Source organism: Staurois parvus, unplaced genomic scaffold (genome assembly GCF_062004578.1).
Source record: "Staurois parvus isolate SC_StPar_1 unplaced genomic scaffold, SC_StPar_1.0 ptg000086l, whole genome shotgun sequence".
Classification (NCBI taxonomy): Eukaryota; Metazoa; Chordata; class Amphibia; order Anura; family Ranidae; genus Staurois; species Staurois parvus.
Window position 1 is genome coordinate 6,910,185 of NW_028317882.1, and position 288,358 is coordinate 7,198,542.

At 43.1% G+C, this 288,358-nt stretch overlaps 1 protein-coding gene across 3 annotated transcripts; it reads left to right on the forward strand.

Moving 5' to 3' along the window:
- The first annotated feature begins 39,044 nt into the window (after positions 1 to 39,044).
- Positions 39,045 to 213,588, forward strand: ZAP70 (zeta chain of T cell receptor associated protein kinase 70). Of its 3 annotated transcripts, XM_089670009.1 has the most exons (13): positions 39,045 to 39,147; positions 99,402 to 99,838; positions 113,907 to 114,067; positions 138,569 to 138,731; positions 141,147 to 141,228; positions 143,036 to 143,070; positions 151,320 to 151,368; positions 153,027 to 153,207; positions 163,325 to 163,537; positions 167,581 to 167,773; positions 209,504 to 209,644; positions 209,754 to 209,866; positions 212,944 to 213,588. In XM_089670009.1, exons 2-13 carry the CDS (start codon positions 99,437 to 99,439, stop codon positions 213,059 to 213,061), a joined length of 1,851 nt encoding a protein of 616 aa, XP_089526135.1. In that variant the 5' UTR covers positions 39,045 to 39,147; positions 99,402 to 99,436; the 3' UTR covers positions 213,062 to 213,588. The 3 variants fall into 3 exon arrangements, with proteins under 3 accessions (XP_089526135.1, XP_089526137.1, XP_089526136.1); XM_089670011.1 differs by lacking the exons at positions 39,045 to 39,147; positions 99,402 to 99,838 and adding an exon at positions 103,327 to 103,421; XM_089670010.1 differs by lacking the exons at positions 39,045 to 39,147; positions 99,402 to 99,838 and adding an exon at positions 103,388 to 103,519.
- The last annotated feature ends 74,770 nt before the right edge of the window (positions 213,589 to 288,358 follow it).

The following is a 288,358-nucleotide window of genomic DNA, read 5'->3' on the forward strand; positions in this document are numbered from 1 at the left end:
CCGCTAATTAGTCTTGACAGGATGTCTATTTTTTAGGAACCATGAAAACCACTTTCCTCTGCCCTATCGTAAAACAATAACTCAGTTTAGCAGTCACACATGACCTGTTAGACCATTAGAGCTCTAGGAATGCAGAGCGTGCCATAAAACGTCTATTCCACATGTAACAATTCCACATACTGTTCATAGAATTCAACAGGAACTGGGCACATTAATATTAGGTATATATTTGAATAGGGCATATAATGCCGAACCCAATCAAGGTCCTACATGACTATGTTAGCACATAGGAAAGGGGAGAAAGCAGTCTCTTCCCTCCTGGGTAACAATGGTACCCTGTGTTTGGCATCCCTGAGTTCGAAATATAATTCTGAACATTAATCTGTCAGTTGCTAGAATACCACCTGCACATACTGGAAGTTATTAATATTGGTATGAAATTGTAGTTGGGACTTAGTCATAAACTTGGTGACCTCCTAGCATCCATCCCCTAAACCGGATGATTGGTCAGTTGTTCTCAGGCAACACCCCTTTAATATCATAGAAAAGGACTGACAACCCTGGTGAAGGGGAGCTCTCATTTAACATCAATCAAGAAACATCTTAACGGACTTGAGAGCCAAGGCAACATTTTTGCTCGGACAATTGGACTCTGCTAAACGAGGACTTTGCAAGTATTCTGCCTACTTAACTCCTTTCTTTTATCTTTCTCTGTTGCTTTATTGTTCTTTTTATGTCTTTGTAACATCTTTTTCTGTAAATATTTGAATTGCAACATTTTGACCTTTTTAGTAATAAACCCTATTTTGAAAAAGCGTTCAAACTGTCTCAAAAGCTTTTAATGCAAATTAAAGAATCCCTGTCTCTTGAAGAGTGCTACTATATATAATAATCCTCTGAATATACCTGTCTGTGGTGACAGTGTGTGTTGCAGATGCTTATGCTAAAATCATAGTGTTTAGGATTTGTGTGTTTCCTCCTTCTCTGTAAAAAGGCGGTGGTGACAGTGTGAAGGGTTAATTGCGTAATTAACCTAACCCAGTCGCTCTCAGGCTGTTGGCATATAGATTGTGGTCCTGCATGCTGGAAAATCTTTGTGCAGGGTGCAGCTGAGAGTGGCATTGTTACGCAAGTAACAGTGTAGTGTGAGATTGGCTGGTCCCTTGTCACGAGTTCGTGAGAAGGGCAGGGGTCGGACGCCGCGTTCCATCACAAATATCAACTCTTTTTCTTTGACATACAAGTTATGTTGAACATCTTTATTGCCGTTTTCTTCCTCCTGAACTGCATTTCTTCATACAGGTCAACGACAGCAACATGTTTCCAAGTCAGATACTGGGGAGGAGATCTACCTTCCTTGCTTTACTGTAATAACACCACTAGTATAAATTACTGGGATTAAATTGTTCATGCCACAGATGTTCCTCCAGATGCTTCTAGAAGAACCTTAGAATGAAAGACTGTTTTTTTTATATTGTTGACTAAGTTGACAATCAGGAGAAGATAGGGGGAAACTCAGTTGGCAATTAACTTCTATATAAAAGTACAGCAACATGCCCATTGTGTGGCTTCTCTGTTCCAAGCTGATTATGTACAAAATGGTGTGACAACATTCGAGTTTGCACATTTGCATATTGTTAATAGACTGATGGGGACACAAACTAATGCTGTGAGGAGGAAGTGAAGGAACTGGTACAAGAGTAACTTCACTGCGGCTTATTGGGTCAGGTATACGCTTGGTTGCAAATAACTGGGCTCATAATTTTGTTTTCTGCCCAGATATTCCATATTAGATAAGATAAGGAAAAAAGAGGAAGTACTTAACATTGTTGCTGAATTTATTTCTCTTACACAAAAGCTACCATGACTCATATGCTCTGCACAGCAACCAATACTTTGAAATGTAAAATTTCCAGAGTGGACATACCCAGGTAATGTGTCCACTGCTAGCAAACCCTACAGCTGAAGTTTTCACTACGTATGGCATCCTGAGAGTATCGCCAGTCTAGACCTGACTCAGCAACCAGATAATTTTTTAGTGTTGGTGATACATTCCTGTAGCTCTTCATCTTAAAAATGGTACCACCACCCACTTCTTTTGATCTCTCCTTCATATTGTACAGGACCCCATGCCCTGTTTACCATTATATCATTTTTATCTGCTGCATCATAAAAAGAAGTAGGGTGTCGATAGAATCGAATTGTCCTAATGCTATTAAATGGGCCAGGTCTGTGACACCATGTCTGATGCAAATAAAAACCTATTCCATATAATTTTCTTGTCACGTTTTTACAAGGTAGGTCACCAGGTCTTTCCTAAATTGCCCCCAATGTAATAGGGATGGGGCTCACTTGCAAAAGGTGTGGAACACTGGGAGAACATGAAAACTCCAAGCAGTTAGTATCTCTTACATAAGTCAAACCTCTTATCACACTACATTGGGGTTTTCATATTCCTACTCCGCATCTTAACGTCTAACTCTCTAAGACTGAAGGAAAGCTTTGACCTGTCATTGCCTAGGCATTGACAGTAGTATAAATTAGGATATACTTGTATGCAGCGGAAGACTGCCTGGAAGGGATGAAATGGAATTGACTAGTAAAAATTCACAGTTTTAGGTGTTTCCTCTAGAATTTTGTTTTTGGATGCCATCACATCCATGTCCATGTCCTTTAAAGGCTAAATTTTACAACTGTCATCTTCTCAAAAATCATGTAATACTGTAAAAAATTTTTTCTTTAGTTTGAGTAGACAATTGTGCAATAACATTTTCATTGTGAGGCAATATGTATTGTACAACCATTACTGTGATTTCTCACCAACAACTGGATAATAAAAACAGCTTCTTTATTTATTCTTTATTTCTAGGGGATTCTAGCTTTTTCTGCTCAAGATGACACCCTTCATCCGCAAAGAATTGAGCTAGCTCTTTGTGATTCTGCTTTACAATCATGATGCAAACTTGCATTATTTAAAAAATTAAATAAGATGCAGTGCTGTAAGCATTAAAAAAGAAGACTCTGATGGGTAGAATAAAAATATCAGTGCTACAGTTGTGGCCAAAATTATTCAACCCCCAATGCTGTAAAGGGGTTTAGGGACTATAGTGTACATTTGGAATTGTATTCAGAATCAAATCCTACAAGGACGTTGTAACTACCCAAATGCAACTAAAATGACATCAATTGTTTATGTAATACAGTAGTAAATGGTTCTTATGTGGTTTCTTCATTGCCACAATTATTCAACCCCTTAAAGACTACCACTCTGAAGAACAGAGGTTCATACAGGTGCTTTCCATCAGGTATTGAAAACACCTGTGGATGTCACCGAGCAGCAATCAAGCATAATAAGCACCAATTAGGCAGCTTTAAAATGACTGTGATACTCAGCTCCTTCTAGACATTTACTGGTGTGGTTACAAACATGGTGAAGGCAAGAGAATGGTCCAGGAAGACAAGAGAAGAGGTGATTTCTCTTCACAGGAAGGGCAATGGCTATAAGAAGATTGCAAAGATGTTAAACATACCAAGAGACACCTTAGGAAGCATCATTCGCAAATTCAAGGCAAAGGGCACTGTTGAAACGCTACCTGGTCGTGGCAGAAAGAAGATGCTGACTTCGACTGCTGTGCGCTACCTGAAGCGTAGAGTGGAGAGAAGTCCCCGTGTGACTGCTGAGGAACTGAGAAAAGATTTGTCAGATGTGGGTACAGAAGTTTCAGCCCAGACAATAAGACGCACACTGCGTAATGAAGGCCTCCGTGCCAGAACTCCCAGGCGTACCCCCTTGCTGTCTCCAAAGAATAAGAAGAGTCGACTGCAGTATGCCAAAAGCCATGTGGACAAACCACAAAAGTTGTGGGATAGTGTTCTGTGGACTGATGAAACAAAATTAGAACTGTTTGGGCCCATGGATCAACGCTATGTTTGGAGGAGGAAGAACAAGGCCTATGATGAAAAGAACACCTTGCCTACTGTGAAGCATGGTGGAGGGTCAATCATGCTTTGGGGCTGTTTTGCTTCTGCAGGTACAGGGAAGCTTCAGCGTGTGCAAGGTACCATGAATTCTCTTCAGTACCAGGAGATATTGGATGGAAACGTGATGCAGTCCGTCACACACCTGAGGCTTGGGAGACGTTGGACCTTTCAACAGGACAATGATCCCAAGCATACCTCCAAGTCCACTAGAGCATGGTTGCAGAGGAAAGGCTGGAACATTTTGGAGTGGCCATCGCAGTCACCAGACTTAAATCCGATTGAGAACCTCTGGTGGGACTTAAAGAAAGCAGTTGCAGTGCGCAAGCCTAAGAATGTGACTGAACTGGAGGCCTTTGCCCATGAAGAATGGGCGAAGATACCCGTAGATCGCTGCAAGACACTTGTGTCAAGCTATGCTTCACGTTTAAAAGCTGTTATAACTGTAAAAGGATGCTGTACTAAGTACTAAGATTGAATGTCACTTGGGGGTTGAATAAAACTGATAATGCTGTGAGCACAGAAAAGACATTTGTGGTTATTTCATTATAACTGTTATGTTATATTTGTCTGACCTACAAGTGCCTCTTTAATGTAAATGTAAGCAAGATGACTGAATGATCAAAAGCAATGTCAAACTGGCCAAAACACTCAATTTCAGTGGGGGTTGAATAATTTTGGCCACAACTGTACAATTACCATTTCAGCAATCACCATAGGTAGCTCTTTGCTTATTATTACAACATGACTGGGACAAAAACACAAAATAGAAACAATGATATTTATATAGTATTCAATACTCAATATACCAAAAAACTGGCTAAATAATGTATGACATCAAAATCATTGTGTCTCACTGTTGGAAAGTTGCTGCAGTTATGACTCCTACCAGTCAAGTCAGTGCTGGACACAGATGAATCCTTCTTGTTTTTTTGGAAAACAACAGGAACACATAAACAGGAAATTACATCATAACCATGTAGTTCAACTAGGGAGAACATTACATTATACAAGGATTAAATGTAACGCACAATACCATCTAGAGGCAAAACTACTAATCATGGTATAATATATGAGAATAGTTGTTCCAACTATGCATGCTAACATCCAAACTTAAGAGCTACTTCTCATCTTCTTTTGGAGTCCTTCAGACTTTGGATTTGTTAGTGGTTTACTTATACATCTGTAGAGTGGTGACATGTCAGTTCCTATGTCTGGACTTGTAGCGGATGCAGTGTTTTAAAGTGCCCCCATGGCTTGTCTGCACTGTCTATTATAGGGTCAAAGATCTTCTCCTTCCATCTTTAGGTAAGCTGTGCTTTGCATTTTAGCTGGAGCTGGTTGGGAGATGCCATCATTTCATCTACAGTTTTACTCTACATTCTCATGAATAGATAGCTTTTGCATCTTTCCCATGATGTTGGCTCGGTCTGTGACACTCTATGGAACATATATGACAATTGTCTACCTGGGACATCCTTATTGGATCTTACAGATTTTCTGACTGAGGTTGCAGGAGGTTCGGATTTCTTTTCAGAGAAAAAATCACTGATGCAAATTTTAATTTCAGTGATGTTCTGTTCCTTTCCCTGCAGTACAGGTGTGGCTTCTTGCTGAGGTTGTTGTTTAAAGGTTTAATTTGGTATATCTTCCTTTGCACAAGCTTCCTATTTTTCCCAGTTGCTATGCCTTTCTTCAGGAACATGTTGTATGTTTGCTTTGCTTCCAGAAAGTTTGGTGTGTTTCAGGTCAGTTCTTTTCATTTCACAGCTCATGTGGGGATTTCTCTCTTTTTTTTTTTTACAGGTGAGCAGTTTTGGAGATAGCAGGCTGTCATAATTGGCCGTGGCATTTCAGCATCAAAAAGCATGTATCTGACACTTTCACATATAGTGAGGTTCATTCTCTCTGCCTCACTATTTTTCTCTGGATTATATGTTATAATAGTCTGGAACATAATTCAATACTTTTTAAAAAAATGCTTGGTGTTTTATCACTTGCGCACTATGTGCCATTATCTATGCATTTTTGCCAATTTGTTTGCTTCCTTGGGTAAGATAGTGTTCTAGTTTATCTGAACCTTAATCTTTGCTATGTAACCAGTGGAGCACAGTATACCTTAAGTAGTCAAGAACGGATGTGCGAAAATACCATTTATTTCCTAGGGTCTGTGATTCCATTGGACCAAGTAGGTCTGATAGAGTGAATTAAGTCCATTCACTCATTTTAGCTGATACAGTTCATCTGTTTTTTTCCCGTTAGATAGTATATGGCTAGATTTTGTGATAACAAGGCTGTTACTTCTGAATGTCACTACATATCCTTGCTTTGTAAGCTTCTTCACTGACAGGAGGCTACTTTCAAAAGTACAAACATAAAGTACATCTTTGATAGGTATCTAACTGTTTGGGACAAAGGGTTGTGTAGATAACATTCCCCTATTCCTTCTGAGATCATATACTGTCAATTATCTGTTGTAATTATTTCTGTCTTGCTTTGATCAAGGTGATTGAAGACATTTTTAGCAATGGTCATGTAGATTGTAGCGCTAGAGTTAATGCACTGAAAAAATGACAAGGTAATATCTTTGGCGTGAAAGGCAGAATCAAAATCTAAGAGGTCTTTTATTTTTTGCCTTTAGAATATTTCAGGGTAATCTCATTGTCTGGGTGAGCATCACGTGCTGTAACAAATGTCTCATAGCTGTCTAAGAGACCACTGAATAGCAGTACTGCTACATGAAAAGCTTGTATTTCATTTTCTTTAGCTCACAGGTGTTCCACTATTTACAAAGTTCATGTTATATCATTCAGCATGTGCTTGCCTTTCATTACCTTAGTCTTATATGGCTTTTTAATTAAAGCAGAAACAAAGGAACTTAATGTACCTTCTCTCTAATGGTCCAGGTCCATCACCAGCTCCAGCATCGTCTCCCTAAATGCTGGTCTTTGGGCATGTCCATTGGCCAGTGTGAGAAAACTGTGAGCAGGCAGGTAGGTGTATGTTATTTCAGATCTCTTCTGAGATAATAGTTTGCCTGCTCGCAGTTTTTTGTTAAATGTCTTTATATTTCAAGGATTGTATTCTGTATAACAAGCCAACAGTTCAGACATGTGCATCGGAATAACATATCGACGCATAATGGCAGTATAAAAAGACAAAGGAAAACAACATGCTCCCCCAAACTAATAATGGTTAGAAAGGAAGGGGGGGGGGGAAATCACATAGGTCCAATGTTCAATGGAGCAAACAACCAAAATGCGTCACAGAACACTCTATGTATGAGAATGAGCAAATCCTTCAACAGGTAATGACATAGCGAACCAGGCATAGCATACATAAAGAAACAAACAAATCTCTTTTGTATGAGTGGATCCCGTGCGGGGGATCTGTAGAAATGAGAAAGAGAAATGAGAAAGGGGTTTGAGGAGGGCAAGGGAGCACCTCCACTTTCTCCAGTAAAAGAAAGGTATTGAACCTGGGGGTCTAAGTTTGCTGGTTGTACTAACTGTGTGTAGACTGGTCTCTCAGATAATCTGCTGAGTCCAGATAGTGGAACCAACAAGCCCATGTATGGGTAAATCTGGTTGGAGTGTCATGTGCTATGTTTATAAGTTCCTCCATTTCGGCCATTTGTCTGAACCATTCCGCGACAGTTGGGGGATGTGTGGAGTTCCATTTTAATGGAATGCACCGTCTGGCAGAATTTACGAGGTGCATGGCTAAAGATCTATGGCATAAAGAGCAGGGAAGGGATGAATGATGCAGGAGGTATTGAGCAGGTGTGTAGTCTAGGTTATATGTAGTGATTTTAGCAATGAGATCATGTACTGTAGTCCAATATGGTTGTAGTTTTGGGACACACCCACCAAATATGCAACAGGGAGCCTGGGGTAAAGCCGCATCTCCAGCAGAGGGGTGAAATATCTAGAAATTCTGTGGAGGAGTTCAAGGGTTTTGTGCCAGGTAGAGAACAATTTGTATCCAGTTTCTTGCATGTTCACATTTACAGAAACTGTGGGTATGGAACAGAACTTGTTCCCAATCGGCTTCAGTAAGATCTAGAGACAGTCGCCATTCCCATTGTTGACACAGTCTACTGGCCTTCGGCGTAGTAGTAAAATGGAGTAGGGAATAAATTGCTGAAATCATGTGTCTTTGAGGGGTCGATCGAGAACAGATGGGCTCGTGGGGTCTGGACCACGCACTCAGAGTGTTTGGATAATGGAAGAAATGCCTCTGCTGAACATACATCTAAAAAGGAAATGACTTGTTGAGCATTTTAAGTTGCAGCCATTCATAAGTCAATAGGATGCTTTTTTAAAGAAATGTTCCTCAACAATGCATTTATATGGCCAGAAAATTGGGGGCTAGGCCTGGAGAGAACTCCGGATTGTGCTGCAAAGGGATCATAGGTCCTGGGGTCAAGGCTAGTGCAAAGGTGCTGCAGGCTGTGTAGAAGCAGTGCAGAGAGGGGCCAACAACTGGGTGTTCTTTAAATGCATGAAGGGAATGAGATTGGGGCAGCCATGGGGCCAAGTGCAAAGGTGTATGTGCCCATTTTCCAATTTAACCCAGGCCTTTGAATTCTCATGTAAATTCCAATCCACTAAGCATGTCAAATGGCACTCTAAATAATATTCATAGATATCGGGGATCCCGACGCCCCCCTTGGGTTTAAGCTTAGTGAGGATGTCATGGCTTATTCTGGGGCATTTCTTGTCACAAATAAAGTCAGTACATGTTCTTCTATAGGAGACAAAGAAATATTTTGGCAATTTGATTGGTACTGTTAACACGGTATAGAGAAGTAGGGGTAAAACATTCATTTTGATGATGGCTGCTCTTCCGAACCATGAAAGGAGGCCCTCATGCCAAGTCTGAAAATCGCGGTGAATATTTTGCAAAATGGGTAAATAGTTCAGGTTATAAAGATCCGATAAACGCCGTGGGAGTTGTATACCTAGGTACGTGATGGATTTTTCTTGGCAGAAAAATGGGTAACATGCTTTATACTCATCTACTACCTGTTATGATCCACCTGGTGGTACCTCTGGCAGTCCACCGGACAGGATTTCCCAGAGCGTGGAGTCTAAGCCCTGGACTGCGTATTCACCGGGGCCCCTGATGGTGGGGATGGACTTGAAGCAGACCAGGACCAGGTCACGACCTCTGAGCACTCCCACCCGTGGCAGAGGGGTCCACAGGGGATGACTACAGGAGGAGAGCCTGATGTGAAGAGACCAACAGGCCCAAGCAGGACGGATGGATGGTTCATAGTCAAACAGGCCAGATCGTTACCGTGGGAGCAGTGAGGTACAAAAGCGGCAGGCAGAGGAGAGTCGGGTCACACGCAGGGTCAATACCAGAGCAGTCAATCCAATAGGGGTAATCCAAAAGAGAGGTCAGGCAAGCCAGGGGGATAGGAGAAGGCAGCAGGTCAGAGGCAATCCGGGTCGGTATTCAGGCAGTAGTACACAGGAACAGAGCAAGGGAAACACAGGAACAGGAAAGACCTAACGGCAATCAGTGTCAGCGCAGGGCATCTTTAAATACTGTGCCCTGCGCTGTCATTGGTGCCCAGCGTGCACCCGCGGCGCCTAGTGCGCATGCGCGAGCTTCCTTCTGCCACGGTCGGCCGGGACCTAGTGCCCGTATCTCGGCGCAAGCTGGCGAAACTGCGCATGCGCCGGATCAGACGCCGCGGCGGACCCTGACACTACCGTTTGGGGTAAGACGATATTGAGTGCGAACGATTTAGAAAAATTGATTTGTAGGTTGGAAATGGTATTGTAGTGAGCAAAGTCTTTCAATAAATGGGGAATCGTGAGCTAGGGTTCAGTTAAGAATAAAAGAACATCATCTGCGAATGCAGCAGTCTAATGTGAAAGCCCTGCAATCTGGATTCCTGCGATCTTGGCGTTAGACTGCAGTCATCATAAGAAAGGTTCCAGGGTTAGAAGAAAGAGAAGGGGAGATAAAAGGCAACCCTGCCTGGTACCGTTTGATATTATTTATATATATTTGATATTATTTATTTAAAGTATTTATTTTATTTCAGGTACTTATATAGCGCAGTCAATTTACGCAGCGCTTTTACATATATATTATACATTCACATCAGTCCCTAACCCTCAAGTGCTAACCATTTAGCCACTGTGCTGCCCCTAAGGACGTGTCCAGGCACCACGAGATCAGGGCCTGGTCGCCAGGAAAGTGAGGGTAATGGTAATGGGATTATGGTCAGAAAGTTCAATGGTGGCTTTCGTGAGGAGAAACAAAACCAGTTGAGAAACAAAAAAATAGTCTAGTCTAGAGTGTTGGTTGTGAGCGGGTGAGAAGTAGGTAAAGTCTTTCATAGTAGGATGGAGGGTGCGGAAGTTGAAATTTAATACACCGAAGAGCTTTATATGGTAATGCTGAAGTGCCAGTAGACATGTCAAGCAAAGGGTGCATCGGTAGGTTAAAATCGCCTCCAAAAATAAAAATGCAGGTATGAAAAGGAATCAATTGATTCACTACTGACTTAAGAAAGGCAACTTGTTTGGTATTCGGGCAGTAGATATTTGACAATGTGACCGGCCTATTATAGAGTGTGCCTTTCAAAAATATGTATCTGCTATCCTTATCCACCAAGGAGTTGGCAATGTGAATAGGAAGAGGTTTCAAGATGAGTATGGATACACCTTTGGTTTTGGATCGAGTATTAGTTGTATGGTACATGGTAGGGCAACATGGGTTTGTCAATTTCGGAATGTTATTCGATTGGAAGTGTGTTTCTTGGATAAAGATTATGTGAGTCTGTTGCTTCTTCATTAAAAGGAGGAGCTGCGATCTTTTTTCAGGGATGTTAAGGCCCATAGCATTTAGAGAAACAAGTTTCAATGTGGTTGAAAGATCTTTTCGTGCTCAGTGAGCCATGACTGGGGTAGCCAGGAGTGTCAGGACAAAGGAGGATTTAAAGCCCTAGTGCCAGCAAGGAGGAACAGGCACGGGGGGGGGGAGCAAAAAAAAAAGGGGGCGGGGGGTTGGAAGACAGAGGGGACGGGGACGGGTAAATATATGGAGGCTGCGAGGAACCTGCTATCCTGCCAAAGGAAAGGAAGGGAGCTCCCAGATATGATCAGCAGAAGAAGGTCGAGGTCAGATACAGATGAGAGCACCGCTGGGGGTGGGGGGGGGTATCACCTTTAGTGGGTTTCCTGGAAGATTAGAAAACTCGTGTAGATGTGGAAGCTATGGGTCTTATAACCGGAGGCTGTAAGCTGTAGGGGGGATCCAGATGCTATTTGACACTGTGCACATGTTTAAAGCAGCAGTGGGGAATAGGAAGGTCACATCAGAAAAACACAGCAAATTCATATTACACGTGCAATGTATAAAGTGACCAACTAGGTAAAATAACATAACTAACAGGTCATAGCATAGTGAAATACTCGATAAAATCTCAAGCAAGTTACTGCCGTAAGAGTCTACGAAAGACGAAAAAAAATACAGGTGGGGCCTACTGAATGCAGCCCATGGGGACCGCCTGATACAATATTAGAGTAACGAACAACCACTATATGACAGAGCGATTAATCAGGCATGAAAACAGGCTACGCAGGAGATAGGGAGGTAAGGTGAGTACTTAACAGCTGCAGATGGCAATGTAGTACAGGACAGCTGAAGAAAAGAGAGAACAGGAGAGAAACCAAGACCCTAAGAATAAAACTTGTACAGAAAAACTGTCCACCAAACTTAGCTGGCTGTGGACCTGCTGCATGTTCCGGAGCATCAGGCCACTTGTCGAGGTCTGTGGTGAGGCGGGATTATGGAAGGAATTGTGACGAGGTGCCCCCTGCTGTCATCTGGAGAAGAGGTGTTAGTTTTGGAAAGCCGCTAACGTCTCTATCGATGAAGCTGGAAGTCCATCCTGTCCTCAGGTGGAAGAGGTTGAGGAATGGAGGTGGGGCGAAATTCACTGTACCATTCTGGAACGTGAGGTGATGGAATGTCCAGCATTTCACAAAAGTGCGGGAGATCCTCTGTAACATGAAGCAGAACTGTGCAACCTAGCACAGTAGCAGAGAGGCCAAATGGGAACCTCCATCTGTAGTTTATGCCATGTGATCTAAGGGTGTCCAATAGTGGGTGGAGTTCTCTACGATGCTGAAGAGTTATGTTTAAAAGATCCTGATATATCTTAATTTCAGCCCAGTCATCAGTGATCTGTACTCTATTACGTGCTTTGTGCAAAATTTCCTCTTTCAGGCAGAAGCTATTTAGATAACAGATCACATCTCTCAGCAGATCTATATCTCGACCTTTCGGTCGCAGTGTGTGGTGGATGCGTTCCATTTCTATCATGGAGTCAGGGGGTCCATCAAGAAGCCCATTAAAGATATGAGTAGTAACGCAGCGGAGCTGGTCTTGCTCAATAGATTCAGGGAGACCCCGGAGCCATAAATTATTTCTGCATCCCCGTTTGTCCAGGTCTTCTAGATGGCGGTGCAATTCACACATCTGGAAAGTATGAGCATCTGCGGTCTGAAACAGCTTGTGTATGTGAGCATCCTGGCAACTAGTGGTCATTTCCACTTCTTGTACTCTGTCAGCAATGGCCTGTATATTGTGGCACAGATCTGTAATAACCGCTGTAAGTGTTCACAGTTTAGTGCTAAGATTTGCTTTCTCATGTATCTTCTATAGCACCTCTCACATTTTTTTTCAGTGTCACATGTACATATATGTGCGCAGTTTAATCATCATTCATGCTCAGGGATATAGTACTTTGAGCTTTCTGATCTTTCTCTGTCCACTCATCTGCAGGTGTATTTGACCTAGGCTCTTTTTCTTGTTCAGATAATTTTTTGCTGTAACTCTGAGTTGTATCTGCGGCATGATTTAGTTCTTTGCTTGTAGCTTAGCCCAAAATCTGTTCAAAAACTGCACATACGACTCCTACCAGTCAAGGCGGTACTGGACACATAGTTAAGCCCTTCTTGCTTTATATAAAAATAAAGTGAGCACATAGACAGGACAATACATCATAACCTTCTAGTTCCACTTTTGAGAACATTACATTATGCAAAGATTAAACATAACACAGAGACAAGTACTAATCATATTTTTATATATTAGAATGGTTTTTGCACCTATGTACATATAAAGTGCATGATAACATTCACTAGTTTTGTCTTGCAAAAGTTGAAGTTAAAGTTTATATTGGTGTTTTTTCTTGCTCTGCAAGTTTTGAAATTAAGAAATAACTTAGATGTTTCCAGCTCTGCCTCTGTTGGCTTGCAGAGGGACCTCCCAGTCTTAATTGCGTTTGTTACCATTGGCATACTTCCTGTCTACTAATGGTTTTTGTGCCTTGTGTCCTTATGTGTTTGTATCCTTCCGAGCTTCTAGTGAGTATAATTATTCTTTGGTGTCAAGCATTTTCTAAATAGTGACCCCTACTAATGTAATGTGCAACTGTAAGTCTCCATTCAAATCTTAGTCCTGAGGGCAAACTGACCAAAACAAATGAAAGCACGTGGCACATTCTTTCAAGTTCTGCATGTGACATCAAATTTACATAATATAATAATATATGTATTTTATGCCATATTTGCATTGAACATCTGTTACAAATGATTTACTAATTCTGTATCTTGATTATTTGATTTTTTATGTAGTTTCAAAATATAGTGTAGCACCCTCCTAGTTAGCTAGGGGGAGTCAGAGTCCTGATTATTAGAGAGGGGGCTGAGTAGCAGCCTGGGTGTAATAGTCAGAAGGTTAAATTGTGGTTAGGAACTGAGAGGCTCTGCAGGCCAGCCCCTCTGGAATTTCCCCCTGGTCTAGAGCTTTGGAGGAAGGCCTAGAGGCAATGGGTTGATCTGAGGAGTGACTGGCTTGCACTTTTGAAGGATCCTGGCCAATCCCCAGCACGAGGCATGGTAAGGGGCCAGAACACTTAAAAGTGAGGGAGCATGCTTAGTTGCAGGAGAGTTCGGGCGGAAGACAGTGAGGAAGGTGTGAGGTTGAAGGCAGGAGGCTGCAAGCAGGCCCACTGGGACGGGGCCTACCTGCAGGCCTGGAGCTGAAAAGAAAGAAAGCTCAGAGCTTCACTGTCCCATAGCGTGAGGACCACCTATATGGCAAGGAAATAGGTGGCCCAGGTGATAGGCCTGGTAGCAGCCACCAACCCACCAGCGGTACAGGATAGGATCTGAGTGAGTACCCCTGCAGACAGGGGATAGGAGAGGACAGGAAACCAAATTCATAACCTGTCAGTGACTGTCCATTTCTTAAAGTGACAGGAACTGGATCAGGGATACCACCAGATTGCTGGGTGAAGAGGAGTAGTTCATCTAGCGTCTGGGGTGGTACATTAGGAGATGCTGGCTAGCTCTCCAACAGAGACTGTGCTGCAGTGAAGGCTTGTAAATAGTTCCTGGAAGTTGTCCTCAGTTCACCAGTTCCCTTGGGCATCCTGCACACCCCTAACCCTATGCCAGTTCAAATCCCCTAAATAAAAATAACAAAACCAAGGCTCAAGGACTGAATTCTGACTCTGGATGCAAGTCTATGTGAAGATGCATGTTGTCTGGCTGTGCAGGACTATAGGGGGACTCAAATCTCTAGCAACTCCTAAGGTGGTAGTGCTACATAGCAATTTTGCACTGAAAGACGCTATGGAGTCCTTAATACAGGAGTACTTACAGTAATTGTACACCCGTGGGAGGGCCATGTGTTGCCTGCATGGGATGCACAGGTGTTTCACGCATCTGCTTGCAGTACCTTTCATGTCAATTGGGGCATAGCGGCTACATAGACATAGCAGCTGCACAGACACCTACATCATACATCCGTGTGGGTGCAAGTGCCTGTCCCATTACGATCTGCCAATTTAGGAGCTGCAGCTGTGTCCATGGAGCTGCTGCGTCCCAGTTACCATTAGAGCTGCCTGCATATGGATACACAGAACACCTGTACATTCCTTGTAAGCGAAACATGGCCTTACACGGGTGTATTCTTAAGTACACCCATACTTAATATTAATATTATAAACTATGCTGCATTATGTTTAATATAAATTACACTGACCCTTTCCAAACCAACATTGTAAGAAAAACCTATTTTACTATAGGAACAAACACTGACCCTTGTATTTCATGCCGAGAAATTTATATTTGGGTGAATTACATGAACAGCCCTTTCTAGACTTTCCAGCAGCTATCAACATATTTAACACCTATGCTTTGGCATCTGCAGGTCTTGCAAGCTTGCAAGTAGGGAGGGATTCCTGCTGTGATGTCAGCACATTGGCTAAATGGCTAGCACTTCTGACTAGCAGCTCTAGGGTTGTTGGTTCAAACTACCTGCCTGGAGTTCTCCCTGTGCCTATGTGGGTTTCCTCCGGTACTGCGGTTTCCTCCCATATACCAAAACATGCTGGCAGGTTAACATTTGTAAATTTCCTCAGTAGGTGAATAGACCTAATTTGGTTAGCGAGTTATAGTGAAAGTTCAGTCCAGCACTAACTATACTTTAATCTACACCCACCTCCATTCTAAGCCTATTCTATCTACCGTGTGAAAGGAAAGATATGTATACTTACCTCGGACACATGGTCGAGTCCCAGCGTCGGCTTCAATGTAAGAGGAGGGACAGCTGACAATGGATGCCCCATACTAGGCCTATGGGTGACATAATCGCTAGGATCTGCAGCCATTGCCAGTGATTCTCCTTTTCACTGGGACTTAATCTTGTGACCAGACCAGAGCGCCCTCAGCATAGGTAAGTACAGACATCTTTCCTTTACAGGCTAGATAGAATAAACTTAGAATGGGGGTGGGTGTCACGGTGTGAGGTCAGGTTCAGAGACCAGAGCTACAGCAGCAGACCAACCAACAAGATAGGTAAACAAGCAGGTCACCCTGGGAAATGACGCAGGCTCACCTGAGGTGAGGAGTCTAAGCACTAACCGGTATTCACCAGAGCTCCTGATGGTGGAGATGGATTTTGCTGCGTGTTAGTACCAGGTCGGAGTTCTGAGGATCACCCCATCAGGAAGTGAGCAAGCCAGAATCCAGTAACTGATATGGCAGGTAGGGATCTAGCAGGAGCGTAGTCAGTAAACATGCCAAGGGTCAGTAACAAGCGGTAGCAGGTTGGGATGAGGCAGAATCGTAGTCAAGGAACAAGCCAAAGGTTGGTAGCGAAGGTTTAGACAGCAGCAGGAGAGACAAAGTGAGATACTGACTGGAGAAGGCACAATAATCTGGCAAACCGGAAGTGCAGAGACATGGCTTAAATCAGGAAGTTCATGGGAGGAGCAAGGAGTTCAAGGTTCATCATAAAACAAGGCACAAGGCAGGAGTGTCCAATAGATCAGGCAGAGTGTTGTCCAGCATCCCAGGTAGCACAGCGAGAAGAGTTACTACCTGACACAGTAGAGGCCCCAGGTTCAAGTCCAGGCCCTGACAGCGGGAGTACAACTCCAAAGCTCTACAACTTTGGAGTGCAGCTTTGACAGGCTCCATTCACACTTATACAACTTGGAACACTAAAGCTGCATAACAAGTTGTACCTCATGTTTTTGAATGACAACCATTCAAACATATATGACTTGCAGTGACTTCAAAGTAGTTAATGCACTACTTTGGTATGGCTTTCATGCAACTTCAGTGCCATAAACTGCAATGTAAACCCTCAAAAGTCATATGAAAGTTGCACCAGATTGTAATACATGCAACAGTTGTACATTATCTTTGATGAAGGCCAAAGTTCCACCCACGCAAAGTTGCGTCAAAGTTGAATTCCAAAGTCATACGATTTTGGAGTCGTACAAGTGTGAATGGAACCTTAAGCCTAGTTAGTGTTTGACTGAACTTCCACTTTAAATTATCACTAACAAAAAAATGTTCTTGATCACGTGTTTGGCACTCTGAATGGTAATTTCTGGTTAGTTTGTCTATATATCTTCAGCTTGCTACTAGTTGAATTGGCTCCTGCCTAAAATTGCCCCTAGTATGTGTATGTATGAATGTGAGTTAGGGAGCTTAGATTGAACGCCCCTTGAGGGTTAGGGACTGATGTGAATGTACAATATATATGTAAAGCACTGCGTAAATTGACGGCTATATATAAGTACCTGTAATAAATAAACTAAATACAAAACAGATAAAAGTTTACACTGGTATACACCCCATGAGGGTTAGGGACTGATCTGAATGTACAATATGTATGTAAAGTGCTGCCTAAATTGACGGCGCTATATACCTATGACGGTATAAATTGACGGCGCTATGTACCAAAAATAAATAAAATAAATATGTTGATTCTCTCATGGTCTGTCATCAACAGAACATGACTCAAGTCAAGGAGGATATACTATATATCAAGGGTCTCCAAACTTTCTAAACAAAGAGCCTTCAGACTTTAGGGAACCTGACTGTTGCCAGTGGGGAGTACAAAATGTCCGGATGTCAGTGGGAGTAAGCATGCCCCATTTTTAGTATTGGGGAGGAATAGTGCCCCATCGTTGGTGTTAGTGAAAGAAATAGTGCTCCATCATTGGTGTCAGTGGAAGGAATAGTGCCCCATTGTTAGTGTTAGTGAAAGAAATAGTGCTCCATCATTGGTGTCAGTGGAAGGAATAGTGCCCTATTACTGGTGTTAGTAGGGGAGAATAGTGCCCCATCATTGGTGTCAGTGGGAGGAATAGTGCCCCATCATTGGTGTCAGTGGGAGGAATAGTGCCCCATCATTGGTGTCAGTGGGAGGAATAGTGCCCCATCATTGGTGTCAGTGGGAGGAATAGTGCCCCATCATTGGTGTCAGAGGGAGGAATAGTGCCCCATTGCCGGCATTAGTGGTAAGAACAATGCCCCACTGTTGCTGTCAGTGGGGGAAATAATGTCCCAAGGGCCAAATAAAAGCAAGCAAGGAGCCTCATCTGGCCCCTGGGCCGCAGTTTGGAGACCACTGCTGTATATGTTCAGTGGCGCAAATCATAAACTGTTCAGTCAAAAGAATATGAAGAGCTTGATAGCTTTGACTTCTTCCTAGCTTTTTTTGTCATAATTGCACACTTCATTTCAATTACCCCTTCCTCTCTATCAGCTCTCAAGACTCTTCAGGTCTTATTAACCAGAGAGGTCAAACTTCAAAGAAAAACAGGAATGTCTTAGCAAGAAAAGACCTAACAAAATGTAATGGTGACTCTCTAGTGTGAACTACAGGACTCTGGGAAGATTAGACTGACAAAGAGTGTTCAGCAGTACTAAAAAAATATAGGGTGAAAGATTATCATATGTGGAACATATGGGCTACTACTAAATAACTTACTGCAAATTAAGGAGCTTTACTATTATAATAGGTGAGCTGCCATAGAGCCACATCACAAGATTTAAGCAATTAGTTATTGAAGGGATAATAAGAGGATTTATACAAAGAGTGCTTTGTAAAGGGGAAACAGTCATTACAACCCGGCTGCCTGTAACATAACCTATGCATTCCAGCAGTGCTATGTTCAAATACCAACTTACAAAAAAAAAAAACAGTGATCATCTGAAAAAAAAGAAAGAATTCATGCAAATACCCCTTAAAATCATTAAATCCAATCCCATACTATCAGTCCTTCAACTAAAAGACTCCTTTTTTCATTCTTACAAAATTGACATTCCTAGTCACTTTAACTTGGATAAAGTAACAAGATGGAAAATAGCCATTTCTATAAAGCAACACGTTAAGTAGCGCAGAATTATGCTATCGTGCAGAAGTTATTCTTACATAGGGGCATTAAATATAGACACACACTCTATTGGAGTCATTGACTGAAAAAAAAAATGAAATACTCCTGCTCTACAGTTCTAGGATACTCAAAAACAGTAACTATAGGCATAGAATGACCTATTTAACTGCTAAATCAAAGTATTTCATTATAAATTGTGTTCAAATGGGGATTTTATACTTACCGGTTCTGTAGAAGAATGAACTTGAGTGCAATTTTTTTTTTGGATCTTCCTTGAGGATTTCAAATGAGTGCCGGCTTTCCGCACACTGATCCTGATGTTTCTGGGACCTGCTCTTTCCTAGTTTTTAAGCAATCTATGTAGTGGATGATTTTTCTGGCAGCTGCTTGCTTAAAAAAAAAAAAAAAAAAAAGTGCGTTGACCTCACATAATTAAAGGGGGTTGTGTTTAAAGGAGCATTCCCAGACAGTAGCCAAAACTTTTGCATGCGTGTGAAATTTTAAAGCATAATTAGTAAGGAGGTAGCAGCATTAATTTAACCCCTTTGTTGCCAGATGCCTTGGAAATACATCCTTGTGTGATTCTGAAGAGGTTGTGTGGCAGAAGAGGAGTTAAGTTGCCACAGGGGCAGTGGGCATGGTCGATGCAAAATATGTAGGAAGGTCTGCACTGCAGTTACACCCCTCTTTGGTACCTCTTCTTAAGGCAGTCAATTCTCATGGCATGTAGCTTTCCAGGGGTGTCAAATGGCAAATGTTTTCATAGCAAGCAGTTCGGTCTTATTCATTTAAGCAATATAATTGTTCACAATGTAAAATGGCAATTTACAGCATTCTGCGCGCTGGAAGCATGATCAGAAATTAGAGACACATATATACCATGCTTGTTGCTGTGAACTTATTTGGTATAATTCCCTCAACGCTGAGATTTTTTTTTATCATCTGTGCATTTAGACACAAAATAGGCTACTCTAATAAGCAGTACAAAATAATAATAATCTGCCTATTCCTAATCCCAATAAGCGATTCCTAAATGCAGAGCTGTCAGAACAGTCAAAGATGTTTGGTTGCTATGGGCTACAACACATTGCCCTAAAAAAGATCCCGGATGCGTTTTTTCTTTTTTTCACAGTATTTTATTGCAAATGCACTATCATGGCCAAATGGAGTTGTAGATTTATTATAAAGGCATTGGTGCCATCTAGTGGTGCTAGCATGGTAGTAAATTTCATTATACAGCAACCGGCATTGTACAACTTGTATTGCTGCAATATGGAAAATACAGTATTTTAGCCTGCATCTTAAGGTACAGTTATAGACCTCATGCAAATTGGCATAAAAAAAACGCCACTTCCACAGGCATTTATGACTCAAAGCGCAGTTCTATGTTAGCCTATGTGGCCATGGTCATCAGGCATTTAGAGCACTATTAGATTGTAAGCTCCAAGGAGCAGGGCCCTCCTTGCCCTCTTGTATTGAACTGTATCGTTGCTGTATTGTCTCCTGTTATATTGTAAAGTGCTGAGCAAACTGTTGCCGCTATACAAATCCTGTATAATAATAATAATATTTTAATAGCAGCATTTAAAATAAAACATACCAAAGAACACGTCACCAACTCATGTGTCAATGTGCATAATACATGAATAAACTCTGACATATATCTGAATGAAGTGAATAATTTTTTGACCACTTTATTAGGTACACCTTGCTAGTACAAAAAATGGCCACTGCCCCAGTCCATAACTGGCCTTCATAGTTAAGAACACATGGAAGGGTGACGCATGTCAAACAACAAAAGAGAAAAGTTCCCAGCTCAACTTGCCAGCCAGCTTGCAAACAACCGAATTAACCTAACAGTATGCATTAAAACACTTTGCTAGTACCAGGTTAGACCCCCTCTTTCCTTCAGAACTGCCTTAACCGGTTCCCAACCACACTATAGCCGAAGGATGGCTACAGCGCGGTTGTATAATCCTGGAACGATGTCCATGGACGTCATTCCAGAACAAGCCCCCCTGCGCGCCCCCTTGCGGCGCACACCCAGAGCCACCGGTGATACGGTAAATGGCCAATCATGACGGCCTTTTACCACGTGATCAGCTGTGTCCAATGACACAGCAGATCACAATGTAAATACAGTTGCCAGTTATCAGCTGCACTTTCCTCACGCTGTCACAGTGTGAGCAAAGTACTGGAGAGAACCGGCAATTGTCAGCGAAGGGATCAGCACTGATCATCAGGGCAATTGTCAGCGAAGGGATCAGCACTGATCATCAGGGCACTGATGATCAGTGCCCTGATGATCAGTGCCAACCACCTGTGCTCATCAGTGACACCCACCTGTGCCCAGCAGTGCCACCCACCTCTGCCCATCAGTACCACCCACCTGTGCCACCCACCTGTGTCCTGCAGTGCCACCTACCTGTGTCCATCAGTGCCACCCACCTGTGCCCATCAGTGCCACCTATCAGTGCTGCCCATCAGTGCAGCATCATCAGTGCTGCCCATCAGTGCCGCCTATCAGTGCAGCATCATCAGTGCCACCTATCAGTGCCTCCTATCAGTGCCCATCAGTGCTGCCTATCTGTGCCACCTCTTCAGTGCCCATTAGTGCTGCCTATCAGTGCCCATCAGTGCTGCCTATCAGTGCAGCCTCATCAATGCACATCAGTGATGGAGAAAAATTACCTGTTTGCAAAATTTTATAATAGAAACAAAGAAAAACTTTTTTGCTATTTTTTTGTTTATAGCGCAAAAAATAAAACACTCAGCGGTGAGTAAATACCACAAAAGGAAAGCTCCATTTGTGAGAAAAAATGTCATATGGATACAGTGTCACATGACTGCTGTGCAATGGTCATTCAAAGTACGACAGCGCTGAAAAATGAAAATTGGTCTGGGCACGAAGGGGGTATAAGTGCCCGGTGAGCAAATGGTTAAAGTGTTACTAAACCCACAACAGTAAAATCAGTCTGTATATGCAGTAAAACATGCTTGTTACACTCACTGTGGAATCTAAGGGGCTAATTCTCTACATGGTGTAAAAAGGCCATTTGATTTTGTTTCCTCTGCCCCTCCTCTTCAAATGTCCCTGCCTTATCTCCTGATAAGACAGACTGAACCCATAGCTACATGCACATGCTCAGTTTAGTATGTATTGCTATATAGGTTTTTTTTTCTTTCTTGGAAGAGTGCATGTGATCAGCACAGGGCCAATCAGTACTGTCCAGACAGAGGTCAGGGGTCCTGCATCCTCCTAGAGGAGAATGAAAACTCTTCCTACAAGCTTTAACCAGTGCTCTGCTAATTGCACTTCAATGTTGTGTGTACTGTGGGAGACCAGATATAGTGAATGCAGGGTCCTGGGTTTAGTAACACTTTAAGTTTCCATAGCATAGATTCAACAAGTTGTTGGAAACATTCCTCAGAGATTAATGTCCATATTGACATGATAGCATCATACAGTTGCTGAAGATTTGTCGGCTGCACATCCATGAACCATTGATACAGGGCAGGATGGTTCCTTGCTTTCATGTTGTTTATGCCAAATTCTGATCCTACCATCTGAATGTTGCAGCTGAAATCGAGACTCATCAGATCAGGCAACATTTTTCCAATCTTCTATTGTTCAAATTAGGTGAGCCTGTGTGAATTGTAGCCTCCATTTCCTGTTCATAGCTGACAGGAGTGGCACCCAGTCTGGTCTTCTGCTGCTGTAGCCCATCTACTTCAAGGTTCAATTTGTTGTGTGTTCAGAGATGGTATTCTGCATACCTTGGTTCTATCAAGTGGTTATTTGAGTTACTGTTGCCTTACTGTCATCTCAAACCAGTCTGCCCATTCTCCTCTGACCAGTGACATCAACAAGACATTTTCATCCACACAACTGCTGCCCACTGAATATTTTCTCTTTTTTCAGAGCATTCTCTGTAAACCCTAGAGATGGTTGAGCATGAAAATCCCAGTAGATCAGCAGTTTTTGAAATACTCAGACCAGCCCGTCTGGCACCAACAACCATGCCACATTCAAAGTCACCTAAATCTCCTTTCTTCCTCATTCTGATGCTCGGTTTGAACTTCAGTTGTCTTCACCACATCTAGATGCCAAAATGAATTGTGTTGCTGCCATGTGATTGGTTGATTAGCAATTTGTGTTACCAAGCAATTGAACAGGTGTATAGGTTGTATAGCGAGCGCCCACTGTAATGCCAAGATTAAGCTGCTAGAACACCTAAAAAGGTAACCAACATAACCTTCCAAAATAGTGTAAAGAGAAAAAAGGTGCAGCGCTAATAATGCTAATACTACTATATTAATATCAAATCAATATCTAAAAATATTATGGATATATTAAACGTCCCAAAGTCACACAAAAAGTGTGATGTGCAAATTCTGTCATATCTCCTTTTTTCAGGATAATCAATCCACAGGTGAACAGGAAATGAGTGAAATACGCACTTACCAGAAGTGCGTTCAATAAACGCATGAAAAGAAAATTCCTTTTTTCATCAGGTGCGTCGGGGTCCTTTGGTCTCAGGTTAGGCTGCACTCTCACTAGAGATCCCTCCTGGTCGGATTCCCTGGTTCACTTCTGGGGTCCCTCCTTAGGTTAGGTTTATCTGGGGTTTCTCCTTAAGCTTGATACCTCCCGGAGTCACTCCTTAAGCTTGATACAGCATGTCATTGGAATGTGAGATGAAACCAGGAGTACTTATTTTGGCCAGCAAAATAAAATCTGGCCAAAATGAGGTACTCCTGGTTTCATCTCACATTCCAATGACATGCTGTATCAAGGGGCGGACTGACCATTTGGAAAATCGGGCACCGCCCGAGGTCAGTAGGGGGCCCCATGAGATGCCCCTGGTACCTTTTTCATAGGCTTTTTTGAGTTTGGGCAAGGACACAGGGGCCCCATGATCCCCTATTGCCCGGGGGCCCCATGAGTTGTCAGTCCACCCCTGGTTTGGCGATTGCCAGGAGAACGGTACTTGCCTGACTGCATTGTGCCAAAAGTAAAGATTGGTGGAGTGTGGGTTATGGTATGGGGTTGTTTTTCAGGGGTTGGTCTTGGCACCTTAGTTCCAGTGAAAGGAACTCTTAAGGACAATTTCATGTTCCCAATTTTATGGGAAAAGTTTGGAGGTGGCCCCTTCCTGTTCCAACATGACTGCGCACCAGTGCACAAAGCAAGGTCCATAAAGATAGGCACAGAGTCTTGACCTTAACCTGATAGAACACCTTTGGAATGAATTAGTGAGGAGACTGCGAGCCAGGCCTTCTTTTCTGACATCAGTGCCTGAAGTCACATATGTGCTTCTGGAAGAATGATCAAACATTCCCATAGACACACTCCTAAACCTTGTGGACAGCCTTCCCAGAAGAGTTGAAGCTGTTATAGCTGCAAAGGGTGGGCCAACTCAATATTGAACCCTATGGACTAAGACTGGGACGCCATTAAAGTTCATGTGCATGTAAAGACAGGCGTCCCAATACTTTTGACAATATAACAAGAATTGTGATGCATACTTATCCATCCATGAGGCTAATGTTGGCCCAGTATCAGAACAGTCTGACCAGTTTTACTGGCACCTGCCAGCTGCATCAGAGGATAATTGAGGTTAATATATGTTTCAAAGAAATATCATATACGACACAAAAAATATATAGAGTGAAACAAAAAATTAAACATAAATATCTGGTGGCCAATGAAGAGTCCAATGATAGAGTCTCTTTAAGAGTGCTCCAACTATGTGCTATGCTTTATATGATCTTCCAATATCCTTAATCTGCATAAACGAAAGGCAGAGGGTCCCACCACCATTCACACTCTGCTCTCACCTTAATAAATGAAGCTATTTAGCTAAAAATAGGTCAGATGTGCATTCCCCTTTAAGGGGTTCACTCCAGGGCACCTCAGCTCTCCCCTCACGAGATCCTCCTTGATGGTGTTTGGGTATATAGTACTTCCAGTACCAAATACCTCCAGGGTTCCTTCATTCAGAAAAAAGAGAGGCTTTGATCTACTCTAACTTGCAGGTGATAAGTTTTGTTTATTGATTTGCTATGCACCCTGTTGGATGTTTTTACATTCTCGGCAGCAATGTTGTAGCTGTATAACATCTTCTTGGAAACTTCAAAATGTTAAAACAAACAAGAAACATGCACTAAATGAGTGGTGCACCACCTTAATAGCACTTGTGCAAATAGAGGCACAGTGTCATCTTAAGGCTCAGACTCCCACTTCACTTGCTCTAGCATATTCAGCTATCATGATCAGCTTAGATTTTGTCAGTAATGCACTTCCTGTACTATGGAGGCAACACTCACTATACTGTATTTATGGAGAATTAGCGTTGTCGCCCTAGGATAGGATTGCAGATACCTCTCCCTCTCATCTTTTCTATGATATGGGGGAGTGTATCTGCAGCTCTCAAAGATAACTGGGAACAATGCTAGCTAAGATGTAGAGAAGAGCTTTGGGTTTACTGCTTGTTTTTGAAGTTCAATGAACCAGCAAACAAGCAGTCCATATTTAGCCAGTTCATCCATGCATCACCTATGAAGCCCAATTGGTTTATTTACAGACAGTAGCCAGGTATTTTTCAATTAGCACTGATAGTGAGGTGGTGCAACTTCATCATGTAGGGGGTTGCCATGGTGGGAGGGCAGCCACATTGTGTGACAAGTCGTTTTGTTGGTGGGTTATCTGGGATTGACAATAGGTCACCATCGCTGGATTACATGGTTGACCTGAGATTTACATCATGGAACATGAATGGGTTGGTGTCTTTATTCCCTTTTGACTTTTTTTGTGAATGAGTGATAAGGAGTATTAATGCTGGATATCTGCATATTCAGATTCTAAGTCCACCCCCCACACAAACATAAAAAAAATAATAAAGATTACCTAGATCAGCACTTGGTCTCTATGTGCCCTGTTCACACCACAATACTGGTATCACATTCAGACTTTTTCTGTGCAGTAATCTGCAATGTGTATGTAGTAAAAAAAAACTGATATGAGATCAACACTGTGGTGTGAACAAGGCACATAATTTGTGATTTGAGCACAGGTATCTCGTTTGTCGTATTGTTGGGTCAGTAGCCAGACCTGAACCTGGTAGCTCTCCCCATTGTGTCTTTTCCCCTATGCTAGCATTGTGTCCACAGTAGCATTTGCGTAGGCAGAGCAGAGTAGGACTGGCCGTAGAGGGATTACTTTGACGCAGTTGGCCAGCTTAAGCATGTATTGCAATATGTGTGAACTAAATATCCCTATTTATTGCATAGTCTGCTTGAAAAGGTATATACCGGTGTGCAGAGGGTTCTTCAGAATTTCAAGGCACATAATTGACACGCATGAAAACTGATGTCAATGTACATAAAAACTCATGGTTTTCCCATCAATTTTCATGCACGTATGGTGTGAACGAGACCTTAGGGTCAGTGTGTTTTAGGTAGGAAAGAAAGGTTTTATATTTAGTATCCCTCTTGTATTGAACTGTATTGTTGCTGTATTGTCTCCCGTTATATTGTAAAGCGTTATATAAATAGCAAACTGTCGGCACTATATAAATCCTGGATAATAATAATAGTGTCAGTGCAACAGTTAGTGTTAGCGTGTTTAGGTAAGACAAAAACCTCCCAAAATGCATACTATTGTTTCTTGGCCCTACTACGGGTACGAAGAACAAATAACGCACACATATGTGGCATCGCCATAATTGCCACAAGTAGGAGAATTTATTTTTCATGGTTTTTTGGTGGTGGGTCAGAGAATGGCATAAATATATGCAGATAAAGTTTAAATTATTTTTTTTTTTTACTTTTTTGGGTGAGTTTCCGTTTATAATAAAAAAAACCAGAAGATATTCATTAACATTTACCACCAAATTAAAGGCCAATCTGTCCTGAAAAAACAAGATTTCCATCTGGATACACTAAGTAGTTGAGATGATATGTACAGTGATACTAACATACAGTATGTCAAAGTTGCAAAATTGGGTTTGGGCGATAAGGTTTGTTTTGACCTTGGTCATGAATGAGTTTATGGGGTACTGTATCAAATGTCTTAGTGAAATCTAGATAAACTATGTCCACAGGCCTTCCTCTATCCAAATTAAAGCTTACCTCCTCATGTTAAAAGGTTAGTCTGGCAAGAACGGCCTTTTAGAAAACCATGTTGGTTACTAGAGGTGATTGTAGCCGTATTAGTGCATTTGCGACAGAAACAATTGAGTACTGTCTGTGATACTTTTTTTATTTGCACTAACATACAATTTTGAGGACAAGCTTTCGGGGTATGTCGCCTTCTTCAAAGTCCAAGCAGTACTATTACAAATCACAAAGTTTAAGCAGAATGTTAGAAGGGATGAAAAAAAAAAAAAGGCTACAGATAAGATACAGCAAAAGTAAGGGGGGGAAGGGGGGATACTACACTCACACAGAGGGAGTCAAGCTAGCTAATAGTCATAAAACTGTTGGATAATGAGTGAGGAATCCCATGTCCAAATTAAGGCCGTTATCTCTTGTGTCAAATAGAATTATCATTCTTAGTTCAAAAGTTTTCCTTTCCTGAATGGATTTAAATTTTCCTTTCAGAACTAAAACATTGAGGTCTCCCATTGTGTGGCCTGGTTGTGCAAAATGGTGTCATACAGGTGTGCAGAGGTCATCTTCTTTATGTTCCTTGATGGTATGTCTGTGCAAATTCATCCTTGTTTGCAACGTCTGTCCTGTTTCGCCAACATAAGATCCTTTGCTGCATTTTCTGCACTGGATAAGGTACACAACATTACTGGAGGTGCAGCTGTATGATCCGAAGATATTAAAGATCCCTTTTGAGTGTCTGACACTTTTTGATGGATTGATTTGGTTGCACAGTTTGCAGCGTTTTTTATTGCAGGGTATGCTTCTATTATTTGTGACCTCATAATCAGAAGGAAGTTTCCTACTGATTAGTTTTTTTTCTGAGGTTGGGGGGTTGTCTGAAGGCCAGTATTGGGGGTTGCTGGAATATTTCTTTCAGAGTTCAATCCTCTGTTATTATGGGTTGTAAATCTTTGATTATTTTTCTTATTCCTTCTAGTGCTGGGTTGTATGTTGTTACTAGAGGTACACGGTTGTTTGTTTTTTTCTCTTTGTACTGAAGTAGGTTTTCCCTTCGTGTCCTCAAGGCTGTGTTTATGCTGGTGTTGATAGTTTTGTCCTTGTAACCTTTCTTATGGAAGGAGTCTGCTAGTGTCTCGAGATGTTTATCTCTGTCTCTTGGGTCAGAACATATTCGGTGGTATCTAATGGCCTGACTGTGTATGATGGCACGTTTCTTGTGTTGGGGGTGAAAGCTGGAACTGTGGAGGTAGTTGCATCTGTCAGTGGGTTTCCTGTATATTGAGGTGTGAAGCTTATCACCCCTGATGTATACTGTGGTGTCTAGGAAGTTGAAGTGTGTGTTTGAGTATTCCATTTTTAGTTTGATTGATGGATGAAAAGTGTTAATCAATGAGTAAAATTGTTTTAGGTTTTCTTCACCTTCTGTCCATATGATGAAAATATCATCAATATAGCGATAGTATCTGTATGGTTTTTGTTCCATGCTGTTCAGGAATTTTTCCTTTTTTTTTTCATCCTTTCTAACATTCTGCTTAAACTTTGTGATTTGTAATAGTACTGCTTGGACTTTGAAGAAGGGGACATACCCCGAAAGCTTGTCCTCAAAATTGTATGTTAGTGCAAATAAAAAAAGTATCACAGACAGTACTCAATTGTTTATGTTGGTTACTACTAATTTTCATCAGCAAATTCTTGGATATAGTCCCTTATCACTCCTTCCAATAGTATTGATGTTAGGCTGACTGGTCTGTGGGAATCAAACAGATAACCTTAACAATTAGGAATATTATTATTATTATACAGGATTTATATAGCGCCAAAAGTTTGCTCAGCGCTGTACATTATAACATTATAATGGGAGACCATACACAAGACAGTACAGTAACAATACGATTCAATACACGAGGGGTTCGAGAGCCCTGCTCCTTGGAGCTTACAATCTAGGATAATGGTTTGGCTGTAACATGGCTAAGTTCTTTGAGTGTAAACCATCTGTCCCCGGCGATTTATTCATGTTACATTTTTCCAGTCTTTCTTGAATACCAGTTTCTGTCAGCCATAAGGGTATATTCAATATAATGTTATTAAAATTGCTATCTTGTACATCCACTTACCATCCACGCACAGTACATTAATTGCGGGCTGGTGGCAAGAGCAGGCTGGTGGCAAGAGCAGGCTGGATCGTGTACATGTATGTCATCCAGCTTGGGGCACACAGCGCATTGCTCTCATGGCTAATGTGGCTAATGTGTTCAGTGGACATAGCAAATTGCAGATCCCGGTACCTGGCTGCTTTTAGCAGCCTGGGATTAATTATCACAATGTCAACAAAGCTGTTATGCATGAATGTCATTCATAACAGTTGTGCTTCCTATACAGTGATGCTGTGATTGACCCACAGTTATCGCATAGTACCTGAGCCAACCACTGCACCCTGTACCATGTGATTAGTTGTAGCCAATTACAGATCACTAGTAATCACAGCTGTTATGAATCTAACCCATGCATAACAGTTCGAAACATTGCTGTTACACTGATCATCATTGTAACAGCAATGAAAGTGCAAAAAAGAAAAAAAAATCCTGACACCCCCCAGAGTAATACAGTACTATGATACTGAACTACTCTGATGAAAGTATGTAAAAAAATATTTAAAAAAAGAAAAGAAATGTTAAAAAAGAAAAAAATGTAATACTTTTATTTTTTTATCATGCTGTCATGAGTCAGTGTCCCTGATCACCGCCATACCAGTCATATGATGACGTCGTACTGCACTAGTGACAATACGTGAAAAGAAATAACAATTGTGAAAAAGAAACAAATTTTATTTAATTTCTTCATTTTGCCAAAAAATGCAGCAAAAAAATGACAACTTCAAAAAACTCGCCAAGCCTCCTACTAATTCCTCAGACTGTCTAGTTTCCAAAAAGGGATAATTTTGGGGTCTTTGTACTGTCCTGGCACTTTAGAAGTTTCATCAATAAATGAGATCGGACGTCAGTACATCAGGACTGATCAATTTATAAATATGCTGTATATACCATAGTTTTTAAATGTTATAACTTCCACACAAACCAAATAATATACACTTATTGGGATTTTTTTCACCAAAGACATGTAGCAGAATACATTTTAGCATAAATTTTTGAAGAAATTAGATTTTTTAATTTTTTTTATTGGATAGGTTTTTTAACAGAAAGTATTAAATTTTTTTTTCAAAATTCTCATTCTTTTTTCATTGATATAATAAAAAAATTAAAAACCCAGGGGTGATCAAATACTACCAAAAGAAAGCTCCATTTGTGTAAAAAAATGATATAAATCTAATTTGCGTACAGTGCTTTATGACCACGCAATTGCCAGTTCAAGTAGCAAAAAATGGTCATGAAGGGGATAAAACCTTTCTGAGTTCAAGTGGATATTATCCCCCTTTCAGTTCATTAGTATAAATTGAGGCAGTGGCAACTCTAGGAACAATATATAGGTGGGCACATAATATATCACAAACAAAACTGGGGGGGCACTAAAAAAATGTCACCACTAAATCACACCACTGAAATAAACTAAAAACGTGTATATATATATATATATATATATATATATATATATATATATATATATGTATATATATATACATATATATATATATATATATATACACATACACAGTGTACAGTATATATAAGATTACAAAGTACGAGAATAATGTGGGATGCAATGATATGAGACTGGGGACATGGCACAAGTGACGGTGGTAAGAGACTGCAGACATGGCACAAGACAAGGTCAGAGACTGTGAAAATGGAACAAGAGATGGCCAGAGATTGTGGACGTGGCACAAGAGATGATCAGATACTGTGGACGTGGCACAAGAGATGATCAGATACTGCGGACATGGTACAAGAGATGATCAGGTACTGCGGACATGGCACAAGAGATGATCAGATACTACGGACATGGCACAAAAGACAATCAGAGACTGTGTGGACATGGCCCAACAGACAGTCAGAGACTGCTGACATGGCAAAAGAGATGATCACAGACTGCAGACATGGCACAAGAGATGTTCAGAGACTGTGCGGACATGGCACAAGAGATGATCAGATACTGCGGACATGGCACAAGAGACGATCAGAGACTGTGGACATGGCACAAGAGACGATCAGAGGCTGTGGACATGGCACAAGAGACGATCAGAGACTGCGGACATGGCACAAGAGATGGTTATAGACTGTGGACATGGCACAAGAGACGATCAGAGACTGCAGACATGGCACAGGAGATGGTTAGAGACTGTGGACATGGCACAAGAGACAATCAGAGACGGTGGACATGGCACAAGAGTTGATCAGAGACTGCGGACATGGCACAAGAGACGGTCAGAGACTGCGGATATGACACAAGAGCTGATCAGAAACTGCAGGCATGGCACAGGGGACAGTCAGAGACTGTGGTCATGGCACAAGAGACGGTCAGAGATTGTGCGGACATGGCACAAGAGATGAGCAAAGACTGCGGACAGATCATGTGTCCCTTGAGGGCAGGGCTGGTACAATAATATAACAGTACAATATGCAGCGCTAAGATACAATGAAAGTGAATAAAAACCAATACTAAATATGATAATAACTAGCCAACAATATGAGACGCTACAGAGCGCCAAATGACACAATCAAGTGGATATAACGTCCAAATATGACATATAAAGTGCTCAAGGTGATGAAGTAAATTATAATTGAATCCAAACAGCAACCGCCTTAAGATATATGATTCCTCTACTCCTGGATATCTCTCCCCTCAGCCTGAGTAGAGGGATCATATACATGGAGGAGCTGTGTTAGTGATCCAAAAAGTGTTTTGACCCCTTGCGGGTCAAAGCAAGAAGTATTATCAATATTCCCTCGTGGAAGGACGGTGGCCATCTTGGATTCATTTTCAATGCCAAATGTGAGTGCATGCATTTATATTTACGCCTTTGACCCTTATACAATAAAATACTGCACTATTGGAAGCACTTTCTCTGGCTCGTTTTTTATGAGCCCTCCCTCAAGGTTAATTCCTGTTTTTTACTGCACCTATGTGAGTGTTTCCCCCCTGCTGGATGGATGTCATGTCCCTGGAGCCTGGAGATGTATGCGGAGTGTTGCCTGACATACTGAGATTTGCCAGATGACCCCCAGAGTCCTGCTGTCCAGATCCAGATGACCAGGATTGGTTTGAATTACTCAAATGCGCAATATATTGCGCTTTCTGGTTAGTGCAATATACATCCATTTTAATATCATAGGAATCATGGGTTTGCACCTTAAGGCGGTTGCTGTTTTTACTCAATTATAATTTACTTCTTCAGCTTGAGCACTTTATACATCATATTTGGACGTTATATCCACTTGATTGTGTCATTTGGCACTCTGTAGCATCTCACATTGTTGGCTAGTTATTATCATATTTAGTATTGGTTTTTATTCACTTTTATTGTATCTTATATTGTACTGTTATATTGATTAGAAGGTTTGAGAGGTTCGCCTTTTATGCCAGCTGCTCCGATTGGTTTTTACCCAGCACTCGTTTGTGATATTTTTATTGGTACAATAATATACACAGCCAGTCAGACTTAGACATTATAAAGCTAAAAGCAGCATCGATCTTGCTTGCCCTACCTTCTACAGTGATGGTCTTCATCTGTGCTGTGCCAGTGCCACTCGCATACCTCCCAACAGTCCAGGATTTGGCGGGACTTTCCCACATTTTCACCTTTGCCCCATGGTCCCGGTGTACAGGGGCTTTGTCCTGCATTACTCCTTCTATTCTTTATATGCTAACTTCCAGCCAAGCAGGACCTTCAGCAGTGTGAACATCTAGCACAGCCAGGGATTGGTGGGCAAGCCAGTGGGGCCTGCAGCCGCAATGAGAGAGAGCGTGCAGCTGTCAACTCCAACCTGTAATATCAAGGATTGGCGGGGCCGATATGTGTTTCAGGGCCTCCAATCCCTTTGTCAAACAAGCACTGCATAGGCAAACAGCTGGCATTTATACATTGCTGGTCAGGGAGGACGGTGACCAGGGGCAAGACCAATTGGTACTACTACATGTGCAGCCTGAATTATACACCGCTAAGGGTGCACATGCAGTAGTTCCAATTGGTCCTGCTCCTTGCCACCTTTCTGTTGGCACTGTATAAATGCCGGCTGTTTCCCTATGAACGGGCTGTTTTTAAAAGGGGGCGGACCCCCTGAAACACATCAGTCCCACCCATCCCCAACATCACAGGTTGGATTTGACAGCTGCACTCTCTCTCATTGCAGTCATACCCCTGTTGGCTTATTTGCCAATCCCTGACTGTGCTAGATGTTCACACTGCTGCAGGTCCTGCTCGGCTGCACTCATTTGTTATCCATCTAATGCCTGCATTCTTGCCTTTGCTCCTGTATGCTGTTAATCAACATTTCAGAACGTAAGTTTATGTTTAATTGGTGTCTTTGCGGTTTAACTAATGTCTGAACCTTGCACTCTGTACATAACGCATTCCTGAATCCTACACTCTGTATGGAATGCACTCCTTAACCTTGCACTCTGTACGTAAAGCATTCCTGAATCCTGCACTCTGTATGAAACACACTCTTGAATCTTGCATTTTGTGCATAATGCACTCATAAATCCTGTACTCTGTATGAAACGCATTCCTGAATCCTGTACTCTGTATGAAACGTACTCCTGAATCCTGCGCTCAGTATGAAACGCACTCCTGAATCCTGCACTCTGTTCATAACGTACTCCTGAATCCTGCACTCAGTATGAAATGCACTCCTGAATCCTGCACTCTGTTCATAACGTACTCCTAAATCCTGCACTCAGTATGAAATGCACTCCTGAATCCTGTACTCTGTTCATAACGTACTCCTGAATCCTGCACTCAGTATGAAATGTACTCCTGAATCCTGCACTCTGTATGAAGCACACTCCTGAATCCTGCACTCAGTATGAAATGTACTCCTGAATCCTGCACTCTGTATGAAACGTACTCTTGAATCCTGCACTCTGTTCATAACACATTCCTGAATCCTGCACTCTGTATGAAACGTACTCCTGAATCCTGCACTCTGTATGAAATGCACTCCTGAATCCTGCACTCTGTATGAAACACACTCTTGAACCTTGCACTCTGTACATAGCACATTCCTGAATCCTGTACTCTGTATGAAACGCACTCCTGAATCCTGCTCTCTGTACGTAACGCAACATCAAACATCAGTGCATTTCACTGGACAACAAATATAAAAGAACAAAAGTTTAGCCTGAGTGGCTAAATGCTAATGTAAAAAGGTGTATTAATGAGAAACAATTGTCCTTTAAAAAATAAATGTAAGAACAAAAGAATCACCATTCAAAAACTACAAAGAGTGCAATAAGATATGGAAGAGCACAATCAGGGTAGTTAAATTAGACTATGAGAGATACATTGCTGAGGAGAGTAAAGAAAAATACAAAGATTTTTGTTCAAATATATTAATAGTAAGAAAGCTAGGTCAGACCATATAGGCCTCATAAAAGATGGACAGGGGAAGTTGGTCACAAGTGACAGGGAGAGGGCATCTGTGTTAAAGAGATATTAAATTAAAAAAATTAATATTGCAGCTTACTAATTCTTAGATGTGGTGACTGCATTCATTTTTTCTTTCTTTTATTTTAACCTGGTGACTTGGCTGGCAAGTCTGTTGTTTTTCAAAAGCCCATGTCCTGCAGATGAAACAGTTAGAGGGCTAAGACAAATCATTTTATCACTGAAAGGGGTGCTTACAATGTAAAACTCTTATCCTAGAAAGAACAACTGCTGTAGCTGGAGTTTGGTTTCAGTTTGTTTAGTGTATCTAAATCTGCTAGTCCATCTAACACTCCCCCCAAGGTGGTAATGGTAATAACATTATATTGTTTGACAGAAACCAATATTCAATGTAATACAGTACTAGTGTTTGATGTTCCATACCAGTACAGTGTCATCGAGTACCAGTGTTTGATCTAGTCCCCAGCCACACCAGAACAGTGTAATCTAATACTAGTGTCCCGATCCACAACCATGCCAGTACCAGTGAAATCTGGTAGTGAAATTAGGTAGAAGTGTTAGCCAGTGTCCTGAATGTCACCAGCCAGCACCAGTAACTGTGAAATCTAATACCAGTGTAAGCCAGAACCAGTGTCCTGATTGCTGCCAGCCAGAACCAGTACAATGTCATCAAATAGCACTGGTGTCTTGATTGCTGCCAACCAACACCAGTACCAGTGAAATCTAGAAACAGTGTCAGCCAGAACAAGTGTGCTGGATGCTACCAGCCAGCACCAATACCATTAAAACCTAGTACCAGTATCAGTCCATTTATTTGTTTCAATTTGCCAGCTACAATTCATATGTCATCTATAAGCCTTTAGGAAGACCTGGCTTCTAAAGATAATAAATAAATACTGCTGCGCTACCAGAGTGATACAGTGAATAACTACAGTATACTATATACCAGGGGCCTTGAATTATAATTTAGGGAGGTCCAGTTAGCAAAATTTCCTTCCAGCAGAGGTCCAAATCTTGTTAGCGATATAACACATCACAGTCCCCTGGTACATTATGATCTTTAGCATACCTTTCACACTGTAGTCCCCTCTACATCACAGTCCCCTCTTTAAAGACGTCCCACAGTGTCCTCTTTTCCCTTCACATCACTGCCCCCCTTTACATCACAGCGCCCCTTAACAAAACACAGCATCTCCTAACATAACACAGTACCCCTAACACAACACAGCACCCCTTAACACAACACAATGCTCCTAACACAACACAGCACCCCTTAACATAACACAGCGCCCCTAACAACACAGCAAATACTTAGCATAGACGGGATGTCTCTTGGCTGGATAGGGATGTCTCTTTGCTGAATGGGGATGTCCCTTCTTGGACTGGGCTGTCTCTTTTTCTGGATTGGGATGTCTCTTTGCTGGAGCCAACTGGGCAAAGCCCAATCCAGCAAAGAGACATCGCCATCCAGCAAAGAGACAGCTCATTCAGCAAAGAGACAGCCCATCCAGCAGAGACAGCCCATCCAGCAAAGAGACAGCCATCCAGCAAAGAGACAGCCCGTCCAGCAAAGAGACAGCCCGTCCAGCAGAGACAGCTCATCCAATAAAGAGACAGCCTATCCAGAAAAGATACAGCCGTCCAGCAAAGAGACAGCCCATCCAGAATGAGACAGCCCGTCCAGCAGACAGCCCGTTCAGCAAAGAGACAGTTCATTCAGCAAAGAAACAGCCCAGTCCAAGAAGGGACATCCCCATTCAGCAAAAAGACAGCCCATCCAGCAAAGAGACAGCCCGTACAGCAGAGACAGACCATCCAGCAAAGAGACATCCCCTCCAGCAAAGAGACAGCCCATCCAGCAAAGAGACAGCCCCTCCAGCAAAGAGACAGCCTGTCCAGCAAAGAGACAGCTCGTCCAGGAAAGAGACAGCCCCATCTAGTGGCTGCGGTCCGGATGGGCTGTCCCTTGGTCCGTATCCGGACCACGGTCCACCATTTAATGACCACTGCTATATACTATCATTCCTACATGTATACAAATGCCAATAATAAATGTTGTGATGTGATCAAAATGGGGTTAACCAAAATATGCACAGGAAAATAACAAAAAAACCCCAATACATTAATAATGTGCCAAAGAGATGTCCTTGTCAATCATATGTACAGTCTTTGTGCTATCTTTTTTCACTTCATAGCAGAAATCTATAACATAGGTTCATATCCAGTGCACGCATAAAAGCTCCAGTGCTGTTAATCCGAACGCCAGTGTGAGTCACTGCCGTGAACCATAATGTTTCATCTTAAGCACCTCAGTGCTCACAATGCTCTCACCTTATTACTAAGACCCACAAAAATGCAAGTTCTTATAGCGCATACTGTGTATCCACCAGGGTCTTCTAGGTATTTGTAGTGGGTTTACCAGAACCTCCTGTCCACTAGGGTGCCTGCTAGCATGCTTAGACTCTAATCCAGCAAAATGCATGTAGGCCATATAATACAATGACGGGTGCAAGGTGGTTCTATCGTTCTGATGACGTCCTTTGCCGGTGCGCTGTGTCCCTCGGACACAGCGGATCACGGAAAAAGCCGAAGATGTTGGCTCGGTCATGTGATCAGCTGTGTCCAATCACAGCTGATCACATGTAAACACGGAAATGTCAATAATCGGCATTTCTCTCCTCTCGAGCTGTCACGCTGACAGCTTGAGAGGTGAGGAGAGCCGGTAATCGGCTTTCCGCGGAGGGCACATGTACACTGATCATCAGGGCATTGATGATCAGTGTGCCCTGATAATCAGTGTGGCCCCAGAAGTGCCACCTGTCAGTGTCCATCAGTGCTAGCAGTCAGTGCTCATCAGTGCCACGTGCCAGTGCCCATCAGTGCCACATCAATGCCACATATCAGTGCATACCAATGCACATCAATGCCACATATCAGTGCCCATCTGAACTGCCTTTCAATGTCACCCATCAGTGCCAGTCAGTGCCACCTATCAATGCCAATCAGTGCCACCTATCAGTGCTGCCAATCAGTGCCACCTATCAGTGCTAGTCAGTGCCCCCTATCAGTGCCAGTCAGTGCTGCCTATCAGTGCCAGTCAGTGTTGCCTAACAGTGCCAGTCAGTGCCGCCTATCAGTGCCAGTCAGTGCTGCCTATTAGTGCCACATATCAGTGCCATATATCAGTGTCATGTATCAGTGTCATGTATCAGTGCTGCCTTTCAGTGCCCGTCAGTGATGCCTGTCAATGCCCATCAGTGCAACCTACCAGTGCCTCCTCACCAGTGCCCATCAGTGCCACCTATCAGTGTCCACCAGTGCAGCCTATCAGTGCCCATCACTGTAGCGCACACCAGTGAAGGAGAAAAATCACTTATTTACAAAATTGTATAACAAAAACTAAGAAAAAACTTTTTTTTTCAAACTTTTCTGTGGCTTTTGGTTTTTTTAAGAAAAAATAAAAATCCCAGAGGTGATTAAATACCACCAAAATAAAACTCTATCTGTCTCAAAAAAATGATAAAAATTTCATATGGGTACAGTGTTGCATGACCGCGCAATTGTCATTCAAAGTATGACAGCGCTGAAAGCTGGAAATTGGCCTGGGCAGGAAGGGGGTATAAGTGCCCTGTAGGCTAGTGGTTAAATATGCCCATGCTGTGTGAGAAATGTCTTATTATATTGATAATATTTGCATAAAATACATTTTCTTTTTCTTTCTTATTTTACAAAAAAACTTGTAGCAAAAAATTTAATCTTTAAAAGTTTCACCGTGCCTCTTAGCAATACCTCGGGGTGTTTGATTTCTAAAAAGTAGGTCCCTGGAAATGTGATAGGTAGTTAGGAAATCAGATGCATAATTTATACCCCTTGATAGCTTGAAAGCTCCTTGGAGTATCATTTCTCTGAAATCTGAAAAATGACATGGCCAGGAAGGGGGCTGACTATACCAGTCCTCAAGTGATTAAGGTAATGATGTCACAGGGGTAGGCCCTCCTGCAACACCACAGTTCATTAAAATGGGATCAAAAGTGGATGAAGGGAAGTTAATGAACTAGTAAGGGTCCATTGGGCAAATATTCTAGTTCACTCTATGCTAGGCAAGTCTAAAATGTCTACTTCAATAATCAAAAGTCAGCATTTGCTGTGTAGAATCAAAGATTACTAGTAATTTGGTGGTCAAAGGGCAAAACAATATAAATACAAGTTCTTTTTTGAAATCATACTGAAATATTTTTTCTTTACTAGTTAACAAACTAAAAGTAGTATTTTGTTTTAAACATAGTATTATAGCTTTATTGGTACACTTTTTGCTGGTGACTCTCTTACTGAGTTTTTGCTGAAAAATCATATTTATAGGTGAGAATAACAGTTCCAGTACATTGTCAATTTCCACATAAAATCTATCAAAATAACTTGGTAATTAAATGAAAAAAAACCCAGTACTTTCTGTCTATGTATGGTTATAGTTACAGAAGGTAAAATATAAGGGTAAACATTTTGTATATGGCGTTTTATTCTTACAGACACAAGCTTTATAATGGGTTGTTCTGTGAATTAGGCAGGTGTTAGGATATCTGTATCTTAAAAAGTGATCAAGCTTGCGATGCTGTGTTGAGGCTCATGAAACCACTCCTCTTCCCCCTCTTTCCTGCCACTTTTAAGTCTAAAATGAGAGCATATGCATTACCAATCAGTTCTAAGAAAACACTGTCTGTGACTACAAGAATTTTTCAGCCCTTGGACTAACTGCAAAATTCAGGTATCTTAATTATTTTATCTTGTTTTATATACTTTATTACTTTTAAAATGTTATGTTCCTAACAGCAGAGTAAGGATGATAAAATAAGACGTTTTCAGGGAAGGGAAGTCTTGGTAAATGGTCAGCTGACTAGGGCCCGAAAACCACAAGCATCCTGTAGTGGCTATTTTCTGGTGTTTGTTGGTCAAATGATCATTGGTGGACTCTTGTTTACCTTTCATTTATCATTTACGTCCAATTTTAAATCTGAGGCAGAAGAGTAAAAATATTCAATCACAGTATATCTTTTGTAAAGTCATCAATCATGATTTAGTTATAATCTTTCTAACATTTCAGTCCTAAATACTATAATTAACCCACTGTCCTTTTACTATAATGATTTCTTTAATAATTTTATTATTGCATAGTTACATAGTCTGGCTCCAAAAAGACAAAAGTCCATCCAGTTCAACCATTAAAAAAAAAAGAAAAAGTTATAATCCTATACCCACAGTTGATCCAGAGGAAGGCAAAAAAAACCCCAGCAAAGCATGATCCAATTTGCTCCTACAGGGAAACAAATTCCTTCCTGATCCCCCGAGAGGCAATTGGATATTCCCTGGATCAACGTTACCTATAAATGTTAGTATCCAGTTATATTATTAGGACATAAATCTTTGCTGGTAGTGTTTCTTTATTATTGACATGGAGGAGATTTACTAAAACTGGTTCACACAGAATCTGGGGCAGCTGTGCATGGTAGCCAGTCAGCTTCCAACTTCAGCTTGTTCAATTAAGCTTTGACAGTAAAACCTGGAAACTGATTGGTTTCTATGCAAAGTTTCACCAGATTGTGTTCTCCAGTGTTCGTAAATAACCCCCTATGAGTGTTTTTTTGAGGAAGAGTGATGAAACCATTGTAAGAACTTTTTCTCGCTTAACCACCTGTCTACCAAGGTACGTTTATAAACAGCATGTAGACAAGTGGTTAAATTAAATTCACAGCTGAGCATGGTCGCAGCATTAAGAGCCATCACAGGGGTTTCTGATAAAAAATTATCACTTTTATGGGGCTCTGAAAGTGTGCAAACATTCCCTGTCCATTACCGGTACTTGCGGTGGTTCCCAGGCTCTCCCATACCTCTGTGGAACCTGTGATTATGGGAAACAGCCTGCCCAGTGAGAACAGGAGGAATTTAGGGAACATCCATTCTCTAATCTCTCCTGTGACTAAGGACCGCAGATGTGTATTATATCCCTTCCAGGGTCACAGCTGTCATTCCTCGGTTAGTGTAACCAAGAATGCAGCTATTCAAGCACAATCTGTGCTTGAAAATCCTCACTGGAGGGCCAGGGAGACATTGGGGGTTTAAGAGATCCTCATTGTCTCCGTGAAGAGTACCTGTCACTTGCTCATGCTATCATGTAGGGGGCTTGCTAGCACCCACATGATAGCAATAAAGTTAAAACAGTGAAAAAATTGTAGAAAAAGAATTATATAAAATAAATAAAAATAGTAATAAAAAAATTGCTCCTGCAGAGAGCATCCCATCACCCTCGTACACACCCCATAAAAAAAACAACATAGGGTGAGCACAGTGTATGTAAACATCAATTGTGCCACATGTGAGGTATTGTCACAAACGTCAGAGTCAAAGCAATAATTCTAGGGCCACGATTAACTCTAAACTGATAATCTGTAATTGCTTATGAAGAAGTTTGGACACTTTTTTTTTGCAATCCCACGGGCACGTGCAATTTTAAGACTGGATATTTTTGGTATCAGTTTGCTTAAAATAACCCATCTTTTATATTTTCCAAAAAAAGTGTATAATATTGTGTTTGTTTGTACCTAATTTATTTTAGTAGATTTTTTCCTTAAATATGCCTTTGAGACCACCATTTTATTCTCCCTGGTCTCTGCTTTCAGAAAATATATACTTTTTGGGGGGTTACAGTAATAACTAGCAAAAAATGCAAATTACAGTATGTGTGCAAACAAATAAAAAATGCCCATATACATGTCAAGTGGTTAACATGTATATGATTTTTCAGCTCATTTTGGAATATCTTCCTGTAAATTATGTGAAATCTAATTTAGTTTAGTACACTACAAATACTAAGTGAATTAAAGTGAATCATATAGAAATTAAAATAAGAAGAAAACATCTTGGGGTTCTGAAAAAGTAATTTGTGTAACAAGGAAATGTCAGGTATGTCTTCACAGTTAATATTTTGAAATATATAGTGTGATAGATATACAGTGGGTAAAATACGTATTGAACATGTCACCATTTTTCTAGGTAAATACATTTTTAAAGGTGCTATTGACATGAAATTTTCACCACGTCGGTAACAATCCATTCAATCCACACATACAAAGAAACCAAAACAAATAAGTTCAGACATTAAGTTATGTGTAATAAAATGGAATGACACAGGGAAAACGTATTGAGTACATGAAGAAAGGGAGGTGCAAAAAGGCATGGATTAACCAAGACACCAACTGAAATCTATCAGTAATTAGAAAGCAATCCTACCCCTTGTCAGCGCAAATTATTAGCAGCTAGTTCAGTCTCAACTGATGGCCTATAAAAAGGTGTTTGATTACCAAGATGTCAAACAAGAAACATCTCATGGTCGGTAAAAGCAAAGAGCTCTCTCAAGACCTTCGCAACCTTATTGTTGCAAAACATACTGATGACATTGGTTACAGAAGGATTTCTAAACTTCTTAATGTCCCAGTGAGCACTGTTGGGGTCATAATCTGGAAGTGGAAAGAATATAATTTCACCATAAACTGGCCACGACCAGGTGTTGCTCGCAAGATTTCTGACAGAGGAGTGAAAAAATTATCAGAAGAGTTGTCCAAGAGCCAAGGACCACTAGTGGAGATCTTCAGAAACACCTGGAATTAACAAGTACAATTGTTTCAAAGAAAACAATAAGTAATGCACTCAACCGCCATAGCTTGTATGCACGCTCGCCATGCAACACTCCATTGCTGAAGAAAAAGCATGTTGAAGCTTGTCTAAAGCTTGCTGCACAACATTTAGACAAGCCTGTGAAATACTGGGAGAATATAGTCTGGTCAGATGAAACCAAAATTCAACTCTTTGGATGCCATAATACACACCATGTTCGGAGGTTTGGCACTGCACATCACCCCAAAAACATCATCCCAACAGTGAGGCATGGAGGTGGGAACATCATGGTGTGGGGCTGTTTTTCTGCATACGTTACTGGCAAACTTCATGCCATTGAAGGAAGGATGAATGGAAAAATGTACCAAGACATTCTGCCATCTACCAGGATGATGAAGATGAAACGAGGGTGGACATTTCAGCAAGACAATGATCCCAAACACAAAGCCAAGGAAACTCTCAGTTTCAAAGAAAGAAAATAAAGCTGCTAGAATGGCCTAGTCAATCACCTGACTTGAATCCAATAGAAAATCTATGGAAAGAACTAATGATCAGAGTTCATAGAAGAGGCCCACAGAATCTCCAAGATTTGAAGACTGTGTGGAAGAATGGGCCAAAATCACACCCGAGCAATGCATGCGACTAGTTTCTCCACACAGGAGGTGTCTTGAAGCTGTCATTTCAGTCAGGGTGTTCAATACTTTTCCCGTGTCATTCCATTTTATTACACATAACTTTATTTCTGAACTTGTTTGTTTTGGTTTCTTTGAATGTATGGATTGCATGGGTTGTTACTGACGTGGTGAACATTTCATGTCAATAGTACCTTTAGAAATATGTTTACCTTGAAAAATGGTGACGTGTTCAATACTTATTTTACCCGCTGTATACAGTATATATATATATTTATATACTATTATTAATATTAATATTTATATATTAGGTTTTATATGGTAGATAAACAAACCTAATGCACTTGTTAATATATACAAAGTAATTTTTACACAACGTTTAACAACAATTAAGCATCATGACCTACTTTTTGTCAAACTGCTGTTAAAAAAGAAATACAGCCAGTGAACTTTGGTTAGCTAACCCTTACAGCTGTTGTAATAACTGCGAGATGAATATTATTTTGTGCCATGCCCAGAGTTGGCCCAGTTTGTGTACTTATAGCACTGATACCTTGCTATTATGCAAAATAATAATAGTATCATAGTAGTTTAAACTATAAGCATTTAAATTACATTTTTATATGTTATAACTGAAAACAAGTTTGCCTTTAAAACAGGGTTAGCGTCTTTGGTACACTTTGACACAGTTTTTAACTCAACAGACAGACAGACAAAGATTCTGAGGTCTAAACCACCTCTTTCAGGATTCCTTGCTCTCCCTTTTGGTGAAGAGATATATTTATTACTTTAGCTGTAAGTTTTGGATCATTGTCCTGCTGCAGAATGAATTTGTGCCTGATCAGATTCCTTCTTGGTGGATAAGTATCTGCCTGTACTTTTCAGCATTGAGGAGACCATTCACTCTGACCAAATTCCCAACTTCATGGCAGATGTGAGCATACCTGTGGGAAATGTTCACCATGTATGACTGTTACCTGCAGACACTCATCCTAGCACCACTCTCCAGGCCTGGCGTGAACTGTCTTCTATTATAGCCAAATATTTCAGATTTGGACTCTTTAGTCCAGAGCACCTTCTGACATTTTTCTACATACCAGTTCTTGTGTTTTCACAGAAAGGTGAGTCACTTAGCCTTGTTTTCAAGACAGAGGTATGGCTTTTTAGCTATAAGTCTTCTATGAAGACCACTTTTGATGACATTTATCCAGACTGTAGATAGGTGTGAAAAGGTCCCATTAGTTTCTGCAAACCCTGACCTAGAGGTGCCACTGGACATCTTCTCATTGTTAAGGGAAATCAGCTTTATGGGTCTTTCATCTGCTCCACTGTTTCTTTTGCCAAGTGCTGCATTTTCAGTCTTCTACGTTACCTGTTTCTTTATGCTTGTGCAGAAGAACTCAGGCAGCATATCTGGAAACACCTGTCTTACTTGAGGATTCTGCCAATGAGAGATCTTGTTGTAAGACAACACTGTATTTTATTGCTGTGCTCAGTCTTGCCATTGTGTAGGATTTTTTCCATTGAACTGTCTTCTATGAACTCAACTTGTTAGTAGAGAATGGCATTTCCTTATCCAATTTCATTACTCCAACATGGATGTTTCTGATTAATTTAATGATAATATTAACCGACATGTAATCTTGTTGATCATTAGTACCTGAATGGCATAATTGTTTAATGCACCAGACCATATCCTGGAAAAATCCTTAACCGTGTACAGGTGTATCTGGGAGAATTAATGCTGATTTACAGGCAAAGGGTGGATGAGCCAACCCAGCATAGATCAGTTTACTGGACACTTGAAAAAAAATCAGCAAACTCCAAACATAGCACCTGAATCCAACTGAAGTCTATGGGAGTCAAATCCTATATATACTGTATTTTTTCTGGCTTTTTATAAGGCCAGTTTGCAATCTTTTTGTAAAAAATGGCATGGGGTAAAGTGGGCACTGACACAAAGGACATGTAAGAATGCAAATAAATATTTTTTGAAAAATAACACTCATTGAAAAGTGGGTCTCTTAATGAAGCTTAAAGGGCAAAAATAAAAGTACACATAAAAAAAGAAAATCACTTTTGTGGCTACTTGACAGATCCTTTCTGGATCCTAGGTGAGGTAACTGACCACATAAGGTCATGACTATATATAATCAATGATGTCAGTCAGCATCCTCGGCAGGGTTGTTGAGATTCAGTAGCTGCCTCAGGAGCTGTCATTTTTGTTTGGAGTATCAGCAGGACAGGATTGATATGGCACAGGGTGGTTGGGCTTCACTTATTGTAATTGACAATGGATATACAGTACATCACTGGATGACATGCTTGATGTTGGATTTACATTGGGAGCATGTTTGTTTTGAATAAAATACTTTTTCAGTTGTTTTTATTAATGAGTAACTATGTACACCTTACTCTTTCTCTTAGGGGTAGCCAGATAACTGTGGGCACCGTATGTTACTAGGGGCTTCCAGGTTCTCATAATTCCCCTTTGCAGTCCTCCAAATCCCACTGAGCCAGGGACATGGGGATGAAGCACTTGTCTCCGTTAACATGGGGAGGAGGTGCCTTGCCAGGAGCATCCCCTGTCATTTTAAGGGCTTGGTGCCTGGTATAGTTCAGGTGTAGGAGGATGCTTGCTCACTGCCCCTCCTTTTCTGGCCAGCTAGGCTGTATGCCTGCATAAGACCACACCATTTTTACTTTTTTTTGTCTTTTTTGCATGGGGTGCCCCTCAAATGAGAAAGATTTTGCAGGGGACCCCACACAAAGAGAAAAAAAATAAAAATGTGTGGCCTCATTCAGGCATACAGCCTGGCTGGCCAGGAAGAGGAAGGACAGTGAGTATGCACCCCCCCCGCCACCCCACTCCGGAACTATACCAGGCCCCATGCCCTTAAAACGATAGGGCACCTTGGCAGGTGGGGCTCCCTCCAAAGTGTCCCCATGTTGATAGGAACAAGAGTCTTATCCTCACATTCCTGCCCTGATGGATGTGCAGGTCTATGAAGGAGTACCAGAATCCCCCTTTCAAATTAGTGACGTGACTATTTGAATGAGTAAGGAGTAAATAAAAGTAAACATTGTCCCCTAATGTAAATCCAAAATCAATCACATGACACAGGGATGTGGATCCATTGTCAGTTATGACGAACAATGCCCTGACAACCCTACCCCACTGATATTTTCACTGGTACCCAGCTGGCTGCTGAATGTCAACAAACTGCCCAGGGATGCTGACATCATTGACCAAATATATTCATGACCATGAAGTCATCTGAGATAACTACCAGCTTGTTAGCAATTTGAAACAAGTCAATGGGCAGCTGAAGTCTGTCACTTAATGGTGATAATAATACCACCTCTAAAAGAATGATTTCTAGCTGCAGCAGCCAGAGGTTCAGACAGGCGGGTGAACTTGGCCAAATCTATTCATTTAATTTGCCCCGTTCGTAAACTGTGAAAAGCTTGGATTTGGGTCAAACCTATTGTTAACCTGAACATTAAGCTCATTCGGTCTAATCACAAACTTTTACTATTTTATTTCTCACAGTAAATTGTAATGCTTAATGTCATACATGGATTGGAATTCGGCTGGATTCGCAGGGACTAGTCAAATTTTGATCCATGTATGGACTGGTTAGTTTTACAGAAGTCAATCCACTGATCAGTGTATTCTGATGGTGGGAAAGGTGCCCTGCTGTCAGAATACAATGACTCAGTGGAAGGGTTTTTCCCCATCCACATTGATGGAGTGTGTAGATGGGGGAATCGGGTCTTTTATTTTGTCCAACCCACGGACTGAACAAAAAAATTAGTAATGTATGGCCTGCTTAACCTTACCACTTGCCGTAGTGTGAAAAGCAATGTGGAACTGCTAATGTATTCCCAAACCTGCTATTATCAGCTTCATTAACTGAATCTACAAACTATTTTCAACAGCAACTTACTGGCAGTAGCCTGGACTGTTGCTTTTATAACCTACTACTATTACTCTGTCAACTCATTGAAAATATTCAAGCACATATTTCTGAGGAAAAAATTATGCTAAGTGATATCATGTACCACAAGGATTGGGTTGGGGGCTCGTCTGGTGTTGGTACTGTAAATGTTATATTCTGTAAATGTTGACTGTTTTTCCTCAGTCAATTTACAGGCTCCTGTGAGGGCAACTAATTCAGCAACCTGAGCTAATTGCTGCCCTTGAAGGACCTTCACTACAGCCTGGTCATCAACTATTGCATAGGTGTGAGGGGTGTCTTGATCATTGTCCAGATCTATCAATGAAAAACATCAGTTAGGTAGCATCTTTTTGTTCATCTGAGAGATGTGGGAAATTGGCAAAATGTTCTTGTGATCTGGGTGCAGTTACAGTGCATTCAGAAAGTATTCATACCCCCTTAACTTTTTAAAATTTTGTTATGTTGTAGCCTGATACTACAGTTGTTTAAATTCATTTTTTTCTTTGAATTTATTAAAGATAGAAAACTGAAATATCACATTAACATACATGTTCAGACCCTTTGCAACAACACTTGAAATTAAGCTCAGGTGCCTCCCATTTCTCAACCTGCAATAAATTAAATTGACTGGACATGATTTGCAAAGGCACACAGTGAGGCCTGTAAGTGGTGTACCGGGTGGGCTCCCCAGGATACAGTGAAGTCATGAATGAGGAAAGCAACCCCAACACCAGCTTTTGCCACAAAAGAATTTTACTTAGATGTGGCACAACCACAAATGCTGGAAACATACAATAAATTTACATACACCCAGCCCAAAGACTGAGATCCTTGTGCTGCACAGCATGGCGCCTTCTGATGGATGAAGGTAGAAGGTGAAGTAATTTACCTACTGGCGGGCACAAATAAGATGCCACACCTTACCTGTTATTACCCTAAAAGAGCAGGAATCAGTGTATGGGTGTACGGTATGGGCTAGCTAGCAGTGCAGCACAACAGCTTACAATCTTACACAAATCTACAGTATTCCCCCTCCCATAACTGGTCCTGTAGCACGTGCCTGAGTATTCCTTCTGAGCAAAACGCCAGTCTGGCTTGAGTTTGTAGGATTTTATCAGCTCTCCAGTGTGAAATGTCACTTTAAGTTGTGGAGTCCTTCCAATAATCAGTAACAACACTTGTGGCCTGACACAAACAGAGACCCTAACTAACTATAGGCCTGGACTCAGTCTCAAGGTCCCAACACTGAAATGAGGTGCGTGCACGATCTTATCGACCCGGGTCTGCTTTGTATCCGCTTGTGACTCTGAACAGAACAAATGTCTCTCCAACAAGCATGCAGTCTTGCCGTATATGTTGCTTAGTTCCTCTGCTCTCATCAGCCTTCCTGGCAGCAATATCATCAGCATTCCTGACATCAATCTCATCAGCTTCCTAGCAGCAATCTCTGGTTACTGAGGGACGCTTTCACACCTGGATGCCATCAGATTCTCAGCTCACACGGCCCCTTATTCCCCATGCTCCAAAACATGGCTTCTCTCTCTCCTCTGTGTGCAAAACCCCACCTCTTCATGCATATACAAACCCCACCTCTTCATGAATATACAAATATCTATGCAGTCTGAGGCTGTGTTAGAATAGCAGTGACATCTTGTGGCTAAACCACAGAATGTCAGTCAAAACATTAATTTATCACAAGTGTAATAAAAGCGCCACACCCTTAATACTTTAAAGCAGCAATTCCACCTCAAAGAAACCAAATAAATTTCTTAGTGCTATAACTTAAATAAAGGAATGCGCTAAAACCACAAACTATTCCTAATTTAGTGTAGAAACATTAGTGCAAAAGATATATATATCTATTCTCAATTAATATAAAAAAATATCAAAATTCTGTGCAAAACTATTTTTTAGTGCATAAGTAATTTAAATAATTAAATTTGTGAATATAAAAATTGTCCAATTTTGAATTTCTTCAAATGTCCAAACAAATCCTTTTCAAATTCAAGTGCTCTCAAAGAAATTGTGCCAAAATCCACCACCAAAGTAAGGTTGGGTAACTCTCACCAGAGCTCCATGCTGATCAATCTCTAGATCAGCAAAAATCACTTTTTGCTCTGGGAGCAGATGCAATAAATCAACTTCTCAGGTGTGATGATCAATAGCTACACAATCATCCATAAGGTAGGTATCCACCACTCAATATAACGGTTCCAGGAGCATTATATCACTCTCTCTTTTTATATCTTTCCACCGAGGTCATGTTTGGGAATGAAAGAAAAAATCATGGTGCAGCCAGTTTTTTTTTATAAAAGTATCCAACAATTTAATAAAGATTTACACTCACAAAAAGGGTGTCTTCACCGACACCAGTATAACAGCATAAAACAGCAAATGGTATAACAGTCTCCTGCTCCCCGCAAACTCACTACAGCGCTCGTGACTCAATCCTCTCCACAGACGTCAGCATCCAGCAAGCCAAGCCCTACTAGTTTCATCATGAATGACGTCTTCAAGGGGCGCCCCAGTAGCCCCAGTAGCCAGGATTGTGTGTCTGAGACCCTTATACTCAACAACACGGGGACAAAGTGCTTTGCTAGGGGTTGTCCCTCACTTGTGTGCAGATGGTGTTTGTTGTGCCTCCCTTGTCATGTACCTTCCTCCCTCACACACTGCCAGGCTACCACTCCTCCTTGGCCAATAGGCTTTTGAGTTCCTCTTGTGGCACTGTTTTAATGATGCCATAGCATGCACCTCTTAAACGGACCATGAACATCCAAAGGATCTGTATCCATAAGTCTGCAAGCTTCCAAGCCTTTTTCCTGCGCATTTGTTTTCAGCCTATTACTTTCTGTATTGACTTCCCATGAGCTTACCTTGGTTGCCTGTTTGGACTTGCCTGTGTGACATCTGCCCTGACCTCTTCACTGTATTCTAGTTCTCCTTTGTCTTCACCATGTCCAGCCCGGGATCTACAGTCCCATTTCTTAGTTTGGGCCACAATACAATAGATATTTTCCTGTGCTGGGCCCACAGTCTGGTTACTTGGTCTAGTTCATAGTTCATCAAGTATGCTCCTGAGCTAGGATTTAGTCTCAGTGCTTGGTAGGTTCACTTCTTTCACCTCAGTGACAGACTGCTAGCTGATGATCTAATGCAACAGATAGCTGGGGGTCGACTCCAATCAGGCCAACCAAGTGTGTATTATGCAGTCTCTGTAGGACCTTTCCATCTGTCTCAACCATCTAAAAGCCACTATTACATTTGTTCCTTCATGTGCAGCTCCATCTCTAGTAGGTGCTGCACAAACTGTGGGAAACAGTGTCACCAGGCCTCATCCTCCTCTGCTGCCTAATTTCTCTAACGACCCTAAGGTGTGTCGGTGTTCTATCAGTATCCACAAGTTCCCTACTGACTGCTCCAAGGTAGCCTATATGATTAAACATCTCTCTGGTGTAGACTTTACATGGGCCTCTCCTCTGCAGTAAGGTCATGACACATGACCTCCAAAGACCATCTGTTGAAGACCTGCCCTGTCTTTTTGAGAAACTGTCAGGTCTAGCTCATCTGGAGGAGAGGTAACCTAGACCTATTACCCATCTCAGCAAGCTTTCTAAATTTTATCTTACATGTTTCCATTTAGTGGGACCTAGAATATTTTCTACTCTATGCATGCGTTGATTCCAGGGCTGCCTGTAACATCATCAAGCAGTTATTGGCTTCTGAGTTAGGGATTCCTCTGGTCTTCCTGGAAATGCCTCTCTCTGTGTCTACAATCAACAGCTCCATTATGTCAATAGACCCTATCCGGTTTGGATCTCCTTTATAGCTCTGCATCAAGAGGAGATCTTTCTGGTGTTGACAAATCTATTAGACCCATCATAATAGCTGCCATGACACTCTCTTCTGGACTGGAACACTTAACAAATTTTGTATTAGGCAAGTCAATGTCCCAAGACCTGTTTGCCTAAGGTCCTTCCATCCTCCATCGCATTGGCCAGAACTACTAAAACACCAGTGCTTGTGCCCTATACCATTCCAACAAGTCTTTTGTAAAAATAGTGCAGACTGCCTTTTTCCTCACAGTACCTTCAACTGTTCTAATGATCTTTTCTTGGGAAGTTATCCTCCAATTGGTCAAATCTATAATTTTTCCATCCCCAAAATGCAGACCATATTAGAGTATATTCCAAGAAATCTCCAGAAAGGGTTCATCAGAAAAATAATTTCTCCTGAGACCAGGTTTTTGTCTTAGCAGAGAAAAAAGATGATCCACTCTGTCCTTGAATTGATTACATAGGACTGAATTCTATCATGGTGAAAAATCGATATCCCCCATCTTCGACAAATTCCAGTGTGCGCAAATATTTTTCAAGTTTGATCTCAGAGGGTCATATTATCTAATCAGGATCTGGAAAAGCAACACGTAGAAGATAGCTTTCAACACCAGGGCCTGGCATTACAGGAACTTTGTGATGCTTTTTGGGTTATGTACCACCCCACCAGACTTCCAAAGTTTCCTCACTGAAATCTATGACACCTTTTTACTGGTGTTATAATATATCATGACAATATTCTTGTCATTTCACCAGACCTGTGCACCCATCTTCTTCATGTGAGAATATTCTACAATGCCTACAATGGAAAAACCTTTCCTTAGCTACATTGTCACAAATCAAGGTCTTCTCATGAATCCAGCCAAACCATAGGCTATATCTGACTGGCCCCAGGTTTCATGACTAAAGGCAACCTAATGCTTTTTTGGGATTCACCAATTACTATCACTGGTTTATTTGTGTTTAGTGATGAGCAAATGTGATTGTGTCTGATTTGTGGGCTCTTCATCAAACTAATAAACTTGAGAAATTACAAACTTTAATCCAAATCCCATTGCGGTAAATGGGGGAGTGGGGGACAGTGCGAATCTTAAAAATCAATTCTGGCCATTTTTAAAGCTAATAGGCAAGAAATTGTCAAACAAAAGGCATGAACAGCTAGGAATTGCCAAGGTGGACATATACTGAATCGATGTAAAAAAAATTAAAAAAGTAGGGGGGAGAGGATAATTCTGTTTAAACAACTTCAATGTGATGTTACGGAAGAGTATGATTCTGCTGGACAACCTTAGTGACAGTGCATGCTGGCATCACATAATTTGCATATGTAATACATATTTTTAATGCTATATTATTGCTTTGCTTCAATATAGAATCAGCAGGAAACCAATCTGATTCATTCTTATAACTATTGGAAAAAATGTAACACCTGACTTCTTTAACCAGCCCATAAAAGGCAAAAATTGATGGATAAGAATGCACCAAAATGCTTCAAAACCACAACCCTACATTCCCCGAACCCCCTCTTTAATTTCAATATACTCAATTTTTCTTAAAATATTTAAAAATTACAGTATCTCACAGAAGTGAGTACACCCCTCACATTTTTGCAAATATTTTATTATATCTTTTCATATGACAACACTGAAGAAATTACAGTTTGCACCAATGTAAAGTAGTGAGTGTACAGCTTGTATAACAGTGTAAATTTGCTGTCCCCTCAAAATAACTCAACACATAGCCATTAATGCCTAAACTGCTGGCAACAAAAGGGAGTACACCCCTAAGTGAAAATGTCCAAATTGGGCCCAAAGTGCCAATATTTCATGTGGCCACCATTATTTTCCAGCACTGCTTTAACTCTCTTGGGCATGGAGTTCACCAGAGCTTCACAGGTTGCCACTGGAATCCTCTTTCACTCTTCCATGATGACATCATGGAGCTGGTGGATGTTAGAGACCTTGCGCTCCTCCACCTTCTGTGTGAGGATGCCCCACAGATGCTCAATAGGGTTTAGGTTTGGAGACATGTCTGGTCAGTCCATCACCTTTACCCTCAGCTTCTTTAGCAAGGCTGTGGTCATCTTGGAGGTGTGTTTGGGGTTGTTATGTTGGAATACTGCCCTTCGGCCCAGTCTTAGAAGGGAGGGGATCATGCTCTGCTTCAGTATGTCACAGTACATGTTGGCATGCATGGTTCCCTCAATGAACTGTAGCTCTCCAGCACTTATGCAGCCCCAGACCATGACACTCCCAACACCATGCTTGACTGAGGGGTGAGATACTGTAGACTGCATATATTTGTTTGGTTGAAATTTGTTAGCACTTGAATAGGAAGTAAACTGAAAGAGTTCTGCAGTGTATTTTTAACATACTGGTCAACAGCACCAGTGTGCACCCTCTGCTGTCTCCAGCATATCAGTCATGGTAAAGTAGTACATTAATTTGCCAATGAAGAACCTTCTTGGCCTACTGGCTGCATGTGAATAACCTCTGTCTTGTGCACAGTAAGTACACAGTAAGTACACAGTACTAATTCATATGTAGTAGGTAGGCCCTATTTGAAACAGTAACCCCAAGAGCCATTACCAAATTTAGAAAACAACATTACAGTATCATTTACATTCCCAGCCATTGTTTACTTGAATTCAAGCCCATTTTTGCACAGGACCAACAACAGTCAATTATTATACAAAGCAACATTACAGTACCATTTATTGCCAGGTAAAAACACTGCGAATATTGTAGCGTACGTTCTCATATTTAATTTATTTTTGCTATGACCATAATTTATATAGGATTAGCAATAGGTATTTTAAAATTTAGAAATCAACTTTACAGTATGATTTTTTTCCAGGCAAACCCCACAAATATTTTAGAAAGTAAGATTTTTAGTATTCATTTGTTTGCACTCAAGCCTCATGTTAAATAGAACAACCAGAAGTTATTTATAACTTTGGAAATCAACACTACGGTATAATTTATTCACAGTAAAAACATTTAAATTTTTGTATGTGTATGTTTCTGATTTAACTCATTTGAGTTCATGCCACAGTTTGAAAAGGCCCCCCAACAGCTATTTGTACCTGTGCAAATCAACATTACATTAAAATGTATTTTCTGAAAACCCTCCCAATGTGTTATAGTGCACAGATTCCCAGTATTAATTTATTTTTTAGCATTGTTTATTTCCTTAAAAAACACCCTAGACATTGTCGTGTGTAGGTTCCCAGTATTTGCACTCTAACCCCTATTTGAACAGCCATTTTTATGTAGGACTACCCCTGTTGAAGTTGCTGAGTTTTGGGTCCCCCTATAGTCCTGCACAGCCATGCAATACGTATTTTTTCCAGACCTTGCACACTGGAGATGGTAAATAATCATTGAGCTTGTTTTTAAGCTTTATTAGGGGTATTGAACTTTAGATGAAGTTGAGGGGAGCATGGGATGCCCAAGGTAACTGCAAGTGAGGACAACTTCCTGGCAAAGTCTCTTCTTGGAGAGCTCTCCAGGCCTCTTGGTATACCACCTCACATTCCAAATCAACAGTCCCAGATGGAGGCTAGATAGGTTTCCCACCAGAATGCCCTCTCCCCTTATCTGGCCCAGGGTGTGTAGAATTACTCACTCAGTCCTCTCCTGCAAGCTTGTGGGTTGGTGGTTGCCTTAAGGCCTTATGGTGGGCTGGTTCTTTCCCTGCTTCCAAAGCTGTCCTCTCTCAGGGGATAGTAAAGGCTGAGAAATCCTACCTTCCAGCTCCTGCCTGCAGGTAGGCGCCTCTCCTGGTCCCCTCCCAGGCTCCACACTCCAGCCTTCATTCTATATTCCACCGGACATTACTCCTCCTACTGACCAGGCTCTCTCATATTTAGGGCTGACGTGGCCCCATGCGAAGCCTCCTGCTTGGGGATTGGCCAAGATCCCTTAGGTATGCAGATCAGCCTCTCCTCACCCCTACTCACTGCCTTCTAGAAACCTCTCAAGCCTCTAGAGCAGGAAGAGGTATCAAGGAATTGATCTGCAAAACCCTCACGCTGAGGAAAGTGCTGCCGGTAACCAGCAACTGCATTTACTTTGTGATCTGCTTTGTCATTGGACACAGCTGATCACGTGATCAAAGGCCGCTGTAATTGGCCTTTCACCTTATCACGTGATCAGCTGTGTCACAGGACACAGATTACCGACAGCACCAGGTGCTGGGGGAGCGCAGGGGGCGTGTTTTGAGAGAACATCCATGGACGCCCTCCCAGTACTGAACAACTGCGCTGTAGCTGTCTTTCGGCTACAGAGCAGTTGGGAATCGGTTAACTGATGACCCGTAGACGCATAAATCATATTTTATGTAAAATTTATGGTATTGTAGTTTATCGCCATTTCACAGGAGCATTTAATTTCAAGGTTTGACATGTTGGGTATCTGATTATTTGACGCAGCCTTATCTTTCACATTTTACATTTAAAAAATCATATACAGTATTATGCCATCTATTGCATTTGCATTTGATTTTTTTTAGCAAAGACGTAGCAGAATACATTTTGGCCTAAATTTCTGACGAAATCTGATTTACTAAATTTTTTTTGTTTATAGCACAACAAATAAAAAACACAGAGGCGATCCAATACCACCAAAAGAAAGCTTTATTTGTGTGAAAAAAGGGACATAAATTTAATTTGGGTGCAGCAATGCATGACCACGCAATTGTCAGTTAAAGTAATGCAGTGCTGTATCGCACAAAAATGGCCTGATCTGGAGGGCAAGTGGTTAAAGGATAAGTTCACCTTTTAGGGCTAGTTCATGCTATATCCAGTTCAGTGCACTTTTTTTCTGCATCAAAAATGCATGCACAGTATTTTCCATGTATTCCAATGGCCCTAGTTCATACTAGTGCAGTCAGTTCTGGTCAGTTTCCGGTGCAGTAAAAAAAGCAGAACATGCTGCATTTTTTCTGCACAGCACCATACTGGAACATAGCAAACTGTATCAAAACTGCACCAAAACTGCGTGTGGTGTGAACTGTAAGCAAAAACGTATCCGGAGTGCATTTTTGTAGTGTGAATTTTTTTTTGGCCCAAAAAAGTCCAAAGAGCGTTTTTACAGCTAAAAAACTCTAGAAACCCACTAGTTCTGTTTTTTTTTCCAGCCAAAAAACTCCCCTGCCAAAAAACGTTGATTACAGTTTATGTGTGCATGGACAGATATGATAACAAAAACTGCAGCTGTAGAAACATCCAGTGTACATGAGGAATTAAAGCGGAGTTCCACCTGAATAAAAAAAAAATAAGTAGCTGTGACTGTAGCTTCTGACTTTTAAAATACAGACACTTACCTGTCCCACGATCCAGCAGTGTCCTCACCATGGCTGGTTTCACCGGCCGTCTTCTCTCCCCGGTGCCGGCATCTTCAGTGTGGGCACCCGGCTGTGACAGCTTGTAGCTTCACAGCCGGGTGCCCACTGCGCATGCGCAGGTATTGCTGTGCTTTGTGAATGTCCACGTAGACTTCTGGGACCTGTCACGTGTTCCAGAAGACTACGGGGAGGGATGGGGACAACTTCCGCTTCCGATCACCTAGGCGATCGCAGCGGAAGTGGGAGCGGGTACTTGTCAAATTCAGGTACCCGCTCCCCAAAGATGCCAATCCTTAATGGGGAGCGGGGGACAAAGGCTTAAAGCGGAACTTCCCCTTTTGGATGGAGCTCTGATTTAGGTACACTTCAGGCTTTAATTTACTTTTAAAACATGTGTGCAAAAGAAACCCACAAAAATGACTCTGGCAGCAAAGGGGTTAAACACTTTTTTATCAAACCTTATGCCCTGCTGTGAAAGAAAAATGTATAGTATATATAATTATACTATATATAACATATAGTATAATAGTCTATGTTCGTATATAATGGTTGATTTTTGATTATTGAAAGCGCTGTGATCTTTGTAAATTGATCTGTTTGATTTTAGAAACTTTTCTAGCAGTAAAATGATCCGACTCCCACTACTACAGAGTAAGGATGTATAAAGGACAGCCACAGTTAAATTTAAATTAGGTTAGTTTCCTTCAAGCAACCACATTTTACAACAAATGCCCACACTTAGTTTCCATATTTGCTTTCCTGTCTGCAAAAAAAGCATATATCTTTTGTCATATTTTCTTTCCTGTCTACAGAAAAACACCTATCTTTTGTAATCTTTTTCTTGTAGGTACATGCTTTAAAAATGCTTTACTTGTGGTGTACTAAAAAATATAAGAGCAACAGCTGCGGCTGCTGTATTTTGGATTAACCCTTTTGCTGCCAGAGCTGTCTTTGCTTTTTTTTTTGGCACACGTGTTTAACCACTTGCCCTCCAGAGGATTTACCCCCCTTTCTGACCAGGCCGTTTTTTTGCGTTACGGTGCTGCGTTACCAGGGGCGGACTGACCATTGGGGAACTCGGCCACTGCTCGAGGGCCCGGGGTCAGTAGGGGGCCACATGAGAAGTCTCTGGTATCTTTCATAGGCTTTTTTGGGTGTGGTTTGATTGTGGGCGAGGACACAGTGGCCCCATGATCCCTTATTGCCCGAGGGCCCCATGAGTTGTCAGTCCACCCCTGTGCGTTACTTTAACTGACAATTGCACAGCCATGCAACACTGCACCCAAATAAAATGTATGGCCTTTTTTTTCCCCACAAATAGAGCTTTCTTTTGGTGGTATTTGATCGCCTGTGAGTTTTTCGTTTTTGCACTATAAAAAAAAAAAACAACAATTTTCAGAAAAAAACTATATTTTTGACTTTTTGCTATTAACCACTTCAAGTCCGGACACTTTTAGCCCCTTCCTGTCCAGGCCAATTTTCAGCTATCACTGCTATCACACTTTGAATGACAATTTCACGGTCATGCAAGACCTTTTTTGAGACAGATAAAGCTTTATTTTGGTGGTATTTATTCACCGCTGGGATTTTAATTTTTTTTGCTATATAAATGAATAAGTCCAAAAATTTTGAAAAAAGTGTTTTTCTTATAAAATATTTCATTATAAATCTTGGCCAAAATTTATTCCGTTATCTTTTTAGTAAAAAAAAACCCCAAATTAGTTTATAACCAAAAATTATAATTTTTAAACACTTTGTTTACATTTTTATAAAAAAAATTTTATATTATTATTTATGGGTTTTTTTTTTATTTATTTTTTTTACATACTGTCACCCTAGCAGTACAGTGTCATCATGGTGACACTGTACTACTTCTGGGGGGTGATCAAGATTTTTTTTTTTTTTCACACTGATTGCTTTTACACCCATAAAGGCTGTAAAAGCAATCATTTCTCCTTCTCTCTGGCTGCATTCTTGCCATTGAGAAATACTGTGTGAGCTGTGGTTGGTCGCAGCTTGTCACATGGTGCAAGGCTGTTGTGAGTAGCCTTGTACCATGTGACCTCTGTGATCATTTACAGATTTCACACGTAGTAAGCAACGATGTCAGAAGTGACATCTTGCTTACTACTCTGCATGTGATCACTGATTTGCCAATCAGTGAAACACATGATCGGGACCTCGCACAGAGGTCTCGTACGACGATCGATGTTGCACTGTGTCCGGAGGACACAGCTGGCACCAGATCGCGGTGCTGCGCGCTCCCAGGGAGCGCGCACAAGCAGGGGGTGGGGAGGCCATTTATAAATGGCCACCCGCCCCTGCACTGCCACCGTCCGGCTGTTTATATACAACGGCCGGACGGGAGGTGGTTAAACATGTCCAGTAAAAAAATTTTTAAAAATCAAATTTCGTCATACATTTTGGCCAAAATGTACTCTGCTACATCTCTTTGCTAAAATAAAATCCCAATACGTGTAAAGGAATTGGTTTACATGAAAGTTATAGCGTTTACAAATGGCGGTATAGATTCTGGAATTTTTTTTTTACTAGTAATGACGGTGATCAGCGACTTATAGTGGGACTGCAGCGGACATTCTGACACTGGGAGGAACTGACTTGGTGTCACTGACATCCCCAGTGACACCAATAAAGTGATCAGTGCTAAAAGATGCACTGACACTGTACAAATGGCACTGGGCAGGAAGGGGTTAATATGAGGGGTGATCAAAGGGTTAACTGTGTGCAGGGAGTGTTTTACTAGCGGGCCATCCACAGCCATCCAGAGCAGTGTGCCCGAGACTGTTAATAAACACTTAAAACTGTTAATAAACTGAGATGCTCAGTAATCACCAGGCGCTGGCGGGTAATTGCTGGCCGGGACCCCGTGATTGACAGTCGTGACCACGAATGGTGGCGCAGGTAGGGCGCGCAAGCCTCCTACCCGGAAATGCAAAATCATGAATATATACATGATTTTGCGCACCCCTGCCGCCCTGTAGCAGTATATCTGCTATAGGGCGGAGGGAAAGTGGTTAAAAATAATTTTAGGCTTGAAAATTACAGAAAACCCCCACACATTATATATTTTCTGAAAGCAGACACCCTAGAGAATACAATAGTGGTAGTTCCATTTTTGTACAAGAGATTGCACAATCAGATTGCATAGGGTATGTCCATCTTTATACAAGTACATAGGAGGGAATGGACGGAGATTGTTGTCAGGCCCCGTTCACATCTCCACACACATAGGGCAGCCCATTCATTTGAATGGGCTGCCCTACATGCAACAATTGCCCCAGAGAAGCCCCAGAACATTTTTTGGAGCGGAGCACGGCATGTTACCGCAGTTTTTGGTGCACATGTAGTGACAACACAAGCACGATGCACATTTGCAGCATGTTTTTGAAATACATGGCAAAGCATGCATTTTCTGTGCAGATTGCCATGCTTTCAGAAACACACAGATGTGAATGGAGTCTCATTGTTCTTGGGTAAACAAACCAATTTCACTTTCAGTTTCAGTGTAGTGGGAGCACATTTTTTGGCTCGTTTTTCAAGTGACACATATAGGGCAGCCTGTTGATTTCAATGGGCTGCGCTACACGTGGCAAAGTAGCTCATGGGACATTTTGGCATGGTGCGAATTGCACATTTTTTTACTGTATTTTTTACATGTGGCAAAACGTGTGTCTGTTTCTGTGTTTGGTGTGCCGTTAACAATTAATGACACTGAAAGCACAACTAGGTAATTTTAGGTGTATAAAGGTGGCCATACACTATTCAATCAAATGTACAATCTCTGTACGATCTCCTTTAGATTTACCAAAACTAAAAAGGATGATGCACCATCCATCCAATCATTATGTATTCAATCAATGAGGCCTTTGCACTACATTAGGGGTGCCCTGTAGGCTGCATGCGGCCTCAGGGTGTTTAGCATGCGGTCTGAAGGGGCTTTGGGGAAGCCAGGCAAATGCATGCAAGGAGAGATTCTGGGGATGCTGTGAAACATAGTTCTTGGGTGAAGGGTGTGGATTTTAATAAGGTCAGGTGGTAAACTCCATCTCGCGTCTTATTGGCTACTCTGTCCTAAATCTACATACCAGCAAGTGATGAAGCTTTCTAAGAAATTCAGCAAGGGTTAAGGTAAGTCCTTGTTCTCAAAATCAAAGAAAGCTTTTATTTTTCTGCAACCGATGTACATTAATGGTATATTGGTACATAGGGGAGCTGGATTTTAAGGGAAAAAAAAGTGAAATTAGCCTTTAAACATCAAAATTAATACTAAACAAAGCTTTTTATATGACAGAGAAAATGGGATTTTGTTGCTGATATCCTTTGAAAAATGTTGAATCCCATGCTGTCATGCTGACCCTGTTGTTTTCTGTGAAGCCAACCTGGAACAGATATACAGACAGGAGTTCTGACTTCATTTTACTTGTTCTGTGCATGCTCTGGACAAGTGACTTATAAAGAACTAAAGCCCTAGATCAGTGGTCTCCAAACTGCGGCCCTTTGCTTGCTTTTATCCAGCCCTTGTTGCACTATTTCATTCACCGACACCAATAATGGGGCAGAGTTCCTCCCAATGACACCAATGATGGGCCATAGTTCCTCCCAATGACACTAACAATGAGGCACAGTTCCTGCCAATAACACCAAAGATGGGGCACAGTTCCTCCCAATGACACCAACAATGGGGCTCAAAGGCACTAATGATAGGGCAAAATTCCTGCCAATGATGGGGCACAATTCCTCTCAATGACAACAGTGATGGGGCACAATTCCTCCCAATGATACCAATGATGAGGCACAGTTCCTCCCAATGTCACCAACAATAGGGCCCAATAACACAAATGATGAGGCACAATTCCTCCCAATGATGCCAGTGATGGGGCACAGTTTTTCCCAATTACACCAGTGATGGGGCACAATTCCTCCCAATTACATCAACAGTGGGGCACAATTCTTCCCAATCACACCATTGATGGCACACTATTCCTACCAATGACACCAATGATGGGGCACTATTCCTACCAATGACACCATCAATGGGGCCCAATAACACCAATGATTGGGCACAATTCCTCCCAATGACACCAAGGAAGACACAACTCCAACTGATGCTGGGACATTTTCTACTCCCGATGGTCACAGTGCAGCCCCTCTAAAGTATGAAGAACAGTAAACTGGCCCTTTGTTTAAAACGTTTGGAGACCCCTGCCTAGACAGTTGAGCAACCAGAATTTTCAGATGGAAGTACACAATCACAGGCTCTACACTTCTCTCAAACTATATTGTCTTTCAATACTCAATGAGACTGAGTTACTAAAGACGTTAAAGTGGAGCTCCACACAAAAGGAGAAGTTCCACTTTAAAAACTGGTCCCCCGCTCCCCATTAAGGATTGGCACCTTTGGGGAGTGGGGGGGAGAGGGTAATTGACAGGTACCTGCTCCCACTTCCACTGCGATCACCTAGGCAATCGACAGAGGAAGTTGTCCTCCTACCCTCCCTCCCCGTAGTCTTCTGGAACATGTGTCAGGTCCCAGAAGACTATGGGATCATTCACAAAGTGCAACGCTACTCGCCCATGTGCAGTGGGCACCCAGCTGTGAAGCCGCAAACTGTCACAGCCGTGTGCCCACACTGAAGATGCCGGCGCCTGGAATACAGGACAGCCGGTGAAACAGGCTGCGGGGAGGACACCGTGGGATCGTGGGACAGATGAGTGGCTGTTTCTTAAAACTCAGCAGCTACAGTTTTTGTAGCTGCTGACTTTTATTTTTTCACAGTGCGTCTGCAACTCCGCTTTAAGAGTCTTTATTAAAACAAATATGTGAATATTCACTTCAATTATCCAAACTGCACACAATTTGGTAATCAAAGTGAACAAGAATTAGTTTTTTACATGATTGGATAATTAAATATTCATATTTTTTTTTAACAAAGTTAACTAAAATGTTCAGCACATACAGCATAGAGAATGGAGAAATATAATGGGGGAGGTTTACTAAAACTGGAAAATTCAGCAGTCTGGTGCATGGTAGCCAATCAACTTCTAACTTCAGCTTCTTCAATTAAGCTTTGACAATAAAACCTGGATGCTGATTGGTTTCTATGCAGAGCTGCACCAGATTTTACACTCTCCAGTTTTAGTAAATCACCTCACTGTCTCATTACATCAGCACAGGAACAAACAGAGGCAGGTAATAAATTTATGCCAAACAGGGTATCCCAAAGTATAAATTAAAGGAACTACCATACAAATTGCAAATACAGTCTATGATGTCCAGTTAAGTAGAATCTATGAGTTGTAAATTATATTAGAATTCCATCATTCATAAAATTTTTAGTGAATATTATCCATTTTAGCAAATCAGCCTAATTTTCAATGTAGAAGTGAACTGTACAATTAGGCCCCTTTCAGATGAGCGATTTGATCAGGTCCCCTTGTTAGTTTTTCAGGACCTCTTTGGAAGGTCAATTCACCTCTATGAACAGACAGGTCCAATCCAGTCTGTTAAAAAAATGGAAGGGGATCTGTCCTCTTCTGTTTAGGCAAATCGGACTGGATGGTAGTTGGGTGTAATTAGACAGTGGAGTCCGTTTACACCCTCCACCCATACAGCAAAGCAGGCTCTGTCCGTGTCCACTCTGTAGAAACTGAGCAGACATGGACAGGGCTGCTGATAGCAATCATGGGGCCCCGTACAACCTACCTGACAGGGCCCCTTGGCCCCCATCACGGTTCCCCAACAATCATAACCAGCTGAGTCATTCTATACTCCACAGCTGCACATAAACAAGAGGTGTATACATCTACAGCTGTGGGGCACTTATGATTGTCAGTGTGCAATCACAGGTTCCTGCTGGGATAGCTCAGGTTTAGACCCCGTTCACACTTGAGCGTTTTTCAGCTCGACGTTTGCCACTCAAAAATGCTCAATAAGTAAAATCCCATTATTTCCAATGGCCCCTGTTCACGCTTGAGGATTCTGTCGCCTGTACCAAAATGCATGTTGCTCAAAAAAGTACTTGCACTACTTTTCAGGCAGATTTTAGTGTTTTGTCTCCCTAGACCTGAATGGAAAACACCTGAACAGTGGGAATGAGTGTTTTTTCATGTTTTTTTCAGGTGTTTTCAGCTCAAACAGCAGCTATTTCTATTTCTATTGGCCACAGCAAAAACGCCTAAATGAAAAATGCCTAAAAAAAGCCGATATGTTCCAATATGCTAAAAAACAATGCTCAGAGTCGCCTGATAAAAAGATCAGCTTAGTGTGAATGGAGCCATTGAATAGGATCTGAACATGGCTGAGCTCATCCCTACTAATGAGAATGCTGCAGCTGTATTTAAAGCCTGCGATATATTCCTCAAGTCTTAACCTCCCTGGCGGTATGATTATTTCAGATTTTTGGTGCTGAAAGCGGTACCATTTTTTTGCATGGAAATATGTATTTTTTTTATTGTAGGCCTGTAATTTTTAGGAATAACTCACTGAAATCTGTCCGAACAAGAGTCTAGTAAACATCCCGGGTAGGATAAAATTTGAAACTCAAAATCATAAATTATAATTTAATAAATAATCATAAAAATAATATAATAATAATAAATTTAATTCAATAATATAATCAAACCAAAAACACTGAAATTTGAAATATAGCGCCAAGTTCGCACATCACTGAGCAAAGTCGCAAAATCGTTTTCAGTGTCTGATGACGAATTTCCCCACGAATCATTATCACTCAATTCTGCAAGTAGTTCTGATTTACTATCGCTGTTCTCTAGCTGGTCTAAAACTGCTTTTGACCAAAAGGGACGCTTTTTGGACACCATGGACTTTTCTAAGTTTCCAGGCAGAAAGAACAGTCAAAATGCAGGCAGGGCACAGGACAAAGCAGTAGGGACAGAATGTATGTGAAATGGTTTGATACAGTAATGTTTTACTATGTCAAATTCATTTCTAAAAAAATGACAGTTTCAAGAAAATTTAAATTTGCCGCTGGTTCCAGCCCCCCGTACGTCCCGATGCTCGCAGGGACCGGAACACGGAAGCCAGAGGCCAGCATCGGCCGGAGGAGATGGCCGGGGATGCTGCAGGGGACGCATCGCGAGAGCGAAGGACAAGGTAAATGCTGCAGGGAATCCCTGAGCAACGCCGCATGGAAAGCCCGAGTGTAGCTTGGGGTTACCGCTTTTGGTACTGAAATTCTACCCTGAGCTACACTCGGGAATACCGCCAGGGAGGTTAAGATGCATCTATTATGCCCTTTCACTGCCAGAGTTGTTTTTGCATTTTTTACACACAATGTTAGCACAACATCTATGAAATGCCAAGTTTCAGTAAAAAAAAATACACTAAAGATAATATTAGGGCACACAAGCACATTATATTACCCAATGTTTTGGTAAAATATAAAAGATAAGGTTGTGCCGAGTAAATAGGTACTCAGCATGTTAAGCCTTAAAATTGTGTGCACCAATAAAATGGCAACTTACTTTGGTACTCTATATTTTCCATAGGTGATGTTTTAAAAGCCCCTAAAGGTCATCAGTTTAGAGTTAGCCATGAGTAATGGGCCTAGAACTATTGATCCCACTCTGGCATGCACAGTGATGTGCAACATCTTTAGTGTAATCAATATTTTTTGTGTGTAGACACCTCTGAAGGGTGCCTTTGTGTTTGTATATGTGTGTATGTGGGGGGGAGTCGCAAAAAAAAATGTTGTGGGGGGGATATTAAGTGCCAGGGTGTATCAATTTTGTTGCACGCTTTTTAGATTATTTTTCAACTTTTTTTTATCACATAGGGGACAAAAAGTCCCTTATGTGTATATTTTTGGTGACAGGTTCACTTTATTGAGACATCAGACCCCTGATGTCTTGTCTGTCCTCCAAGTTGATAGATTGCAGTTTGTGTATCCTGGCCATACTGGGAGCAGTGACAACAGGCCCCCAGAAGTCACGTTTTACAAATTGCTTCTGGGTCATTAGCAGTAAGGGGAGTTCAGCAAATGTTTGCCCCCCAACTATTCCCCCTTATGCTGCAAAGCCACTGCCACCATAGTCTGTAGTACAGTGATGTTGGCAGAGGGTTTTTACACGTACTTCTGGTGGCTACAGCTTTTAAAAGAGTGTGTACAACCCACTGCGGCCACTGATTTACTACAGACTACAGTGGCAGTACCTTTACAGCAAAAGAGGGGGAGTGGCTGGGAGGCAATAAAAACAGCTCAGCTGTGCATTTTTACTTCCCCCAAACTACAAGTGTAAATGAAGCATTTAATGTCACTGTGCTTATGATCATTATCATATTGATGATCACAGTACAGCAGACGTTATATGGCTGTCAGTCATATGGCTGCTTGCACTGACTTGCTACTTGCAGTACTACAATTACTGTATCTCTCTGTACCTTCTTTCAGAAACAAGTTCTGTGGCACCATATGATTCAGAAAAAATGAGGAAGGGTTGTAACAGCGCAAACACTGCAAAGTCCTGGGAAATAGTAGTATGGGGTGATCGTGGTATTAGTGGCTACTGTATGAAGAGCGTAGGATTCCGTGTGGCACTGAGGGCAAGGCTTCCAAATAAGCTGTAGCAACTTCTGTAGATGAGAAAAAGGAGAGAAGCGCCTCTAAGTGCAATAATCTTTTAATTCAAGTCTAAATGTAGAAACACTCACATGTGTGAAGTAATCATAAGCATAAAAACCGTGGTTAACAATAGTTAACGGTGGGGTGGTAACCCGGGTGAAGAGCCGTCATCTCTCTGCGATGTGGGGAGTTCAGCTCTCGGTTGGAACAGCGTGGTGGCTGGAGGGGAACAGCGGTGAAGCCGGCCGGCATGCACGTCCTCCCTCAGAGCCAGATGGAACGCACGCTGGAACGCAGCGGCGGCGTGACCGTGATGACGTCAGATTCCCAGGGTGCACTGCGACACGTTTCGGAGCATGCGCTGGCCGTGGAAGGCGGAAGTGCGCTCCTTTTTCAAGCAGTGGGAGGTGGATGAACAGGGGTGAATATATAGGGAACGTGAGTCTAATTGATCAATTAACCAATTAACCAGTGACTGACCATTGCTGTAAGGTGAATAGTGTAAAGTCATGGATGTTAAATGGGGGGGGTAAAGGAAACCAAATGGAAAAAAGAGAGGATGTAATAAATAAGAAAAAAGAAAGAAAAATTATGAAATGAAAAAAATGATGAAAAAATGAAAAAAAAAGGAAGAAAAAATGAAAAAAATGAATGAAATGAAAAATGACATTAATAAAAGATTTTTGAACAGTTGAAAATCGAAGAAGCTATGTGAAAAAAGTTGATGGGGGTAATAAGAATACAGAATAAAAAAGGAAGCAGAGCTAAAAAAATAAAAAAATTTAAGAATTAAGAAATTAAAAATGTATAGTGGTACGTATATGTTATAAGATTAAAATTAAATTATTAAATTTACAAAATTTGTGAGATTAGTGGGGTAAAAGGTTCACCTTGCAGCACTGGCACATCAATTATGTAACAGTAGTGAGCAGATATTTAGTGGTAATACAGCATGATTGCAAGGTGGGATATGGTTATGGCTCTACAGGAGCTTCATAATAATTATAACATATATACATGTTGCTAGCGGGTATATTGACAATGGGTGTTAACATGGTAGGATGATAAACATATTGGTAATAGTACATGCAAATGACATTATATAGAGTAAATTACATTGTAAAAATAGTAAAACATTAAATAAAATATAAATAATGAACAAAAGGTTATTAATAATAAACTAAAAATTGGATTAAAAAATTAAAACATTGAATTAAAAAATTTGATAAAAAAAATTTGATAAAAAAATTCGATAAAAAAATTGTTCCGGTCCTTGCGAGCATCGGGATGTACGGGGGCCGGAACGGCGGCAAATTTAAAAATTTCTTGAAACTGTCATTTTCTTAGAAATGAATGTGACATAGTAAAACATTACTGTGTCAAAGCATTTCACATTCATTTTTTCTTCCTTTTTTCATTTTTCCATTTCATCATTTTCTTTCTTTTTTCTTATTTATTACATCCTCTCTTTTTTTCCATTTGGTTTCCTTTACCACCCCATTTAACATCCATGACTTTACACTATTCACCTTACAGCAATGGTCAATCACTGGTTAATTGGTTAATTGATCAATTAGACTCACGTTCCCTATATATTCACCCCTGTTCATCCACCTCCCCCTGCTTGAAAAAGGAGTGCACTTCTGCCTTCCGCGGCCAGCACATGCTCCGAAACGTGTCGCAGTGCACCCTGGGATCTGACGTCATCACGGTCATGCCGCCGCTGCGTTCCAGCGTGCGTTCCATCCGGCTCTGAGGGAGGACGTGCACGCCGGCCGGCCTCACCGCTGTTCCCCTCCAGCCACCACGCTGTTCCAGCCGAGAGCTGACCTCCCCACATCGCAGTAAGATGACGGCTCTTCACCCGGGTTACCACCCCACCGTTAACTATTGTCAACCACGGTTTTTAAGCTTATGATTACTTCACACATGTGAGTGTTTCTACATTTAGACTTGAATAAAAAGACTTATTGCACTTAGAGGCGCTTCTCTCCTTTTCTCTGTGCCACCATATGCCTGTGCATCTGGATCCCTGCGCTTCTTCCTTGGCCACCTTTCTGCTTAGTCACCTCCTGCAGCTCGATGATAGCCTCTTCCGCCACCATCCTCAGTACATATAATAATAATAACTATAATTCATTTTATTTATAGGTGCCTTTCAGAACACCCAAAGTCACCTTACAAAGATAGCAACATAGCAACAACAAAGTAAATAAATAAAATTAATATACATGCATAAAACATTAATTACAAAACACTAAAATCTACAGTACATTTTAGTTGACTAAAATCTCTGTTACATTTTAGATGACTGAAATCTAATGGGTTTAGTTAAACTGTAATGCATTATTTAAGCATTTCTCTATAATTGCCAAACTCGTTATGTAAAAATCTAATAGCATGTTATTAATATGGTATTAAAGTGGAGTTCCAGTGAAAATAAAAGTCAGCAGCAACAAAAACTGTAGCTGCTGACTTTTAAAAAATGGACACTTACCTGTCCCTCGATCCCGCGGTGGAACCCCGCAGCCAGTTTTACCGGCCGCCCTGTGTTCCTGGTGCCGGCATCTTCAGTGTGGGCACCCATCTGTGACAGCTTGCAGCTTCACAGCAGGGTGCTCACTGCATGAGTAGGGCTGCACTTTGTGAATGGTCCCATAGTCTTCTGGGACCTGTCACATGTCCTAGAAGACTTACGGGGAGGGAGGGTGGAGGACAACTTCCAGTTCCAATTGCCTTAGGTGATCGCAGCAGAAGTGGGTACCTGTCAATTTCGGGTACCCGCACCCCTCCATACTCCCAAAAGGTGCCAATCCTCAACGGGGAGCGGGGGACCAGTCCTTAATGTGGAACTTCCCCTTTTGGGTGGAGCTCCACTTTAAGGTTTGAATGTGCACTACAGACACAGATTTAGCTGTTGTGATATATAACATCTTTATAAATAAGCCAAGTTATTATTATTGTACATTATTTATAAAGCGCCAACAGTTCGCTCAGCGCTGTACAATAAAATGGGAGACAATACATGCGACAGTACAATAACAATACAATGCGATACACGAGGGGTTGAGGGCCCTGCTCCTTGGAGCTTACAATCTAGGAGGGAGGGGATAGTGGTACAAGAGGAATTGCTGTGGGGGATGGAGTGGTAGGAAGAGTGGAGGAGGTCAGCAATTAGCAGGTGGTGGGGTAGGCTTCCCTGAAGAGGTGGGTTTTCAGGGTGCGCCTAAAGGAGAGGAGAGTAGGTGATAGTCTGATGGATTGGGGTAGGGAGTTCCAGAGGATGGGGGAAGCCCTGGAGAAGTCCTGGAGGCGGGCATGGGAGGAAGAGACCAGGGAACTAGAGAGAAGGAGGTCTTGTGAGGAGCGGAGTGTGCGTTTTGGGTGGTATTTGGATATTAGGTCGGTGATGTCGTTTGGGGCAGTATGATGGACAGCTTTGTACGTCAGTGTTAGGATTTTGAATTTGATCTGTTGGACAATCGGAAGCCAGTGGAGGGATTGGCAGAGGGGGGTGGCGGAAACGGAGCGGTTGGTACGGTGGATGAGTCTGGCCGCAGAGTTCAGGATAGACTGAAGTGGCGATAGCCTGTGGCAAGGCAGGCCAGTGAGGAGGGAGTTGCAGTAATTGAGTCGTGATATGATGAGGGAGTGGATGAGCTGCTTAGTGGTTTCTGGAGTTAGGAACGTGTGTATTTTGGCGATGTTGCGGAGGTGGAGTCTGCACGAGTTTGTTAAAGATTGGACTTGGGGCTGGAAGAATAGGTTGGAGTCCAGAATGACACCAAGTACTCTTGCCTGTGGGGCGGGCCTGATGGTGGCATTGTTGGACGTGATGGAGAAGTTAGTAGGGGGTGGTGTGCGGGCTGGGGGGAAGACTAGGAGCTCGGTTTTGGAGAGGTTCAGTTTAAGGAAGTGGAGCGACATCCAATCTGATATGTCGTTCAGTAGGCTTGTGATTTGGGTGGAGACTGAGGGGGCTCGAGGAGTTTGGATGTAAATGGCAGCAGGGAGATGGGTCTAAAGTTGTATGGGTCAGTGGGGTCCAGGGAGGGCTTTTTAAGTATGGAAGTGATTTGCGCATGCTTCAGAGGGGAGGGGAATGCGCCGGAAGAGAGGGAGAGATTAAAGATGTGGGTGAGAGAGCGTAGGATGGAGGAGGAGGGAGGTCGTAGGAGTTGTGAGGGGACAGGGTCGAGGGGGCGGGTGGTGAGGCGGGCTTCAGAGAAGAACTTGGTGACCTCCTCATTGGTAGTAAGGTCGAAGGAGTGGAGTGTTGAGGAGGCTTCAGTGTGAGGGATGTTAGGTGGGGTGGAGGTCAGAACAGAGGTGAGGCCGAGGGAGAGGGGTGTTGAGGGGGTTGCTGTGTGAGAGGAGATGGGAGGGGAGGAGGTCTGGGCAGCGGTGATGTCCCCACGGATTGTGTCAATCTTGTTTTTGAAGTGATTGGCAATCTCGAGGGCGGTGAGTGAGGTGCTTGGTGCAGGTGGGGGCAAAGAGAGTAGAGAGTTGAAGGTGGAGAAGAGCCGGCAAGGATTGGAGGAGAGGGTCTTGATGAGGGTCAGGAAGTAGGCTTGTTTGGCAGCGTGGAGGGAAGAGGTGTAGGTGTGGAAGGCAGATTTATAGCGGGTGAATGCTAGTTGGGATCTTGTTTTGCGCCATAGTCGCTCCAGCGCACGACTGCGTTGTTTGAGAGTTTTGTGTGATCAGTCTGCCAGGGCTGGAGCAGTCGAGGTCTGATGTTTCGTGTGGTTAAAGGCGCTAGCGAGTCAAGAGCGGTTGACAGCAAGTTGTTATAGGCTTTTGTGGCCAGGTCGGGGCAGGACAGGGGAAGGATGCTGTCCTAAAGTTGATCAGCTGCAGAGTGAAAGGGGGCAGGGTTCAGGTTGCGGAGGTTTTGGCCGGTAATAGTATGACATTTGGAGGGGTAGGCGTTTGAGAACGAGGAGACAGAGAAGGTGATAAGGTTGTGGTCAGAGAGAGGGAAGGGGGTGTTTGTGAGGTTGTGGAGAGCGCAGAGATGGGAGAAGACAAGGTACAGGATGTTCCCGTCGGAGTGGGTGGTGGATTGTATGCACTGTGCGAGTGCAGAAGAGGAGGTTAAGTGGAGGAGTTGGGATGTGGCCGTGTTGTTGATGTTGACAGGGATGTTGAAATCTCCAAGGATGATGGTGGGTAGCTCGGAGGAGAGAAAGAAGGGTAGCCAGGCGGAAAAGTCATCAAGGAAGCAGGATACGGGTCCAGGAGGCCGGTAGATTACAGCAATCCTCAGGGGGGTTGGGGAGAATAGTCGGATGCAGTGGGCCTCGAAGGAGGAGAAGGATAGAGAGGGGGGGGGTTTGGGAGGACCTGGAAGGTGCTCTGTGGTGACAGGAGCAGAACAACCCCAGTTTCGTAAACAAACAAAAATATTACTTTTTGACAAACATAAGTGCAACTTTAAAATATAAAAAAAACCTAAAAACTGTAAGATCTATTGGCTGTAATGCCATTGCATATATTATCTGAATATATTACCAAGATAAAAAAAAGAAAAGTCTTTTTAGTTTCAGCCATAGTCTTTTGACTAAAATGCCATTTTAGTTTTAATCGTATTTTAGTCATATGAATTGTTTTGGTCGTATTATAGTCACATAAAATAGTGTTAATTTAGTTGACAAAAATATTTTTGTCTGTGAAGTTAACACTGATACCCACATGGTAGAAAAATATATTTGAAATATATAAAAAAATCTGAAGAATAATTTAAAAAATATATATTTTTAAAAAAATATATAAAAAAGTAATTTTAATATATATTTTTAACATATATTTGTAAATGCATTCCAAAAATGTAGATTTGTATTTTTAAAGACATACGGTATATTTGAAATGTATTTTTAAAAATATTTTTCATATATTTTGTAATAAAAATGCATTTCAACATGCAGTATAAATATATTGAAATATATATTGAAATATATTGAATATGTCCAAAATTGTAGCATTTCAAATATATGGCAATATATTTGGTAAGAATATTTTTAAAATATATTTAAAATATATTTTTCTTCCATATGGGTAGGAAGTTAATGTTGCAGATGTCAGGTGGCAGAATGTTCCAAAGTTAGGAAGGGCAGAGAAGCTAAAGACTCTTAGTCCCATAGTGGTCAGACAAGCAGATGAAACATTGAGATGCATGGAAGAAGACCTGAGAGTGCCTGAGGGTCTGATAATACAGTATGCAGGAGTTCAGAGAGGTATGGAGTAGCGAGATCGTGGATAAAGGACAGGAGTACAGTAATGTGATTAAAGTGGGTTCTGGTGATGATACAAGCAGCGGAGTTCAGAACCAGTTGCAGTTTATGGAGGGACTTCAAAGGAAGACCAAAAAGAAGCGAATTGCAGTAATCTATGTGAGAAGTGACCAGATTGGGAATGAGAACAGCAGTGCTGTTGGGTGTGCAAAATGGATTAAGTTTATCAATTTTACATAGATGAAAATATGCTGACCGAGTGACATTCTTGATGTAGGCTTGGAAAGACAGTGTGCTTTTGAGGATGACAGCCAGACTCTTTACCTGAGGGGAGGGAAAAACTGAGGAATTATCAGTATTAACTGAAAAACTGTTAAGCTTTGTCAGGGTGGATTTCGTGCCATTGAGAAACTCGTTTTTTTCACTGTTTAATTTGAGAAAGATGAAAGAGAGCCAGGATTTGATTTCCTGTAAACAGTTGGAAATGGATTTGAGTGGAAGGGTGGTAGTAGGTTTGGTGGATAAATAGAGCTGGGTGTCATCGGTGTAGCAATGAAAGCGGATGTTAAATTTATAAAATATAAGACCAAGAGGAAGAAGATAGATTATAAACAGAAGGGGCCCCAAACAGAACCCCTTGGGTACACAAGTAGAGAGTGGAGATGGATGGGATTTAAAAGATTTGAGTTGGAGGAATTAAGTATGGCCAAAGATATAAGATTTAAACCAGTCCAGGGGAGTGTCAGTAAATCCAATAGAGGCTAATCTGTTAAGGAGGATGTTATGAGAAATGGTATGAAAGGCCGTACTCAGATCAAGACGGATGAGGATAATTATGAGACCAGAGTCAGCTGCCATGAGCAGATCATTTCAGTTTCATAGCAGTTTCAGTGCTGAAATTGATCAAACAGGCCAGAGTCAGAGAGGTAAGTAGAGATGAGCGAAGTATTCAAAAATTCGATTCGGCTGATTCGGCGAATTCGCGGAATAAATTCGATTTGAGTCGAATATATTCGCTGCAAATTTAACTTATAAAAAGGGTGTTTCTAGGCTTCAGAGAGCCTTTATATTAGTGCAGAACACTGTACCTTTAATTTAAATGCCCTTGGAGTCTGCTGGGGAAGAGAAATAATACTGTCAGTCAGTATGACATGCAGAAGAGTGCCGTCGATCTTAGAATCACCGCACACTTCACTCATTTGGGCAGTCACGGGGCCAAAACCAGAGTGTGGAGCCACAGTGTGGCGGTGGAGGCAGCAGCAATGGGAGGCCATACAGCACCCTATGACAAAATGGAACCCACCAGCAGTGTGAGGAGACCTGAAAGTGGCACATGGCAGAGTGTGGCGATGGAGACAGCAGCAATGGGAGGCCGTACAGGGACCCATGACACACTCTGGACCTGGCAGCAGCATGAGGAGGCGGTACAGGGGCCCATGACAGATTACGGGCCTGGCAGCAGCATGAGGAGTCGGTACAGGGGCCCATGGCAGATTACGGGCCTGGCAGCAGCAATGGGAGGCCCGTAATCTGCCAGCACCCTATGACAAAATGGAACCCACCAGCAGTGTGAGGAGACCTGAAAGTGGCACATGGCAGAGTGTGGCGATGGACACAGCAGCAATGGGAGGCCGTACAGGGACCCATGAGACACTCTGGACCTGGCAGCAGCAAGAGGAGGCGGTACAGGGGCCCATGGCAGAGTGGCGAAGCGTAAGCAGCTTAAATTGAAGGCCATACAGAGGCCTATGTTAAAAATAATAACATGTTTGGGGCATGATTCATGGCGGATTTAGTCAGTTGTGTCAGGAACTGGTGGTTTGAAATCCAGACTAATCCACGCCTGATTCATTTTCACAAACGTGAGTCTCTCCACACTTTGGGTGGACAGTCGTGTCCTCCGCGGAGTTACAATACCTCCTGCCGCACTAAACACGCGCTCCGATGCCACGCTACTGGCCGGGCATTACAGCCTTTCAAGGGCAAATTCAGCTAGTTGGGGCCAAAGGTCAAGTTTCGTTGCCCAGTAGTCAAGGGGATTGTCTACCTCGGTTGGCAGGGTGCTGTCCAAGTAGGCCCAAGCCTGTTGTTTGAGCTCCTGCTCCAGGTCCACCTGATGCTGCTGCTGCTGCGGCTGGTTAGTAGTTTCCTCACTGCGCTGGTGAAGAAAGCTACTCATCATCGACTGCAGACTGAGGCAGCCGCTGCTGGTGGAGCTGCCACTGCTCCTACCACCCCACCCCTCCCCTGCTGCCATGGCAGCGGAACGCGAGCGCACAGGGCCCACAGTGTCTGAGGATGGACGTTGGCGCAGAAAGGCAGAGACCAACTGACTACATAGGTGGTTTTTATAGTACGTTATTTTGGCCTCCCTCTCAGCAGGTGTGAAAAAGGCCACCATTTTTGAACGGTAGTGAGGGTCCAACAAGGTGGACAGCCAAAAGTCATCCCTCTGTCTGATGGTTATTATTCGGCTGTCGCTACGCAAGCAACCGAGCATGCTATGGGCCATTTGTGCCAAGAAATGCGAGGGACTCCCTGCCTCCATCTCCACAGCATACTGCCACGGTGCGTCTGGGTCCTCTGTCTCCTCCTCCTCCTCTACCAGATGCTCCTGCTCCTCCACTCCTGTCCGCTGAGTGGAAAAACCACCCATTTCACTCAATAATTCCTGAGCACCAATGTCCTCCTCTACCTCCTCCTCTTCTTCCTGTCCTGCCCCCACAGGGGTCATGTGGCATTGAGATCTGTGCGCCACGTCTACCGCACCCTGACCAGCCATTGTTAACAGCATTTGTTCCAGGACGTGCAACAGAGGAATGACGTCGTTCATCCCATAGTCCTGCCGACTCACGAATAGCGTGGCCTCCTCAAAGGGCCTGAGCAAGCGGCAGGTGTCACGCATGAGCTGCCAATGGCTGACATCTAAGTTACACAGGGGAGTACCTTTATCCGCTTGTAACATCAGGAAATCGGTGATGGCCTTTCGCTGTTCGTAAAGGCGGTCTAACATATGTAGGGTTGAATTCCACCTTGTTGCAACGTCGCAGATCAGGCGATGCTGTGGAATTCCGTTCTGCCGCTGCAGCTCAAGGAGGGTGTGCTTTGCGGTGTAGGAATGGCTGAAATGCATGCAAAGTTTACGTGACATTTTAAGGATGTCTTGCAGTGGGATGGTGGATTTTAGGAACCGCTTGACAACCAGATTGAACACGTGAGCCATGCATGGCGCATGGCACAACCTTCCTTGACGCAGAGCAGACACCATGTTCTTTCCGTTGTCGGTCAACATGGTTCCGATTTTCAGTTTGCGCGGAGACAGCCATCTGTCGATTTCTCTGTTCATTACACTCAGAAGTTCCTCCCCTGTGGGACTACGTTTGCCAAGGCATACCAGGTGCAGCACAGCGTGACACCGTTGCGCCCTGCACATGTGATATGCCGGTCGGGTAATGGGACTTGGCACGGGGGTGGCGGCTGAGGACACGGCGGAAGAAGAGGTGGTAGAGGCGGACATCTTTGCTGGACCAAGGACTTGCAAACGTGGAGGCAAAAGCGGCGTGACCTGTCCAAGTTGCTGGTGCGGCTGTGCCGGCACCACGTTCACCCAGTGGGCCGTAAATGACATGTACTGTCCCTGACCGTAGTTACAGCTCCACACGTCGGCGCTGCCGTGCACTTTGGCAGAGACCGACATGCTCAAAGACTGGCCCACCATCTCTTCTACATGTGAATGCAGGGCTGGCACTGCCTTTTTGGCGAAGAAATGCCGGCTTGGCACTCTCCACCGCGGCGCGGCACAAGCCATCATTTCTTGGAAAGGTGCTGAGTCCACCACTTGGAAAGGGAGGGACTGCAGCACCAGCAACTTGGACAGGAGGACGTTCAGCTTTTGCACCGTCGGGTGCGTGCTCGCAAACTGTTGTCTCTTGGAAACGGATTCCAAGAAAGACTGCTGACGGAATCCGTGAAGAGGAGTAGCAGGAGAAGGAGCATCTGAACGAGCGGAAGATGCCAACGAGCGACAACTCCCCTCAGCAGAGGTGTTGGAGCCTTGACTGGCTGATAGAGGGCGATTGACGTCGGGTGACGGAGCAAGTAACGGAGCGGGTGATGGAGCGGGGGCTGGGGCAGGCAGAACCGCCGTATCTTTATCACGGTTTTTCCAGGCCACCGAATGGCGACGCTGCATATGCTGACGCAACGCTGTAGTCCCAACATGGGCCCCCTGGCCACGCTTGACTTTCTGGCCACATAGTCGACATACGGCTACGTTTACTTCCTCGGGCGGCTTGACGAAAAATTGCCACACCGCCGAGTAGGAAACTTTGCCCCCGCTACTCCTCACTGGCTGACTGCTACTTCCTCCCCAATTCTGTGTCCCTCAGTAACAATTTTGTGTCTGTCCCTGAGTAACAATTCTGTGTCCCTCAGTAACAATTCTGTGTCCCTGAGTAACAATTCTGTGTCCCTCAGTAACAATTCTGTGTCTGTCCCTGAGTAACAGTTCTGTGTCCCTGAGTAACAATTCTGTGTCCCTGAGTAACAATTCTGTGTCCCTGAGTAACAGTTCTGTGTCCCTGAGTAACAATTCTGTGTCCCTGAGTAACGATTCTGTGTCCCTCAGTAACAATTCTGTGTCCCTGAGTAACAATTCTGTGTCCCTGAGTAACAATTCTGTGTCTGTCCCTGAGTAACAATTCTGTGTCCCTGAGTAACAATTCTGTGTCCCTGAGTAACAATTCTGTGTCTGTCCCTGAGTAACAATTCTGTGTCCCTGAGTAACAATTCTGTGTCCCTGAGTAACAATTCTGTGTCTGTCCCTGAGTAACAATTCTGTGTCCCTGAGTAACAATTCTGTGTCCCTCAGTAACAATTCTGTGTCTGTCCCTGAGTAACAATTCTGTGTCCTTCAGTAACAATTCTGTGTCTGTCCCTGAGTAACAATTCTGTGTCCCTCAGTAACAATTCTGTGTCTGTCCCTGAGTAACAATTCTGTGTCCCTGAGTAACAGTTCTGTGTCCCTGAGTAACAATTCTGTGTCCCTGAGTAACAGTTCTGTGTCCCTGAGTAACAATTCTGTGTCCCTCAGTAACAATTCTGTGTCCCTCAGTAACAATTCTGTGTCCCTCAGTAACAATTTTGTGTCTGTCCCTGAGTAACAATTCTGTGTCCCTCAGTAACAATTCTGTGTCTGTCCCTGAGTAACAATTCTGTGTCCCTCAGTAACAATTCTGTGTCTGTCCCTGAGTAACAATTCTGTGTCCCTGAGTAACAGTTCTGTGTCCCTGAGTAACAATTCTGTGTCCCTGAGTAACAGTTCTGTGTCCCTGAGTAACAATTCTGTGTCCCTCAGTAACAATTCTGTGTCCCTCAGTAACAATTCTGTGTCCCTCAGTAACAATTTTGTGTCTGTCCCTGAGTAACAATTCTGTGTCCCTCAGTAACAATTCTGTGTCCCTCAGTAACAATTCTGTGTCCCTCAGTAACAATTCTGTGTCTGTCCCTGAGTAACAGTTCTGTGTCCCTGAGTAACAATTCTGTGTCCCTGCGTAACAGTTCTGTGTCCCTGAGTAACAATTCTGTGTCCCTCAGTAACAATTCTGTGTCCCTCAGTAACAATTCTGTGTCCCTCAGTAACAATTCTGTGTCCCTGAGTAACAATTCTGTGTCTGTCCCTGAGTAACAATTCTGTGTCCCTGAGTAACAGTTCTGTGTCCCTGAGTAACAATTCTGTGTCCCTGAGTAACAATTCTGTGTCCCTCAGTAACAATTCTGTGTCTGTCCCTGAGTAACAATTCTGTGTCCCTCAGTAACAATTCTGTGTCCCTCAGTAACAATTCTGTGTCTGTCCCTGAGCAACAATTCTGTGTCCCTGAGTAACAGTTCTGTGTCCCTGAGTAACAATTCTAAGTCCCTGAGTAACAGTTCTGTGTCCCTGAGTAACAATTCTGTGTCCCTGAGTAACAATTCTGTGTCCCTGAGTAACAATTCTGTGTCCCTCAGTATCAATTCTGTGTCCCTCAGTAACAATTCTGTGTCCCTCAGTAACAATTCTGTGTCTGTCCCTCAGTAACAATTCTGTGTCCCTCAGTAACAATTCTGTGTTTGTCCCTGCGTAACAATTCTGTGTCTGTCCCTGAGTAACAATTCTGTGTCCCTGAGTAACAGTTCTGTGTCCCTGAGTAACAATTCTGTGTCCCTGAGTAACAGTTCTGTGTCCCTGAGTAACAATTCTGTGTCCCTCAGTAACAATTCTGTGTCCCTCAGTAACAATTCTGTGTCTGTCCCTGAGTAACAATTCTGTGTCCCTGAGTAACAGTTCTGTGTCCCTGAGTAACAATTCTGTGTCCCTCAGTAACAGTTCTGTGTCCCTGAGTAACAATTCTGTGTCCCTGAGTAACAATTCTGTGTCTGTCCCTGAGTAACAATTCTGTGTCTGTCGCTGCGTAACAATTCTGTGTCCCTGAGTAACAATTCTGTGTCCCTCAGTAACAATTCTGTGTCCCTCAGTAACAATTCTGTGTCTGTCCCTGAGTAACAATTCTGTGTCCCTCAGTAACAATTCTGTGTCCCTCAGTAACAATTCTGTGTCCCTCAGTAACAATTCTGTGTCTGTCCCTGAGTAACAATTCTGTGTCCCTGAGTAACAGTTCTGTGTCCCTGAGTAACAGTTCTGTGTCCCTGAGTATCAATTCTGTGTCCCTGAGTAACAATTCTGTGTCCCTCAGTAACAATTCTGTGTCCCTCAGTAACAATTCTGTGTCTGTCCCTGAGTAACAATTCTGTGTCCCTGAGTAACAGTTCTGTGTCCCTGAGTAACAATTCTGTGTCCCTGAGTAACAATTCTGTGTCCCTGAGTAACAATTCTGTGTCCCTCAGTAACAATTCTGTGTCTGTCCCTGAGTAACAATTCTGTGTCCCTCAGTAACAATTCTGTGTCCCTCAGTAACAATTCTGTGTCTGTCCCTGAGTAACAATTCTGTGTCCCTGAGTAACAGTTCTGTGTCCCTGAGTAACAATTCTGTGTCCCTGAGTAACAATTCTGTGTCCCTGAGTAACAATTCTGTGTCCCTCAGTATCAATTCTGTGTCCCTCAGTAACAATTCTGTGTCCCTCAGTAACAATTCTGTGTCTGTCCCTGAGTAACAATTCTGTGTCCCTCAGTAACAATTCTGTGTCCCTCAGTAACAATTCTGTGTCTGTCCCTGAGTAACAATTCTGTGTCCCTGAGTAACAGTTCTGTGTCCCTGAGTAACAATTCTAAGTCCCTGAGTAACAGTTCTGTGTCCCTGAGTAACAATTCTGTGTCCCTGAGTAACAATTCTGTGTCCCTGAGTAACAATTCTGTGTCCCTCAGTATCAATTCTGTGTCCCTCAGTAACAATTCTGTGTCCCTCAGTAACAATTCTGTGTCCCTCAGTAACAATTCTGTGTCTGTCCCTGCGTAACAATTCTGTGTCCCTCAGTAACAATTCTGTGTCTGTCCCTGCGTAACAATTCTGTGTCTGTCCCTGAGTAACAATTCTGTGTCCCTGAGTAACAGTTCTGTGTCCCTGAGTAACAATTCTGTGTCCCTGAGTAACAGTTCTGTGTCCCTGAGTAACAATTCTGTGTCCCTCAGTATCAATTCTGTGTCCCTCAGTAACAATTCTGTGTCTGTCCCTGAGTAACAATTCTGTGTCCCTGAGTAACAGTTCTGTGTCCCTGAGTAACAATTCTGTGTCCCTGAGTAACAGTTCTGTGTCCCTGAGTAACAATTCTGTGTCCCTCAGTAACAGTTCTGTGTCCCTGAGTAACAATTCTGTGTCCCTCAGTAACAGTTCTGTGTCCCTGAGTAACAATTCTGTGTCCCTCAGTAACAATTCTGTGTCTGTCCCTGAGTAACAATTCTGTGTCTGTCGCTGAGTAACAATTCTGTGTCCCTGAGTAACAATTCTGTGTCCCTCAGTAACAATTCTGTGTCCCTCAGTAACAATTCTGTGTCTGTCCCTGAGTAACAATTCTGTGTCCCTCAGTAACAATTCTGTGTCTGTCCCTGAGTAACAATTCTGTGTCTGTCGCTGAGTAACAATTCTGTGTCCCTGAGTAACAATTCTGTGTCCCTCAGTAACAATTCTGTGTCCCTCAGTAACAATTCTGTGTCTGTCCCTCAGTAACAATTCTGTGTCCCTCAGTAACAATTCTGTGTCCCTCAGTAACAATTCTGTGTCTGTCCCTGAGTAACAATTCTGTGTCCCTGAGTAACAGTTCTGTGTCCCTGAGTAACAATTCTGTGTCCCTGAGTAACAATTCTGTGTCCCTCAGTAACAATTCTGTGTCTGTCCCTGAGTAACAATTCTGTGTCCCTCAGTAACAATTCTGTGTCCCTCAGTAACAATTCTGTGTCTGTCCCTGAGTAACAATTCTGTGTCCCTGAGTAACAGTTCTGTGTCCCTGAGTAACAATTCTGTGTCCCTGAGTAACAATTCTGTGTCCCTGAGTAACAATTCTGTGTCCCTCAGTATCAATTCTGTGTCCCTCAGTAACAATTCTGTGTCCCTCAGTAACAATTCTGTGTCTGTCCCTGAGTAACAATTCTGTGTCCCTCAGTAACAATTCTGTGTCCCTCAGTAACAATTCTGTGTCTGTCCCTGAGTAACAATTCTGTGTCCCTGAGTAACAGTTCTGTGTCCCTGAGTAACAATTCTAAGTCCCTGAGTAACAGTTCTGTGTCCCTGAGTAACAATTCTGTGTCCCTGAGTAACAATTCTGTGTCCCTGAGTAACAATTCTGTGTCCCTCAGTATCAATTCTGTGTCCCTCAGTAACAATTCTGTGTCCCTCAGTAACAATTCTGTGTCCCTCAGTAACAATTCTGTGTCTGTCCCTGCGTAACAATTCTGTGTCCCTCAGTAACAATTCTGTGTCTGTCCCTGCGTAACAATTCTGTGTGTGTCCCTGAGTAACAATTCTGTGTCCCTGAGTAACAGTTCTGTGTCCCTGAGTAACAATTCTGTGTCCCTGAGTAACAGTTCTGTGTCCCTGAGTAACAATTCTGTGTCCCTCAGTATCAATTCTGTGTCCCTCAGTAACAATTCTGTGTCTGTCCCTGAGTAACAATTCTGTGTCCCTGAGTAACAGTTCTGTGTCCCTGAGTAACAATTCTGTGTCCCTGAGTAACAGTTCTGTGTCCCTGAGTAACAATTCTGTGTCCCTCAGTAACAGTTCTGTGTCCCTGAGTAACAATTCTGTGTCCCTCAGTAACAGTTCTGTGTCCCTGAGTAACAATTCTGTGTCCCTCAGTAACAATTCTGTGTCTGTCCCTGAGTAACAATTCTGTGTCTGTCGCTGAGTAACAATTCTGTGTCCCTGAGTAACAATTCTGTGTCCCTCAGTAACAATTATGTGTCTGTCCCTGAGTAACAATTCTGTGTCCCTCAGTAACAATTCTGTGTCCCTCAGTAACAATTCTGTGTCTGTCCCTGAGTAACAATTCTGTATCCCTGAGTAACAGTTCTGTGTCCCTGAGTAACAATTCTGTGTCCCTGAGTAACAGTTCTGTGTCCCTGAGTATCAATTCTGTGTCCCTGAGTAACAATTCTGTGTCCCTGAGTAACAATTCTGTGTCCCTCAGTAACAATTCTGTGTCCCTCAGTAACAATTCTGTGTCTGTCCCTGAGTAACAATTCTGTGTCCCTGAGTAACAGTTCTGTGTCCCTGAGTAACAATTCTGTGTCCCTGAGTAACAATTCTGTGTCCCTGAGTAACAATTCTGTGTCCCTCAGTAACGATTCTGTGTCTGTCCCTGAGTAACAATTCTGTGTCCCTCAGTAACAATTCTGTGTCCCTCAGTAACAATTCTGTGTCTGTCCCTGAGTAACAATTCTGTGTCCCTGAGTAACAGTTCTGTGTCCCTGAGTAACAATTCTGTGTCCCTGAGTAACAATTCTGTGTCCCTGAGTAACAATTCTGTGTCCCTCAGTATCAATTCTGTGTCCCTCAGTAACAATTCTGTGTCCCTCAGTAACAATTCTGTGTCTGTCCCTGAGTAACAATTCTGTGTCCCTCAGTAACAATTCTGTGTCCCTCAGTAACAATTCTGTGTCTGTCCCTGAGTAACAATTCTGTGTCCCTGAGTAACAGTTCTGTGTCCCTGAGTAACAATTCTAAGTCCCTGAGTAACAGTTCTGTGTCCCTGAGTAACAATTCTGTGTCCCTGAGTAACAATTCTGTGTCCCTCAGTATCAATTCTGTGTCCCTCAGTAACAATTCTGTGACCCTCAGTAACAATTCTGTGTCCCTCAGTAACAATTCTGTGTCTGTCCCTGCGTAACAATTCTGTGTCCCTCAGTAACAATTCTGTGTCTGTCCCTGCGTAACAATTCTGTGTCTGTCCCTGAGTAACAATTCTGTGTCCCTGAGTAACAGTTCTGTGTCCCTGAGTAACAATTCTGTGTCCCTGAGTAACAGTTCTGTGTCCCTGAGTAACAATTCTGTGTCCCTCAGTAACAATTCTGTGTCCCTCAGTAACAATTCTGTGTCTGTCCCTGAGTAACAATTCTGTGTCCCTGAGTAACAGTTCTGTGTCCCTGAGTAACAATTCTGTGTCCCTCAGTAACAATTCTGTGTCTGTCCCTGAGTAACAATTCTGTGTCTGTCGCTGAGTAACAATTCTGTGTCCCTGAGTAACAATTCTGTGTCCCTCAGTAACAATTCTGTGTCTGTCCCTGAGTAACAATTCTGTGTCCCTCAGTAACAATTCTGTGTCCCTCAGTAACAATTCTGTGTCCCTCAGTAACAATTCTGTGTCTGTCCCTGAGTATCAATTCTGTGTCCCTGAGTAACAGTTCTGTGTCCCTGAGTAACAATTCTGTGTCCCTGAGTAACAGTTCTGTGTCCCTGAGTAACAATTCTGTGTCCCTCAGTAACAATTCTGTGTCCCTCAGTAACAATTCTGTGTCTGTCCCTGAGTAACAATTCTGTGTCCCTGAGTAACAGTTCTGTGTCCCTGAGTAACAATTCTGTGTCCCTGAGTAACAATTCTGTGTCCCTCAGTAACAATTCTGTGTCTGTCCCTGAGTAACAATTCTGTGTCCCTCAGTAACAATTCTGTGTCCCTCAGTAACAATTCTGTGTCTGTGCCTGAGTAACAATTCTGTGTCCCTGAGTAACAGTTCTGTGTCCCTGAGTAACAATTCTGTGTCCCTGAGTAACAATTCTGTGTCCCTGAGTAACAATTCTGTGTCCCTCAGTAACAATTCTGTGTCTGTCCCTGAGTAACAATTCTGTGTCCCTCAGTAACAATTCTGTGTCTGTCCCTGAGTAACAATTCTGTGTCCCCGAGTAACAGTTCTGTGTCCCTGAGTAACAATTCTGTGTCCCTGAGTAACAGTTCTGTGTCCCTGAGTAACAATTCTGTGTCCCTGAGTAACAATTCTGTGTCCCTGAGTAACAATTCTGTGTCCCTCAGTAACAATTCTGTGTCTGTCCCTGAGTAACAATTCTGTGTCCCTCAGTAACAATTCTGTGTCCCTCAGTAACAATTCTGTGTCTGTCCCTGAGTAACAATTCTGTGTCCCTGAGTAACAGTTCTGTGTCCCTGAGTAACAATTCTGTGTCCCTGAGTAACAGTTCTGTGTCCCTGAGTAACAATTCTGTGTCCCTGAGTAACAATTCTGTGTCCCTGAGTAACAATTCTGTGTCCCTCAGTAACAATTCTGTGTCTGTCCCTGAGTAACAATTCTGTGTCCCTCAGTAACAATTCTGTGTCCCTCAGTAACAATTCAGTGTCTGTCCCTGAGTAACAATTCTGTGTCCCTGAGTAACAGTTCTGTGTCCCTGAGTAACAATTCTGTGTCCCTGAGTAACAGTTCTGTGTCCCTGAGTAACAATTCTGTGTCCCTGAGTAACAATTCTGTGTCCCTGAGTAACAATTCTGTGTCCCTCAGTAACAATTCTGTGTCCCTCAGTAACAATTCTGTGTCTTTCAGTAACAATTCTGTGTCTGTCCCTGAGTAAGAATTCTGTGTCCCTCAGTAACAATTCTGTGTCCCTGAGTAACAATTCTGTGTCCCTGAGTAACAATTCTGTGTCCCTAAGTAACGATTCTGTGGCCCTAAAGTCTCTTTGGCCCTAACTCTGTCCCTAATACAGAGAGGTCTGTCTCTCTTGAATGACTGGAGGCTAATGGAGAATTCTAAGATGGCCGCAATTTATAGCTCGACCATTACACAGTGCTGGCTGGCTGCTGATTGGCTAATGCGATCACATGTCATGAATGAATGCATTATGGGTCAGCGCGCCTTGTCTGCGCGCCTTCCCAGAGATCCCCGCTCTGTCGCCACACATGTCACCGCCATTTTTGGAAAATTTCGATTCGCGCATCCGAAGTCTGCCTATTTTTCCTAATCTTCGAAACGAATTCCACTTCGCCAAGTTCGATTCGCTCATCTCTAGAGGTAAGTATAGACCTGAGAAGAAAGTGTTTTTTCAAGGATTTTGGAAAGAAAAGCAGGATTGGAGGTGGGCTGAAGGTCACTGAATCACTAGGGTCTGCACCAGGTTTCCTAAGTATGGGGTTATTACAGCTGTTTTGAAAGATGAAGGAACAATACTAGAGTTGGGAGAGGAATGTGTAATATCAGTTGTTAAGGGGGACAGAGAGGATGGGCAGGCTTTAACCAGGAAAGTAGGGAGAGGATCTAACTGACAGGTAGAGGGCATGGCTTCCTGAATAAGGTTAGTTATTTCAGGGACAAAGGAAAGTTTTATAATTTGAGAAAGAACAGGAGAGGGGCAGAGAGAACTGGAGAAAACAGAAAGTGGGAGGGGTTCAGAGTCATTGGTGAATCTATTCAACTTTGGAAAAATTAGAGTTACAAAAAGAAGTTGTACAGAGATAAGGCAGAAAAGAATCTGTTGCCTGAAATATGTTGTTAATTATAGAAAACAAACTATCAAGGCAAAATGTAAATTAATTTGTGAGAGCATTGTTGATATTGTCCATGTGTATAATAAAATCCCCCAGCAGAATTTTCTGAGAGGAGAGTGAACAAAGATGAGTAAGCAGAGCAGAAAACTCATTTATAAAGTCACTGTTGCATTCAGGTGGACAATAGACTGTGGCCACTATAGTAGGAGTAGGTCCATGCAGTTGCAGGACAAGTGAATTCAAATGAAATGTGAGCAGGCCGAGAGACAGGCAACTGACAGATGTAAACAAACCCAGGAGAAGTGTATTCATTCTATTGAGAGAAGTCATTAGGTTGTTGCCACATTTCTGTCAAACACAGGGGATGTGCTTATGTTTGACATGGATGTTAGCCAACCTGGTTAGGCTGGCCAAAACACTGGTAAACTCCATGTCTGGGATTTCTTGAAGGACAACAATTTGATGACCAGATGGAGTGAATGGGGTTGGGATGTGGAAGCTCCATCGGAATTAACAGTGGGATCCACAGTGGATGTATTTCCGATAGGCTGGATGATGTCACGAGTGATGTCACGGCATAGATACAATGTCGGAGGTGGGCTGAACAGGTGGAACCGTAGTTGCAGGAGCTCAGCAGCTGTGTATTGGAGCATCGCTGTTGTTGGATTGAATACAAAGCATAGGACAGTCCAGGTGAGCATTTACCATATAAGCAACTTATAGGTCCACATTGTTGTCAGCAAGATCCGGAGCTGATGAGGCATGCACTGCAGACACAGATTGGACTGTGAGACTGGTAGCTGTAGGTGAGCAAAGCTGCCCAGGCCTCTGTGTTGAGCTGATGGGGCCTAAGCCCGGTACAGGAGGACTGGTTGTACTGCCTTATCGGCGGCCCTGGACATGGATGTGTCATCTGACCACTCTGCTTGGATCAGCAGGCAATCTGTGAGCTGATGCCCTGCTTATCGGAACATCTGTCACAAAATAAAACACCAGTTTCTAAAGCATTTGAATGAGGCTGCTGTGGCCAACTCAGGGATCACATGTCAGTTCAAGGTGGAGATATTTTAATTTTAATGAAGTTGAATTGGTTCCACTTCACGGCTCTAGAACCAGTATGCAATTTGTAAGCCAGACTACAGCTATATACATCAGGAATTTCTGAGGCAGATAGCCTCACTTTGTGAATGGTTCCCTTTTCTGACAGATTTTGTTTTTGAAGTCTTTCTGGCAGCTAATGGCTTCAGGGAATCAGGTACCAAGATTCACTAGCCATAATAGGCATGTACAATCTAAAGACTCACTGTGCACTTGTATGACGCATTAGTGGTCCATAAAAAAATATTTAACACTTTGTAAATGTTTGCTAAATACAACTGTTTAGTTAAAGCCACTTTCTCTATCGGTACAGTACATGTCGCTAATGCCATATTCAGAAATCAATCCCCTTTCATATTTTAGCCAGTAATAATTATGTGAATTTATAAAAACCAGAGGAAAGAAAAACACTTGTTGCAACAACTAATCAGATGATAAATGTCATTAATCAAGTAAGAACATGTGAGCATGAAACTAGTTTCTAGGGGCGAAACAGTCACTTTTTTTCTCTAACTGTTCTGTTCTGAAATGTGAGATCAAATTCAACTTGATTTTCACTATACAAGTTATTAGTGACATGATTCATTACTTAACACACTGAGAAGTGAGAAAACTTGTTTTACCACTCTGAATCACACAGGAAACCAGTGCAGGAAATGCTCTCTGGTTAAAAGATTTTATATAATTGTTTACTGCTAGATCTGGAAATTTTTGCATGTAAATAATGTTTTTTGAACTATTTATTAAAGATGAGTGAACCAAATAAGTTTTGTTCTCCTTTGAGTATTGACCAAGATCAGGGTAATCCACAAATTTTAGCTGATTCACTAGATTGTTTCCCAAGGCTGATTACATTTTTTTTTACAGTTTGTCTTCTCTTAAAAGTTTTAAATAAAAAATAAATAGCTCCTTTATAGATACCTGCCTTGCCTACCACATAAGGTATATCTCATGTATCCTGTTAGCAAGAGCTATGACTTTATTATCACCCAAATATATCGATATCAGCCGTTACACCAATCAGCAATCATAGTGGTTTAAAACTGGACAAAACATTGGACCTCCTTCTCCAAATACCAGTACTAATGTTTTAATAAGTAGGAGGTGCATGGATAGAGTATGGAGATAGTGGGTAATGCCCAACATATAGAAGCAGTGTGCACATGCTAACAGGGAGGAAAACTGTTTACTAACAGTTCCCCACCCTGTCAGAGATGCTCGGAAATCACGGGGCACCGGCGAGTAATCACCGGCGGGGACCCGGTGATTGAAAGTCGCGGCTGTGAATAGCGGTGCAGGTAGGGTGGGCTCACCCCCTATCCGGAAATGCAAAGTCACATATATGTACATGATTTTGCGCAACCATGCCGCCCTGCAGCAGTATATCTGCTATAGGATGGACAGGAAGCTGTTAAGAAAGCATTTGTACTTGTCAGAAGAAGATATTAGGCATACTTTGACATAATAACCAGCTTTTTTTATTATTTAAACACAGTCAAGGGCCAGAAATATTGCATGAACACTCAGCACACCATGTGTTTTTACTAGGCCACAATGCAATACAGAGAGACTAGGTGTCACCCTACTAAAATATAAATTACAGTGTCCTTTTTTACAAACACAATCCAGAAAAACTGAACTGATTAGCTTTACAGTATGTATCCCTTGTTTGCTGAGATTCTATACCAGAGCAAGATCTAGGAATTCTGGACCTGATCTGGGCAAAACAGATCAGACCTTAGACTGAAACAATTATAAAAAACTGATGCAGACGTATTTAAGATATTTTGTTATTCCACTGTTTCAGAGGGAAAGAGCAGGAAAATGACATGTGATAAAAGAAAAATATTTTGAAGGCTGAAATATAAAACAGTTTTGAAGGACACACTTTTAGCTCTTATGGAATAGGCTGGAATTTTTGAAAGAAGAGAGAGAAATCAGATTTCACCTTGAATTCTATAATCTGTGTCTTCTTTTGATGGATAAAAATGTGACAATTTTACAGCCCAGTGTTTAGGCCTCAATTTATGATCAAATGAACAGGCATTTAAAATTCATAAACAAATAGTCTCTTTTATTGGACACTGATGACGGAAATTATTATAATTATTATACAATATTTATATAGCGCCAAAACGTTTGCTCAACGCTGTACATTATAGTGGGAGACAGTACATGAGACAATACAGTAACAATACAATACGCGAGGGGTTCGAGGGCCCTGCTCCTTGGAGCTTACAATCTAGGAAATAGCCACAGCTGGACTATAAACTGGACTATAAACTAATCTGCACCTGGGTTAGAGAGGAGGAGGAGATGAAGGCTTGGTTACCTATGCCACCACCTCCTTCTTGTGCTTTGACTGTATAGAACTCCCAAAGCCCCCCCCAAAAATGGCAAAAGTACTCTGCTTGCTAATGATACACCCTGTATCCATGAAAACCACTTTGGCCTGTGGACTGCTTGCCTCTTATAGTTGCATGGGAACTTCTGCCTCTCCCTCTAGGTCTACCAGACTTGATGCCGACAATGTGTGGCCTATTCTCTATTTTTATTTGCAGCTATTGGAAGAGCTGTATGGGGGAAATGGTGCTTGGATATACTTGAAACTGTGGTACGTATGTGCAGTGTAAACTGTGGTTCTTGGGTGCACTGTAACCCATTGTGGGAGGGTGGACTAAACAGCGCCTCAATGATCTGTGGTGCATTGCTGCAAACAAAAGGCAGCTGTTGTGCAACCAACAGATTCACACTGCTGTTGCTGCTGTTGACTCCCTAAACATAAATAACTAAATAAATAAAAGACCCTAAGAAAATGAAACCTAAATAAAATACAGCTCAAATACAAAAGAAAGTAACAAAAAAATTAACTACAAAAACCTACCTGAAAACACTACAAGCAAATTAAAGCCTTTTTTTTAAAATTTGCCTAAGGAAAAAAAATAAATAAATAACTACTATTAAAAAAAAGCCAACAAACACCCCAAAAAAACAAAAAAGGGAATAGCAACAACACAGCAACTGAATCTGCAATTTACTGCAAAGTATCATTAGGAAATATACAGCACTGAATATATTACTATATACTGCAATGAGTACTGCATAAATCTAAAGCAGCAGAAGCACACTACACTACACTAACCGACTTTCTCTCTCTCTCTAAAATCAGTGTCAGTTGTCCCCCATTAAACTCCCAGTACAATAACAAGGAGCTCCTGGGAAAGGGAAATTAGCCTTTTATAGTGTATAGGCTGCAACTTAGGTCAAAAAGCATCAGTGTCCGAAGACTTGCACCTGAGCAGAGGTAAGGTGCAAGATTTTGGCTAATGATGGCTTTGGCAATACATCACGGGACATCAGCGGAGCAATTCCTGCCAACGCCCCAAAAGTTTTCTGTTTGGCGGAATGTCCAACCAGTGATTGTTCAGTCCAAACTTATGTTTGTACTGAACATTTGATTTATCCCTATTACTTTGTATAGTTTTTAATCTTTTTTTTAGTAGTACCACAATGTATTGTCTTAAAATAGAATGTACAAAAACACTTCTACACAAACCAAACTGATAAGAGGCATGGAGGAACTCAGCTATGAGGAAAGATTAGAGGAACTGAATTTATTCTCTCTTGAGAAGAGGAGATTAGGGGGATATGATCAACATGTATAAATACATTGGTGATCCATATAATGAACTTGCTGTACAGTTATTCACTCTAAAGTCATCACAGAGGACAAGGCAGCACTCTTTACATCTGGAGGAAAATAGATTTAACTTCCAAATACGAAAAGGCTTCTTCACAATAAGAACTGTGAAAATGTGGAATAGACTCCCTCAAAAGTTGGTTCTGGTCAACTCAGTAGATTGTTTTAAAAAAGGCCTGGATTATTTCCTAAATGCACAACAGGTTACTGATATTTTTAGGTAAAGTTAATCCAGGGAATATCTGAATGCCTATAAGGGGATCAGGAAGGATTTTTCCCCTGCTGGAGCAAATTGGATTAAGCTTTATTGTTTTTTTTTGCCTTCCTCTGGATCAACTGTGGGTATAGTATTGTGTATATAGGATTTATAATGTATATAATTTGTATCCCCTTCTATTGGTTGAACTGGACTGACCTGTGTCTTTTTTCAACCAGATTAACTATGTATCTTCAAAACAAAAAACACACATTTTCCAAGTCCCCTCCTATCCCCGTATCCCCAGTTACTTCCAAAATATCCAGAATATAGATAGGTATGTGTTTGGTAGCAATTGGCCACTGTTAGGACTATATGCATTCATTTGAATAGACAGCAAATAGAAAGAGCTGTGCAGTGTGGACCTTTTTTAACATGCCTGCAGTGTATCAGCCATGAAAATATAATGTGAAGAGCCGGAAACTAATTTTCACGGTAGAAGTACTTTATTGATAAAGGGTACAGTGTGCAAGTTACAGCAGCTTATGCTTAAAAAAAGTATTCCTTATTTTTACTGAAACACGCAACTTGCACAATGTACCCTTAATTAATAAAGTATTTTTAGTGGGAAAATTAGTTGCCATCTCTTCACCTTATATTTTCATGCTGTTTAGAGTGCCAGGAAGCTTTGGAGCACCGTTGGTCTACTTCAAGAGGGAATCGACCTAGGCGAATATTGGTTAGTGGATCAGCCATGGCAAATGTACCAGTCATTTTGGGTATCATATGCATGAGGAAACACATGCCTCTGCACCAGAGATTGTCAGTGGGAGCAGCACATCAATAATACAAGTTGGTAGCAAAAAGCACACACTTTTTTAGTGCTGCCAATGTGCCCTTTCCTTTTCCTCTGTGAGGGAGCATAAAAGCTATTTTGTTTTGGGTACATAGCAGCCATTTTTATACTGCTGCCTATGTATCCTTTTCCTCCTCCTCAAAGGTTCATAGTCACCATTTTTTATGTGTGCAATTTTTTGAACTGCAACCCCTGCCAGATAATCTAATAGAAAGTTCCTGGCCCTTTTGCTCCTCCTTTTCCTACCCAAGGGTGCATAGCAGCCATTTTTAGGGGCCTGCTAATGCACTCTTTTTCTCCTCCTCCACCTCAAGGGCTCATAGAAACCATTTTTATTTGGTCAATTTTTTGTACTGCCCAGATAATCTGGCATAAAGTTCATGGTAATTTTCCTCCTTATCTCTGTCAAGGCTGATAATACACCTTTTTTTTTCTCCGCAAGGGCACATAGCAGCCATTTTATTTTGAGGACTGCTAATGCTCCCTTTTCTTCCTCCTTCTTCTTCTCAAGGGAACATAGGTCATGAGTTCTTTGTGCTACAACTCCTTCCACATAATCCAGTGGAATTTCCCTGGCTCTTTCCTCCTCTTCCTCAAGGATTGGATAACAGCCATATTTTCAGGCCTGTTAATGTATCCTTTTCCTTATACTCCCCACAAGATCATAACAGACTTCTCCTCTTAAGCTAATCCTTCCATATTCCCACTAACTGGCTATCAGGAGCAATTTTCTCTACCCCATGCCCAGGGCTGTCCATTGCCAGTAGCTATTAGCAGTGGCTGCATCCTATGGTGGGGAATTACATTGGATTAAGGGTGTATGTTGACATCCTTCCAGTGGATGACCCCCTTGAATATTGGATAATGAGGAGAAACCACTAGCCAGAGCTTGCACAGTATGCATCTACCGCAATAACATACTCAACCACCATCAACACCTAACACTGCTAGCCTGGAACTTTTAACATCCGCTGAAACTGCTATGTGCCTGCCACCATTACCATCTCAAACTGGGCCCATTGCTGTTGTTCATTGCAGCAACATTTTTAATTTGACATTTTTTTCAAAGATGTTTCAAGTTGCATGGAATTTACATTCTGTTCTTTGCACAAATATTTCTTTAGGGCTAACAGGTTATAGCACCACAAACACCCCAAACCCAATTTTTCCGCTGCTGTTTCAGGTTTAGCAATGAATTTATATTTTTGGCCAGGTAGCATCCTGTGCTCTGCAAGAATATTTGTGTTGTTTTACATTTTATTAGCACCAAAAAAAATTCAAAACCTAATTTTTAGACAGCTGTTTCCCAGAGATAAAAAAATTAGGCATTTTTTTGTCTGGGAAACTATTGTATTGGCCATTAATGTTTGAAACTCATTAGAGTGCACTGTCATTAAAAATGGACAAAACTTTGCTTCCTCATCATTTAGAAATTTTTTTCAGCTTTCACGCAGGCTATATCATGCTGTTTGTATTGACCCTTTGACCATACTTGAGTAAGCTGCCATGATTTAGAATTATATTGAATACATGCCATTAAAGCAGAGTTCCACTCAACCTATCAAAAAATAAAAGTCAGCAGCTACAAAAACTGTAGCTGCTGACTGTTAAAAAACAGCTACTTACCTGTCCCTCGGTCCCGCAGTGCGTCCTCTGCAGCCCATTTCACCAGCCATCCTGTATTCCTGGCGCCGGCATCTTCAGTGTGGGCATCCGACTGTGATAGCTACGGCTTCACAGCTGGGTACCCACTGCGCATGCGCAAGTAGCACAGCGCTGCACTTCATGAATGGTCCTGTAGTCTTCTGGGACCTGTCACGTGTCGCCTAGGAGATCGGACCGGAAGTGGGAGCGGGTACCTATCAAATTCAAGTACACAATCCACCCGTGCCCCCCAAAGGTGCCAATCCTCAATGGGAGCAGTCCTTAAAGCGGAACTTCCCTTTTGGGTGGAGCTCCACTTTAAAAGTAGTGCTGCACATTAGTGATAGAATCTACCTGTTCTCATTTCCTAACTGAATTTTGTAGCCAAAATAAATTATAATTTACATTTCGGCAGCTAATTTGTACATTTTTTCTTCTTTTGGGGCAGCAGGTATAAAAGTATATTATACTTGTATACAGTGCATTCATAAAGTATTCAGATCTCCACTTTTTTTTAATTTTGTTATATTGCAGCCAGATACTACAGTTGTTTAAATTCATTTATTTTTTTATGAATCTACACTCAGTACCCCATAATGACAAAGTGAAAACATTTTTAGAAACACAAAATGTATGAAAGAGGATGAAAGAGGAAAAACTCAAATATAACATTGACATAAGTATTTAAACCCTTTGCAACAACACTTGAAAATGTTTCCAATTGTTGCAATTTTTCTATTTTTCGCTTACATCTTTCAAAGTTTGTTTTCTGAAGGCATAGGACCAATAGAATAAAATAATAGCACTAATGATATTAGCAACAGTTGCACAAATGTTTATCAAATCATTATTTTTGCTAAAAATACAATAAAATCATTATTAGCTGACAAAAACACAGCCTAACTTACAAATTCCCTGCTAAATTCCTACTAAATCACAAATAACAAATATTTGCAAATTTATATTGTGTATTTTTGCAAAATGGTGAAAATTGAAGGTATGCTAAACTAAAACTGTAAATAACAAACTTACTCTAAAGTTTGTAAAAGACCCCCAAAAACATAAATTTTCTGAAAGCATAGTAGGAATAAAAAGAAGGTGCTACTGTTTTTTTTTTTTTTTTTTAGGCCCTGTGATATTTTCACAAATGTTTATCAAAGTGATACTTTCACTAAAGATCATTATTAGCAGACACAAAACTCAGCACAGCTTAAAAAATTCCTTCTAAATTCCTACTAAATATAAAAGCTAAAACTGCATTAGGTTAACAAATAGCAAACATTTTTCCATTTTAAATTGCATGGCCACCATCTACAGTTTGTAAAAACCCTGGCACTTTTTTCCTGTCTGTAAATGTCCAAGACAGAAGAGTGGCCATCAAAAATATGGTTGTGCTCAGAACTTTACCAGCAGTATGTGCACAGCCTCCTACATTACTTCCCCTCCTCTTTGCACTTTGCCTATTGGCTTCTCCCAGACACCCAGGTCCTATGCACAGAGATGATTGACCAGCGCAGGTGACAGTCATGGGAGCATTGCTGGAGTGTGCACCCGCTGCCTCGGCCAATCTGTGGCTCTGGGTTAGCTCTGTGGGTGGGCTGGGCAGGAGAAGCTCAACAACAAGACCAGCCAGCCAATGGGGAGTGGGGAGCGAGTCCCAGGTGTTTGCTATCAGGCCAGGCCAAGGACTTTCTGGGGGTTCTGGCTGGAGTCCAGTAATATTGCCTGGGATGCTGGGGAAATAGCTGACTGGCTGCCCATAGCAACCTAATATAGGTCTTTTATTTTTCATTTGTGCACTGCAGTAGAGGAGTGAGCTGACAAGTGGGCTTCTGGTTACCCATAGCAACAAGCTACACTCCATAGTAACCATCCTGTGGCCTTTCATTTTCTACTGTGCATTGCAGTAGGAAAGGAGTTCACAAGAGGACTATTGGTTGCCCATACCAACAAGCCAATTTCATAGCAACCTATTGGACTGGAGAAGGAGGACATGGGATGGGACTTGGTGGGGTGGGCAGTGGGCATATTTGGGTGGGATGGCCAGTGGGTGGACCCTGGGGAATGTTGGTGGTAAGGCTTGGGGGAGCCCAGGCCTAAAGTTGTATAAGGGGCCCCAAAATTTCTGATGGCTGCCCTGACTGACGATAAAACTGTACTGACTGAAACATCACTGGTGGGCATTGACAGGCATCACTGATGGGCACTGAAAGGCAGCACTCATATATGGCACTGATAGGCAGCACTGATAGGCGGCACTGATTGGAATTGTTAGGTGGCACTGATGGGCGGCACTGACTGGCACTGATAGGTGGCACTGCTGGGCGTCACTGATAGGCGTCACTGACTGGCACTGATAGTTGGCACTGAAAGGCAGCTCTGATGGGCAATGCTATGTGGCATTGATGTGCACTGGTAGGCACTGATATGTGGCATTGATGTGCACTGATGGACACTGGTATGTGGCATTGATTGGAACTGACAGGTGGCATTGATGGGCACTGACTGGTGGCACTGATGGGGCTACATTGATCATCAGGGCACTGAGGACTGCCCATAACCAGCATTTCCTTGTTTACATGTGATCAGCTGTGATTGGACACAACTGATCACATGCTAGAGCCTGTGTCATTGGCTATTTACTGTGATCTTTGATCCTCTGTGTCCCAGGGACATAGTGCACCACTGATCCCCTCGCCGCACACCCCTGGGGGCACGCATGCGCAGTTAGAGTAGGGGGTCGTCATATTACATCCTCTCAGAACGAGAGAGTCACCGCCTGCCCGTCATTTCCTTATGTGGTGGGCAAATACCAAATATTTCTTAATTTTATAATTTGTCTTTTCTTAAAATGATGAAAATCAAAAGTACTAAAAAAAAAAAAAAAAAGTAATATGGAGGCACCATGTGCACGCTGCATTGATGTACATTGTGATAAAATGATAGCATAAATTTACCTGCAATGCAGTGCGTTATAATGTGCGGAAATGTATTGCAATGCACTGACACACGTAGAGTTGAGTGAAAGTGATTTAAGAGAAGACTGAAAAAAACTAAGCACTGCAATGCATTGTAACAATTGTTTGCAGTGCTTGTGTACAATGTATACAGTGCATTTGGATTATGTGGATCATAACGTATGCCCACTGGGGTCCTTAGTGTGTTGATGCACTGGAGCTGCATGCAGGCAGCCTATGTTACACTATAGGGTTACACTATATGCTGTATGAACATACAGTCATGGCCGAAATTGTTGGCACCCTTGATATTTTTCCTGAAAATCAAGTATTTCACACAAAAAAGGTATTGCATTAACACATGTTTTGCTATACACATGTTTATTCCCTTTGTATGTATTGGAACAAATATAAAACAGAGGCAGAAAAGCAAATATGACATAATGTCACACAAAACCCCAAAAATGGGCTGGACAAAAGTATTGGCACCCTTAACTTAATATTTGGTTGCACACCCTTTGGAAAACATAACTGAAATCAGTCGCTTCCTATAACCATCAATAAGCTTCTGACACCTCTCACCCGGAATTTTGGACCACTCTTCCTTTGCAAACAGCTCCAGGTCTCTCTTATTGGAAGGACACCTTTTCCCAACAGCAATTTTAAGATCTCTCCACAGGTGTTCAATGGGATTTAGATCTGGGCTCATTGCTGGCCACTTCAGAACTCTCCAGCGCTTCTTTGCCATCCATTTCTGAGTGCTTTTTGACGTATGTTTGGGGTCATTGTCCTGCTGGAAGACCCAGGATCTTGGACGCAAACCCAGCTTTCTGACACTGGGCCCTACAGTGCGACCCAAAATCCTTTGGTAATCCTCAGATTTCATGATGCCTTGCACACAGTCAAGGCACCCAGTGCCAGAGGCAGCAAAACAACCCCAAAACATCATTGAACCTCCACCATATTTTACCGTAGGTACTGTGTTTTGTTCTTTGTAGGCCTCATTCCGTTTTCGGTAAACAGTAGAATGATGTGCTTTACCGAAAAGCTCTATCTTGGTCTCATCTGTCCACAAGACGTTTTCCCAGAAGGCTTTTGGCTTACTCAAGTACATTTTGGCAAACTGTAGTCTTGCTTTTTTATGTCTCTGTGTCAGCAGTGGGGTCCTCCTGGGTCTCCTGCCATAGCGTTTCATTTCATTTAAATGTCGACGGATAGTTCGCGCTGACACTGATGCTCCCTGAGCCTGCAGGACAGCTTGAATGTCTTTGGAACATGTTTGGGGCTGCTTATCCACCATCCGGACTATTCTGCGTTGCAATCTTTCATCAATTTTCCTCATCCGTCCACGACCAGGGAGATTAGCTACAGTGCCATGGGTTGCAAACTTCTTGATAATGTTGCGCACTGTGGACAAAGGCAAATCTAGTTCTCTGGAGATGGACTTGTAACCTTGAGATTGTTGATATTTTGCCACAATTTTGGTTCTCAGGTCCTCAGACAGTTCTCGTCTCCTCTTTCTGTTGTCCATGCTTAGTGTGGCACAGACAGACACACAATGCAAAGGTTAAGTGAACGTCTCTCCTTTTTATCTGCTTTCAGGTGTGATTTCTATATTGCCCACACCTGTTACTTGCCCCAGGTGAGTTTACAGGAGCATCACATGCTTGTAACATTCTTATTTATCCGCAGTTGTGAAAGGGTGCCAATACTTTTGTCCAGCCCATTTTTGGAGGTTTGTGTGACATTATGTCGAATTTGCTTTCTTTCCTCCCTTTTTTTGTTTTGTCCCAATACACACAAAGGGAATAAACATGTGTATAGCAAAACATGTGTTAATGCAATACGTTTCGTGAGAAATACATGATTTCCTGGAGAAATATCAAGGGTGCCAACAATTTCGGCCATGACTGTAGATGCAGTGTGTACATACAGTTGCTGATTTAATAGGCATTCAGGTGTGTGGCCCTGAACACAGACAGTGTGCATTCGGGGGCATTCACCTGCACATCTGTCAGATTAAGATCTGCGGCTCCTCCTCCGAGGATACAGCCTCTGCATCCTCATAGAGTAACATTGGCTTTCTGCACACCCCTATAGATGGCTCCAGCTACATAAAAAAAAACCCTTATTTATGCGATACAAGAGAGAGTACCTGTGTAAAGGCACATTTTTTCTGACTTCAGTCTAAAAACATTGTTATTTGTTTAGTAAAGATGAAATATACATGCTCTCTAACTATGTAACCTATTTAGTTACATATAACATATTGTTTAATAGAAGGGAGATTGTTCAATGGAAGGACTATCAGATCATGGTAAAGCTTTAAATCTAATCCAGTAAGGATGGGAATATGGTGGTAGGACTCCGTTATTAGATCAAACAGGGTAATCTGTCACAAATACTGCAATCAACAGGATCTTAGGAAGTTGAACAAGTGGCTGAGAAACTGGTGTAAGAAGGAGGGTTTTGGGTTCCTGGAGAACTAGGCTAACGTTTCAGTTGGTTACTCTCTCTACTGTAGAAACGGACTGCATCTAAATGGGGAGACTGCATCTCTGTTGGGGGAAAAATGGTTAAAAGGATGGAGAAGCTTATAAATTAGCATCTGGGAGGAAAGGAATATGTCATATGGAGAGCAAGGGTCTATGAGGGCATGGGTTATAGAGGGGGGTGGAATAGTGGGGGGAGCAAGGCTCAAACTAGATGGCAGAGAGATCGCATCACAAAAAAGAGAAAAGTGGCATCAAAGTATAGCTCAAAATTGAGTAATAATAGAATATTAAACACTAATACAAAATTAAAAGATAAGTACACAAATGCAAGATGCATGGCAAACAAATTTTATGAACTAGAACTTCTGTTATTTGAGGAGCACTTGACTTTGTGGGACTATCGGAAACCTAGTTGGACAGCTCACATTACTGCTCTGCAAATATTGAGGGATACACTATATTTAGGAGAGACAGAATTGGTACAAGAGGTGGAGGGGTATGCATGCATGGGAGGTGCGATCTAAATTTGAGTTTGGGAAATTATATTACTAATCAGGACTATGATGGTTGGATCCCCTTTTGCCTTCAGAACTGCCTTAATTATTTGTGGCATAGATTAATCAAGGTGTTGGAAACATTCCTTCGTCCATATTGACATGAGATAATGTTGCCAATTTATCATCTCAAACTAGTCTGCCCATTCTCCTCCAACCTTAGCAAGGCAGTATTGTCCACACAACTGCCACTCACTGGAAATTTGCTTTTTTTCAGGCCATTCTCTGTAAACGCCAGAGATGGTTGTGCGTGAAAATCCCAGTAGATCAGCAGTTTTTGAAATACTCAGACCAGCCTGCCTGGTTCAAACAACCATGACATGTTCAAAGTCACTTAAATCCCCTTTCTTCCTCATTCTGATGCTTGGTTTCAATTCGTCTTCACCATGTCTAGATGCCTAACTGCATTGAGTTGCTGCCATGTGATTGACTGATTAGCAATTGAACAGGTGCACCTAATAAAGTGGCCTTTGAGTGTAAATGGAGCATGAGTAGATTATCAAATATACTTCTTATATACTTGAATGTTTATGTGCTGCAGTTGGCAGTTTTAAAAAATATATGTAACAATGCCATAATCTGTTTGCATTTAAAGTTTAAAATAAAACTGCATGCAGGAAGCTCTTTATTGCAGAAGAGCCTCTTCTGTAATAAGACAAAATTACCCTGCCTGTCTCCAGTCTTTTTTAGAATGTATACTGAGCTGCACATGTGCACCACTGTGGTGATGCTAAAATGAATGACTCATGTGCGCATGCATTGAGAGGTCATGTCATTCCTAGCCTGCAGACCAAGAAGTTGAAGACCTGACATCTAGTAGAAGCCAGGTGAGAAGATGTCAGTGGCCTACAAGGAGTCTAATGATTGAATGGCTAATTTGTCATTATAGAATCTTAGTGGAAATTTGTTATGACTTTACCATCATAATCTTCTTATCTTAACACCTATAATATGATGTCTGGCTCTTGCTTATGTCGTTTGCTTCAAAATATTTTATTGGTCTGTGTAAATTTGACACAATTAAATATTCACTCTGTGGAAAAAAATATCATAGCAATGAAATGTCTTTTTTTTATAGTATGTTACAGTTATAACATATAATAATATTAGTCCATTTATCATTATTATAATGCAGCATACAATATTCCCATTAGAGCCCAAATTTATAAAAGTTAATGGAAATATAATTCTGTCTTCAAATGTAGAATTCAAAGACCCAGCAAAATGGCTTTAATTTTAATTAGATATTTGGTTGCAGTGTAATTTAAAGAAACATATTTGCTCATTTATTTGAAATAAAGTATTATTCTTCCTCTCTTTTGCAGATTTTCATTCAGTAAAGCCTGGTCATTTTATAAACATGCCAGATGAAGCTGGCCATTTACCCTTCTACTATGGAAGCATATCCCGCTCTGATGCAGAAGAGTTTCTCAAGCTGGCTGGAATGATTGATGGCCTTTTCTTGCTCAGGCAGTGCCTGCGAACTCTTGGTGGCTATGTTATCTCAATGGTTTTCAATCTACAGTTTTACCATTATCCTGTGGAGCGGCAGCTAAATGGCACTTATGTTATATTTGGAGGAAAGTCTCATTGTGGGCCAGCTGAACTTTGTGAGTACTACTCTAAAGATGCAGATGGGTTGTGCTGTGTCCTCCGGCGACCTTGCAATCGGCCAAGTGGGGTAGAATGCAAGCCTGGAGTTTTTGATAACATTCGCGATAACATGATAAAAGAATACGTGAGACAAACTTGGAATCTAGAGGTGAGTAAGCAAAGATTTTTGCATCACACAGGAACTTTACTCAAGAAGAGAGAATTCAGATCAATAAATGGCTTCTATTAATCATGCTTATAAAGTTCTACTTTGTGTCACATGTACTTAATTGGTTATATTTGATATATTTCTGTCAAAAGCATTTAGATTAATTTGTTATCACATAAACCAGTTGCTGGTGCCACAAAAATAAAATTTTTGTATAATGAATTCTTCAGAATGGTAGTGCTTTTACATCCACAGCAACTCTGAGCATGCTTTCTGGGTACAGAGCCTATAACTGAAATAGTAAAAAAAGAAAAAAAAGGGGGATTGGTCAAAGTTGGTTTCCAGCACTTAATAACACATGTCTGAACCCAAGAAAAAAAACTGATAGTATTGCAGTTTACAAGTCCTTAGATATGGTCGCTGCATTAGTTTTCTTTTTTCACACTTTTTATGGTAATCTTGCCACTAAAGGATAAGGTCACCTTTCTGAACGTGTTTCATGCTTCACCTGCATTTTGGGGTAACATGTTCAGCATCCTTCCCTTCCCTGTGACAACGTTGTCACCCTAGGTAAAGGAGTGTGTTAAGAGCACATACCACTCTTAGAGCTACATAACACCTCCCTCTAGTAGGTGTTTTTAGTCTACAGAGACAGCAGGTAACAATGCTTCTTGGTAGCAATGCAGAGGCAGACAGCACGAGAAATGATCAGCTCACAATTTCTGGTTGGATGAACAGCTATTTGTTTTTGTGCACTTGTTGAACAGACATAATAGAATTTCAATGGTATATTCCACAGAAAGAAATGTAGGTGCTAGGTTTAGATAGATAGCATTAGCTTGGCTTTTATAGGTAAATTTAGCAATTTGTTGTTAGGTAAAAGCATATCTGGCACACTGCATCAGTAAAGCCTTGTTGTGCTAGTTAGGTCTGTTGAGTGCGATCTGCTGCTGTCAGACTGATAGCTCCCTCTGCCTCTAGAAAATGTGTGAAGTTTCTAGATCATAGGTGTGGAGCTATCCAGATGGCAGCATGAATATTGATAAAGCCCCAGCCTATCCCAGAGAGACTGGCTCTGATGGCTTGCTGTGTAACAGTATGTATTCAGTGTACACACTGGGCTCTGGGTCCTTTCCTGTGTAGGACTGGCCCAGCCTGGGAGAGGACATGTTGCCCTCCCAGGCAACTACTGCTGTGTGGTCCCAGGTGGGTGACCTGAAGGCCCGAATGCTGAGACCTGTTGACTGAGGGGCTGTCTACAGAATATCTGGTCTGGTATCATGGAAGAAGGCAACCATCTTCTTTTGTGCCTTGTGAGTACAGATACACCTAAAGGATCTTAGAGACTCTGTCCCCCTCTTGTGCTAGGAAGTCAGCTACACGTCTAGTAAAAAGAACGCCCGTTGGTGTTCCAAAGAGCTTTGTCCATCTGACCTACTCCTTAAAGGGACACTGCTCTGGGACTCCTATTACTACTACTTCTACAGCCTTAAGCTGAAGTCCACTGATTCAAGCAAAGACTTCATCATAGCTTATCCTGAAGATTAGATAAAAGTCCTCAAGTGTATATAGTTCCTGTTTTGGAATAATCCTCTCATCTCCCTCAACCCTATCCACGTTCTTCAATAATAAAAATAACGAAAACAGCACTAGACTGGTCATTGGAGAAACGTGTGAACTAGACTATATGCCTGGCTGTGGGGCAAAGTATTTGGGAAGAGCTAGACAGTATTCCTACGGGAGTAAACCAAAATAATGTTCCCCCTGCACTTAATGTGTACCTAAAAGATAATAAGCAGCTAGCACCTCTATCCTTTACCTATAAGTGAAATAGCAAATAAACAATAATATGGTGCAGCACTATATACACACATAAATACACTCTAAAGAATAAATGTACCAGTGATATGATCCTTACAGGATCTAAATTAGATGTGAAAAAAGTGAACCAATGTGAATCATCACACAAGGTCCTATGCTTGGACCCATTAAATGAACTGATATATATAAGTGATAAATACATACATACAATCAACCCAATCCCAACTATGGGATAAATTACATACACCAAATGTGTACACAGTGAATCCCAAATGCGGGATATAAATACAACAATATAATAAAGTGCTAAAAGTGTATACACCTATCTGTGTATACAGTGAATCCCAAATGCGGGATATATTGCAACTACGTGACAAAGTGCTCAAAAACAATAAGCATATAATAAAAAACAATCAATTAATATGTGAAAAACAATAAAAACTAATAAAAAAGTACAATAAAGTGCAAAGATGCAACTAAGGTACTTCACTGCTCCAGGGCATGCAACATTTGCAGTGTATGTGCACATCACACCGATAAATTATCCTTCAATGGCTGTAATGGCCCCTCACCACAAGCCGGCGACCCCAAAGGGCCAATGTGCCTTTTGGATCACACCTGGATCCTTCCTGAATACGCACTCCGATCTCCAGGGACTTTATCCACAATGGCACCACACAGCAACACAGGTTCCCCTTCCACTGGATAGATAGGTAGGTACCCTCAAAATTGCCAACTTACTTTCATGTAGCTCATGAAACAAGAAAAAAGATCCTCCATAGTGCAATAGCTTTTTATTTCATGTTAAATAGCTTAAAAAATGCCAAAACACACATTTGGATGGTATAACATAGGCTTTCATACCACATGTAATGGGTGTATTTGCATGAGCCAAAGGTGTAGCAAGAGAATATTTATTGTGGGTATAGAATTCTTATGATTTGCATTTGTTAACATCTGATGAGTGTAATTGCATGAATTTATGTTTGATCCCATTTTTTTCTTATTCTTATTTTTATGTAGCCTCCTTTAATCATCCTATATTTACATAATTATGATTTAAATTTTTTTTTTTTTTTAATAAAGTAATTTTACACTTTGTCAAAAAATATAGGTAGGTTATCGGTTTCCTACCATTTATTTAGAAGGCTCATATATATATTTTATCTCATTGCCATTCATATTCTTTTAATTGTCCCATTTTTAGTTTTTATTTATATACATGTGTATATGGTATTCATATACATATATTTATTTTGGTCCTGTTTAATAAAGATTATATTAAGTTCCCTTTTAATTATATATTTTTTGCCTAGTGCATTTTCCATTAATATGCTCGTTTTTTGCTGGCAGATATAGCTAGCGAGGTAGCCTTTAGTTTTAGGTTGCCTTACATTCCCCCTGTTTCTCATTTTTCCGTCATGTATAGGTTTTCATGAATGATTATTTTATATTTTCTGCCGTCCTGTCCGTGGGTCGGTGTTTTGTGTATAGTCTGGCGGTAACGTTGCTGTATTACAGCTCCGGACTACAGGAAAATGGCCGTGGGTGTCCCTCCCCGCTGTCTGATTGACAGGTAGATATCCTATAAAATGGAGTACCGATCACAATACCGTAGTCCTGAGGAAGTCACGTGTATACGTGACTCAACGCGTCGACACATGTGATGTACATCCGGCGGAACGCCATCTTGGTACACCTTTGGTTCATGCAAATACACCCATTACATGTGGTGTGAAAGCCTATGTTATACCATCCAAATGTGAGTGTGTTTTTGGCGTTTTTTAAGCTATTTAACATGGAATAAAAAGCTATTGCACTATGGAGGATCTTTTCTCTTGTTTGATGAGCTACATGAAAGTAAGTTGGCAATTTTGAGGGTACCTACCTATCTATCCAGTGGAAGGGGAACCTGTGTTGCTGTGTGGTGCCATTGTGGATAAAGTCCCTGGAGATTGGAGTGCGTATTCAGGAAGGATCCAGGTGTGATCCAAAAGGCACATTGGCCATTTGGCATCGCCGGCTTGTGGTGAGGGGCCATTACAGCCATTGAAGGATAATTTATCGGTGTGGTGTGCACATACACTGCAAATGTTGCATGCCCTGGAGCAGTGAAGTACCTTAGTTGCATCTTTGCACTTTATTCGACTTTTTTATTAGTTTTTATTGTTTTTCACATATTGATCAATTGATTGTTTTTTTATTATATGCTTATTGTTTTTGAGCACTTTGTCACATAGTTGCAATATATCCCACATTTGGGATTCACTGTATACACAGATAGGTGTATACACTTTTAGCACTTTATTATATTGTTGTATTTATATCCCGCATTTGGGATTCACTGTGTACACATTTGGTGTATGTAATTTATCCCATAGTTGGGATTGGGTTGATTGTATGCGTATATTTATCACTTATATATATGAGTTCATTTATTGGGTCCAAGCATAGGACCTTGTGTGATGATTCACATTGGTTCACTTTTTTCACGTCTAATTTAGATCCTGTAAGGATCATATCACTGGTACATTTATTCTTTAGAGTGTATTTATGTGTATATGTAGCACTGCACCATATTATTGTTTATTCCTACAGGTGTAGCTCTACAGAAACTCAGATACTCTGAATACGCTAAGGTTATTAGTGGTGTACCCCAAGGTTCAGTGTTGGGACCCTTACTTTTTAATATATGTATAGATGATACAGGGTCTTAGATTAAAAGTACCATTTCAGTCTTTGCAGACACCAAGTTATGCAGTGGAATATTATCCATACAGGCTATCTCAAACGTCAATGCACTGTTTGATTGGGTAACTATGTGGTAAATGAGGTTTAATGTTGATAAATGTAAAGTTATGCACATGAGGGCTAAAAATATGCACGCAAACACTAGGGGGGAGTACAATTATAGGGATCCATGGTGCAGAAGGATCTGGGTGTTCTGGTAGATTATAAGCTTAATAATAGCATGCAATTCAAGCTTCAGTTTCCAAAGTAAGCAAAATCTTTTCTTGTATTAAAAGAGGTATAGACTCCAGAAAGAGAGAGAGAGATCATTTTACCCTTGTATAAATCATTAATAAGGTCTCATCTGGAATATGCAGTTCAGTTTTGGGCACAAGCTCACAAAAAAGGATATCGGGGAACTGGAGAAAGTGCAGAGATGGGCAACCAAACTAATAAGAGGCATGGAGGAACTCAACTATGAGAAAAGATTCACGAAACTGAATGTATTCTCTCTTGAGAAGAGGAAGTTGAGGGGGATATAATCAACATCTGTAAATACATATGTGGTCTGTATAGTGAACTCTGTGTAGAGTGATTCACCTTAAGGTGATCACAGAGGACAAGGGGGCACCCTTTATGTCCGGAGGAAAAAAGATTTAATCTCCAAATACAAAAAAGCTTCTTCACAGTAAGACCCCTTTCAGACGGGTCAGACCCGTCAGCGGATCCACTTGCTCAGAGGGGGATCTCTCCGCTGATCCCCACTGAGCAAGTGGATGACAGGTCTGTGCCTGCTCTGCTGCTGCAGAGCTGACACAGACACAGCACGCTGTTTTCTATGGGGCAGTTGGATGGATACGAACCGCCTGTTCGTTTCCATCCAACTGTCATTCCATCTGGTCCACCAGACGGATGGGGAACAGATCCCCAACACTTTTTTTTGGCGTACAGGATCGGATCCGCTGATACTCACTGCTCCATAGAGAGCTATGGATGGTCCGATTGGGTCCACCTGAAAAACCGGCATGCGGACCCAATTGGACCATCAGTGTGAAAGGGGCCTAAGAGCAGTGAAAATGTGGAATAGACTCCCTCAAGAGCTGGCTGTGGTCAGCACAGTAGACTGTTTTTAAAAAAAGTCTGGATTCTTTCCTAAATGCACATAATATAACTGGATACTAATGTTAATAGGTAAAGTTGATCCATGGAATATCCGAGTACCTCCTGGGCAATCAAGAAGGAATTTTTTCTCTCTGCTGGAGCAAATTGGATCGTGCTTTACTGGGGTTTTTTATGTCTTCCTCTGGATCATCTGTGGGTATGGGATAATGTATATGGAGGTTTTCTATTTGGGTGTGTGTTTTTATTCTCTGTTGGTTGAACTGGGTGGGCTTGTGTCTTTTTTTCAACTGGATTAATTATGTAACTATGCAAGGAACAAAGAGGCACCGTATGTATTGTTAACATGTAAATACACTTTTCTAGACATATATATTAATTAAAATATTATGAAGCAAATATAACTAGCATAGCTACTCAAATCTGTTTTGACATCAACCTCCTGTAATCTTTGAAAGAGCAATACTCAGATTGGAGGAAGGGACAGCATTCTGACTGAATCAGTGCTCCAAGGTATTGCTCAGTGCTGTCAGCCTCCCTTCCTGAATGTTCTTACAGAACAGAAAGAGCAGAAGAATGACTTAACAGTGCACTGCTGCTCTTTCATTTTGCAGTTAGTAATACATATTTTGTGTGTATTTAAATGCGTGCCTGGAGATCAGTGTTAAGGAACTCTTACTCTTGAGACATAATGCATACAGGTCTAAATTTATGTCTGCTGCAGTGTGAGAATTTTCTTATTGTTGAGGTATACAGAACAAATTGTACTTTTTCTAGGTTAGTTGTATAAAGATAGGCTGGACAGCCCAAATTTAAAATATGACTAAAGCTGACTATATACGTATCAGTAGAAATTATTTCAACATTTTTCATCTTAAGAACGTTCATTCAATCTTCCAATTGGTGGTGCCACTGCAAAAGAAAGCTAATTCTCAGGTAGAAAAACCTTCCACTTTGGAAGCTATGTTGTCAGGGCAGGAGCCGAGGAACGGACAGGCAGGCCTAACAATGTAACGCACTGGCTGACGACAACCACCACCCACAGACCAAAGTCCCTCAGGGCGTGGAGTCTAAGTCCCAGGCTGCCCTTCACCAGGGCCCCTGATGGTGGGGATGGACTTGACGCAGCCAGGAACCAGGTCGCGGCCCCCGAGACACCTCAGCTGCGGTAATGGCCGACGCCAATGGCGTGTAGCTGGTGGAAGAGACAAAAGAGTAGTCAGACAGGCCGGGGTCAATAACAACAGGACAAAACAGTACAGGACAGCAGACGAGAATCACAGGTCACGAGCCGGGTTCAGCAACAGAGGGTCAGATCAGGAGTCAGGAGAATACAAAGAATAGTCAAGTCACAAGCCGAATCAGATACCAGGAGAGTCACGAGAGTCAGAACAGAGTAATAGCAACACCAAGACACAAGACACAAGTGCAAAGAGCATGTGCGGGCCACAGGCTTATATGTCATCAGCCACGCCCCTCTGGGGGATGGACCTCAGAGACCTGAAGGCATAAAAGGATTCCCACCATGCACAGCAGAATCCAAGATGGACGCCAGCACATGGAGTAACATAACCTCAGGGAAAAGGTAGGACCTTGACAGTACCTCCTCCTCAAGGGCCCCTCCCCCTCCGCGGCTCAACAAAAGGTTTCTGAGGAAAGCGGGTATGAAAAGCGCGGAGGAGGGCATGAGCATGGACCTCCGCGGAAGGAACCCAGGAACGCTCCTCAGGACCATAACCGCGCCAATGAACCAGGAACTGTAATCGACCGCGCACCAATCGAGAGTCCAGGATCTGGCTCACCTCATACTCCTCATAACCGTCAACCCGGACAGGACGGGGCCGAGGCAGAGAGGTAGTGAAGCGATTGCAGATCAGAGGTTTCAACAGGGAAACATGAAAGATATTGGAGATCCGCATCCCAGACGGAAGGGCAAGGGCATAGGCCACCGGATTCACTTTGCGGAGAATGCGGAAAGGACCGACAAAACGGGGAGCTAGTTTGGGTGTGGGCACCCGAAGATTGAGGTTGCGAGTAGACAACCACACCCGATCGCCGACCTGGTATGAAGGAGCAGGCAACCGTCTGCGATCAGCCTGGAACTTCTGGCGCTGAGCTGAGTCCCTCAAGGCCCTCTGGATCTGCCCCCATGAAGAACGCAGGGCAGCAAGATGGTTCTCCACAGCCGGAATGTCCTGTGGTGAGAACCTCTCAGGTAATATTGCGGGTTGGAACCCATAGTTGGCCATGAAGGGAGACATCCCGGAGGAGGAGTTGACCGCCGAGTTCCTGGCAAACTCTGCCCAAGGCAGGAGATCGGCCCAATCGTCCTGATGGTCTGAAATATAACACCGAAGGAATTGTTCTAAGGCCTGATTGGAACGCTCCGCAGCCCCATTGGACTGCGGGTGGTAGGCTGAGGAAAAGGAGAGACTAATACCCAACTGGGAGCAGAAGGCGCGCCAGAATCTGGACACGAACTGACTCCCGCGGTCCGAGACAATCACCTTAGGCAACCCATGCAGGCGAAAAATCTCCCTGGAAAAGACCATGGCCAGTTCTTGCGCTGTTGGTAATTTCCTGAGTGGAATGCAATGGCACATCTTGGAAAACCGATCGACGATCATGAGGATGACCGTATGACCCCGAGACACCGGGAGGTCTACAATAAAGTCCATACCTAGGTGTGACCAAGGACGCTCCCCATTGGGAATGGGTTGCAGAAGACCCAAAGGGAGATGCCGTGGAGACTTATTCTGGGCACAGATCGAACATGCCGCTACATAAGAGGCAATGTCGGCACGGAGGGTTGGCCACCAGAATAAGCGAGAGACGACCCAACACAGCTGGTTCTTCCCCGGATGCCCGGCAGTTTTGGCGTTATGGTAGGTACGCAGCAGGCGGGTGCGCAATCCCTCGGGTACAAAACATCTACCCTCCGGCTTCCCGGGAGGAGCATCAGATTGAGCCGCCAAAATCTGCTCCCCAAGAGGAGAGGTCAGACTGGTGCGAATGGCAGCCAGGATCTGATCTGGAGGAATAACTGAGATTGGCTCAGAGTCTTCCCCGGACAACTCAGAGTATTGCCGTGATAACGCATCAGCCCTGACATTCTTGGAACCAGGCAAATATGAAACCACATAGTTGAAGCGTGACAAGAACAGAGCCCATCTGGCCTGGCGGGGTGTCAATCTTTTGGCTTCCGAAAGATAAGTCAGGTTCTTATGATCGGTAAGAATGAGGACCGGAACTGCGGAGCCCTCGAGCAGGTGCCTCCATTCCTTGAGAGCCAGAATGATTGCCAACAACTCCCTATCTCCAATCTGGTAGTTGCACTCTGCAGAGGAAAGCTTCCTGGAGTAGAACCCACAGGGAAGTAGGGGTCCATCGGGCGACCGACGTTGAGACAGGAGAGCGCCTACTCCCGTCTCGGATGCATCAACCTCAAGGACGAAGGGCAATCCAGGATTGGGATGAGACAGTATCGGAGCCGACGCAAAGGCGGATTTCAAAGCCCTGAAAGCTACGATGGCCTCGGATGGCCACTCGTGAGGATTACTGCCCTTCTTGGTTAGGTCTGAGAGAGGCTTTGCCAGCGTGGAGAAGTTCCTGATGAACTTCCGATAGTAGTTGGCAAAACCCAAAAAGCGCTGAATGGGCCGAAGACCATTGGGACGAGGTCACTGCAGAACCGCCGAAACCTTCTGAGGGTCCATGGAGAATCCCTCCGCAGAAATGATGTAGCCTAAAAAGGCAACTTGGGATCGATGGAATTCGCACTTCTCAAGTTTACAAAAAAGTTCGTTCTCACGTAATCGTTGCAGCACCTGCTTGACATCCTGGATATGGGACTCCATGGAGGCAGAGTAAACCAGGATGTCATCCAAGTAAACTACCACGCACTGCTGCAACAAGTCACGAAGGACATCATTTATGAATTCCTGAAAAACTGCGGGCGCGTTACACAACCCGAAGGGCATCACCAGGTATTCGTAGTGACCGGTTCTGGTGTTAAACGCGGTCTTCCACTCATCCCCCTGTTTGATCCGTACGAGGTTGTACGCCGCCCTAAGGTCAAGTTTGGTAAAGACTGTTGCCCCCTTAAGGCGGTCGAACAACTCAGTAATCAAGGGAATCGGGTAGGCATTCTTAGTGGTGATTCGATTAAGACCCCTATAATCAATGCAAGGCCTCAATTCACCACCCTTCTTCTTTACAAAGAAAAAGCCCGCTCCTGCTGGGGAAGTAGACTTACGAATGTGCCCCCGGGAAAGCGCATCCGCAACGTACTCCTCCATGGCCTTATTCTCCGCAACCGAGAGAGGATACACCCTGCCACGCGGAGGAGTGGCACCGGGTTGCAAGGATATGGCGCAGTCGTAACGACGATGAGCAGGTAAGGCACCAGCGCGTACCTTATCAAACACGTCCTGGTACTCCCCATAATCAGTGGGCAACGCAGAGTCCGAGGAGGCACATAACACCTTAACCGGCCCACGGATGCACCCAGCCCCACACTGTGGAGACCACGAGAGAATCTCGGCTGTTTGCCAATTGAAGGTTGGATTGTGCATCTGGAGCCAGGGATACCCCAAAACCACCGAATAGTGCGGAGAAGAAATCACCTGGAAACAGGCCAACTCCCTGTGAACAGCCCCAATAGCTACTTCAACTGGCATAGTCTCGTGGGTAACCTGCGGTGGTTGCAGGGGCCTGCCATCTATCGCCTCGAGAACCAATGGGGTAACTCGAGCCTGCAGGGGAATGGAGTGCTGGGCAGCAAACGAGCTGTCCATAAACAACCCGCCGGCCCCAGAATCTACCAACGCCTGGGCCGTCACCGAGCCCTCCGCCCAAGAGAGGACAACAGTGATCAGTGGCTTATCTCTGCGGAACGCCGGGGACGAGGAGACTCCACCCAAGATCTGTCCCCGACAGGATCTCAGGTGCGAGCATTTCCCAGACGGACCGTACAGGACTGCCGAAAGTGCCCACCAAGACCACAGTACAGGCAGCGACCCTCCCGACGCTGAGCGGCCCGCTCTCCCTCGGAAAGGCGAGCAAACCCCATCTGCATGGGCTCACCACCAGACAATCTATCCCCAGGAGGCGTGGGAGGAGAGGGAGGAACGGGTGGGACAGAAAACGCAGGTGCCAGTCGATTGGAAGGCCTCCGCAGGCGTTCCTTGAGTGAAGGCCTCTCCCTGAGCCTGGTGTCAATCAGGATCAGGAAAGAGATGAGCTCCTCCAACACCACAGGCAGTTCCTTAGCTGCAATCACGTCCTTCAATGTGTCAGAAAGACCATGGGAAAACGCAGCCACCAGAGCCTCATTGTTCCAACCGACCTCTGCCGCCAGGGTACGAAACTCTATGGCGTACTCGGCCACGGTCCGTGAACCCTGATGCATGGTCATGAGCAGCTTGGCCGCTGAGGCGGAACGAGCCGGTACGTCGAATACCCTACGGAAGGCATCGACAAAACCGGAAAAATCTTGAATCACCGGGTCGTTCCTCTCCCATAAGGGATTTGCCCAGGCCAAGGCCTTGTCTGAGAGTAGTGAAATTAGGAACCCAACCTTTGACCTCTCAGACGGAAAGGCGTGGGGTATTAATTCAAAATAAATACCCACCTGGTTGAGGAACCCACGACACTGACTCGGCTCACCCCCAAAGCGCTGTGGAAGAGGGGCAGAACCAGTCATACCTCTGGGTGCCGCTGATGTAGCCGCCGAGGTGGTGGACGCAATAGGCGGAGAAGGAGCGGGAGAGACCACCGGAGTGACTACCGGCCTAATAGCACCAGGAGCAAGGTGTGCAGTGCGTGCAAGCAGAGTTTGCAACGCCTGAGCAAACTGATCCAACAGGTGATCCTGTTGATCGAGTCTGGCGACTAGCGTTGGGAGCGAAGGCGTGCCTGCACCGTCAGGGTTCATGGCACTTGTGTAATGTCAGGGCAGGAGCCGAGGAACGGACAGGCAGGCCTAACAATGTAACACACTGGCTGACGACAACCACCACCCACAGACCGAAGTCCCTCAGGGCGCAGAGTCTAAGTCCCAGGCTGCCCTTCACCAGGGCCCCGGATGGTGGGGATGGACTTGACGCAGCCAGGAACCAGGTCGCGGCCCCCAAGACACCTCAGCTGCGGTAATGGCCGCCGCCAATGGCGTGTAGCTGGTGGAAGAGACAAAAGAGTAGTCAGACAGGCCGGGGTCAATAACAACAGGACAAAACAGTACAGGACAGCAGACGAGAATCACAGGTCACGAGCCGGGTTCAGCAACAGAGGGTCAGATCAAAGGAGAATACAAAGAATAGTCAAGTCACAAGCCGAATCAGATACCAGGAGAGTCACGAGAGTCAGAACAGAGTAATAGCAACACCAAGACACAAGACACAAGTGCAAAGAGCATGTGCGGGCCACAGGCTTATATGTCATCAGCCACGCCCCTCTGGGGGATGGACCTCAGAGACCTGAAGGCATAAAAGGATTCCCACCATGCACAGCAGAATCCAAGATGGACGCCAGCACATGGAGTAACATAACCTCAGGGAAAAGGTAGGACCTTGACATATGTGCTCCTTTCATTTCTCCAAGCCGGGAACTAAGTTTCATCACAAGTCTTGACTGTTCAAGACCTCCATGCTTGGGGGCAAGCTTTTCTTCCTATCCATATACAAGTCCTGGCACTCAAAGTCTACTAAATACTCAGACAAGTCGTCTTCTGCATAAAGGGGCACCCCCATTTTACTAACCTGGGATGTCTGTTAACTTTTTCAGATGCTTGGACAGTTTGTATCTCAGATACTTGGGTGTGAGAGGTGAAGTCCCAGGGCTACCAACTGGTGTTACCTTCCCTGACCTCCTCTCCTCTTCCTGTGTCACTGCACTGATTAGCAGATCGTCATCAAGCCCTCTCTGTTCTTCTGGAACAAGGTGTCATTGCCCTGTTGCTGTGGCTGATGGCTTCCAGTTCTTTTCCTTCAACCTCTTCACTCTTTATAAGCCCAAAGGGGCATTCAGCTAATTCTGGACCTCAAAGCTTCTTTCAAGTTCAAAAAGTCCAAAATAGAATAAGATGGAATCCTCCAAGTCTGTCATCACCTCTCTTCACTAGGGAGACTTTATAGTTTCTGTGGATATCAAAACTGGTTTGCTTACATGCCCCTGTCTTGGCCTCTCATCTGCACCTCAGTAACCCACCAAGATTCAAGCCCTTCTGCATTGGCATCCTCATTGTGGGACATCTTCTGTTTATGGAGCAATCAGCACAGGCTCTGTCTATGTGATGTTGATCTCCAGATATTACAATTCAAATGCATCTTCAGCCTTCACAAATTGTTGCTGGAACTTATCATTTGAAGTATCTGAGTATATCACAGGGCAAAGTGTTCCACAGAAGAAAGTTCTGACACTCCAGTTTCAAATTTGTACTCTCCAGCCCAGGAGCCGCCAAACTCTACACTTCTGTATGAGAGTCTAAGATCTGATGATAAGCTAATCTGATGCATGCTGGTAGTTAACGGTGTTATCCTGGGCTGGCCTTGTTTGTTTTCCGGAGTCCAAACCTCCTGTAGGTGGCATTATAAATCAAAGGCTGAAGACTTCATGTGTCCCTCAACAGACTGCAATAAAAGGATTTCACAGTGAATACAAAAATCCATTTTTTTTTTTACTTTGAATAGAATGTGTTAGAGTAAAAACCACTGTAGACTCAACAGGAAGTAAGGGTATGTCTTACAAGTGTAGGGGAAATCCCTTTTTAGACAATTGTTATGGGAACAAATGTCCCCAAATGTCCCATCTCCTCCTATTCTGGTGACAACTCAAAATTTTAGATTTAACCATTACTTTCATTTCCAGTGAATTTGGTGATCAGGAAAACTAGAGAGAATGAACCTCCATAACAAGAACACAGACAGCAATAAACACCTGAACGTTGTTATAAACTCTTATCACCCTATCCAAATCTAAAAAAAATGCATTTAGATATAGAGTACTTTAATTTAAACATAGAAGCCAGAGGAAAGCTGAATGGGAACATCAAGACTGGCAGAAGCCCTCATTCCAGTAGAACACAAAGGTCCTGAAGCCTAAATTTTCATTCTTTGTTTCCTCTTCTCTGGACATTTGTGGTATATCTTAAAGAACTGCTCAGGTAAAAGCTGAAGAGCATGTCAAGAGGAGTCACAAGCTTCTTGGCAATAGATGAGAATCTACGGAAAAATATGTCTTTATTCGTGTTTGCCTGGGGCAGGATGATGTCTGAGACACAGCCCTGTTATAAGTTAGATCTGTAGAATTAGTGTAAAGTCCAGTTTTTATCAGTTTACTTTTCTTTGTTACAGGTAACAAAGAAAAGCACACGTTTATTTTGGATTTTTTGTTCATACAGGGAGAGGCGCTGGAACAAGCAATTATAAGCCAGGCTCCACAAGTGGAGAAGCTCATTGCTACCACTGCTCATGAACAGATGGCATGGTACCATGGAGACATTAGCAGAAATGAAGCAGAGAGAAAACTGTACTCAGGAGCACAACCAGATGGTAAATTTATGTAAGTATTATGCCAGTATATAATACTGAATTATTAGAACATTCTACTGTTTACCTGTAAAAGTGACACTAAACAATATTGTTATTCTCCAAAAATTGTCCATACCCATCCACTACTTGTAATTCATTTTTCATGAAATTGTTTCTTACTGTGTATGCCTGTCTCTTTGTAATGTCCTATGTGAGCTCCCAAACCTCTCCTTTTACCCCCTCACTTCCATTTGTTTGAAAGGAGCATTGCACATTTATTGTGGTCATCAGCAACACTTTATGCACGATACAAATCCCTTAGTCCACCATCCAAAGTCCATCTTGAGAGGGAGCAAGAGAGGGTGGCTACATTCCTTCATACAGTAGGACCATGTAGAATGATCATAGCCACCCTGTAACAAGAGGTTGGATTACAGCAGCAGCAGCAGCAAAAAAAAAAAAAAGCAGATTTGTACAAGGCTTAAAACAATAGAAGGTACCGTATTTTTCGCCATATAAGACGCACCTGACCATAAGACGCACCTAGGTTTTAGAGGCAGAAAACAGGAAAAAAAAATTCTGAACTAATGGACTGCAGACACAGTACAGGAGATGACCAGAGACTACGGACAGCACAGGGATGACCAGAGACTGCGGACAGCACAGGGATGACCAGAGACTGCGGACAGCACAGGGATGACCAGAGACTGCGGACAGCACAGGGATGACCAGAGACTGCGGACAGCACAGGGATGACTAGAGACTGCGGACAGCACAGGGATGACCAGAGACTGCGGACAGTACAGATGACTGCTGACCTTTGGGGAGCGGGTACCTGAATTTGACAGGTACCCGCTCTTACTTCCGCAGTTTTTGTTTGATCTTACCTGTTCCTCGATCCAGCCGCGCGCTGTCTTCCCGGCTTCTGTAATGGCGCTCGGCATGACAGCCGGGTGCCCAGTGCGCATGAGCGAGAAGCACTTTGTGAGCGCTTTGGGAGCGCTTTGTGATTGGTCCGGCGGCTTCTGGGATCTGTCATGTGTCCCAGGTACCGCCTTACCATTCACAAAAAGCACCGCTTCTTGCGTATGCGCACTTGGCACCCGGCTGTCATGCCCAGTGCCCACACTACAGAAGCCGGGAAGACAGCACGCCGCTGGATAGAGGAACAGGTAAGGTCCCGCTGCAGAGCTGAGCGGCCGGCCTGGTATTCTGACACGGCCGTGGTGGAAATACCGGACCGGCAGCTCCATATTCGCCCCATAAGACGCACTGACATTTCAGTTTTGGGGAAGAAAAAGTGCGTCTTATACGGCAAAAAATACGGTACTTTTTTGAGTTAAGTACTTAACTATAATTTAGTTTTTAACCACTTGCCTATTTATTATTTCAGGTACTTATATAGCACCGTCAATTTACGCAGCGCTTTACATATATATTGTACATTCATATCAGTCCCTAACCCTCAAGGGGTGTACAATCTAAGGCCTACTGGGCACTTCTACCCCCTTCCTGCCCAGGCAAATTTTCAGCTTTCAACACTGTCGCACTTTGAATGCACGGTCATGCAACACTGTACCTATATGACATTTTTGTAATTTTTTTCACACAAATAGAGCTTTCTTTTGGTGGTATTTAATTGCCACTGGGCGCTTTATTTCAAACAAAAACGAAAAAAGGGCAAAAAATTTTTTAAAAAAATGTTTTTCTTTGTTTCTATTATACCATTTTGCAAACAGGTAATTTTCCTCCTTCAGTGATGTGCGCTGATGAGGCAACATTGATAGGCAGCACTGATGAGCTGGCACTGATGATGTTACACTGATAGGCGGCACTGCTGGGCACTGATGGGTGGCAGTGATGGGCAGCACTGCTGGACGGCACTGCTGGATGGCACTGCTGGGCAGCACTGATGGGCGGCACTGCTGGGCAGCACTGATGGGTGGCACTGATGGGCACAGGTGGGTGGCACTGATGGGTACAAGTGGGCGGCACTGATGGGCACAGGTGGGCAGCACTCATGGGAACAGGTGGGCAGCACTCATGGGCACTGATCATCAGGGCACTGATCATCAGTGCCCTGATGATCAGTGCCGATCCCTCCGCTGACAATTGCTGGTTCTCAGCAGTACTTTCCTCACGCTATGACAGCGTGAGGAAAGTGCAGTCAATAACCATCAACTGTATTTACTCGGTGATCTGCTGTGTCAGTGGACACAGATCATCACGAGATAAAAGGCCACTGTGATTGGCCGTTTACCGTAAGATGTAATCAGCTGTGTCCGTAGGACACAGCAATCACCGACGATGCCGAGTGCGTGCCGCTGGGGGTGTGTTCTGAAAAGACGTCCATGGACGTCGTCCCAGAACCATACAACTGCACTGTAGCCGTCGTTCGGCTATAGCATGGTTGGGAACTGGTTAAACCAGAGTTTAGCAGCACTTTAAGTATAAGATATACATATTATGTATTAGTAAAATATATAATACAATGGTAGCATGCACTCACTGTATTTTTCCAGGTTTTTTTAATTAGATAGATTGACTGTAGATGAACAGTATAAATTGTATTCTAAGAGTTGTGACACTAAAATGGCAAACATAAAAACAAAAAAGGTACCGGCAATTTATGCTTTTAAAATTGTTAAAAAGGGGGAGAGATGGCTTAATTAGCAGCTAATTAAGGGATAACCAGGTGTTAAATAAACAATACATTAAAAAAATTAATTATCAGGTCATAGACCTGCGAAGACCTGCAGCAGTGTGTGTTGTAACAGATTTTTAAAAAATTGCAAGGAATGAATTGATTACATTGAATTATTTGACTGATATAGTATATGCTATACTATATATATCATCATACATTAAATGGCTTTTACTTGCGGAAAGGGACTTTGATTGTAAAACCAAAAGTGGGTCCCAGTGTGCTGGTTGTGGTGGGTATAAATGAATTGTCCTACTATCTTTATGAAATGTCTTAAATACTCTAGAATATGTTTAAAGGGTGGAAAGTCATAAGTGAGTAAAGAAGTGTAGTCAAACAATGAAAACATTTTCAACAATAGCTGGGCATAGACCAGAAAAGATCATGTGGCTTGTTAGTGCTCTATTTTTTTTTACAATAGTTAGGTTACGTTCACACTAGCGTTGTGTGCAGGCGGCAGAGAGGCGTTTGGGAAGCGTTTTTACCACTTCCCTATCGCCTCTGCCAATTCTGCACATTACAGCACATGGTGCTGTTCTAACGGGAGCGTTTGCGTCACATCGTGGCAAAACGGACACCTCTGGTCGAGTCAGGAGGCGTTGAAGCCTCCTATTCTAATCTATGGTGCAGCTCCGCAAACGCCCGGCTGGTGTTTGAGGTGCGGTTGCGACGCGATTGCAGGGAGTTTGCGGAGCGGTAACACCATTCAAACTGCATTATAGGCGTTTGTGGGGCATTTTTAAAACTCGGCAAACACCTAGCAACCTCTGCTAAACCGCACATGCGGCGTTTGCAGAGCGTTTGCCGAGTGTTAAAAAACGCTCCGCAAACGCCGGTCCAACGCTTGCCAAACGCTATAGGGGTGTTTGGCAAGCGTTGGTAAAACAGCCAAGTGTGAACGAGCCCTTAGAGACAGTTTCGGGACAAGGTGGAGGGGAGCTAACAGTGGAACAAGGAGCAAAATGTATGTAAAGTTTGTGGCATGTGCTGAAATAGTAACAATAGCTGTGGTATACTTTGTAGGCAGGTGACCACTTGTAGGGTACACATTACCTTAGGCTGTTACTGTATACTGCACTGTGCTACTATAATGTGTTGGTGAGCTCTGGTATAACAGACTGCCCAGGGAGTTAGGATGAGGTATAAACTGCTAACTCCCAGGCGTTCATGACTCTGTCTCCTTGTGGTGGGCTATAAATACAAGGGGAGGCAGCCTATCTGGGTTGGTTGGGTTTTCCACATGGGAACAGCCAAGAAGCAATGCTTCAGAATATAGTTCTACTACTACTCGCAGTATGTCGCCTCCCTTTTGGGGTACCCAGTCAGAGTACCGGAAGTCAGGTCATGTACTTTTCTTATTTAAGAGGTATGAACTGGGCAGCCATAGCTAGGATGAACTAGAGCTGTGTATGGAGAATCTATGAGAAACTGTTTTACGTTAATTATGTATCTGCAAAGCGTTCTGCATTCTTGTGAGTTCACGTGAATGAGCCTCTAAAGCCTTGTTTAAACTTGTGGTTGGGGGGATGGGGGCTTTGAAAACAGGACATTGAGCCATATTTTTAAAGGCTCCCAACGACTTCCCGAGCTGCAATGGCAGCCACATGAGGGGATATACATACTCAGCAAAAATTATCCCCTTTCATGTTTGACTGCCCACTGAACATGGATCCATGTGGTTAAAACAGATGAGGAGGCAATATATTGTAGTGTTTTTTTTATTTTATTTTATATATTTTATTTGTACATATGTCTCCTCTACATAAACATCTGCAAGTCTGACACAAAGGTATTCAGTGATGAGCAAATATGCCTAGGTTCAATTCACTGGGTCATTTGCAGTCAGTTAATGGGTCATTCACTCAAACACATCATAAATTACTGAAATTGCAAACTTCATTTCAAACCCCATTGCAATTAATGGTGACACATCTTGAAAACCAATTCTGGCTATTTTCAAGGCTAATAATAAAGGAATTATTAAACAAGGACATACAGTAGGGATGACTGCCCTGGAGGACATGTACCATTGCAAAAAATAATTTTGGAAAGCACCATTTAGCAGGAATAGGGTACAATTGTCATGGACAGCGACACCACATTATGGCACCAATCGTTTGCAATGTAATACATTTTTTTTTCATTTTGTATTATTGCTTGCAACCCAATCTGATTAATTACTTTAACTAGGAAAAACAGCTTTTTTTAGGGCATATATGACAGGATATGACACTTGATTTATTGACCAGCTGTAACAGAAATTAATTGACTGGTGCAAGTAGCATGCAGCCACTACAGATCTAAAAGCCATAGAAAATTGTACTCTTTAAAACACAAAGTTTAAGCCCTCAGCTTCTTAGAAGCTGGCCAGTGGTCAGTTTGATAGCATAGTTGGTGAGGTTTTTTTTAGTCTTCCGGAACACTAAAATGAAAAACATTAATTAAATTTCAAAAGAGTGTGCACCAAAACACTTCAAAACCACAATCTCTCAAACCCCAAACTACCTTTACTATGTGGTATACTGTGTGGTAGAATTAGGCTAGCTTTAGTTCTTGAGGACTTGAATAGGCAGCATATTGAAAGAGAAACAAAGAAACACAGCGCTTCTAAGTGTGTACTGTGAAGGTAATTAATAGAAAGATAAGTAGTAACTCACATCTTAGAATTTAAAAACAGGCTCATGGGTAAGATGGTGAGACGTCTGTAGCCAGATGTTGTGCATATGCAGCATAGATGGTGGAGCCTGGCAGAGTCTCTAAGATGTCCAGTATCAGCACATGTGGAGTCTGACGTCATCAAAATGCGACGCATTTCTGAGCATGTGCAGGACGAGGTAAGTCCAGGCGCTTGCTTTCATCAGGTCTGCTGATGACGTCAGACTCCACATGTGCAGATCCCGGACATCTTGGAGACTCTGCCAGGCTCCACCATCCATGCTGCATATGCACAGCACCATCTGCTGGCAGACACCTTAGAGATTCCACCAGGCTTACCATCCATGTTGCACATGCACAGCACCACCTGCTGACGGACTCAATCGATCTCTTCTCTGGATCAGACACACAACAACATCTGACTACAGACGTCTCACCCTCTTACCCATGAGCCTGTTTTCAAACTAAGATGTGAGTTACTACTTATCTTTCTATGAAATACCTTCACAGTACACACTTAGAGGCGCTGTGTTTCTTTGTTTCCATTCTGCAGAGTTATGCTTCGTTCCTATGCAGCTTGCCCTTAGTGCCTACTGGATTACCCTTACCCCTGCTCATTTGGAACTCATCAAACATACGCGGACTGCCACGCCATGCGCCTGTTATCCCTCTAGCATATTGAAAGAGCTCTGCAGGGTGGACCTTTTTTAAACATATCAGACATGGTAACAGCTATTTGGATACTGCATGCATGAGGGAACACATGACTAAGCACCAAGAGCACCTGGATGAGAAAAGTAGGCAGCAAATGGCTCACATCTATTGTCCAGAATAGGCAAAAGTGCCGCCCCCCCCTCCATGAGCTGTTCAGTATCATGGGTTTCAGGTCCTGTCTCTGATCCCCCCTCACGTGTTTATGGTTTGTGCTGCACCACAGAGGCAGATACTCAGAAGCCATTTTTTGACCAAATGACCATGTTTTTCCTCCCCAAGCATTTGCAGCAATAATGTCTCTGTTTCACTGGACCATTCTGTCAGCGTCAAGATCCACATGACTAGAGATGAGCGAATCGAACATGACAAAGTGGAATTCGTTCCGAAGATTTGGAAAAATTCTATTCACGACGAATCCGAAGATTAGCAAACTTCGGATGCACGAATCGAATTTTCCCAAAAATGGCGGCGACATGTGTGGCGACGGAGAAAATGGACAGAGAAGATGGGGCGGGATCTCTGGGAAGGCGCGCAGACAAGGCGCGCTGACCCATAATGCATTCATGACATGTGATCGCATTAGCCAATCAGCAGCCAGCCAGCACTGTGTAATGGTGGAGCTATAAATCGCGGCCATCTTAGAATTCTCCATTAGCCTCCGGTCATTCAAGAGAGACAGACCTGTGTGTATTAAAGGACAGAGTTAGGGCCACAAAGACTTTAGGGCCACAGAATCGTTACTCAGGGACACAGAATCGTTACTCAGGGACACAGAATCGTTACTCAGGGACACAGAATTGTTACTTAGGGCCACAGCTATCAAAGAATCGAAAATTTAAAGTGACATACACCCTTTTTTTTTTTGGTGGCTGTCGTGCACAGTTGGTGCTGCAGTTTGCCGATTGTGCAAAATAAACTGACTTTCTGCTTCACAACCACTATTGTACGTTCAAAGAGTTAAATCCATTTACACGCCGGCTGGCGGTAATATTTTTTGGGTGATTAGTGCATTCCAATGACACAAACGTACAGTTTCCAGCCAACGGCAAGCTGCAATTGACCGATTGTGTACAATAAACTGACTTTCTGCTTCACAACCACTATTGTACGTTCAAAGAGTTAGATCCATTTACACGCCGGGTGGCGGTAATATTTTTTGGGTGATTAGTGCATTCCAGTGACATAAACGTACAGTTTCCAGCCAACGGCAAGCTGCAATTGACCGATTGTGCTAAATAAACTGACTTTCTGCTTCACAACCACTATTGTACGTTCAAAGAGTTAAATCCATATACACGCCGGGTGGCGGTAATATTTTTTGGGTGATTAGTGCATTCCAGTGACATAAACGTACAGTTTCCAGCCAACGGCAAGCTGCAATTGACCGATTGTGCTAAATAAACTGACTTTCTGCTTCACAACCACTATTGTACGTTCAAAGAGTTAGATCCATTTACACGCCGGGTGGCGGTAATATTTTTTGGGTGATTAGTGCATTCCAGTGACAGAAACGTACAGTTTCCAGCCAACGGCAAGCTGCAATTGACCGATTGTGCTAAATAAACTGACTTTCTGCTTCACAACCACTATTGTACGTTCAAAGAGTTAGATCCATTTACACGCCGGGTGGCGGTAATATTTTTTGGGTGATTAGTGCATTCCAGTGACATAAACGTACAGTTTCCAGCCAACGGCAAGCTGCAATTGACCGATTGTGCTAAATAAACTGACTTTCTGCTTCACAACCACTATTGTACGTTCAAAGAGTTAAATCCATTTACACGCCGGCTGGCGGTAATATTTTTTGGGTGATTAGTGCATTCCAGTGACATAAACGTACAGTTTCCAGCCAACGGCAAGCTGCAATTGACCGATTGTGCTAAATAAACTGACTTTCTGCTTCACAACCACTATCGTACGTTCAAAGAGTTAAATCCATTTACACTCCGGCTGGCGGTAATATTTTTTGGGTGATTAGTGCATTCCAGTGACCTAAACGTACAGTTTCCAGCCAACGGCAAGCTGCAATTGACCGATTATGTACAATAAACTGACTTTCTGCTTCACAACCACTATTGTACGTTCAAAGAGTTAAATCCATATACACGCCGGGTGGCGGTAATATTTTTTGGGTGATTAGTGCATTCCAGTGACATAAACGTACAGTTTACAGCCAACGGCAAGCTGCAATTGACCGATTGTGCTAAATAAACTGACTTTCTGCTTCACAACCACTATTGTACGTTCAAAGAGTTAAATCCATTTACACGCCGGCTGGCGGTAATATTTTTTGGGTGATTAGTGCATTCCAGTGACCTAAACGTACAGTTTCCAGCCAACGGCAAGCTGCAATTGACCGATTATGTACAATAAACTGACTTTCTGCTTCACAACCACTATTGTACGTTCAAAGAGTTAAATCCATATGCACGCCGGGTGGCGGTAATATTTTTTGGGTGATTAGTGCATTCCAGTGACATAAACGTACAGTTTCCAGCCAACGGCAAGCTGCAATTGACCGATTGTGCTAAATAAACTGACTTTCTGCTTCACAACCACTATTGTACGTTCAAAGAGTTAATCCATTTACACGCCGGGTGGCGGTAATATTTTTTGGGTGATTAGTGCATTCCAGTGACAGAAACGTACAGTTTCCAGCCAACGGCAAGCTGCAATTGACCGATTGTGCTAAATAAACTGACTTTCTGCTTCACAACCACTATTGTACGTTCAAAGAGTTAGATCCATTTACACGCCGGGTGGCGGTAATATTTTTTGGGTGATTAGTGCATTCCAGTGACATAAACGTACAGTTTCCAGCCAACGGCAAGCTGCAATTGACCGATTGTGCTAAATAAACTGACTTTCTGCTTCACAACCACTATTGTACGTTCAAAGAGTTAAATCCATATACACGCCGGGTGGCGGTAATATTTTTTGGGTGATTAGTGCATTCCAGTGACATAAACGTACAGTTTCCAGCCAACGGCAAGCTGCAATTGACCGATTGTGCTAAATAAACTGACTTTCTGCTTCACAACCACTATTGTACGTTCAAAGAGTTAGATCCATTTACACGCCGGGTGGCGGTAATATTTTTTGGGTGATTAGTGCATTCCAGTGACATAAACGTACAGTTTCCAGCCAACGGCAAGCTGCAATTGACCGATTGTGTACAATAAACTGACTTTCTGCTTCACAACCACTATTGTACGTTCAAAGAGTTAAATCCATATACACGCCGGGTGGCGGTAATATTTTTTGGGTGATTAGTGCATTTCAGTGACATAAACGTACAGTTTCCAGCCAACGGCAAGCTGCAATTGACCGATTGTGCTAAATAAACTGACTTTCTGCTTCACAACCACTATTGTACGTTCAAAGAGTTAGATCCATTTACACGCCGGGTGGCGGTAATATTTTTTGGGTGATTAGTGCATTCCAGTGACATAAACGTACAGTTTCCAGCCAACGGCAAGCTGCAATTGACAGATTGTGCTAAATAAACTGACTTTCTGCTTCACAACCACTATTGTACGTTCAAAGGGTTAAATCCATTTACACGCCGGCTGGCGGTAATATTTTTTGGGTGATTAGTGCATTCCAGTGACAGAAACGTACAGTTTCCAGCCAACGGCAAGCTGCAATTGACCGATTGTGTACAATAAACTGACTTTCTGCTTCACAACCACTATTGTACGTTCAAAGAGTTAAATCCATTTACACGCCGGCTGGCGGTAATATTTTTTGGGTGATTAGTGCATTCCAGTGACATAAACGTACAGTTTCCAGCCAACGGCAAGCTGCAATTGACCGATTGTGTACAATAAACTGACTTTCTGCTTCACAACCACTATTGTACGTTCAAAGAGTTAAATCCATTTACACGCCGGCTGGCGGTAATATTTTTTGGGTGATTAGTGCATTCCAGTGACATAAACGTACAGTTTACAGCCAACGGCAAGCTGCAATTGTCCGATTGTGTACAATAAACTGACTTTCTGCTTCACAACCACTATTGTACGTTCAAAGAGTTAAATCCATTTACACGCCGGCTGGCGGTAATATTTTTTGGGTGATTAGTGCATTCCAGTGACCTAAACGTACAGTTTCCAGCCAACGGCAAGCTGCAATTGACCGATTGTGCTAAATAAACTGACTTTCTGCTTCACAACCACTATTGTACGTTCAAAGAGTTAAATCCATATACACTCCGGGTGGCGGTAATATTTTTTGGGTGATTAGTGCATTCCAGTGACATAAACGTACAGTTTCCAGCCAACGGCAAGCTGCAATTGACCGATTGTGCTAAATAAACTGACTTTCTGCTTCACAACCACTATTGTACGTTCAAAGAGTTAAATCCATATACACGCCGGGTGGCGGTAATATTTTTTGGGTGATTAGTGCATTCCAGTGACATAAACGTACAGTTTCCAGCCAACGGCAAGCTGCAATTGACCGATTGTGCTAAATAAACTGACTTTCTGCTTCACAACCACTATTGTACGTTCAAAGATTTAAATCCGGTTTTATTTTTGGGGTGCTTATTGAATTAAAGAGTATGTCAGACAACACGCAGGGGAGTGGCAGAGGAGGCAATGTTTCAGGAGCGAGCAGACGTGGCAGCAGAGGAAGGGGTCGAGGCAGCACTAGTCGCAGCCAGAGGCCAGTGCTCCCGGTGTCATCCAGCGGTCGTGTCTCCACCGACAACCCTGCCGTCATCGATTGGTTGACTCGGTCGTCTTCCTCTTCCCAGGTCACCTCTGACACCTACAGCCAACGGTCGGTGGGTACGTCAGACACAACCGTTAGTTGGCATGGCCCGGGAGCAAGCCCACTGAAATCACGTGTCCTCGACCTGCCCCTGTCCTTTGGTGTTCCCTCACCAAGCGAAGTATCGCATGCTGTGGGCTCAGCCCCACTGTACAGTGAGGAAGAGCTAACAGAGGGCGGTCAGGAACGGGGGGAGACATCCGCCTCTTCAGCAGCCAGGCGAAGAAGTACTGGCGAGGAGAGTGGCTCGGTAGCCGGTCTAGAGACAGGTCTGTCTCCTGACCCACACGCAGCCGAGGGGGCTAATTGATGATGATGAGGCTGATCGCACTTGGCAGCCTCGTCGTCATCAGGCTATTGCTTCCGCATCATCAGGAGAAGAGGGTGCCAGCTTGCCAGCGAGCAAAACAGTCGGTGGGTTGCCCAGGAGGCAGCAGCAGGGTCGCAGCAGTGTCAGTGGAGCCAAACGGCCACGGAGTAGAGCACCAGCTCCACTGCAGCCTACCAGCACGGCCAGTAGTGGTGCCGGTGTGCACGGAGGAAGTAGCAGTCAGCTAGTGAGGAGTAGCGGGGGCAAAGTTTCCTACTCGGCGATGTGGCAATTTTTCGTCAAGCCGCCCGAGGAAGTAAACGTAGCCGTATGTCGACTATGTGGCCAGAAAGTCAAGCGTGGCCAGGGGGCCAATGTTGGGACTACAGCGTTGCATCAGCATATGCAGCGTCGCCATTCGGTGGCCTGGGAAAACCGTGATAAAGATACGGCGGTTCTGCCTGCCCCAGCCCCCGCTCCATCACCCGCTCCGTTACTTGCTCCGTCACCCGACGTCAATCGCCCTCTATCAGCCAGTCAAGGCTCCAACACCTCTGTTGAGGGGAGTTGTCGCTCGTTGGCATCTTCCGCTCGTTCAGATGCTCCTTCTCCTGCTACTCCTCTTCACGGATTCCGTCAGCAGTCTTTCTTGGAATCCGTTTCCAAGAGACAACAGTTTGTGAGCACGCACCCGACGGTGCAGAAGCTGAACGTCCTCCTGTCCAAATTGCTGGTGCTGCAGTCCCTCCCTTTCCAAGTGGTGGACTCAGCACCTTTCAGAGAAATGATGGCTTGTGCCGAGCCGCGGTGGAGAGTGCCAGGCCGGCATTTCTTCGCCAAAAAGGCAGTGCCAGCCCTGCATTCACATGTAGAAGAGATGGTGGGCCAGTCTTTGAGCATGTCGGTCTCTGCCAAAGTGCACGGCAGCGCCGACGTGTGGAGCTGTAACTACAGTCAGGGACAGTACATTTCATTTACGGCCCACTGGGTGAACGTGGTGCTGGCACAGCCGCACCAGCAACTTGGACAGGTCACGCCGCTTTTGCCTCCACGTTTGCACGTCCTTGGTCCAGCAAAGATGTCCGCCTCTACCACCTCTTCTTCCGCCGTGTCCTCAGCCGCCACCCCCGTGCCAAGTCCCATTACCCGACCGGCATATCACATGTGCAGGGCGCAACGGTGTCACGCTGTGCTGCACCTGGTATGCCTTGGCGAACGTAGTCACACAGGGGAGGAACTTCTGAGTGTAATGAACAGAGAAATCGACAGATGGCTGTCTCCGCGCAAACTGAAAATCGGAACCATGTTGACCGACAACGGAAAGAACATGGTGTCTGCTCTGCGTCAAGGAAGGTTGTGCCATGCGCCATGCATGGCTCACGTGTTCAATCTGGTTGTCAAGCGGTTCCTAAAATCCACCATCCCACTGCAAGACATCCTTAAAATGTCACGTAAACTTTGCATGCATTTCAGCCATTCCTACACCGCAAAGCACACCCTCCTTGGGCTGCAGCGGCAGAACGGAATTCCACAGCATCGCCTGATCTGCGACGTTGCAACAAGGTGGAATTCAACCCTACATATGTTAGACCGCCTTTACGAACAGCGAAAGGCCATCACCGATTTCCTGATGTTACAAGCGGATAAAGGTACTCCCCTGTGTAACTTAGATGTCAGCCATTGGCAGCTCATGCGTGACACCTGCCGCTTGCTCAGGCCCTTTGAGGAGGCCACGCTATTCGTGAGTCGGCAGGACTATGGGATGAACGACGTCATTCCTCTGTTGCACGTCCTGGAACAAATGCTGTTAACAATGGCTGGTCAGGGTGCGGTAGACGTGGCGCACGGATCTCAACGCCACATGACCCCTGTGGGGGCAGGACAGGAAGAAGAGGAGGAGGTAGAGGAGGACATTGGTGCTCAGGAATTATTGAGTGAAATGGGTGGTTTTTCCACTCAGCGGACAGGAGTGGAGGAGCAGGAGCATCTGGTAGAGGAGGAGGAGGAGACAGAGGACCCAGACGCACCGTGGCAGTATGCTGTGGAGATGGAGACAGGGAGTCCCTCGCATTCCTTGGCACAAATGGCCCATAGCATGCTCGCTTGCTTGCGTAGCAACAGCCGAATAATAACCATCAGACAGAGGGATGACTTTTGGCTGTCCACCTTGTTGGACCCTCGCTACCGTTCAAAAATGGTGGCCTTTTTCACACCTGCTGAGAGGGAGGCCAAAATAAAGTACTATAAAAACCACCTATGTAGTCAGTTGGTCTCTGCCTTTCTGCGCCAACGTCCATCCTCAGACACTGTGGGCCCTGTGCGCTCGCCATGGCAGCAGGGGAGGGGTGGGGTGGTAGGAGCAGTGGCAGCTCCACCAGCAGCGGCTGCCTCAGTCTGCAGTCGATGATGAGTAGCTTTCTTCACCAGCGCAGTGAGGAAACTACTAACCAGCCGCAGCAGCAGCAGCATCAGGTGGACCTGGAGCAGGACCTCAAACAACAGGCTCGGGCCTACTTGGACAGCACCCTGCCAACCGAGGTAGACAATCCCTTTGACTACTGGGCAACGAAACTTGACCTTTGGCCCCAACTAGCTGAATTTGCCCTTGAAAGGCTGTCATGCCCGGCCAGTAGCGTGGCATCGGAGCGCGTGTTTAGTGCGGCAGGAGGTATTGTAACTCCGCGGAGGACACGACTGTCCACCCAAAGTGTGGAGAGACTCACGTTTGTGAAAATGAATCAGGCGTGGATTAGTCTGGATTTCAAACCACCAGTTCCTGACACAACTGACTAAATCCGCCATGAATCATGCCCCAAACATGTTATTAGGGACAAATGGAAGACCTCCACCTGATCCGTACATTTGTATATATATTTTATTGAGAGGCTGCTGGTCGGCCGACTCATGTTTTGCACATTTTTAATGACTTATACTCTGCAGGTCGGGCCCCTCATGAATGGGGGTTTTTAAATTATTTATACTTCGCTGGACGACCGTCACATGAATTGAACCTTTTTAATGACTTATACTCTGCTGGTCGGGCCCCTCATGAATTGGTGTTTTTAAATTATTTATACGTCGCTGGACGACTGTCACATGAATTTAAACTTTTTAATTATTTATAGTCGACCAGTTCCAGACCGATGGAATAGCAATTTTTTAAAATATTTATTTGACACGTGTTGTCCATCTCATCAATGAGGTGGACTGTTTATTTATTGGCCACGGTTTGGCCCCCTCCTGTTTCTTACATTGTTAACTTGTTGTATCGGTCACGGTTTAGCCACATGTTTGGTTGTCTTGTTAAGATTTTCTGTAATGTACACAGTTACGCTTGACTTGTCGACTTTCCACAATCTACTAAGGTATAGCATCGCATCAAAGTTTTTTTTGTGGTCTATACCATTTCTTATAATGTCAATTTGTAGGATACGCCGCTGTAAGGCGACCTACTTTTTTGTCACTGTGTAGACATCTATTTTTAGGCCGATGTTTGGCCAGAAAGATATATTTAGTAATAACCTAGCCGTTCAAGCCGCTCACTGAACACCTCGGGAATTGCTTTGTATATCTGTCGCCTTAGGGGCCGCTGTCTGGCGACATAATTTTTTGTCACTGTATAGACATCTATTTATAGGCCGATGTTTGGCCACAAAAATATATTTAGTAATAACCTAGCCGTTCAGGCCGCTCCCTGAACACCTCGGGAATTGCTTTGTATATCTGTCGCCTTAGAGGCCGCTGTCTGAACAGCTCATGAATTGCTTTCTATATGTGTCGCCTTTGAGGCCGCTGGCTGGACAGCTGATGAATTGATTTGTATATATGTACTTATTGTCCGCTGTCCGGACAGCTCATGAATTACTTTTTGTATATAGCCTTCCAAACCACTCTCAGAATAAGTCATGATATTCATGCTGTGTATAGCCTTATAGGCCAATGGTCAATCAAGTCATGATTGTTATAGTGTGTATAGCCTTATAGGCCGCTGTCTTTACAACTTTATAATTCCATGCAGTATATAGCCCTATCGGCCACTTTCTGGCATCCAGTTGCTGTAGCCCCCATCACCACACTGTGCCACGGGCCCCTGTACCGCCTTCTCATACTGCTGCCAGATCCATCCTCTGCCATGTGCGTCTTTGTCGTCTGCTCACGCTGCTGGGTTCCAGTTTTAAACCTAGGCCTGTGTATGGCTTCCGAATACTGCTGCCTCCACCGCCACCCTGCGCCATGTGCCTCTGTCGTCTGCTCACGCTGCTGACGGCTTCCGCTTTTTAACCTAGGCCTGTGTATGGCTTCCGAATACTGCTGCCTCCACCGCCACCCTGCGCCATGTGCCTCTGTCGTCTGCTCACGCTGCTGACGGCTTCCGCTTTTTAAACTAGTCCTGTGTATGTCTTCCGAATACTGCTGCCTCCACCGCCACCCTGCGCCATGTGCCACTTTCGGGTCTCCTCACACTGCTGCCAGGTCCATACTGATTCATGGCCCCCTGTACCGGCTCCTCATGAACGTGGTTCAGCGGGTTTGCATCACTTAACGGCAAATCGTTGACAAATGCTGGGACGTTCAGTGTTGTGCGCATTAAGCCAGACACCAAAGGGCAGTACAGACCTGTTATTACTCGCTCAAGCATGGCTGAACAAAACCAGTCTCTACCACAAATTGGACCCAGACCTGCCCAGGGTCTCGTAACTAGATTGCACGGAGGAGTAGAGTTCGTTATTGGAATTAACTGTGAGGGACTTTTAAACCTAGGCCTGTGTATGGCCTTCAATTGAAGCTGCTTCTGCTCCGCCACTCTGCCATTGGACTCTTGATAGTCATCTCCCCACGCTGCTGCTGGGGGGACTTTTTAACATAGGCCTCTTTATGGCCTTCAATTTTAGCTGCTTACGCTCCGCCACTCTGCCATGGGCCCCTGTACCGCCTCCTCATGCTGCTGCCAGGCCCGTAATCTGCCATGGGCCCCCGTACCGACTCCTCATGCTGCTGCCAGGCCCGTAATCTGTCATGGGCCCCTGTACCGCCTCCTCATGCTGCTGCCAGGTCCAGAGTGTGTCATGGGTCCCTGTACGGCCTCCCATTGCTGCTGTCTCCATCGCCACACTCTGCCATGTGCCACTTTCAGGTCTCCTCACACTGCTGGTGGGTTCCATTTTGTCATAGGGTGCTGTATGGCCTCCCATTGCTGCTGCCTCCACCGCCACACTGTGGCTCCACACTCTGGTTTTGGCCCCGTGACTGCCCAAATGAGTGAACGGTGATTCTAAGATCGACGGCACTCATCTGCATGTCATACTGACTGACAGTATTATTTCTCTTCCCCAGCAGACTCCAAGGGCATTTAAATTAAAGGTACAGTGTTCTGCACTAATATAAAGGCTCTCTGAAGCCTAGAAACACCCTTTTTATAAGTTAAATTCGCAGCGAATATATTCGGCTTGAAGCGAATTTATTCCGCGAATTCGGCGAATCAGCCGAACCGAATTTTTGAATAATTCGCTCATCTCTACACATGACCACAGGCACATGGTCCAATAAACATGGGCAGAAACAGTATATTACCTTCACAGTATGTGGGACAAATAAGCTGGTGGCTTTAAAAGATGTAGGATGGGGCACAACACTAGAGCTGGTGGTGCCAACTTATGTCCTGCACCTTCATGACAGTGACAGCATGGTCACCTCTTCCCCTGTTTGCAAAAGAGTAATGACTGGATCCAGGATATTTTATTGAGTCCTTCAGAAAATGTATTCTGTTGCAATGCTGGATGTAGCCTATCCATTTCACAAATAAAGCACAGAGCTGACAAGAAGAGGCTCACCTCAGAGTATTGCTGGGTAAAAATTGCAATTAATGTTGGAAACCACAAAGGAAATAATCCCTTGTAAAAGGGTACGATGCTCCAATGTATAAAATAATCATTGAAGTGAAGTTCCACCAAAATGTGGAAGCTCCACCTGTTTGCCTCCCCCCCCCCCTCCACTGCCTTATTTGGCACCTTTTGGGAGGGAGCGGATACCTGGTTTTGACAGGTAACTGTTCCCACTTCCCACTCAGTTCGTAGCGGCGAAGTGAGCTGGAAGTCCAGCCCCCTTCTTCCTCCTGCAGTCTCCTAGGAACCTTCACTGGTCCCAGAAGCCTGCCAGACCAATTGGAATGCACAGCGCGACATGCTCATGTGCAGTGGGCACCCAGCTGTGAAGCTGCAAGCTGTCACAGACTGGTGCCCACAGTTGAGATGCCGGAGCCGGGCGGAGAAGAGGGAGAGAAGAGACGGTGGGGGTGAGCTGGACCCTGGGACAGGTGAGTGTGTGTTTATTAGAAGTCAGCAGCTACAGGTTTTGTAGCTGCTGACTATTAATAAACACAAAAACGTCTGGAAGTCCACTTCAATAACTTAACACATTTTGGAGCACACCAATACTCCCTCATCAGGCGTATGGTACACATAATAAACTACAAGCAAAAACACGCCTCTTCCTCATTATTCTAATGAACAAATCCCTGGAATTAGCCCTAACATTGACAAGCCACAAATATGTTTTTTTTTTAAATCTGCCCTGAACTGGTCAACCTGTTAGGCACAAATACCACTTCTATCATACACTCACAACTAGAGGCAACATCATCTCAAATTCAGATGAAAACATACTCAATTAGACTCACAAAAAGAACTGTACAAAAAGAAAAAACTATAATGCACTTTCTTCAAACCTCAATTAACATTTAAAAAAATACATTTTACTAGATTCAACAAAAAATAGGTACAGAGCAGACAGATCAATCTTTTTCATTGGTGAATTTCTTATACTAAAATATACAAATCATAGTATTACATGGCTCAATCACAATGATTGTTTATATAAAAACAGGATTTGAAACAATGTATCAAATATATATATATATATATATATATATATATATATATATATATATTCAGGGCCGGATCTAGGGGGGTGCTGGGGTGGGCTATGCCCCTCCCAGATATCAGTCATGCCCCCCCAGGCCCAGGCTGCTATTGATACTTTGCTTGGTGCTCTGAGTTTTCCTTCCTGCACTGCCAAGCAGGGATCCACGGGTCTTCCCTGATACAGCCTCCTCGGCCCACTTCTCCCGAGCCCAGCAGAAAACAGTCTTCTGCAGCTGTACTATTGCTCACAGATAGGTTAGACTTCACTCCAATTGTAGGATATTGCTCAGCTCATCAGCTATCTGCTGGGTGGAGAAGGGGAGTTCTGCTAAGATTGTTGGCAGCAGTGTCAGTGCCTATGGATGCCAATAACCAGTGGCATCGGTGACAGAGATGGAAGCAAGAGGAAGAAATGGAGTTACAGGGCTGGGGTTATTCCGGATGGACTTATTACTGTCTATACAGAGCCATACTAAGCAGTGTCCAGGAGCTGACAGGGGATATATCTCTGTTGTTTATACACAGGTCTCTCCCCTGTCGGAGATACTCGGCGGTCACCGGGTGCCAGCAAGAAATCACCGGCCGGGACCCTGTGATTGACGGCCGAGGCCGCAAAGCACGCGCACCCTACCCAGAACTGCAAAATCACATATATATACGTGATTTTGCATACCCGTGCTGCCCTGTAGCAGTATTTATGCTATAGGGCAGCGCGGAAGCAGTTAATAAACGCACACTCACTTGTCCCAGGATCCAGCGATGTGCTCACCCGTGCCATCCCTTCTATCCTTCTCTCCACGGCAGTGGCATCTCAACCCTGGCTGTGACACCTTGCTGCTTCACAGCTGGGTGCCCACTGTGCATGCACAAGTTTCACTGTGCATCCTTATTGGTCTGGCAGTCTTCTGGAATCTGTGAAGGTTCCCAGGAGACTGCGGGAGAAAGGAGGGGACCAAACTTCCTGCTCACTTTGCCAAGGCGAAATGAGCCGGAAGTGGGAGCGGGTACCTGTCAATAACTCCCCCCTCGCTCACAAAAGGTGCCAAATATGGCAGTGGAGTGGGGGAGGAGGCAAACAAGTGGAGCTTCCACTTTTGGGTAGAACTCCGCTTTAAGTAAGCCCCTTTCACTGTTAGCACAGTTTTGCCACATTCACAATCTTGTCCCAGCATGATGCATGTGCCACCTCCTTATTTTCCTTAGGTTGCCCAAGACTGAACCCACCCTGCAAGAAATAGAAAATACCTGTGGCCTTGGACAGAAAATCGGGGAAAGGGGCAGGGGGAGGGGGGCCTGGACTGTGGAGACAAAGACAGGGGGACTGGGGTTGGGCTGGACATTGGGGAAACACAAAAACAGGGGAGAGAGACTGAAATTTGGGCAGATAGAAAAATAGGGTGCTGGACACTGGAGAGACAGAAAAACATGGAGAAGGGGGACTGGAATTTGGGGGGATAGAAAATTGGGGATCTGTACTTTGGAGACATAGAAAAATGGTGGTGGTGGGGGGGAGACAGAAGAGTAGGTAGGGGTGCAAGAGTGAGAGAAAAAGCCTGTGTATGTGTACTAGTGAGCTTTGCAGTGTTTTATTGCCTAAAAAATGGACATAAAGAGAATGGATGTAAATGGATGTCATCTCTTTACATCTGTTCAGATCTATCTAGAAGGAGAAGTCTAGTTTCATGTAAAAAAACAGACCTGAAAGTACACAGATGTAGGTGGATGTAAACAGATGATCATCCATTTACATTGGCCCGTCTATAGACATTCATTGTGATTCAGTGTGGACCCATCCAACTGACAGACAGATTTAGACTGAACCCCTGTGTGAAAGGGCCCTAAGGTTTTTGGATCCAAATGGATGCAAATGGCTATTTATGCTTTTGTCACCTAAGATTGGTTTCTGCAACACTTAAAAAAGGGATGCAAAAATGGATATAGACTGATGTAAACTGAACTGAATTGAACGAAAATAAACTAAACTGAACTGCAAACTGATGTAAACTGAACTGAACTGAAGATGGATGTAAAAACTTATGTAAACTGATGCAAATTGCATCTGTTTTTCTTACCAAAGACGTAACTGAATGGATAACGTCCGTATGAAAGGTCCCTTAGACCCCTATCACATGGGCATTCTGATCAGGTCTGCCTGTTAGTTTTTTAAGCAGGCTTGATCAGAAGGTTCATGAACAGGTAGTTGTAAATGGACTTGTGTCTGCACTTTTTAGCTTCTAAACTGTCATGGGAGTTTGTGCCAGCTCCTGCCTATAATATGTAGGGATCCCAAGAGGCTTTGTTCATTGTGTGTGACTTGTGTCTGTTCACACCTGCCTACCTGTGTCCGATTAGGTCCAGTAATAAACACAAAAAAAGGACTGCATCATTTTCCGATCTGGCTAACCGAATTGGATGTAGCCTGATGTACACTGAGGAACAGAAGTATTTGAACACCCTGCGATTTTGCAAGTTCTCCCACTTAGAAATCATGGAGGGGTCTGAAATTCATAATGTAGGTGCATTCCCACTCTGAGAGACAGAATTTAAAAAAAAATTCAGGAAATCACATTGTATGATTTTTAAAGAATTTATTTGTCTTGCACTGCTGAACATAAGTATTTGAACACCTGAGAAAATCAGTGTTAATATTTGGTACAGAAGCCTTTCTTTGCAATTACAGAGGTCAAACGTTTCCTGTAGTTCTTGACCAGGTTTGCACACACTGCAACAGGGATTTTGGCCTACTCCTCCACACGGATCTCCTCTAGATCTGTCAGGTTTCGGGGCTGTCGCTGAGCAACACGGAGTGTTTCAGCTCCCTCCAAAGATGTTCTATTGGATTTAGGTCTGGAGACTGGCTAGGCCACTTCAGAACCTTGATATGCTTCTTACGGAGCCACTCCTTGGTTATCCTGGCTGTGTGCTTCGGGTCGTTGTCATGTTGGAAGACCCAGCCATGACCCATCTTCAATGCTCTGACTGAGGGAAGGAGGTTGTTGCTCAAAATCTCACAATAAATGGCCCCATTCATTCTCTCCTTAATACAGTGCAGGCGTCCTGTCCCCTTCGTAGAAAAGCACCCCAAAGCATAATGTTACCACCCCCATGCTTCACAGTAGGGATGGTGTTCTTGGGATGCAACTCATCCTTCTTTTTCCTCCAAACACGACGAGTGAAGTTTAGACCAAAAAGTTCTACTTTGGTCTCATCTGACCACATGACTTTCTCCCATGCCTCCTGTGGATCATCCAGATGGTCATTGGCAAACTTCAGATGGGCCTGGACATGTGATGACTTGAGCAGGGGAACCTTCCGTGCAATGCATGCTTTGAAACCATGACGGCGTAGTGTTCTACCGACAGTGACCTTTGAAACTGTGGTCCCAGCTCTCTTCATGTCATTGACCAGCGCCTCCCTTGTAGTTCTGGGCTGATTCCTCACCTTTCTTATCATCAGTGATACCCCACGAGGTGAGACCTTGCATGGAGCCCCAGTCCGAGGGAGACTGATAGTCGTCTTTAGCCTCTTCCATTTTCTAACAATTGCTCCAACAGTTGATCTATTTTCACCAAGCTGCTTGGCAATTGCCCCGTAGCCCTTTCCAGCCTTGTGGAGGTCCACAATTTTGTCTCTGGTGTCTTTTGACAGCTCTCTAGTCTTGCCCATGGTAGTAGTTGGCGTCTGACTGACTGTGGGGTAGACAGGTGTCTTTAAAGAGCTCAGACAGGTGCTACTAAGTTAGATTAATGAGTGGAGTAGAGGTGGACTTTTTAAAGGCACAGTAACAGGTCTTTGAGAGCCAGAATTCTTGCTGTTTCTTAGGTGTTCAAATACTTATGTTCAGCAGTCCAAGACAAATAAATTCTTTAAAAATCATACAATGTGATTTCCTGAATTTTTTTTTTAATTCTGTTTCTCAGAGTGGGACTGCACCTACAATGTGAATTTCAGACCCCTCCATGATTTCTAAGTGGGAGAACTTGCAAAATCGCAGGGTGTTCAAATACTTCTGTTCCTCACTGTAAATGGACAACAGAGTCTGTTTACACCCAGCCAGTCATAGAGCTCAGTGGGGTCTGCCTGTATCCACTCTGCATAAACTGAGTGGGCACAAAGGTGATATTCATCCCGCTCGGCTCTGATCAGCAAGGGATCTACTGAAAGATCCCCTGCTGATCAGAGCAGGCTCCATTCTCTGAAGTTGTTGCACTGGCACACACAGAAAGGCCTGTCTGGTAAAAAACCTCTTGAGGGGTCTCCCAAATATGATATGAGAGCAAAACACACACTGACTCAATATAAATATGGATGACCACCGGCATGTCTTTGATAATACTCTGAAAGTTTCTCCCTAAGCTTCTATAACACTGGAAAACAGTCTCTGTGAGCGTGTTTGTGACTGCATGTTCAGCATTAGCTTCTAACCGTCACTGTCAAAACTCTCAAATCGTTCCCAAACCTGCTGAACAGCACATCAGGTTGATCTAGTAAAGGCAAATAGCCAGTTCACTTTGCAAAGGAAATTTTCTCTTAGTGAATGAGGTGAAGGACTGCTGACTTCCATCATCCAATCATGTGCAAGCAAAAATAATGATTTTTATTTTCCTTGCATGTGATTTGAAAAACTTTGCTAAGTGAATTTCCACCACATTCACTAAAAGAAAAAAAACCCTTTCAAAGTGAAAATTGGCTTGCAAAGCCAAAGCTTTTAGTAAACCAACGTATTGTTTGTGTGTCTGTGCCAGCATTTAAAAACACAGAGCTGTTTTTTTTTCTGCAAAAAGCATTGAGCAGAAGCACAAACAGCTAACATTCCCTGCCTTCTGTGAGCTTTCCCTAACTACTCCTTATCTGTTTCAACACACAATGAACAAAGGCTCTTAGGATCCCTACATTTTAAAGGCAGGGGCTGGCATAAACTCCCATGACAGTTTAGAAGCTAAAGAGTGCATGATTGGTAATGGTTGCTTTGACAAAGAATGATTGCAATAGCTCACTATTTCTTTCAACTGTGAATGGCTTGGGTTCAGATCGAACTCATGGTCAACCCCGAAGCTCATCCCTACCTAGTATGCAGTAATGAGAAGTAAGCTGAGCATTATTAAAGTCTAACTTGTACTGTATTATCAAATGTTTTGGCACAGATACAGGCAATCTTGGTTTACTAATTTAATGCGTTCACTGGGACGTTTCGTATTGCAAACAATTCATAAACCGAAACGTGGTTTCCCATAGGAATGCATTGAAAACCAATTAATCCGTTCCGGAGGTCAGAAAAAAGATAAAAAAAAGTCTTTTATCTGTTCAAAACCCTTTAAAGGCATAAATACTGTACAGGGACATGATTAAAAAAAAAATTTGTAAATGCATTGAAAACCAATTAATCCATTCTGGAGGTCAGAAAAAAGTGATAAAAAGTCTTATCTGTTCAAAACTGTTTATAAAGTACACTTTAGAAGCATGGGGCCGGTGCAAAAAAAAATCGTAAACCGAGCCATTATTTTCAATGGATTTTCATTCGTAAACCGAAAATTACGTTAACCGAGGTGTTTGCAAACCGAGGTACACCTGTACTTATAAAAAAAAACCTCTTGATTTAATATGATGTATTGTATATTAATATAATTTTTTTTGTATGTGTTATGATACTGAAACATAGGCTGTTGGGAGTTGAAAGTGCTTTGTTATGTCCTAGGACATAACACCCCTGTTCAACCCTTGGCCCATGGAGTCCTCTGATATGACCCCATGCTCTGGGATGGAGGGTTGGCAAGCCCAGATTGTGAGTTACAGACTCCCATCCCAGAGCATCAGAGCACATGGAACCAGTGCCGGCAGTTGAGGAAGCATGCGGCCATGAAGGGACCAGGAGCTGCATAAGCAGATGCTTCCTCTGTCCCAGGCAGAGTGATACCAAGTTCACTTCTCCTGGGACCATTCTAGCAGCCTAGCGATGCCAGCAGAAGCTGGAAGAGACAGAGGTCAGTTTAATAAACATCAGAGTTTTGCAATGGTTTTTGCAAGGATTAGGCTGCTTTCAAACTGATCCGCACTGGTGTAGCATCTGGGGTCGCAATGACAAACCACTCAAGTGGCTCTCACTCTTCAAAAGGTTGAGCACCCCTGTCCTAGGAATGCCATTCCTTTGTAGTTTTAATACATGGTGGTGTATTCCTGATCCTACCTATATTATGTTGTGTGTCCCAGAGAGACTGTAGGCTCAGCATCTTTGTTACATTTCCAGTGTTGCTCTCCCTTCTGTGTTTCTTCTGTCCTCCATACTCTCTGCTTGCACTGCTTCTAGTCCCTTCACCACTAAAGTGTTCTCTCTGCACTTTTCTATCACAACTTCTGCCTCTTCACTACTGTGTGTGTGTGCCCATGCTTGTTGTACCCAAAGGGAGAATGTTTTAATGACTAATAATTCTTTCATGATCTCTTCTCTATTTTAAGGATACGGAGGAGAAAGGACAAGGCTATGGAGGAGAAAGGAGGAGCAGACAACTTTGCACTTTCAGTAGTCTATGGAAAAACAGTGTACCATTATAAGATTTACCAAGACAAATCTGGGAGATACGCAATCCCTGATGGAACCAAGTTTGACACTTTATGGCAGGCAAGTTTAATTGTGCTCACAGTTAGCATATTAGACAAGATAATGCAAAATCATTCTAAACCTAGAGGAAGTGTGTCCCTTCCTTCCTCTCAGATAACACTCATCTCTCCTCTCTCAAGCAGGCCATACATGGGTCGAATTTCGAGCGATTTTTCGATTGAAGATCGAAAACATCATTCATTCTGCAATCCGATGGTGCCCCCGATGATTTTGAAAGTTGGTCGTTTTTCACGAATTTTCCAGCATGTCCGATAAACGAAACAAAAAATCGTTCGTAAATCGACCCATGTATGGCCGGCCTTAGCTGTGCAGTGTGTGACATCAGATCCCACTCCCTGCCTCTTAAAACTAAGAAAAACTGTAAATTCTGGAATTTCAATGGCTGCAGAGATTACATGACTGCAGATACACAGCTATATTTTATGTAGGAGGATTTGTTTCATCTCTGTGTATCACCTGAAGCCACTTCTTTGGGTGTATATAAGGTTTTACCACCACTTTAAATGGCAGCCAGTCGAAAGTTAATAACAACATTCTTAGATACATGCATGTGCCATCACCTCTGAAGAAAACCTGTGCCAAGAGAAATATAGAAGCTACGATTGCAATCCACATGACAGCCATTGAACTCAGTGAAGTTAAAGTGGTTCTAGAGGACGAAGGTAAAAAACCTTCTGTGTTCAGCAGCTCCCCCGACCCCTCAATTGGCTGAGACAGTAAGTGGGAGAATTGGCTCCCGCTGATGTCAATCACAGCCAGTCAGCCAATGAGGACAGAGAGGGGGCGTGACCAAGACGCAGAATGGACACATGGAACAGCGGGTTCCCCCACAGCAAGCTGCTTGCTGTGGGGGCACCTGACAGGAGGAGACAGGAGAGCCTGCAGGGGACCCGAGAAGAGGAGGATCTGGTCTGCTCTGTGCAAAACCACTGCACACAGCAGGTAAATATAGACATGTTTGTTATTTTACAAAAAAAAAAATAACTTTTAGAATCACTTTAAAAATCCTTATTTACATGCATGTTTCAGGTAAGTGCTAAAACTATAAGATCAACATAACAGGCAGACACCCAGCTTTTTTAAGTCTCCACATTTCTCTTAGTGCAGGTTTCCTTTAAATGCAATCTCACTACTTAAACCCATGCCATTCTAAAACAATATGATAGAAGAGTACGGCAATTTTTTATAGCATGCATATTTGGCTTTATACACACATTATTTATATTCTAAATGATTTCTCAAACATTTTTGCTTCCTGCAAAATTCATATTTTGAACTGAATGTACAGAATCCATGTGCAACTTGGCCACATAAACAGTCACATGATTTGTTTATTACTATTATGCTCTTGACTCATGTATTTACATAGGCACACATATAGTACCTGTGTCCTGCTTGCCTGTGCTTGATGTTTAATTAATTTGATACTAAAAGAAGACCTGTGCCCAGATTATGCACAATTTAGGTATTTACACAATGTTAACAAGCAGTATAAGTGCTTTTCAACAAGCCATCATTGACCTCTCTAGCACCCCCAAAGATCCACCGAGATCATAACAGAGATTCTAAAGTTGGTGTCAGTGTTTAACAGCTTAGATACATCTGCTGTGTGTTTATATTAGAAAGTAATGTGATTCAATATAAAGTAATTCACAAAAAGCTAAAGTATTCTGCTGGGAAATTTGAAGATTAACTCCTCCACAATGCTTGCAGCTATAGAGACGAGTGATGGCATGTTTTAAAAAGCTTTTACTGCTTGTTTAGAACATGTAATGATTTTATTGTGCATAGTCTGGGCACAAGTTCACTTTAGAGTCGATGTAAACTTAAAACATCGTTACCTTGCCTCATCACTTCCTCACACACTTTCCTGAGTCCTCTCATGATCTAGCACTGTCCCATCTGTTGGCTCCCACTGCTCCCGTGAGACCAGGAACAGGGAGCAGCGGGAGCCATAGGATTCTGTTTCTGTCAGTGAAATCCTGTGAGGAGGAAATGAGGGGCATGGCCAAGCCACACTGTGTGTCTATGGATGCACACAGCCCGAACTGGGAGTACACCTGCATGGGTGCCCCTTCAGTACATGGCTTGATAAGGGGTACCCATAGGAATGAGGAGACAATGCTGGGGGGGGGGTCGAAAAAAAGAGCAGGTAAGTATAACAATTGTTTTATTTTACTTAAAAGAAATAAGGTTGTGTATCTTTTTAAGCATGCCTGTTACATATAATAGTACTCTTGAATTGAGAATGATGCAAGAAGATTAAACGTATAATTGCACTAAATGAAACTACTCACTACAAGTAAACAAGGTAAATAAATAAATGATAGAATTTCAAAATGCTATGTCATTTATATTCTTACAATGCTCCTTTAGATTGTCTATTTACCTCTACTGTTTTCTGTTATTATAAAGTTGGTTGAATACCTGAAACTTAAGCCTGATGGAGTCATAACTGTATTAAGAGAGGTTTGTTCCAATGGCACCACATCAATTGGTAAGTCAGAAGATGAATGTCACATTAGTTAAAGCATATCAGCATCAAGTCAGAAAGAAAGTCACATTATTGTAAAACATCTCAGGATTGTTTTTGCATCAAAATATTCATAATTTTTTGTATGGGGTGATTATTAGATTATTGGAAGCCTCTGTTTCTCATAAATTGGTATTTTATTTGCATGATTGCATCACTATCTGAAACAACTTATTCTCCTCTTTTCCTCAGTATACACTTTATAGAAGTTACATTTTAGTAGAAGCCAAAAGCTTGTGATATTTTTAGGAGGAAATACCTGTGCGATAATCTTTGCGGAATGACCTTTGCATACAAAATTCCACATAAGAGCAATAATAAAAATGCTCCAATATTTTTGTGGGATAAAACCTTTAGGGATAGTTCCCACAATTGTGGTTTGATAACATACTTGCTTTACACTCCGGTCACATCAAGCTCAACTTTGAAATCATGCGACTTACAGTGAAGTCGTATGATTTCAAAGTCGGGTGAGATGCTGATTTCAGGTGCGATTTGTAAGCCATCTGACACAGATGTTTATCTAAATCGCATCTAAAGTTGTACATGTACTACTTTAGAAATTGGTGCGGTCCCGACTTGAGCGGTGACTGCTCTAATTGCAGACTTGGCATACAATTTGCTAGTCACATGGCATGCAAATCACATGCCAAGTCGCACCCGATGTGACCAGGGTGTACATTTTTTTTTTTGTAATGCGTTCAACTAGAATGTTCTGTCAGTGCACATCTACACATGAAAATTGCAATGCACCACGGAAACGTCTTTACAACTGTGTGTAGTGGTAAGTTATAGTGCAGGTTTTCTTGTTTCCAGTATGTGTGTGGAGTGCCATTCAAAATGCATTGAATTGCAAAAGCACACATTTTACTGCAACACACATATGTGAAAAGAGCCAACAATAAATTAGCAAATAACACATGGGAATACACATACTTCATGAAATGGGCTTCTGTGAGAGTTGGGGCTATTGTCATTTTAAATTATACTCTATTAAAGCAACAAAGTGACCATTGCAAATAAAATAGTTTATTCTTGTCTCTCCTGCTGTCCATCAATTTGTGCTGTATTGGAGTGATACAGCTGCCTGAGGAATCTTCATCATCTGGCACCCTTCTGGGTGTGCCATATTCCAGGTCCCTGTGGTGCTATGTGGTATGTGATGACCCCTGTAGTGATGTAGGATCCAGTGGGAATAATCAAAGAATATAGTGGGGATCCAGGAATTTGACACTACAGGAAATGTCAGATTCTGAATTTTTTGCAGTAAGTTGTATCTCCGCAATACAGGGCAGGTCAGTTGTGTGGACACCACAAGAAATAAGTATGAACTCTACTTTGTAAAGGGCACTGATTTTCGTTGGTACTCTAGTAACATGATGACTTTCAGCAAACAGATTAAATCTTTAATATAATTTGGATAGCATTTGTTGTATAATGCATATGTGAGCCACCTATGTCTTTTAGGGGCTTGCAGAGGAGAGATTTCTTGGTAGCTGAAGGTGGCCAAATATGCTACCATTTGGACAAGTATTGGAAATTTCTAGAAGGCAATTTTAGAGAAAACCTTCAAACATATGAAAACTATGTCATCCCAAATACATTGTTCAACTTGTTTTATAGTAAAGTGCTTGTTCTATCTTTCATAGGGAAAAATAAATTCACAATGATCTTATTTTACTGAAGACTAAAGTTATGGAAATGGTAATTTCATAGGAATAGTTTTTGAATGACATATCTGTCAATTGTTTTTCTTCTTTTATTTTTCTAGGCATTTGTGCTGTACCACCCTCACTTCCAAAACCCGTGAGTACAAAGCAGCAGAACATTTTAAAATGCATTGTATCGTACAAAGTATTATACAGGCTTTGTTTACAGCTTGGTAAAAATGGCATGAACTTGCTGAATAAAGTTCAAGGAAAATTGTATTTTATGCAAACCTCTCTGCTTCTCTTGTACTACTCAGATGAATGGCATGATCATATTCTTTTCAGGTTTCCATTCTTAAGACATTCAAAGCCACAAATGCATAATGTAGTAAAAATGTTTAGTAATAGCATTCAAGTAAACCTTTCACAAAAGAAACTGCCATTTCTGACTCTCATTTTTTACAAAATCACAAATCTGCATATCAGTAAACAATAAATCAATACAAACAATCTAGTTAGAAGAGGCACTCACATTGACCATTCAACAACACACTGGCTATCTGTCTGTTGAGAAACATCATCACAATAAACATTGCTAATTTGCACCAATTCATGTTTCAAAACCTGTGAGCGCTTCCAACACACCTGCATTATGTATGCTAACTTTACTGTGTGAAAGAACCGGAGCACTTCATATGTAGTGTGTGGTGGCTACCCTGGGATTATTATATATATTTTTCTTTTCAATAATTTTTATTATAAATAGCAAATTGTGCAGTGCTGAAAAATACTAAATATAAATTGTAAAATAGCAATTCTCAGTCACGAAGTTCATATGAATCACATAATACCATTATAAACCACATGACATACAATGTTAGTAATAGAGATGAGCGAATTATTAAAAAATTCGATTCGGCTGATTCGCCGAATTCGCGGAATAAATTCGATTTGAGGCGAATATATTCGCTGCGAATTTAACTTATAAAAAGGGTGTTTCTAGGCTTCAGAGAGCCTTTATATTAGTGCAGAACACTGTACCTTTAATTTAAATGCCCTTGGAGTCTGCTGGGGAAGAGAACTAATACTGTCAGTCAGTATGACATGCAGATGAGTGCCGTCGATCTTAGAATCACCGCACACTTCACTCATTTGGGCAGTCACGGGGCCAAAACCAGAGTGTGGAGCCACAGTGTGGCGGTGGAGGCAGCAGCAATGGGAGGCCATACAGCACCCTATGACAAAATGGAACCCACCAGCAGTGTGAGGAGACCTGAAAGTGGCACATGGCAGAGTGTGGCGATGGAGACAGCAGCAATGGGAGGCCGTACAGGGACCCATGACACACTCTGGACCTGGCAGCAGCATGAGGAGGCGGTACAGGGGCCCATGACAGATTACGGGCCTGGCAGCAGCATGAGGAGTCGGTACGGGGGCCCATGGCAGATTACGGGCCTGGCAGCAGCATGAGGAGGCGGTACAGGGGCCCATGGCAGAGTGGCGGAGCGTAAGCAGCTAAAATTGAAGGCCATACAGAGGCCTATGTTAAAAAGTCCCCCCAGCAGCAGCGTGGGGAGACGACTAATAGTCGTCTCCCCACGCTGCTGCTGGGGGGACTTTTTAACATAGGCCTCTGTATGGCCTTCAATTTAAGCTGCTTACGCTTCGCCACTCTGCCATGGGCCCCTGTACCGCCTCCTCTTGCTGCTGCCAGGTCCAGAGTGTGTCATGGGTCCCTGTACGGCCTCCCATTGCTGCTGACTTCATCGCCAGACTCTGCCATGTGCCACTTTCAGGTCTCCTTACACTGTTGGTGGGTTCCATTTTGTGATAGGGTGCTGTATGGCCTTCCATTGCTGCTGCCTCCACCGCCACCCTGCGCCATGTGCCTCTGTCGTCTGCTCATGCTGCTGACGGCTTCCGCTTTTTAACCGAGGCCTGTGTTTGGCTTCCGAATACTGCTGCATCCACCGCCACCCTGCGCCATGTGTCTCTGTCGTCTGCTCACGCTGCTGACGGCTTCCACTTTTTAACCTAGGCCTGTGTATGGCTTCAGAATAATGCTGCCTACACCGCCACCCTGCGCCATGTGCCTCTGTCGTCTGCTCACGCTGCTGCCAGGTCCATACTGATTCATGGCCCCCTGTACCGGCTCCTCATGAACGTGGTTCAGCGGGTTTGCATCACTTAACGGCAAATCGTTGACAAACGCTGGGACGTTCAGTGTTGTGCGCATTAAGCCAGACACCAAAAGGCAGCACAGACCTGTTATTACTCGCTCAAGCATGGCTGAACAAAACCAGTCTCTACCACAAATTGGACCCAGACCTGCCCAGGGTCTCGTAAGTAGATTGCACGGAGGAGTAGAGTTCGTTATTGGAATTAACTGTGAGGGACTTTTAAACCTAGGCCTGTGTATGGCCTTCAATTGAAGCTGCTTCTGCCCTGCCACTCTGCCATTGGACTCTTGATAGTCGTCGACCTGAAAGTGGCACATGGCAGAGTCTGGCGATGAAGTCAGCAGCAATGGGAGGCCGTACAGGGACCCATGACACACTCTGGACCTGGCAGCAGCAAGAGGAGGCGGTACAGGGGCCCATGGCAGAGTGGCGAAGCGTAAGCAGCTTAAATTGAAGGCCATACAGAGGCCTATGTTAAAAATAATAACATGTTTGGGGCATGATTCATGGCGGATTTAGTCAGTTGTGTCAGGAACTGGTGGTTTGAAATCCAGACTAATCCAAACCTGATTCATTTTCACAAACGTGAGTCTCTCCACACTTTGGGTGGACAGTCGTGTCCTCCGCGGAGTTACAATACCTCCTGCCGCACTAAACACGCGCTCCGATGCCACGCTACTGGCCGGGCATGACAGCCTTTCAAGGGCAAATTCAGCTAGTTGGGGCCAAAGGTCAAGTTTCGTTGCCCAGTAGTCAAGGGGATTGTCTACCTCGGTTGGCAGGGTGCTGTCCAAGTAGGCCCGAGCCTGTTGTTTGAGGTCCTGCTCCAGGTCCACCTGATGCTGCTGCTGCTGCGGCTGGTTAGTAGTTTCCTCACTGCGCTGGTGAAGAAAGCTACTCATCATCGACTGCAGACTGAGGCAGCCGCTGCTTGTGGAGCTGCCACTGCTCCTACCACCCCACCCCTCCCCTGCTGCCATGGCAGTGGAACGCGAGCGCACAGGGCCCACAGTGTCTGAGGATGGACGTTGGCGCAGAAAGGCAGAGACCAACTGACTACATAGGTGGTTTTTATAGTACTTTATTTTGGCCTCCCTCTCAGCAGGTGTGAAAAAGGCCACCATTTTTGAACGGTAGCGAGGGTCCAACAAGGTGGACAGCCAAAAGTCATCCCTCTGTCTGATGGTTATTATTCGGCTGTCGCTACGCAAGCAACCGAGCATGCTATGGGCCATTTGTGCCAAGGAATGCGAGGGACTCCCTGCCTCCATCTCCACAGCATACTGCCACGGTGCGTCTGGGTCCTCTGTCTCCTCCTCCTCCTCCTCTACCAGATGCTCCTGCTCCTCCACTCCTGTCCGCTGAGTGGAAAAACCACCCATTTCACTCAATAATTCCTGAGCACCAATGTCCTCCTCTACCTCCTCCTCTTCTTCCTGTCCTGCCCCCACAGGGGTCATGTGGCGTTGAGATCTGTGCGCCACGTCTACCGCACCCTGACCAGCCATTGTTAACAGCATTTGTTCCAGGACGTGCAACAGAGGAATGACATCGTTCATCCCATAGTCCTGCCGACTCACGAATAGCGTGTCCTCCTCAAAGGGCCTGAGCAAGCAGCAGGTGTCACGCATGAGCTGCCAATGGCTGACATCTAAGTTACACAGGGGAGTACCTTTATCCGCTTGTAACATCAGGAAATCGGTGATGGCCTTTCGCTGTTCGTAAAGGCGGTCTAACATATGTAGGGTTGAATTCCACCTTGTTGCAACGTCGCAGATCAGGCGATGCTGTGGAATTCCGTTCTGCCGCTGCAGCTCAAGGAGGGTGTGCTTTGCAGTGTAGGAATGGCTGAAATGCATGCAAAGTTTACGTGACATTTTAAGGATGTCTTGCAGTGGGATGGTGGATTTTAGGAACCGCTTGACAACCAGATTGAACACGTGAGCCATGCATGGCGCATGGCACAACCTTCCTTGACGCAGAGCAGACACCATGTTCTTTCCGTTGTCGGTCAACATGGTTCCGATTTTCAGTTTGCGCGGAGACAGCCATCTGTCGATTTCTCTGTTCATTACACTCAGAAGTTCCTCCCCTGTGTGACTACATTCGCCAAGGCATACCAGGTGCAGCACAGCGTGACACCGTTGCGCCCTGCACATGTGATATGCCGGTCAGGTAATGGGACTTGGCACGGGGGTGGCGGCTGAGGACACGGCGGAAGAAGAGGTGGTAGAGGCGGACATCTTTTCTGGACCAAGGACGTGCAAACGTGGAGGCAAAAGCGGCGTGACCTGTCCAAGTTGCTGGTGCGGCTGTGCCGGCACCACGTTCACCCAGTGGGCCGTAAATGACATGTACTGTCCCTGACCGTAGTTACAGCTCCACACGTCGGCGCTGCCGTGCACTTTGGCAGAGACCGACATGCTCAAAGACTGGCCCACCATCTCTTCTACATGTGAATGCAGGGCTGGCACTGCCTTTTTGGCGAAGAAATGCCGGCTTGGCACTCTCCACCGCAGCTCGGCACAAGCCATCATTTCTCGGAATGGTGCTGAGTCCACCACTTGGAAAGGGAGGGACTGCAGCACCAGCAACTTGGACAGGAGGACGTTCAGCTTCTGCACCGTCGGGTGCGTGCTCGCAAACTGTTGTCTCTTGGAAACGGATTCCAAGAAAGACTGCTGACGGAATCCGTGAAGAGGAGTAGCAGGAGAAGGAGCATCTGAACGAGCGGAAGATGCCAACGAGCGACAACTCCCCTCAGCAGAGGTGTTGGAGCCTTGACTGGCTGATAGAGGGCGATTGACGTCGGGTGACGGAGCAAGTAACGGAGCGGGTGATGGAGCGGGGGCTGGGGCAGGCAGAACCGCCGTATCTTTATCACGGTTTTCCCAGGCCACCGAATGGCGACGCTGCATATGCTGACGCAACGCTGTAGTCCCAACATGGGCCCCCTGGCCACGCTTGACTTTCTGGCCACATAGTCGACATACGGCTACGTTTACTTCCTCGGGCGGCTTGACGAAAAATTGCCACACCGTCGAGTAGGAAACTTTGCCCCCGCTACTCCTCACTGGCTGACTGCTACTTCCTCCGTGCACACCGGCACCACTACTGGCCGTGGTGGTAGGCTGCAGTGGAGCTGGTGCTCTACTCCGTGGCTGTTTGCCTCCACTGACACTGCTGCGACCCTGCTGCCTCCTGGGCAACCCACCGACTGTTTTGCTCGCTGCCAAGCTGGCACCCTCTTCTCCTGATGATGCGGAAGCAATAGCCTGATGACGACGAGGCTGCCAAGTGCGATCAGCCTCATCATCATCAATTAGGGTCTCTGCGTCACTACTAGCCCCCTCGGCTGCGTGTGGGTCAGGAGACAGACCTGTCTCTAGACCGGCTACCGAGCCACTCTCCTCGCCAGTACTTCTTCGCCTGGCTGCTGAAGAGGCGGATGTCTCCCCCCATTCCTGACCGCCCTCTGTTAGCTCTTCCTCACTGTACAGTGGGGCTGAGCCCACAGCATGCGATACTTCGCTTGGTGAGGGAACACCAAAGGACAGGGGCAGGTCGAGGACACGTGATTTCAGTGGGCTTGCTCCCGGGCCATGCCAACTAACGGTTGTGTCTGACGTACCCACCGACCGTTGGCTGTAGGTGTCAGAGGTGACCTGGGAAGAGGAAGACGACCGCGTCAACCAATCGATGACGGCAGGGTTGTCGGTGGAGACACGACCGCTGGATGACACCGGGAGCACTGGCCTCTGGCTGCGACTAGTGCTGCCTCGATCCCTTCCTCTGCTGCCACGTCTGCTCGCTCCTGAAACATTGCCTCCTCTGCCACTCCTCTGCGTGTTGTCTGACATACTCTTTAATTTAATAGTGGTTTTGAAGCAGAAAGTAACGATTCTGTGTCCCTGAGTAACAATTCTGTGTCCCCGAGTAACGATTCTGTGTCCCTGAGTAACAATTCTGTGTCCCTGAGTAACAATTCTGTGTCCCTCAGTAACGATTCTGTGTCCCTCAGTAACGATTCTGTGTCCCTGAGTAACGATTCTGTGTCCCTGAGTAACGATTCTGTGTCCCTGAGTAACAATTCTGTGTCCCTGAGTAACGATTCTGTGTCCCTGAGTAACGATTCTGTGTCCCTCAGTAACGATTCTGTGTCCCTGAGTAACGATTCTGTGTCCCTGAGTAACGATTCTGTGTCCCTGAGTAACGATTCTGTGTCCCTGAGTAACAATTCTGTGTCCCTGAGTAACGATTCTGTGTCCCTGAGTAACAATTCTGTGTCCCTGAGTAACAATTCTGTGTCTGTCCCTGAGTAACGATTCTGTGTCCCTGAGTAATGATTCTGTGTCCCTGAGTAACAATTCTGTGTCCCTGAGTAACAATTCTGTGTCCCTCAGTAACGATTCTGTGTCCCTCAGTAACAATTCTGTGTCCCTGAGTAACGATTCTGTGTCCCTGAGTAACGATTCTGTGTCCCTGAGTAACAATTCTGTGTCCCTGAGTAACAATTCTGTGTCCCTGAGTAACGATTCTGTGTCCCTCAGTAACGATTCTGTGTCCCTGAGTAACAATTCTGTGTCCCTGAGTAACGATTCTGTGTCCCTGAGTAACGATTCTGTGTCCCTGAGTAACAATTCTGTGTCCCTGAGTAACGATTCTGTGTCCCTGAGTAACAATTCTGTGTCCCTGAGTAACGATTCTGTGTCCCTGAGTAACAATTCTGTGTCCCTGAGTAACAATTCTGTGTCTGTCCCTGAGTAACGATTCTGTGTCCCTGAGTAACAATTCTATGTCCCTGAGTAACAATTCTGTGTCCCTGAGTAACGATTCTGTGTCCCTGAGTAACGATTCTGTGGCCCTAAAGTCTCTGTGGCCCTAACTCTGTCCCTAATACAGACAGGTCTGTCTCTCTTGAATGACCGGAGGCTAATGGAGAATTCTAAGATGGCCGTGATTTATAGCTCCACCATTACACAGTGCTGGCTTGCTGGCTGCTGATTGGCTAATGCGATCACATGTCATGAATGAATGCATTATGGGTCAGCGCGCCTTGTCTGCGCGCCTTCCCAGAGATCCCCGCTCCGTCGCCACACGTCGCCACCATTTTTGGGAAAATTCGATGCGTGCATCCGAAGTTTGCTAATTTTCGGATTTGGCGCGAATCGAATTTTTCCTAATCTTCGAAACTAATTCCACTTCACCATGTTCGATTCGCTCATCTCTAGTTAGTAATAATAACATACATCAATAAACACCAAAAAATGAAAAGTGCAAAGTGTCTGATGAATAATAAAGTCCATTGACTGTTAAACGGAAAAACCAGTGACATCAATCCAGTGGTGACGCCTCTTCGTGAGACCTTCACCCCTATGCACTCACCAGAACTCTGGCAAACACAAGCCCAAAGTGATATTGAGATCTGTGATAGCCTCCTTCACTCCTTCCTCTTGATGGATTCCATCAGAAGTGACCAAGATGCGCCTTAATAAAAAAGCTCACACACAGAGCCCAAGGAAAAGTGCATAGTGTAGTATTTTATTCAAATAGCGATAGGATCCACGTGGAGTACATAAAAACAAAGCAGCCAACTTACTCGAATGGCCGTCAGACCATAAACGGCCTTGGCGGCGTAGTCACCTTTTTCAGTGCTAGCAGCTTTCTCATCTCCAAGTGCTCACTACACTCTGTTTGTTTTCTATCTAATAATTTTTACTGTTTTGAAGAGAAAGTGTACAAAACATTGTGGGTTTGGCGCATGAATACAATCTTCCTCTTTGTGAACGAAAGAATAATGCAGTATATAAAGAAGGGATTAGCGGAAGTGGAGAAACACATTTCCCATCTTTGGTTATGTGCAGTAACATTATATATATATATATACACATTTTTTTTGTAATGGTCTGTTGTAGTCATGGTAAATGAAGTGAATATTCACCTTGAAAAGAATATCCAACCACGTGCAAGAAAAAAAAAACTGTATTTCTGTTGGCACATGATTGGAAGATGGAAGTCTGCAGAACTTCATCTTGATCACTAAGCTATGTAAGTGAAAGTATTAAAGCTAAGGGGTCATACATAAGTAGCTGCCCATAGAGTAACTTTCCTGAGAATGGTTTACTTGAATCAAACAAAAAGATAAAAGAATGATTATTTCAATTATCAACTAAACTCACTCACTTTAGCATTTTTCTAATGTTTGCCTTTGTTTTGTTTTCCCCAGAGACAATCAGCAGCTACTTTTGATGGCTACACTCCTGAACCTTCCTTTGGTAAGAGCACAGTGAAATTAAAATGATGGCATGTTGTAGTCTTATCACTGTATAGCTATCAGAAATTTAATTGGTTAGAATATTTGGCTATAATTACATTAAAATAGAGACAGTACAAAAATCATGAAACTGTTTCAACTGTTTAAAATTAATTTAATGGATGAATATTTTGATGTTCATTATCCTAGATTGTCACTTCCAAGGAGCAGGGCCCTCCTATCCCTCTTGTATTGAACTGTATTGTTGCTGTATTGTCTCCCGTTATATTGTAAAGCGCTGAGCAAACTGTTGGCAATATATAAATCCTGTATAATAATAATAATTTAGAAAAATAACATATATAGTCTATCGGAATTCAGATTAATATGACAATGTAAAGGAAACTTCAGGCACAATACATTGCCAAGATGTGTCTAGATCACCAATTTATTTCTGTTGGAGACCCAGCAGTGGGGGTATTCCTTAATCTCTGGATCATGTGAGGATGTGTCCCAGGAAAAAAAATTAATCAAAAGCCCTCCTTATAAAAAAAAAAAAACGAACAAAAATCCCCCAGAAAAATACAAAAGTTTTTTTTCTGGCCTGTAGCCTGTGCCTCCGAAAATCATGGAGCTATAATATCCAATCCATCCTTCTGTGTCAGTAACCTCCCTTTCAGCACTTGGCTTCAGTGAGACCTTCCATGGCTCTTTATGCCACAGAAAATTCCTCTTTTCTTGATAATGAGTACCCTTGAACCAAAGAAGCACCTGATCCTTAGCTTTCATTAGGTACAAGTAAATGGCCACTTTCCTGTGGGCGATCAAGTTTTTCCTTACTAAATTTAGAATTGATTGTCACCTCTGGTTCTGTCTCCAGGACTAAAGTGTAAAAATATACCAAATGATAGATACACAGAATGTCCAAGTCTGTTAGGCTGTCACCTGACAAAAAGTCTGTAACAAGGCCTGTAACTAGACCATGTTGTCATAGGACCTTTTTGAATACTGTTGATCTCACCTGCTTTTAGCTTTCCAGCTTAAGCAGCAGCTGTACAAATATTCTGGTACACTGCTGATGTAACCCATTGCAGTGCAAAAGGTAGAGGGTGATGAAAATGCTGAATTTAATACAGTTGTCAACACTCATGTACGTTTGCTTTCAAAGAAAGTACCATGCACACGTTCTTTCAAGGTACATGAAAGAAATAACACCATTAGGCATTAGCTAATCTTTCTAATCTGATCACACGTGCTGGCTACCACCACATATTTAGAGACAAGCTACATCCTTAACTAATTCCCAAAACAGGGTGATGGCTGCTGGCAGCAGGACCTTTCTTCATGCCTCCCCCTTCAATATACTATATATAGTGTCAGTTGTGTTTACTTAATTGGTGCCATGGATGTACCCTATCTAGTCAAATGGTGTGTTTGTCAAACTTCAGGTAAATGGGCTTCCACCACACTATGCAGAAATTGGGATAGTAGGAGAAGGTGCACCCAAAGTTACTATTTCTTTCCACTACACAGTTCTGAAAGTTCCTAATGTGGATGACACAAGTCTCACAAATGTGACAACTGTAGGAATGTTCCATGACTAATACATTTCATATTCAGTTAAATTTTCAATCATCACTTTACCTCAGAGATAATCTCTTTCCCAATTTTCCTTTGCAGCAGGGGAGAAGTTACGGATTTTGCCCATGGACACCAGTGTTTATGACAGCCCATACAGTGATCCAGAGGAAATAAAAGGCCGTAAAGTCTTCCTCAAGAGAGAGATGCTTCTAATAGATGAACTTGACCTGGGTGCTGGAAATTTTGGCTGTGTTAAGAAAGGAGTCTACAAGATGAAGAAGTAAATTAGTTCAATATGAAACAAAAATTTTCAGACCTCCAGCTATGTTGTAGTGGAAGTTGCATGGCTGAAAAGCACAATCTCCACAGTGTATGAAATAACTGGTCTATATTTGAAATAAATGCTAATGCCTTATTACAATAAGGCCATGCAGATTAGAGAGGCTGTCTCAAACCAGAAAATGCTATACACAACGACAAACTAAAATTTAAAGAAAAATAGGACTTTTCGGATTATTGCCCCAGGAACGTATTATTTAGACATTCTTCTACAATATTTATAAAATATTTAGTAATACTTTATAATAAACATTTAAAAAATTATTTTCAGTACAATAAAATCATTCATAAAGCATATAATGACCAAATACATGATAACCAAAAGACTAGTCTATGTGTTTCATGGGTATTTTGTTTTTTCAGGACCACAAATGTGCTAGGACATAACTTGACAGAAAAAGTCAATCCATCTAAAGAAAGGACATAAAAACCCAAAATATTATAATCCGATCAACAAAATAGTCAATATGATTCAAAATGGTTAACAGACCTCAAAATAAAATTCAATTCATACATCCCAAAATATAAACATCACAAAATGATATATACAACTGTCCGCCATAATACTGAAAAAAAAATTCAATATCAACAAATACTGTACATACATTATCTAAACATATAGAGTGTGTGAGTGAACCATCTATGTCATCCGGGGCTATGGAGAAGCAGCATGGGGCTGGGAGAAAGAGAATAAATTAACACGTAATGGTTTATTGAAAACATATATCTCAAAATAATATCAAATAGGATGAACAGCCAGAGTACATTGAATATTTAACATAGTCACTCACTTTAGTAATTAACTGTATTGTCCCCAAAAATATTCTGATTCAAAACAGTCCCTGCCAATAATGACAGACACTCACTCCAGTATGTTCTCCTTGTTATCCATTCATAGCTAGAATGGAACAACACATAGAACAAAAATATTTGGGGATTATTGTTAAAAACTAAAACAATTATTAAATAGTAAAAAGTTGCAAAAAAGGCAAGGATAACTAAATCGCTCCATATGGGATCTCACCAAATAGTGATGTACTTGGGTCTGAGATCTACTCACACCTTGCATTTCAAGCTCCTGGTATGCAGGTTATCAGGTGGAAAGGGGAATCTCACACTCCCTAAAGATACCTTGGGCTTTTCAAGGACCGCCCCCAAAAAACATTCCTGGAAAGCCTTTGTCATTAGAAAATGGCAGCCAAATGGTATCCCAGGAGAGAGGGAGAGGTCCCCTTTTCGCTGGCATGAAACACAAACACAGTCCTGGGCATCTCCCATATATGGGAGGATGTATTTAGTTATAATAAGCACCTTGAATGATTTTATTGTTCAGTAAGTTAGTTTGTAAATGTTTGTAATAAAGCATTACTAATTTTATATATATATATATATATATATATATATATACAGTATATATATATATATATATATATATATATATATATTTCATGGTCCTCGACATGTCAGCCTACCACGGGTCAGTTCTGCACTCTCTGACCCCTCCAGGACAACCTCTTTCCTAGCCCATAAGAGCGGCTGTCTCCCCTCACTCAACGTTCTTTTTTTGCCCTCACTCCAGACACCTTGAAAAAAAAAAAATCTCTCTTCTACGGCCTTCCCAGGTTCAGCCTCTCCTGGGTAAGAAGACCCCCTGTTCGGGCTGTAAACCACCCTGTGCAGTGGGTTCCCTTGGTGCGGGGATTGTTATCCATGCTTTAAAAATGTATGCAAGTTGATTATGTGACCCTACCGCAGTTATTTCCATGGGGCAGTATAAAGTACTGCTGAGAAGGCGGGGTGACTTACCTGTCCATAGTTTGGCTGGCTTGTAGTCCCATATCTCAGTACGTCTGTGGGCTCAATGGCACATGCAATCTATATCTCAGCATGTCTGTAGGCTGGCTGGCACTTATAGTCACATATCTCAGTAGGTCTGTGGGCTGGCTGGCACTTGTAGTCCATATCTCAGCATATATCTGGGCTATCTGGCACTTATATTCCATATCTCAGCAAGTATGTAGGTTGGCTGGTACTTGTAGTCCATATCTCAGCATGTCTGTGGGCTGGCTGGCACTTGTGGTCCATATCTCAGCATGTCTGTAGGCTGTCTGGCACTTTTAGTCCATATCTCAGCATGTCTGTAGACTGGCTGGCACTTGTAGTCCATATCTCAGCATATCTGTGGGTTGGCTGGCACTTATAGTCACATATCTCAGCAGGTCTGCGGGTTGGCTGGCACTTGTAGTTACATATCTCAGCAGGTCTGTGGGCTGTCTGGCATTTGTAGTCCATATCTCAGCATGTCTGTGGGTTGGCTGGCACTTATAGTCACATATCTCAGCAGGTCTGTGGGTTGGCTGGCATTTGTAGTCACATATCTCAGTAGGTCTGTGGGCTGGCTGGCACTTTTAGTCCATATCTCAGCATGTCTGTAGGATGGCTGGCACTTGTAGTCCATATCTCAGTAGGTCTGTGGGTTGGCTGGCACTTGTAGTCACATATCTCAGCATGTCTGTGGGTTGGCTGGCACTTATACTCACATATCTCTGCAGGTCTGTGGGTTGGCTGGCACTTGTAGTCACATATCTCAGCAGGTACATGGGCAAAGACGGCGGGCGCTGAACTTCCCAGGTTGCCATGGAGCCGCTGGGACGCTCTGTGACACCGGAAGCTACTGCGTTATCTAGAGTCTCTCTCTCTCTCTTGTTAGGTTAGGTGATATCCCTCCTTAGGCTGTTGCTAAAAGCTGCAGCTTCAAGCACTGCAGATCTAATGGAAAGGTTTTTTTTTGCTATTTATTTATTTTATTATTTTTTCTTTCTTCTCTTTGCGCAGCTTTCTGGAATTATTATCATTTTTATTTTATTTATTTTTTGGTAATTTTTAAAGGAGTGCTATCTGCGTACCTTTTTGGCAGAAAGAGGACTCTAGCATGGAATAAAGTGTCCACCAAGCGCTCAGTCCAAAGCACTCCTGTCTCCTGTTGTCCAGGACAAGTTGCTTCACCAGAACAGAGTAGGGTGGATTAAACATCAACCATGTGGTCGTAGTAGGACGTCGCCAGTGGCCCATTGCAGTCATATGGAAGTGGGATGAGGAAAAACGCTTCCAAGAAGAGTAAATCCTCTGGCCGGCACAGGAAAAGGTCTTCTACCTCTTCCAGAGTTTCTTCTCCAACCCAACCTGAAGTGGTGGCTTGTTGGGGCTGTTCAGCTGAGGCATTGCCGGGAAAATTGGTGTGCACAGCAAGTAAAATTGTACATTAGAGACGCAGCAAAAAGAGTTCTCCACCCAAAAAAATACTACCCAGATTTAAAAATAAGGACAGTTCCTTCTTTCCCTTTGATATTTGAAATCCAAGAATCCATTAAGGATAAATGGGCAAAACACCTAACAGAAGATTAAATGTCCATAACAGAGTTTCAAAGTTATACCCGTTTTGTCAAAGGGATGGAAACAGTTTAAAAGTGGCCTGGCTTATAATTAGTATCAAATTAAGCAATTGGAAGGGCAGTGTCCCTCTTCAATCTCCAGAACCAGGCTGGTTGGTTGGGGGAGCCCACAGCATTGGTCAGGTTTAAGAGGAAGAGACGGACTACGCAGAGGTCCTATCTGCTAGAGTTAGTAGCTTCTCGATTCACTCTGCTAGCGTTCTAGTATCTGTTACGAGGAAAAGTGGTGAAGGTGCTTTCAGAAAATCGGACTACAGTGGCTTACTTGGCCTGCAAGGGGGCACCAGAAGCTTGCCTCTCCTGAGAATAGCCTGTCAAATCTTCCTTTGAGCACAAGGGAATTTACCCTTGCTTCATACCTCCTGGGAATGCAGAACATTCTGGTGGACCAGAGTTGGAGTTTTGTACAGTTGTGTTCAAAATAATAGCAGTCAGACATCACTAACCTGATAAATCACTGTTTTTGGTAGAAATAATATTTCTACATGGCAAATAATTTACTAGCAGGTGTAGTAGAGTAATAGAAATCCAACAGACCCAACAGTCATGACATGCATGCTGCTGATTCTGTGTAATTGAATCACTAATTGAAAGGGGGATGTTCAAAATAATAGCAGTGTGGAGTTCTATTAGTGAGGTCATTCATTCTTTGAAAAACAGGTGGCAATTATTGCCCTTATTTAAGGAAGGAAGGCAGCAAATGTTGTACATGCTGGTTACAGTGCATTTCTCTCTGAAATTCTGAGGAAAATGGGTCGTTCCAGACATTGTTCAGAAGAACAGCGTACCTTGATTAAAAAGTTGATTGGAGAGGGGAAAACATGTAAAGAAGTGCAGAAAATGATAGGCTGCTCAGCTAAAATGATCGCAAATGCTTTAAAATGGCAACCAAAACCTGAAAGACGTGGAAGAAAGCAAAAAACTACCATTCCAATGGATCAAAGAATAGCCAAAATGGCAAGGACTCAGCCAACAATCAGCTCCAGGAAGATCAAAGAAGGTCTAAAGTTACCTGTGAGTACTGTTACAATTAGAAGACGCCTATGTGAAGCCAAGCTATCTGCAAGAAGCCCCTGCAAAGTCCCACTTTTGAAAAAAGACGTGCTGAAGAGGCTAAAATTTGCCAAAGAGCACATTGACTGGCCTAAAGAGAAATGGCGCAACATTTTGTGGACTGATGAAAGTAAGATTATTCTTTTTGGGTCTAGTGGCTGGAGACAGTTTGTCAGATGACCCCCAAACACTGAATTCAAGCCACAGTACACAGTGTAAAGACAGTGAAGCATGGTTGCGCAAGCATCATGATATGGGGATCATACTACGGTGTTGGGCCTATTTATCGAATACCTGGCATCGGGATCATGGATCAGTTTGAATACATCAGAATACTTGAAGAGGTCATGCTGCCTTATGCTGAAGAGGAAATGCCCTTGAAATGGGTGTTCCAACAAGACAACGACCCCAAACACACCAGTAAACGTGCAACATCTTGGTTCCAGACCAACAAGATTGACATTATGGAGTGGCCAGCCCAATCCCCGGATCTTAATCCAATAGAAAACTTGTGGGGTGACATAAAAAATGCGGTTTCTGAGGCAAAACCAAGAAATGGAGAAGAATTGTGGAATGTAGTCCAATCATCCTGGGCTGGAATACCTGTTCACAGGTGCCAGAAGTTGGTTGACTCCATGCAACACAGATGTACAGCAATTCTCAGAAACAGTGCTTATACAACTAAATATTAATTGATTCAAAGGAAAGCAAAATCTTCAAACATTTTTCAGTTTATATAGTGAATGTTTGAGTTTGTAAAGAAGAATACAAACACTGCAATTTTTTTGAACAGTCTAATATTCACTTTTCTTCAATTTTTTTAGAGGAACAACACAAATTTGATATATTTTTCTTCATGTTTTGATTTGGAATAGAATGTGTAGTGTTCCCAATCATTTGTGTGTATGGAAATAAAAGCTATTAGAAGGATTTTGAGCTTTATTCACTTTTTTCAACACACTGCTATTATTTTGAACACAACTGTAGATCACGGCGAATGGGGCATCAATTCTAAAGTGTTGTGGAAAAAGCCTGGGCGACACCAGATGTGGATCTGATGGTGTCAGCAATCAACTTCCAGCTTTCCTCTACTTCTCCTAATTTGGGACCCGCAATCCTTTGACCAAGATGCCCTTTCCAGGCCATGGAGGTTTTGCCTAGTGCACATCTTTCCTCCAATCCCTCTAATTCTAAGGGTTCTCCTGAAGATATAACGCGAAGTGGGGGCAATAATAGCCCTGCTCATTCAGATTGTCTACAAAGTCCTAGGTTTGCCGCCACCTTTGGAAGTGAAAGCTAATTCAACGAGAAGCATCTCAATCTCATGAGCAGCATAGTCTAAAGTGTCTGCAAAGGTGGTTTGCAGAGAAGCAAGCTTCTCGCATTCAGCGAGTGAAAATAAGCTGAGGGCGAGTGTGAAGCCACATCGGAGAAGGGGTGGGTTCTGCCAGCATGCGGAGTTAAATGGGAGCCTAGTCTCCTCCCAGCCTCTGTCCCATCATTCTCTTAGCAGAGAATGAGTGCTCAGCAGTGTGGAGCTGCATCGTGAGTAGGGGGAGGTCACCACTGGCAGGCGGGGTTATACAGGAGCCGAGTCTCCTCCCAGCATCTAGTGGTGTGACCCTCCTGCGCTCAAAATAATGTGTTTAAACAATTAACAAATAAATGAACCCCAAACAGCTGCTAGCATTAAATCATATACCAGTGATCAAGTGAATATAAACCTAATAAATGCTGCGCTACATTCAAAAATTAAAGTGAATGTGGAATACAATAACATAAATCAATAAAAACCATATAAATGCTGTGCTACATTCAAACTAATTAAAGTGAATGTGGAATAGAATAAAAAACAAAAAACAATAATAATAAATATAATAAAAGGTGCTAAGTGATAACACAAAAATAATAACAAAACGCAAACTTAAATCAATACGCATGTGTATAAAAACACATACATATATAACATCACACGTGCACAATGTGAAGTGAAGTTATATCTAAATAATATACGCAAACTCAAAGTCCAATAATGAAAAATTAGGTGAAAAAAGTCCAATAATGGAATATTAAAGGTGAAAAAATTAATGATTTTGGTAAATTGTGTTTCCAATATACTGTAAGGTGACCACAGGTGAAACAAAAACCGTGCAGGTATCTGGGTGTAGATAACTTGTGAATCCAACCACCTTCTGGATTAGCCTCTCACCTCAACTCTTCGACCCTTGCGGGTCACAGAGCAGTATGGATCCCTCTCACAGATCCTCCAGGCACCAAGGCACTCCAGAACCACTTCTCAGGATACAATATTCCCACTCAGCTCTTCTTCAAGTGTAGATGAAATATCACTTTCCCAGAACAAAACAAACGGATCCTCCCATAGTGTAGTAGGGTTTATTATACCATAGGAACATCACATGTATAATAAAATAACTCACGTAGCAGCCAGTCCACATTAAACCCTCATGCTCTCAATTGAGGATATGTGTATATGAGTTGGGTGTACAGCTGAGTCCACAGGTGTACCAAGATGGCCGCCACGCCGGAAATACGTCACCGCGCTACGCCGACGCGTTACGTCACAATATCACGTGACTTCATCAGGGCTCTGAGCCCTGATGAAGTCACGTGATATTGTGACGTAACGCGTCGGCGTAGCGCGGTGACGTATTTCCGGCGTGGCGGCCATCTTGGTACACCTGTGGACTCAGCTGTACACCCAACTCATATACACATATCCTCAATTGAGAGCATGAGGGTTTAATGTGGACTGGCTGCTACGTGAGTTATTTTATTATACATGTGATGTTCCTATGGTATAATAAACCCTACTACACTATGGGAGGATCCGTTTGTTTTGTTCTGGGAAAGTGATATTTCATCTACACTTGAAGAAGAGCTGAGTGGGAATATTGTATCCTGAGAAGTGGTTCTGGAGTGCCTTGGTGCCTGGAGGATCTGTGAGAGGGATCCATACTGCTCTGTGACCCGCAAGGGTCGAAGAGTTGAGGTGAGAGGCTAATCCAGAAGGTGGTTGGATTCACAAGTTATCTACACCCAGATACCTGCACGGTTTTTGTTTCACCTGTGGTCACCTTACAGTATATTGGAAACACAATTTACCAAAATCATTAATTTTTTCACCTTTAATATTCCATTATTGGACTTTTTTCACCTAATTTTTCATTATTGGACTTTGAGTTTGCGTATATTATTTAGATATAACTTCACTTCACATTGTGCACGTGTGATGTTATATATGTATGTGTTTTTATACACATGCGTATTGATTTAAGTTTGCGTTTTGTTATTATTTTTGTGTTATCACTTAGCACCTTTTATTATATTTATTATTATTGTTTTTTGTTTTTTATTCTATTCCACATTCACTTTAATTAGTTTGAATGTAGCACAGCATTTATATGGTTTTTATTGATTTATGTTATTGTATTCCACATTCACTTTAATTTTTGAATGTAGCGCAGCATTTATTAGGTTTATCCTCCCAGCATCTGTCCCCAGTGCGGAGCCACATTGTGAGAGGGGGCTGGCATTGCCGGTAGGCTGGCTTATACAGGAGCCAAGTCTCCTCCCAGCCTCTGTCCCCAGTGTAGAGCCGCATTGTGATAAGGGGAGGGGTGTTGGGCGGAAGCTGGCAAATTTTACTTTTCTTATTAACTAGATGGTAATTGGTTGCTCGGACCGCTTAGAAACCAATCACCAGCTTGTTAATAGAAAAAGTTAACTTGGTCATCACCCGTTCCCCTGTCCAGTACTGTGCTCTGCTGTAAGTCTTTGCATCCTAAATGAGTCAGTCGTTAATTTAAATTTTTTTTAATTCTATATTTAATATAGCATTAAACTATTTATTGAGCACGGCAATAATGAGTCCTAGAGCGCCTATAGTAGTCAAACATATCTTACCCATATTTTATTTATCACAGTCTGATCAATGAAATATGATTGCCGATTGCTGGTATCGGTCAGTCTTATTTTTTCCGTGTGTGGGTGGGGGGGGGGGGGGGTGGGGGTAGAGGACATGTCTGTGGGGGGGGGGGGGGTGATGGGGGTAGGGGACTTGGCTGTGGGGGAGGGGTGTGTGAAGTGAAGGGGGGTAGAGAACGTGGCTGTGGAGGGGAGGGGGATGTGATGGCGGTAGAGGACATGGCTGTGGGGGGTAGGCAGGTGTGAAGGGGGAATAAAGGACATGTGGGTTTGAGCAGTTACACTTAATATTTTGTTTCCCTATTCATGTAAAGCACTTATTTTCCTTTTATGTTTACATTGCATTATGTTAATATTGTTAAAGTTGTTGTTAATATTTATTTTTGTTTAATTAACAAATTCAGCATAAAACATTTCATGAGATTATTTACGAGGGCTTGTTTGGGGGCAGAATTAGGGGTGGGGCAGGGTAAGGGTTGGATGGGACAACTGGTGGCGAGTAACTCTTATGGCCTGGCTAGTAGCTCAGGACTTGAAATTTTGAGCCATATATATATATATATATATATATATATATATATATATATATATATATACAGTATATTCAAGACGAGTGTCTAATACTGGGGTATTTATCCAAACATCCCTATTTTTCTTTATATTTTGGTTTGCTCAACATTTGGGATGAGAACCCCAGGAAACCATTATAGAACATATTTTTAGTTGCCTCCACATCCTCTGTTTGGATCTAATATATACAACAACACAAAACAAAATAAAACACATTAGCCCTCTTTGAAAGTCCAAATATTGAATTAAATGTGTAAAAAATTTAAACAGCATGAAGACAGCTTATGCCAGTATAAATCTGTTCATTTACATTCTCTTTTGTCTCACTAAAGCTAGGTTTACAGGAATGCATTAAAGTAAATGTAAATCACCATTTATACCCAATTATTTTTAAGCACACTTCACCTCTACCCTTAGAGGTGCACAAATATTAACATAAATATGCTCAGTGAAAAATTAATAAAACCCTTCATAAAATTATAACCATAATAATTTCCAATTAAAGTCCAAAATATAAAAATTAAAAAACGAAAACCAAAAAGTCCAAAAACCAAAAATATATAACCAATGTCCCTCTTCTAAATACAAAAAATAAATAAATACGTGTTGTTCAAAATTCATTCAAGTGTAAAAACTCTCAGCCGCTTGCAAAAACTTGATTACCTCAAAAACAAAAAACAAAAATATACATAGTGCATTATCCTTTATAGATCAAAAATTAAATGTGAAATCACTCCAATAATAATCACCCAAGTGAGAAACAAGTGTATATATAAAAAACCACATACACATGCAATATACCGTGCAAAACAGTGTATGTGAAACACTCTACTGTGCTCAAAAACTCACAACACAGTGTACACTTCTATTAAGGTAAGGAGTGAATACCCTTACTAATATTCCAAATAATTTTTGATTTAATATCCAAATCACGTTTTACTGACACACACAGAGGTGTGCTGCTAATGGCAGAAAAATGTTTGCAATTTCTCCTGTTTGGAAACTCTATTGTAACTGATATAATGGGTTGTTTTTCAGGCGTCAAATTGATGTGGCTATAAAGATGCTGAAAATACAGAGTGACAATGAAAAGGCAATAAGAGAAGAAATGATGAAGGAAGCAGAAATTATGCACCAGCTGGACAATCCATACATAGTCAGAATGATAGGGTTATGCGAGGCAGAGTGTCTTATGTTGGTTATGGAAATTGCATCAGCTGGACCCCTCAACAAGTTTCTGCCAGCTAAGAAGTAAGTGAACTTTTAAGATTACCTAAAGAAATGCTCAAACCATAATGCAAGTCGATGTGACATCAGTGTAGTGGTATCGCAAAACACAAACTTGTCTGCCATTAGTAAAGTGTTTTCCCCTTGTTCACATGCTAAGGGTATATAATTCAGGAGACTGATGCATGCAGAAAAAAGCTTATGTGGCATCCTAATCCAGCAGTTGGAGTGAGGCTAAATGGACAACCTGATATGACAAATTTTTCCTAATAAAAAAAAACTTCAGTGTGTCTTCCTCCTGCTTAAGAAAGAAATGAATGAGCCTGACTCCTGTTTCTTCCCAATTCCTATACATGATAAAATCAGCCTCCATTCATTACAGTTTTGTAAGGGTTAAACATGCAGCACATATTTTGTTAAAATAGAACAAAATGCAAACCTTTTTTTTTCATTTTGGATAGAATAAGGGAGGGTTATAACCCTGGTAAGGTAAATTTTTGCTATGTGTCCCTTTAGGCAGATTTCCTGTCACTTCCTGTCCCATAGTCAAAACAGGAAGTAAGAGTAAATCCCTCTAACGTGAGGAAATACTTGGCTGTCACCAGAATTAGCATCCTCACTGAAAAAAATCCTTATATCTTTTTCTGGGGAGAACTCAAAATTTGGGAATTTCCTTTACTTTCACTTTTGGTGATAATGGTAAATAGGACAAATAGAGAGGATGAGTCTTAGTAACGGGAGCACAGACAGCCATAAAACAGATATTCTAATATGCTCTATCCAAAACTAAAAAAAAATAATTTTTGCCATTAGTTATGTTTTAACCTTTTGGGTACTTTGCACTGTTTTAAATAAAAACACTGAAGATGCATTTGCTTGTTTGACAGTACTGACAAGTTAAACCTTCAATACTTGGTGTTTCTAAGAAGTCTTCTATACAACTACTGACCATTTCTGGATTTCCTTGAAACATACAAGATCATATGATCAGATGCATTCACAATAATGTCCAAACAACCAGCTTCTGGGTCTCTGATCTTATTATAAAACACGCTTTTGAAGCAGTCTGCGATGCAGTGCAATCAAAATGCTTCTGGTATTTTTTTTAAATCATTAGCATTTCCTATAAGCTTCAATAACCGTCTATGGTGAGGGTAGAAAATCTGCAGAAACAAATTATAGGGAATGCCATTGCTGACCCTCTTTTGAAAATATTAGTTTCCTTGCCTTTTCTGATCCAGTGGCCTCAGTACTGACTGTTGCTGGCTGTGAACAGATACATAGATCAGAAATTCTGAATTGACCTCTCCTTTCTAATGTGCATGCTTGTTCTTGACCAGCGACTCAAAGTACTGAAGCCAGGGACAGTCAGGAAACTAGCAATTTCATAAGAGGTCAGCAATGGTAAAACCATTCAAAGGTAAGTGCAGCACTAAAGCATAAGTGACAAATGCAATCATAAATTGCTTATGTGAATAGAAGTGTTCATACAATATTCCAGTGTAATAAATCATATAAAACGTCACAGATCACATAGAAACATAAAATTCTTAATATAAATAGTGGATAGCAATTCCCGGTGTTCATGGAACTACAAGGTGCAGCAATACCAGCTAAGATGCTCAAGAGTGCTCATGATCCAACATTGGAATCCACCACCTTATATGGATGTGCACTCACCAGAACGCTATTTGTATAATAGCGTTAATGCTGATCCTTGGGGGGGTCTCAGGAAGCCATAAATAGGGACCGAACTTCTCCAGGGTCAGGGCTATGCAAAACCAGCAAAGGATCCTCACCACACGAGCTGAAGGTATGGCAATATAGTGTAGTATTTATTGTAAATAGTTAAAAGCAATCCACGTGGATAAGAAAGAGTTAAATGCATAAAAGCATACCAAAATGGCCACCGCTCCGAGCTCCGGCCGTGGCGGCATGACGTCAGCATGTAAGGCTCCACCCAACGCGTTTCGTGCGCATGCACGTCTTCAGGGGTATGCTTACTATCTTGTGTTATATTAATGGTAAAACTATGCTTCTTTTATTAAAGGATTCCTTTAGTAAAAACCTGGCATATCAGATTTCCCTTCTGATAACTCTTAAATTCACTAGATTACAAAGTTCACATTATAAAACCCAAACCACACCCAGGCACCTCAAGTTTGATCCAACACTAATACAGTATGCACATGAAAATGTAATAACTCTAAAGGCTAAGTTCACTTTTTCAGTTTTCATAAATAAATAGAAGCCTTTTCTAATATCTTTTCTGGCCAACGCATCCCAATCTGCTTATCGCTCACTTACCTAGTCCATGGCAGCCTTCAATCTGCACCCTCTCTTTTCGAAATTTCAAAAAATGGATCTGAGACCCTGGTTTCCTGTAGCATCATGTGACCATCCAGGAAACATCATATCCCATCATGCACTGCTTTCCTGCATCATAGAGTAGAGCATGTTTTACCTCTCTAGACCACACCTTCCTCATTACTGTGCCACCTCTTTTTTATTTCCACTCACTTTCCTACTTGCTGCTTTATACAAGTACATGGCAAGATGTGGGAGGAGACATTTAGTTGTCATTGTTCTTGTAATTCAGCTCGGGGAGTGGGGGTAGGGCGTAAACACACAAATTTCACATTCAGGCCCCAGTCACACCTAGCATAGTGGGAGTGCACATTTTTTGGCATCTTTTCTCTGTGGCATACCTAAGACAACCCATTGATTTCAATGGACTGCACTATGCATGATAAACAAGACAAAGTAGCTCACCTTGCAGTTTGCACGTCTCTTAACACACATTTTACCACATTTGTTGCATTTGCTTCCGCATTTGTGGTGCCATTAACAATTAATTGCACTGAAAGCGTGACACACGTTTTTCATGTGTTTCCAGACTGCACAGATGTGCATTGAGCCTCACTGTAAAACTATTCTAGTATTTGAAATAATCCTTTAAGACCCTCCCACTGTACAATTTGGCCACCAGCATTTGATGTGGCCACCTCAGTGCTGCCTGTAGGCAGTCCACAGTAGTGTATGTAGATGCAGCAACTGCACAGACACAGTTATATGTCAAAAATTGACATGTGACTATGTCTGTGCAGCCACTGTGTCTGCGTACAGCAGCTCAGCACATAAGAAGTGTCTTTCTGAATGAGCCTAAAATCTGCTAATCAATGCACATGAGCTAAACGCCTATGTGCAAGGATCCTAAAACTGGTCATCACAGCAGAAATTGTAATGTAGAACACAAAAATCCATGGGAAAATTATCTGGGAATCACTTTCTCTTTCTTTCTGTACTCTCTGCTGTCTCTTTCCCCCCTCCCCCCTCATGGGCATATTTAAACTTGTTAATTTCTGGTGTATTACAGACTTCCAGATACACACTTCTCCTGTTTTTAATACTACATATCTGCTCCACATTGGCTGTTATATGATCACTCAGCTCCTTCTCTGGCTCCCGTGCACACACTCTGCCAAACCTATGCAGGGAAAAGAGGGGTACAAAACAATTCCTCAGCAGAGGAGGACACTGGCTGTGTATTGAGGGAGAATGGTGCCCACTGACAATGATTCCATTGGAGAAGGTGGGCAAGACATATATCAATGGAGTAAGCTGTACTACAGCTGTGGGTGGGGGGGGTTGATGAACTTGAGCAGTAAATAGGTTTTAGAAAGCACTGCAAAACTGGATGGAACTAAAGTAGTGGAGAGGTACAAGGGAGCAATCTCCTGGAGGAGGAGAGAAAGAGCAGGGTGTGTTCAATGAGGTCAGCTGCTGAAAAACTCCCTTAATCTACTAATGGTTTTGGTGTCCTTCAGGATGGATACTAGGAAGTAATGATGGAGATTTATAAAGAGTAAAGCAGAGGCAGAGGTGATGCCTGCTCTAGAACATAGGGGCAGCTTTCCCTTTTCTGCAACACAGGTACATTAATGGTATATTGATATATAAGGAAACTGTACTTTAGAAAAAAGGTGAACTTCGCATTTAAACCATGGAACTGCACATGTGGGTGAGGGCTACTGTCATACCAGTTATATTTGCTTTTCTTTTTGCAGGGATGAGGTGTCTGTCAGTAATATTGCAGAGTTAATGCATCAGGTGTCTTTGGGGATGAAATATCTAGAGGAACATAATTTTGTGCATCGTGACTTGGCTGCTCGCAACGTCCTTCTTGTAAACCAACATTATGCAAAAATAAGTGACTTTGGTCTCTCTAAGGCACTTGCAGTGGATAACAACTACTACACGGTAATGTTACTGACTGGGGTTGAAATTATAGACTATTTTCATAACCTTTCTTATATATAATTCATATGGTCCAGAGAGTCAAGCATTTGGCAAGTGTGTCATCACTGATGCAAACACCTATAAAAATATATAAAATAGATGTGCATGTTAAAAAGCTCCTTTCTCATCAGTCGTGTTTTGTGAATATAGTCTAAATGTTGAAAATAATGCAAAACAACATAACACTGTATATGCTGGACTTATGGGGAATATCTATAAATGCTATTAAAAAAGATTTCAAATGAAATACAGGATAGGTGTCTTCAGCAGCCTTTATTACCCAATATATACCACAATGTGCCGCGCTTCACTTAAAATTAAGCTTCTAGTTGCTATTACTTATGTTGCATACCACAATAAATAAAACAATTATATGAAATATGAAAAGATTAATAAAAATGAATAAAAAATTATAAACCAGTGTCAATTTCCAATAACAGTGTCCATATAATTATCAATAAAGTCCATATATGAAATTTCTTCAAACTTGCATAGTTCACTTTAAAATATAGTAACACTTGATTCGAAAATAAAATATTTTGTGCAGAAAACTTGCATGGACATGCTACCCCACCAGTTGTGCTCTCACCTCAGGTATATGACCAAACCATTAAATAAGGTCATATAATGCTTGTGTCCCTTTAAATGAGCAAGAGTTTGGATGAGATGATATCTTGCTGTTTGGGGTCCTTCTCCACTCAAATGATAATCGTCCCTTTCATGGTGGTTAATATAGAGGAATGAATCAAATCACAGTGTATTATCCTTTAAAAAACATTTATTAATAAAAGTAATGTGTATAAAACCACTTTGATCACAAAATTTGTCCTCCAGAGCTTTTAGTATGGTGAAAAACCTAAAATTTCCAGCTGGTGTCAGTATGGAGCCATCGATTGTTGTGAGGTCAAAGACCCTCACCTACGCTTTACCCCCCTGAATCATTTCCCCCTGATGAAGCCACGTGACCGGTGGCATAACGCGCAGGGGAGGGCTTTGACGTCACGACGCTCAATGGTTCCATACTAACACCAGCTGGCAATTTTAGGTTTTTCACCATAAGAAAAGCTCTGGAGGACACATTTTGTGAACAAAGCAGTTTTATATACAGAGTATATGTGATTGCATTACTTTTATTAATAAAATGGTGTTTAAAGGTTTAACCACTGTGGAAGGGAAGATTATCATTTAAGTGGAGAAGGACCCCAAACAGCAAGATATCATCTTATCCAAACTCTGGCCCATTTAAAGGGACACGAGCGTTATATGACCTTACTTAACGGTTTGGTCATATATCTGAGGTGAGAGCACAACCAGAGTTTTCCACACAAAATATTTTATTTTAGAAGCAAGGGTGACTATTTTTAAAAGTGAACTAAGAAATTTCATATATGGACTTTTTTTGATAATTATATGGACACTGTTATTGGAAATCGACACTAGTTTATTATTTTCTATTCATTTTTATTCATCTTTTCATATTTCATATAATTGTTTTATTTATTGTGCTATGCAAAATAAGTAATAGCAACTGGATGCATAATTTTAAGTGAAGCACGGCACATTGTGGTATATATTATTGATTTAGCACACTAGCATAAATATGTGTTAGGTGCAGGCAATTCACAATTAGCACTTACAGTAAGTAGGTTTTATTACTCACATAGCAGCTCACAAGCTTTTACTTTTTAATTTAGTAGCCTTTATTACCTACAGTGAGGAACAGAAGTATTTGAACACCCTGCGATTTTGCAAGTTCTCCCACTTAGAAATCATGGAGGGGTCTGAAATTCACATTGTAGGTGCATTCCCACTCTGAAAGACAGAATTAAAAAAAAAATTCAGAAAATCACATTGTATGATTTTTAAAGAATTTATTTGTCTTGCACTGCTGAACATAAGTATTTGAACACCTGAGAAAATCAGTGTTAATATTTGGTACAGAAGCCTTTGTTTGCAATTACAGAGGTCAAACGTTTCCTGTAGTTCTTGACCAGGTTTGCACACATTGCAACAGGGCCCACTCCTCCACACAGATCTCCTCTAGATCTGTCAGGTTTCGGGGCTGTCACTGAGCAACACGGAGTTTCAGCTCCAAAGATGTTCTATTGGATTTAGGTCTGGAGACTGGCTAGGCCACTCGAGAACCTTGATATGCTTCTTACGGAGCCACTTCTTGGTTATCCTGGCTGTGTGCTTTGGGTCGTTGTCATGTTGGAAGACCCAGCCACGACCCATCTTCAATGCTCTGACTGAGGGAAGGAGGTTGTTGCTCAATATCTCACAATAAATGGCCCCATTCATCCTCTCCTTAATACAGTGCAGTCGTCCTGTCCCCTTCTCAGAAAAGCACCCCCAAAGCATGATGTTACCACCCCCATGCTTCACAGTAGGGATGGTGTTCTTGGGATGCAACTCATCCTTCTTTTTCCTACAAACACGAGTGAAGTTTAGACCAAAAAGTTCTACTTTGGTCTCATCTGACCACATGACTTTCTCCCATGCCTCCTCTGGATCATCCAGATGGTCATTGCCAAAATTCAGACGAGCCTGGACATGTGATGACTTGAGCAGGGGAACCTTCCGTGCAATGCATAATTTGAAACCATGACAGTGTAGTGTTCTACCGACAGTGACCTTTGAAACTGTAGTCCCAGCTCTCTTCATGTCATTGACCAGCTCCTCCCTTGTAGTTCTGGGCTGATTCCTCACCTTTTTTATCATCAGTGATACCCCACGAGGTGAGATCTTGCATTGAGCCCCAGTCCGAGGGAGACTGACAGTCGTCTTTAGCCTCTTCCATTTTCTAACAATTGCTCCAACAGTTGATCTATTTTCACCAAGCTGCTTGGCAATTGCCCCCGTAGCCCTTTCCAGCCTTGTGGAGGTCCACAATTTTGTCTCTGGTGTCTTTTGACAGCTCTTTTGGTCTTGCCCATGGTAGTAGTTGGCGTCTGACTGACTGTGGGGTGGACAGGTGTCTTTAAAGAGCTCAGACAGGTGCTACTAAGTTAGATTAATGAGTGAAGTAGAGGTGGACTTTTTAAAGGCACAGTAACAGGTCTTTGAGAGCCAGAATTCTTGCTATTTCTTAGGTGTTCAAATACTTCTGTTCAGCAGTCCAAAACAAATAAATTCTTTAAAAATCATACAATGTGATTTCCTGCATTTTTTTTTCAATTCTGTCTCTCAGAGTGGGACTGCACCTACAATGTGAATTTCAGACCCCTCCATGATTTCTAAGTGGGAGAACTTGCAAATACTTCTGTTCCTCACTGTATATGCCAACTTTACATGATGAATATGCATATAACAAACAGAAAGCTTATTGTTTTGACCATAGCATTGCTTAGAACCTCTGGGGTAGGCATCTTAGTCCCAATAAGAAATGGTTATTGGTTTCCTTTTCTTAAGTTACAGTGCTGAGGCACAGATTGTTTTAGAGTTTTCATAGTTCATGTCCAAAGACAAGATCTGGTAGTTATCTAATTTTTGATTGATTATATAGTGCTTTTAATTTGTACAGTGCTTAATATGTAAGCAGAGCTCACAAAGGTTTTTTTTGTGTGACATGCCCACATGTCCTTTGGTATTAGGAGGGTGCTTTAAAAGGGGTTACCATGAAAAGGGTAATCCTCCCAAGCACTGCCTTGAAAATGCACTGGCATGTCGTTTGAGTATTGTGCCATTTTGCTACTAAATATCTAATATAAAATATAATGTTATAGTTATTATTGTCACAGGGCAGAAATATTTACCCTCCTAATGTTTCACTTAATGCAGAGCTCCAGGTTGGCATTTTCTGTTTTATGTATAGCTGCTTTTTTGCAGCTATTGCACTTTGAACAGTTGCTGACTGCTGCATTAATTAACATGACCGGATCCAGGGGGGTGATGGGATGGGCTATGCCCTCCCAGATTTTAGCCAACCCTACCCTGCCACTATACCTCCACTATTCTACCCTAACCTGCCACTATACTGCCCTAACCTGCCACTATGCTGCCCTAAGTTGACACAATACCACCCTAAGCTGACACTTTACTATACTAGTTTGATATTATACTGTCCTAGCCTGACACTATACTGTCCCTGACTGACACTATACTGATCTCAGTTATGCAATGTGTGGGGAGAAGGAGCTGTGCCCCTGTCCTCTGCCGTGCCAGCAGTGACCCCTGTCCCCTGCCCTGCCAGCAGTTACCTTTGTCCTCTGCCCTGCTGACCTCCTATCCTCTTCCCCTCTCACAAGTGTTCCCTTATTTATACAAAAACTGGAAAAATCTGACTTTTTAAGAGGACATAAAATGAAACATGATGGGCCCTTATGGGATTTGGTTCTTTATAAATAGCAAAAATAAAACCCTTCAGCACTGCTTTTATCTGAGGGAAAAGTATGCTACTGGTAGTTCAACAAAATCATTAACTGCTCCTCTTCTGCTGCATGTGACTACTATAGTCTGAGGTTACCCATAAAATAAATAAGATCATCATACCCTGCCAATGTTTACATGTTAGATGTTAGACATGCTAGACAAACTCTTTTAGTTTGGGTGTGCACCGTGTGATTAGGCCACTTCACTAGGTGACAGGAAGACTCAACGCCAGTTGCTTAGGTTAACCCAGTAGAAAATCTCACCACTGACACTTTTTCAACAACCACCACAACAGCTGACTCTGTGTTTATGCCACCCAAGCCATCAGTATGCATAGTTGGCTGTCCTCAACTCAAGAGCCCAGGAGCTACTTGATCAGGTCCTCTCCCTCTGCCTTCTGCAGGAAAAATGTCCTACTGGAGTTTTTACCTTCATCCCAAATTGAAGTTAGGACCAATGCATGTACAAGCCAACTTTATCAACAGTAATTATCTTCCAGTCTATGGAACAAACTACCCATGTGGGACCACAGGGCAGGTACTGAGGGGAAAAGCTGGCTTCTTGTCCACCCCACTATGCCAACCTACTAGCAGAGGAATCAAAGGTTGCTATTGTTGCACATATGGTTAATAAACTCAACAGTGTGAAAGGGGATTGGTGAAAGTGAGTGCTTTAACCAGTTTCCACCTGTCCACAACACATTTTTTTTTGGAGATTCGGATGTGTCCGAATTTCCAAATGGACATTGAATTGAATGGCAACGAATCTGAAAAAAAGTTACAATGAAAATAATAAATTTGTTTCATTTGGATGATGTCACATAATGCGATAGCAGTTGGGACCCATGGGGAAACAAATTAAATTTTCAAATTAGTTTGAATAATGACAAATTCATTCTAAATAATAGCTGGTTGTTAAGGAGTGGGTGGCCTTAACAACTACGACTAATCTGCTGTCAGCAGGATTTCCACTGACAGCAGAATGTAAACAAGTTCCAACATTAAAACATTTAAAAAAACACTATGGGGGTCCCCCCCATCCATACCAGGCCTTCAGGACCATTATCCAAGCATGCAACCTGGCAGGCCAGAAAAGTGGGGCAAGCGAGCGTGGGGGATCCCCACGCTATTTTTAAAAATTTAATACTGGCACTTTTATTTGTTAACATTCTGGTGTTAGCGGGTAATCCCGCTGACAGCAGATGAGTCGTGGCTGTTAACTTAATTCCGTTGTGCCCGAAAATATTGAATCCTTCTGAATAGTTTCGATATAGTTTTCAAATCCACCCAGACCAACAAATATATGAAGATCTGACAAAATTAAATTCTTCAATTTATGAATGCATCCGAAACAAAAATTTACAGCTTGCACGTGTTTACTTGTGACCCAGAATCAGCCTATAGAAGGCTAAAGTCTACTGTCAGATGATGTCACATAGCAGCTCCAGACTCTGGAGGGATCTTGTCAAGGCTCTCTGCTAAGAGAGGACCTGAAAACTGAGTGATCACATAACTGGCCTAGAGTTAGTGGGGGACAGCTTCAGCATAAGACCAATGCTGTAGGTAGGTTTTTTTAGGATTTTTTTTTTTTATTCTTGCACTTCTCCTTTTAATAAATGGTAGCTGCAATGAAATAAAGAATATCCATCACTCTGAGGGAATAGGATGTAACTGGCAGAACAATCATACAGTAAATAGATCACACATATAAATTGTGCAGATAAACTACAATATAATTCTGACTCACATTTCAGTGACGTAGTTACATAGTTACATGAAAAACGATTGAGGCAAATATAGGTATATACCAACATATTTTATCGCTTAATTTAAAACGATGTCACGGTAACCAAAAAAGTAATCATAAAAAAAACAAACTGCCCAAAAGGTGGGCAACAAGCAGTTACTATGGTGACAGATATCATATGAATTGAAAAATTCTGAAAAATCAGTCTTTAGTACCAGGTACCTTCTAGCATCAATTTTTATTACTTTGTTTAGAAGTGAGACCTGGTACTAAAGACTGATTTTTCAGTATTTTTCAATTCATATGATATCTGTCACGATAGTAACTACTTATTGCCCACCTTTGGGCAGTTAGTTTTTTTTATAGTTACATAGTTAATCTGGCGGAAAAAAGACAAAAGTTCATCCAGATTAACCATAACAAAAAAAAAAAGTTATAATGCTGCACCCACATTTGATCCAAAGGAAGGCAAAAAATCCAGCAAAGTATGATTCAATTTGCTCCTGCAGGGGAGGAAATTCCTTCCTGATCCCCTGAGAGGCAATCGAATATTCCCTGGATCAACTTTACCTATAAATGTTAGTAACTAGTTATATTCTGTATATCCAATAAATAATCCAGGCCTTTTTTAAAGCAATCCACTGAGCTGGCCAGAACCAACTCTTGAGGGAGTCTATTCCACATTTGTACAGCTTTTACTGTGAAGAAAACTTTCCGTATTTGGAGATTAAATTTCTTTTCCTCCAGACGTAAAGAGTTCCCCCTTGTCCTCCGTGATGACCTCAGGGTGAATAACTCTACACCGAGTTCACTATATGAACCACTGATGTATTTATACATGTTGATCATATCCCCCCTTAATCTCTCAAGAGAGAATAAATTTAGTTCCTCTAATCTTTCCTCATAGCTGAGCTCTTCCATGCCTCTTATCAGTTTGGTTGCCCTTTTCTGTACTTTCCCCAGTTCCCCAATGTTCTTTTTGTAAATTGGTGCCCAAAACTGAACTGCATATTCCGGATGAGGTATTACTAATGATTTGTACAGGGGTAGAATGATATCTCTCTCTCTGGAGTCTATACCTCTTTTATTACAAGAGAGGATTTTGATCGCTTTAGAAACCGCAGCTTGGCATTGCATGCCATTATTAAGCTTGTGATCTACCAGAACTCCCATATCCTTCTCCACCATTGATTCCCCCAGTTGTACTCCCCCTAGTATGTATGATGCATGCATATTCTTAGCCCCCAAGTGCATCACCTTACATTTATCAACATTAAACCTCATTTGCCACATAGTTTCCCAATTAAACAGTGCATTGAGGTTGGCTTGTAAGTTGGAGACAGCCTGTAAGGACATTATTACACTGCACAGTTTGGTGTCATCTGCAAAGACTGAAATGGGATTTTTAATCCCAGACCCTATATTGTTTATAAATATATTAAAAAGTAAGGGTCCCTTACCTTGGGGTACACCACTGACAACCCTAGACCATTCAGAGTATGAATCATTAACCACTACTCTCTGAATACAATCTTTTAGCCAATTGTCTATCCATTTACCTGCTGTTTTTTTCAAGCCTGCAAACTTTACCTTACACATTATCCATGTGTGGGGAACTGTGTCAAACGCTTTAGCAAAATCCAAGTATACCACGTCCACCGCCACCCCTCTGTCCAAGGTTTTGCTCACCTTCTCATAAAAAGAAATCAGATTTATTTGACAACATCTGTCTTTCATGAATCCATGCTGTCTGTTGCTTAAAATATTTTTTTCCAGCAAGAACTCATGTATGTGGTCTTTTATTAAACTCTCCAGTATCTTCCCAACCATAGAAGTTAAACTAACAGGTTTATAATTACTTGGTAAAGATTGTGACCCCTTTTTAAATGGGTGGTACTGTGCCAGTCATTAAAGAGTCCCTAAAAATTAGAAACAATGGCTTTGAAATGACAGAGCTCAATTCTTTAAGGACCTGTGAGTGTATGCCATCCAGTCCAGGTGCTTTATTCACCTTTATTCTGTCTAAATATTTCTGTATCATATCAGTTGTGAGCCAATGTGGATCATCTGGAGCTGTGTCAATACCATATCCATTATGGAAAAGAGCTTCCCCATGCTCCTTTGTATACACAGAGCTGAAGAAGGTATTTAATACAATTTGCCTTTTCTTTGTCCCCAGTCACCCACTCTAGATTATTTTGTAAAGGGCCTACATACTCGGACCTGACCTTTTTACCATTAATATATTTGAAGTTATTTTTTGGGTTTGTCCTGCTATCTTTTGCAATCTGTTGTTTGTTTTTGTGGCCATATTCTGTTATATTCTTTGTAATGTAAGGACAACTTGCAAAAATACCATGTGCTCATTAGCATGCTTGTAGCTCATTGACAACTACAAATCCGTCTGTCATGGTGGCAGATGGGACTTGTAGTTTATTCATTCACAGACCATTGTGCATGAATGACGCAGCTGTGTGGGTGAAGCCATTCACAGCTGAAACAATTTTTAATGTGACAGTGGCTGTGAGAGAGGAGAACCCCCGCCTGCTGTCCAAGGGGCTTTGGGGTGAGGGGCTGGTGATTACCAACATGATCCATATTATACCCTAAATACAGGTGTAACATGTAACATTTAGGTTCGAATATATTTGGACAGACAAAAAATTTTAGATTTTTATTTGTATTTACCAAAACATATTCAAGCTATAGTTATGTAATGGATATGGGCAGAAAGTGCACATTCTCAGGTTTAATTTGAGGGTATGTACATCCAAATTGGAGGAAGGGTTTAGGAATTACAGATCTTTATTTTTTTTTTTGCAAAAAATTTTATTAGGTTTTAACAAATTACAAACATATAGAAATAATGACACAGTTATGGTACCCATGTGACATCAATTATAGCAGGGTGCAGTATTGTTGCAAATAAACCGACAGCCCTAAAGCGGTAATGATAGCCGCTAGGAAAGGGTGCTATTACAATACTAAGATATACTAGTCGCGATGATAAACAGGTAGGAAAAGTAGTATGCGAAGATGTGAAGGAAGAGGTTTGAGCATAGAGAAAACAATAGCATCCCATAGGGATTATGCAATCCAATAATGAGCTGACGATGGTGTAATTTGCCAGTATCTGATGTTAAGTAATGTAGGTGTACATAGATGTCCACAGTATACCGCCCATACCGTGTCCAAAACACAGTACAGGAGAGAACAACTGAGAAATTGGGTGGCGGGGATACATGACAGTGGGAAAAGGGGCAGGAGAAGAAAAAAGAGAAAAGATATGAGTAAGAAAGAGGGGGGGAAAGTTTGTGAATAATCGAAGAAGGCAGTGTGGATGTGGAAACGATGAGACAATTTGGCCTCAAATCAGTAAACACACAGGACTGGAGAAGATTATATTCGAAGGTGTAGAGATAGTATAGAGAAAAAAAAAAAGGAGACCAAGAGACCGAGGTATAGAAAAAGCAACGAGATACAGGTCAGCGATCCTTATGTAAAAAGTGGCAAAGAGAAATTGGAGAGTAATGAATATGAAATAAATAATTGTAGCTTGTATATGTGTAGCCCTGTTTTGGGGGGGGTTATGTGAAATGGCCCACACCAAACAAGCTATGGCGCTAACCTGTATATGAGTAGGCAATCCTGAGCCTTCGCTATATGGAAGAGGGGGTTGTGATAATACAAATGGCAGTGCCTCCACCTAGAATAGGGATCCTGCAATTGAGGAGACTCACCCCTTTCTAGGAATGTAACAGGTAGACAACTTAAAGTAACTATACATAGCAGTATTAATGCACCCAGCTTATATTTCTAACATGAAAACATGTCACCACACCTGTATGAGATTAATGCAAAGTTTATATAAAGCAGCCACTTAAAACAGGATGCATAAGAATAACATTCAGGAATTACAATTTACCATAAATTGGGAGGTTGCAATTATACCCGGGTATATGTGCATGTAGTATACAGAATACCTCCAACCATGGGTTATAGCGCAGTCCGGTTGCAGGGGCCCCTGGAGAGGTGAGAGTCAATAAGATGCACGCTTCCACTTTAAATGCTGTGATGGTGTCCAAGTAACACGTTCTATGCGGATGATTGCACTGCTTGTCTGAAGATCAGCGATGCATCACCTAAAAGGATAAAATGCTCTATCTCTCCTTACTCTTAGTCCCTATCCCTAAACTGGATCCCTAAAGTGACTGATTGTCACTGCAACCGGGCCTCTATCTGTCTAAGTGGCCGTCGGATGCCTAACCTACCTCTAGCCTAATCTAGCCAATGCTCCCTATGCTAATCCTAGCTAAAAGGAGATCCAGACCAATAAGGATGCTATAGCTTTAAGCAAAGAGGCTGCAAAGATACACTGCAATTAACAGAAAGTTCACCTGACAGTCTTATGCAGGTGAAAACACTGATCTATATATATAAACAACTATAAGGATTCTGCAGTGTGTAAATAGAATAATGATAATGAACCACAAATCTCTCTCTTACAGAGATATTAGGGTTCCAATACAGAAGTTGAAATATAACAGAGGCAGACCTAATCTGCTTCAGTAACAACTGGATAGATAGCAGCCTTGTTAATCTGAATCACCATACAGTTCTCCCCAGATACATAGCACATGGCAGGCTGGCACCCTCTGTCTGATACTTCCTGGAAAACAAACTATATAACATCCTGGGGTTTCTTGACCTCCTTGTAGGGGCAGGAAGCACACCTAGGGACTTGTCTGTAATGGGACCTCTATGTTAGTGGCTGTATATGAATGTAAACAAACCACAACTAGTGTATAAAATAACAGTTCCCTACATATGTATCAAATATATATTAGTACAAGTTCCACCTTGGGTGATGTGATGTGATGTGAAGGAAGTGTCATCTTCCATCCGGCTAATGAAGGTCAATTGTGTAAGAATAGTGTCGAGTTTATAAAGGATCATAGATCGAGAAAGTGATTATGGAGTCGGAGTATATGAGAATATGGAAATTAGAGATGAACATAAGCAATTAGATAGGTAGCCAATGCACACAGCCGATTAACAGATAAAGTTATAGCGAGTCCGTGTCTGGGTAAAGAAAGCCTGTTCCTGTATGGATAGGGAGCCTGTAATATATGAGTTCCATTTTCTAAAGTAGTGGGATTCCTTTGATGTAGTCGGAGAGATGATTAGGTGAAGCCTGTCCAGGCGTAAGAGAGTATTGAGTTCTTGTTTGACCCCCGTCATGGTTGGGGGGGAGTCGGCTACCCATTGACAGAGAATGAGACGTCTTGCAATTAAGAGGCAGGTTGATATCCAGGATTTATTGTCTCTGAAGGATGATGTTTGTGAAAAAAAGAGACCAATGACTGGATGTTCCAGAAATCCGAAGAGCAACGGCAGCGGGTGGATGGGTAAGCAGAAAGCTGTGATGACGGATATGAAATGGACCACTTGCTGCCAGAATGCCGAAATAGGGGGGCAGGTCCACAATCTGTGTTGTAGAGATGTTTTTTGAATTCCACACAGAGGGCAGGTAGACAGGGCCGGATTTGTTTTAGAGTAAAGACATGGTATGTAAGCACGATGTAAAATCTTGAGCTGTTGTTCACGCCAGAACTCGTTGCTATTAAAGGCACAAGTGGATTGAAAACCTGACAATAGTTGGTCTGCTGTGATTGTATTATCGAAATCTTTGACCCAGGATTTCACTGTATTGAATGTCTCTAGAGGCTTGGTAAAAAGAAGATTCAGCGGACTATATATGTTTGAGATGTTGTATTTGCGAGAGTTTGCTAAGACGTCAATGAATGTCGATTGAAATCTGGTAGATTTAGTGGGGGCCATGGAGTGGACAAAGTTCCTTACTGGTAGTATGTAGAAGAAATGATGTGCAGGAAGTCCATAGGTTTGTAGAATATTATTAAGAGGTCTCGGGGAACCTGAAGAGATGTCATATACTGTAGTTGGTGTACCAAAGTCAGTTGTTGAGATTGCCAAGTATCATATGCATCGTGAGATTGAGGGGGAGGAAAAGAGGGGTTATAGTTAATAGGAAGGATGCGTGAAAGCCAAGGAGAGACCCCCAATTTGCGCCTGACTTCCCTCCATGTAATAAGGGTGTCGCGGACGAGTGGGTTATGTTTTAAGTGGGGCAGCAGAGAATTAACATTGGAGTGTAACAGGGAGATCATACGGAAATGCTAGTGCAGATTCTAAGTGATAGTTAGAATATTTGGAAGATTGGGTGAGCCAGTCTAGTCCTATACGAAGTAGACAAGAAAGATTGTAAATGTGAATATTCGGGAGCCCGGAGCCTCCCTCGCATCTGGGTAGGAACAGCTTGTCCAATGCTATACGGGGACGTTTGCCTTTCCATAAGAAATTTTTATAATTGTTGGCGTATAATTTAACGTATATAAGGATGAAGCAAGTTTCCCTATCTTTATACCTAAATAGGTAATATATTTGGAAGCGATATATTGTGTTTGAGCAGGAGAGGTATGGTTTGGAGTGGGTAAAGGAGTTTTGGAAAGCTGACCATCTTGAAGAGGTGTGATCTGCCCAGGAGGGAAAGTGGTAATTCCTTCCACATGTCCAGTTCCCCAATGATTTTTATATTTGTTGGCGTATAATTTAACGTATATAAGGATGAAGCAAGTTTCCCTATCTTTATACCTAAATAGGTAATATATTTGGAAGCGATTTTGAATTGCGAATTTCGAGTCCATACCGGAAGGCGAGAGTGGAATAGTGGAAGCACTTCGCTTTTCAAAAAGTTAAGAGTCCGGAGTATAGGAGGAAGAAAGAGAAAATATGTTGGATATAGGGCAAGTCGCGAGAGGGGCTTGAGGTAAAAATTAAGATATCCTCCGCACACAGCGCGAGTCTCAACTCTTCTTGTCCAATATTGATGCCAGACTTAAACAATAAGAAGCGAGCTAACGGTTCTAGGGCTAGATTGAAAAGTAGTGGGGACAAAGGGCACCCCTGTCTAGTGCCTTTGTGAAGACGAATAGGGTTAGATATGTGTCCTGCTGCTACAACTCGGGCTGTTGGAGATGAGTACATGGTGTGAATCAAATGCATAAACGAGCCTTCAAACCCAAACTTTCCGAGCGCTAAAAAAAGCCATTCAAAACTAACATTATCAAAAGCCTTTTCGGCGTCTAATGAAATTATTGCCGCGCCTAGGATTGTGTCGTTCGTGGCTTGATTCAAAGCGGATATCACCTTCCGAATATTTGAAGCCGCTGAGCGCCCTTGTACGAATCCCGCTTGGGAAGGGTGTATAAGAGCAGGTAAGATAGATGCTAGGCGGGATGCTATGATTTTTGATAACAGTTTTGCATCAAGATTCAGCAATGATATAGGACGATACGAGCCAGGTTCTAACGGGTCTTTGTCTTTTTTGGCTATCAATTTGATGTAGGCTTGGGAACCTGAGGGAATGTAATCTCCTCCTGCCTGAATGGTCTGGAACACCGATTGTAGTGTGGGAGAAATGGATTCCACCATTAACTTATAAAATTTGGCTGTATAACCATCAGGGCCCGGGGCTTTACCGTTTGCAAGTGATTTCATAGCTAGAGACACATCCAATAAAGTAATGGGAGCATTTAAAGCTTGAAGTGAGGTGGGGTCTAACCGACCTGGTCCAAGAAAAAGGTAGCTTTAGATAGGTCTATAGGGTCCGGGCCAAACAGAGTTTGATAGAAATGTTCTAAAACGTGTATAATGTCTAGAGGATCCGTTTTCAGCACTCCCTGTGCATCTCTCAGGGACGTAAAAAGAGTAGGTGTGAACGTTTTTTTGCACAGCTTTGCTAACAATTTGCCTGGCTTATTGCCGAATTTATGAAAGTGCAGGTCATTATATGATTTGTGTATGGCCTCTTGGGCAGCAGCCCACATGTCAAATTGATGCTTGGCCTCTGACCATGCAGTCCTATGTTTGTGGGAATTTAGATTTGCTAGATCTTGCTGTGCTTGTCGTAAACGGAGACTTGCTGCTGAATAATTGCGGAGAAGGTTTTTCTTGTACGTGGAAGTGAACGCTATGATTCTGCCACGTAAATCCGCTTTGCCTGTCTCCCAAAAAAGGTTGGGATTTTTTTGGTGTTCTGCATTTGTTTCACAAAACTCGCTCCATGCAGTATTCAGTATTCGAAGCAAGTCCCTTTTGTGTGCTAGAAAAGAGGGGAAACGCCAGGTAAGTGGGTGGTGATTATTTTGCGCGTGTCGTATGCAAATGGAAATCGGGGAGTGATCGGAGATCGCTATATCATGTATCTCAGAATCTGAGATGTTTTGTAAAAGCGCGCGATTAACAAAGAAATAATCAATTCTGGACAGAGTATGATGTACAGGAGAGAAGAACGTGAATTCCCTCCCCTCTGGGTGGGTTAATCGCCACACATTTGTGAGCTGCAGCGACTCTGTGAAGTTGTGTAATAATGAAGGCGCTAATGAAGGGGTGTGATTAGTTGGGCAATTCGGTATAAAAGGTTTTTGTTTATCTTCCCATATGTGCATACATTGATTGAAGTAGCCTCCTACTAGTACAGGGAGGTGTAAAAAATTGGACAGTTTTGAGGACAAATCTTGAAAAAAAGGTTTGGGTGAGGAGTTTGGTGCGTATATATTGGCCAATACTAAAGGGGAGGAGTCTAGTATGACATGTGCTGCAACGTACCGGCCCTCCTCATCTGTGGCTAACTTGACAATGTCAGGTGTAAGACGTTTATGAGACAGGATGAGCACCCCTGCTTTGCCAGAGGGAGATGGTGACCCCAGTACCTGTCCCACCCATAATTTTTTCATACACATAAGATCTGTTTGGGTTAGGTGAGTTTCTTGAAGAAGCGCAATATCTGTTTTCATGCGTTTTAAATGTCTAAGAATGGCCATGCGTTTATGTGGCGATCTCAGACCCTTAACATTCCAAGAGATCACCCGAAGCATAAAGAATTAGGTGTAAAGATGATCAGAAAAGTATCAAAATCGTCCTTAACTAGCCACAGATCCGTGAAATCAGTCTCATGGTCCGCGCCCCCTCGACTCTGCATGAGAGGAAGAGGTGTCATGCGGTCTCCGAGTAATAAGAAAAGAAAGGCAAGAGGGGGAGGGAGAAGGGGGTGAGAACATACAATAATCTGACCAACCCAACAGGGGACGCTCGGAAAAACAAAAAGAACGATAAACTGCATAGTGATCCTGGACTTCACATTATTCCGCATGTGATCTCCTTTCTGTAGCCTGCGTTACCGGAAATGATGGGTTGTAGATCCCGCACCAAGGAGGTGTGCAAACAGATAGGAGGAAAGTAGAGCCCCCTAAGACGGCATAGGCCATTAGTGAAAGAGGGAAGGGATCAGATCACCCCATCATCTATGGCAGCGCGGCAGCCAAAGATATAATAACACAGTGTAGACAGGTTATAAACAAGCTATTATAATCATGAGAGAGAGCTATCAACTCCAAAGAGGGCAAAATTAAACATCGTAATTAACCGATAATAATGCATTTAAACTAGGTTTTATCGATAGGTAAGGAAGATCAGTTTATAGATTGGCCAGTAATGTGTGACTCAGCCATCAGGGTGGTCTTTGTTTTGTCGATGCATGGTTAATGCATTGGCGTTTCGGTGGGTCCTTTTTGGGACTGCGTTGGTCTCGCGGGCCAAGATCTCGTGGCGGTTGTTGAGGACCAACGGCATCAGGAAAGTTGTTTTGCAAGTAAAGAAGGGCTTCCTCTGGGTGCGCAAATGATTTGGATTCCCCCGCAGGCGTAGTGAAGCGGAGTGTAGTGGGGTAGGCAAGGGTAAATTTTACTCCTTTCTGGAATAGTGTAGTACAAATTGACTGGAACGATTTGCGTTTGCGAGAAACTTCTGGCGAATAATCAGCAAACAATAAAAGCTTGTGCCCATCCAGTTGCAGGGATCGTGAGTTACGAAACGAGTTAAGAATGGCCACTCGGTCAGCGTAGTTAAGATATTTAGCAATTGTGGACGGCGGTCGTTCGAGGGGGCACCCAGTCTATGTGCCCTTTCAACTTGGCAGTGTGTCGTAATTCCCAATGCTGCGGGTATACGTTTAGAGCAGATTTCAGACAATTGACCTGAGCTGAAAGATTCTGGAAGGCCCACCATCCGCAAATTGTTCCTACGTGAACGGTTCTCTAAGTCATCTAGCTTTTCTAGGATGGCTTGCTGCTCACGTTTGGCTTGTGTAGCACTCGCCTGCATAGCTTGGCATTCGTCCTCTAAGTCAGAGAGGCGTTGTTCAACTTTGGTTATGCGTCTGGCATTTTCTCCCAAATCTCTTCTAAGCTGTTCTATTCCCTGATTCACTGCTCTGTCTACTGCTTGTGTAATGTTTGGTAGCAAAAGAGAAGCAACAGCCTGTGCAATTTGTTCGTATTGGTATGTGGGACTACTGTGTTCAGCATGTCCTGTCAAAAGAGTGTGGGGTGACTGTGCATCTCTCCTACCCTGTCCCGACCCTGGATCTGAGTCTGGCCCTCGTTCTGTTTCCATGCTGGCCATCAGGGTAGAGGAACTATGGCTGCCGCGCTGTGTAGCTGGCTCAGGTAGGTGTAAGCTGCTATATGCAGCGTTGTCAGCGGCGGCCATCTTGGCTGCACGGATGGGAGACCTGTCCCTCTGTGTGCAGGGAGCGGGATCCTGGCCGGATGCCGCTGGCCGCAGATACCGCTCCATAGCTGGTCAGGAGCGGGGGAGGCAGGGGGGGCACTCCCGTGCCGTATACCGCAGTCCTCCGGTGCAGGAGGCTGTATTTATATACAGAACGCTCTGGAGCCGCGGGATGTCTTCCCTACCCCATGCGGCGCCGGATCCGGAAGTCCATGCGGCGCCGGAACCGGAAGTCAGGAATTACAGATCTTAAAAGTAGCCATTATATAACTATGCCTTGAATATGTTTTGGTAAATACCTGAAAAAAAACTCAAATTGTGCCTGTGTCCAAATATACAGTATATGGACTTAACTGTATTTGAAAACTGAACCTATCCTTTAGTTTAGGAATGCAGAAGCGAGTGAATGGGGAAAAAATAACTATCAGTAACGGAAGAGGTTGGCTATCAAAAGAACTTCCTATTTTGCATTTACTTTTTTGTAGAAATATTTCATTGAAAAACATTTTCCAACATAAATACAGAAATGATCAAACAATCATAAGTCAGTCAAGCTCTTTGCATTAGGATATGTTTGTTGAGTGGCATAGAAAAAATAAACCACTGAAGTGGTAGACATGATATCTTAAATTATATTATAAGAATTTACATTATACGATAAATTTACCTAGAACACCCATTGATGTGTTTCAAATGCCTCTTATCCCAATGGGTTTTGGAGATGTGGTGAGCTTTGTGCTAATTAACTGCAGAAAAAAAAGCACTTTTTAAGCAGATCTTCACCCTTACTATTGATATGCCTCCTCCTCATTCCCACGCCCTCCCCCTGCACATACAGTATGTTGTGTTTTTTTTATTTCTTTGTTCATTTACTTTTTAATAGCATTAGATTCAACCTATCCCCCACCTAGGTGAATGACATCAGTACCCCTGATGCCTCCTGGAATATGTGACATCACTCCCATTCACTAACAGAGGAGGGGGCAGGTCTAGCAGTGCATCATCATTGCAGCCTTCTGATGATGTCACAGAGAAACATGTTGGTGAGGGACCCGGTGGCGGCTGTTGAGAAGAGGATATCAGCAGGGCAATGCTGAATCCATTGTTGGTAAGTATATGTAATGTGCACAGCTAAGCATCAGGTAAGCAGAGGGAAAAACGGAGGGAGAAGGTGAAATTCCTCTTTAATGTGATTCTAAAGGCTTATTTTTTTTAAATAACAAGCATGTCTCTACTTACCTGCTGTGTGTAGTGGTTTTGCACAGAGCAGCCAGGATTCTCCTCTTCTCGGGTCCCTTGCCAGCATTCCTGTTGCCTTCTTCCTGTCGAGTGCCCCCACAGCAAGCAGCTTGCTATGGGGCACCTGATGCTCTATGTGTCCATTCCAGCCCCACCTACTCTCTCTTCTCAGTGGCTCACTGGCTGTGATTGACAGGAGTGGGAGCCAATGGCTCCCGCTTCTGTCTCAGCCAATGAGGCAAGGGAGTCCCGGGATAATAAAGACTCCAGTGCGCATTGCTGGATTGAGAGCGGCTTAGGTGAGTACTGGGGGGGGCTGGGGGGGGGTTCTGCACAGAGAAGGTTTTTTTACCTTCATGCATAGAATGCATGAAAGTAAAAAAAATGGAGCCTTTAGAACCACTTTATGGTCAACTTTTCTGATAAACCTCCCCTGAAAATGTGCTGCTTGTCACCACTCCTTGTCCTACTTCTCTAACTTACTTCCTGCAGCAAGTTGTGCATGCTGCTGATTATGAGGGTATTGCTGCTATAATCACATGATTAGTCTCCATGTTGTCATAGGAGGTATGACACAGGAGCAGGAAGTTACACTTCTGGAAATAGTTCTGTACACTAATAATATACAAAACAAAATAAGGTCAGCGCTAATCCCAAAAAATTAAAAAGTGAAAAATATGATGTGTAGCTGCATGCAATGTAGTCAGGTCCATAAATATTGGGACATCGACACAATTCTAACATTTTTGGCTCTATACACCACCACAATGGATTTAAAAGGAAACAAACAAGATGTGCTTTAACTGAAGACCGTCAGCTTTAATTTGAGGGTATTTACATCCAAATCAGGTGAACGGTGTAGGAATTACAACAGTTTGCATATGTGCCTCCCACTTGTTAAGGGACCAAAAGTAATGGGACAATTGGCTTCTCAGCTGTTCCATGGCCAGGTGTGTGTTATTCCCTCATTATCCCAATTACAATGAGCAGATAAAAGGTCCAGAGTTCATTTCAAGTGTGCTATTTGCATTTGGAATCTGTTGCTGTCAACTCGCAAGATGAGATCCAGAGACCTGTCACTATCAGTGAAGTAAGCCATCATTAGGCTGAAAAAACAAAACAAACCCATCAGAGAGATAGCGAAAACATTAGGCGTGGCCAAAACAACTGTTTGGAACATTCTTAAAAAGAAGGATCGCACCGGTGAGCTCAGCAACACCAAAAGACCCGGAAGACCACGGAAAACAACTGTGGTGGATGAGCGAAGAATTCTTTCCCAGGTGAAGAAAACACCCTTCACAACAGTTGGCCAGATCAAGAACACTCTCCAGGAGGTAGGTGTATGTGTGCCAAAGTCAACAATCAAGAGAAGACTTCACCAGAGTGAATACAGAGGGTTCCCCACCAGATGTAAACCATTAGTGAGCCTCAAAAACAGGAAGGCCAGATTAGAGTTTGCCAAACGACATCTAAAAAAGCCTTCACAGTTCTGGAACAACATCCTATGGACAGATGAGACCAAGATCAACTTGTACCAGAGTGATGGGAAGAGAAGAGTATGGAGAAGGAAAGGAACTGCTCATGATCCTAAGCATACCACCTCATCAGTGAAGCACGGTGGTGGTAGTGTCATGGCGTGGGCATGTATGGCTGCCAATGGAACTAGTTCTCTTGTATTTATTGATGATGTGACTGCTGACAAAAGCAGCAGGATGAATTCTGAAGTGTTTCGGGCAATATTATCTGCTCCACAACTCATTGGACGCCGCTTCACAGTGCAGATGGACAATGACCCAAAGAATACTGCAAAAGCAACCAAAGAGTTTTTTAGGGGAAAGAAGTGGAATGTTATGCAATGGCCAAGTCAATCACCTGACCTGAATCCGATTGAGCATTCATTTCACTTGCTGAAGACAAAACTGAAGGGAAAATGCCTCAAGAACAAGCAGGAACTGAAGACAGTTGCAGTAGAGGCCTGGCAGAGCATCACCAGGGATGAAACCCAGCGTCTGGTGATGTCTATGCGTTCCAGACTTCAGGCTGTAATTGATTGCAAAGGATTTGCAACCAAGTATTAAAAAGTGAAAGTTTGATTTATGATTATTATTATGTCACATTACTTTTGGTCCCTTAACAAGTGGGAGGCACATATGCAAACTGTTGTAATTCCTACACCGTTCACCTGATTTGGATGTAAATACCCTCAAATTAAAGCTGACAGTCTGCAGTTAAAGCACATCTTGTTCGTTTCATTTCAAATCCATTGTGGTGGTGTATAGAGCCAAAAATGTTAGAATTGTGTCGATGTCCCAATATTTATGGACCTGACTGTATATCAATATACTAAGATCCTATAAGTGCTAAAAAGAGAAGTTGCAGCACTAAAAACAAAAATACTGAATAATGTCAATAGATAAATACTAGAGATGAGCGAATCGAACCAGGCGAAGTGGAATTCGTTCCGAATTTCAGGAAAAATTCAATTTGCGGCGAATCCGAATATTAGCATACTTCGGGTGCGCGAATCGGATTTTTCCCGATCAGCCGGCAAAAGTGTTCCTGCAAAGAGCTCCGCTATTTCTGACAGTTCTCTGACAGTTCCTTCACATGTACAGCGGTTGAAACATTGTATCTATTTGTTTCCATTTAGGATACAGATGTTTTTATTCGGAAATAGATACAATGTTTCAACCGCTGTAAATGTGAAGGAACTGTCAGAGAACTGTCAGAAATAGCGGAGCTCTCTGCAGATACACTTTTTGCTGTACTGGAATACTTCTTCTTTTCATTCTTCTTTTCATTCTTCTCATTCTTCTTTTCATTCTTCTTTTCATTCTTCTTCTCATTCTTCTTTTCATTCTTCTTCTTCTTTTCATTCTTCTTTTCATTCTTCTCATTCTTCTTTTCTTCTTCTCATTCTTCTTTTCATGAAGAAGAAAAGAAGAATGAGAAGAATGAAAAGAAGAATGAAAAGAAGAAGAAGAATGAAAAGAAGAATGAAAAGAAGAATGAGAAGAATGAAAAGAAGAATGAAAAGAAGAAGAAGAATGAAAAGAAGAATGAGAAGAAGAATGAAAAGAAGAATGAGAAGAAGAATGAGAAGAATGAAAAGAAGAATGAGAAGAATGAAAAGAAGAATGAAAAGAATGAAAAGAAGAAGAATGAAAAGAAGAAGAAGAAGAATGAAAAGAAGAATGAGAAGAAGAATGAAAAGAAGAATGAAAAGAAGAATGAGAAGAATGAAAAGAAGAAGAAGAATGAAAAGAAGAATGAGAAGAAGAATGAAAAGAAGAATGAGAAGAAGAATGAGAAGAATGAAAAGAAGAATGAGAAGAATGAAAAGAAGAATGAAAAGAAGAAGAAGAAGAATGAAAAGAAGAAGAAGAATGAAAAGAAGAATGAAAAGAAGAAGAAGAAGAATCTTTTCATTCTTCTCATTCTTCTTTTCATTCTTCTTCTTCTTTTCATTCTTCTTTTCATTCTTCTCATTCTTCTTTTCATTCTTCTTCTCATTCTTCTTTTCATTCATTCTTCTTCTTCTTTTCATTCTTCTTCTTCTTCTTTTCATTCTTCTCATTCTTCTTTTCATTCTTCTTCTTCTTCTTTTCATTCTTCTTCTTCTTTTCATTCTTCTTCTTCTTCTTTTCATTCTTCTTCTTTTCATTCTTCTTCTTCTTTTCATTCTTCTTCTTCTTCTTTTCATTCTTCTTTTCATTCTTCTCATTCTTCTTTTCATTCTTCTCATTCTTCTTTTCATTCTTCTTTTCATTCTTCTTCTCATTCTTCTTTTCATTCTTCTTCTTCTTTTCATTCTTCTTTTCATTCTTCTCATTCTTCTTTTCTTCTTCATGAAAAGAAGAATGAGAAGAAGAATGAAAAGAAGAATGAAAAGAAGAAGAAGAATGAAAAGAAGAATGAGAAGAAGAATGAAAAGAAGAATGAAAAGAAGAATGAGAAGAATGAAAAGAAGAATGAAAAGAAGAAGAAGAATGAAAAGAAGAATGAGAAGAAGAATGAAAAGAAGAATGAGAAGAAGAATGAGGAGAATGAAAAGAAGAATGAGAAGAATGAAAAGAAGAATGAAAAGAAGAAGAAGAATGAAAAGAAGAAGAAGAATGAAAAGAAGAATGAAAAGAAGAAGAATCTTTTCATTCTTCTCATTCTTCTTTTCATTCTTCTTTTCATTCTTCTTCTTCTTCTTCTTCTTTTCATTCTTCTTCTTCTTTTCATTCTTCTTTTCATTCTTCTTTTCATTCTTCTTCTTCTTTTCATTCTTCTTCTTCTTTTCATTCTTCTTTTCATTCTTCTTCTTCTTCTTCTTTTCATTCTTCTCATTCTTCTTTTCATTCTTCTTCTTCTTCTTTTCATTCTTCTTCTTCTTTTCATTCTTCTTCTTTTTCTTTTCATTCTTCTTCTTCTTTTCATTCTTCTTTTCATTCTTCTTCTTCTTCTTTTCATTCTTCTTCTTCTTTTCATTCTTCTTCTTTTCATTCTTCTTTTCCTTCTTCTTTTCATTCTTCTCATTCTTCTTTTTATTCTTCTTTTCATTCTTCTTCTCATTCTTCTTTTCATTCTTCTTCTTTTCATTCTTCTTTTCATTCTTCTCATTCTTCTTTTCTTCTTCATGAAAAGAAGAATGAGAAGAAGAATGAAAAGAAGAATGAGAAGAATGAAAAGAAGAATGAAAAGAAGAAGAAGAATGAAAAGAAGAAGAAGAATGAAAAGAAGAATGAGAAGAATGAAAAGAAGAATGAAAAGAAGAAGAATGAAAAGAAGAAGAAGAAGAATGAAAAGCAGAAGAATGAAAAGAAGAATGAGAAGAAGAATGAAAAGAAGAATGAAAAGAAGAATGAGAAGAATGAAAAGAATAATGAAAAGAAGAAGAAGAATGAAAAGAAGAATGAGAAGAAGAATGAAAAGAAGAATGAGAAGAATGAAAAGAAGAATGAGAAGAATGAAAAGAAGAATGAAAAGAATGAAAAGAAGAATGAAAAGAAGAAGAAGAAGAATGAAAAGAAGAATGAAAAGAAGAAGAATCTTTTCATTCTTCTCATTCTTCTTTTCATTCTTCTTCTTCTTCTTTTCATTCTTCTTCTTCTTTTCATTCTTCTTTTCATTATTCTTCTTCTTCTTTTCATTCTTCTTCTTCTTCTGAGGATGAGGATGAAGAAGAAGAAGAAGTAGGATGAAAATAAGAAGAATTCCAAGCCGGCAAAAAGTGTATCTGCAGAGCTCCTCTATTTCTGACAGTTCTCTGACATTCACATTTACAGCGGTTGAAACATTGTATCTATTTGTTTCCATTTATGGAAACAAATAGATACAATGTTTCAACCGCTGTATGGAGTGAATGTCAGAGAACTGTCAGAAATAGGCTATTTCTGACAGTTCTCTGACATTCACTCCATACAGCGGTTGAAACATTGTATCTATTTGTTTCCATAAATGGAAACAAATAGATACAATGTTTCAACCGCTGTATGGAGTGAATGTCAGAGAACTGTCAGAAATAGCGGAGCTCTGCAGATACACTTAGCGGAGCTCTGCAGATACACTTTTTGCCGGCTTGGAATTCTTCTTATTTTCATCCTACTTCTTCTTCTTCTTCTTCTTCATCCTCATCCTCTTCTTCTTCTTCTGAGGATGAGGATGAAGAAGAAGAAGAAGAAGTAGGATGAAAATAAGAAGAATTCCAAGCCGGCAAAAAGTGTATCTGCAGAGCTCCGCTAAGTGTATCTGCAGAGCTCCGCTATTTCTGACAGTTCTCTGACATTCACTCCATACAGCGGTTGAAACATTGTATCTATTTGTTTCCATTTATGGAAACAAATAGATACAATGTTTCAACCGCTGTATGGAGTGAATGTCAGAGAACTGTCAGAAATAGCGGAGCTCTGCAGATACACTTAGCGGAGCTCTGCAGATAGATACAGCGGTTGAAACATTGTATCTATTTGTTTCCATTTATGGAAACAAATAGATACAATGTTTCAACCGCTGTATGGAGTGAATGTCAGAGAACTGTCAGAAATAGCGGAGCTCTGCAGATACACTTAGCGGAGCTCTGCAGATACACTTTTTGCCGGCTTGGAATTCTTCTTATTTTCATCCTACTTCTTCTTCTCCTTCTTCATCCTCATCCTCAGAAGAAGAAGAAGAGGATGAGGATGATGAAGAAGAAGAAGAAGAAGTAGGATGAAAATAAGAAGAATTCCAAGCCGGCAAAAAGTGTATCTGCAGAGCTCCGCTAAGTGTATCTGCAGAGCTCCGCTAAGAAATAGCGGAGCTCTGCAGATACACTTTTTGCCGGCTTGGAATTCTCCTTCTTCTCATCCTTCTTCTTCTTCTCATCCTTCTTCTTCTTCTCATCCTTCTCCTTCTTCTCATCCTTCTTCTTCTTCTCATCCTTCTTCTTCTTCTCATCCTTCTCCTTCTTCTCATCCTTCTTCTTCTTCTCATCCTTCTTCTTCTTCTCATCCTTCTCCTTCTTCTCATCCTTCTCCTTCTTCTCATTCTTCTTCTTCTTCTCATCCTTCTCCTTCTTCTCATCCTTCTTCTTCTTCTCATCCTTCTCCTTCTTCTCATCCTTCTTCTTCGTCTCATCCTTCTTCTTCTCATCCTTCTCCTTCTTCTCATCCTTCTTCTCATCCTTCTCCTTCTTCTCATCCTTCTCCTTCTTCTCATCCTTCTCCTTCTCCTTCTTCTCATCCTTCTCCTTCTTCTCATCCTTCTCCTTCTCCTTCTTCTCATCCTTCTCCTTCTCCTTCTTCTCATCCTTCTCCTTCTTCTCATCCTTCTCCTTCTTCTCATCCTTCTCCTTCTCCTTCTTCTCATCCTTCTCCTTCTTCTCATCCTTCTCCTTCTTCTCATCCTTCTCCTTCTTCTCATCCTTCTCCTTCTCCTTCTTCTCATCCTTCTCCTTCTCCTTCTTCTCATCCTTCTCCTTCTCCTTCTCTTTCTCCTTCCTCATCTCCAAGGGCATTTAAATTAAAGGTACAGTGTTCTGCACTAATATAAAGGCTCTCTGAAGCCTAGAAACCCTTTTTATAAGTTAAATTCGTAGTGAATAAATTCGCATCGAATCAAATTTCTTCCTCAAATTCGGCGAATCAGCCGAATCGAATTTTTGAATAATTCGCTCATCTCTAATAAATACCATCAAGTGCGAAAAAATAAATTTCACATAAAACAAAAATAATATATATAAGTCCAATGGTATTCAAATCTATGATTGTGGACTGTGATAAACTGAACAGAATAGTCCCTATTCTGTCTCTCCAATCTAAGCATTGATAGTTTGATCTCTGTAACTTACAGTTGTGATGAGATAGTGATAACTTCAACCTCAGTTGGATACCACAGTCAGTGACTCAATCGATAAGACATCTTGTAGATCTTGTGAAGTTCATTCCATAAACTGACAGAATCTTACAACAATGAACATTTGATATGTCAAAAGATCATAATGTTTCTGCTCCATGACATGAGGCTTGCTGCAATGCATTCCTGGGAAAGGGGGAGGACTATCTATACAACATTAATTAAACCAAAGGAAAGGGAGGGGCAGAGACAAGATATAGAAAACACTTAAAGGCATATGACAGACAATATGACAGTCATGTGAAACATGACAGTCCCAGTGTCCACTGTATAATAAATCTTCACCCAGTGATCCAGGAACAACAGACGTGTCACCTCCACCAATGTCTAGAATAAAAACTCACCAGAAGATGTTGCTGTTTAGAAAAACAGCAATAGCTCTAGTATGATAATAAATTCCCAAGGTATGATCCTTCAGTGTATCAGGAAACTCGATAGTCCTCCACATATCCCATTCCACCAGATGTCAGAACATGCACTTTCATCCTATAAAGGGGTTGCCAGACACTCGGAATGGTGGCACGACTTCCAGCAATAACGCCTAACAACTCATCGCCATTTCTCGTATCAACGCGTCCTCAGGGGTTCATAAACTAACAATTAACAGTGGCCATCAATATGTAGCCCATCTATACAGATGGTGAGACATCACTTCCTGAGACGTTTATGAACCCCTGAGGACGTGCTGTTGTACAAAACGGCGATGGGTTGTTAGGCATTATTGCTGGAGGCCGTGCCGCCATTCCGAGTGTCTGGTGGCCCCTTATAGGATGAAAGTGCATGTTGTGACATCTGGTGGAGCAGGATATGAGGAGGAAAATAATATTCCCGGCCACGAAAATTCTTTTCTTTAGCAATGAGGTGAAATCAAAGGCTTGATTGGTCGAATTTCAAAATCAATGGTGGCACCATCAGATTAAAAAATTTCCAATCTTCTAAAGAAAATTCATTCAGAATTAGTCCCATGTATAGCTTTTATTAGAAGGTTAATTTATTGAAAGAGAATAGATTGCCAATGTTCCTTTTGCAAAGTGAAAGTTTACAACTTTTGAAAGAAAATTTGACCCATGTATGGCCTATACATAGGTTGAATTTTCTTTCAAAAATTGTAACTAAGAAGTTTCCTTTAAATTGCTCACCAGTAGTGGGCTGCAGCATTGGATGATTTTTGTGTGGCCATCGAATTTGAATGATCGAGCATAATGCAAATTTTTTGAAAAATGAACAAATTTTTAAACAGTAATGGGAGAATCATTCGAGAAATGTAATCGAAAAAGAAATGAGCATGAGCTGTGACCTGGAAAGAAAAGAAAATTCCCAGCCACAAAAATTCTTTTCTGTAGCAATATGAGGTGAAATTGAAGGCTTGGTTGATTGAATTTCAGAGTCAATGGTGGCATCATCGGATTACAAAAACGCCCAAAATTTGTTCTTGAGTTGACTCATGTATGACCTGCCTTAGTTTCCTGAATAAGGTGATGTTTAAGTGGTTCTAAAGTCCCGGCATTTTTTTTTACCTTAATGCAACACCCCAATAGCTATTCCCCCCTCCCTTCTCATAGGCTTCAAAGAACAGAGGGGGCCATTGGCTCCTACTGCTGTCAGTCATATCCTGTGAGGAGAGAATGGGGGGGGGGGGGTGTCATGGCCGAGCAGCACTGTATGTGTCTATGGACACATACAGCTTGGATTTAGATTGCACCTGCACAAGTGCCCCCACAGCAGCTGGCTTGTTGAGGGGCACTCATAAGAAGGAGTGGAGAGCATCGGCGGGGGTCTCCAAAGAAGAGGTAATGGACAGCTCATTGCACAGAGTAGGTAAATGCACCTCTTTTTATTGTCATAAAAAAATTAGCCTTTAGAACGTTAGAACCACTTAGGTACCTAGTCATGTGAAAGGGAAATCCGATGGAGACCTAGGGCTCATTCAGATGACTATAACTATTTCACAATGTAAAATATGAGATCCTACGGGAAAAGGCTGACAGAAAGCGTGTGCATTTTTAACTGTCTATTCACTGTATGCAAATAAAGTTTGTGCATTATTTACATGTACCTAGCGGCAGGGGCGTATTTACCACAAGGCAAACAAGGCACTTGCCTAGGGCAGCATTTTTCAGGGGGGCAGCATCCCCCCCAGAAGAAGGGATGAAAGAAGGGACACGCACGCCATGGGAACCAGGTGGGATCCAAGAGGCTGCGGGCTGCTTGATTTGTATGTAGAGCTTGACTCTCGTTCCTGGGGGTGTCCGAAGATTTGAAGATGAGTGTCTTTCTCTCTATCTCCGGGAGGGGGGGGTAGTGGAAGGCTCTCCCGGGTGGGGGAGTGTTGTTGGTCAATGTCAGGCTCTCTCTGTGGGAGGGGGAAGGGGGGGTGTTGGTCAGTGTCCATGGGGGCAAATGATTTTTGTGTTGACTAGGGCAGCACAAAACCTAAATACACCACTGTCTAGTGGTGCAGCATGCATGGGCCCCATTGGCCACCGCTGGCCTGTATGTAAATATCAACAATGTGTAGTCAGCAGCACCAAGCCAGTGATTTCACACTATTGATAGGCCCTTACTGCTTAGGTTCCTTGGTTTCTGGGGTGCAGATGGCCACTTACGGCCAACATGTAAACATCAATAGTGTGTAATCAGCAGTGGCAGCGCTGTTGATATTCACATGTAGGTTGGTGGCAACTAATAGGCTGCTTTAACGCTGTAAGTTTGCACGCATGTCAGTGCTCCTCTGTGACCTCTCCCTCATTTTCACCAAAAATATTATCCAGAACTTGGCTCAATGAAAATCTTCCCAGTTTTGCATGCTACAAATTGGAGATGTGCACTCTGCAAGTCACCAATTCTATACTGAACATGTCTGGACATGCCCGTCTTTGTTTGTTTTGTTTTTGTGCATGTATACTGGAAAACAAGGCAAAATGAGAACCCCCTAAAGCTCACATGATTGGGAGAGGAGCTGGCTGTCAGTGTGCTGGTTGACAGTGAACTTATGTTCAGTTTTGGCTCTAATTATTGCTTTATAATCTTATTTTTATAACTGGGTCGAAACCGACCCTAACAACACAAAGGTCATAATTTCAACTTGAGCATTTTACAATTTAGTGAAAACAATTTTTTTTTTATTTTGTTGAAATAAAGGTTCCTGACAAAGTCATAAAGCCTTGATGCAATAAAGAAATTTTAAAGGTTATTTTATGCATTTAAAACCTAAAAACGGGTCGCTGCCGACCCTAACACAAGACGAAGGATATATACTAAAACAAAAGAAAAACTATGGATTTGTATAAATGAATTTATGATTTTTCACTCCTAGCAATACCTCTGCACTCGCCGCTGTGACTAGGCGTCATATGACATCCTGTCAAAATGAATCGCTCAAGCGGCCGAGGGGCCGTGCAGAGGTGCGATCTGTCACTGGCTGTGTCCACTGGACACAGATGACATATCACTACACCGGCCCGTTGCCAGTGTCATGTGACCGCTGTGACCAATCACAGCAGATCACATGTCAATTGTATACAATGGATGGCTTCCTGTCATGTCATTCATTGTATACAATTATCTTGTCACCACTGGGCACTTTTACCCCCTTCCTTCCCAGGACAATTTTCAGCTTTCAGCGCTGTTGCACTTTGAATGACAATTGCACGGTCATATGCAACACTGTACCCAAACTAAATTTTTATAATTTTTTGAGAGAAAAAAAAGTTTCTTAGTTTCTGTTATAAAATTTTGAAAATAAGTAATTTTTCTCCTTCACTGATGTGTGCTAATGAGATTGCAGTGATGGACACTGATAGGCGGCACTTATGAAGAGGCACTGATGGACATTGACAGGCATCACTGGTGGGCATTGACAGGCATCACTGATGGGCACTGAAAGCAGCACCTAAATATGGCACTGATAGGCGGCGCCGATTGGCACTGTTAGGTGGCACTGACTGGCACTGATAAGCGGCACTGATGGGCACTGATAGGTGGCACTGATAGGCAGCAATGACTGGCACTGATAGTTGGCACTGAAAGGCAGCTCTGATGGTCACTGATTGATGTGCATTGGTATGTGGCATTGATGTGCACTGATGGGCACTGGCATGTGGCATTCATTGGCACTGACAGGTGGCAATTATGGGTACTGACAGGTGCCACTGATGGGGCAACACTGATCATCAGAGCTCTGATGATTAGTGCCCTGATGATAAGTGTACATGTCTCCTCTGGGGAATGCCGATTACTTGCTCTCCTCTCCTCACACGCTGTCAGTGTGAGGAGAGGACTGCCAATAACTGGCATTTCCTATTTACATGTGATCAGTTGTGATTGGACACAGATGATCACATGATAGCGCCTACATCATCGGCTGTTTACTGCGATCGGTGATCCGCTGTGTCCCAGGCCCTTGAAGACACGCATGCGCAGCTAGAGTGGGAGGACGTCATATGACATCCTCCAAGAATGAGAGAACAATGAACACAGTGAGTGAACAGTACCAATCACTCATTGTGTATATTCAGGAAAGGAAGGGGCTGGTAAATGTGACTTATTTAGAGGACTCTTCCACCACTCTCCATCCTGAAGGACCCTATTGTGTGCTTGCAGCTGCTGGTGGGAAGGAGAGGAGGAAAGTCGGCAGCACTGCAGGGGTGGGCGCACACAGGGGAAACTGGCAGGGTGAAATGTTTGGTGCACATGTAGGGTGATGGGTCTGGTGAGGGGCAATTGCTGGAACCGATCCCCTGTATGGCTCTCTCTGCAGCAGCTGAAAGCCAGCAGGAAGGAGAGGAAAAGCCAGCTTTCAGCTGCTGCAGAGAGAGCCATACAGGGGATCAGTTCCAGTAGTTGCCCCTCTCGCTATATCGATCCCCCTCCCTGCCCACATCCGATTCACCCAGCTGCCTGGGCCTCGTACAAGAGGGACTGGTGGTCCCCCCTTATCCACGGCCCTGGATACTGCAGCCGACAACAAACAGCTACTGGGGGTGTAAAGCGCTCTGGCAGCTGTCCATTTATAGTGTGAACATGGCCTAAAAGAGAACAAATCTGCATACTTACTAAGTAAAACAGCTGCTAAAACAAGCTCAGTGTTTCCTATCACTTTAAAGCTAAATATGTTGAGGAAGTTGCTAGAACACATCTGTAAGTTAGACTATGCTGATGAACACAGCCCATGAACTGAATAGTGCATGTATGTAAAATATTGATGGAAAGAAAGATTACATTGCCTCGGAGAGGCGGAAGGAGTAGGAAGGTGAAACACTTAACCACAGCAGTAGAAAAAAAAAGCATCACATCTTTGCTAAAGGGAAAGTGTAGTGTATTTTTCTTTGCACAAAATATATTTTTTTTTACTTTTCTAGACTGTCCTGTAACCATTCTTGCTCTAAGTGTATAAGGACTGAAAGCACCAATTTTTGTAAAAAGTCACATGCTAAAATGTTATCACTGATAGTGATTTGTGCAGGGGACTTGGGGGTTGACCTTTTATAAGGATCTATCAATTGATCGATCTATCTATGGCAATTACTCAACCCAGCTATTGTTTCATGTCATTTTTGCTGCGTTTTTTACCACATTTGTGGTGCATTTTTTAAAGGACGCGTGACTCAAAAACCACACCAAAAATGTGATGCAGGCACGTTTTTGATGCATTTTTTTTTCCGCATGAAACCTGCAGTAAGCAGGACTTTGAAAAATGCACTGGACCCGCACTTGCTCAGTCTGAAGAGTTCCATAAGAATACAAAGTCACATGTTTTTCTTCAGATTTTTTATATGCAAAAACGGCTCAATATGAAAGCAGCCTTACAATACATTTTTGAATAAAAGATGTTGATCCTGCCAGAAATCTTGTGAGTTGAGCCCTGAGGACTGGTTGGTGTCTGCACAGCTGAACACCCTCTGAGTTCTATGGGCAGCTTTAGGTTTTTAGGTTTTATGGACAGACAGGGCTTGGGCTGAAATCTGTTTTAGATTTTGTCTGAGATCCACCTGTATTGGCTACTTGTAGGATTCATGGACTACATAAACAGCGACCCCTGCATGTGCAGTACTTGGCTGTGTTGTTGAACAAGTCCTATTAAAAACAGCTTGAACACTGGATGATACAGATGGGTCTTGGACAGCCCCCTAAATGACCATTTATTTAAAGTGTTACTAAACCCTCAACAGTAAAATCAGTCTGTATATGCAGTAAAGCGTGTTTGTTATACTCACTGTGGAACCTAAGGGGTTAATCCTCTGCATTGTGTAAAAATGCTGTTTGATTCTGACTTCTCTGATCCTCCCCTGTTCCTCTTATCACCTGATAAGACATATCATGTGCAGTCACTCTGCACATGCTCAGCTTGGTGTTTATTGATAGTGCATGTGATCAGCACAGAGTCAATCAGCACTGTCCAGAGAGAGGTTAAGGGTCATGCATCCTCCTACAGCATAATGAAAACTCCTCCCACAAGCTTTAACATGTGCTCTGCTGGGCACTGATAGAAGTCACAAGACTGCTCTAACTGCTGATGAGAAAAGGTATTTAGCAGTTTATATTTACTAAAATAATTGTGTTTCCAGGTAGTGTGTACTGTGGGAGACCAGATATAGTGAATGCAGGATCCTGGGTTTAGTAGCACTTTAGGACCTGTGGGAGAACCATAGAATAGCCAGGGGAACACTGTTATATACAGTTAATGCTTCCATTGGCAATGTAATGTAGTTTTACAAGAGGCTGTGAGTATTGTATTTCTTGTTTGTAATGCAAAGCTAATGTTTTACATATGAACTAACTGCATTTCACATATCTATAATACTTGCTGCATTTTACAGTATCTGTGCGTCCAAATGTGTGTATAAACCAAACCTAGTTATCAATCAGCACAGCCACTACATGATTACCTTACACCACAAAAATCATCAAACATATAAACATAAGATGTCATATGAATCAATAATTAGACATAAGGTTGCTGTGTGCACCATAAAGTAGATTCACTCCATCCCTCAGTAAATAATCCAACAAAGGATGCCACACAACCTACAAACCTTCACTATAAAATGATGATAACGTCCAAAGTAGCAAAATCTTCCAGCAAATTATCCATGTGTACCACCAAATTATCCTCATGTACTAATATCTCTGTGCACCAATATCTTCTATAACTGATCACCAGTGCTACTCATGCATACACCTCTCATGAACAATATGTGCTCACCTCCAGACTGTACTGTATGCAGGAGCTCAACTATCCCCTTCCTGACCAACTCCCTGCCCAACCTCGACTTCCATGGGGGAAGAGAAATAAAGTGGAGCCAAATAATGGGTCTGGGCAAGAACTGAATTTTGCCCAAGTGCAAGGTTCAGGAATGTGTAACACACAGAGTACAGGATTGGGGAGTGCGTATCACACAGGGCTCAGAAAAAAATCAGCTCATGGGGCTTTCAATGCACGCATCCCTTGTGCTGCTGACTGCTGTTTTAGTTGAAATGTAAAGTTGTCTGCCTCCTTTGACAGGTCCCTTGGCCCTATTAATCCCTGCAGCACTGGAAGATCACAGCTGCTGGGGTTATATAAACATAGAATATAGACAAAGAGTTAACAGAGAGCTTGCTGTCTCTAAATTTCCCTTGTCCTCATCAAGCAAAAAATATGTCTTCATTTGCGTGCCCCCCCCCCAAAGTAACCATCGATTGCTCACCTACTGCACACCTCTTTGCTTACCTCTGCACCCCCCTATCCACAGCTTACCTCTGCACCCCCATCCACACCTCACCTATGAAACCCCTGCTCACAGTTCACCTCCTCTTCCCCTCATCCTCAGCTCAGCTTTTCTCCCCCCTGTCCACAGTTCACCTTAGCACCCTCCTCTGTCCACAATTCACCTTTGTACCCAAATCAACATCTTACCTCTGCATTCCTTCATCTACAGCTTACACCCCCAGTCCACAACTCACCTATTGACCCCCATCCCCAGCTTATCCCAATGGCTCTCACCTCTGCACAAATCACACCCTCCTTCCCAGTGCCCTACACAGGTCTGACAAGCAACAGGTGGGGACAGAAGCATCCTCTCATCTCCCAACATTTAAAAAAAAAATGCAGGCGGTTGCGGCATCAAGACCCAGGGCACCCGCTAGAACACAGAAGCCTATAGAGGAAGTAAGTCATTCAGAAAACTTCCTCTACCACCTGCTGTGTTAAGTGAAGTCGGAGAGGACAGGGCTGCTGGAGGTGGTGGAATAAAGCTCCACCAAGTTTCAGCTGAAACAAAGCCTTGTCCATTGTACTAATAGTCTATGTGTCCTTATGAAACAACCAGTAACCAGTTTGGACAGAAGTACTTTCAACAGAAGTTGTGGTTAAGCTACATCATTGTTTGGAGTTTTTTAAAAATGAAATGTCTTTGGATAAATTGGTTTAGCGGTATATAGGGTATTAAAAATCACCCACAACGACAAGTTAAAGCAGTATTAACCAGTTCCACACTGCCCTATAGCAGAAATACTGCTACATGGCGGCACAGGTGAGCAAAATCACGTGATTTTGCAGTTCTGGGTAGGGGTTGTGGCCTGGGCTGTCAATCACCAGGTCCCAGCTGGTGATTACTTGCCGGCACCTGGTGATCGCTGAGTATCTCCGATGGGGGAGAGACCTGTATGTGAACAATACAGTTCTCTCCCCTGTCAGCTCCTGCACACTGCTTTGTATGGCTCTGCATAGAAGAGCCATACAAAGCAGTGTGCTTACAGCAAAGCTCACACACCGCCCCTATAGTTAACCCTTTGATCGCCCCAGATGTTAACCCCTTCCTGCCCAGTGCCATTAGTACAGTGTCAGTGCTTTTTATTAGCACTGAACACTGTATTGGTGTCACTGGGGATGTCAGTGACACCAAGTCAGTAACCCCCAGTGTCAGAATGCCCGCTGCGGTCCCGCTATAAGTCGCTGATTGCTGCCATTACTACTAAATAAAAAAAAATTCCAGTATATATACCACCATTTGTAAACGCTATAACTTTCACGTAAACCAATTAATTTACATATATCGAGATTTTTTTTAGCAAAGACAAGTAGCAGAATACATTTTGTCCTAAATTTATGACGAAATTTGATTTCTAAATTTTTTTTTACTGGACATGTTTAATAGCATAAAGTAAAAAATGTTTTTCTCAAAATTGTCGGTCTTTTTTTATTTATAGCGCAAAAAATAAAAACCGCACAGACGATTAAATACAACTGAAAGAAAGCTCTATTTGTGGGAAAAAAGGACATAAATTTAATTTGGGTGCAGCATTGCATGACCGTGCAACTGTCAGTTAAAGTAACGCAGCACCGTATCACAAAAAATGGCCTGGTCAGGAATGGGAGTAAATCCTCTGTAGGGCAAGTGGTTAAACCCAACCACAAAAATGGATTATATTGCAGCTTACCCATTCTTAGATGTGATGGCTGCATTAATTTCCTTTTTTTATTCCAAAAGAAAAAAAACTGTTTGCTGTAACTGAGTATATAGTGTTGGAGTTTGTTAGTGTAACTAAATATGCTAGGACATCTAACATTCCCCTCGCCCCAGACTGGCAATGCTGCTGTCCAAAGGTGCCCCCTGTGCACTCTAATATTGGAGGTGTGTTACTGAGCTGATCACCAGGTGAAAACAGAGGGGGAAAAGCCTAAACATAGAAAACTAATGCAGCCACCACATCTAATGATTGGTAAGCAGCAATATATTATATTTTTGGTTTTGGGTTTAATACCGTTTTAATGTCTTCGTTTCTATATGTAGTCGAATATATAAAATTTTTAATCACACCTATTTTGTGTATTTTTAGCCAATGTTTGATGGAAATTCATAAATCTTGATGCAATTTGACAAAATGTACTTATAAGAGTTCTTAGAATTACATTTAAAGGACAAGTGTACTTTTACAAATTTCTCTATAGCATAGCGCTCTTGTCCATATAACAAGTATGCCCAGTCTTACAAGCCTCAAGTAGAGACTTACAGTTATCTGATAGATGTGGCCATTTTTATTTCTTAATTATATCAAGATGGCTGGAGATTTATGGCCAAGCATTGCCTCAGCTATGGGTGGCCTAAAGATGTGATTTCCTTCTTCACTGCACAATTATTTATAATGTAATTGGGCAGCTTGGATGCCCTAGAAAGTTTACACCAAAGGTGAACTAACCCTTTAAAGTGACCTTAAAATGGTTGTAAAGGCTGTGATTGAGGTATCAGCAGCAAAGTTCTTGCCATCGGTCCACCATACCCACTACACATCTGTACCAGTCTAAGAGGCTGGTCAGCAGCTCTGAGGAAAGGGACTCATCATCGAAACACGTCAGCCATTTAACGCACTGACAGTTGAAACAATTTGCTTGCCAATGTGGCCATCTTCATAAGGCAAATGCTTTTTAGATACATGCTTCGTCTGTGAGTGTTTTTATCCTTTATACCTTTGAATAAACCTTGGATAATGCACTAGGTGTGTGCGCCACCTGTTTATTCTTTATCTAGTGGCTGATCTCCCCGTCTGAGGAGGGCTGCACCCCTGAAGCATCTCATTTGGTTGTCGCTGTCCTGGTTCCCTTGGCTTCCCTTTGGCTGTGCATATCCTGAGGCGCTGGAGAGTACATAACATATTTTTTATTATCCAAAAAAAAAAATGTACCTTTTAGAATCGCTTTAAATGATATCCTTATTTCCCCAAACTGAACTATACTCATCCACTGTAACCTATTTTTCATGAAATTGTTTCCTTTTGTGTTTTTCTGCCTCCTTGTGCTCCGTGAACTCCCAAACTTCTCCTTTTCCCTTCTCACTTTCGTTTGAAATGAGCAGTACATGTTTGTTGCGGTCATGTGCACTTCTCAGCTACAAATCCCATAGTCCCTACTGCATCCCAGGAGTGAGCAAAAGAGAGTGACTATGTTTCTACCTGAAGTGGGACCATGGAGATAGAACGTAAGCCGCACTGCGATCTGGTGTGAATGAGCCCTCATATCGCAGCCCCCTGCACATCACAGTCCCCCCCCCCTATACAGCAGTCCCACTGTGTCTTCAGTTCCCCTTCATACCACAGCCTCCCTTGCAATCACCCCCAACCCCCAAAACACAGTGCCCCTAGCAATCACACTATACTCCGGACGTCCGGCGAGAAGGACGTGCGTCGGCGAGCTCCTGCTCCCCTGGCCCCAATCCGCTGCCATCTGGGCAGCAGCGGACCCTAACGGGGGCCCCACGATCCTTCGGTCCCTGCTCATCAGCCAGGTAAGGCCACTGCACCTTTTCCCCGGACCTCCGGGACTTGCGGCCTACCCGGCACCCGAAGCCGCGGCCTCGATTTTTGGCGCGGCCGACCCGGATCGCCGGGCATCAGCCCAGGCCGCCGCTGCTCTGTTCCCCGGTCCCCGCCGATCAACCAGCCTCCCCAGGGCCCCCCTCACTGGCCCTGGGTCCATCCCGACCACCGGGTACCAGCTCGCCCGGAGCAGCCACGTGCTCGTCAGCTCCGGCGCCCCCGCGCCCGATCCGCTGCCATCCGGGCCCCTGAGCCTGCTGCCGATGTCCCCACCAACACCCTGAAGGGGACACAGACACTCCGTCCCTCCAGCGGAGCTCCGGCGGTCCGAAGCGGCTTGAGGCCTACCACGGCACCCGAAGCCGCGGTGTTTCCTGCCGGCCGTGGCTGGAATCGCAGCGGGACGCCTCCGCTCCTCCGGGGAAGCTACCACCACCAGCACCAACGGTCCTCCTAACATAGGAGGGATCCACCTCCACCCCGACGCTCCAGGACATCAGGTACTCCACCAGGGGCACCCACTACCCATCAGGGAGCCCAACCACCATCCCACCGCCAGCCACCAGGGATCCCACCACCCACCAGAAACCCTAACCACCAGGGACCCCTAACCACTATCCCTCCAGGGATCGCTACTAACCCACCAGGGATAGCACGGCCACCATCCCACCAGGGATCCCCTGCCCTCCACCCCACCTGGGACTACCAGCCACCTCCCACTGCGTTTCGGACACTGCTTCGCCATCCCTGACCAGCACCCCCTCACCCACCCTGACCCTTCCTGCACCCCGCTCACCCCAACATGCCGCCCGCGCTCCTCCTCCTTGTCCTCCTCTCCTCCATCCCTAAAACCGCCTTCCTCTACCCACCCACCCCCGCTAAGCAGCTCTATATCGCCCCCTCACTTCTCCCCTCTCCCCACTACGGCACCCACCACCTCCTCCTGCTACTCCACTTCCCCGCTGACCCACTTGCCACCACTTTCAGACCCAAGCGCTCCTACACCTCCCGTTCCCACGCCACCTTCCTCACCCTCCTCCTTCTCATATCAGCTGGGGACATCTCCCCAAACCCTGGCCCCTCACCACCTCACACCCCCCCTAGAGCCCCCCCTGCTCACGCCAGCCGACGCGACCCCCTCAACCTCATACATGTACCCCTCCTCCCCATATCTATCCCCCCTCTCTCGGTTGCACTCCTGAATGCTCGTTCGGTTTGCAATAAGCTTACCGCCATCCATGACCTCTTCATCTCTCGCTCCCTCAACCTCCTAGCAATCACCGAAACTTGGGTACAGGCCACCGACTCCACCTCCCCTGCGGCACTCACTCATGGAGGTCTCATCTGGACCCATTCACCAAGACTGAGCGATCGCAGAGGTGGTGGTGTCGGCTTGCTCCTGTCACCGCTTAGCACCTTCCAGGTCCTCCCTAACCCACCCTCTCTTTCCTTCCCCTCCTTTGAGGCGCACTGCATCCGACTCTTCTCACCCACCCCCCTAAGGATCGCAGTGATCTACAGGCCTCCCGGACCCATAGCCCGCTTCCTGGATGACTTCGCCGCCTGGCTTCCCTTCTTCCTCTCCTCTGAGCTCCCCACCATCATCCTCGGGGACTTCAACATCCCCATCAACGACAACACCCCGGCTACTTCCCAATTCCTCCACCTAACCTCCTCTTTCGCGCTCACACAGCACACTCAATCCTCCACCCACCTCGGAGGGAACACCCTGGACCTCGTCTTTTCCCACCTCTGTACCCTCAACCAGTTCGCGAACACCCCCTTCCCTCTCTCCGACCACCACCTCATCACCTTCTCCATCTCCCCTTCCCCCAACTCCCCCCCTCAAAAACGCCAAACCATCACCAGCCGCAACCTCCGCAACCTGAACCCGGCCCCCCTCCACTCTGCCGCCGACTGCCTACACGACAGTATCCTCTCACTGTCATGTCCTGACATAGCCACCACCTTGTACAATGACTCACTGTCAGCTGCCCTAGACTCTCTGGCACCCCTTACCACACGCATCATCAAACCCAGACCGCTTCAACCCTGGCAGACCGACAGCACTAAACGCCTCAAACGTCGCAGTCGCGCACTGGAGAGACTGTGGCGCAAAACCAGGTCCCCTCATACTTTCTCCCTCTACAAATCTGCATTTCTTATCTACACCTCCTCCCTCCACGCCGCCAAGCAGGCCTACTTTGTTAACCTAATAAACCCCCTCTCCTCCTGCCCCCGCCGACTCTTCTCCACCTTCAACTCCCTGCTCTCCCCCCCCCCTCCTCCACTCAGTACCTCTCTCACCGCCCACGAAATTGCCACCCATTTCCACAACAAGATTGACGCTATCCGTAAGGACATCGTCAACTTGCAATCTACCTCCCCACCTAGCCTCCTCGCCCCCGTCACCCCTTCATCTCCCCCCTCCTCTGCCCTCACAACCGCACTGCCCCCCTCCTCTCCCAATGCCCCGCCCACCATAACCCCCCCCGCACTGCACTCCCTCAGCCCTGTCACTACTGAGGAAGTCGCCAAAGTCCTCTCAAAAGCCCGCCTCACTACCTGCCCCCTGGACCCTATCCCCTCTCAACTCCTCCGGTCACCCCCCTCTTCCCTCATCCGCTCCCTCACCCACATCTTCAATCTCTCCCTCTCTACTGGCGTATTCCCCTCCCCCCTAAAGCACACGCATATCACCCCCATCCTCAAAAAGCCCTCCCTGGATCCCGCGGACCCCAACAACCTCAGACCCATCTCCCTGCTGCCACTCACCTCCAAGCTCCTTGAACGCTTAGTCTACGATCGCCTAAGCTCCCACCTTACTGACAATAACCTCCTTGACCCTCTACAGTCCGGCTTCCGTCCCCTACACTCCACTGAAACCGCCCTCCTCAAAATCACTAACGACCTACTCAACGCCAAAGCCAAGGGCGACTACTCTGTCCTCCTTCTCCTGGACCTCTCTGCGGCCTTCGACACAGTTGACCACCCCCTCCTTCTTAATAAACTACTCTCCCTTGGCATCGGAGATGCTGCTCTCTCTTGGTTCTCATCCTACCTATCCCGACGCTCCTTCAGTGTCACCTACAATGGTGCCACCTCCCCCTCCCTCCCCCTCTCTGTTGGGGTCCCCCAAGGCTCTGTCCTTGGACCCCTTCTCTTCTCCATCTACACCTCCTCCCTGGGCAAACTCATACAATCTCACGGCTTCAACTATCACCTCTATGCTGACGACACCCAAATCTACCTCTCCACCCCTCACCTCACCCCCACTATCTCCGCCCGCATCACTCACCTCCTAAATGACATCTCAGACTGGATGTCGCTACATTTCCTCAAGATTAACCTCTCCAAAACCGAGCTTCTCGTCTTTCCCCCTGCCCACCCCCCCCCCCCCCCCATCCTATCCATCATCACCAACAACTCCACTATCACTTCCGCCCCGCAAGCCAAAGTCCTTGGCGTCATTCTTGACGCGAACCTCTCCCTCCAACCGCATGTCAAATCACTCACAAACACATGCAGGCTCCATCTTCGCAACATTGCCAAGATCCGCTCCTTCCTCACCCCAGACACCACCAAACTTCTAGTACACTCCCTCATCATCTCACGCCTTGACTACTGCAACTCCCTCCTCACTGGCCTACCCAAGTGCAGGCTCTCCCCGCTCCAGACCATCCTGAACTCAGCTGCCAGACTCATCCACCTTACCACCCGCTCCACCTCTGCCACCCCCCTCTGCCTCTCCCTCCACTGGCTCCCGATTGCCCAACACATCAAATTTAAACTCCTTACCCTGACCTACAAAGCCGTTCACAACACTGCCCCTGACTACCTCACCAATCTGATCACCAGGTACCACCCTACCCGTACCCTTCGCTCCTCACAGGACCTCCTTCTATCCTGCTCCCTGGTCTCCTCCTCCCATGCACGACTGCAGGACTTCTCCAGGTCCTCCCCCATCCTCTGGAACTCACTGCCCCAATCCATCAGACTGTCGCCTTCTCTATTCACATTCAGGCGCTCCCTCAAAACCCATCTCTTCAGGGAAGCCTACCCCACCCTCACCTAACGGCCATCCTCCCTCATTCCTCCTACCACTTCATCCCCCCCAGCCACTTCCTACTGTACCTTTACCCCCTCCCTCCTAGATTGTAAGCTCGTAAGAGTAGGGCCCTCTTACCCCTCGTACGCTGTCTGTCTTTGTTGTACTGTGCCATGTATTGTCCCCCCCTATTGTACAGCGCTGAGCAAACCCTTTGGCGCTATATAAACTCGTAGTAATAATAATAATAATAATAATAATAATCACAGCCCTCCATCACAATCCCCCTGGCAGTCATAGCTCCCCTTTCCTCCCTTACATCACAGTCTCTTTTTAAGTCGCAGCCTCCACTGCACTGTTCTACTGTAACACTGTATTGCAGAGGCATTTATCAGCCTGGGTGTCCTCCCCCGGGTCTCCTGCCAGGCTGCCGCTGTCATCCCTGCTGGTCCAGGTCTAAATGGACGGTGAGGCATGGTCAAAACAATATGTTAACAAGTGGTTGATTACCCACTTTTTAAATTGAAAAGACTCCCGATCTCCATCTAGATCTTCATTATCTCCAGCCCCCCTGCCCTGCTTTGGCTGGAGAACCAGAAGAGGACACCCAGCTGCTTAGTGGCATGGCCACATTCTGGACATGACTGTCACTCAGTCTGGAATGGATGTTGCACCTAGGTCTGTATAAATCTCATACAACAGATGTAAACAAGCAAGGCACATCTCTAAGATAAACGTAAGCCTCCATGTAAGATTTGTTAGAACATATTGGTGGCCAGGGAGAGTGGATGGGCTAGCAAGGGCCAATGTATAGTGCCTGGTGGTAGAAACTAACTTTATTTTCATCACAGGTTCACTTCAAATACATTGCTTCTACTTGCTGTTCTTTCCAATATAATTATACATTTTGAAAATTGCAATTGGATCCTCGTATACAATAACTGTTTGTTTTTTTATAATTGTAGGCTAAGTCAGGTGGCAAATGGCCTTTGAAGTGGTATGCTCCAGAGTGCATACATTACCATAAGTTTTCAAGTCGCAGTGATGTATGGAGCTTTGGTGTAACCATGTGGGAAGCGTTCAGCTATGGACAGAAACCGTACAAGGTATGGATTTTGCTGTGCACATTAACTTCACAACGTGAATATCTGAACCTTCAGAAAGAACATTCAGAAAAAGCTCTAGACACTCACTTTGCTTATCTTTGCATTGCAGAAATTAAAAGGCAGTGAAGTCATTCAGTTTATCGATAAGAATGAGCGCCTGCAAGCCCCTGCGCAATGTCCTAAAGAAATGTATGAGCTCATGTTGGACTGCTGGATTTACAAGTGAGAAAATTGTTATAACCTAGCGATTGAAAATTTTGTACACTCAGGATTTACTAAGTTAAATTTTAGTTACGGGTGGAATCTAGTGCTTTGATTCAGCCTCAGCCATTGGCGTCTTATATTTCCCAGGATACTTTGGGGAATCAACCCTCCTCCTGCTGCATTCTCTACAATGAAAACTAGACGGTGAGAGCAAGATCCCCTATCAAGGCTTTGACAGGTGTGCAGGCCTTGAAACTCAAGCTCCCTTGAAATGTTATTAGTCATAAATGTATAACATTCTATTGATCATTGATGATTTTAAAAAGTGCACGGTCTATTTGCATTTAGTGAATCAACCACTAAATCTTCCTAAATCTTCGATATCTATGGAACATCAGTTTGGGTAGGATAACTTTTTAAATCACCCAGGATCAATAGAATTTTATACGTTTATGACCGATAACATTTCAAGGTAGCTTTTAGTTTCAGCTCTCCTTTAAAACTGAAGTGTAGTATATGCATATAATACCTTCTGTTGCACTACGTTTGGTAGAAGGGTCTGGTCGGCTCCTGTAAAAATCACAGCAACCTGCCTCAAATCTTCTTTCAAGAGCCAAAGCATTATATGAGAAAATGCTTCCCCAGCATCCCTGTAACATTTATGTGCATGCTTCTCCCTGCGGATCACTGGATGCTGCACACTTAACTGTGCTGATTAAGTTGCTTGTGTAGCACCCTCCTAGGGGGGGCTAGATTAGGTTTTCAGATAGAAAGGCTGGATAGCAGCCTGGGCTGAGTTTAAAATGATTATTTCAGGTTAAGGCTGAAATGCTCTGCAGGTCAGTTCCTTGACACCTCCCCCTGCTCTAGAATCTTGGAGAAGAGTCTAAAAGCAGTGGATGGGGGTAAGGAGGGGCTGACCTGCACACTTGAAGGACCTTGGCCAATTCCCAAGCAGAAGGCTTGGAATGGGGCCAGGGCAGCCTTCAAATGTGCTAGAGCCTGCTAAGCAGGATTAGAGTTCGGGTGGAAGATGGAATGAGAAGACTAATGTGCAGGAGCCTGGGAGCAGGCCCAGTTGGGAAGGGGCTCACCTCCAGGCAGTGTCACTGGAAAGGAAGGAAAGCTCAGAATCTAACCGGCCCCCAGAGCGAGGACCACCTGTGCAGCAAGGAAGGAGCGGCCCAGCGGAATGCCTGAAAACAGCCACCAAACTACCAGCTCATAGGCAGAGGACTGAGTGAATAGACTTACTCCCACTGTGCCAGTTAAGAGGAAATAAGCACTCTGATGGGAAACTGGATTTGCTGCTTGCCAGGGACTGTCCACCTTAGTAGAAGGCACTGGATCCACTGCCCAGGGATTCCTTCAGAGAGCTGGATAGAGGAGGCTTATCCATGGTCTGGGGCAGTACTTCAGGAGAGGCTGCAGAGCTCTCCAAGAAGATAAATTTGCTGTGTAAAGGCTTGTACATAGTTCCAGAAAGTTGTCAGTTCCCTTAGGCATCCCACACACCCCTTACCCAATCCAAGTTCAATTCCCCTAATAACCCCCCCCCCAGAAAAAAACAAGCTCAATGACTGGTTACTGTTTCCTGGATGCAAGTCTGTGAGGAATGCGTGTTGTCTGTCTGTGCAGGAGTATAGGAGGACCCACATCTCTAGCAACTCCTAAGGGGATAGCGCTACATTTGCTTTGTAGCTACATTTATAAATTGTAAACACCCTCTCTAAATTTAAACTAAAATGTATAAAGTGCAAATAAGTCTTCAAACCTCTAAAAATCAAATTATAGGAAAGCAGGATCTCTGCCATTTTATTGTACCCCGTGGGTTTAAAGGACAGGGAAGAAGAGAACAATGCCATTGAATATGTATTGGGTATTAAAATGCTGACAGAACTAAAAGAAGCAGATGAAGCTTTGGATGGATGAGCGCTAAGATAATTATTTACTTTTTATATATGTATTTAACCTGTGCTGTTCTGCTTCCTTAAGCCCTGGTTCACACTGAATGCGGCTTTGAATTCACGCTACTTCACTTAAAGTAGTGCGATTTCAAAGCTACTGGTCAATGCGGTGTCATGTGCGGCTTGCCTGACACCTGTACGACCTCAGGCACAGATGTCTATCTAAGTTGCACATGAAATTGCCAAAAATAGTGCAGGATTTTTTTCAAAATCGGTGCCGCACCGCAAAGTTGGAGTCGCACCAATTTGAACAGTTTGAAGGGCACAAATAGGGTGCAACTTGTCACGCAATTTGCATGACAGGTTGCACCAGTGTGAACCAGGGCTAAGGGTCCATTCACACCAGCCTCTGCTTTATAACGCAGCAGCCTGTGTGTGGTGTGGTTCGGCAGGATAACCGCTCTGTACAGCACTGGTTTTTTTAGGGGGGGGTTTTTTTAAACAAACTTTTTGGAAATGTCACACCGACTTTTCATAAAGTTCAGCTGCCCACCAGGTGGTGTGAAATGGTGCCTTGCTCTGTGCTGAAAAAAAGCGGTGCATGCTGTACTATTTCTGTCCACTGTGCCTGCACATCACTGCAATGCAGTGGTGTGAACAGGCACATATGAAACAGGGCATTTTGTCATGTGGTGGGATTGTGCTTGAAAAGCCGCCCAATGCAGTCCTACAGCATCTGATGTGAATGAACCCTAAATGTAAGGCCCATGTCACACTGGCAACATAACATCAATTTGTAGCAGATCCTGAACCTCTCCCATCTGTGTTATTTTCTAGCTAGGAAAAAAATAATTGAAGGTAATAAAAATCTGCCTAAAACATTCGAGACAAAACCCAGCTCAGTCAATGAGCAACTGTCTATTTTGCGGTTTTTGAAGCTAGTTACTGAATTGCCAGCTTCAGTAGCTAAACTTGTGATCCAACCCAGCTGACAACAACCATGGCCCATCAAAGATTTGTAGCTGTACAAATAAGTGCTTATTTTTTATGGTGATCTGTAGCAAGCTAAAGATTTGTTTCTGTAGCTTACTAAAATAGAGATTGGTAACTGCTACAAACCTCAGCTAAAACATTGCTTAGTGATATGGTCCTAAATCACATTATTAAACTGTCCATTTCCCCACTTAGGATGGAGGATCGTCCAAAATTTGAGAATGTGGAAAACCGAATGAGAAAATATTACTACAGTGTTGCTAACAAGACTGAAGATCAAACTTCTGCTTCACCCAAAGAAAAGACAGTCTGAATTCATCCAAATACCTGTATGGAGTAAAATGGAAAAAAAAAGAAAAAATTCAGCAAAATAGTGAACACTTTTAGTGGAAATTTCAGTGATGAGTAACTCAAACATCATACTGTAATTTCCATATATGAAGATCTATTTCTTTTTGGTGTACTGTTCACACCCAAGCAATATCTTTCAGTAATATGTCTATAAGGTTATATGAAGGTTTCTATGCAATAAATTTGACTGGATTTGCTTGGTCAGCAAAAAAACAATTTCTAAATTTTCACATTATCTAGTTTTTTTAATATAATTGGCAATAGACAATGTACTCAAATTTCTACCTATATGTTGTTCAGGGATTGTGCATACATGCATTGCTGCCTAATGCTGACACGTGTTGATATACAAAAGGCTGCATTTTGACCGAATTTGCAATGTACCATTAAGGTAAATGGGACTCTGATGACCTGCATTTGATCTGCTGAAGAAATGTCAGGAAAGATTACTAATTTTTTTTTTAACAAAAATAAAATCATTGTGTCTTATATTTTGTTGAATAATTTTTATTGTTTTTTTAAGACATTTTGTTTACAAATGAGAATGATAGAGAAAAACTTGTGCATTGGGGGAGATTTACTAAAACTGGTGCACACAGAATCTGGTGCAGCTGTGCATAGTAACTTCAGCTTTTAACTTCAGTTTGTTCAACTAAAGAGAAGTATGGTATTTCTTTTTTTTTTTTAATTCATACTTACCAATGCTGCATCTGTCCCCCTGATGGATCTAAAGGTTAGAACTTAGCAATCACACGACCACTGATCACTGAGTTTGCACAGACTCTCTGAGCAGAGAGCATGACTGTCAGTCATCACTATATAACCATATGGACCGCGCATAAAATGTGCATAAAACATTGAAGTATAATATAACTCAGTCCCAAAACAGTGAAATAAGTGCAAAGTGCTGGTGTTCAACTCTTAATTTTGTATCTTGATTGTAAACTCTTCCCACAACACAACAGGTGCTCCACTGTGCTCAAAATAGTGCCGTACATGGACTGACCCTCACCATCATCCAATGACCACCTATCTCTAGAATGGTCATTCACGCTTTTGGGACTATCCCAGTAAACCAATTGCTGCAATTTGTTACCACCTCTCCTTGGAGTAACCTGTGACTGATAATAGACAAGTTCCAGGAAGCCAACTTTCTCCTCATCTCCACTGGCAGGGTATGCAATATATCACCATATTTAAAGAAATAGAAGGGGACATCCCTTTGTGTAAAACTGCTTAATTCCTTTATTATGGGGAAATTACAACAAAAATACACTCACAAAAGAAGTGCCTGTACCCCAGCACCTGGTGTACTCAGTCTTGTTGCTGTTGCAATGAAAAAATGGATGCTGCTGTAGTGGTTGCTCCTCTAAGCGGTGTGCGTTCCACAGGGCGGATGTGCCGGTGGTGGAAGTTGTTTCATCAAACCTTGACGCGTTTTGATCATAGATCGTCTTCAGGAAGTGCAAAATCCGCTATTTTGGAGATGGTATTTATACCTTCCGGTCGCTTAATCAATTAATATGGCTAAACTGCACCTTTGCTAATTACAACCAATGTCACAGATAATCGGCAAAACTGAACTGTAACATTGCTGAGTACAGTCAGTGTTACAAATACAACTGGGCTAACAGGCATCTATTGATAGTAAAACTCTAATAAAATAAATAAATGAATCTACCCTGGTGTAGCAAGGGACAATCCTCTTAAAGGTACCCACAAAGATTAAAACAATAATAAATAAATAAAATGTCCTCAAAAGACAAATAAAAAGAAAAGAAAAGACCAACTAAAGAACAAATAACAGAAAAAAATCTAAAATAAATAATATGTATATAAAATGACAATGACAAAACATGACCCACCCTAACTTTAAAAATTGGTCAAAAAACAGTTTAGATCTATCTCCACATTTAACCCTTATGGCGTCAAAGTCTGGAGCTCATAAGTCCACTTTGTTTCGTTTTTAGAAATTTCTCTGGTCATGTGGGGCCCCTCCAATGTTTATCTATCTTATCTATGGCAAAAAAGGAAAGATGTGATGGATCTTTATTATGCACCATCTTGAAATGATTAGAGACGCTATGCTTGTGATACCCTTTTTTGATGTTAGTAATGGGTTCTCTTATTCTTTTAGTAAGTTTGCGGGTGGTTCTCCCTATATATTGGTACCCACAAGTACACTGTAACATGAAGGTAACAAATCTAGTTTGGCAAGTGATAAATGGTTTGATGGTGTATTGTTTATACAGTAAGTATGATGGGAGATGAATGTGGCAATTTTCTTTGGTAGTTTTTTTGTGTGTCTACATGGACCACATTTTCCACATCTGTAAAAACCCCCCTCCTGAAAGAAGGAGAGCCTTTTGGGAGGATTTGGGATGTTATGAGCCAGTTTTTTTCTGAGACCTGGAGCTCACCTATATATAAATGATGTTTTTTTGGGGAGTATAGTTTTAAGTGTAGAATCCTTACACAGGATAGGCTAGTGTCTTTTAAAGCACCTTTCTACTTTTTTGTACTGTTTATTGAATTCTGTGATATAAGCTATCTCTCCCATCTTAGTTGGTGTTTTATTCATCCCTTGCAATATACTGTATGTTGCCTATTTAGAAGGCCTACTTCCTCTCTCACCTTACTGAGTTCCTCTGGGTTATATCCCTTTCCCTCAAATCTGTCTAAGAGGATATCTGTTTGTCTATCATAATCTTCTTTCAACAAACAGTTCCTCTTTATCCTCATAAACTGCCCTTTGGGTATGGCCTTCTTCCATCTTGGGTGGTGACAAGTATCCATTCCTATCGGTGCTCTTAAAAAATGTTTTGGTCCCCAGAATGTTGTTATATTTAAATATGGTAAGATCCAAAAAATCTATACTATCTTGTTGGATGTTCACAGTAAACTTAATTCCATACTTGTTGGAGTTGATGTGTGAAATAAACTTATCTAAAGTGTCTCTAGCACCATGCCACACCACCAAGATGTCATCAATATATCTCTAATAGATAGATAGATAGATAGATAGATAGATAGATAGATCGATCAGGCCTTAACTCACCATAAATGTCCTCTTTCTCCCATTTGTTGAGGAAAATGTTGGCCACACTGGGGGCGTACTTAGCCCCAATCGACACTCCCTTGGTCTGATTATAGTATTGGCCATCGTACCAATAGAATTTATTGGTCTCAGATTAAAATCTTTTGTACCCTAATTAGATTTGTGTATTTGTCCGAAGCCAATTTAATTGCATCAATTGAATATTGCTGCTTGATGATCGTATGTAACGACTTCACGTCTATTGGAACTCCAAGGAGAGGTGGCCACAAATTTCAGCAGTTGGTTTACTGGGATAGTCCCAAAAGCGTGAATGATCATTCTAGAGATAGGTGGTCATTGGATGATGGTGAGTGTCAGTCCATGTGGGGCACTATTTTGAACACAGTGGAGCACCTATTGTGTTGTTGGAAGAGTTTACAATCAAGATATCAAATTAAGAGTTGAACACCAGCACTGTGCACTTATTTCACTGTTTTGGGACTGAGTTATAATATACTTAATTGTTTTATGCACATATTACGCGTGATCCATACGGTTATACAGTGGCAAGAAAAAGTATGTGAACCCCTTGGGATTACGTGGAGTTTTGCATGAATTGGGCATAAAATGTGCTCTGAACGTCATCTAAGTCACAACAATAGAAGAGCACAGTCTGCTGAACATAATACTACACAAACATTAGATGTTGCCATGGTTTATTGCACATAACATGTAAACATTCACAGTGCAGGGAGGAAAAAGTATGTGAACCTTTGGACTTAATAACTGGTTGACCCTCCTTTGGCAGCAATAACCTCAACCAAACGTTTCCTGTAGTTGCAGATCAGACCTGCACAACGATCTGGAGTCATTTTGGACCACTCCTCTTCACAAAACTGTTTCAGTGTAGCAATATTCTTGGGATGTCTGGTGTGAATCGCTCTCTTAAGGTCATGCCACAGCATTTCAATCGGGTTGAGGTCAGGACTCTGACTGGGCCACTCCAGAAGGCGTATTCTGTGCTGTTGCAGCCATTGTTTTGTTGAATGACTTGTATGCTTTGGGTCATTGTCCTGTTGCATCATCCTCTGCGGAGCTTCAGTTGGCGGACAGATGGTCATACGTTTTCCTGCAAAATGTCTTGATAAACTCTGGAATTCATTTTCCCATCAATGATAACAATCCGTCCAGGCCCTGAGGCAGCAAAGCAGCCCCAAACCATGATGCTCCCTCCGCCATGTTTTACAGTGGGGATGAGGTTTTGATGTTGGTGTGCTGTGCCTTTTTTTCTCCACACATAGTGTTGTGTGTTCTTCCCAAACAACTCAATCTTGGTTTCATCTGTCCACAGTATATTTTGCCAGTAGTGCTGTGGAACATCCAGGTGCTCTTTTGCAAACTTCAAACGTGCTGCAATATTCTTTTTGGACAGCAATGGCTTCCTCCGTGGTGTCCTCCCATGTACTCCATTCTTGTTTAATGTTTTCCTTATTGTAGATGTGTCAACACAAATGTTAGCGTGTGCCAGAGATTTCTGTAGATCTTTAGCTGACACTCTGGGATTCTTCTTTACCTCATGCAGCATTCTGCGCTGTGCTCTTGCAGTCATTTTTACAGGACGACCACGCCTAGGGAGAGTAGCAACAGTGCTAAACTTTCTCCATTTGTAGACAGTCTGTCTTACCGTGGACACATGAACATCAAGGCTTTTGGAGATACTTTTGTAACCCTTTCCAGCTTCATGCAAGTCAACAATTCTTGATGGTAGGTCTTCTGAGAGCTCTTTTCTGTGAGGCACGGTTCACATCAGACAGTGCTTCTTGAAACCAGTAAACCCAAAACAGGTGTGTGTTTTTTAAGGGCAGGACAGCTGTCAGCAACACATCCAATATCATCACACTGATTGGAGTCAAGGTTGGCTCACTCCTGGCTCCAATTAGCTCTGGGAGAAGTCATTAAGCTAGGGTCTCACATACTTTTTCCTCCCTGCACTGTGAATGTTTACATGTTATGTGCAAATAAACCATGGCAACATCTAATGTTTGTGTAGTATTATGTTCAGCAGACTGTGTTCTTCTATTGTTGTGACTTAGATGACGTTCAGAGCACATTTTATGCCCAATTCATGAAAAACTCCACGGAATCCCAAGGGGTTCACATACTTTTTCTTGCAACTGTATATTCATTTTTTGTGCGTTCAGATTCATAATTTAGGACTGCTGCAGTTGGCAATTAGAGATTTTGATATATCAATAAGCACAACAGCACACTTTATATATTTTGTCAGTCACCACTGTCTGCTATGCCCCCCCCCCCGCAGCGCTCACTGGAAGGGGGAGGGAGTGGCTAGCTCAGGTTCTCAGCAGATCATTGATAGGCTGAGCCAGGTGCCGCTCCTGATTCTGGGGTCCCAAGTCTGGATTGGCTGAGTGACGTCAGCCGACAGCAGGCTTCGACCCGCTGTCAGCTGAAAATGGGTCATGGGAGTGCAGAACGAACTGCATTCTTGTGATCCACAGGAGAAGTACAACCAAAATAGCTTTGGTTGTATTTCTCCTTTAACCTTTGTCAATAAATCCTAGAAGCAGATTGGCTATCATGCACAGTGCTCCAGTTTTATTTATTATTATTTCAGGTACTTATATAGTGCTGTCAATTTATGCAGTGCTTTACATATATATATATTGTACATTCACATCAATCTCTGACCCTCAAGGGGTGTGCAAGCTAAGTTTTAGTAAATCCCCCCCATAGTATGTTCAACCATAGTACAAACTATGCGGAATTTGGTTTGTAGAAAATAGGTTTTAAGCTGTATCAACTACAGAAGCGAAGTAGCTAGACAAAGCGGTTCCAACCGTCATTAGAAAAGTTGACATGCTAATTCTGGGTCTTCCTCACTCCCAAAAGAGGGAAAAAACGTAAAAAGGAATGAGGGGAGAAAAAGAGAAAAAAGGGAGAAAGGGTTTTCTTTTTCAATACTTTTTCCCTTCCCCCCACTGATAATTGGTGTAGGAGGGTAGAGCAGGAAACGGGGGGACCCGAATTGTTAGAAGGCCTCAATATCCAATATGACGCCACCTTACTCATCATGTTGTTGGGAAGATTTAGGACGTGAGGACATGTGCTTAGATACACAGCAGCAGCTGTACCTAAGCTCAAAGCCAGTGACAGGAGCAATAGATGCGAATATGTTTGGTGCCCAATTTAGGGTGCACGGGATCATGTAAATGTTTTTTGCTTGTTTTTAATTAAACTCTTTCTATATTGAAAGCACTTTGCATTTACTGCATGGTTTATTTTGAGCATATTACCTGAAGACCTTTGTAATAACATACTAGAGAGCCTGGACTGGGACATTAACCCCTGAAGGGGGTAAACGTGTGAATAGACCTTCTTGATATACAGTATAAGATCCAACAGAAAAGGTGAATGCACAATCTGGGTGTTGCTAAGTGCAAGAGGTAATCAAAGGAAAGTAAATAAAGGAATGATTGCATAATTAGAAGAGGATCACTTATGATTTAAGGCACAGAAGATGTTATTGATGAACTATGCTATTTTCCAGTGGGCTATAGAGACACATTTGTATGGAATAATACTATTGCACTTTAAAGTCATTGTAAACCCTTAGATATACCCACTGGCAGCCTCAGGTGATACACAGAGATGAAATAAATTGTACCAGCTTACCTGCAGTCCTCTTTCCTCTACAACCTTCTAAAATGCACAGGCTCTTTCTCAGCTTCAGGGGCAGGGATCTGACATCAAACACTGCAAAGCATATAACAGGGAGCTGAGTGTAATCTGAGACCTGAGTGGAGGGAATAGACAGCCCCCCTCACCACAGTCTCATAGGGAAATTGACACATCTGAGGCTGTCGGTCTTTGTTTGTGTGCTTGGGTCATACCTCCGGATTCTGCAATATCAGCATAACCTGACAGAAGTGACTCATGCAATTGAAAATAGCAAAAAAAAGAGAAGGCAGACAGACATCACACTGCATGGATTGTTGTTTGTACACACTGTAGATGGATAGAGGGATATGCTCTGCTCATTTTTCATTTCAGAAGTTTACAGCCACTTTAAGTGAAACATTCAGCACAGAGCACTTTGTACATACAGTAGATGAATTGATTGTTATGAATATACTGGATTTGTGATGTAGTTACACAGATAGGTAGGGGTTATAGCACTGCACTTATTGGATTAAATGGTTTTTGTGTGTGTGTGAATCACAAATGTGTGCTGGCCTGCTAAGATAAAATAAAGCTGGTTAGAGAGCAGCACAGGAAGATTATTACACATTTAGGCACTCATCAGGTTGTTTATTTAAAAGTGCTTCCATGTCTCCATCCCATTTTAGAACATAAAAGGAGGATGCTTGTGCAGTACCCTCCTAGGTAGCTATGGGGAGCTAAAGTTCTAATTCTCAGTAAGAAGGGCTGAGTTGCATCCCAAGTGTAATAGACAGGGGGTCAAATTTTGGTCAGGGGCTGAGAGGCTCTGGAGAAGTGAGGCTGGACAGCAGGAGCCTGGGAGGAAGCCCAGATGGGAAGGGGCTCACCTACAGGCAGGGAAGCTTGGAAGGAGGAAAGCTTGGGACTTCATGGGCCCCCAGAGAGAGGACCGCCTATACAGCAGGAAAGGAGCAGCCCAACAGAAGGCCTGAGAGCAGCACCGACCCAGCAGCAGCATGAGGGAAGGACTAAGTGAGTATCCTACACCACCTGGTCCAGTATGGAGAAGGAGCACTGGGGTACTGGGAAGGGAAACTGGATTAGCTACTACCTGGGGATGTCTTCTCTTAAAGTGACAGGCTCTGGATCTCCTGCCCAGGGATTTGCCCAGAACAGCTGTATTAAGAGTATCTAGGGTCTTCGGTGGTGCTATAGGAGATGCTGGTTAGCTCTCCAAGAAGAAGGATTTGTTCTTTGCTGTTAAAAATTGTACAACATTCAGGAAGCTTGTCCTCTGTTGCCATAGCCTTGGGCATCCCATACACCCCTTACCCTATCCAAGTTCTAATTCCCCTAATGAATCCAAAAATCAAGCTTAAGAACTGGTTACTGTCTCCTAGATGCAAGTCTGGATGGGAGAATGCATTCTGCTTGGATGTGCAGGACTATAGGGGACCAAAAACTTCAGCAACTCCTAAAGGGGTAGTGCTACACTTGAAGTCTGTGCAAGCAAAAGAGTGTAACATTTGACATTGTTCTAATGTGATGCCTAAGGACATGTTAAGTATTACAAATTGGGTGAAGACCATTTTAAAATTGACATCCAGCCCAAATTGCAGTATTTCACTATTGCAATTCCCTCCGTCCCAGTTACTGTTTCCTATAATCTTCCTGCAGCCAACTTGCCTATTCTGTTTGTCAAAGACTTTGCTCATTAAAATGCAAGAATCTTCAGTTTACGCATGTCAATACTGAATCCTTTTTAACTTCCCTAGCCGTATGATTATGTCAGTATTTCTGTGCTCAAAGTGGTACATTGTTTTCAACGGAAATATGTTGTTTTTTTATTGTAGGCCTGTAATTCTTAGGAATAACTCACTGAAATCTGCCCAAACAAGAGTCTAGTAAACATCCCGGGTATGTTAAACTTTGAAACACAAAATCATAAATTATAATATAATAAGTAATCATAAAACATAATAATATAATAATAATAAATTTAATTCAATAATGTACTAAAACCAAAAACACTGAAATTTGAAATATAGCGCCAAGTTCGCACATCACTGAGCAAAGTCGCAAAATCGTTTTCAGTGTCTGATGATGAATTTCCCCACGAATCATTATCACTCAATTCTGCAAGTACCGTATTTTTCTCTCCATAAGATGCACTTTTTTCCCCCAAAAAAAGGGGGGGAAATGTCAGTGCGTCTTATGGAGCGAATATGGAGCGGCCGGTCCGGTATTTCCATCGCCGCCATGTCAGAATACCGGGCCGGCCGCTCAGCTCTGCAGCGGGACCTTATGGAGATGACTGCTGACCTTTGGGGAGGTAGAGAACGGGTACCTGAATTTGACAGGTACCCGCTCTTACTTCCGCGGAGCTGTTCATTGACCTTACCTGTTCCTCTATCCAGCGGCGCGCTGTCTTCCCGGCTTCTGTAGTGTGGACGCTGGGCTTGACAGCCGGGTGCCAAGTGCGCATGCGCAAGAAGCGGTGCTTTTTGTGAATGGTAAGGTGGTACCTGGGACACATGACAGATCCCAGAAGCCGCCGGACCAATCACAAAGCGCGAGTGCTTCTCGCTCATGCGCACTGGGCACCCGGCTGTCATGCCGAGCGCCGACACTACAGAAGCCGGGAAGACAGCGCACGGCTGCATAGAGGAACAGGTAAGATCAAAGAACAACTCCGCTGAGGTAAGAGCGGGTACCTGTCAAATTCAGGTACCTGCTCCCCCCCCTTCCCAAAGGTCAGCAGTCATCTCCTGTACTGTCCGCAGTCTCTGGTCATCTCCTGTACTGTCCGCAGTCTCTGGTCATCCCTGTGCTGTCCGCAGTCTCTGGTCATCCCTGTGCTGTCCGCAGTCTCTGGTCATCCCTGTGCTGTCCGCAGTCTCTGGTCATCCCTGTGCTGTCTGCAGTCTCTGGTCATCCCTGTGTTGTCCGCAGTCTCTGGTCATCCCTGTACTGTCCACAGTCTCTGGCCATCTCCTGTACTATGTCTGCAGTCCATTAGTTCAGAATTTTTTTTCCTGTTTTCTGCCTCTAAAACCTAGGTGCGTCTTATGGTCAGGTGCGTCTTATGGAGCAAAAAATATGGTAGTTCTAATTTACTATCACTGTTCTCTAGCTGGTCTAAAACCGCTTTTGACCTAAAGGGACGCTTTTTGGACTCCATGCACGTTTCTCAGTTTCCAGGCAGAAAGAATGGTAAAAATGCAGGTAGGCCACAGGACAAAGCACTAGGGACAAAATGTATGTGAAATGGTTTGATACAGTAATGTTTTACTATGAGATTTTAGCGTACTTAGTGAATGTCAAATTTTTACATTTTTGGAATTCCTGCCGGTTCCGCCCCCCATATGTACCGACGCTCACAGGGAACGGAAGACGGATGCCAGGATCAGTCAAAGGACATGGCCAGGGACGCTGCAGCGAGAACATTGCGGGACTGCAGAGCAAGGTAAGTGCTCGAGGGATCGCTGGAGAAGCGCTGCAGTGTAATCCCGAGTGTAGCTTGGGGTTACTGCTTCTGGTACTGAAACTTAACCCTGAGCTACACTCGGGAATACTGACAGGGGGGTTAATCCAGCTTCATCATGTGGCCGCGTGTCTTCTTTAGAGAACTTAGATTAAATAGTTTTCTCCCAAAGCTAGAGGTCACTATTTAAAGATTTCTATATTGTTATCACATCCCCTCTTAAGCACCTCTTCTCTAGAAAAATAATTTTACTTTTTGTCCTGAGGTCCTTCAACCCCCTTATTAGTTTTTTGCCCATCCCCACACTCTCTCCTTTCCAAAGACATCCTTCTTGGGGATCGGTGACCAAAACCGAACTGCACACACAATATGTGGCCTAACCAGAGTTTTATAAAGTGGTAGAATTATAGTTGTATCTCTATATAAAGATAATATAGATCTAGAGATGTGCTGGTTGCTTTAAATCTTAAACAGCAGTTGCAAAGCATTTTTTTTCTTTTCCCTCGTTGTGAGTGACAGACAGGAAAAAGCAAGACTGTGCTCTGATTGGCTACAGCTGAGAAGGATCCACCCATAGCAGCACTGTTGCAGCTAAACTTATGACTGGCTGTGGAGGAAAAGGAGAGAGGAAAAAGGAAGAAGAGGCACATGTGGGGTGGCAGACATTTTCAGGGGACCGCATGGAACAAGGGCTCCTGGTATAAAGTCACAGAGTCTCACTCTCTGTGCTGCTAGAACCCATGGACTGGGTTGGGAGTGTGTAAAGGATTATCCTGCCTGACACTCACGATTACAGCCACTCAAGTGCATGTGTCTCTCAGAGTTTGGAGCTGATGAAAGAGAGAGGATATCTACTACTGTCTAATGCTATCTAGAGGACAATCCAGAAACAGTGAGTACTCTGTGATGAAAGGGGATTTAGATATTGCTGCATTTGCTGTTCAAGTCTGGAGAATGGTCATGAGAAAGCCTGCTCTCTAATTCTCAGAGTGACACAGATCTTGGAAAGCCCAAGCTGCTCAGAATTAGCTATTCCTGATGCTGATTGATGAGAGAACTCTGTCTCTGTATATTACTGGTTTGTCTCCTCAAGACTTGTGCTGTGGCTGAAGAGTGTGTTTAGTTCCAAATCCTCACAGATGTTTGCTGAGCAAGTGTCAGTATATCAGGATTTCACCTGTATGGTAAAGATTTGTTGAAGTGTTGTTTTCTTCAATTGAAATGTTCACTGGAAGATTCTGCTTAAAAGAGACTGTGCTATCCTGCTACCCCTGGATTACAAATACTCTTCAATGCAGAGAGTGAGCGCTCTTCCATTGACTAAAGGGCCCCAACGTTGAGAGACTTTAAATTTCATCCCACTGGCCAGTGGTTAGGTAGGATATTTCTGCTCTTGATAGTACTGCTATAGCAAATGTCAATAAGCTGCTAAATCTCATTAACAGTTATTGTTTCATGTGTTAATGTCACTCTCATATGTCACCATAGTCAGTGTGATACTAGTCAGTTTTTGGAGTCTTTGGCGAGTGAATTGTGACTTCTTACTAACTGTGTTATGCAAAGTGGTATCTGTGTTTATGTACATTACCTGTGTTAAATCAGCTAGTTCTTTTTCAGGGTTTGTCTTCTTCAATAAAACCCATAAAAATCATTCTCAGAGTATCGGAGTGTTCTGGGTATAATCGGAGGTGTCACCAGATTCAGGTGGGAGCTGAGCCTATATATCTAGCCAAGCATCACTCAAGGGTGTGCTACATAGAGCTACAGTATATAAATACAATTTTAATGCATAAAAGTAGGCTGCATGCTGCAGTTTTGCATTGCATGCCATTGCTGAGCCTGAGGTCTACAAGAACCCCCAGATCTTTTTCCATTCTTGGTTACCCCAAGGGTTCTCTCCCTATTGAGTATCTGTTATTTTACATTTTTCAATAATAAACCCCATTTACCATATCGATGCCCACCCCTCTATTTTACTAGGTCCTCTTGTAGAGTTGAAATATCCTGAAGTGATTGTCCTGCTTAACTTTGTATCACCAGTGAACACTGAGACTAGACGTTTTTTTCTTCCAACCTCTATATCATCCATACGTGTACTTGGGTATGAAAAGAGAGCGATTTAGGACACTGCACTGCAGTGCTCTCTGTGCTCCAAGTGGACTTCAGCTGAATGGGTTAACACTACCTTGCCTCCACCCATCAGGGGGAGCTGACAAGCAGGAGGAGCTCAATATACTTTAGGATAGGTTCACTTTTTAAAAAAATGATAAATGCCCATTTTTTTTGCAATAAAAAAAAAGTGCATTTACTTGGTCATGTGGAACTTCTCCCTGTACTGCTGTCACAGGCGACTGTGAGGCAGCGACTGCAGCAGTAGGAACATGTTCTATGTCCCACCCTAAAAACGGTGGTGAACTTATCATTTAATTTTTTGATCTACAGATCATGGAACGTTAGGTGTAACAAAACGTATGTGCAGATATAACAATAAACAGAAGAATAACTGTCAGATCTTAATCTTTTGCAGTTGTGTTCAGTACAAAACTCTAAGGCTACTTTCACACTGAGTTTTTGAATCGTTTTTGCATTAAAAAAAGCAGCTGAAAAGCTCAAGAAAAATACTTCCCTATGTATGTGTATATATATCTATGAATGTTTTTACGCTTAAGCGTTGTGCTTGCAGTGCGGTGTAAAAACTCACTTGCAGCATCTTTGGGGCATGTTTGGTGAGTTAAAAAAACACCACAAAAATGCCTCTTCGTATTGAAATCAATGGAAAATGCCTGAAAAACGCCAAAAGAAGCCTGATAAATGCCTGAAAGAGACTCAAAAATGCCTCTGACAAGCATTTTTGGTGCAGTTTTTAAGTCACGTGTCCTTTAAAAAATGCTCAGAAAGCTCAGTAAAAACGCCTATGCGTTTTTGCTGTGTTTTTGTGGCGGATCAGTATCCTAACTTTCCTTTGGTGTTCAGTGCAAACCTAACTTTGCATTGGTGTTTGCAAATCTCACTCTGCAAAGCCCACTCTGCATAGATACTCTCATTCTGCACCAGTGTTCAGAGGATGTGCTTCTTAGTTTCATTAACAAAAAAAAACATATTGTATGTGTGCATTTACCAAAAGCAACCACCAAGCAACAATTAGCAAAAGCAACCATCAAGCAGCAGTTACAAAAAGAAACCATCAAGCAGCAAAAACCAAGGCAGCCATCAAAGTTAGCCCTGGTTCATACCATTGCGACTTGTCATATGACTTTGGACTTCAAAGTCACATGACAAGTTGCATCCTATGTATTTCAATAGGTGTGTCACAGCAACAAAAAAAAAAATTGTTCCTTTACTACTTTTGTGCAACTCTCAGTGTGACTTGGCCCCATGGACATCTATGTTATCTAACAGAAGTCGCATCAGTATAGATAAAAATGCCACTTTGATGGATCAGTGTTTTTTTTTTAACCCTCGCTTCTCCTCCCTGGTCATCTTTGCTGCCTAAAAACGTCCTTCCTAGCACATCCCATTCACACCCAAGCACAGCAGAAACGCATGTTCCGGCTTACTTTTCTTTTGGTCATTTTTCACGCTTAAACACACATCGTACATAAGGCAGCCCATAGATTTGAATGGGCTTCCCTACGTGGAACAAACAACCCAAAGTAGCTCAAGAACCTTTTTGGTCATGGAGCATCATACATTTTGGAATGTTTTAGTGCGCAAAACACATGTCTGCTAACTGAGATTGGAGTGTCAACCCACGCAGAAAATGTGTGCATTGCCACATGTTTTGGAAATGTGTGGCAAGCAGGCAGTAAAAAAATCTGCCTTCACACGCATTAAGAAATACACAGATGCAAACACAACCTAAATTGCAATCCACATTTTCTGTGCAGGTTACAGTGCACTCAGAAAAGCGCATATGCAAACACGGCCTAAATGGCAACACAAGCGTCAAGTGCTTGCTTTGGCATTTAGGCTGTGTTCACATCTGTGCATTTCGGGGCACACAGCAGCTAACATAGAAAATGCACTCTTCTCTGTGCATTTCGGAAACACGGCTCAAGCTTGCATTACCATTTAGGTTGCATTTTCATCTGTACGCTTCCAAAAGCCTGGCAACCTGTACAGAAATGTGCGCTTTGCTATGTGTCATGAAAACACATGCTTTGCCAAGCATTTTGAAAATGTTCATCGCGCTTGTGTTACCGTTCGTTTGCATCTGTGCCATTCTGAGCACACGGCAACCCGCAAGAAAACGCACACTTTGCTGTGCATTTCAAAAACGCATGGCGATGGCTGTCACGCTTCGTTACCATTTGGACTGCATTCTCATCTTCGTGTTTCTGCAACCTGCAAGAAAACATACTCTTTACCATGTGCTTTGAAAACACGTGCCGATGGGTGTCACGCTTGCCTATCCAGAACGATGTGTGCAGTAAATCGATAAAACCCAACCTCCCAATACAGATCTCATCCATAAACTGGGTTGTAGTGCCTTTTGTCTGGGTATCTTGGTGGAACTTCTGTTTTCAATTCATTCGGATCTAGGAATGTGGGGATGGCTGGAATTAAGTGATATATTTGGTGCGAGTGGAGAAGGTTGCTGTGCTTTCTTCCTCACCCTTCATATCCCTCTGCCCCCCCTTTTTGTTTTTTTTTTCTCTCCGTTCTTTATCTCTCCTTCTTTTTTCCTGCTCTGCATATGTTCTGGTGCCACTTTGCTGAGTTGGAGCGGGCACCTGTACTTGACACGGTGAAACACATAAAGGGGACCCTAGGTTGTTCGAAGTCAATATGCTGCATTTCACTGGTTGTATTCAGCACTGTATCAAGTCCGTATTGGACCTAGGCTTACTTTATGTTTATCAATGGGCTTGTTTTCTTCGCTCAAGTATACTTTCTTTTTGACTGTTTCTGTACTTTTTTGATTGTCAAATGTTCAATCGCAAAAATGTATACTACTTCTCTTCCTTAATAAAATGTTTATGAAACAAAAAAAACCCCCAACCTTCCAACCAGCTCTCTCAACCAGTCACTATAACCTGTGAGTGAGGATCGGCTTCAGACTACGTCTCCACCAAGAAACCACGCACAACTGATGTGATTCACCCTGCCCATTGGAGCTTAGTCATAGGGTCAATGACCACAGCCCGGTGGGCGGGGTGAAACACGTCAGAGGCTTTGGTTTCTTGGCAGAGACATGTAGGCTGAAGCCCAATCCACAAACTACAGCCCTCAGATGAGCCCCGAAATCCTGTAACTTTGAAAATTCAGAATACTAACAACAAATAAAAAAAAAAAACCCACAAAAACAAAACAAATAAAACACAAAAACAGATGACTGCTCAATTAAAAACATGCTGGCTATAATCTATGTAAAGGCCCAAAGCAACACGTAAACAGCACTCATTATACAACCAAAACACAGTACAATCTGAACTGCTGAAATGTATACACCTAGATAGCCCTCAATAACAGGTGCTACTAACAAAAGGCAGCCTGAAACTCACATGGGATCACTGAAGTGCAGCATGACTGAACGCTGGCAAAGGTACTCATGGGAAATGAGACACTGGATACACTTGGTGGCAGGATGCAGATGAAAACACACAGGGTCACTGGGGACAGGCTGGAAGACTGGAAACACTTGGGGTAGACAATGTGGGACCTGACACTAACACTAGCTGTTGCTCGGGCACTGCCTGAAGGAATGAGTCCAGCTTAAGTAGAGAGGGAGATGGCCTGGCTGGGCTGGGTGTGCAGCTTATTGAATCAACAGAGGGTGGATAAACAATGTTGAACACAAGTCCTGTGGGATAAAAGATTACAGCAGAACCACAAAGGAGCTGCTTGGTGATTTTTGGTTCTCTGTTTTGTGCCTTGACTCCACTCTGGGTTATGAGTCTGGTAGGTGGCTTCGTCCCTCAGTACTCGGGTCATGCTCTGTACCCTCTGGCTCTCCCTCACCTGGCTTTGGGTTCCACTGACCAGGCTCTTTCTCTCTAAGCCAGAGATTCCTTGACAGGATCCTGTCACACTTAGCTCCTGTCACATTCCTGTCACATCACTCTCCTGTCACATCACTCTCCTGTCACACTCTGAAGAGAAACCTTTTTCTGGAAACATCTGGTTCTCTTACTGCTGATTGGTCCATTGCTGTTGCTAGGAGAGAGGAGGAAGAGAGTCCACATACCTGTACCTCTCCCTTGTCACAGTACAGCCGGCTGTTTAGACAATAGAGTGATACAGAGATGACATTTTTGGATTACCCAGCCGTCAAGATGACGACATTACTTACACAGATTTTAGCAAAGTCCTTCTAGTGATAGTAAAGGAGAATTAACAAATTTAACAAGGATATTGTCAGGTAAGTGCTGCTAAGTATAATGAGGGTTATGACCAATGATACAGAACTTATAAGAGAAGTATGAGCTTTTTTCCCCCTAATTACATTTACCTTGGTGGTTGCAGCATCTGTCCCCTGCCGGCTCCAAGTGTGAGAATTCAGCGATCACATGACTACTGACTTCTGAGTTCTCACAGTCACTAGAGTAGAGAGTGGTGACTGTCAGTGACCACTGTCTGCTGCTCTGCCCTCCTGGAGAACTTGAATGTACACTGCACGGGCCTTAACCTTTCACTCTGTACATAGCGCATGCCTCAACCTTGCCATCTGCAAATAGCATACCCCTTAACCCTGCTATCTGCACATAGCACACCCCTCAACCCAGCCATCTGCATATAGTGTACCCCTCAACCCTGCACTCTGCACATAAAGCACCCCTCAACCATGCCATCTGCACATAGCGCATCCCTGAAGTCTGCACTCTGCACATAGTGCACCCCTTAACCCTGCACTCTGCGCATAACACACCCCTCAACCCTGCACTCTTCACATAGCGCACCCCTCAACTTTGCACATAGCACACTGCTCAATTCTGCACTTTGTAAGTAGCTCAACCCTGCACTCTGTATGTAGTTCACCCCTGAACCCTGCACTCTGTACATAGTTCACCCATGAACCCTGCACTCTGTACATAGTTCACCAATGAACCCTGCACGCTGTACGTAGTTCACCCCATGAACCCTGCACTCTGTACGTAGTGCACGCTGTACGTAGTGTACCCTTCAACCCTGCACTCTGTACGTAGTGCACCTCTCAACTCTGTACCCTGTATATTGCGCACCCCTCAACCCTGCACTCTGTACGTAGAAACCTCTAGTAATCAGTCAGCAAGCAACTAAACAGAGAGTGTTAACCTTTGGCAACCAAACGCAATCGCTGCCTGTTCTGCTACAATAAACTGATTTCGAGGCTAGCTGCTATTTATTGTATGTCTCAGAGTGTGTGAGTGTGTCTGGGGGGGGGGGGCACAGGTGAATGTTTGCCCAGGGTCCAATCAATATTATGAGGGCCCTGAATAGGCAGCATGAATATTTATACTGTCCCAGCCAATTTTTGTTGGCCCTGCACAGGTGGCTGCTGGGAAATGGGTACAGATAGCCTGAGACCTGGGGAATTTTTGTCTTGATCTGGAGAGGAGAAGTCCAGTCTGGAGGGCCTGCTGCTCTCTGGGCAATCCTGCCACGTGCTTGCTGTTCCAAAGGCCTCAGTAGGGCTAGCTGAGAGGCCTGGAAACTGACTGAGGGACTGTGTGTTGTTGGATCTGGTCTGCGATCACTGATAGTGGTGTCTGGCAGGCATTGGAAGGAGGCATCCATTCGTCTGAGAACATTTGTGAGTACAGACTGTATGAGCGATCCTAGAGACTGTGGGCTACTGCCACCCCTAAAGAGTCAGCTGTGTGGGCAGAAAGAGGGGTACCAGCTGGTATCCTGAAGAGTTCAGTCTATCTTGTCCATTACTGACCACTACAAGGACTGTGCTTAAATAGCCGAAGAAGAAAGTTAGTGTCCTCATCATGTACATAGTTCTTTTTGGGTCATTCTACCTAATTCCTATCCCAGTTATCCCTCAAAATAAAATCACCAAAAGGAACACCCCTGGACTGTTTACTGAACCAAAGAGTGACCGCGTTTGTGTGCCTGCATGCAGGCAACCTATGTTAGTGAATGGAGATGCAGCAGCAAGCAGGGGTAGGTGCAATGTCCCAAAGACAAAGAGTGTGCATTCAGAGCTGTGCAGCCTCCCCTTTTGCCTTTTAAATTCAAATGTCCCGCTGTTTCTGTACAGCTTCTGCATCCACATTCACTAAGGCCACTTTCACACTGCTCCCTGGCAAAAATGTGGTAAAACACATATGCATGTTTGCCACATTTCCAGTTTGTATTGTACCTGTGAAAAAAAACCATATGACTAAAAAAATCTCACCAAAAATGCAACTGTGGGTGCATTTTTTTATGCATTTTACAGCGTTTTTGATACGTTTTCCATTCATTTCAGGACTTTGAAAAATGCAATGGACTCACAACTGACCAGTGTGTAGAGTTCCATAGGATTTAATGGTCACAAGTTTTTCTTCCACTTTTTTAATGCAAAAATGGAAGAAAAATTAGCCAGTGTGAAAGCAGCCTAATATTGGGTGCCTGCACAGAGCTCCAGTCAACTAAACAAATGCTTCATTTACACTGTATGGGGCTCAGCACCCATTTAAATGAGGCCTTAATTAATAACTTCCTGAAAGAGATGGACATTGTCAGTGCCATGTGTCTATTCCTGGATGCCCCAATACAACTGTTTTCACAAATCTCCTTCCCAGCAGGGAGTGGCCCCCAAAAACATTTTACACTTTTCACACAATATTTGTTCATTTACAGTCAGAAAATTAGCTTTTGTTTTATTTTATTTCAGGTACTTATTTATACAGTGCTTTACATATACACCGTGGTCCAAATTATTATGCAAATGATATTTTTCTAATTTACCTAAATAATTGATGTAAATAACAGTCAGCATAATTCTCATGTTATCAACTATTAGGAGTACAATTCAAATTTTATTGATCAAACCTCCTAATGATAACAGTATTTTTTTTAAACATAAAAAACTTACAATGCACTGTTCCAAATTATTACGCACAGTAAGTTTCAAAACATTTTATAGGCTGTAAAGAACTGAAAATTGTCATTTGTTGGGTTTGCAGCATATTTACTGAAATCAAACGCTATTTCAATCAAACTTTTAACAACATTTTAACTTTTTAAAAATTTTAACAGGTCACGTTACATTTTAACATAGGACCCCTTATTTAAAAGCAGCTTCACAGGTCTTGCATCCATTGAACTTGTGAATTTTTGGACAGTTTCTGCTTGAATTTGTTTGCAAGATGTCAGAATAGCCTCACAGAGCTGCTGTTTGGTTTTAAACTGCCTCCCACCCTCATAGATTTTTTGCTTGAGGATGCTCCAAAGGTTCTCAATAGGATTGAGGTGAGGGGAGGATGGAGGCCACACCATGACTTTCTCTCCTTTTATCCCCATAGCAGCCATTGATGCAGAGGTATTCTTTGCAGCATGAGATGGTGCATTGTCATGCATGAAGGTGAATTTATCACGGAAAGCATAGTTCTTCCTTCTGTACCAGGGAAGAAAGTGGTCAGTCATAAACTCCACATACTTTGCAGAGGTCATCTTTACACCTTCGGGGGCCCCTAAAGGGGCTGACCAACTCTGTTCCCATGATTCCGGCCCAAAACATGGCTCCACCACCGCCTTGCTGACGTCGCAGCCTTGTTGGAACAGAGTGGCTGTCCACCAACCATAAACTACTCTATCCATCTGGACCATCCAGGGTTGCACAGCACTCATCAGTGAACTGGACTGTTTGAAAATTATTTTTCATGTATTTTTCTGCCTAATGCAGCCGTTTCTGCTTGTGAGCATTGGTTAGTGGTGGCCGAATAGAAGGTTTATGCACAGTTGCAAGACTCTGGAGGACTCTACACCTTGATGTGCGTGGGATTCCAGAGGCACCAGCAGCTTCAAATATCTGTTTGCTGCTATGTAATGGTATTTTAGCAGCTGCTCTCTTGATTCGATGCATGGATCTGGCAGAAATCTTCCTTAATGTGCCTTTATCTGCACGAACCCGTCTGTGCTCTGAATTAGCCACAAATCTCTAAATAGTGCAATGATCACGGTTAAGTTTTCGTGAAATATCTAATGTTTTCATACCTCGTCCAAGGCATTGAACTATTTCACTCTATTCGGCAGCAGAGAGATCCTTTTTCTTCCCCATATTGCTTGAAAATGGAGCTCTGCTTAATAATGTGGAACACTGTCCTTTAGTAGTTTTTCCTTAAATTGGGCTCACCGGCCAATCTAATTATCACAGGTGTCTGAGATTGTTTTCAGTGATCAAAAGAGCCCTGACACACAATGACATCCATGAGTTAAACTGAAAAACAAAATATTTAATCTTTGTGACACTTAAATAGAATTTGCATAATAATTTGGAACACGGTGTATACTGTAAATTCACATCAGTCCCTAACCCTCAAGGGGCTTACAATCTAAGGTATGAGCTTACTTTAGACCTTTCGCTTAATAATAAAGATGTCTGCCCACATTCTATACATTCCACCATTACCAGAAGTGCATGACCCCCAAACCATTTACAAAATTCTCACACAATACGGTTCGTACAGTTTTAGTTAGTAAATTAGTGAAATTAGTTTGAAAAAAGTTTACCATCCAAACTCTAAAAATCTCATCATTGCCAGTTCAGAAGTGAGTTAAAGCCTAAGCTTGCCTAAAACAAAACAAAACAAATCAGCACAAGGGACATTAGTTACCTTCAGTGTGATATGTCCCCTGTGCTGCTGTGTTCTTATTTCGCCAAAATCTTTCTCCTTTGATGCCCCCTATCCACCACCCCTGCCACCTTATTCTTCCTACTGTAGTACTGTCTCTATGAATGGAGTGAGTGGGTGAAAAGGGTGAACATAGTCGGGGAGATTACAGTGACGTGCTGGGAGGCAGTGAAAGAAGGTTACTGTGAAAGAATGACACATCTTACTAAGAAATGTCCCTGGTGCTGACTCTTTCTTTGTTTTAGGTATACTTAGACTTTAATGACCAAATAAATTATACCATTCTTACTTTACCCCATGATATAGTTTGTTGATTTATAGTCAGTCAATTATTGAGGTAATTCAGGTTTTTCTGGTTTACTTATTAAGGAAGATGGCAGCAAAAATACTGGAAATTCCAACATTAGCAATCCAGAAGTCAGTGTTAGACCCCCAAATAAATGATGTCATTCTTCTTGCTTTCCATAATATAATTTGAAATTTTTTAGCATGTAAATTATTGTAGATCCTTCACTTACTAAAAAAGATAGCTGCCATCTGCCATGCCATGTGTTCCTTCCTTTTTGGGTGCCAATATAGCTGGCAAGGTAAGCAGTGCTATCTCCAAAAACTCCCAGAGTGAGCCTATGTGAGCTGTTTTTTATTTGGGTGGTGGTGGGTGCTGATTGGAGAAAGAGGTCAGATGATTTGACTTCGGGATGTTGGTTCTTACCAGGGCCATGCTATCCATGAGAACAGTTGAGGCAGCTGCCTCATGTCGCATTCATGGATGCATGATGAAGGCCGTACTGTACCTGTGAGAACACAGGGTAAAACATCCCCCAACCTTTTTCTAAAATGCATCTGCAGGGCACCCGCATGGTTTTGCGCACCCAAAAATGTGCTGAATTTTCATATATATAAGTGTGCCATTAAGAATTAATAGTACCACCGCTTGGATGCTAAAGAGCAGCGCATTTTGGCTGCGGGAATGTTTGTAATTTACATGTGTACCCATACTCGAATATGCAAGTATGCCATAACCTAGACTAAATGCTAAAAGACAAACTGCAGAAACTATTATTGTTATTAGTATTATTTATTTATTTATTTTAATGTTTGCCATTCTTGTAGGTTTGATATGTAGAACACATTATTTGTTATAGGACACATTCTAGCAATGCAGTGGTTAATTGAACAGTGTGTCACTCTGCACACCTTCTTTAAATAATTCCAGGCCTTCCTTCCCTTTTCTGCAGTACTGAAACAGTAACTGGAGTTAAAGCAACTCTGAACTCTTCTGAAGTAAGCTGAAAGTAGTGCGGGAAAAGAACTGGGTGAGTAGTAATTTACAAGATTGTGAATACATAAATATTACGCTTTAAACTTAAGAGACTATTACTTATGTTTGATTTACAGGTTTGATTTACAGTGTGGCAATATGCTATAATTCCCGATCAGCGTATATCAAATAGCTATTATCTATGCATTGCTTATTGCTTATTCCACTTTACTGTAAGCTTTCTTAACAAGCCATAACATTTCTGTGGTTTCAGATGTCATACAAGAAGGTACAGATAAAAACAATTCAGATACTCAAATAATATTTTTTAAATTATTGTTATTGCCAAATGTTGCTATGCTTTTCTTTCTTGCATGATTTTTTTAAAACATTAAATCATTTTTTTTTATTTTTTCATTGATCCACTTCCTGAATTCTAACCTAGGCAAGGATGATGTGGTCCTGTTGCCCACTATCTCCTGGAATGTCTACATTACATCCCAAAAGGAAGTGTTTAATTGCAAGATCCCAGCGCATGCACAAACTGCTGCAACTCTCTGCTCAGTCTACAGTGTCTCTGAACATGCACAGGATTTTGTTCCAAGATGGGGTGTGGGAGCAAAATGACAAAAGAAGACAATCCTGTACTCCATGGACTAGTGGGTCCATCTTGGAACAAAGTCCCATGCATGTGCAGACACATAGTGGGTCTATGCCAGGTCTACGGAACCTGGCAGAGACCCACAACATGTCTGAGCATGTGCTAGATTTTGTTCCAAGAGGGGGTCAATGAAGGTAAACTTTGGGCTGGGAGGAAGACTAGTAAGTACATTTTTGTTAATTTACGTACAAGGACAATTATCAGGGATTAGAAAAATAATTTTAACTCAGTAGTCTGATGTTCCTCTTTAAATCCTTAGAACAGCATTCCCACTTTCGTTGTTAAGGCTTATATTTTGAATCCCCCAGTAGTAATATTTCCTTTAGTTATCTATATCATTCCAAACATATAGAATTATTACTGTGTTTTATTAATTATACAAATCTAGGTGTGGCATACGTACTGTATATAACTGTTTGTATGTTTATATGCATAATCACTATTTAAGAGATGCATAGAATATTTACTGTAATGTGTTAATATTACAAGCCTGATACTATTCCTTTGGTGAAGTATGGTGACAGTAGTATCATGTTATAAACATTAGTTAGGTTCCCGGGAAAGATAGATATTGCCAAATGCAGGTCAGTTGTACAGGATAGCCTGTTTAATTCTTCCATAAACATAAGAACAGAGTTAAGGGTCACATTCCATCTCAACAAAGGCTCCAAGTAAACAGCAAGATTTACCCTGGCCTGACCTGAATGTCATAAAATGTTCTTATTAAATACTCCACTTCATTTCAATATATCAAAAAACTGGCAAGACCATTCACCAATTGTTTTCATCATAACTGACAGAGCTAGATCAATTTTTAACAACATAATAGGTGTAGTTTCAGGATCCAAATGCTTAAACCTGGTACATACTTTTCCCAAAGGGCTTGAAGCTATAGTTACAGCCAAAGGTGGTCTTTGTCTGCTTTATAATTAATGTTTGTGTCACAATAATAATATTAAGCACCTTAAAATTATTAAGCATTGATCAATTAATTATTTGGTCGTAAAATTCCAGCTTAATTCATTTAATTCCAGGCTAAAATCACTGCAACATGTAGAAAAGTTTAAGAATGCAGAATAGGACTGGGTTTCTTCCAGCATGTTGGTACAGCAGCCAGTAAAGAGACAGCTCTCTGGTACATCCATAAATTGTGAAGTGGTTCAGTGTTCAAACAATGCAACCCTACACTTCCGCTGTAGTATTTCCAAATGCATCTTCAAGGCATCAGGGTATCCTGTGTCATTTACTAACCCCAGTGCACCCCATGACACCAAAGCACGCCAGATAATCCTGTGTCACCTAGTGAGCTTTGTGCTCACAATCTATCATGGTCTGTTTATAAATATCATTTTTTTGTGAATGGACGACAAGGGGTACTAGGTACCCCTTATTCATTCACATGGGGGGGTGGACCAGATATCAGGGGTCTACTTATTTTCAAATTTCTATAATTTCCACCAGGCCAGGATTTAAGGATAAGATCCATGTCCTCATCAACATGGGGACAAGTTGCCCTGCCATTGGGGTCCCCTGGCAAAGAATCCCCCCAATGTTAAAAGAAAGTGGTCTGGTATGGTTCAGGAAGGGGGTAGCTACATGTTTGCTGCCCCTTTGTTTCCTGGCCCGCTAAGCTGCATGCTCGGTTAAGGGTTAGGTATGGATTTTTGGGGATGCACTCCATTTTTCAGTTTTTTTCTGTGGCATCCCCCTTAAAATCCACACCAGACCCTTGTCCAGGCATGCAGTCTAATTGCCCAGGAAAGCTGGGGACAGTGAGTATGCCCCCCCCTCCTGAAACACACCAGACCACATGTCCAGCAGAAAAAAAAGTCATGCCCCTTCCATCCCAAAATCCACATCCCTTATCCTAGATAGAAGTCTGGTATGGGTTTGTAAAGGGGGAACCCATGCAAAAAACAAAAAAATGGCATGCCCCTCAAAATTCATACCAGATCCCTATTCTAGGTAGGGGTCTTGTATAGGTTTATATAGGGGAACACACTCAAAAAAAACTCAAGACCTTCATCCAGGCATGCAAGTGTACACCCCCTTCATCCTTAACTATACCAGGCCACATGCCCTCAGCCTACTCAGACTTTAATGGGAACAAGGGCCTCATCCCCACATCCCTGATCCAAAGGATATGGAGATCTAGAGGGGGGAAAATTATCAAAATCAAGAAGCTTTCTTTAGAATAGAGGGACCCCTAGATATCCGGCCCCACATGAATAAGTATGAAGTACATATTAAACACAAAAAAAGAATAAGTAAATACACACACTATGACCAAATTCTTTAATGTAAATAAATAAATAACCATTGTTCTCTAATAGGAATGCAGCACCAATCACACTGTCTAGCAATGTAGATACAACATCAATCAAGATAAATGATGCTCAGTGACCTACCAAAACGATGACCCCTGCCACGATGATCCTTTCCCACTGTACTCCTGTTGCTAATTTACAGATCCCTGGCTAGTTGTTGAGTGTTAACAAACCAGCTGGTGATCCTAGCTGGTGTCATTGACCAAATATGGTAAGGACCATATTTGGCCAATTACATCACCCAAGATGCCCGCCAGCTTGTTTACACTTTGAAACATCCAATGAGCAGAAGGCTGAAAGCCTAATCTGACCATTTAGTTTGCTGTTTGGTGAACTGCAAATAGCTTGGGTTCAAGTGAAACTCAAGGTCGCCCTGAACCAGGGGCGGACTGACCATTTTGAAACTCGAGCACTGCCCGAGGGCCCGGGGTCAGTAGGGGGTCCCATGAGATGCCCCTGGTACCTTTTTCATAGGCTTTTTTGAGTTTGGGCAAGGACATAGGGGCCCCATGATCCCCTATTGCCCGGGGGCCCCATGAGTTGTCAGTCTGCCCCTGCTTCAGCTACCAGCTACTTTGATGCATAAAAGCTGCACGCCATTACCTTCACTCCAAACACTTTTATGCAGCAGCATACAAAATATCGTGCAACATAAACTACCACCATTTTATTCTCCAGGGTCTCTGATTTCACTGTTCAACAGGTAAAAAGTTTTGGGCATAAAATTAGCTAATCTTACATAATTTTGGGGTGCTGAAAACGAAAATGACCCTAAAAAATGTTGATTGGCTCTAGTTTCCATGATATATTCACCCATCTAATGACGTAAGCCATTCAAAATTATGATGCAACTTCAGCTGCATATTGCACAATTGATACTGGTGACCAATAGAAAATTGCATGTATACTGAGATGATGCAATATTAGCCTTTAATTGCATCACTTCACTGCATAAAAGCTGCAGTATCTGTAGCTGATTGTAGTTCGACAGCGTCTTTACATTTCGTTTTATGCTTATATAGGCTACTCAGTAATGCCTCGAACTTGTGTGAATAAAGCAGATAATTTCTGCTATATCTGCGGTGAAATAACTTATCTCACAAAAAAGGAGGATAACAGGAATGATTAAGAAAGCCTACAACTTGTATTTTGGCTGCAAGATAGGAGACCAGGACAAGAGCTGGGCACCACATATATGCTGCAATTCTTGTGGGACGGCACTGGAGCAATGGTTGAATGGAAAAAAGGCATCTATGCCTTTCGCTGTGCCAATGATTTGGAGAGAGCCAACAGATTATGTTAGTAATTGTTACTTTTGTATGGTGCCTCCAATTGTAAAAGGGCTAAATAAGAAGAAAAAGTTATCTGTGCACTATCCAAATATTCCATTGGCAATACGTCCAGTTCCTCATGGAGAGGGGCTACCAATTCCTAAAGCACCAGAATCCTTCGTGGTTGAGTCAAGTGAGGAAGAACCTGAAGCGTGTAGTCACGTGCAGTTGTAAGAGATAGCCCTTTCCTCGAATACAAGAGAAAAGCCAAGAGAAGCAAAACCGACACAAACTGAAGACAAAACTAATGAGAATCCTAAGTATTAAAATGATTCAACTTAGCTTATGGCTATAATTTTTCTTGGTAATCCTATGCAATATATTATGCCATTTAGGCTTTGTTATGTAGTCAATATCACTTGCTTTATATTTGTGGAAAGACATCTATCTATATAATTATTGTGCATTATGTAGTCATTACGCCTATAGTAGAAAACTTTCCGTTTACAGAAAAACTAGAGCCAATTGACAAATTTCATTGTTATATTTGAACTCAGAATGTGAAATTCATTAAGAAATGGATCCTTTTGTTTCCAAAACTGGCAAAAAATAAAAATTTGTTGAACAGTGTTTCAGATAGAAAATTATTTTTCAGCAATTTACAGTAATTTATAGTGAACTCTCCTTCTGTGTATAAGATGAGTTTTTTTTTTTTATTTTGCCATGCTTTACACCATTAATGGTCCATCTATGATATCTATTTTATATTCCATGTAATGTGGTTTTTACTCACTACTGAACGATTTAGTATTCCTATATTACCATATGAGGATCCTGACTTTGACTTTGATTTTATTCATTTTGGTTTCACTTCAAAATATTAATAAGCAGGTTTTTAAGGAGGGTTCTTTAAGTGGGTAAGTTAGAGGGAAGGAGGGGGCAAAGAATATACATATATAATATATGTGTTTTACATATTTGATTATTGTATATATTAATGTGATTTTTTTTATGATTGTGTAAATTGATAAGTGTAGTGATTTGCCATAGGGAGTGGAGGCATTCTGGTTCTCAGTGACACGAGTGCAGCTACAATACAACATGATGTGTTCTTTGAAAGTTTCAGTGATTGGGCACAATATTGCTTGCTAAGGATATTTTTTTTCTTTTTATTGAAGTTTTCATAGAAAAGGTAAATAATACAAAACAGAGCCTTGGGGCATACCCCAGCTCGAAAACACCATAACAGGACACTGAAAACTGCAAAGACACCACACCAGTGTCTGCTCAGCACAATGTACAGGAGCATATAGGGCAGTATAAAAGACCACGTAAATTGTCTCCAAGGTACCCATCAAGTGAGGAAATAAAAGACAAAGAATTAGCACTTTCAGCACTCAACCCAGCAACGGATATAATAGGACATTTAAACATTCACAGTCTAGCACCAAAAGGTGCCCAGCTATCAATAATACCTAGGAAAACCAAAGTATTTATGATTTAGTAGCATAGGGGGAAACAAGCCAGAGGTCCCATACCTTGTTACATTTTTGGGGGCACTCACAAGACAAGTAGGTAGTCTTGTAAAGGGACACAAGTGTATTAATCAATGATGTCCAGAAATTCAAAGTGGGAGTCTCCTTCAATTTCCATTTGAAGGTAATAGCCTTCCGGGTGTAGAATAGCAATAAACTTATAGGGGACCTAACTGCCAAATGGAAGGCTAGGAAAGCCACTAATCCTAGTAAGCAAAAGTCAAATAACAGGGGAACTACTATGGTAGTCAAATGGGCAATAAATTGTGTGACTTCAGACCAAATAACATGAATTCTTGGGGAAGTCCAGAAGATATATCTGAAATTAGCAGAATCGCTTGCACAACTCCAGCTTTATGAAGAAACCTCTGGATAAACTGTAAGCAACCTGTGTGGAATTATATAGATTCTGTGTAAATTTAAATGGGATAAATCTGTCTATACTAGTAACCAACTGTGGGAAGGGGTAGTCCCACATAGCGACCAACTGTGAGAAGGGGTAATCCCACATGTCCTCCCACTCTTCATCATCAATATCGAGAGCATCCGCCTGCCATTTGGAGTGAAGACTTTCCATGCCAGTATGAACATGAGGGACGTATAAATCTAAGATAATGGTTTAGACAAGGAATCATAACATAGCAAGCTTTCCAAATCAGAAGGTGCGAGATCCAGTTGCGAAGCATCAAATTAAGAATGATAGGCATGGCACAGCTGCAGGTATCAGATGAAATGGGAATTAGGAAGTTCAAATCGGTGTTTCAGGATGTCAAAGGTTAACAATGTGCCTTGGACACAGATATGGCCAAGGGTTTGGAAGCCTTTAGATGCCCAGACAATCAGATTAAGAACCAGCTGAAATAAAGACAGCACTGAAATAAACCAGAGAGGGGTATGAGGGGACCAATGAGGAGTACTTGAGGAGCATTTGGACACAGTTAACTGCCAAGCCTTAAGCACTGCCTGCATGGAAAGTGTAACAGTAAATGGGCACTGAGGCCCTGGTGTAGGAGATACTGCAGTGTTTCATAGGAATGTGGGGCCTCGAGGACTACAGAGGGGATGCCAGAAAATAAGTCTGTGGATCAGGACAAGCCAGACCCCCTTGGGTCCTAGGTCTGCACAGGGTCTTCTTATTAATAGAGGGGGGCTGGACTTCCACAAAATCGTGGAAAGTAATGAGCCAATGAGTTGTTTAAAACATTTTATAAGGATCCAGATAGGTGAATGCCTTAGAATATATAGGAATACGGGAAGTATTTCCATGTTAATAAGATTAATTCTACCTATAAGGGATAAAGGGAGGTTATCGTATGCTTTCAATTTTTGTTTGGTAGTGGCTAACAAGGGGTACAGATATAATGTGGAAAAATCTGTGACATCTGTGCCACCAATGACTGGAGATTGTGTTGAAGCGATTGCAGGAGATCTGTGCAGTGGTATCCTCACTAGCTGAAATCCGGGATTCGGATACAGTGAGGCAACCTCTGATTTTGTACAGTTCAATGTGGATCAGGTTGCATTCCTAGGCTAAATGGTCAATTAGGACAAGGAGGGAGATTTTGCTGTGCACTATAGCTTGTAGGATAACCTTGGTATTGGTGCCAGAAGCCTGGTCGCTTCCATATCCGCCATCAGAGTGTGTAACCTCCCAGCCAAGATGGCACCAGAGCACAAGGCTGCGGGAGCTGGCTGTTTCTGGCTAGGCTGCACAGAGCCACGTTAAGAAAGCATACCCGACAGCGGAGGATGCACGGCGGGTCACCAAAGATGCTGACAGGTAAAAAACTCCTTGTTAGTGACGGCCAAGATAATTGAGGATGTCATGAAGCCTTATTGGTATATAAGTTACCCCCCTTCCCTAGCCACCCCTTTCCTTGTGATCAAGACAGTGGTGGTGAAATGCATTAAGGAGGGCGGTCCCTAGGCAGAGACATTGTATATGCAGTGTTTGGAAATGTGGATATTGGTGTGCAGCTTTTATGCATGAATGATGCTGAGCAGCGACAAGTTCTTTGAGTTTGCACTTGGGCATCCGCAGTGAAGAGGTGGTACAGGTCTGGCGCTGTGTTGTGAGTTTTGGATGCCTTAACTGCATCTGTCGTGCAGTGGCTGCACTGAAACAACCACTCATCCAAATATGACAGCTGTGTGGGCATGAGTGAGCAGCCCCAAATGCAGAGAGTGTTTGTTCAGGGCTGCTCACCCACACAGCTGTCAAATGTGGACAAGCAGAGTCCATGTAGCAGCTTCATCTCCGTAGATATGAATGGGTATGTAGCACCTGGTGGCTGAGTCCCCGCATTCACAGACATAATCTGTTTATTCATGGACTATGGATATCAGTGTCTGTCTAAATGAGGCCTACAACTAAATCAGTTTTGGCTGAAGCCACCATTTAAAACTAACAGAAAGGGAGTAGTGAGCGCTTAATCCCAAAAGCAGCTATGAACTCAAAGCAACCAATAATGCAGTAGAACAAATAATATAGATTAGTGCAGTGCTAAAATCATATAAAATTTTATAAATTTAAGACAACGTCCATAAAGTCTATGACTTGTGAAATGGTGAAACTACTGTACTAGGTACTGGTGGTGCTCCTTAGGAATTGATAGAGAATCCGGATTGGTCCTCTTTCTCTCCGGTAGTGTATCGCGGTCTCTATGGGAACGCCGGGAGCGGAGGGAGGAGGGGAGGAGAAGGCCATCAGCCGGGACGGATTCGGGAGAGGAAGGCTGCTGTTGAAACTTCTACAAATGACAGAAGACTTCTTAAAGACACAGAATTTATATGGAGTACTTATTTTCAGATCCAGGCACCATACCAAGAAGTGGAAGATTTCCTGTAAACAGGCAGTTCCTTCCAGCCAGCCCCTTTGAGGAAACCTCTGGTTACCTGTATCTTATTCTTCTCTACTGAGTCCTGTCATCACACGGAAGGGAGGATTGCCCAAGCTGACCAGACCTCTGACCAGACCCCTGATGAGGGATTTTATACAACGCTCTTACCCTATTTATTTCTGGTGAGTGCGCATTTCTATTAATTCCTAAGGAGCACCACCAGTACCTAGTAGTTTCACCATTTCACAAGTCATAGACTTTATGGACGTTGTCTTGAATTTATTGAAGTTTATAAGATTTTAGCGCTGCACTGATCTATATTATTTGTTCTACACCATTTAAAACTGTTTCAGTTACTGGTTTAACCAATTCAATACTGGGCAATTTTACACCTTCCTGCCCAGGCCAGTTTTCAGGTTTCAGCGCTCTCACACTTTGAATGACAATTGCGCGGTCATACAACACTGTACCCAAACTAACATTTTATCATTTTCTTCACACAACTAGAGCTTTCTTTAGGTGGTATTTAATCACCGCTGGGGTTTTTATTTTTTGCTAAATTAACAAAAAAAGACCAAAAATTTTGAAAAAAAACACACGTTTTTCTTTGTTTCTGTTATAAAAGTTTGCAAATAAATAATTGTTCTTCAAAAATTTAGGCCAAGATGTATTCTGCTACATGTCTTTGGTGAAAATAACCCATATGAGGATGTATTTTTTAGTTTGTAGGAAAGTTATAGAGTTCACAAACTATGGTATAGATCTGAATATTGATCAATCCTGAAGTACTGACAGCCAATCTAATTTCTTGAGGTCCAAGAATGTCAGAATAGTACAGATATCCCCCAAATGACCCCTTTTTGCAAAGTAGACAGTCCAACGTACTTCATAAGAGGCATGGCGAGTTTTTTGAAGTCGTATTTTTTTTGTCCGAATTTTTCGGAAAATGAAAAAATTAGTTTCACTATTTGTTTTTTACATATTGTCACCAGTGCAGTATAGCATCATCATATAACTGGCATGGTGGTGATCAGGGACACTGACTGGTGACAGTATGAAAAAAAAATATATACATATATATATTTTTTTTTCTTATTATTTTTTTTTTTTCTTACATTTTTTTTCTTTTTTTTAAGATTTTTTTTTCATATTTCACTATGATCAAAGTAGTACAATGTTACCATAGTAACATTGTACTACTTTGGGGAAGTGATCAGTATTTTTTTTTTTTTTTTTTTTACACAATTTGCTTATAGCAAAGAATTACTTTGCTATAAGCAAGCATTTACCTGAATGACATCGATTCATTCAGGGTTTTTTTTTTTTGTGCTTAGCTGTGATTTGGCCACAGCTAATCACATGACATGTGATTAGCTGTGACCATTCACAGCTAGACACTAGTATACAATGGATGGCATGAATGAAGCCATCCATTGTATACAACTGTCATGTGACCTGCTGTGATTGGTCACAGCAGGTCACATGGTACCGGCAACGGGGGCCGATACTCAGATCTGTCATCGGCCGTGTCCGAAGTATTGAACAAGTCATCGGCCGTGGCTCATATTGAACAAGAGTTTACAAGCATTCATGGGCATAAGAGGTTTTTTCCAAAACATTCCCCTCTACTCATTTTTCACTATAATCAATGTACTCTTGAGAAATGCCATATGCTCCTAAACACCGCATTTTTTCTGCCCTTAAGCTCCTCTGCAAATATTCCTGTAAATTCCCTAATGTGCATGGACAAATAGGCTAACATACTGTAGAGTTGCTTCTACAGACTGAAAGAAAACCCTTCAAAAGCCCGTATAAGCAGCATTTTTATGCCCGTTGTTCATGGACCCTAAATATACCAACAAGCTGTACACTGGGCCTGTGAAAAGAGCATTGTGTAAAACTGAGAGCAAGACAAAGAGGGGAAGAAAATAGTATGCCACAAAAACGTTGGTTAGAGACAATAATGGAAAGATTGATAAATATTAATAGATAGTTTAAATCTATAGATGAATTTAATGTTAATAGAGTAAGAGATTTGACAGTAAAATATATTTACCGTCATGCTTGCTAAGTGAGATTTCTGTGAACTGATCTTCCTGCATTCTGCTTTGTGGTTGGTGCTATAATTATCTCATACAACTTCCTCTCACCTGCTTCATCATAAATGAAATAAGGCTATGAAATCAATAACTTTTGCTACTTTTTATCACACAGGTCCAAGGAAGTTTCAGGAATTAAAGTTAGGTTATACTATAGTTAACAAGTTTCCTGAAATCTCACAAACCCAAATCACAAACTCAACCTTTCTAAAACTAAGCTTGTAATATTTCCTCCTCCCCTATCCCTGATCCCCTCCCTATGACTTTACCATTGAGATTAATGGCACGACCATTGGTCTCTCCATCTCTCATCCAATCACTGGCTAAATCTTGCTGCCTCAACCTCTGCAACATTTCCAGAATTCGCCCCTTCCTGACTAACGACACCACAAAACAGCTTATTCACTCCTTGGTTATTTACCTCCTTGACTAGTGCAACTCCCTCCTCATGGCCTACCCCTACACAGGCTATCCCCCCTTCAGTCTATTATGAATGCTGCTGCTAGACTACTACACCTTACTAACAGATCCGCGACTGCTGCTCCTCTCTGCCAATCCCTTTACTGGCTTCCACTAACCTAATGTATAAAATAAAAACACTAACCACAACATACAAGGCCATCCACAACATCGCCCCTCAGGACCCTAATCTGCAGATATCGCCCAAACCATCCTCTCCACTCCTCCCAAGACCTCCTGCTCTCCAGTTACCTTGTTACCTCCTCTCATGCTCGCCTCCAGGGCTTCTCCAGAGCGTCTCCAATCTTCTGGAATTTCCTGCCCCAGTATGTCCAGTTAGCTCCTACCCTGTCCACTTTTAGACGATCCTTGAAAACTCATTTATACAGGGAAACCTACCCCACCTCGACTTAAGAACTGTTCTTGAGTCACCTCCATCAGATCATCCCTGCAGCTATTATATTTTGTACCACCTCCCCCTCCCTTTAGATTGTAAGCTCCATGAGCAGGGCCCTCCAATTCCTTCTGTATTGAACTGTATTGTATTTGTACTGTCCCCCTTATATTGTAAAGCGCTGCGTAAACTGTTGGTGCTATATAAATACTGTATAATATAATAATAGTCCTACACCCCCTGGGCCAGTTAAGGGGAAAAGAGCACTCTGGTGGGAAACCTGATTAGCTCCTTACCCAGGACTGTTTAATGTAAAGTGGCAGACATTGGATCCCCTTGCCCAGGGATTCCCATCAGGCAGCTGGATAAGAAAAGGATTATTTGGGGTCTGGGGTGGTAAACCAGGAGAGGCTGGAGAGCTCTCCAAGAAGAGTTTCTGCTGTGTAAAGACTTGTACATAGTTGCTAAGGAGTTTGTCCTCAGTTCACTGTTCCTTGGGCATCCCATACACCCCTTACCCCATCCAAGTTCAATACCCCTTAATAAAATCCCCCAAAAAACAAGCTCAAGGACTGTTTACTGTCTCCAGAATGCAAGTCTGTGAAAAATTTTTGTTGCCTGGCTGTGCAGGACTATAGGGGAACGAAATCTTCGGCAACTCCTACTGGGGGTTGTGCTATACTTTGAAATACACTACTGTCTTTTGCCTTAGTTTACTGGATTGATTATAAAAGTGGAAAATTGCAGTGACAGCACTTTTCCCTTCTACTGTGTATACAATAGCAGAGGTGTTACAAAATGTAGGGCTTGTTTTATTAAAGTGTAACATTCATCCAACCATGTTTAAGATAATTTGAAAAAAATAGAGCAGCTTCTCCATATGATTTGACTTTTTAGGTGAACACACACACTTCACTAGACATCGGTTTTATTTAACACTTTGTTAACTCAGGCCCATAGTGTAATACTTGTTATGCTCTTTTGAAGAGCTTGTATTAGCATATTATTCATGTAGTAAAAATATATGTAAGTAGTTTCCCAAAAATACAAAGAATAACCACAAAGGATTCCTATGTAAGTATGAGGTTATCCAGCTGCTACCACTGTACATACAATTATACAGACATTTAAAGTTACCAGAACTGTGCTGTCATTTAAGAAACCTCAGAGAGGTAATATTCATCATCTTTTGCATCACAGGTATTATCTGCTCCTGCAAACGAAAGAAACAGGTCCACTTTATTTCACCCTCCTGCTGTTCCATTCACCCACAGGAGCTTTCAAAAAAAGGCCTGTATAAACACTGTGGGGATTGGTTGGAAAACAGATCCTAGCAATACAGTGATATGAAATCATAGTAAGTTTTAGTCAAAACAGTCAAAAATTTTATTGTTTTTTTTTGGGGGGGGGGGGGGATTTGGGACAATGCAAATAAGTCCCAACATAATATCAACAGTTGTTGCTGGCAATCCATGACATAGGCCTGGACAACTTATTCATATGTGAAGTGAAGCAAAAAGAGAGAGCGCACCAACCTTGCGCATTACCTCAGTAAAATATGATTTTATTGAATAAAAAATATATTTACTCACAAACAAAGAAGTATAACAAGCATAAATAGATCCTCAAAGGAAATTGAAGTGTAGAGCCAATGTGAGTCACATCAAGAGGGTAGACTCTCAGATGAGGGCTGACGCATTTAAAAGGGGGGCCCTTCTTCATCAGAGCTGAAGGGTCCCCCTTCGAAACGCATCAGCCTCACTTTGAGAGTCTACCCTCATGTTGTGACTCACACTGGCTCTACACTTCAATTTCCTTTGAGGATCTATTTATGCTTGTCATACTTCCTTGTTTGTGAGTATATTTATTTATTTATTTCAGGTACTTATATAGCGCTGTCAATATACACAGCTCTTTACATATATATAGTACATTCACATCAGTCCCTAACCCTCAAGGGGTGTACAATCTAAGGTCCCTAACTTACATTCATACAAACATGGGCCAATTAGACAGGATCCAATTAACTTACCAGCATGTCTTTGGAGTGTGGGCGGAAACCGGAGTACCTGGAGGAAACCACGCAGGCACAGGGAGAACATGCAAACTCCAGGCAGGTGGTGCCATGGTTGGGATTCGAACCAACGACCCTAATACTGCCAGGCGGAAGTGCTAACCATTTAGCCACTGTGCTGCCCCAATATATATTATATATATTTTTTATTCAATAAAATCATAGTTTACTGACGTAATGCACAAGGTTGGTGTGCTATCTCTTTTTGCTTCACTTCACAGTTTTGGTCAGGCTTCCCCAGCCTTGTTTTAGAGCTGCACAACTCTCCATGCACTTGTGGAACTGTTTCAAGGATTCCTTCTACTTTTCGACCCTTGTTTTGAGTCCTAGAGCATAGGAGGTTTTGTTTCTGTTTCAACTTATTCATATACCATTGGTTATAGGAGTGCACCTTTAGGTGACTGCACACTGAAAGCTTTTGAGGACACACACCCCCAACCTCCCCGGGGCGCTTTCCATATCACCCTAACTGATTCCGTGAGTCCTCACCAGTGTCTGAAGGTGATGGACCTCTTCTTCTTCCTGGAGAAATCAGCTTCACCAGATTATTATTTTTTCTTGATTTTCTTAGATTTCTCCAATCAACCCTCACTGTATTCTAATGACGAAACAGAAGCAATGTATGTTGCTTCAGGCAATGGATCATGTGTGGGGTCCTCACCTTGGCACTTGGCACAACACGCTGAGCAAGCTGTAGGGTGCTATACAGGTCCAGGGCCATGGTCCATCACCAAGTGGGCAAAGCCTCGTCTTTATATACAGTCCATCATCATGGACAAGTAAGACATGGTCTCCCCGTATCTTTGAGTGTTACTACGGCTTGGAATGTATTCACTCCACTTTTCAAACTTTTCAAACTTGGCACTAAAATCCAACCACTCACAGATCAGTCTCAGGTGGATTACTAGGTGTTACATCACACCACATTGCACAATTTAACACCACTTATTCCTAAAGCCCTTATAAGCTACTCAGGTGCTTCCTCCTTTCACCATGAGGATTCATTTCAGGGAGGTCCACAACTTGGTTTTCATGTACTCCTTCCAGACATGCTTACTCTATCTCCCTTACTGTATTCCGTGAATACCGCACAGAGGAATAACTTCACTGGTAGCTATGGCAAAGACCAGATGAAAGGGAGCCCATTCTAAACAGCAGGCAAACATTCACTGTGCCAAAGACCTGCACAAGACTCCAAGCCTTACTCCTGTAGCCAGTGGCACCTATGCTGCTGATTACACACTGATATGCTCCTGCCACCCAACATCTTTCATTATTGGGACACAGGCTGCTCTATCCATCAAGCATCCTTCGTTTCAAGTCGAATCCAATAGAGTATATTTAAGCCGACTTCAGATAGATGGAATCTCGTTCAACGGGGACTGGTTGATATTTGATCAACTTATGGATAGCCTGATTTTACCCAAATCGATCCATCGATTGACTTGCTACAGCAAACCTGTTGGATTTTTAACATGTGATTATAGCCTACAGCTAGAGATGAGCGAATCGAACCAGGCGAAGTGGAATTCGTTTCGAATTTCAGGAAAAATTTGATTCGCGTCGAATCCGAATATTTGCATAATTCGGGTGCGCGAATCGGATTTTTCCCGATCAGCCGGCAAAAGTGTCCCTGCAGAGAGCTCCGCTATTTCTGACAGTTCTCTGACAGTTCCTTCACATGTACAGTGGTTGAAACATTGTATCTATTTGTTTCCATTTAGGATACAGATGTTTTTATTCGGAAATAAATAGATACAATGTTTCAACCGCTGTACATGTGAAGGAACTGTCAGAGAACTGTCAGAAATAGCGGAGCTCTCTGCAGATACACTTTTTGCTGTACTGGAATACTTCTTCTTTTCATTCTTCTTTTCATTCTTCTCATTCTTCTTTTCATTCTTCTTTTCATTCTTCTTCTCATTCTTCTTTTCATTCTTCTTCTTCTTTTCATTCTTCTCATTCTTCTTTTCTTCTTCATGAAAAGAAGAATGAGAAGAAGAATGAAAAGAAGAATGAGAAGAATGAAAAGAAGAATGAAAAGAAGAAGAAGAATGAGAAGAAGAATGAAAAGAAGAATGAGAAGAAGAATGAGAAGAAGAATGAGAAGAATGAAAAGAAGAATGAAAAGAAGAAGAAGAATGAAAAGAAGAAGAAGAATGAAAAGAAGAATGAAAAGAAGAAGTAGAAGAATCTTTTCATTCTTCTCATTCTTCTTTTCATTCTACTTTTCATTCTTCTTTTCATTCTTCTTTTCATTCTTCTTCTTCTTTTCATTCTTCTTTTCATTCTTCTTCTTCTTCTTCTTTTCATTCTTCTTCTTCTTTTCATTCTTCTTTTCATTCTTCTTCTTCTTCTTTTCATTCTTCTCATTCTTCTTTTCATTCTTCTTCTTCTTCTTTTCATTCTTCTTCTTCTTTTCATTCTTCTTTTCATTCTTCTTCTTCTTCTTTTCATTCTTCTTCTTCTTCTTTTCATTCTTCTTTTCATTCTTCTTCTTCTTTTCATTCTTCTTCTTTTCATTCTTCTCATTCTTCTTTTCATTCTTCTTTTCATTCTTCTTTTCATTCTTCTTTTCATTCTTCTTCTTTTCATTCTTTTCATTCTTCTTTTCTTCTTCATGAAAAGAAGAATGAGAAGAAGAATGAAAAGAAGAATGAAAAGAAGGAGAAGAATGAAAAGAAGAATGAGAAGAAGAATGAAAAGAAGAATGAAAAGAAGAATGAGAAGAATGAAAAGAAGAATGAAAAGAAGAAGAAGAATGAAAAGAAGAATGAGAAGAAGAATGAAAAGAAGAATGAGAAGAAGAATGAGAAGAATGAAAAGAAGAATGAGAAGAATGAAAAGAAGAATGAAAAGAAGAAGAAGAAGAATGAAAAGAAGAAGAATGAAAAGAAGAATGAAAAGAAGAAGAAGAATCTTTTCATTCTTCTCATTCTTCTTTTCATTCTTCTTCTTCTTCTTTTCATTCTTCTTCTTCTTTTCATTCTTCTTTTCATTCTTCTTTTCATTCTTCTTCTTCTTTTCATTCTTCTTTTCATTCTTCTTCTTCTTTTCATTCTTCTTTTCATTCTTCTTCTTCTTCTTCTTCTTTTCATTCTTCTTCTTCTTTTCATTCTTCTTTTCATTCTTCTTCTTCTTCTTTTCATTCTTCTTCTTCTTCTTTTCATTCTTCTTTTCATTCTTCTTCTTCTTTTCATTCTTCTTCTTCTTCTTTTCATTCTTCTCATTCTTCTTTTCATTCTTCTCATTCTTCTTTTCATTCTTCTTTTCATTCTTCTTCTCATTCTTCTTTTCATTCTTCTTCTTTTCATTCTTCTTTTCATTCTTTTCATTCTTCTTTTCTTCTTCATGAAAAGAAGAATGAGAAGAAGAATGAAAAGAAGAATGAAAAGAAGGAGAAGAATGAAAAGAAGAATGAGAAGAAGAATGAAAAGAAGAATGAAAAGAAGAATGAGAAGAATGAAAAGAAGAATGAAAAGAAGAAGAAGAATGAAAAGAAGAATGAGAAGAAGAATGAAAAGAAGAATGAGAAGAAGAATGAGAAGAATGAAAAGACGAATGAAAAGAAGAAGAAGAATGAAAAGAAGAAGAAGAATGAAAAGAAGAATGAAAAGAAGAAGAAGAAGAATATTTTCATTCTTCTTCTTCTTCTTTTCGTTCTTCTTCTTCTTTTCATTCTTTTCATTCTTCTTTTCTTCTTCATGAAAAGAAGAATGAGAAGAAGAATGAAAAGAAGAATGAAAAGAAGGAGAAGAATGAAAAGAAGAATGAGAAGAAGAATGAAAAGAAGAATGAAAAGAAGAATGAGAAGAATGAAAAGAAGAATGAAAAGAAGAAGAAGTAGGATGAAAATAAGAAGAATTCCAAGCCGGCAAAAAGTGTATCTGCAGAGCTCCTCTAAGTGTATCTGCAGAATAGAGGAGCTCTGCAGATACACTTTTTGCCGGCTTGGAATTCTTCTTATTTTCATCCTACTTCTTCTTCTTCTTCCTCCTCTTCATCCTCATCCTCATCCTCTTCTTCTTCTTCTGAGGATGAGGATGAAGAAGAAGAAGAAGAAGAAGTAGGATGAAAATAAGAAGAATTCCAAGCCGGCAAAAAGTGTATCTGCAGAGCTCCGCTAAGTGTATCTGCAGAGCTCCGCTAAGTGTATCTGCAGAGCTCCGCTAAGTGTATCTGCAAAGCTCCGCTAAGAAATAGCGGAGCTCTGCAGATACACTTTTTGCCGGCTTGGAATTCTCCTTCTTCTCATCCTTCTTCTTCTTCTCATCCTTCTTCTTCTTCTCATCCTTCTCCTTCTTCTCATCCTTCTTCTTCTTCTCATCCTTCTTCTTCTTCTCATCCTTCTCCTTCTTCTCATCCTTCTTCTTCTTCTCATCCTTCTCCTTCTTCTCATCCTTCTTCTTCTTCTCATCCTTCTTCTTCTTCTCATCCTTCTCCTTCTTCTCATCCTTCTTCTTCTTCTCATCCTTCTTCTTCTTCTCATCCTTCTCCTTCTTCTCATCCTTCTTCTTCTTCTCATCCTTCTTCTTCTCATCCTTCTCCTTCTTCTCATCCTTCTTCTCATCCTTCTCCTTCTTCTCATCCTTCTTCTCATCCTTCTCCTTCTTCTCATCCTTCTCCTTCTTCTCATCCTTCTCCTTCTTCTCATCCTTCTCCTTCTCCTTCTTCTCATCCTTCTCCTTCTCCTTCTTCTCATCCTTCTCCTTCTTCTCATCCTTCTTCTTCTTCTTCTCATCCTTCTTCTTCTTCTCATCCTTCTCCTTCTTCTCATCCTTCTTCTTCTTCTCATCCTTCTTCTTCTTCTCATCCTTCTCCTTCTTCTCATCCTTCTTCTTCTTCTCATCCTTCTTCTTCTCATCCTTCTCCTTCTTCTCATCCTTCTTCTCATCCTTCTCCTTCTTCTCATCCTTCTTCTCATCCTTCTCCTTCTTCTCATCCTTCTCCTTCTTCTCATCCTTCTCCTTCTTCTCATCCTTCTCCTTCTCCTTCTTCTCATCCTTCTCCTTCTTCTCATCCTTCTCCTTCTCCTTCTTCTCATCCTTCTCCTTCTTCTCATCCTTCTCCTTCTCCTTCTCCTTCTCCTTCTTCTCATCCTTCTCCTTCTTCTCATACTTCTCCTTCTCCTTCTTCTCATCCTTCTCCTTCTCCTTCTTCTCATCCTTCTCCTTCTCCTTCCTCATCTCCAAGGGCATTTAAATTAAAGGTACAGTGTTCTGCACTAATTTAAAGGCTCTCTGAAGCCTAGAAAGCCTTTTTATAAGTTGAATTCGTAGCGAATAAATTCGCATCGAATAGAATTTCTTCCTCAAATTCGGCGAATCAGCCGAATCGAATTTTTGAATAATTTGCTCATCTCTACCTACAGCTATAGCCACTAGCAGCAATAATTGTGTTCTGCCAGCCCGGAAGGCTCCCCATGCAAAGCTCTGCCCCATCCCCACCACTGGCAGAACACAGTAGGTTCTCTGTTCTGTGCCTCAACTCCAAGAACAACCTCAGCCCCTCTGACACACCTGGTTGAATAAAAATCACTGCAAAAACAAATAAAGACAAAAGTGTAAAATGCATTTAACCTGGCTGTGGATAACTACAAGTAAAAAGACACACACCTGTTTATTGGTAAATGCTCTTAATCTATTGATACTAGTTAGCATAAATAACAGATTGAACATAAATGAGTACACTGCAGATAGATTATTACACAGTCTGCCAAACGGTAAGAACTATGCCAAATGGGCAAAAAGTACTAAGTAGAATCAAAAGGGTAGTTAATACATCAGCAATTACAAATATTAATAAATGTCAAAAGTAGCAAAAATTATAATAATACTACTCTAAACTAGAGTGCACTCTAAGGGATTGGCTAGGATGCAATGTCTCTTAAGAGCTACCACTTTAGCTAAATGAAAGGGATAAGGCCTCAGGGCAACGAATGTTAGGGTCTCTAATCCTGAATTTTCATCCGGCTAAATGATGGTTGACACGTGTTAAGGCAGTCTATAGAACCTGTAGGTGGTATTAGAGCCATGGAGTAGCTGGAAGATAGTTCTTAAGGCTCAGTCACTAACAGTGGTAACAAGTAGCAGCCACAAGACTCTCCCACCATCCAGCAACACAGCAGCAATGATCTCTCTGATTGGGTATTTGCACACTCTGGATTGCCCTGTGATGACTCTGGTGCACAGCCCTCTGTTCTTGGGTCATACTCTGTAACCCATGGCTGTCTCTCACATGGTTGTGAGCTCCACTGACTCAGGCTCTTTCTCTTTAGGTGAAGTTCCTTGACATGGTCCTGTCACACTCAGCTTCTGTCATCTCTGCTCCTGTCACACTCTGAGGAGAATCCCAATTTCCCACCATGATATCTCTAGTTCAATTCATTTTTTGTCCTGTCAAAGCCAGCTGGAGGCTGTAGTCCATGCCCCATTAAATGCTATGGGCCGTGCTGTCTCTGGGACTACATATCCCATGATCCTCTTGTCCTCCTCACTGATCTTTCCCTTGCTACTGCAAGGAGGGAGAGGGAGAAGAAACAGAGTGGGTGGCGAGCTGGGATGGTTACGTGCAGCCTGCTGCCGCTCACAGTTTCCCGCTCAGTTCCCTCTTTCTCTTTTTTTTTTTTGGCTTCCTGCGCTGACAGGAGGTGGGAGGCGACGAGCAGGAAGTATACAGACACCCTAGCTGCTCGCATCTCCCCTGTCATAGCGCCGGCCATCTCTCATGCTGACTAGCCATGGAAGATGAGGGGGGGGTGAGGGGGTGATGGAAGAGGCAGAGGCTGCAAGTAGCACTTGGGCTATGCAAAAAAAAAAACAAAAACAGCCTGAGGCCCCCCCAATTCTTTTAAGAGAAAACCCCACACAAAAATAAAGAAAAAAGTATGAGGTCCTAAAAGAGTGTGCATTCTCCTGAACCATAGCTGGCCACATCATGCCCTCAACATGGGGGTAGTCCTTGTCAGGAGGGATTTCCCTGCCAAAGCACCTTGGTTGAAGTTGGATGAGGACAAAGGCTTTATCCCTACAACTCTGTGTGGGTCTGCGGTGCGGATGAGGGGGATTATCAGAATCTGGGAACCCTCTTTAACAATAAGGGGGCCTCAAGATACTGAATCCCCCTAACCATTCACAGTAAAGAAAAAAATGAAATAACCTAGAAACAATGACAGTTTGAAATACAGTATTTGTATGCCTGTGCTGCACTAAACTTTCTGCTGAATTTCTCCCTAATAAGCAAACCAGCACTGATATGTGGTGCTGGTGTGGAAGTCGTGTAGAAGGACAATATCACAAAGAAATATTCACAGAAGTCACCAAATTGGAGTGGAATAACCCTTTTGCTGCCAGGCCCTGCACTCCACTTTTAAACTCAGGTGGCCAGACCATTTTCACAATTTATCCCTTGCTTTTTTATTTTTCGTTTACAGCATTTGGAGTTTGCAAAAGACCCCCCAAACCATACATTTTCTGAAAGCACAAGGTGTTACTGATTTTTAAGGGCCCGTGATATTTGCGCACGTTTATCAAAACAATGTTTTCACTTAAAATAGACTAAAATCATTATTAGCAAATACAACCACAGCAAATTTTAGAAAATTCCTGCTAAATTTGTACCGAATATATGTAACACCCTGTTACTATTCAGGCTGCAAGATGTTAAAAGAGACGGCACACACTTTAATGAAAAGCTTTATGGATTTTGTAGGCTGAACCGCAGGACTTTGCTGTAGGGCAGTGAACTAGGAGACTACATTTCCCAGAGAAGCTGCTGTGCATATACTGTAAATGTAGAAGCCTGAGAACCTGGGGGGCAAGAAGTGAGCAGAGAGAGAGGTGGAATGAAGGTGTGTTCAAGGCTGTGCGGAATGCCAGAGGATCGGACCAGGCTGCAGGGAAAGAGAAAGTGGTGAGAACAGGAGGAATAGCTGACAGCTTTTATTGCCTAAGAGTCTAAAGAATTACCCGGTCAGCTGCAGATTTAAAGGGCTGCTTTCACAAACAAACTCTGCAAGAGGAACTGCAGGACCGCTGGGGGCCCCCATCTACAGAGAGACCACCAGAGACCCTAGTGATGCCACAGATTGGGTGATAGAGTCCCATTCTCCAGCCATTTAAACTAACCTGACATTCTTTTGAATCCATTTTGAATTCCAGCATAATCCAGTCATCAGAGCCTACTGCAGTGTCTGCCCTCTGTGGGCCAAGCCACATTATTGTATTTGGTCCACTTTTATCAAGAGACACTGCCCATTGCTGCCATTGGCTATGGTGGCCCATAGAGGGATCAACTTATGCCAACAAGTGCCTCTGTATAGACAGGTTATTCAAAGATACCTCACTTTTTTGTAGAAAAGACGTTAATTTAGTTTGGGAATCATAAAGGCTAGAATTGTTCCCGCTCAGCAGGACTGTATTAAAGTGGAACTATAGGCAAATTTTTTTTTTTTTTGCATTTTGGATAGAGTAAGGGAGGGTTATAACCCATGTAAGGTTTATTTTCACCATCTTTGTTCCATGGACTAGATTTAGAAGTGAGTGGGCATCGCTGCAAATTAAGGGGATCCCTTGGGGCCCCCAGGACACCAGAACCAGAACTAGTGTCCCCATTGGAAGGTTTTCCCTCTATTACTTTTCTGGGGACAACCCAAAATTTGGGATTATCTTTTATTTCCACTTTCAATGATAATGGTAAACAGGACAAGAGGGAATCTACTTAACAGGGACACAGACAACAATAAAAACTGACAGGGGTTCTAATCCACCTCCTCTCTATCCAAAACTAAAAAAAGTTTTGACTTTAGTTTTACTTTAAATTACAGTACAAGTCCAGTATAACCTGATTCACCAAGTAGTTAGTACATAAAGTCCTGATGCAATTTTCTGCTGACACTTTTCTGCATATTTGCTCATAGAATTATGTGGAGAAACCTTAACATGATGCTACCCAAGCATTTTTCTTTAACTGAGGATAATTAGGGGGAATCCTAAAGCCTAGCAGATACACTTTTACAATAAACTGATGAAAGCTAAACGGTGAAAACTTTTGTTGCTCTTTAGTGGAAAATAAACTTCAGAAGGAACATGAACATCCTTGTCATGTATCACCATTTTCTAAAATAATAACCTACCCCACAGACAAAAGGAAATGACCGTGCTTACATTGCATGGTTACAAGTGGGATTTTTTTTACATTTTCTAGAAATGTCATTCTAACTAAATGAACTCATCTACCACTATGTGGAAAAAAACCCTTGTAGAAAATAACAAAAAACATATAGTTGTTCCATTCCAAGCCTCTACTTGCCTATTGATATCTATATAAGCTAAATGGTTCTCTCTCACCTCACCACACATAACAAACCGTTACATTTTTCTTTAATAGAGGATAATTTAGGGGGAACCCCATAGACTAGCAGATAGAATATTACAACAAACTGATGCCAACTATCAGGTGGAAAATTCCATTAGTGGAAAATATATTTAGACAAAACTTCAGAAGGACGTTTTTCTAGAATAATAATAATCTACCCCACAGATGAAAGCACTTGAATATGTTTAAGCTGCAATGTTATAAGTGAGAAGTTTTTTATTTTTTACATTTTCTAAAAATGTCAATGTAGCTATATGAACCCTGTTCATTCTACTTGTTTGGAAAAAACCTTTTTAGAAAACAAAAGAAAAAATCACGTAGTCGCTACGTTGCAGACTCCTACTTACCTAATTATAAAAGCTAAGTGGGTACATTTTAAAATATCAAGTACAAAGAAACTGATCTCAAGTCAAGTTCTCAAACATAAAAACAACACTGTATCCATTATCATTATTATTAATATAATACAGGATTTATATAGTACCAACAGTTTGTGCAGTGCATTACAATATAAAGGGAGCAAGTACAGTTACAGTACAATAGAATACAGGAGGGTTAAGAGGACCCTGCTCATAAGAGCTTATGGTCTGATAGGGTAGGATGAGTGGTACAAAAGGTAATCACTGTGAGTGATGAGCTGATGGAATTACAAGTTTAGTTGTTAGACTTCCCTAAAAAAAATTAGTTTTCAGGGATCGCCTAAAGGTGACCAGAATGAGAGATAGCCAGACAGATTGAAGTAAAGAGTATCAAAAGATGGGAGAAGCTCTGGAAAAGTCCTGGAGACAAACATGGGAGGAGGAGACAAAAGACCTAGAGAGTCAGAGGTCTTGGGAGGAACAGAGGGAGTGGTTTGGGTGATACAGTATTTTGAGACAAGATTCCTAATGTAGCTCGGGGCAGAGTTGTGAATGACTTAGTATTTTGTTGTTAGTATTTTGAATTTAATTAGCTTTGCAATAGGAAGCCAGTGGAAGTATTGGCAGACACAGAGTGATTGGTAGAGTAGCTAAGTCTGGCAGTAGCATTCATGGTAAATTGAAGTAATAGTATAGCAACATATGTAAATATTCAGCAACAAATTGTCTATACAGTGTACTAGGTGTTCCACTATTAAACCCTTGAATTTTATTTTGTTTAGCAAGCTATTATTATCCCTTTGCATTGTCATGGCGCTGGCGCTCTATGTGAACCTATATTAGGACATTCAGCTTGATTTAGCATGCAGATATTTTCATTTTTGTTTGCAATGTCACACTATGTGTCCCGCTATTAAGACCTTCTATTTTTAATGCCAGCATGACTTTATATAGAACACTCAAATAAAGAAAATCTGTGCTGTTTCCATCTTTTTTCTGACCATTATTACAATGTAGAATTTTTTTAATTTCATGATTACTACTGAAAATAATTTTGGCATATAGAGAAACGTATGTTGATTGGGAGTGTTGAAGGTATTATAGGGATCTCTGTGCTAAACAGTAGGATACTGCCTATGCATGTGAGTTCAAAAGATGATACGTATTTATACAGTATTTACATAATGATCACCACCACTTAGGCCCCTTTCACACAAGAAGACCGATGGGGTCCATCTGCCCGGTTTTCAGGTGGACCCAATTGGTCCATCCACAGACTTCTATGGATTGGCGGGTGTCAGTGGACAATAGTCCGCTGACACCTGACGGCATCCGATCCAATACTGTACGACAAAAACAGACAGATGAGGATCCCCATCTGTCCAGCGGATCAAATGATAATTAGGTGGAAATGGACAGGCGGTCGATTTCCATCCAGCCGTCCCATTGAAATCAGAGGGGAGTGTTGGGTGACCTGTCATCTGCCTGCTTAGTGGGGAACACGCTGATGGATCAGCCTCGTCTGAAAGGAGCGTTACCAACGATATAAATATGTCTGACTTGCTACTTCTGCGTTTATGTGTTCTAAGAGTTTCTTATTCCTATTAGTCATGCTTAAACAGCTTTATGTACAGCATTTTTTTCACTTCACAAGTAAGACCAATTTACAATCATTTATTAATCTGCCCACATTTTCTGGTCACATTCAGTGTTTCCCATGTGCAGAGCTTTCTCTAATATGGTAAATACTGTTAAATTAGCTTATTATTAGGACCTTTGGGAGACTGTTGTTCATGGCTCATTGAAAAATCCTAGTGTGAGGGTTTAAAACAAAGTAGTTAGGATTAGATCCAATAACTACAGTATCAGCAATTATAAATTGTTAATGATAAATGAAGACTGTGAGCCAGAGTGGATAGTCAGCTGAGGCAAAAGAAGTCAAAACAAAACATTAGAGATGAGCGAAGAAATGAAAAATTCGATTCGACTGATTCGGCGAATTCGTGGACAATATTCGATTCGAGTCGAATAAATTCGCTGTGAATTTAACTTAAAAAAGGGTGTTTCTAGGCTTCAGAGAGACTTAATATTAGTGCAGAACACTGTACCTTTAATTTAAATGCCCTTGGAGTCTGCTGGGGAAGAGAAATAATACTGTCTGTCAGTATGACATGCAGATGAGTGCCGTCGATCTTAGAATCACTGCACACTTCACTCCTTTGGCCAGTCACGGGGCCAAAACCAGTGTTTGGAGCCACAGTGTGGCGGTGGAGGCAGCAGCAATGGGAGGCCATACAGCAACCTATGACAAAATGGAAACCAGCAGGAGCGTGAGGAGACCTGAAAGTGGCACATGGCAGAGTGGGAGCAATGGGAGGCGGTACAGGGACCCAGGTCACACTGTGGGCCCAGCAGCAGCGTGACCAGGCGGTACGGGGGCCCATGGCCGATATGGGGCTTGGTGGCACCTATGGAAGGCCTGTAATCTGCCAGCAACCTATGACAAAATGGACAACCGCAGGAGTGTGAGGAGATTTCAAAGTGGCACATGGCAGAGTGGAAGCAATGGGAGGCCGTACAGGGACCCAGGTCACACTGTGGGCTCAGCAGCAGCGTGACCAGGAGGTACGGGGGCCCATGGTCGATATGGGGCCTGGCGGCACCTATGGAAGGCCGCTAATCTGCCAGCAACCTATGACAAAATGGACAACCGCAGGAGTGTGAGGAGATTTCAAAGAGGTACATGGCAGAGTGGAAGCAATGGGAGGCCGTACAGGGACCCAGGTCACACTGTGGGACCAGCATCAGCGTGAACAGGCGGTACGGGGGCCCATGGCCGATTTGACCTCATTCATCCCATAGTCCTGCCGACTCACGAATAGCGTGGCCTCCTCAAAGGGCCTGAGCAAGCGCAGGTGTCACACATGAGCTGACAATGGCTGACATCTAAGTTACACAGGGAGTACCTTTATCCGCTTTTAACATCAGGAAATCTGTGATGGCCTTTAGCTGTTCGTAAAGGCGGTCTAACATATGTAGGGTTGAATTACACCTTGTTGCAACGTCACAGCATGAGGAGTCGGTACAGGGGCCCATGGCAGATTACATGTCTGGCAGCAGCAATGGGAGGCCCGTAATCTGCCAGCACCCTATGTCAAAAAATTTAACACACCAGCAGTGTGAAGAGACCTGAAAGTGGCACATGGCAGCAGAGTGTGGCGATGGAGACAGCAGCAATGGGAGGCCGTACAGGGACCCATGAGAGACTCTAGACTTGGCAGCAGCATGAGGAGGCGGTATATAGGGGCCCATGGCAGATTAGGGGCCTGGCAGCAGCTATGTGAGGCCCGTAATCTGCCTGCACCCTATGTCAAAAAATTTAACACACCAGCAGTGTGAAGAGACCTGAAAGTGGCACATGGCAGCAGAGTGTGGCGATGGAGACAGCAGCAATGGGAGGCCGTACAGGGACCCATGAGAGACTCTAGACTTGGCAGCAGCATGAGGAGGCGGTTTATAGGGGCCCATGGCAGATTAGGGGCCTGGCAGCAGCTATGTGAGGCCCGTAATCTGCCTGCACCCTATGTCAAAAAATTTAACACACCAGCAGTGTGAAGGAGACCTGAAAGTGGCACATGGCAGCAGAGTGTGGCGATGGAGACAGCAGCAATGGGAGGCCGTACAGGGACCCATGAGAGACTCTGGACTTGGCAGCAGCATGAGGAGGCGGTATATAGGGGCCCATGGCAGATTAGGGGCCTGGCAGCAGCTATGTGAGGCCCGTAATCTGCCTGCACCCTATGTCAAAAAATTTAACACACCAGCAGTGTGAAGAGACCTGAAAGTGGCACATGGCAGCAGAGTGTGGCGATGGAGACAGCAGCAATGGGAGGCCGTACAGGGACCCATGAGAGACTCTGGACTTGGCAGCAGCATGAGGAGGCGGTATATAGGGGCCCATGGCAGATTAGGGGCCTGGCAGCAGCTATGTGAGGCCCGTAATCTGCCTGCACCCTATGTCAAAAAATTAAACACACCAGCAGTGTGAAGAGACCTGAAAGTGGCACATGGCAGAGTGTGGCGATGGAGACAGCAGCAATGGGAGGCCGTACAGGGACCCATGACAGACTCTAGACTTGGCAGCAGCATGAGGAGGCGGTATATAGGGGCCCATGGCAGATTAGGGGCCTGGCAGCAGCTATGTGAGGCCCGTAATCTGCCTGCACCCTATGTCAAAAAATTTAACACACCAGCAGTGTGAAGAGACCTGAAAGTGGCACATGGCAGCAGAGTGTGGCGATGGAGACAGCAGCAATGGGAGGCCGTACAGGGACCCATGAGAGACTCTGGACTTGGCAGCAGCATGAGGAGGTGGTATATAGGGGCCCATGGCAGATTAGGGGCCTGGCAGCAGCTATGTGAGGCCCGTTATCTTGCAGCACCCTATGTCAAAAAATTAAACACACCAGCAGTGTGAAGAGACCTGAAAGTGGCACATGGCAGCAGAGTGTGGCGATGGAGACAGCAGCAATGGGAGGCCGTACAGGGACCCATGAGAGACTCTAGACTTGGCAGCAGCATGAGGAGGCGGTTTATAGGGGCCCATGGCAGATTAGGGGCCTGGCAGCAGCTATGTGAGGCCCGTAATCTGCCTGCACCCTATGTCAAAAAATTTAACACACCAGCAGTGTGAAGAGACCTGAAAGTGGCACATGGCAGCAGAGTGTGGCGATGGAGACAGCAGCAATGGGAGGCCGTACAGGGACCCATGAGAGACTCTAGACTTGGCAGCAGCATGAGGAGGCGGTATATAGGGGCCCATGGCAGATTAGGGGCCTGGCAGCAGCTATGTGAGGCCCGTAATCTGCCTGCACCCTATGTCAAAAAATTTAACACACCAGCAGTGTGAAGGAGACCTGAAAGTGGCACATGGCAGCAGAGTGTGGCGATGGAGACAGCAGCAATGGGAGGCCGTACAGGGACCCATGAGAGACTCTGGACTTGGCAGCAGCATGAGGAGGCGGTATATAGGGGCCCATGGCAGATTAGGGGCCTGGCAGCAGCTATGTGAGGCCCGTTATCTTGCAGCACCCTATGTCAAAAAATTAAACACACCAGCAGTGTGAAGAGACCTGAAAGTGGCACATGGCAGCAGAGTGTGGCGATGGAGACAGCAGCAATGGGAGGCCGTACAGGGACCCATGAGAGACTCTAGGCTTGGCAGCAGCATGAGGAGGCGGTTTATAGGGGCCCATGGCAGATTAGGGGCCTGGCAGCAGCTATGTGAGGCCCGTAATCTGCCTGCACCCTATGTCAAAAAATTTAACACACCAGCAGTGTGAAGAGACCTGAAAGTGGCACATGGCAGCAGAGTGTGGCGATGGAGACAGCAGCAATGGGAGGCCGTACAGGGACCCATGAGAGACTCTAGACTTGGCAGCAGCATGAGGAGGCGGTATATAGGGGCCCATGGCAGATTAGGGGCCTGGCAGCAGCTATGTGAGGCCCGTAATCTGCCTGCACCCTATGTCAAAAAATTTAACACACCAGCAGTGTGAAGAGACCTGAAAGTGGCACATGGCAGCAGAGTGTGGCGATGGAGACAGCAGCAATGGGAGGCCGTACAGGGACCCATGAGAGACTCTAGACTTGGCAGCAGCATGAGGAGGCGGTATATAGGGGCCCATGGCAGATTAGGGGCCTGGCAGCAGCTATGTGAGGCCCGTAATCTGCCTGCACCCTATGTCAAAAAATTTAACACACCAGCAGTGTGAAGAGACCTGAAAGTGGCACATGGCAGCAGAGTGTGGCGATGGAGACAGCAGCAATGGGAGGCCGTACAGGGACCCATGAGAGACTCTGGACTTGGCAGCAGCATGAGGAGGCGGTATATAGGGGCCCATGGCAGATTAGGGGCCTGGCAGCAGCTATGTGAGGCCCGTTATCTTGCAGCACCCTATGTCAAAAAATTAAACACACCAGCAGTGTGAAGAGACCTGAAAGTGGCACATGGCAGCAGAGTGTGGCGATGGAGACAGCAGCAATGGGAGGCCGTACAGGGACCCATGAGAGACTCTAGACTTGGCAGCAGCATGAGGAGGCGGTATATAGGGGCCCATGGCAGATTAGGGGCCTGGCAGCAGCTATGTGAGGCCCGTAATCTGCCTGCACCCTATGTCAAAAAATTTAACACACCAGCAGTGTGAAGAGACCTGAAAGTGGCACATGGCAGCAGAGTGTGGCGATGGAGACAGCAGCAATGGGAGGCCGTACAGGGACCCATGAGAGACTCTGGACTTGGCAGCAGCATGAGGAGGCGGTATATAGGGGCCCATGGCAGATTAGGGGCCTGGCAGCAGCTATGTGAGGCCCGTTATCTTGCAGCACCCTATGTCAAAAAATTAAACACACCAGCAGTGTGAAGAGACCTGAAAGTGGCACATGGCAGCAGAGTGTGGCGATGGAGACAGCAGCAATGGGAGGCCGTACAGGGACCCATGAGAGACTCTGGACTTGGCAGCAGCATGAGGAGGCGGTATATAGGGGCCCATGGCAGATTAGGGGCCTGGCAGCAGCTATGTGAGGCCCGTTATCTTGCAGCACCCTATGTCAAAAAATTAAACACACCAGCAGTGTGAAGAGACCTGAAAGTGGCACATGGCAGCAGAGTGTGGCGATGGAGACAGCAGCAATGGGAGGCCGTACAGGGACCCATGAGAGACTCTAGACTTGGCAGCAGCATGAGGAGGCGGTTTATAGGGGCCCATGGCAGATTAGGGGCCTGGCAGCAGCTATGTGAGGCCCGTAATCTGCCTGCACCCTATGTCAAAAAATTTAACACACCAGCAGTGTGAAGAGACCTGAAAGTGGCACATGGCAGCAGAGTGTGGCGATGGAGACAGCAGCAATGGGAGGCCATACAGGGACCCATGAGAGACTCTAGACTTGGCAGCAGCATGAGGAGGCGGTATATAGGGGCCCATGGCAGATTAGGGGCCTGGCAGCAGCTATGTGAGGCCCGTAATCTGCCTGCACCCTATGTCAAAAAATTAAACACACCAGCAGTGTGAAGAGACCTGAAAGTGGCACATGGCAGCAGAGTGTGGCGATGGAGACAGCAGCAATGGGAGGCCGTACAGGGACCCATGAGAGACTCTGGACTTGGCAGCAGCATGAGGAGGCGGTATATAGGGGCCCATGGCAGATTAGGGGCCTGGCAGCAGCTATGTGAGGCCCGTAATCTGCCTGCACCCTATGTCAAAAAATTTAACACACCAGCAGTGTGAAGAGACCTGAAAGTGGCACATGGCAGCAGAGTGTGGCGATGGAGACAGCAGCAATGGGAGGCCGTACAGGGACCCATGAGAGACTCTAGACTTGGCAGCAGCATGAGGAGGCGGTATATAGGGGCCCATGGCAGATTAGGGGCCTGGCAGCAGCTATGTGAGGCCCGTAATCTGCCTGCACCCTATGTCAAAAAATTTAACACACCAGCAGTGTGAAGAGACCTGAAAGTGGCACATGGCAGCAGAGTGTGGCGATGGAGACAGCAGCAATGGGAGGCCGTACAGGGACCCATGAGAGACTCTAGACTTGGCAGCAGCATGAGGAGGCGGTATATAGGGGCCCATGGCAGATTAGGGGCCTGGCAGCAGCTATGTGAGGCCCGTAATCTGCCTGCACCCTATGTCAAAAAATTAAACACACCAGCAGTGTGAAGAGACCTGAAAGTGGCACATGGCAGCAGAGTGTGGCGATGGAGACAGCAGCAATGGGAGGCCGTACAGGGACCCATGAGAGACTCTGGACTTGGCAGCAGCATGAGGAGGCGGTATATAGGGGCCCATGGCAGATTAGGGGCCTGGCAGCAGCTATGTGAGGCCCGTAATCTGCCTGCACCCTATGTCAAAAAATTTAACACACCAGCAGTGTGAAGAGACCTGAAAGTGGCACATGGCAGCAGAGTGTGGCGATGGAGACAGCAGCAATGGGAGGCCGTACAGGGACCCATGAGAGACTCTAGACTTGGCAGCAGCATGAGGAGGCGGTATATAGGGGCCCATGGCAGATTAGGGGCCTGGCAGCAGCTATGTGAGGCCCGTAATCTGCCTGCACCCTATGTCAAAAAATTAAACACACCAGCAGTGTGAAGAGACCTGAAAGTGGCACATGGCAGCAGAGTGTGGCGATGGAGACAGCAGCAATGGGAGGCCGTACAGGGACCCATGAGAGACTCTGGACTTGGCAGCAGCATGAGGAGGCGGTATATAGGGGCCCATGGCAGATTAGGGGCCTGGCAGCAGCTATGTGAGGCCCGTAATCTGCCTGCACCCTATGTCAAAAAATTTAACACACCAGCAGTGTGAAGAGACCTGAAAGTGGCACATGGCAGCAGAGTGTGGCGATGGAGACAGCAGCAATGGGAGGCCGTACAGGGACCCATGAGAGACTCTAGACTTGGCAGCAGCATGAGGAGGCGGTATATAGGGGCCCATGGCAGATTAGGGGCCTGGCAGCAGCTATGTGAGGCCCGTAATCTGCCTGCACCCTATGTCAAAAAATTAAACACACCAGCAGTGTGAAGAGACCTGAAAGTGGCACATGGCAGCAGAGTGTGGCGATGGAGACAGCAGCAATGGGAGGCCGTACAGGGACCCATGAGAGACTCTGGACTTGGCAGCAGCATGAGGAGGCGGTATATAGGGGCCCATGGCAGATTAGGGGCCTGGCAGCAGCTATGTGAGGCCCGTAATCTGCCTGCACCCTATGTCAAAAAATTTAACACACCAGCAGTGTGAAGAGACCTGAAAGTGGCACATGGCAGCAGAGTGTGGCGATGGAGACAGCAGCAATGGGAGGCCGTACAGGGACCCATGAGAGACTCTAGACTTGGCAGCAGCATGAGGAGGCGGTATATAGGGGCCCATGGCAGATTAGGGGCCTGGCAGCAGCTATGTGAGGCCCGTAATCTGCCTGCACCCTATGTCAAAAAATTTAACACACCAGCAGTGTGAAGAGACCTGAAAGTGGCACATGGCAGCAGAGTGTGGCGATGGAGACAGCAGCAATGGGAGGCCGTACAGGGACCCATGAGAGACTCTGGACTTGGCAGCAGCATGAGGAGGCGGTATATAGGGGCCCATGGCAGATTAGGGGCCTGGCAGCAGCTATGTGAGGCCCGTAATCTGCCTGCACCCTATGTCAAAAAATTTAACACACCAGCAGTGTGAAGAGACCTGAAAGTGGCACATGGCAGCAGAGTGTGGCGATGGAGACAGCAGCAATGGGAGGCCGTACAGGGACCCATGAGAGACTCTAGACTTGGCAGCAGCATGAGGAGGCGGTTTATAGGGGCCCATGGCAGATTAGGGGCCTGGCAGCAGCTATGTGAGGCCCGTTATCTTGCAGCACCCTATGTCAAAAAATTAAACACACCAGCAGTGTGAAGAGACCTGAAAGTGGCACATGGCAGCAGAGTGTGGCGATGGAGACAGCAGCAATGGGAGGCCGTACAGGGACCCATGAGAGACTCTAGACTTGGCAGCAGCATGAGGAGGCGGTATATAGGGGCCCATGGCAGATTAGGGGCCTGGCAGCAGCTATGTGAGGCCCGTAATCTGCCTGCACCCTATGTCAAAAAATTTAACACACCAGCAGTGTGAAGAGACCTGAAAGTGGCACATGGCAGCAGAGTGTGGCGATGGAGACAGCAGCAATGGGAGGCCGTACAGGGACCCATGAGAGACTCTGGACTTGGCAGCAGCATGAGGAGGCGGTATATAGGGGCCCATGGCAGATTAGGGGCCTGGCAGCAGCTATGTGAGGCCCGTTATCTTGCAGCACCCTATGTCAAAAAATTAAACACACCAGCAGTGTGAAGAGACCTGAAAGTGGCACATGGCAGCAGAGTGTGGCGATGGAGACAGCAGCAATGGGAGGCCGTACAGGGACCCATGAGAGACTCTGGACTTGGCAGCAGCATGAGGAGGCGGTATATAGGGGCCCATGGCAGATTAGGGGCCTGGCAGCAGCTATGTGAGGCCCGTTATCTTGCAGCACCCTATGTCAAAAAATTAAACACACCAGCAGTGTGAAGAGACCTGAAAGTGGCACATGGCAGCAGAGTGTGGCGATGGAGACAGCAGCAATGGGAGGCCGTACAGGGACCCATGAGAGACTCTAGACTTGGCAGCAGCATGAGGAGGCGGTTTATAGGGGCCCATGGCAGATTAGGGGCCTGGCAGCAGCTATGTGAGGCCCGTAATCTGCCTGCACCCTATGTCAAAAAATTTAACACACCAGCAGTGTGAAGAGACCTGAAAGTGGCACATGGCAGCAGAGTGTGGCGATGGAGACAGCAGCAATGGGAGGCCGTACAGGGACCCATGAGAGACTCTAGACTTGGCAGCAGCATGAGGAGGCGGTATATAGGGGCCCATGGCAGATTAGGGGCCTGGCAGCAGCTATGTGAGGCCCGTAATCTGCCTGCACCCTATGTCAAAAAATTAAACACACCAGCAGTGTGAAGAGACCTGAAAGTGGCACATGGCAGCAGAGTGTGGCGATGGAGACAGCAGCAATGGGAGGCCGTACAGGGACCCATGAGAGACTCTGGACTTGGCAGCAGCATGAGGAGGCGGTATATAGGGGCCCATGGCAGATTAGGGGCCTGGCAGCAGCTATGTGAGGCCCGTAATCTGCCTGCACCCTATGTCAAAAAATTTAACACACCAGCAGTGTGAAGAGACCTGAAAGTGGCACATGGCAGCAGAGTGTGGCGATGGAGACAGCAGCAATGGGAGGCCGTACAGGGACCCATGAGAGACTCTAGACTTGGCAGCAGCATGAGGAGGCGGTATATAGGGGCCCATGGCAGATTAGGGGCCTGGCAGCAGCTATGTGAGGCCCGTAATCTGCCTGCACCCTATGTCAAAAAATTAAACACACCAGCAGTGTGAAGAGACCTGAAAGTGGCACATGGCAGCAGAGTGTGGCGATGGAGACAGCAGCAATGGGAGGCCGTACAGGGACCCATGAGAGACTCTGGACTTGGCAGCAGCATGAGGAGGCGGTATATAGGGGCCCATGGCAGATTAGGGGCCTGGCAGCAGCTATGTGAGGCCCGTAATCTGCCTGCACCCTATGTCAAAAAATTTAACACACCAGCAGTGTGAAGAGACCTGAAAGTGGCACATGGCAGCAGAGTGTGGCGATGGAGACAGCAGCAATGGGAGGCCGTACAGGGACCCATGAGAGACTCTAGACTTGGCAGCAGCATGAGGAGGCGGTATATAGGGGCCCATGGCAGATTAGGGGCCTGGCAGCAGCTATGTGAGGCCCGTAATCTGCCTGCACCCTATGTCAAAAAATTTAACACACCAGCAGTGTGAAGAGACCTGAAAGTGGCACATGGCAGCAGAGTGTGGCGATGGAGACAGCAGCAATGGGAGGCCGTACAGGGACCCATGAGAGACTCTGGACTTGGCAGCAGCATGAGGAGGCGGTATATAGGGGCCCATGGCAGATTAGGGGCCTGGCAGCAGCTATGTGAGGCCCGTAATCTGCCTGCACCCTATGTCAAAAAATTTAACACACCAGCAGTGTGAAGAGACCTGAAAGTGGCACATGGCAGCAGAGTGTGGCGATGGAGACAGCAGCAATGGGAGGCCGTACAGGGACCCATGAGAGACTCTAGACTTGGCAGCAGCATGAGGAGGCGGTTTATAGGGGCCCATGGCAGATTAGGGGCCTGGCAGCAGCTATGTGAGGCCCGTAATCTGCCTGCACCCTATGTCAAAAAATTTAGCACACCAGCAGTGTGAAGAGACCTGAAAGTGGCACATGGCAGCAGAGTGTGGCGATGGAGACAGCAGCAATGGGAGGCCGTACAGGGACCCATGAGAGACTCTGGACTTGGCAGCAGCATGAGGAGGCGGTATATAGGGGCCCATGGCAGATTAGGGGCCTGGCAGCAGCTATGTGAGGCCCGTTATCTTGCAGCACCCTATGTCAAAAAATTAAACACACCAGCAGTGTGAAGAGACCTGAAAGTGGCACATGGCAGCAGAGTGTGGCGATGGAGACAGCAGCAATGGGAGGCCGTACAGGGACCCATGAGAGACTCTGGACTTGGCAGCAGCATGAGGAGGCGGTATATAGGGGCCCATGGCAGATTAGGGGCCTGGCAGCAGCTATGTGAGGCCCGTAATCTGCCTGCACCCTATGTCAAAAAATTAAACACACCAGCAGTGTGAAGAGACCTGAAAGTGGCACATGGCAGCAGAGTGTGGCGATGGAGACAGCAGCAATGGGAGGCCGTACAGGGACCCATGAGAGACTGTAGACTTGGCAGCAGCATGAGGAGGCGGTTTATAGGGGCCCATGGCAGATTAGGGGCCTGGCAGCAGCTATGTGAGGCCCGTAATCTGCCTGCACCCTATGTCAAAAAATTTAGCACACCAGCAGTGTGAAGAGACCTGAAAGTGGCACATGGCAGCAGAGTGTGGCGATGGAGACAGCAGCAATGGGAGGCCGTACAGGGACCCATGAGAGACTCTGGACCTAGCAGCAGCATGAGGAGGCGGTATATAGGGGCCTATGGCAGATTAGGGGCCTGGCAGCAGCTATAGGAGGCCCGTAATCTGCCAGCACCCTATGTCAAAAAATTAAACACACCAGCAGTGTGAGGAGACCTGAAAGTGGCACATGTTTGAGGCATGATTCATGGCGGATTTAGTCAGTTGTGTCAGGAACTGGTGGTTTGAAATCCAGACTAATCCACGCCTGATTCATTTTCACAAACGTGAGTCTCTCCACACTTTGGGTGGACAGTCGTGTCCTCCGCGGAGTTACAATACCTCCTGCCGCACTAAACACGCGCTCCGATGCCACGCTACTGGCCGGGCATGACAGCCTTTCAAGGGCAAATTCAGCTAGTTGGGGCCAAAGGTCAAGTTTCGTTGCCCAGTAGTCAAGGGGATTGTCTACCTCGGTTGGCAGGGTGCTGTCCAAGTAGGCCCAAGCCTGTTGTTTGAGCTCCTGCTCCAGGTCCACCTGATGCTGCTGCTGCTGCTGCGGCTGGTTAGTAGTTTCCTCACTGCGCTGGTGAAGAAAGCTACTCATCATCGACTGCAGACTGAGGCAGCCACTGCTGGTGGAGCTGCCACTGCTCCTACCACCCCACCCCTCCCCTGCTGCCATGCCAGCGGAACGCGAGCGCACAGGGCCCACAGTGTCTGAGGATGGACGTTGGCGCACAAAGGCAGAGACCAACTGACTACATAGGTGGTTTTTATAGTACGTAATTTTGGCCTCCCTCTCAGCAGGTGTGAAAAAGGCCACCATTTTGGACCGGTAGCGAGGGTCCAACAAGGTGGACAGCCAAAAGTCATCCCTCTGTCTGATGGTTATTATTCGGCTGTCGCTACGCAAGCAACCGAGCATGCTATGGGCCATTTGTGCCAAGGAATGCGAGGTACTCCCTGCCTCCATCTCCACAGCATACTGCCACGGTGCGTCTGGGTCCTCTGTCTCCTCCTCCTCCTCCTCTACCAGATGCTCCTGCTCCTCCACTCCTGTCCGCTGAGTGGAAAAACCACCCATTTCACTCAATAATTCCTGAGCACAAATGTCCTCCTCTACCTCCTCCTCTTCTTCCTGTCCTGCCCCCACAGGGGTCATGTGGCGTTGAGATCTGTGCGCCACGTCTACCGCACCCTGACCAGCCATTGTTAACAGCATTTGTTCCAGGACGTGCAACAGAGGAATGACGTCGTTCATCCCATAGTCCTGCCGACTCACGAATAGCCTGGCCTCCTCAAAGGGCCTGAGCAAGCGGCAGGTGTCACGCATGAGCTGCCAATGGCTGACATCTAAGTTACACAGGGGAGTACCTTTATCCGCTTGTAACATCAGGAAATCGGTGATGGCCTTTCGCTGCTCGTAAAGGCGGTCTAACATGTGTAGGGTTGAATTCCACCTTGTTGCAACGTCGCAGATCAGGCGATGCTGTGGAATTCCGTTCTGCCGCTGCAGCTCAATGAGGGTGTTCTTTGCGGTGTAGGAATGGCTGAAATGCATGCACAGTTTACGTGACATTTTAAGGATGTCTTGCAGTGGGATGGTGGATTTTAGGAACCGCTTGACAACCAGATTGAACACGTGAGCCATGCATGGCGCATGGCACAACCTTCCTTGACGCAGAGCAGACACCATGTTCTTTCCGTTGTCAGTCAACATGGTTCCGATTTTTAGTTTGCGCGGAGACAGCCATCTGTCGATTTCTCTGTTCATTACACTCAGCAGTTCCTCCCCTGTGTGACTACGTTCGCCAAGGCATACCAGGTGCAGCACAGCGTGACACCGTTGCGCCCTGCACATGTGATATGCCGGTCGGGTAATGGGACTTGGCACGGGGGTGGCGGCTGAGGACACGGCGGAAAAAGAGGTGGTAGAGGCGGACATGCTTGCTGGACCAAGGACGTGCAAACGTGGAGGCAAAAGCGTCGTGACCTGTCCAAGTTGCTGGTGCGGCTGTGCCGGCACCACGTTCACCCAGTGGGCCGTAAATGACATGTACTGTCCCTGACCGTAGTTACAGCTCCACACGTCGGCGCTGCCGTGCACTTTGGCAGAGACCGACATGCTCAAAGACTGGCCCACCATCTCTTCTACATGTGAATGCAGGGCTGGCACTGCCTTTTGGGCAAAGAAATGACGGCTTGGCACTCTCCACCGCGGCGCGGCACAAGCCATCATTTCTCGGAAAGGTGCTGAGTCCACCAGTTGGAAAGGGAGGGACTGCAGCACCAGCAACTTGGACAGGAGGACGTTCAGCTTTTGCACCGTCGGGTGCGTGCTCGCAAACTGTTGTCTCTTGGATACGGATTCCAAGAAAGACTGTTGACGGAATCCGAGAAGAGGAGTAGCAGGAGAAGGAGCATCTGAACGAGCGGAAGATGCCAACGAGCGACAACTCCCCTCAGCAGAGGTGTTGGAGCCTTGACTGGCTGATAGAGGGCGATTGACGACGTCGGGTGACGGAGCAAGTAACGGAGCGGGTGATGGAGCGGGGGCTGGGGCAGGCAGAACCGCCGTATGTTTATCACGGTTTTCCCAGGCCACCGAATGGTGACGCTGCATATGCTGACGCAACGCTGTAGTCCCAACATGGGCCCCCTGGCCACGCTTGCATTTCTGGCCACATAGTCGACATACGGCTACGTTTACTTCCTCGGGCGGCTTGAGGAAAAATTGCCACACCACCGAGTAGGAAACTTTGCCCCCGCTACTCTTCACTGGCTGACTGCTACTTCCTCCGTGCGCACCGGCACCACTACTGGCCGTGGTGGTAGGCTGCAGTGGAGCTGGTGCTCTACTCCGTGGACGTTTGGCTCCACTGACACTGATGCGACCCTGCTGCTGTCTCCTGGGCAACCCACCGACTGTTTTGCTCGCTGCCAAGCTGCCACCCTTTTCTCCTGATGATGCGGAAGAAATTGCCTGATGACGACGAGGCTGCCAAGTGCGATCAACCTCCTCATCATCAAGTAGGGTCTCCGCCTCACTACTAGCCCCCTCGGCTGCGTCTGGGTCAGGAGACAGACCTGTCTCTAGACCGGCTACCGAGCCACTCTCCTCGCCAGTACTTGTTCGCTTGGCTGCTGAAAAGGCCGATGTCTCCCCCCGTTCCTGACCGCCCTCTGTTAGCTCTTCCTCACTGTACAGTGGGGCTGAGCCCACAGCATGCGATACTTCGCTTGGTGAGGGAACAGCAAAGGACAGGGGCAGGTAGAGGACACGTGATTTCAGTGGGCTTGCTCCCGGGCCATGCCAACTAACGGTTGTGTCTGACGTACCCACCGACCGTTGGCTGTAGGTGTCAGAGGTGACCTGGGAAGAGGAAGACGACCGAGCCAACCAATCAATGACGGCAGGGTTGTCGGTGGAGACACGACCGCTGGATGACACCGGGAGCACTGGCCTCTGGCTGCGAATACTGCTGCCTCGACCCCTTCCTCTGCTGCCACGTCTGCTCGCTCCTAAAACATTGCCTCCTCTGCCACTCCTCTGCATGTTGTCTGACATACTATTTAATTCAACGATTAGGTGTTCCTGAGTAACAATTCTCTGGCACTCAGTAACAATTCTGTCTGTCCCTGAGTATGAATTCTGTGGCCCTGAGTAACAATTCTGTGTCTGTGCGAGTAACAATTCTGTGTCTGTGCGAGTAACAATTCTGTGTCTGTGCAAGTAACAATTTTGTGTCTGTGCGAGTAACAATTCTCTGGCACTCAGTAACAATTCTGTCTGTCCCTGAGTAACAATTCTCTGGCACTCAGTAACAATTCTGTCTGTCCCTGAGTAACAATTCTCTGGCACTCAGTAACAATTCTGTCTGTCCCTGAGTATGAATTCTGTGGCCCTGAGTAACAATTCTGTGTCTGTGCGAGTAACAATTCTGTGTCTGTGCAAGTAACAATTTTGTGTCTGTGCGAGTAACAATTCTCTGGCACTCAGTAACAATTCTGTCTGTCCCTGAGTAACAATTCTCTGGCACTCAGTAACAATTCTGTCTGTCCCTGAGTAACAATTCTCTGGCACTCAGTAACAATTCTGTCTGTCCCTGAGTAACAATTCTCTGGCACTCAGTAACAATTCTGTGTCTGTGCGAGTAACAATTCTGTGTCTGTGCAAGTAACAATTTTGTGTCTGTGCGAGTAACAATTCTCTGGCACTCAGTAACAATTCTGTCTGTCCCTGAGTAACAATTCTCTGGCACTCAGTAACAATTCTGTCTGTCCCTGAGTAACAATTCTCTGGCACTCAGTAACAATTCTGTCTGTCCCTGAGTATGAATTCTGTGGCCCTGAGTAACAATTCTGTGTCTGTGCGAGTAACAATTCTGTGTCTGTGCAAGTAACAATTTTGTGTCTGTGCGAGTAACAATTCTCTGGCACTCAGTAACAATTCTGTCTGTCCCTGAGTAACAATTCTCTGGCACTCAGTAACAATTCTGTCTGTCCCTGAGTAACAATTCTCTGGCACTCAGTAACAATTCTGTCTGTCCCTGAGTAACAATTCTCTGGCACTCAGTAACAATTCTGTCTGTCCCTGAGTAACAATTCTCTGGCACTCAGTAACAATTCTGTGTCTGTGCGAGTAACAATTCTGTGTCTGTGCAAGTAACAATTTTGTGTCTGTGCGAGTAACAATTCTCTGGCACTCAGTAACAATTCTGTCTGTCCCTGAGTATGAATTCTGTGGCCCTGAGTAACAATTCTGTGTCTGTGCGAGTAACAATTCTGTGTCTGTGCAAGTAACAATTTTGTGTCTGTGCGAGTAACAATTCTCTGGCACTCAGTAACAATTCTGTCTGTCCCTGAGTAACAATTCTCTGGCACTCAGTAACAATTCTGTCTGTCCCTGAGTAACAATTCTCTGGCACTCAGTAACAATTCTGTCTGTCCCTGAGTATGAATTCTGTGGCCCTGAGTAACAATTCTGTGTCTGTGCGAGTAACAATTCTGTGTCTGTGCAAGTAACAATTTTGTGTCTGTGCGAGTAACAATTCTCTGGCACTCAGTAACAATTCTGTCTGTCCCTGAGTAACAATTCTCTGGCACTCAGTAACAATTCTGTCTGTCCCTGAGTAACAATTCTCTGGCACTCAGTAACAATTCTGTCTGTCCCTGAGTATGAATTCTGTGGCCCTGAGTAACAATTCTGTGTCTGTGCGAGTAACAATTCTGTGTCTGTGCAAGTAACAATTTTGTGTCTGTGCGAGTAACAATTCTCTGGCACTCAGTAACAATTCTGTCTGTCCCTGAGTAACAATTCTCTGGCACTCAGTAACAATTCTGTCTGTCCCTGAGTAACAATTCTCTGGCACTCAGTAACAATTCTGTCTGTCCCTGAGTAACAATTCTCTGGCACTCAGTAACAATTCTGTCTGTCCCTGAGTAACAATTCTCTGGCACTCAGTAACAATTCTGTGTCTGTGCGAGTAACAATTCTGTGTCTGTGCAAGTAACAATTTTGTGTCTGTGCGAGTAACAATTCTCTGGCACTCAGTAACAATTCTGTCTGTCCCTGAGTAACAATTCTCTGGCACTCAGTAACAATTCTGTCTGTCCCTGAGTAACAATTCTCTGGCACTCAGTAACAATTCTGTCTGTCCCTGAGTAACAATTCTGTCTGTCCCTGAGAATGAATTCTGTGGCCCTGAGTAAGAATTCTCTGGCACTCAGTAACAATTCTGTCTGTCCCTGAGTAACAATTCTCTGGCACTCAGTAACAATTCTGTCTGTCCCTGAGTAAAAATTCTGTGGCCCTAATAACGTTTCTGTGGCCCTAAGTAACAATTCTCTGGCACTGAGTGAAAATTCTGTCTGTCCCTGAGTATGAATTCTGTGGCCCTAACTAGCGTTTCTTTGTCCCTAAATAACGATTCTGTGGCCCTCATTAACAAGTCTGTGTCCCTGAGTAATGGTTCTCTGTCCCTAAGTAACTTCTCTCTGTCCCCAATTCTCGTTTCTGTGGCCCTAACTCTGTCCCTGTCCCTAGTACAGAGCGGTCTGCCTCTGTTCAATGACTGCAGGCAAATGAAGATTTCCAAAATGGCCGCTATATATACCTCGACCATTACACAGTGCTGGCTGGCTGGCTGCTGATTGGCTGATGCGATCACATGTCGTTGAGGAATGCATTATGGGGCAGCGCGCCCGCTCCGTCGCCGCACATGTCAGCCGCCATTTTCGGAAAAATTTCGATTCGCGCGTCCGAATTAGGCTGTTTTTCGGATTCGGCACGAATCGAAATTTTTCCGATATTCGACTCGAATTCCACTTCGGATACTTCGATTCGCTCATCTCTACAAAACATATCAAGCAGAGATAAGGTATAAAGGAATAAAATAGACACAGAAGAATGGGACAGGGGACAGACTTGGCAAGCAGCCACATATTAGAGAAATAAGTATACAGTCTGGATACAATCTTCTGTCTACTTTCAGAAATAAATTCCAGCATTTGATGGTATTTGATTGCCTCCAGGTGTAATTGCTCAGTAGACTTTTTTTTCTGTACTTGTGGCAGGCAAGAGTGCCAAAGCCAACCACAGAAGGGGACACAAGAGTTAATGGAGACCAGAAGAGAGAACCTCAGTGACAATAAATTACAGACTCAAGGGGTTAACTGGGAAACTGTTATGCATCAAATAATGCACCAGCCCCCGGCTTGACCAGGTACAAACCTCTTATGGACAATTCCACGTTAATCAAAAAAAAAACAATGACCATTAATTTTAAGTTTTGATTTGGTCATTCAAGCTGTGTGCCATTCTGAACTTTCTATTTTGTTAATCCCAGGATCGTACTCAAACACCCAGGATTCATCTCCGTGATCACCTGACTCAAACAATCAAGCTCTCTTTGCAAACCAGCCAACAGGTCTTAGCAAACGAGTTCACAGTGTTCCTTCTAATCATGTGACAAGTTCTTTGGAACAAGTTTTGCGCACACTCTTCTCGTGTTCAAATCCCGAGTCACAATTTCATGAACAATTGACTTGGTAATTCCTGTTTCCTCTGCAATCATTCTGATAGTGAGCCGTTGGACACTGTTGAGAACAGACCTCACCGTGTCCACATCCTGTTCTTTTTTTTTCCGAAGACGTCTTGTGACAATGGTACAGTTGTACAGATGATAATGCAGTTTCTCCATGAGCTTTCCTGACCATGTCAAAATGGTGATGCACTTTTACCCAATTTCATGCAATACTCACAGACTAAATTTCTAGCTCTACTACACTAATTTATCTCCCTAGTTCCAATAAACTTTCATTCATAATGAAATGGGAAACTAATCTGAGAAAAAATCGAGATCTTCTAGAATGGACATAAAATATGGATGTCAGCTGCCAAATGTTGGACCAACATCTTTTCTCAAGAAAACTCCCACAAGGTACTCTTTCACTGGTTTATGACTCCAACATGGAACATCAAATTTGCTCCTGGGGTCTTCACAAATTGCTTTAGAGGTAGTAACACCCCTGGTTCCCTCTTTCCCATATGGTGAAATTCCCCAAAATCAAGAACTTATGGATAACATTGGTGCTAAATACTGTATCTCCTTCTCTAGGAACCCCTGGAAAGACCTACAACACATCAAATATAACCAAGCAAGAATAAAAACTTGTAACCTATATATTCCTAACTACTAGACAAACAATCACAAAAGCTTAGAAACAACCAAATGTGTCCTTCACAGAAGTTAAACGGAATCATGATGCAGAGAAGATGACAGCTATCTTGAGCAAAACTTAGTACCCAACAATTGCAAGCCCATGCATGTCTTAAGTACTTTCTATATGAACTCATCCCCACCCTTCGTACTCCATCCCTGTATCTCCTCCCCTCAGCCCCATCTATTGTTTCATGTATCTTTCTTTGATGCCTATGATACCCTGCATGACTGTTACCTTTACCCAGAACATTTCATTGGGAACTTACTGTACTGGACTGTATTGATATACTCTTCCTTTTGAAAACCCTTTTCCTAAATATAGAATATTAAAAAAAAAACGTTTAAGAATGTGCCCACTGTTAAAAAGTGTTAACATTGCCATTTTCATTTTTCAAATGTCTACAACAAATTAAACAAAATATATCAAAAACACACAAATGAAAACAAAGAGGTTTTTTGGTTTTATGTTGCATGTTGTGATGAAAACAAACAAAACCAAAAGTGTTTTGAACTGATTCCTTATAATTTTTCTTTGTATTGATTTTTTTTTTTTTTGTTAGCTAAGAGGAAAAAGGAGGCAATTTAGCAAATTAGAGACATCACATTATAATTATTATTATTTATTATCATTTCTTTTTGCAATATACTAAAAACCTCAAAACAACAATGAAATGCACCAACAAAAAGCAAAAATAAATGGGAACTTTCTCTTAATTTTTTAATTTCCAATTTGGACTATTATCTCAAAAAGCAAAAAAACATGCACACACCCCCAAAAATAAAAACAAATACCCTAAAAAATGCTCAAGGACATTTCAAAATTCCTGTTAGCTCTTTAAAAAACACCTTAAACCACCATAATTTTGCCTGGCCCACTCATCAGCAGGTCAAACCTTCAAGTGGTTTGCATGGTAAGCAGTGTGACCACACAGTGAGCATCAATCAAATAACAGCATCTGGGAAGAATCAGAGATCTTTCATTGCAGGGCTGTACTGAATGCAAGGTAAAGTACACACATTCATATTAACATATTCTACCATCACCAGGTTCAGACTACGCACATGCATTTATCATTCAAACCACTGCTAGAATGAGAGACAGATGGGAGCAGGAAAAAGCAAGGCAAAGACACAGACAAGAGAAACAAATGAAAGTGGGGCACAAACACAGATATGAGAGATAGGCAAGAGAGCAGAGACACAGAAAGGAGAGACAGGTGAAATAAAGGTAGATCAGGATAGAGGCCAAACTCATAAACATACACTTGACAGAAGAAAAAAGCTGGGGGAGAAATCATGTAATTACAACATACTTACAGTATAAATAAATACTAGCTATTTTGATGCTAATAGTTTTATGAAGCATGGTACCAAATGCTTCAAGGAAATTAGTCTTCAACTGAAATGATTTAATTTTTTTTTTCAGACAAGCTCAAAATCATGTCTCACATGTGTGAAAATCTTACACGGAGTACTGAACATTGTAACACAAGTCTGGCCCAAGAAAAGACCTACTGTAACTCCAGACGCAAGAGAGAATTTGTACCAGATGAACTAAAAGATGCCCACTACTGGGAAAAGAGAAGAAGAAACAACCTTGCAGCTAAAAAATCAAGAGAAAGGAAACGTCTACAAGATTTTGCTATAGAGAACAAAGTGCAAGCACTAAACTTGGAAAACAGCACTCTTAAAGCTGAGCTACTTTCCATTAAATCTCATTTTGGACTTATGAATCCATCAGACAGCTCTAGATGTGTTCACACCAGTCAGAAATCACAAAGTCAGTTAAAGGAAATTGATCTACCTTTCCCAAACCTCAAATCTATTACATACGCAAGTCATACTCCTGCAGTGCACACAATCATCTCCAGAGGGTCTGTCAAAGATCTAAGAGATCATGCAGCATTGACAGTTGATCTTACCAGAAAAGAAATCACACACGGTTTTGAAAATTGTAATCAATTGCCCAAACCAGCCACAACATCATCATTGTCATCAACTTTAAACTATGATCTTTCTGGCACATCATTGCTTAACCTTCATTTCAATGCATATCTACCAGGTCTGCTGGACCCCAACAACAATTATCGATCCAATCAAGGATTTCCAGTAGTATCATATTTTTCAGTTCCATTTTACTCAGCAATGAAAACCGAGCAAAAATTATCTGCTTTGCCACACAAACTTAGAATAAAGACCAACACTGTGGGTGCTTTTGGCTTTAATTAGGACATCACATTTTTGTAGAGTAATATGTTATCAGATTTGGAATGTCATGAGCGTTATGTTATAAATTGGCCCTAGTATGTGTATGTATGAATGTAGGTTAGGAACTTAGAATTTAGGCGCTTGAGGGTTAGGAACTGATGTGAATGTACAAAATATATATTGTAAATTGACGGCTCTATATAAGTACCTGTAATAAATAAATGTATGCTCTGATATTAGCAGTAGAATAATATTTTCAAGAATGTTGTTCAAGTCGCATGTCTACCTATGGATATAGAAGCAATGGTGTAGTAATAGGTGTAACAAGGCTAGGAATAACTATTTGGAGGAAGGATGTGTAGGTATTGAGGTTTTGGGAACAAATGTTATAAAATTATTTTGAATTTCCAACCTTGTTGTTCCAAATGTATTGCCAACATTTTCAAGGCTTCTTGTGTCAAAGAGTGCATCACAGGAGAGAAATATAAGACAAATATGAAAGCTACTATTGGTTACTTGTTTTTGAAAGCACATGTCCCAAGGCTATCATCATTATCCCCTCTTCACTATTTAATAAGAAACTGGCCAAAATGTTTACCACCAGTATAATGTAGGCACAGATGTTCTGAACACTTACTGTACATCAGATGCAAGGATATAGAATAATTCTATCCAGCTACTTCTATTCAGAAAAGGTGCCTGTGAAAATATTATTTATTTAACAAAATGTATAAGGAGATCAGGGGAAAATAATGTTTTTATTCATCTGTGATAACAGTTTCAAACACAGAGATGCAAGTGAAATACAAAAACTCTGTGTTACTTGTTTTTGTAATAAAACTGAGCTGAGACACCATTTTACTCCCTATGGCATGATATTGAAGAGCTCCCCCAGCCGTCAATACATTTGCTTCCTATAGTGAATCTTTAATTTCCATCTGTGCTACTCTCACAAGAGCACATATACTTTGATTCACAAGAGCACATATACTTTGATTCACAGGAAAACTAAGCAATTCAATATTAGTTGTACCGTACATTTCTAGAATTGTACTAAATGGGTTGAAATGTTATTTTTTATGTATATATATATATATATATATAATTATTTTTTTTTATTAAAGAATAAGAAAGTGTATATATCTTCTTACAAGTTAAAGTCACATGTGTCCTGAAAAAAATTCATTATTTGTTTAGACAGAGAAAGTATAAGCTAGGTAATGGTGGGATGGGCTATAAGGAACCAAAAAGCCCGCCACTGAATTGTTATTCATTTATATAATTGTTTTTTGTATTATAGAACGTTTGTTGTGCTTTATCTCTCTTGAGGGCCTTGCCTACTTAATTCCAGAAAAATGTTTTAGAACATTTGTGAATAATATAGAAATACCCACAACTCACAATATTTTATCCCAGAAAAAAAACGATATAAAATATTTTCTGAAATATTCAAATGCAAGGGGGGAATTGTATTAAATTTGTTCATATTTGACCCATTATTAACTCTAAGTTAATTCTAATTAACTCATTTACCCCTTCTCTCGTTAGTTATTTTTTCTGCTGATTTTTAAAAAAATCTTTCCATTAATATTTAAACTTTCTTTGTTTTCATTTGGTATTTTTTATGTTGCTTTAAAAAAATGCACAAAATTGAAAAAAAAAATGTCTTAAATTTCTTAATAACCTTGCAAAGCTTTGAGCCAAAATTGTATTTAAACTGTACTTTTAGTGTCATTAACCCTTCACATGGGCGCCTCCCGGCCCTTTAAGGGTTTCAGAAGCTGAGAGGTAGGGCGGGATTTAGGGTCATGTGACCGCCGTGACACGCCGTCACGGCGGTCACATGATCGGGAAAGGTCCAGATCGAAAGAGGAGATGGGACCTTTCCGAGAGCACAGGACACGTGTACTGGGAGCGCGCAGGGCGCGCGCTCTCAGCACATATGTTCTTTTTAAATAGGACACAAATGTGCGGCCGCTCGGTGTCTAGGCCCAGGCGCCGAGAGGCTGCACATTTGCGCTCGGCCGGCGTGAAGAGGTTAAAAGCAGGATACCTTTTAGAATAAAATTTATCTACAGTAACTTTAGTTGTTTTAAAACTAACACTGGTCAAAAAAGCTATACATTTTTGTTTATTGATTGCCTTGTTATGTTAACCCCTGCCATGGCCACCTTCCTGCCCTTTAAGAGTTCTAAAAGCTGGGAGGCGGAGGCAGGCATACGGGTCATTTGACCACTGTTATTGGCTGTCACAGCGGACACATGACCGGAAAGCTCCTGATTACAAGTATGTATCGGGAGCTTACCGATCACCGCTGGCTACTACTGGGAGTTTGCAGTTAGTGTGCTCTCAGCATGGTAAGTTGTTGTAACTTATATGCAGCCACTCGGTGTTAAAGTGGAATTCCACCTGAAAAAAAAAAAAAATAAACCTGACTTTCAAAATACAGCCACTTACCTGTCCCTCGGTACAGCGGTGTCCTCACTACCACTGGTTTCACCGGCCATCTTCTCTCTCTGGTGCCAGCATCTTCAGTGTGGCCACCTGGCTGTACAGTTGGGTGACCACTGCGCATGCGCGAGAAGTGCTGCGCTTTGTGAATGTCCCTGTAGTCTTCTGGGACCTGTTACATGCCCCAGAAGACTACGGAGAGGGATAGGGGGGAGGACAACTTTTGCTTATGATCACCTAGGCCAGGGGTAGGCAATCTGCGGCTCTCTAGCTGTTGTGGAACTACATTTCCCATGAGGCATTGCAACATTACAAAACTGACAGTTACAGCTATGACTTGCAGAGGCGGGATGGAACTTGTAGTCCTGGTACAGCTGGAGAGCCACAGGTTGCCTACCCCTAACCTAGGCAAGCGCAACAGAAGTGGGAGGGGGTACCTGTCAAATTTGGGTACCCGCTCCCGTCCTCTCCCCAAAAGTGCCAATCCTTAATGGAGAGCGGGGGACAAAGACTTAAAGCAGAACTTCCCCTTTTGGGTTGAGCTCCGCTTTAAGGCCCACCTGACAAGTGGATGCATATATGTGTACGGTCAGCAACAACAGGTTAAGGAATGACAACATTATTGCTGAATCAATAGGCCCAAAATGGAAATATAAAAACTACTCTGGTTCTTAAGTGGTATACAGGGTGTAAGAGTTGAACTGGTTAAATAATCTAAGAGCAACAAAGAAAAGAGATGGTGTCACCTGACCCAAAAAAAAACACCAGTTTATCATGCCTGAACTAATTTTTACTTGGTATAAACTGACACATTTATGAATAACAAAAATGATTGAGTAAAAGAGAAAGGCTTTGAAGTGGTTAAAAAATAAACTTTTTTAATCAGTACCGAGCGCCTCTCTGAAAAGATTTAAAACTGTATATCAAGGCCGATAACATCACATATGGCATATTAATTTGGGTATTTCTTCTAAATATCAGCACTGCAGTCACCTTCATGCTTAGATGGAGATGAATGAAAATCAAAAAGACTCAGAGACTGTTATATTGTGTTTGATTGAATGTGCTGCCATTAGCAATAATTAGCAAAAGTGTTGAAAATTATGTTTTCAAAGATCAATCCAACCTTTTTTGTGTGTTTGAACCTAGGGAGTCAGGAAGAGATAGTAGGTGTGGATTGACCTATTATCCTTTTATATCATTCTTCAATTTGCCCAACAAAACTAAGATGCATAGTGTGAGAGAGTTACACGGAGGAAGGAATAGCTAGTGTTTAGTGATTACGCAATATGAAACATATAATGGTAAACTAAACAGGTTGCGCTTTGCCACAATGTAAACCAAATATAATTAGTGACCAAAAGTAGTATTGAATATATAATGTGAAAAATAACAAATAAAGTCCAAATAACAATATTGTGTTGTGATGAAGAAAAACTTATTCGTGTCCAACAAATTTCACCATGTGCCAATCCACCACCAAATAAATTGAATGAACTCACCAGAGCAATATGCTGATCAAATTATAAATCAACATAACGCTTTCTGCTCTGGGAGCAATACTCTGCACTTACACATATTGGTGTCCCAGCCGACACCAGCAAACAAAGAGTGGTAACAATCAAAGCAAAGAACCAGCCTCGTCCCGCATGGGCAGACACTGACAGTTCGGGAACGTAATGACGTCACATCCACAGGCTCCGGCTGGGACACCAATATGTGTAAGTGCAATGAGTTTTAAATAAATAAGAAGATTTTAAGGTACTGCACCATGAGTTCTCTGTTTTCTTATACCCTGAGTGTTGGTCTGAACATCTGAGGAAGAGGTTTTACTTAAGAAGTGGATCTATATTGCCGAGTATTCCCTGCAGAGTATTGCTTCTTAAATATACGGATACTACCTTCAGAGTTATTGCATCCTTCCGCAGAGTATTGCTCCCTGAGCAGAAAGCGTTATGCTGATTTATAATTTGATCAGCATATTTATTTGGTGGTGGATTGGCACATGGTGAAATTTGTTGGACACGAATAAGTTTTTCTTCATCACAACACAATATTGTTATTTGGACTTTATTTGTTATTTTTCACATTATATATTCAATACTACTTTTGGTCACTAATTGTATTTGGTTTACATTTTGGCAAAGCGCAACCTGTTTAGTTTACCATTATATGCATCTTTTTAAGGTTAGGTTTGCAGCTGTGATTTTTTTATGATTGGTTTATGCTTTTTTCACTTTTTTGTTATTTATTATTTCGTGGCGCTAGCCAAAAATATTTTTTAATATGAAGCATATGTAGAGGAACTAGCTCCAGCTGATCATTATGCCAGAATACCTGGCAGCTGAAAATCCTTTGGTATTGTAAACATGAAACTGTTGGTGCTGAAACATGGGTTATTATTATTATACAAGATTTATTTAGCACCAATAGTTTGCACAGCACTTTACAACATAAGGGCAGACAGTATAGTTATATTACAATTTGATACAAGAGGAATCAGAGGGCCCTGCTTGTTAGAGTTTGCAATCTAAAAGGGAGGGTCAAATGATACAAAAGGTAATAACTTTGATGGATGAGCTGAAGGAGAAACTAAAAGAACAGTTGTTATGTGGAAGCAGGATAGGCTTTTCTGAAGAAAACAGAGATCGCCCAAAAGTGGACAGAGTACTGGAAAGTTGGACAGTTTGGGGTAGGGACTTACAGAGGATGGGAAAGGCTTGGGAAAAGTCCTGGAGGCAAGCATGGGAGGAGGTGACAAGGGAGCAAGAGAGCTGCAGGTCTTGGGAGAAATGAAGAGAAAAGTTTGGTTAGTATTTTGAGACTAGGTTAGTGATGTATCTGGGGGCCAAGCTGTGGATGTGTTCTATATATAACCTAGCTATGGCCAGATATAAAAACAAAAAATTAACAAAAGAAAGAACACAAAACATGCAGCATATACTAGAGGCAATGTGTTTGGATTGCTACTGTACCTTTTCATAATGTCTTGTGTATATATATACTGCATGTAACACCCTCTTTGTTGGCTAGAGGGAGCTAGATAATTATTTTTTCTTAGTTAGAAGGCTGAATAGCAGCCTGGGTAATGGTCAGAGGTTCAAACTTGGGTCAGTGCTGAGAAGTTCTGCAGATCAGCTCACTGATACCTCCCCGGATTTAGAGAGTTGGAGAAGTCTCTAGAACTGTGCAGGGGTGAGGAAGCGCTGGTCTGCACTCTTGAGGGAACCTGGCCAATCCCTAGGCAATAAACTTGGCATGGGGTAAGGAGAGTTCTTAAGAGTGATTGAGCCTGCTCAGAGGCAAGGAGCGTTCAGGTGGAAGATGGAGTGAGGAGGATGGAGCATGGAGACTAGGAGGGGGTCCAGGGCAGGGGCCTACCTGCAAGTAGGAGCTGGAAGGGAGGATCTCTCAGCTTCAACCGTCTCCTGACAGAGGACAGCATGGGAAGCATGGAAGGAGTCAGCTCAGCGTAAAGCTTGAAGGCAGCCACCAACCCACAAGTTTGCAGGAGAGGACTGAGTGAGTAATCCCCCCTGGGCCAGACAAGGGGAGAGGGCATTCTGGAGGGAAATCTGACAAGTCCTATCTGGAACTGCTGATTTAAAATTGGCAGTTTCTGGGTCCCATTGTCCAGGCATTCCCTCAGGCAGCTGGGTGAAGAGGAGATTTTATCTGGGATCTGAGGTGGTACAACTGAAGGGCTGGAGAGTGCTTCCAACAAAGAGACTTTGCTGTCTAAAACATTGTTGTACATAGTTGCTAAGGAGTTGGTCCTCAGTTACAGTTCCCTTAGGCATCCCATACACCCCTCAACCCCATAAAAATTCAATACCCGTTAATAAAACCCAAAAAACAAACTCATGGACCTTTTATTTCTCCTGTGTGCAAGATCTGATGAAAATGCATGTTGCCTGGCTGTGCAGGATTATGGGTGGACCCAAAATTCAGCGACCCTAGGGGGGTTGTGCTACATATATACATATACACTATATGATCAAAAGTTTGTGGACACCTGACCATCACACCTACAATATACGAGTTTGTTAAAGTGTTACTAAACCCACAGCAGTAAAATCAGTCTGTATATGCAGTAAAGCATGCTTGTTATACTCATTGTGGAACCTAAGGGGTTAATCCTCTGCATTGTGTAAAAACCCTGTTTGATCCTGACTTCTCTGTTCCTCTCCTTCTTCCAGTGTCTCCCTCTTATCTCCTGATAAGACATTTCATGTGGAGTCACTCTGTACATGCTCAGTTTGGTGTGCATTGCTAGAGATGTTTTTTTTTTACTTGGGAGAGTGCTCAGCACAGGACCAATCAGCACTGTCCAGACAGAGGTCAGGGGTTCTGCATCCTCCTACAGCAGAATGAAAACTCCTCCTACAAGCTTTAATATGTGCGCTGCTGGACACTGATAGAAGTCACAAAACTGCTCTAACTGCTGATGAGAAAAGGTATTTAGCAGTTTATATTTACTAAAATAATTGCATTTCCATGTTATGTGTACTGTGGGAGACCAGATATAGTGAATGCAGGGTCCTGGGTTTAGTAACATTTTAAATATGCCATTCCAAAACCAAGAGCATTGATACACAACTGAGCAACTTTTTGGGGCTATAACAGGTTCCACTGGAAAGCTTGTCTGTGGGAATTTGGCCCATTTAGTAAAAAGAGCACTTGTGAAGTCTAGTACTGGTGTTGAATGAGAAGGTCTGGCACACAATAGGCATTT

What these genes read in the sequence shown, in the direction of transcription:
- ZAP70 (XM_089670009.1), top strand. Translation starts at nt 99,437, where the DNA reads ATGCCAGATGAAGCTGGCCATTTACCCTTCTACTATGGAAGCATATCC. An exon ending in GGAGTCTACAAGATGAAGAA is followed by an intron (nt 153,208 to 163,324) that starts GTAAATTAGTTC and finishes GTTGTTTTTCAG; the next exon opens with GCGTCAAATTGATGTGGCTA. An exon ending in ATGGACAGAAACCGTACAAG is followed by an intron (nt 209,645 to 209,753) that starts GTATGGATTTTG and finishes TTTGCATTGCAG; the next exon opens with AAATTAAAAGGCAGTGAAGT.